Source organism: Podarcis bocagei (genome assembly GCF_964188305.1).
Source record: "Podarcis bocagei genome assembly, chromosome: 2".
Classification (NCBI taxonomy): Eukaryota; Metazoa; Chordata; class Lepidosauria; order Squamata; family Lacertidae; genus Podarcis; species Podarcis bocagei.
Window position 1 is genome coordinate 37,613,078 of NC_138126.1, and position 231,682 is coordinate 37,844,759.

Here is a 231,682-nt window from a genome sequence, read left to right on the forward strand (position 1 = left end):
CACGATTCAAAGTGTTGGTGCTGACCTTTAAAGCCCTAAACAGCCTCGGTCCTGTATACCTGAAGGAGCGTCTCCACCCCCATCGTTCAGCCCGGACACTGAGATCTAGCGCCAAGGGCCTTCTGGCAGTTCCCTCATTGCGAGAAGTGAGGCTACAGGGAACCAGACAGAGGGCCTTCTCGGTAGTGGCGCCCACCCTGTGGAACGCCCTCCCATCAGATGTCAAAGAGATAAATAATTACCTGACATTCAGAAGACATCTTAAGGCAGCCCTGTTCAGGGAAGTTTTTAATATGTAATGCTGTACTGTTTTTAACACTGATTGGGAGCCGCCCAGAGTGGCTGGGGAAACTCAGCCAGATGGGCGGGGTATAAATAATAAATTTTTTATTATTATTATTATTATTATTATTATTATTATTATTATTATTATTATTTCTAGAGCTCAGTCAAAATGTATCAGATGACATGATTTCTGAAAAAATCCTGATATTTCCCCTCACCTTAGCCTTCTCCACAATTTTAAATGTCAGCCACCATTTGTGACTACTGCTACTCCACCTAATAATAATAGTGGCCCAGAATGACAGTAGACTCAGAGCAGTGTAGAAGTTTGAAAGTACAACTGGAAAAGAAAGAAAGAATCTGTGCTGCTGCCATTACATGTGGTGAGTATCATCCTCTTGCTGGAAAGTTTCTCCTCTCCTTAAAGAAATTTGATGGCAAGATTGCCCTCCCCCCAACTTATCTGTCCACAAATAAGGCAAGGAATTTTGAACAGCCATTTGCCTCCATCTCTACATTTTCCTGCAAATAAGGATGCAATTACATTCAGTTTGCTTTAGTCTGCTGGTAAGGAGAAATGGTCCAAGACCACAACAGGTTCTTATATATTTGGTAAATGAACCGGTTTTAGCCTTTCCCTCACTTTTTCTCCCTGCTGATTAACTACTTCCAGCTGATGCACATTAAGCGCCATCCAGCACCCCACATTTATAGCCAATCTGATGTCTTTGTAGGCTTCTCTTCCACACAGCACAGATGGAGGACATTGATCCGAGGAGCATTTAGCAAGCTCACAAAGTGCATCATTCCAGGTTCATTGTAATTGCCATGCTCTATTCTTCTAGTTTTCTCTCCCATAAGGAAAATCAATCTGAGTAGTGACCCATTTATCTGATATCTTCAGTTCTAGGAAACCTCAGCCATAAATGAAGAAAGTGTGTGTGTGTGTGTGTGTGTGTGTGTGTGTGTGTGTGTGTGTGTGTGTGTGTGTACCTCTGAGAAAACAAAAAGGCCAACTACCCCTTTGTCACCTTGTTGATTGCTAATAAAAAAACCAACTTGTTAAGGTTCATGATATGAATGAGAAATTGAGTTTGCGATAGCCACAGAGCTATCCTGAGGGCACTAAAATGGGATTGCTAAGAATGTTATAATTGTCTTCATGCCTAAAGCCTGCTCGATAATAAATTGCAGCCACACAGGCACTCGGAGCAGAAGCCACATTCGATACAACACCCACAGCTGTTTTAAAAATAACTTTAATAAAAAGCTCCTCTGATTATTTCTGTGAAGACTTTTAGAACTTCCTTGCCCAATTATCTCCAATCAGGCCTGAGAGTTCAGTTCCAGGGTTAAAGAGCTTGCAGTTTCATTATAGATAAGCTCAGGGATATTGATTTGAGTGAGCCTCTCTCACTCTTTTTTTTCTTTTCCGCCTTTCGGTTGGAACTAGCTATCTGTGGAGGGCAGAAAGTTTTCAAATACTGGGGCTCAGTGACATGATTGTAATGGCAAAAGAAGCCAATGCAGATCAAATGAGTCCATTGGAGCCCATTTTATTAGGTCCTTTGGACATAATTAACTCTATGTACTAAGGATATCTCTCTTCTCTTCTCTTCTCTTCTCTTCTCTTCTCTTCTCTTCTCTTCTCTTCTCTTTCTCTTCTCTTCTCTTCTCTTCCCTCCCCTCCCCTCCCCTCCCCTTCCCTTCCCTTCCCTTTTTTCCTCTCCTCTCCTCTCCCTCTCTCTGTAAATTAGTTAAGCCTGGCAAAACTCATGTGACCCACCAAGATAAGTGCAGTCTGTCATCTATAGAGGAACACCATGAACCCCCAAAAGTGACCTGTTTTCGCTGCCCACCTGGTTCCACAAAAATGGGGGGGTTGCCAAGCATCTGCCAGACCTTGATAAGTGGCCAGTGGACTGCATTTAGCTTGTTGCATCTTGTCACTGTCACTGAGTTGCCCTAAGACTTCAGAGTGGAAGGCACACACACTTTGGACTCTGTCATCAGCTACGGACCATTGACCACTGGGAGGCTGCACCCCATCTTCAAGAAAGAACATCACACAGCAAGTTATGATTGGTCTAGAATTAGGGCAACTGCAAGGAGCCTGCTTTCCTACTTCCTGCTTGAAAGAACACTTGGCTTCAGCTACCAGCTGCCTGAAGAACAGAAGACACAAGCTGGCTTCTGTCATTGGCCAGAGGAATAAAGGCTGTTGAATCTAAGGAAGAGCACCAGCAAGGGAAGATCTGCCAGGCTCCAAATTGCCTGTTTACAACTCTGTCCAGGGAATGTCAAAGTGATCTCTTTCCTTTTCCTTTGCCATCTCCTCTCCCTTTTCCCTTGTGTGCCTTTATCAGTTTAATTGTTAATTCTGAAGGCAATGCCTGTCTTTCATTTTTGTAAATTGATAAGGGTGGCTTTAGGAGGCAATATTTGTCAGAAAAGCAACAGGAAAAATACCCTGATAAATAAGTTATGCAGACCCGGGTTAGGTTTTTTTTTCTGAAAGGGAAATGCCTTTGAAACAAATGGGCCTTAGTTCTAAGAAAGCTGCATAATATTAATCAATCGTGATCCCACTTATTTGGGAGCAATCCCCACTGAATTCAAATTGTGTACTCCTGAGTAGACATAGTTAGGATTGCATGGCAAGTGATGTATTCATATTTTTTTTTAATTATACATTTTAAACAAACAACAAAATTGCTTCATTTTTTAAATATATATTTTCCCGTTAGTTCATGGCAGATAACTATAAATAAACAGAAGGGTGGTGCTATGTTTAACTGGGAGTGCGGCTGCACTTTTACCCCACCCCAACATCATGTCTCCTTTCTTCAAAAACCACATGTTGCACATGGTTTCAAAGAAGCTCCAGTTCACAAGCAGCTCCTTGTGCATAGGGATTCCGTGCAGCAAGGATCCCTGCTTGTTCCTGTGTCCTGAAGACACTGATCCCCTACACATCAGCAGCTGCTCTCATGGCTGTTGACAAAGGACCTTTTCCGCAATGGCTCCCCTTTTATAGAATGCTTTCCACAAGGAGGCTCAGCAGGTACCTTTGTTATATATCTTCTTTAGGCACAAGGCAAAAACATCCCTCTTTTCCCAGGCCTTTGGAGGGGGTATTGTATTTGTTTGTTATATTTGTGTTTTTATATTGTATACCATCCTGTGATCTTCAAATAAAGGGTGGAATAATTTCTTGTTGTTGTTACTATTATTACTATCACAATGTTTGAGGATGCATTAAAAATCCAGGTCTGATCCCTGATTAAGGCAGCACTGCCCTACAAAAGAATTATATGATTACGGCTCTAATACACCACTTAGAAATGTCTGCTATGTACATTTATTATATCATTCAGCCACTTGAATATCTTACACAACAGAGGAAGTCCTTGAAAATTAGCTTTCTGTCTGACATGCATTTTTCATGGGGATGTGTGTTGTGGAGGTGGTACAAATCAGAGTGTATCACCCTACTATTGCCTATATGACAGATCTCTCACTTACTGGGGAATGCCTTTCCATAGTCTCAGTCATTTGGGAAAAGATTAGACAAAAGTAATGAGGGAGGCAGGATTTATGGGGCTGTTTGGTTGTCACGACTGTTTGTGTCTCTGAGCTTCATATCTTTGAGATTTCCCTAAAAGGCCTGTACAGTCTCCATTCCCATTACTCTACAGTAGTCTCACTGACTTTAATAGGACTACCCTGGAGTTAATGAGATGTAGACTGCAGCAATAAAGTGCAGATGAAGTGGAACAAAGAGCTGTGTGAAATGCATGAGCCAATAAAGGCATTTGGGGCAGGTTATTTTGATTGGAAGAGCATCATTTTATGTTGATTTAATCTGAAATAATTTGGTTGATAACCTAACACACTGTTTGTTTGCAAAATATTGGGCACACAGCTTTTATGTGAACATTGGTGCAATTTCTTGAAAGTTCACAAAACCTGGCAAAAGAAAAGGGGTGGGGGGAGATTGCATTTCCTTATTTTTTTCCTCCATTTCTGCAGCTTGTCAGTGTACATGTTAAAAAAGAGAGAACAGTGTACTGCAACAGTCTTCATTAAGCCATCTCAGATTTTGTACAAAGTGGTGTATGCCACTTCAGTATCTTAGCATGACGATTTGAGAGGTGGAGAAATAGAGAAGTCTGAGAATGGGGATCAAAGGCCCCAGCTGTGTGAGGCTGCCCCCTCCTCCACTAGTGATTGGACTGACTGAGGGAGAGTCAGGAATAGATCTGCAAGCAAAGGGTAGACAGATTTCCCCTATGCTTCAAATCACCTCCCCATTACGCACCAAAGCCTTCAGATAACTTTATGACAAGCGCCACAAGCAATTAGACAGAGTTTCTGTGTCTCATGCCAGAGGGGCTTGTACCTCTGAATGTCGGCATCCCAGCTCTTAGAATTCCTATTATTAGTTTCCTTCGCAACAAAATAAAATGGAGAAAATTATTGTTTGGGTACTTTGACTCAAACATTATGCTTATAGATTCAGGTAGGTAGCCGTGTTGGTCTGAGGCAGTCGAAATATAAAATAAAAATAAAAATTGTCCAGTAGCACCTTAGAGACCAAGTAAGTTAATTTTTTTTTAACTTGGAGACCAACTACTGGACATTTTTAATATATATATTATGCTTATAGCTATGCTTCAATACAGCTTCGTTCACTACCAACACCCAAAATCTATTGCTCGTTAGCCAACCTTCTACAGGACAGGGTTGATTTTATCCTGAGGCCATGAAGAGAGGAGGCCAAGCAGCGAATCTGCCTCATGCAGCTTGATCAAACTGCTCCTTTGTATGCCAGCTGTAGCTAAGATTGCCAAATTCTAAAATCATATTGGAGTGTCTACCTAACCCTTTGACCACACAATTTTCCATTTTGTCTGAAATAGCAGTTCTAGTGCAGAACTGACCTCACAGGGCAAGTCAAGATGTAAACATAAACCAGCTTTTCTCTGCTGACGAGGACAAGGGCAAGTACTCTGTCCCTACCTAGATCCAATCTAATTAAACTTCACATGATACATCTATTGAATTTGCTTTTTAGAGTCCTAAACCCTCAAAGACTAGAATCTTTAAGAGGCAAAATCTGATTAGATTTGATGGCTCTATCTTATTCTGTTTTCATACCTGTTTGTGAGGGCTCTGGGAGAACCCAGTGTGGCAGTGTGTCCATGTTCCCCCACAATAGCCTTCATTTTAGAGAGTTCTGTGTCATCTGGAACTCAAAGAGAATCCAGCAACTTAACCATGCCCATGTTTGTTCCTTCAACACAGTCTTCTCTATGGATGTTCATAGATCACTTGATGCTGGATGTTAACAAACTTTTACTAAGGTGCCTAGCCATAAAGTAGGTCATTGAGAAACCCTACACATCACCCCATCATCATGCTCAGTGAAGGATCTGCCCCTGGCCACCCAACTGCTGTTTGAATACTTCCAGTAAAGAAGAGCCCACTATCTCCAAAGACAAACTATGCCTCTGTCAACAAGCTGTTAAGTTGGGAAGTTTCTGCTAACGTTTAGCCAAAAACTCCTTCCCTGAAGTTTCCACCCATTGATTCTAATGATGACTTCTGAAGCAACAGAGAACAAGTCTTCTCCACCTTTTGCATGGCAGCCCACTAAGATCACTGTCACAACTCCCTTTAACCACACTGATTTCAACAGATCATTATATACTGGAGGTTCATATTGCCTACAGATACATTATGCGATTGGTACCTTTAAAAAACTCGGACAGCTGATCAAACCCCCACCACTACCAAGCCCAATACATTGTAAGCAGGGAATCAGAATATAACTTTACACTAGAATTTGAGGTTTTGGTATTTCCACAGCCTCTTCTATTCCATACTCTGGTCTGCATCAGAAACTCGAATAACCCCTATTCCATAGGTTAACTTATATCCTTTCTCTTTATATGACTGGAATAAATCTGCTCTACTTTCATACCATAAAAGCCTTCCTGGGTTCTATTTACCAGCCTGTCATTTTGGGTCTGAAAGGCACACGTGTATCTCTTGTTGCCAGTGCTCCATTTCTTCTCCATATCTTATTGTTCAGGCAGGCATGCAATTAATCCTATTACAAACTAATGGATTTACATTGGGATTACATAGAAATGTTTAGTGAGCCGAAGGGTTCAAAACAGGGCCTTTCTTTTTGGCACAAGTGTTCTCTAAACTCTCATTTTCTGCCTCCCTCCACTGTGAATACAAATTATTTCATTCCTAAAAGGAGGGCATCCTTTTGTAGTGGCAGGTTGACACATTCCATTTTTGAGTGGAAGGCCTGTGAGGGCCTGAAAGTTTATTAGTAGTCTGTAGCAGAAGTGACACTTCCTTCAGCCAGCATGCGATGTGCCGACCTTCCCATCCCAGTGAACAGCAGCAACCTCACAGCTAGGAAGCTAGCAATGTGGCTCTACCCCATTGGATGAGCCATTTCTGGCCTATAATTATTTCACTCATCCATCCATTACTTTATAAGTTTTATAGCCTGACAGGTATATCCACCTTTCTTCTATGATGGAACTCAATGCAACGTACATGGAGTTGCCAGATAGCATTCCATCCAGGCAGTGACCACATCTACTTAGCTTCAGGAAGCTGGTGGTCTCAGTGCACCTATACCCAAAGGATCTGGGCAAGATATTTAAAGTAGTTTGTAAATAATACTAACCATGGCCTCAAGGTGTTGTCTGAAGGCATATGTGGCTGACACGTACTAAAGCAAAGCAAATCTGAGTAGACCACCTGAGAACCACACAAACATTCCCTTGAAATCCATGACGAAAGACAGGTGAGATACAAATGCAAGAAAGTATATGCATACATACATATTACATCAATAGTACGGGGTTGGCTAACCTTGGGGCAGATGTTGCCATATCCATGCTGACAGGGGCTGATGGGATTTGCTGTCCCCGTACCACCTGGGACACCCCTGACACAATGCAATAATACTGAAAATGATCACCCATAGCAAATGCTTGTTGTTGCTGTTGTTGTTTAGTCGTGCCTGACTCTTCGTGACCCCATGGACCAGAGCACGCCAGGCACTTCTGTCTTCCACTGCCTCCCGCAGTTAAGTCAAACTCATGCTGGTAGCTTCAAGAACACTGTCCAACCATCTCGTCCCCTGTCGTCCCCTTCTCCTTGTGCCCACCATCTTTCCCAACATCAGGGTCTTTTCCAGGGAGTCTTCTCTTCTCATGAGGTGGCCAAAGTATTGGAGCCTCAGCTTCACGATCAGCAAATGCTTACCAGCATGGAAATTCCTCTCTTACACAGCATCCAAGAAGACTCACTGATTTTAGCTTTGACCACCATCAAAGAAATCCAAAAGGCATTGATAGTGCCCCTGTTATAAGCCCTTGGCAACAACGGGATGTTATAGGGTTGCATTTTAACTTCTCATTATATTGGATTGGAGCTGAAGCCTTCGTATTTGGACTGTTCATGTGTTTCACTTTCTTTTTCCTATTCGCTTTCCTATTTGCTTAGGATTGGGACGGAACAGAAAGTGAGTAGATTCTCCCTCCTTGAAAAGTGAGGAACGGCCCCCTGATTGTTTGTACATAGTGCTTAAAGGATACTGGACACCTATTATCAGCTAAGCACAAAGATTGTGAGCTTTGGCGTCCAAGCTGCCTCTAAGTTGTATGGCACCTTCCCAGCAGAAATTCCTCCACAGAATGAAGACTGCCATCGATGCAATGAATTTGGAGGATCCTGTCTCAGGAGAAGTAGCCATAGGGATTTTGAAGGAATTTGACAGGATTTTGATAAGATTGTCAACATTTATGAGGGTGGGGTTGTTTGTTGTTTTGTAGAAGTGACACCTTTACACTTGACAGAATTTCACTGCTTCTATATTTTTTCAGAGCCATGGAACCATGAGCAAGGGAGAATGATGTGATGCATAAACACACCCACCACCTACTACCAATTTTCTGTAAGCCCAAGTCAGACTTGTTTCTGTACAATTCTATATAATTGCTTTGTTAAAGATCTATATGCAACTTTCAGTATAAGGTTATATAATAAATACTATACTATACTATACTATACTATACTATACTATACTATACTATACTATACTCAGGGCTCCCCCCCCCCCCGTTAGAGCTCACCAGAACTCAGTTCCAGCACCTCTCAGGTGGGCACCACTGCCATTACAGTGGTACCTCGGGTTACATACGCTTCAGGTTACATATGCTTCAGGTTACAGACTCTGCTAACCCAGAAAGAGTGCTTCAGGTTAAGAACTTTGCTTCAGGATAAGAGCAGAAATCGTTCTCCGGCGGCGCGGCAGCAACAGGAAGCCCCATTAGCTAAAGTGGTGCTTCAGGTTAAGAACAGTTTCAGATAAAGTACAGACCTCCGGAAGGAATTAAGTACTTAACCCGAGGTACCACTGTATAAGATAACAAGGGAAGTGTTTACGGTGAGTTCTGCCAACTCTTTTTCTAGAAAAATAGCACTGACTGTACTATATATTATATATGCAATATAAGGAGAGCCAGAGTGGTGTAGTAGTTAGAGCACTGGACTAGGACCTGGGAGACCAGGGTTCAAGTCCCCGCTCAGCCTGAAAGTTCAGTGAGTGACCTTGGGCCACTCACTGCCTCTCAGCCTAACCTACCTCATAGGGTTGTTGTGAGGATAAAATGGGGAGGAGGGAAATCATGAATGCCATCTTGAGCTTGGGGTAGAAAGGTGACAAATAAATAAATATAATTAATATGGGAAGCATGTCAGTATGCTACTGTATTATTTAGACAAGAACATTATCACACACACACACACACACACCACACTGTATATAAAACAGGTTGAGATATAATACAAGATAGATACATGCACCATAGTAGGATTAAATATTTAATGAGGACTGGAGTATTGCTTTATTTTAGATACATGCTTGACAAACCTAATCCTTTATAGTGAACAGTGCAGGTTTATGAACAGGGACCAGGCAAAACCCTCCCTGTTCCTGTTAGAAATTTAATACATTAGTTAGTGACCCAGATTTCAAGACGAGAAGGAGCTTTTAATACCTGGCAGGAGCTCACATCTGTGTGGAAAAAATGGTAAGAACATTTGATCTATCATGCTGAGGGTGTGACATACAGCTTTGTGTTCTCTCTCTCTCTCTCTCTCTCTCTCTCTCTCTCTCTCTCTCTCTCTGTGTGTGTGTGTGTGTGTGTGTGTCCTTGTATTGCAAGGGAGCCAAGTAGAGAACTAATTTGAAAATGTGTAGGATTTTTGGATCCCTGCATTCCAAGCGCTAGCCACATTTTTGTCCCTGTGCCCTAATGGTGCGGGTCCTTGTCGTGGATGCTGTGGGAAAGCCATGCCTTTCACAGTTAATCCCAGCCAAGAGATAGAGGATGCTCAGCGGATAAAAGGCTTGCAGTCCCAGCTGGGGAAAGAGTTCCATTATTTCCCAGCTGCATAGGACATTCTGCACGGCTCGGTTTTGCCTTTATGAGCAGTGTGGCTTTCCGAGAGCTTGTAGCAGTTTGGCAGAAAACTGTGAAAGATCCTGAGACGTTTGGCTGCTAAGATCTGTAAGTACAAAATTGGGCTGTCTGTTGCAATGTGAATAATGCTGGAAGGGAAGCTTCATTTTCTTTTGTCTCTCCAACACTCCCCCCCCCCGCCTTGTAGTGATTTGCATTAGCATAAGAGAGATAGAGAATAAAGGAGACTGACTGATTGCCCTTCTCTTTATCTTTAACCATTGCATTTTATAGAGAAAGAGAAGGGTCTGCTGCGTTTCTCTTAAATCTGTGTTCATGCGAGGGGGAAAACCTTTATAAAAGAGGGTGCTGATACCCAGACACCAGAATAGGCATATTTCTGAGTATCTTCCGACAGCTCTTGTGTGTGTGTGTGTGTATATGTGTGTGTGTTGGTGTGCCCGCGTGCAGCATTTAATGGGTAGCACACAGGATGACAGTGCTGATTTTAGCACTTGCACATGGCTTTAGACCCTTGCATTTAAAAGGTAAGGAAGATCACAGTGGCTTGTTTCATTTTCCAACTGTTCCAACATATGCAAAGCACTAAATGTCTCTTTTCAGCTCATTTCACTGAGTTTCAAGGAGGAAGTATCCTCACTAGGAGTGTGCCCAGTGGATCTTTTCTTTTTTTGTTTAAAGATTCGGACCAGAAAACAAAATGTCAAATTAAAATGAACTGAAGTTCATGAGGCGGGGGATTGGTGTGGTTGTTTTTTTTCCACTTAGAGATCAATAAGTTGTGTTTCTGTCACTTCATTTGTATGCTAGATGAGCTGTTGTATGTTATGAAAAGTTTGGAATGCTTACAGTACCAGAAACTAGAAGATGTGTGTGCATTTTATGCCAAAAGTGCATGCAGTGCCTGATGGAGCAGTTTGTGGTTTCTGCAAGTGGGTGTGATAAAGGCTTCTGTGTGGATTCAGACATTTGTTACTTCTTTAAATAGTCTCGCCTTTCAAACACATCATTTAGTGCACGGTGAACAGTATAAGGCAGGCATAAGCCAATGTAGTGCCCTCCCAAATGTTGTTGGAGCCCCTCCTATCAACCCCAGCCATTCTGGCCAGGGGTGGTCCGAGTTCTAATCCAGAAACCTCTAAGGGGCACCATGTTGGCTGTCCCTGATATAAGGGCCTTAAGACACGTGAGCTATCGAAGGCCAGGACAGTGGTCCTGTTCATTGGCATAACCTCACTGAGTTCAGAATTGCTGAAAAGGTGTGGTCGTTTATATGCTGATTAAGAAGCTCCCTTCATTTAGTGCTGAACTGCATCGAACTTGCCGACTGCATCGAACTTGCCGATGAGGCAGATACAAAGGTGTGTCCTGTGAGTTGGGAAGAGCGGGAAGCAGCAGGGAGCTTCAGACAGAGCCCTGGAGTATTGTTTTTTAATGCATCCATCATTTGTTTATTAACTAAAGAGAACTACATTTTTACATGCATTTCAAAAAGGGTTTCCATTGCAAAAAAACAAATAAATAAAAATTATTTATTTTTGTTGGTTACCAGGAGAGAGAGTAATTTGTCCGTTCTCAAAGACCCTTTAGTTTTAGCCATTTGTATCATGTGGGAAGAGGAAAGGGGGGAGAAATTAAAGTAACCCGTGTGTGTGTGTGTGTGTGTGTGTGTGTGTGTGTGTGAGAGAGAGAGAGAGAGAGAGAGAGAGAGAGAGAGAGAGAGAGAGAGAGAGAGACTCTACCCCTGAAATGTCCACTTGGAATGCTGAGCATGAAGGCAACACAGCCACAATATATCTTCATCAGTGAGAAGCAGCTGCCTCTGCTTTGGTGTTCAGTGGCTTCATGTAAATGATTCAAGGCTCTCATTCTACACAGAATCTAGGTTTCTTTTAAAATACACACTGAGCCACATTTCACGATGATGATGATGATGCTTTTGGTGTGTGCATCAATATTTGGTGTGTGAATTAGAATTTGAGCTGGGGCGATGTGAATGTACCCATTGGCTGGCGGAGGAAGAGGGGTGCGGCGGGAGTGCACCGCCCCCAGCATGATGCCGGTGGGCTGCCCCCTGGCTGAGCTGGATGGCACGCCCCCAGGACACGTGCCCTGCCCCCAGGACGTGCACCAGAAATGTGAGGTAACTAAAGTTCCTCCGCTTTCCCTCCCCAAACCAAGAACCGCAAAAGCCTTGCTGCTATGTCAAACTATGTCACGGGGTAGGATAATTCCCAGAGGTATTCTAGGCTGTGGCAGCGGGCAGATTCGGCTTCTATGAAAGGGAGGCTTAAAGAATATAGAGCATTATTGACCTACACATTACGGAGAACGAAAGAGAAGTCCAATATGAGTATTGCCGCCAGCTGCTTATGTAGAAACTCACCACAAGCTGAATTAATGGTTAAAAAACAACTTTCTGATGAGGCCCGGGAGCCTGCGTGGAGTATTAACCAACTTCTCCATCCAGTACACACCTCTGAATCAGAACTTCAGAAGCTGGCCTAGTGAATTACAACTGCTTGTCTTAAATGGGCTGCCTGCCATATATTTAGATGACAATATATGGGGTTTTTTTTAATGAACTGCTCTGAGATTGGTTTGTTTTTACAAATTACAAACGGAGCTAATAATTGCTTCTATTGTGTAACATACTCTTTCCGCTGCTTAGGCAGAATTTTCTTTCCTACCTTGAGTGAGTGTTGCTTATATTTTCTGCTGTCTCTGGAGAGTCATGTGATGACAGTTATTCTTCCTGTGGTTCTTGTGCCATTACCTCTTGGACAGTCTTGCTGGGGTATCCAAACTAGTTATTGTTTCATCCCTCTCAGCTTCTCCCTATGGCTCATCTGCTCTTACAGATGCAAAAGTGACTCTGGGAGTAAATCTTCGGTGTCTGCAATTTCATCTTAGTGACTGTTCGCTTTCTACTTGTACTCTGTATGACCTGAGATATCCTGAAGTCTCTGAGACTGTTCCAGGGTGTCATTTGCTGTCTTGGCTTTGTATCATTACATTTGAATTTCTGAGGAGTGGTCTCAGTACTTTGGCTTTTTATCATAGAATTTCTGTTTTTCTTTTTTGTCAATCCAGCTTTGTTTCATCCTGTGATGATCTGCCGCTCTAGGCTTCAGAAATGAGTCTTTGGCAGGTATCCTGGATTTGAGCCTTCTTCTCCTTAGCATTTGAGAGGGCAAGTATCCCCATTCCATGGGTAGTTTAGTCACCTATAGTATGGATCTTGCCAATGTTGCTTGACATTGGTCAGTATCTACTTTGCAGTTTGAACACATTCCTCTGCCAGAGCATTGGATTGTGGGTAATATGGACTGCTGGTAGTGTGACTCAAACCCCACTCTTTTGCAAATCCATGGGATTCTTCAAATTGGGATCCATTGTCAGGAAATAATTCATCACAAATGTCATGCCTTGAGCGTCCTGCCTTTGTCTGGATGAGGTGCTTTTCAATTACTTCAATGTAACAGCTACAGTATAATAATCAACCACTAGCAAGTAATGCTTTCCTTCTAGTTCAAATAGTTCTGTAGCCAGTTGCTGTCAGATTCTACGGGACATCTCCTTAATTATCATGGTTTCTTTGTTCTGTTTTTGTTGTTTTGAACAAGTATAACTGTCTCCAACCATCTTCTGTTCATGCCAGGCCAGTAGAGCGTATCCCTTGCTCTCCTCTTGCACAATACCATCCCAAGGTGTCCTTTGTGGAGTCTTTCCAGCTTCTCTGGAATTGCTTTTAGCATCATTTTCTACTGTTCATTCTTTTTTATAATTCCAGAATTTTCTTATAGCCAAAGGAACTTGATGCCTCTTGCTAAACCATCCTCTACTTATCTCCACTAGCTTTCAAGATATTCATTACATTCTTTCTCTCTCTTCTTTCCACATTATAGTGGTGCCTCGCAAGACGAAAAGAATCCATTCTGTGATTCTCTTCGTCTAGCGGTTTTTTCGTCTTGCGAAGCAAGCCCATTGAAGGATTAGCGGATTAGCGCTATTAGCGGCTTTTAGCGGCTTATCTGCTGATCGGATCAGCTGATAAGCGGCTTAGCGGCTTAGAAAAGGGGGGGAGGGGGGAAAAACAGCAGGAACTCGCAAGACATTGTCGTCTTGCGAAGCAAGCCCATAGGAAATTCGTTTTGCGAAGAACCTCCAAAACTGAAAACTCTTTAGTCTAGCGAGTTTTCCATCTTGCGAGGCATTCGTCTTGCGGGGCACTACTGTATTTCTTCCAGTTTGTTTGTGGTTGCAGGCAGGTGTGATATCATGTGCACATGGTCTTCTAAGTCTTTCTTTTCTTCCCATTGACATTTTCCGCACAGTTGTGTGAGAGCAGATCAGCTATGGGGAATGTCTTTCCCATGCTTATATGTTACTTTTATGTTGCAGTGTTGCAGTTTTAAGATAATGTGCTGAAGACTTGGGGGAGAAGAAGTTAGAGGTTTCTTTAGTATGCTTTCGAGGGATTTGTGATTGATTTCTGCAGTTTCAAATTACCCATAAATGGTGCTGATGAAATTTCTGACACCCAGCAAATAGTTCTTTTTTGATTTGGGCATAATTCTAATGAATAGGTATTCATGCACTGGAAGTATGCACCACAGGAAGCCCTTCCTGCAATGTTGGCATCAGTCTGTCTCAAGAGACTATGGAGCAGTGTGCCACTGAATGGTGCCTAGTGCAGTAGTTTGGTCTGCTTGTTGAGTAATACTCTGAGCTCCAAGCACCCGCTGAAGCAGCCATATAAAAGGATGTCACAAAGAGGAGGGAGAAAGGTTGTTTTCTGCTGCTCCAGAGAAGCGGACACGGAGCAATGGATCCAAACTACAAGAAAGAAGATTCCACCTAAACATTAGGAAGAACCTCCTGACAGTAAGAGCTGTTCGACAGTGGAATTTGCTGCCAAGGAGTGTGGTGGAGTCTCCTACTTTGGAGGTCTTTAAGCAGAGGCTTGACAACCATATGTCAGGAGTGCTCTGATGGTGTTTCCTGCTTGGCAGGGGGTTGGACTCGATGGCCCTTGTGGTCTCTTCCAACTCTAGGCTTCTATGATTCTATGATTCTATAGTGGAAGGTTGACTGGGGGCTGCCCTGCGTAAAGTGGGCAGCACCTGACCAGTGAGACATGGTGATCTCTCCCACCAATAAAGACAGCCTGTAGTGCTCATACCTTATGTCAATCAGGTTGAGTTTATAACCTCTGCCTTCCGTGTTATTTTTGCTGCATTAGCAGTGCCGAAGTGACCTTTCTGGGGCCAAAGGAAAGCAGAACAAAACATTTGGCACCAGTTTGGCTGCAAGAGCTTCCGGAAGGAGGCATGTAGTGTATGTAGTGGAGAGTTTCCTGCTAACTGCCCCCTCTATATGTAGTGCCACGCATCATATCCCATCCCAATCCTAAAGGTATCCAAGTGCCCCGAAGCATTTGGGGGGCTGTAGGGGGCTGCAGATGGAAATGGGGGCAGCAGAAACCTCATTCTGTGAACAATCACTCTGTTATGTTCATGGAAGGAAAGTTGAGATCCAAGGCATAATAAGGAGGTGGGAGTAGTTTCCAACATAACTTGCATACGTTCAAATGTCTATGTCTGTGCCTGCAAAGGTACATGTGCAGGTATTGTGACTTAAGCCTCTGCTTGCACCATTGCAGCACTTAATGTGGATAAGAGGGAGCTGTAAGTTTCAAAGTAGAATAAGAGGTTCTTAAACATGACACTAGAAAGATCAGTCTTGGAGAAGCAAGGCCATATAAAGGCTTGGCCAAGAAGAACGCAGTCCACTATTTCATATTGTCCAATATTTGGCTCAAGCAAATGTTGGATCCCAAGCGTCTCTAAAGCAGGTTTCTAATAGCTGCATGCAATGAAGATGTTTACATATGCTGTACTTGATTTACCCCTCCCATAATCTATGTTACTTTCCTTTGAATTCATTAAAGAGACTGCTTTGCATAGCTTTAACAGATCTCATAAAGTTTCTTGTATCATCCTGAACTGGCTGCTTGAATTGGACTAATTATGGATGAATTGGAGTTTTCAGCATAAGCTCAGCTTCTCAGGATTATACATTGTAGCTCTTTCCAATCACATTTGGATAAACTAAATGGGTATTAGCACTGTTAATAAAAGACCTGTTCCTTCTCCCTGGCCCATGGCTTCTAATCCCCTGACTAATAAAACAGTCAAATCCCATTCTCTCATGCTCTCTGTTAAATTATCTCTTCTTTACCCATATGCTACTGTTTCCAGCGAATTCTCCCACCACAAATAATTTTAGCCTCTTTAATAGCTTGCCCCATGAGTATCACCATCTTCACAGACACATATTCTTTCAGCATGGTGTTGTTTTAGCGAGGATGATTTATTGTGTGTGATTTTTACTTCCTAAAAACAACAAAGCAACAAAGGGATAAAGAATAAAAGGAAACCACAGCCATCTAATATCTGTAGTTGTCAGAAAGGGGAGTCATCCCCCCAAGATATCTTTGTAGCATAGATTTGTCTCCTTGTTTAATTAGGGGAGATCTGTCACAAAATTGGACTGTGTATCTGTTCTGCTTCCTTTACATCTAATAATTTGAATTTTGTTTTCATTTCCATCACAACTATTTGTGTATAGCTTCCTACAACATGCAGACTCTGTGCCTGTGAGTTTAAATGGGTTCTTATTTTCATGTTAATATGGAACTAAGCTCTACATTTTTATATGTACACATAGGATAGACCAGTGCTATTTTTCTAGAAAAAGTGGTGCCAGAATCCATCACAAACATTTCCCTTGTTCTCTTATAATGGCAATGGCCTGAGAGGTGCTAGAACTTAGTTCTGGTGAGTTCCTGCTGGAGAGAAAAAAAGCGCCCTGGGATAGACTCGCATGACCATTTCCCCCAATATGGTGCCATCCCCTCTTAAAGTGATACCTTTCTGCATCCCAAGCTTATAAATAGTTCTACACCAGTTTGAATCATTGTCCCAACCCATGTTTGAACATCTGTAGACATCAAGATCCATGAGCTGACCTAGTTCATATTCCATCTGCCATATGGTTGCCTCAAGAGCTTGGGGCAAGTGCAGGTAATATCACAGATATCTGTCCTGCTGCACCTTACTATGTAATGGTAGACTGAACAGCTTCCTTAATTGAGAAGACTCACTTTGGGTCTAAATAATGTGCTATTCTGTGTGTATGGTTTTATTTTATGTGAAGTAGCATTCAGGAATGAGATTCTGTCCCCACCCCCCACCCCAGAAAGTCTGATCTGGTATAGTCCGTTAAGGAATCTTAATAGAATCTTCACAAGACTTTGCAGAACAGGAAGGTTTGCTCCAAAATGAAATGTAATATGGATCTGATCAGGTCACCTGTAGGCAGCTAGGCCAGCGTTTCTCAGTATTGCGAGCACTCTGTGCAATGATAGCTTTTTAGCACTTCTTGTGCTGAAATCCAAATCAGTTCAATCTCGGCTGTGCTTGCTCTACTTGCGTGTCTCTCTGTGAGAGAGAGTATGTGTGTGTAAAGCAAGATATCATTAATATCCCTTAGCTTTTTTTTCTAGGAGAAGATTCTGGGGTTATCAGATTCGCACTGCGGGATCTGTATGGATTTCTTATAAGTGGAAGGAAATCGGGTTACCACAGCGTTCTGGAAGATGGGAGTACGTTCTTTACTTTTCATACCAGATAATGTGCCTACAGCCTGTTTCTTTTATAAAAAAGATCAAATTGAGAAAGATAGTCAGAAACACTGCCAGATTTATTCATTCTTCTTGGCAGCATTCTTATTAAGAAAGATGGAAAACAGCGGAGTTAAGAGAAACAAAAACTCATTCTGCCAACCAAGAGAAGTTGCCACTATTCACAGAGGGAGCAGCAAAACCCCGAAGTTTAATAAAGGCAGCCAAGTTATTTTTGGTGGAATGCCAGTCTGCTCTTTTATTGAGTTTCATCCACATTGTTCTATGTTCAAATATAGATGAATGACAAACTAGTTATTTCGGTTATTAGTGTGTGCTTGCTTCACAGATTGCTTATCTCTTTTCTATTCCATACGTCTACCCTGAAAAACGCTTACAGCTTTTATTTCAAAAGATTTGAACACAGGTCTCACTGGTTCAATATTCTAGCTGCTAAGCACTATACCCAACTAAGTTCTTCTCAGAGTAGAGTTAATTAGTCATGCTTATTAATTCCAGTGGGTCTACTCTGAGCAGGACTAGCACTGGCTACAATCTTTTATGTTCAGGTGCAAATTTCAGGAAACAACAACAACAAAAATTATCTGAACAGCATGTCGTTTCTGAGCTCTTAAAACACTAAATATTCCCAGGAAGTACACACAGAGGTATCTGTTTGACCAGCATGGAATCAGGATTATTGAGTTTATTTATTGGAGCTACATTCTATCTTTCCTCCAAGGAGCTCAAGGTGGCATACATGGTTCTCCTCCTCCCCCCTTTATCATTGCAGCAAGGATGCAGGTGGCACTGTGATCTAAACACTGAGCCTCTTGGGCTTGCCGATTGAAAGGTTGATGGTTCAAATCTGCGTGATGGGGTGAGCTCCCATTGCTCTGCCCCATCTTATGCCAACCTAGCAGTTCGAAAGCATGCCAGTGCAAGTAGATAAATAGGTACCGTTGTTGCAGGAAGGTAAACGGTGTTTCTGTGCCCTCTGGCTTCCATCACGGTGTCCCTTTGTGCCAGAAGCAGTTTAGTCATGATGGCCACATGACCCAGAAAGCTGTCTGTGGACAAACGCCAGCTCCTTTGTCCTAAAGTGAGATGAGCGCTGCACCCCATAGATGCCTTTGACTGGACTTAACCATCCAGGAGTCATTTACCTTTATCATTGCAACAGCCCTGTGAAGTAGGTTAGGCTGAGAGGCTGTGACTGGCCTAATGTCATCCAATGAGTTTTACAGTTGGGTGGGGATTTGAACCCTAGTCTCCAAGATCCTAATCCAACACTTTTACCACTATACCATACTGCTATAGTTGGAATAGTTGGACTAGTTCAAGAGTGGATAAACTTTTTTTTCTGTTGAGGGGCAATCATTTTGGGGTTGCATGCTAGAGCAGATGCTTGACACAACCAGAAAAATAAATATTGCGAATTAGAATTCAGAATGAAGATCTGCTCCAGTTTTCATCCTGACTACTTCAGCTTAGAACTCTGAATCCTATGCAGGTCTAATCAGAAGGAAGTCCCTCTTGATTTTGTGAGGTTACTCTCCTATATATAGAGTGAGATAGATAGATAGATAGATAGAGAGAGAGATTTATGATTGCTGATTGGATATTTTTTTAAAAAAATAAATAAAACCAATCACTATAGCAACTATTTTGGAAAGTAAGTGAAAGTAATTTCTTTCTAAATTTAGTGTGTAAACACACACACACAATTAAGTGAAAGGGAGGAGAAGCAACAAATAGAAAGGAACTTAGACGGGGTGGGTGTGGCATCATAAAGTTAGGTTAGGACTGTTGCGCGCACTGGCCAGATTGCAGGATACCTGTCTTTGACAATATCAACTTTGGGTGTGATCCAGCACAACTCTTCTTATATTCTTATGTTCAGTTGTGTGGTCACATTCACAGCCATGGAACCCACTGCATATATTACATCTTTTTTGTTATTCACTTTTAAAAGAATGTAATTCTTGCTTCAGGATCAAATTCAGATCAATATGTATCCGATCTCCAGTTTTAATAATAGGCTATGGATTGTTGCCCACTATATAATTTGTCCTGAAATTTCTCTGTGTTTTTTGTTACTGAAACACTAAAGGTCCCTGTGTTCTAAAGTTGGAGTTTATGTGACTAGGGCATAACAAGGAATAATCTTTTGTACATACTATGTTAGAAATTAAATTACCCTTTAAGCAAGCCATTAATCATGTTGAAGCAGTCTAATGAGACTGAAATAAAGAGAAAGAAATAGCTGGGCCAACTTGATGCCACAATGAATCAATATCATTTTATCAAGATTATTTCTGCCTATTCCCCCTCCCTTTTACCTCTCAAGTAACATATTGCCAAAGAGGGAGTTTCTTACATACCCTGTTCCACTTAATAGGCTTAATAGCAGCTACAGGTCTCATTCCTTATTTTTCTGCCCCTTACCCCTTCTGCTCCTTTTTCATCATTCTTCATCTGAATGGGGTGGTCCTTCTTGGAGGATAAAAGCCTGATGATGACCATAAGCTTCAGGTAGGCTTCTGAGTCAAGGGTGGTAGGTCCCAAACTACTTACTGCCTTTTTTATATAACAACCAGCACATTGTGCTGGGACCAAGAAACAAACCAGCAACTAGCATAACTGTTTAAGCACTGCTGAGTTGTTTCCTAAAGGCCAAAGCTGGACCTACCAGATGCAGACCCAATAGGTAGCACAACATACATCAATTGGAAATAACCTAATCAAGTTCAAGGGCATGGAAAACTATAACCAGGTTATATCTGCCCAGGAAGTGCTAGGATGTTCCAGCCTTAGTTGGATAGGGTGAGTGGAGCCACCAACAAAAGTTACCTTCCAGAAGCTGGTAAGCAAGGTGGAGGACTTAAAAATTATTTCCATGGCAAGAGTTCCTCCACTGGGAAGATTATGTGAGATCTTGTGCGGCCTTCGTGAAATCTCAGATGGCCCCTTCATACAGCCCCTTCCTTTTCCATTTGTTTGTTTTCCTTCCACCTGTGCAAGGTGCAATCATGTAAGTAAATCACATGTAAGTTTCAGGTCTACTGTATATCCCTGCCACCACATCTCTCCAGCCTCCATGCAGGCAAGCAGGAGGCATTATCGCAGTTCAAAGGTGCATCCAAGCCAGGCAAAAACATTCAAGAAGGGTGCAGGTCAGGGGTAGTGAGGGCAGTAGCGTGGGAGAATTGGGCATGGCCTGGCTCAGGTGCCATGGACTGGATAGAGAAGCCCCGAGGGCTTGTTTCAAACCCTGAGCTAGAGGTATTCCATGTGCTATAGATGCTACTTCAGTGTTACTTTTAAGGATATGTAAAACTGCAATGTGTTGTTACAATTAAGGTTACCAGATTTCTTTCAATGAATCCAAGGACACTTTTCAACTTCCTACTAAATAGATGGATTTGTAAATCCAGGGACTGTCCCAAGTAGTGAGAGACTCCAGGGGGCCTTGTGCTTACCCAGGGCTCGGTTTCCTTCAAATGAAGGTCCATGGACACGGTGGTGTCTTTAGGATATATACACATATATACAAGCTGAGCATAGGAGGGAGGGGCTCACTGTGTTAACATTCCCATAGATCATGTTTCCCCTTTAGGTTTCCAGGGGACCCCCAAAGTCCAGCACAGAGCAAGACATGCCTCTCTCCCAAGCTTCCAACTCTCACACACAACAGCTCTGGCTATTGTGCTCCTATATACCAGCCAGGTGTTTAGGGGTGGGGGGAAAGCAATTTATTCTATGGCACAGAGCAACCTCTTTGGAGATGCTCTAGAGGAGGTTGGTACAGCCAACCAAAACCATTACCTTGACAAAGGTGTATATATATGAGCCAGTAATTTGGCTTACTTCTATTCAATATGATGTTTTGAACAGTGCACGAGTACCTAATATATCACACTTTTTGAGGTTCATATCCTTCCTTTTTGTTTCTTGCTGTCACTCCAGCATGAAGGATGATCATTTGGACATCCTTAAGAGGATCGGATATGTCAGAATTATTTCTGTACACTGCCAGGCCATTTGCTATGCTAATGGTGCTTATAATGCATTACAGAACTATATATAATGTGCATTGTCTCCATAAGGACATATATTTCAAAAGAAGGAAGTGCTTGTTTTATTTAGGCTAGAGGATCAGTCTTGGTAAATTTTCTATCTGCAGTACATCACTCTTTAGTAAACTATTAGATGGAAACATACTGCATTTTAAGCAAGGGAAATGGCAAGAATTTCTAGGGGATATGTCCCATTTAAGTCTGCTTGGTGTCACTAGAACATTACAAACAAGCTGTGATGAACAAAAAAAATCTAGTTCTATGCTTCTTCTCAGCTGATCACAGACTGCATATCTTCATTATTAAAGCTGGCTGAATCAATAAAACAGATTTTGTGTTCATTCTCATAACGTTATTTTTGTTCCTTTCTCGTGTGTTTTCATAAAGATTTATTTCTTGTACATATGGTTCACATCCTCCAATGGTCTCAATCTATTTTCAAGTTTGAGAAGATCCTCAACTGTTCTTTTTTATGGTCAAATTGATCATGCACTGACTAGAAGAGTTATGTACTATAAAATCAGGATTTCTGTACAAGCTGCTGAAAGAAATTTGGGCAGCTTTTGAATTATGAAATAAATCCCCTCCCCTCCACACACTCACATGCACACAAATATATGGTGGATCATTGATTCTGTAATGGAGTGGGGTGGAACACTGATCTCTCTCTCTCTCTCTCTCTCTCTCTCTCTCTCTCTCTCTCGGGACAATACCTGGAGCTTAAAGTGAGAACTTCTCTTCCTCTCTGTGGTTTCTCATTTGGTAAGCTCCCTGTGTCCTTGGGTAGGCAATGTGGAGCTGTAGGTGTTTGGCTTTTCAGGTGAATCTGGCTCAGTGAAAAATGTCTGTGAAGTCCCTGGCAAGCGTTCACATCCATCAGCCATCAGCAGAAACCTGGTTCTGCTCTTCACTTGGTAGGAAAAACCTTTCTGAAAACCAGATCACACTCTTCCTTCCACGAGCCTTAAGGATGGGGTAAAGGGCAACTACACTGTCTAATAAATCTCTACAGGGAACTGACTATATATACTAGAGCTGTTGCATTCGGCTCTGACAACTGGTTGAGTACTGTATAATTTTGACAGGGCCTGGGTCTCTTATCAAATACATTGTGGGGTCTCAGAAGATCGCATTACAAGAAATGGAGGGAGCAAATGCTTCAGACTTCACTCCCCTTAAACCTTTTTTGGGTTATTTAAGTCTACCATCTTAAACCAAATTTGGTGGCTATTCCCTGCAATGAAGATGTTTTGGTGTTCAAAGTTAAAAAACACACAAAACGCCTCACACACACTGGCTCATTGCTCTTCTTGGTCATCCAAAGCTGCTGCTGTAGCCATAGATATATTTGCTTATCTCTTGAAATTACCATGGCATGCAAATTGTAACACTACCAACTTGAAATAAATTGGTGACAAAATAGGAATGAACATGAACTTGGAAACTTTCAAGAGAGATTATCAGGGCTAAAGCTTTCATCCGAGAAGAGCTTTATTGATTCAGAAATAAACAGAATATCTAATCAAACCATTTAGCAATGGTTTATGTTTGACAGAAAAATTATGATGCCCTTTTGGTGATCAGATTGTTAGTTTCTATGTTTGCATCTTATGTTTTTTTCTAAATGTGTAGTCCAATCCTGTGCAAATTTACATGGAAGTAAGCCCACTGTATGCAAAGAGACTTACTCCAGGTTCTAGTGAGCATGCGATTTTAACCCATAATAATTATAATAGCCTGTCTTTTATACAGCAGAATTTAAGTATTTAAAGCACCTTAGCCATATGATCATAGTAGTGTAAAGTAAGCCAGTATTATGGACCCCAACTGCAGAATAAAAAATAAAGAAGTAGAGCAACTATTGCCTTGCCTAAAGCCATCCTACTGAGCTTGTGGCCTGGGTGAAATGTGAACTGGGGTCTTTCTGACCACAATGCACTCCCTTAGCTGCTTAAACACACATATAAAAAGGCACAAACACACATCAGAGAAGTGGAAGATAGCTGCACCTGTAGTGCCTAAACAAACCATTTTCGGATATATGGAGAAACATTTCAACAGTAATGCTGAAAGACAAAGATTGCATTTGATTTAGGATACATAAATCTTTCCTGTCTTGTTAAAAGATTAGCTATAACCACATCAAACTCTTCAAACAAAGCTCGGACTATTTTAGATTGAGCAAACAGTTTAGAGCAGGAAAGTGATCAGGTGGGGAACGGGTACTTTTCAGTATTGTTGTTGTCAAAAGCTGAAAATTGCTTCTTGATTTAGGGTCCCTATAAAATTGTGCAGAATTGTTTGTAGAGTGAATGAACCCATAAAACCATTGTTCTGTGCATGGTGGATAATTTTACATTTTGAAACATATCCCTATTGTTGATTGTGGTGGTGATGGCGCCACTTTATGAACACTGTAGCCATTTGGAAAGACTAGTGTTATAGAAAAAGTACTGAAGAAACCCATTTAATATCAAGCAGACATTATTCAGAACATAGTTACATGGCTATACTTGCTGGAATGCATCTTGCACTTAGCATGTAATGTAACCTTGCCCAGTGAGTACCAAAGTACCCACAAATCTCTGATGTATTGAAGCATTCAGATATTCATCATGGAACGACAGCCTTGGAAGAGCTTTGTGAAAACACAATGGCATTTGAAATGCCTTTGATGCCAATAACAAAACAACAGAATGTGGGCATTTTTTAGATGTTAACAAAGTAATATGTGGACATTCCAGTCTTTCACATGATGTGAGGAGTGTCATTATTGTCAAAGAACTTACTTCCAAATATGCAGCCGTAGATTGCATGCAGCCTAAATTAACCAAACATGCCAGATGGAAAAACACCCTAAAGATTCCAGTAAATTAATTGTTTTGCTTTCAAGCTATTAACTTAAACCAACTAGGCAGACAGAAAATAAAAGAAAGAAAAGAAAAAAACTTTTTGGATCCAACTGAATTACATTTAAGTGGTAGACCTTTGTGTTTTAATATCTATATCTCCATAGAAACAAAGAACGTAGCTCAAAATATAAACAAAATTCTGAACATAAATGTAACTCGGTTCCAGAGACTAATAGGCCCAAGACTTACTCTCCACAAATATACCGAGAACAGAGGTTCCCAAACCTCATACTGGTGGTCTTCCGTGGGTGACTTTGAAGAAGAGCTGTGGCTGCTCAGTCATAACTGAAGCCTTCCTTTGCACTCTGTGTTGTCTCCCCAGTAACTAGCAAAGCAATCCACAAAGCAATCCCTAGCTCCAGTAGCTGCTGAAGGCTAATAGGATTGACATCAGTTCTGGTGGCCCTTCCTGTGCTTTTTCTCTCCTGCTGTTTGTGCATGTCCAGAGTCAGTCCAGGCAAAGAGTAAGTCTTTTAAAGCTATACTTATTTCTTCTTCTTCTTCTTCATCATCATCATCTTTATCATTTACCTTCCTTTTACTCTAACGTCCCTATGGCAGGCAACAATATCACAACACAATATGAAAAACAATTTAAAACAACTTCCAATCACAAAAATAAGATGGGTCCTAAAAATACATGCAGCACTTCATTTATTTGCTGTTGTTGTTGTTTAGTCGTGTACGACTCTTCGTGACCCCATGGACCAGAGCACGCCAGGCACTCCTGTCTTCCACTGCCTCCCGCAGTTTGGTCAAACTCATGTTGGTAGCTTCGAGAACACTGTCCAACCACCTCGTCCTCTGTCGTCCCCTTCTCCTTGTGCCCTCCATCTTTCCCAACATCAGGGTCTTTTCCAGGGAGTCTTCTCTTCTCATGAGGTGGCCAAAGTATTGGAGCCTCAGCTTCAGGATCTGTCCTTCCAGTGAGCACTCCGGGCTGATTTCCTTAAGAATGAATAGGTTCATTTCTTACCCTGTCACAACTCTTGTTCCTCTCTTCCACCCTCCATGGAATCTTAGAGTGGAAGGGGCCACAAGGATCATCTAGTCCAGCCCCCTGCAAAGCAGGAATCTTCTGCCCAACATGGGGCTCAAACCCACAACTCTAAGATTAAGAGTCTCACGCTTTACCGACTCAGAGATGTTCTTAATGTTACTACAGCCTACAGCAAAAACAAACAACTATGCATTCCACAAATGGCATACTGAGATAGCAGCATTACATTATTCAATTTCTTATTCAAAATCACTCCAATGTGGCCCCAAACTATTCCTTTGTCTCCCTAGCCAATTTTCTTTTATTTGATAACTTTTCAAACAAAGCTATAACCCAAACCATTTTATAACAATGCTATTTCATAGCTCCATCCAAATCCAATAACTGGTAGACTTGGTGTGTGTGTGTGTGTTGGGGGGTGGGGAAATGTAGGTGCTGTCAACAAAGAAATTTTGATGGCTGAGGCAAAGGGTGAGACAGCTTCTTCCCCTCCCTGCCTCCTAACTGTATGTACATAAGCCATCTAGCCTAACGTAATGTACATAAGCCATCTAGATCAATGTTATTTCTACAGAGGTGATGGGGGAGAATCCTCACAATAACGGCATACACTAGGCTAGCTCTGGGGTACAGGGCAGACTGTGGAAAACACACAGAGAACTCTGTCTGCTTCAATCCATCAGCATTTGCAGTTGCATCTCAACTTCAAAAACAGCAAGTAGAGCTCTCCCTTCTTATCTCCCAAACACCTAGTAGAATATATTTCAAGTCTTTGCATAAACAGGGATCCAGATTAACCACAGTGATGGGAATCTTTTAAAAACTTACCTGTTGGTCACATATGAGCAACACAGCTTGTGCCTGCTTCTCCAGCATTAGCACACCAAGTGTTTGGCTTATAGACTCCTAAACAGGTAACTTTCTTTTAGCACACCTGGAACCGCAATTGCATCACATCCAAGTATGTTCCTCTTCCAATCCTTTAGCACAGGAGCATGGGACTTTCAGCATCTTGACATGGACAGAGAGGCAGTGGTAAGCACTACACACAGCTGGTTCTGTTTGGGGACAGCATATTTTTTAAACATGTTTTTCTGCTCGCCTCTGAAACAACACAATCTGCTGTAACTTTAGCAATATCACTTTGAACTGGGGGGAGGGGGAAATGCTTCACAACGTGTCTCCAAAAATATTCAGTAAGACACAAGAGTGTTATCTGTAAGTTTTTCCATATGTTTGGTGACACTTGCTTTAAAATTAGCTACAAAGAACTGCCTTTTTGACAAGACAGTCTGTGACAAGTTGTTAAAGAAAGTTATTCTAATATTAATTAGGGGACCGTTAGCCATCCTGCAGCAAGAATGTGAAAGTGAACAGTAAAGTGATTTGTGAAAGGGGCAATTCATCTGGTGGCAATATAATATTGTATTGTATTATAAACATTTATGTAAGACTTTTATATACAATATAATTATTATATGGTATGGTGTGGTGTGGTGTGGTGTGGTATGGTATGGTATTATACACTTATGTAAGACTTTTGAATATCCGCATGGAGTGTTATGGCCCTTACAAAAACCCTTTAAAGGAGATTTTCTTTTTCTCATTTTGCAGATTGAGAAGGGGAATGAGTTGAAAAATGAGTTCATGACAGAGATTAACCTCAACACTGGGACTCTCTAATTTACAGGCTTCTGATTCAGAGGGCTCCCAAATTATTCTAAACATACTCATTTTAACGTTGGAACATATGAAGATTCCTTTATATATATTTTTAAAAAATCCTTCCAGTAGCACCTTAGAGACCAACTAAGTTTGTGATTGGTATGAGTGTTCGTGTGCATGCACACTTCTTCAGATACACTGAAACAGAAGTCACCAGACCCTTATATATAGTGAGAGGGTGGGGAGGGGTATTACTCAGAAAGGTGGTGGGAATGGGTGATTGGCTGATAGGTGTGGTAAGCCTGTTGACGACTGTTACAACTGCAATTGGTCTTACAGGAAAAAGCAAGGGGTGAGATAGCTAAAATAGCTTTATCATGTATAATGAGATAAGAATCCAATGTCTCTATTCAGACCAGGTCTCTCCATGGTTTTAAGTTTGGTAATAAGTTGCAATTCAACAACTTCTCTTTCCAGTCTATTTCTGAAATTCTTTTGTAATAAGCTACTTTGAGATCTTGTATCGAATGTCCTGGGAGATTGAAGTGTTCTCTGTCTTGTGATTCCTGATGTCAGATTTATGTCTATTTATCCTTTGGCGTAGGGTTTGGCCTGTTTGTCCAATATAGAGAGCTGAAGGGCACTGTTGTGTGGGGTCTGAGTCCAATTTTAAGTAAAGGCGGTATTGGAAAGTTGTCTGTGAGCCTCCTGGATGTAATCAGTTTTGTTCATGATGACGGGGTCTCTTCTCTAAAGGAATTAAATGAATTCTTTAGTTTTGGGCATTAAGGGCAGGATTTTTTTCCTTTTGCTTAATGGAGGATACTTCCAGGAAAGGGGGAAAAAGTTTTCCCCCAGGTTTTTTTAATATAACAAAGGTAAAATCACTTAGCATGATAGCAGAACCTTTCCATCTAACTTACTGATATAGACCCGGCTTCATCCCCATAAAAGAGATTTTAAAAGCCTACAATTTGCATCCAACTCTAGCAGAAACTTTAAAAGCTACAGACGTTTCATCTTCTTTTCTTTTCTTTTTATTAAAAAGTTTGCTGCATGAAAACCCTCAAATAGCTCTGCTTAAAACTTGGCAGGCTGGAAGACTTCCGGGTTAGCGCCTCCAGCAATGGCGGATTTCCTCTGATCGGGAGGAATCCGCTCCGTGGAAATTAGGGTCTGGATCGCCACAGCAAGGCGGAGACCCATTAAAAACCACAGGCGGGAGAAGCCTGTGGACGTGGGATTCGGATGGCACCTTTTGCGCCTCCCCTACTCACGGGGACCCGGAGCGACGTGGGGTGAGTGGCGCAGTGCTTCGAATCGACTGCTTCTTTCATGGAGTGAAGCCAGATTGCTGTTGCCGGAGAGCGCTGACTTTTTCCTGTGGACAATTGGACTCTAAACAACTACCCGTGAGTAGAACGGAAAATTGGATCTCTAAATATCTTAATTTGGCATCGAAACGGGAAGGTTCCAAACAGGAAGTCCGCCTTCCTCTTTTGTAAATAGATTGAAGCAAAGACATTGCAAGCTAAAGCCTGGAAAGTCTTTTGTAAAGGATTAAATCTCCATCGGTTAAAATTACTAACCCCCCCCCTTGGAAGCAGGAGAAGAGGGGGGAAATTTTAGATCGTTCAAGCCTGCAGGAGAGAGAGTGAAGAAAGATAAATTACCACCGTTTCGAACCTGGGAAAGGGCTGCCAGTAAGATTAACGTTTTGGGAAAGTTCATTGACTGTGAATAAGACGTATGTTGACAGATTGTTAAACAAGAGAAATATATTGTTTCCATTGTTTCCTTTTGCACTTAAAAAGGAGTAAAAAAATAACTGAAAATCGAAACTAACTTTGTTGCTGGATCTGCGCTTAAAAGGATGGATACAAATAGAAATTGTTTCCTCTAGAGGGAGCTTTTGAAACTGTTGCAGGAGTGGAGCTGGGGAATTTTCCAGCTGCAGAGATTAAAGACCGTGAGAATCAGAGATTGACCTTGGACAAGAATGTTGACAGAAGAAGCCTTGGTGATTGCATTTTGCAAGACAAGTGCTTTATTGGAACAGCTTCATGAGAAGATGGACGTGATTATTATTAAAATTGACAATTTGGGACAAAAAATGACTGATTTGGGACAAAAAGTGAATACCTATGCAGAAACTACTCAGGATTTGATTCAGGAATCTGTTTTGACATGGCAAGCTGTGGAGAAGACGAAGGAGAAAGTTGTTGTTGAACCTCAAGTAATTCAAGTGGAGAGAGCCCTAGCCTCACAGAGGCAATTTGATGAACATAAGCTGTTGTCTTTTACGATCGAATCTAGAGAAAGCCAGATTTGGTGGGATGGAGCCCCACTTGGATTGGAGAAGGAAAGTTGAATAGATCCTCTTATGCAGGGAGGTTCTGGCCTTTGGGATTTGGATTTGGGTCAGGGGGAGATTGGTGCTCTGAAATATCTTTTGGACTTTAGTTCTGACTATGGAGAATGGGCTGACCTGTCGAGAAGGAATAAAGACATTGTTAGGTTGGAGTTTCCCCGAGATCTACTCCTCAGTGCCAAAGGAAGGAAATTAAGAACAAGATCAGCAGAAGATAAAGTAAAGTGCATGTATAAATATGAAGAAGATCTGCAGAAGGGACATGGAAAAGAGTTAAGAGCCTCGGACAGAAGGTCACCAGGTTGATGGACCATATGAAATTGATAGAAAGGACAGGCAGAATCCGAGACCAGGGAGAAGAGACGGTGGAAGAAGATTGGAAAAAAAGTTTTTAAAAAAATTTATTTAGAGAAACGTTGCAAAATTAATGAGTGTTAGAAAAATGTTGGAATGAAATTATATGGCTTTAGTAGAAATGTTATACGGAGTTAAGTATAAATAAGTTTTAGGGTTTTAATGGTAAGATAAGGTTAAAATAAATTAAGATAACTAAATGACAGAAAACAGTGAAAGATGGAAAGGATTTGCTGAAATAATTAATAACTAGAACAAAAAGGGAGGTGTGAGGAGGTCGATGAAACAAGTTAATGAAAGATAAATACAGTGGTGCCTCGCAAGACGAAATTAATTCGTTCCGCAAGTCTCTTCGTCTTGCGGTTTTTTCGTCTTGCGATGCACGGTTTCCCATAGGAATGCATTGAAAATCAATTAATGCGTTCCTAGGGAAACCGCTTGCCAGGCTGGCGGTGCGGAGAAGGGCTTTTCTCCGCACCGCAAGCCTTCAGGACAGGTACGGGAACAGAGGGGAAGGCGCGCAGCGCTTTCCCTCTGTTCCCGGGGCTTGCGTGGGAGGAGGGTTTTTCCTCCCCGCCGCCAACATTCAGAACAGCATTCTGAATGTTGGCGGTGGGAAGGAAAACCCTCCTCCCACCCCAAGTCTTCAGGAAAGCCATCCGATGCCGCGCGGCGGGAGGAGGCGTTCCCCCCCCCGCCCGGCATCGGAGCTTCGTTCCGATGCCGCGCGCCGGGAGGAGGCGTTCCCCCCCCTCCCGGCATCGGAGCTTCGTTCCGATGCCGCGCGCCGGGAGGAGGCGTTCCCCCCCCCCGCCCGGCATCGGAGCTTCATTCCGATGCCGCGCGGCGGGAGGAGGCGTTCCCCCCCGTCCGGCATCGGAGCTTCGTTCCGATGCCGCGCGCCGGGAGGAGGCGTCCCCCCCCGCCCGGCATCGGAGCTTCGTTCCGATGCCGCGTGGGGGGGGGAGGAGGCTTTCCCCCCCGCCCGGCATCGGAGCTTCGTTCCGATGCCGCGCGCCGGGAGGAGGCGTTCCCCCCGCTGCGCTTCCCCGCTGTCCCGGAGATTTCCCTATGGGCTGTAGTCTTGCGAGGCAAGCCCATAGGGAAATTCGTTTTGCAAAGCGCCTCCAAAACGGAAAACCCTTTCGTCTAGCGGGTTTTCCGTCTTGCGAGGCGTTCGTCTTGCGGGGTACCACTGTAATATGGAAATATTGGATGTGTTTTTAATTGTTTTTGTTTTTGTTTTGATGTATTGTGTCTTTTGCTTTTTTATATGTACTGTAATGTATTGATTTGTATTGTTTATTTTTTCTCTTTCTTTTTTACTTCTCTCTTTAATTCTTAAACTTTTAATAAATATTATTTAAAAAAAAACTTGGCAGGCTGAATTCACTCTGGAAAGGCTCGCTTGCCTGCACATTTCATCCACTTCTGTAAACAGGGGAGGGAAGTTATGGCTATAGTAGTCAATGGGATGAAACAGTGTTGGATTTAACCAATCAAGTTTGTACCCAAATAATGAATGACGACAAAGTGTAATTCAGTAAATCAGTTTGGCTGCTCCCAAAGGTTACAGATACAAGGCAAATCTTATGCTTGTCACGTACCTCTAGAGAGAATTTTGCTTTAGTCCTTCTTACTCATCACAGGAAGGTCTGAAGTGCAGGCAGCGCGTGAATGGACATGGGGAAAGTGATGCTTGCATACACACCTTATCCCACCTTTAAACCCCTACACATTCACTCAAATGCATGAATAGGGCTTAGATACTCTACCAGATCATTTCCACACAAGGTTTGCCCTATAGGAGTTAACCTTCCAGGTGTCACAGGCAAGCTTCCTGAGTAACTCATTTCTGCCCACTGTCCAAACAAATTATTAATGCAGAATGTAAATCTTCCAATAAAATAAAAGCAATTTGTCACCGGATGCAGCCATCTCACTGGACCCGATGTCAGGATCAACCCTGTATAGCCGAAAATGCTCAGACTGAAAGCAAGCAATATTTTAAAGGCCATTTCCTCTGAAGTTCTGGAGATTAATGTTTTATCTGGTTGGATCCACCGGCTGAGTTTGTCTGAAAGTGTCTACAGTATAATAGAGTCTACCATCACCATGCTTTCAGCAAGCTGGATTTTTCAAACTTGATTAACATGTGGGACTTATTTAGAAGCTGGCACATGCTTTTTTCTTTCTTTTTGATCTTATCTTGCACCAACTTCAGATGTAATCAAAAAAAGGTAAACGCCCCTGCGTTTCTTTAGAAATTCTATAATATTATTATTACTATTATTATTATTATTATTATTATTATTATTATTATTATTATTTACATAGCTCTTTTCATTGCACATAATGCTGACTGACTGTAGTCTAACCCCGCAGTGAAAGCATCCTAGCTAGCAAGAAAATATGTACAGCTACCTAATATTTGGTTTACAATTCTGCACATCCCAGCTGACAGGTGATTAAAGCTCCAAGAGAGTCATCCTCTCCAATGCATAAATGGACTCATTTTTTTAAGCTCTATTTTTGCTCAGAGTATTTCCTGGCAATTCTCTGGGGAAATCTGAGACTTAGAATTTGTATTCATGTTGGAATTAAGGCTGCCAGGCTGATGTTCTGGTGGTTAATAAGCTGGCAGGTTTCCAATTTCTTGTCTGAGAAGCAAAAATTGACCTGCCCACCCCTTCATTTTATTGTTAAAAAAATGATTTGCAAGTAAAGACTATGAGCCATGACTGCAGGTGTTAGAAGTAACACGTGGCCTTTCTGATCCCACTTCTAAGGGAAGGACTCCGTTTACAGAAGGCAACTCATTGAAGAAATAACAAAAAAGTAGAAAAAAACAACTAAGCCCTTGATAATTTGTTATAACACATTTAAATGTTTTATTGGCAGACAGGAAGTCCCCCGGGGCATTGCTAGCTACTGAAAAGATATGGGGCATAACCCCATAGACTAAAATTTGCAAATGATTATTTATCTGCTAGATGCAAATTTTGGCTTTGAAAGTCAACTAATTTTACATCTGAGTCATGCCAGCTAAGTTCTTCAGTTAATATACATCACCCCAAATCAGTTCCTTTGTACAGTGGTACCTCGGGTTACAGACGCTTCAGGTTACAGACGCTTCAGGCAGCAGCGTAGCGTGAGTTGTCAGCACCCGGGGCAACGCAAGTAATTTGCGCCCCCTAACCCGGGGCAAGGCACGTAATTTGCGCCCCCCCAACCCCTAACCTGCAAGTTGCCGCTGGCGCTGCTGCCCAAACGACGCCGCTTGCCCGGAGGAGGAGGGGGGCAGAGAGGCGAGGAAAATGCAACGGCCCAGCCGCTGCAGCAGCAGCGGCGGAGGCGGGGCTGTGAGGAGGGGCTGCCTGGCGCGTCCTCCGCGGCGAGCGCTGAGAGCCGCTGCCTGCCGGACGCCTTCAGCCCGGGCGCGCGCACAGCTCGTCGGTTCCGCAAGACATGGGGCTCTGCTACAGCCTGCGCCCGAGGCTCTTCGGCGACTCCGGAGGCAGCGAGCGCGCCCCCCCCCCCAGATGTTGCGCCCGGTGCAGCTTGCACCCCTTGCACCCCCCACGCTACGCCACTGGCTTCAGGATACACACTCCGCTAACCCAGATATAGTACCTCGAGTTAAGAACTTTGGTTCAGGATGAGAACAGAAATCGTGCAGTGGTGGTGCGGCAGCCCCGTTAGCTAAAGTGGTACCTCAGGTTAAGAACAGTTTCAGGTTAAGAACGGACCTCCAGAACGAATTAAGCTCTTAACCCGAGGTACCACTGTACTTCAATTACTCCCAGTTCCCAACTGATCCTGGTACAATTCCTAATCATCAACATTATCATCACTGATAATAATTAACTTTCTATACCACCCTTCATCCAATGATCAAAGGGTGGCTTACAGCAAGCAAGCATGCAAACACACACACACACACACACACACACACCACCACCACCACCACCCATTCCTTACCTCCCCAAATCATCTCTGGATAAAATCATCTGAAATTAATTTATTTCCCCAAATTAATGTCTTACCCATAGCCGGTGCTTTTTTCCCCCCTAAAAAATGTTTAGGGGTACTCTCATTTTGACTCAAGAAAATCACCATTTTATAGTTCAAATCGGGGAAAATAAATACAGTAAATGGACAAAAGTACAAAGATTCACAAAATGTTTAGGGGTATGCGTACCCCTGCTCCCCCCCCCCCCGAAAAAAGCACTGCCCATAGCCAAGATCATTCCCAGATCCATTTTCTCTAATTTAATTTCCCACTCAGAAACACTTGGAGAAACCCTAGCAATGCCTCTTAGAATCTCAGAGGCCATTTGCTAAAATGAACATCACATTTGGGCGTGCAGACACACACACACACACAGAGAGAGAGAGAGAGAGAGAGAGAGAGAGAGAGAGAGAGAGAGAGAGAGAGAGGTAACTGATGCAGCAACACAGGTGAGGCACCGCTGCTCTCCCAGTTTCCAAACACAGCGTATTGCTGGTGCTTACTGGATGGAGAGAGAAAGAAGTGGGAGGTGGGGGAAACTCAGTGTTGTTGATATTTGTCCCATAGCCCATATAATGCATATGTAAAGTGGAGTATCTAAGTTACATTTTGTATTTTGAAGGAACCATAATTAATTTTTTTTAAAAAACCTGCAAAAGCCAGAAAGAACATTTCAAAAGTAAGAATAATAAACAGCACGAGGTCCTGCAAAAGAAACATCCTGCTACCTGTGCCCAGAATAAAAATGAAGAGCCACAATAATTGAGAGATGTCTTCTGCACATTGTTCAGAACTGGAGATTTGTGACTTATTGCAAGCTAATCCCCTTCAGCCATTAGCTCAGTGCATGGCTGGAGGGTGGAAGGCGAATGCTGGTGTGGTTTGCTGAATAAATTGCAAATCAAAGGGAGTGGGATCACTGGCATGTAAAACACAATCTGCTTAGTCCTGTTTAGTCTACCTAAAGGACTGCATCTAAAAATAGCCACAAAAGACTTACAGCTCTTTACCTCTTTGCTGAGCTACACTTCCTTGCTCCTAAATGCAGCAAAAATAGAAATAAAGATGGGATAATTACTTATCTCGGTAAAATGATCACCATTTTTCAATTGCAACTCTGAGAAGTTAATGTCATACATAAATAGCTGCTTCTTGTGTATTGAAGTAGCAGATAATCATCATCTGAAGAAGGAGGATCTGGGACCACAAAACTGATGAATGCAGTTATTATTCACAAGCAAAATGTGCATTATTGGTGTGTGTGTTGTGGAAACCTCAGGGTTATTCTGAGTCACTCCTCCCCTCCACATGAGTAGTGTGACTTTGGTTACATGCACATAAACATGACTTGACTTGAATCAGCATTAGTATGACTATAATGCATTGCTTTACGGATTTAAAATTGTAGCTGTTAAATGGAAATCCCAATGTCTAATATTTCATTTCTCAAGAATGTAATTCGCTTTCATTCTCTGGCCCTCACCTACACATATCCATGTTTGTAGCCAGTCTCTCTAATACAAGACTAGCCAACAGGGTGCCCTCTAGATGCTGCCAGCTACAACTTCCATCCCAGGCCTCACCCAGAGGAAAGTTTGATTTACCATTAACCCAGCTTGCAGCAGGTTCCTACACAAATAGCAGAATAGATACACCCTGACTGCTGAGGCTGATGGAAGTTGTAGCACTAAACACCTGGAGTGTATCACATTGGTTACCCCTGCTCTAATATCATCCTGTAAAGTGGGGGGAAACATGCAGTTTATGGAAAAACATGTGAGTGAGAGAAAACCTTAACCTAGGATAAGCAAAAACTTGGCCTCTTCACTTTCTGAACTTTGCCGCTGGATAGTAAGATATTCTCCACGGTTCTTTTTATAGAACTATGGTTTTTAGATAACTTCTCGAGGTGTTGGCCACGCTGGTGGCTTAAGATTTACATCAGTCTCAGAGTGCCTGAAGCTAAGGATTCACAGAGTGACTTAAACCACCGTAATGCTGCCATCATGGGCTGAATTTGTTTTGTCTTCCTTCAGTTGCGAAAAGTGCCGCCGACACGGCTAAACACCTGCAATCGCCACTGTGAAATGGTCATTAAGGTTATTCACATTACCCCCGGGAAGCTTTTGTGTGACACTGCGTGCCTATTCTTTTTCTTCGTAACAAGCAAACTCAGGTATATAATTACTGTGTTTTGCCTCACTTCAGTTCCATCTGACTTCACTGAGAGAGCTGCAACCCATAGGCCAATGACACTTTAATCCTGCTTTGTATTTAACTGATCCAAAGACAAAGAAGGGGTAGGGAGCCACTGAAGGTGTCACTTAAGCAACACTTAAGGCTTGTTTAAGGAGCTGGCATGCATATGTGGGCTCAAGTACAATTGCTGCTCAGGCAAGGAAGAGAGTCCAAGCTGCAGTGCAGTGGATGGGACTGTGTTCTATTGGTTCTCTGCCTCTTATAACCAGCCAGAGGGCCTTCTCTTCCTGTGGAACACCCTCCCATCAGATGTCAAGGAGGTAAAGAACGGCACACATATAATTTTTGCTGCTGGTATAGAAGTATAGAAAATTGGAACAGTGGGGCAAATGCATATTTATTTATTTTTATGAAATTGTCGCCTGCCCTTCACTGTGAAGAGATATAAGAGTAGGACACATTACTGCTGCTGCTGCTACTACCAATAATAATAATGTCTTTCTGAGTAGCTGGTGGTAGAGCAACTGCATTGGAATCAGAAGGCCCTAGGTTCAAACCAAAGCATATTGTGGGGGAGCCTGGGGGGCCATGGGACCGCCGGGTGCAAACTTCTTCTTTTTTTTTAATAATATTTTTATTTGCTTTTTTTCCAAGGTCAAAATGCATCGTCAATGATACAACAAAAGCGATTTTACAGAAAGAAAGAAAAAATTAAATACAAGAAAATTCACTTTTCCAAACCTTTTTTCATAATCAACTGGACTTCCCCACATCTTCCATCCCCTGTTTTCTTTGCAATAAAAAAATAAACAGCAAATTGATACCTTGTTTCATGTGTTTTTGTACTTTCATCTAATTATATACTCTAAAATTTAAACTTTTCACAGTCATAACTTAATTTCCATCATTTTCAGATCTCAATACTGAAGCATGTTTTTCCCAAAGCTTAGCAAATTCTCAACATTCATATAACTTATAATGTTTTTGTAGATAGTCCTTAATTTTTTCCCAATCCTCTTCCACTGCCTCTTCTCCCAGGTCTCGGATTCTGCCAGTCATTTCGGCTAGTTCCATGTAGTCCATCAGTTGCGTATGCCACTCTTCCAGCGTGGGTAGCTCCTGTGCCTTCCAATATTTAGCTATGAGGATTCTTGCTGCTGTAGTTGCATATAAAAAGAAAGTTCTATCCTTCTTTGACACTCTCTGGCCTACAATGCCCAGGAGGAAGGCCTCTGGTTTCTTATGGAAGGTATACTTAAATACCTTTTTCAACTCGTTATAAATCATTTCCCAAAAGGCCTTCACCCTCGGGCATGTCCACCAGAGGTGGAAGAATGTTCCTTCAGCCTCCTTACATTTCCAACATTTATTATCAGACAGATGGTATATCTTTGCAAGTTTGACTGGGGTCATGTACCACCTGTACATCATTTTCATAATGTTTTCTTTTAAGGCAGTACATGCCGTAAATTTCATACCGGTGGTCCATAACCTTTCCCAGTCTTCAAACATAATGTTGTACCCAATGTCTTGTGCCCATTTTATCATGGCTGATTTAACTGTCTCATCTTGAGTGTTCCATTTAAGCAGCAAGTTATACATTCTTGAAAGCACTTTCGTCTTAGGTTCAAGTAGTTCTGACTCTAATTTTGATTTTTCCACCTGGAAACCAATTTTTTTATCCTTTTTAAAAGTCTCTAGAATTTGGGCATAGTGAAACCAGTCTCGCACCTTTCCTTTCAATTTTTCAAAACTCTGCAACCTCCAAGTATCGCCAACTCTTTCTATTATCTCACAGTATTTTACCCAGCCACTCTCCATGTTAATTAGTTTTCTGGTCTTAGCCTCCATCGGTGATAACCACCTCGGGGTCTTATTTTCAAGTAAGTCCTTATATTTAGTCCAGACAATGAATAAAGCTTTCCTGACAATATGGTTTTTGAACAATTTGTGAAACTTTACCTTGTCGTACCACAGATATGCATGCCACCCAAAAGCATTGTTGAACCCTTCCAGATCTAGGACATCAGTGTTTTCTAACAAAAACCAATCCTTCATCCAGCAGAAGGATGCAGCTTCATAATACAACCTTAAGTCCGGCAGGGCAAATCCCCCTCTTTCCTTTGCGTCTGTTAGTATTTTAAATTTTATTCGGGGCTTTTTGCCCTGCCAGACAAACTTCATAATATCCCTCTGCCACTTTCCAAAACACTCCACTCTGTCCACGATCTGGAGGGTTTGAAACAAAAACAACATTCTTGGCAATACATTCATCTTAACTGCTGCAATTCTTCCCAACAAGGAAAGTTTCAATCTTGACCAAGTTTCTAAGTCCTTTTTAATTTCAGACCAACATTTTTCATAATTATCTTTGAACAAATTCAAATTTTTCCCAGTCAAATTAACCCCCAGGTATTTCACTTTTGTAACCACATTTAATTCTGTTTCCTTCTGAAACCCATCTATTTCTGAAGGTGTCAAGTTTTTTGCCAAGACCTTAGTTTTTTGTTTGTTCAACTTGAATCCCGCCACCCGACCAAACTCCGAAATTAGTTCTAAAGCTCTCTTTGTACTAGGTTCTGGCTCCTGTAGTGTCAAAACCAAATCATCTGCGAAAGCCTTCAGTTTATATTGTTTTCCTCCGACCTGTATTCCTTCCACCTGCTGGTCCTTCCTAATCAAGTTCAGCAACACCTCCAGGACAGAAATAAATAACAAGGGTGATAAGGGGCACCCCTGTCGTGTCCCTTTTTCAATTTTGAACTCCTCTGTCACCACATTGTTTACTATCAATTTAGCTTTTTGTTCTGAGTAGATTGCTTCAATACCATTTTGGAACGCCCTTCCCACTCCCATCCCTTCCAGGTTTTTCTTCATAAATTTCCAGGATATATTGTCAAAGGCCTTCTCAGCGTCTATGAAAATCAAAACTGCTTTCGTGCTCAAATTTGTCTGTAGTAACTCCAAAACATCAATAATATTCCTGGTGTTGTCAGACAAATGCCTACCCGGGAGAAAGCCTGCTTGGTCCTTATGAATTACTTCGTTTAAAACTTTTTTCAGTCTATTTGCCAAAATATCAGCAAAAATTTTATAATCCACGTTTAGGAGTGAGATGGGACGGTAGTTCTTAAGTTGAGTCTTTTCAGATTCCAATTTTGGTATCAAAGTGATGAATGCCTCTTTCCACGATTCTGGTGCCCCCTTCCCTTCCATAATTTGGTTACATACCTCCATTAGTGGCTGGGTCAAATATTCCTTCAGTGTCTTATAATATTTGGAGGTAAGTCCATCTGGGCCTGGGGATTTGCCTAATTGCATATTCTGAATGGCACTTTCAATTTCCTGTTGTGTTATTTTGTAATTCAGGGCTGTTTGTTTATCTTGTGTTAGTTTTTGCAGGCCATGGCTTTTTAAAAATTTGTTTATCTCTGTCTCTACTTGGGGTCCTTGAGTAAACAATTTTTTAAAGTATCTCTGGAAACACTTTCTAATTTCTTCTGGTTTCTGAATACATTCTCCTTCAACCTCCAGATTGGTAACAAAGTTCAATTTTTGTCTCTTTTTCAGCTGCCATGCCAGCAGCTTCCCACATTTATTTGCCGATTCGAATGATCTTTGTTTCATCTGTTTAATTTTCCATTCAACTTCTTGATTTATCAATTTCGCGTATTGTGCTTGATGGAATTTTATTTCTCTTAAAACTTCTTTTGATTTTGGATTTAATCTCAACTTTTTCTCTCCGTCTCTTATCTTCTCCAAAATCTTGTCCTTTTTACCATTCCAGAGTTTTTTCTTGGTGGTGTTCTGTTGTATCAGGAACCCTCTCATAACAGCTTTACTCGCGTCCCAGATTATTTTCTTTTCCACCGAAGTATTCAAATTTATTTCAAAGTAGTCTTTCAACGTTTTTTGGGCCTTCTTAACAATCTCCTGATCTCTAAACAAAAAGTCATTCATTCTCCATCTGAAGGATCCAGCTGGTGTAAGTCTCAAGTCTATTTTCAGAGCGTTGTGGTCGGAGCAAGTTTTGGGGCAGATCTCTATTTTTTTAGTCTTAGGTGCCAGTCCTCTAGACATCCAAATTTGGTCGATTCTTGTCCAGGATAGGTGGGCCTCAGAAAAGAATGTTCCCTCTTTACCTAGAGGGTTCTTTGTCCTCCAAATGTCAATCAAGTCCATATTGTCTGTAAGTTCGAAGAAAGTCTTTGGTAGTCTGCCATCTTTAGTCAAGTTTTGGTGCAAACTTCTGAGGGCCCACATAACAGGTTCCCTCACTGCAGCAGGAGCCATGGGGAGGCAAGCCATGTCCGACTGGGCATTTGTTGCTGAGGTGGCGGCAGTGCCTCCTTCTCCTCATGGCTGGCAAAGGGACACTTGCATGTCAAGAAGGGGGGGGGGAGTCTGCTGCCGCTGCCCACCGAGGATGAACAGGGAGGAAGAGGAAGGCGAGAAAGCACTGCCTGAGCCATGTGTGTTGCCCAGAGTGCCTCACTGTAAGGACAGGAGGGCAAGGCAATGCGGTGGTCTCCTGGCTTCATGTTTCTCTGCCTTATCTCTGCTCCCAGGTTGGGCCTAGTTTGCAAGGAAAGATTCCCTGGATGAGATGCTGGCCAGGGACCCACGTTATGCTGCTGGTTCAAACCGTGGCATCTCCGCGTAGGGTTGGGACAACCTATCTGAAACTCTGGCGAGCCATTGCCAGTCAGTATAGATGGTCCAATGGGGTGACTTAGATGGACCAAGGGTCTGATTCAGTATAAAGCAGCTTTCTGTGTTCCTATACACAGGGAGAGTAAAATGCATAGATTCAACTTGTGAAAAAGTAGAGTGTGTTAAGTTGTGTGTGGTTTCTTGGATTGAAGAATGTGTGTGTGTGTGTGTGTGTGTGTGTGTGTGTGTGTGTGAACTTCCAACAAATGTATGTATCCGCTTCGTTCCCTCTAAGGTCTAGATTTCCCAGGAGTCCCAAATATTGCTCTCCATGTGCAATTTGCATTATTTGTAGATTATTCCAATCCATGTTCAAATGCTCTGCTTTGAAGGCTGGATTAAAATTAGGTGTGTACCCATGACTAATTAGCTGGCCTGTTCTGCTCTAGACACCTCAGATATTGTTTAGCCTTTTAAAAAAAAATCACAGTGAGACGTCAATGCTGATACATCTTCATGTTTTCCTGATTACACCTGGAGAAAGCACTGTGAAAAGCTATGTGTTGGCACGTTGATCATGCCCGTTGCCTAAAATGCAGGTGGGAGGGGCAATCTAATGCTGGTTGTATTAATGAATTCCAAGTACATGAAGCAAATTGTTATTGTGCCCAAGAGACGTCATGTTCAGAATGATTACGATCATGCATATTGTATATAAACTGCAAGGGGGAGAGAGAGGGAGAGGGAGAGGGAGAGGGAGAGGGAGAGGGAGAGAGAGAGAGAGAGAGAGAGAGAGAGAGAGAGAGAGAGAGAGAGAGAGATGGCAACGCCAGCCATGAATCAGCTCCAGAGAACTTGTACTTTAGGAGATAACTCTGTATTTTTATAGTGCCTTTTCTAGGAATTACTTATGCCCAGAGGATATGGGTTTTTCTGTGCTTATGACAACTATATTCATTATGACTTATTACTAAAACAGGTTTTATGGTTTGTCTGTAAATGATTTCCCAGCAGAGAAATTGCCTCTTTATATATTATTCTGAATAAAACAACTTACTTCATATTAACAATTTAGCATGTATTTTATACCAACTAGGTGCTTAACAGGAAACACCCCTGAGACAACAGCAGGGGGGAAATGCAAGGCCTCCCTCCCAAGACATCCAGTTGCTTGTTTTGGAAAAGATCCAATTTCCTCGTCCTTCTGAACAGTTTGGGGATTGGTGTTCCTTGTCTTTCACTGTTAGGTTGGAGGTTAAAAAAATATAACATCCAGTTAGCATGGAACAATTCACTGCTTAAATTTGATCACAGCAGGCAAGTCAGAGAGCAGGGTGAGGACAGAGTATGCTGGTGAGCTCTCAAGGTGTTATATGGTGAAAAGAGTCTTTTGCAGATCAAAAGACTTCTCACTGCTTACTAGCTTGGATGCCCTGGGACCTGGTTCAGGATTGGACCCTGATGACCTCACTAAGGCATACTGGCTTGGTACTGAAAATGCAGTCGTGACCTATTTGACATGACACTGAGGTACAGTGGTACCTCAAGTTACAAACGCCTCAGTTACAAACTCCACTGGAAGAGTTACCTTGAGCTGAGAACTTTGCCCCAGGATGAGAATGGAAATTGTGTGCTGGTGACGCAGCAGCAGCAAGAGGCCCCATTAGCGAAAGCACGCCTCTAGTTAAGGACAGTTTCAGGTTAAGAACAGACCTCCGGAACGAATTAAGTTCGTAACCTGAGGTACCACTGTATATGTACAGTAAACATCAGTGCTTTTTTCTGGGGAGATGCAGGGTACACATACGCCTAAACATTTTGTGAATCTAAGTTTGACCTCATTGAGGGACAATATGAGTAGGAAAATGACAGTAGCCCTAAACATTTTTTAAGAAAAAAAAGTACTGGTAAACAGTGCAAATAATTCTAACTACTGATCAAATAAGACAGGAAGAAGAGGCATTGTTGGTAACCAGTCATCTACACTTTAAAAAAATCACCAACTAGTTATGTCACAGTTGAGCTTAATTAACTGAAGGAAGTTAAAGACTTTCTGAGATTTGTGTCTTTATATCAGGGTGTTTGCATGTGAGAATGTCCTTGCAAGTTTCTAGCCTTGGAGGACCTTGATTAAACTGACTGTAGATGTGCAAAATACCTTGATGAAGCAACTAACAAAATAGTGTTAACATATCCTGATTTTTTGGTTTAGCATGTATTGCAAGACCACGGTTGCCACAAGCATGGGACTCCTTGACTGGCTTCCATAAATACCATAGACATTCCTCAAATAAAAACGGACAAATTAAGAAATATATAAGGTGGTAATAGAGGGTTTCATTGTCTTCTGAATGTGGAAGGCTCACTTGACACAAAAGTGCAAAGCTTTGGTGCTGAACTATTTTCATAGGGTTGGTCCAAACTTAGTCATGCTTAGAGCAGATCATTAAAATCAATGGAACTTAATGACTAAACTAAATTTCTATAGATCTCAACGTGTCTGTTCTAAGCATGACTAACAGGATTCAGTTCAGTGTTGAGGGCATTACATAAAAGATCGTATGAGAGGTGAAGCCATAGTATTTACAACAAGGAGAAAGCAGAAATTATCTGCATCAAGAAAGCTGAGATAAATAGCAAGTGTGTTTTCTCCCAAGACTGCCTAGGAAATAATTTGAAAAGCAGCAAAACTGCTAGTAAATCTCAGACACAGTCAAGCTGCCCTCTGCCTTACTCTACACCACTAAAAGCATTTGCAATTCACCCTGTTATGGGCATACAAAAAGTTCAAGTAGTCAAACTGCACAGAGACTGCCTGGGGGATAAAAAAAAGTTTGAAAAGAAAAATACTCGCTGAATACAATTGGCATTCATGAGGAAGCTCACATTAGCTGCCTGCAAATCAGGTGTTCAGCAGAGAATAGAGAGATCATATATAGAGGTTTGCTGTATCCCTGGCTGGGACTTTGCTAGATACTGTAGTGTCAGACAGCAAAGAATGAGCATGAGAGAAGGAGAGAAAGGCAGGGATCAGAGGCTAAACGCGGTTTTTGGTGACAATGGGTGTGGGGGAAAACAGGTTTGTAATATCTGCCAGGCTTTAAGAAGGACAAAATAAACCCTGAACTGACTGCATCCCCCATTGACCCCTTCCTTAAATCATTTATTTTCCCCATATTCATGCATTGAAGCAGTGCTTTTCCTTCCCTCCAGTATTGCATCATTTTCTTTGCAGTGAAGTTTGGAACCAACCTATGCATTAGCCAGGGGTGTCCTGTCCTGTTTTGCCACCTGAGGCAAAACAGGAATATGCCCCCTCTGCCCTGCCCCCTGCTTACCAGGGTCGTGTGTCTTGATCAGCTTCTAACAAGATCTTGCAGAGCTCTCATGAAGCTCTCGCGAGGTGGTGGCAGGGGCAGGTGAAACTCGTATGGGGGCACCACCCTGTGGGAATCTGCTACCCAAGGCAGCTGCCTGCCTCATGAGTGGGCCGGTCCTGGCATTAACCCCATGCATAAGTTGGGTCAATGGTGTGGTAGTTGGGAATGGGTCCATGTTGCCAATGTTACTAGATTTGCTTCTTTCAGTCACCACGCCTACAGCTGTGTCTAAGAAGAGCCTAAGGTGCAGGCTAAGGGGGACACCCAGTTCCGCCAGTGCCCCACTGATGTGAAGCCCATACATGTGCGCAAGAGGTCTGCACTGGGGTCTTCCCTACCCTACACAACATAGTTGTTGAAACAAGCAGGTGCAGGGGGTGGGGCTAAAAGGACAGCCCCACTCGCAACTCAACACACTGGAAAAATGCCCCGGGTTGCCTGCAAGCCCCCTTAACTCTGAGCATCTCCCTTCTCTTCCAGTGCGCTTCCTAGCGACATATACCAGCTGGTATATGCACACTAATCTTCTGGCATAACACAGCAAGAAGAATGAGGCATTCTAGAGCTAATCTACTACAGTCATACCTTGGGTTACAGACGCTTCAGGTTGCATTTTTTTGGGTTACGGACCGCCAAAACCTGGAAGTACTGGAACGGGTTACTTCCGGGTTTTGGCAGTCGCGCATGCGCAGAAGCGCTAAATCACGCTTTGCACATGCACAGAAGTGCCAAATCACAACCTGTGTGCGCGCAGACGCGCCACTGCGGGTTGTGGACGCTGCGGGTTGCGAACATGCATCCCTCACGAATCACATTCGCAACCCAAGTGTCCACTGTATTTATTTACTCACTATGTGCAGACGGAAGCATAATGTCGTCCGTTCTCTCCAGCTCCGAGAGAACAAACAGAAAGAAAGAAAAGCGAAAGTACAGTGTAATAGTACCTGCAGCTGAAGAGATAAGACTGTCTTCTTTTCCCAGACCCGTCCCAGACAGGCTCCCAGACAGGCATGTGATTTACAACAATCTCATCTGCAGCATCGGAGGAGTGAAATTGCTAACACTGTTGCACTATGCACACAACTGCAGCCTGACAAGAGTCCTTCCGCACCCCCCCCCCAAGAAGAATGGCTCCTTAATTTCTCTCTCTCTCTCTCTCTCTCTCTCTCTCTCTCTCTCTCTCTCTCTCTCTCTCTCTCACACACACACACACACACACATAGTGGGGGAAATACATGCAGACTTGTGGTCTTTTTAAAGCTGAGGATTTACTGAATGCTCAAAGTAGAGGAGGTATCTGCCCATCCATCCAAACCATAGCATATCTGCTACACCAAATTTCCCTTGGATGAATGCCAGTTTCGGAAAATGTTTCGCCCCAGCAATATTAGGCAGATTGTACCCTCTCATGGTAGTGCCATCCAATCAGAGGAAGAAAAGGAAATTTCACAGTGGGAATGCCACATTAACAGGAAAATTTGATATGGGGATGAGTTTGATTTGAAAAGATAATGGGGGGAGCATCTTTAACAGGAAAAAAACAACAACACCTTTAATAGCTGCTTTTAAAGAAATATGTTTGTATACATTTTATTCCATTAAGAAGTAAATATCTAAACTGTTCTACACAAGATAGGCACTTCTACTCCCATTAACTCATTTTGTTGTCTCCCTGTCCATTTGCTTAAGATGGCTAGAGAATAATAATTAATTTAAGCAATAGTTATATCCAGAAAACAAAGGATCTGACAGCACCATTTGCGTGTTGAGTTCCACAGTGCCACCCCCCAAATAATTACACACTTCACACATCAATTTTGTTTAAGGTTTTTGGCATAATTTTGGCCACAACTTTATTCAAATACAAAAAATGTGAGTGGTTGCTTAGGCATTGGTGACTATCTGTCCTTGCCCCCACAGGACAGAGCTGGCACTTCCGGACTCCACCGGAAGCCAGCGTGGGAAACAAGTATTGGGTGAGAAATGAGGCTGGGAATCAATCCAACACTTCTCACCCTCATGTTCCGGTGGGGCTTGCACGGCCCAAGCCCGGCTCCACGGACAGGACGAAAGAATGGCAAGCCCCTGGATTCCTTTAACGGAATTCCCTTTCCGCATCATTTGGAGGGGTAGGCACTTACCCCTCCAAGCACCAATTAGCCAATGCCTAACCGCCAACCTTACAAGTTGTGACGATTTGCTACGCAGTAGGCAAAAACCAAATGGCACCAGCCAATCAGCCAGATGGCAAAATTCCTACCGTGCCCCCGCACCAAGGCGAACGACACCATGACAGGCATAGCAAGGTCAAGCGATCAGCTTAAATAAAAAACCCCCCTATTAAAGGGAGGGAGGGCGGGTGATCCGATGCAAAACGGCCAAGAGGACGTACCTACGTCTGGCCCTTCTATTTATAACTTCTGACTCCTCCTCCAAATTGGTAACAATCATATTTCCCCAGCAACCCGATTAACCCTAAAGGCCAGGGTTGCAGATTAATTTGCCTAGTCATGGCTGGGCGGCCTGTTCCCCAACCGCAACACGTGCTCTCTGTTAGGGAGAACACGCTTTGCGTGTTGAGTTCCACAGTGCCACCCCCCAAATAATTACACACTTCACACATCAATTTTGTTTAAGGTTTTTGGCATAATTTTGGCCACAACTTTATTCAAATACAAAAAATGTGAGTGGTTGCTTAGGCATTGGTGACTATCTGTCCTTGCCCCCACAGGACAGAGCTGGCACTTCCGGACTCCACCGGAAGCCAGCGTGGGAAACAAGTATTGGGTGAGAAATGAGGCTGGGAATCAATCCAACACTTCTCACCCTCATGTTCCGGTGGGGCTTGCACGGCCCAAGCCCGGCTCCACGGACAGGACGAAAGAATGGCAAGCCCCTGGATTCCTTTAACGGAATTCCCTTTCCGCATCATTTGGAGGGGTAGGCACTTACCCCTCCAAGCACCAATTAGCCAATGCCTAACCGCCATGGAGCCTCCAGCTCACCGCCAAACCACTCACAGCCCCAACCAAGACCTCAGCTTGGCAGCCACCGCACCTAACCAAGCCTCATTCCCTGAAGCAGAAAGGTGCACGCCATCATCTCGGAAAAAGGATGGCATCTTAAAAAGAATCGCAGGGTGAGAAATCACATCTCCACCCAGCTCAGCAATCCGGTGTGTCACAGCAGAATTGATGCGCTTTCTGGCCCTTTCTGTGGCGACTGGGCAACGACTGCCCCTCCAGACGCATCGTTGCAAAAGCTGAGACCAAAATATCATTGCTGTAGGCACCATTGCCCGCAATGTCCCCAAGTCCATCCAAATTGCAGCACGCAGTGAAGAACGGCCCATAGCCACCAGGTCGTTCTCTCCCAGCTGTATTAAACCAAGACCTCAGCTTGGCCACCACCGCACCTATCCAAGCCTCATTCCCTGAAGCAGAAAGGTGCACGCCATCAGCTCGGAAAAAGGATGGCCTCTCAAAAAGAATCTCGGGGTGGGAAATCACATCTCCACCCAGCTCAAAAATCTTTTTTTTGAAACAGCAGAATTGATGAGTTTTCTGGCCCTTTCAGTGGCAGCTGGGCAACGACTGCCCCTCCAAATGCGTCGTTGCAAAAGCTTTGACCAGAAAATTTTTTGCTGTTGGCACCATTGCCCGCAGCGTCTCCAGGTCACCCAAAATCGCAGCACGTAGCGAAAAACAGTCCATGGCCACACAGGTCATTCTCACCCAGCTGCACCCCAACAGCAGTGGGCGGCCCTTCCAGCAGCACCTGCCTCCGAATCAGCGGCAGGAATTCTGGCCGGCGCATTCCCCGTCTGGACAGCCAAGGCAACTGCACATGGAGGAAGGCCGAGACCCGGTCCCAATCCGGACTGCCGTGCACTGATGCCAGCCCAATGCATGATGCTGTGCCCCACCATCCAGATGCGGACAGCTGCTAAACCTAAGATAAAACAAGCAAAAATTGTAAGACACCAATAATGTTAACGAACATAACCTTTGAATGCATTCGATTTCCAACGACCTGTATTTTATTTCCACTGCCTTATTAACATGCTTTCCAGCCTTCTTGGTGGTACGTTTGTCTAGGCATTGGTTCCCGACTAGCTGCACCTGACCTCAGCAGGGCAGCACTGACGACTGGGCCCCACCATATCGTCAGTACCAGCAAACATTGTGGGGGAGCAATGAATCCCAAGGCAATCGCATCCCACCAGGTGTTGTTCCCCATAGGGGAAAGATGCACCCCATCTGCCCTAAAGAGGGCAACAGCCTTGAAGAAAATTAGGAGGGTGCAATATTACAGAACCACCTAAAGCAAGGACCTATTTTATTTTATTTGTTATTTTATTAACTTTATTTATTTTCTTTATTTTATTCTATTATCCACCGCCTTATTAACATGCTTTCTGGCCTGCTCGGTGGTAGTTTGTCTAGGCATTGGGTCCCGACTAGCTGCACCTGACCTCAGCAGGGCAGCACTGACGACTGGGCCCCACCATATCGTCAGTTCCAGTAAACAGCATGGGGGAGCAATGAACCAGGATCAGACTCAAGCTCACCCCAAATGCTCCCAGGGACTCTTGCATGGCCCTACCCCTCAAAAGGGGTCGACAAAAGCATGGCGAATCCTTGGATTCCCTTAATGGAACATCTTTGCGCATTGGAGGGGACAGGTGCTCCAACCCCCCCTCCAGACCACCTTGAACCAATGCCTTAAATTATTTTGAGTCCAGGGAGAGCTGCCATCAACTCAATCCAAGCCCTCTTGCATGCAGGAATGCAAACTTATGCTGGAGGAAGACCGCAAACATTCTCGCCCAGCTGTACCACCAGCACTGCGGGAGGACCTGCACAGGTCACACTCGACCGCACCAAAGGAAGGATCTCCTCCCAAAGCATTCCCCATCTAGACATCCTGTATATGTTCACATGGGCAGGAAGACTGAGATGGCGCCCCAGTCCAAACTCGTCAACATGCTTGCCAGCCTAGTGTACAATGCTGTGGCCCAAATGTGCACAGCTGCTCCTATGAAAAAAGGAAATAACAGACAAGCATCAGCACAGACATCATTGTGACACTTCCTGATATAACCCTTGTCAGCGTCAGACTTCCAATGACCCGTATTCACAATCCTGTCTACTGACAGGCCCCCAGTGTGCAGCCTTTGCAGCAGCACCTAATCGTAAGGAATGAGGAGTGTTCAGCGGTAAGCAAGCCGCAGGCTGTAATAACTGGTGCACGGCGTAAGCACATTGATGCCTGGCTAACGGGAACCCATTTTAATGCACTAGGAGCGGGCAAGCCCCCAGGGAATAAAAAGCCAAATATTCTGTTATCCGGGCAAGGGCCCTCCTCACCTGTGGCGGGAAGCCTGATTGTGGCACTCCTGTCCACTAAGTCTGTTTTAGAGTTACCAACTCTAATGACAAGCTCCAAAGGATAAGGAAAAGTCCAGAAGCAATAAGCCTCCAGACTCTCAGCCCCGTGCTGGCTCCAACAACCATTTTCCCAACCCTCAGTGCGAAAATGCAATGGACTGCTGAAAGGAGTCTCACCTTGATCTTTAACCAGCAGACAAGTTTTAACTTGTTGCAGATACTGCATAGGTAAAATTGACCGACTTCCCGCCCACTGTCCTATGAGGTTGGAGGTTCCAACCTTCCAAGGCCCTGCGCACTGCAAACTTTATACAAGGGTCTCTGAAAAATAAAGCTTCAATGTAACAGACATTGCAGCGGACTGAATTCGGATAGTTATAACCGCATGCCCAATCTGCAGCAGGTGGACCAAATACTGCAGGATCTGCTCAGAGGATGGGGGCCAATTCTTCTGAATGGCCGAGAACTGCCAGCTTAAGGCTAAGAAATCCATCCAGGCCTTCCCATAAGAGGTAAAAGCAAAAGGGGAAATGGAAACTGCCGCTCTCTGTAATTACTAATTGTTGTCAAAATGCCACAGGTGGTCTGGAAAAGTCTGGCAATAGCTGAGTCTGGAGCCCAGGATCTGAAGCGCTTCATCTGAAAATCGGATAGTGTTTCAGTGTAATTTGGAGCGTAGAAAGCACAATATTAAACCTTAAGTGGCGCAGCTTGAAAGCATGAGCGGAGGGGCGGAGACTGTGCTAGAGTGTGAGGACTGTGTTGCCAAGACCTCACCACTACCTGGTTATCAGACCAAAAGCAGATCCGATGGTCACTGAACTCCTCGGGCCACATGTGAACTGCTACTACAATGGGGAAAACTCAAGAAAAGTTATGTCACATGATTGCCTCACCACACCTGGCTTGAGGCCATAGCTTTGCACACCAGCAGCCCTTGAAATAAAAACCAAAGGGCAAAGATCCAGCAGCACCAGCATGAACCTGAAAATCCCTGTGCGGGTTCAAGGTATCCTGCCATGGCGAACTACTATTGCATACATTCAGGAATTGCTACCATCGCCTGCTATCTGCCTTCACCATGCTTGGTAGGCATACACAAAGGTAAGGGGACCTCTGTCAGCATCGCCCTTGAGCCAGTGCCACCAACTGGACTCATCCACTTCAGCCCCAACTGGGCTAGGCGAGCTGGGTAGCACTTCCAGAGACCACCTTCTGCACAGGAACAGGTCAAAGTGCTATGGACTCACAGCTTAGAGTTGTGAGCACCGGATTCACTCCAACAAGACAGTCGTCGCACAGCAGAGTACAGCAGAACATATAAACAACTCGGAGAGCAGCTCTGTAGAATATCTTCTTTATTCTATCTACAACTATACAAACTATATACAGAGCTTAATAGGTCTAAGCATAAATAAATGCTGCACTGCACTGAGTGTCTGCAGCTGCCCTTAGCAGCAACCTTATCTCTACACATGATCTCTAACACTCAGTCTCTCTCTCTCTCTGACACTGACTGACTGACTGATTTGGTGCTGGAGCAGAATAAGTAGAGACCAGAACACGCCTCCTCCTCTCTGGAAAATCAGCAGACTCCTCAGGAGATTCTTGGATATGGGAGAGGTGAAATCTAGGCAGCCTGGCCTAGTGGGAAGATTAGTTAAGTGACCCAGCAAGATCGGATCTGGTGAAGCATCACTTGCTACAGAGGAAGTATTACAAAATAACTTCCTTCAAGGCAGACAGCTTCTCCATAGGCAAGTGGTATGTTTTAGCAACGATATCCAACTGGATCCCTAAATAAAATGGGAATATGGGCAAAAGGTATTGAGCTATTGCTTGCCAGCTTCCAGCCCCCGCTTGGGCAGGGGGCATCTTGTGCTGCCATCATGATATGTAAATTTACATGGCCGACGCTGGCCAGAACCCCTAAAGAAGTCCCAACCAAGCTGCCGCCGAGCCAGCTTCCTTTTCAGACACACACTCTGTGCAATGCAAAAAACACACTCCGTGCAGTGCACACACTCTCCATGCAATGCAACTACACACTCCGTGCAATGCAAAAAACACGCTCTGTGCAGTGCAACTACACACTCCGTGCAATGCACACACAAACCCTCCGTGCAATGCAACTACACACTCCGTGCAATGCAAAACACACTCCCTGCAATGCACACACCCTTCATGCAATGCAACTACACTCCATGCAATGTAACTACACACTCCGTGCACTGCACACACCCTCCGTTCAATGCAACTACATACTCCGTGCAATGCAAAAAACACACTCTGTGCAATGCAACAACACACTCCATGCAATGCAACTACACACTCCGTGCAATGCACACACACCCTCCATGCAATGCACACACGCTCGGTGCAATGCAACTGCAAATCTCCTAGCAATGCAATGCAATTGCAGCCCGTGCTCTGCAATGCAAACTGCAATGCGGGCACGCAAAGGTGCTTTCTCCCAGTTGCATATTGCAAACGTGGCGCCCGTTACATCCCTTGCAGTGAGGTAACCACCAAAAGGACCTAAGTGTCCAGGTAGAGCAATGGGGGAGCATGCAGCTGTCCCATACAGGGACCAATCCTGCAACCTAGGCATTACCGGCACTATCCGCTGACCCAGTGAAACCAATGCTTCATGGACCACATGGGGACACTATTCAGGCCGGAAACACTTCCAGGCCATCGAATTCTAGGGCAAAGCCCTAGGATCACCTGCTAGGCCAGGCATAAATGTTTCCAGTGAAATAGCAGAGTTGAGGTAGCCCCCCAGCTTGTCCAGGTACCCCTGCTTCCCTTTTAGAGGGAAGCACCCCTTCAAGAAACCCAAAGTTCTTTTATCACAAATGGGCCGCTTAAGGAAAATAAACTTGTTCAGAAACAGCATAGTTCAAGAGCATATACAGAGTGCTCATAGTCCTTGGAGGCACAGAGAGCCATAAAGCCAACCTTCAGGGATACTATAAACGAAAGTGATACCAGCTAAGCTGGGAACAGCCCTGACTAGCCCCACAATTTCAACGAGAGAAATGGGGGAAACCTTTTTGCGAAAGAAAGCCCCTAACGGGGGGCTCTCTCACTATTTGGAAAGGCAAGCCACAGATACAGGGAGAATCTTCCCACAGGGCAGGGTAAGGGGTGGGGTGGGAAATCGAACAGGAAAAGGGGGGAATTAAATTATTTAAGGGACTAGAGAGGATTAAAAAGAAAGGGGAAATAAAGGGGGGAATTAAATTATTTAAGGGACTAGAGAGGATTAAAAAGAAAGGGGAAATAAAAAATAAAGAAATGTAACCAGACAATGAGAAGATTGTCCAAGTGCTCCATGTGATCCGATGCAAAACGGCCAAGAGGACGTACCTACGTCTGGCCCTTCTATTTATAACTTCTGACTCCTCCTCCAAATTGGTAACAATCATATTTCCCCAGCAACCCGATTAACCCTAAAGGCCAGGGTTGCAGATTAATTTGCCTAGTCATGGCTGGGCGGCCTGTTCCCCAACCGCAACACGTGCTCTCTGTTAGGGAGAACACGCTTTATCTTTATACTTCACCAGAATTAAAAAACAGGCAAGACACTCTAGTTTAAACCAGGCACTCTCATACAATAAATATTACAGTCTTTTGTTAAAAAAAATATTCTTGGTGTAGTTTGACAGTAAATTATCATATGAAAGACAGTATTAGCAGCTGTAATACTAACAAGTATTTATGTTTGTCAGAAAGGTTTCTGGGTCTGCTGGCATTTAATAAATAAAGTTACAATAATACCTAAGAAAACATCTATCTTTATTCTTTCTTGTCACAAGCTGCAATTTTATACCTGGGCATAATTTTATACCGGACTCTGAGCAAGGATAGACAAATTGTGGTTCCTCTCTGTTCCTCTTTCTTCACTCACCATATTTCAACATCTGCCTCACAAATTCACCAACATTTTGGTACACATTTCTCATAATATGTACATTTTTGCCTGGAATTGTGTCTAAAGTATTTTTTACAAGCAAGGCATTGCAGCATAATTCATCCTAGATGTTATTTTCCCTAGCACTAGTCCTTTATGCAAACTTTCCTTGAGTATATACAATACTGTACTTTTTTGTTTTTGTTGGAGAACTGCTTTGCAAAATTCATACATGTTTGAATGGCAGAGGATAAGCTGCTTTCCAGCTCACACATTGTTTTGGGAAGTGCAGATTACATAGGTTTGCATAAAAAATGTGAACTGAGCCACATTTCTCTCCCATCTCTATTTCCGTGTAGACATAAAATAGGACTGTGCTGCCCTTTTCTTTGTCAGAATGGATGAATTAAAAGCAACACCAAGTACACTAAAAACATGTGGCTTAAACATTCAGCTGCACAGTGGCAGAACCATGCATTGTCTTTATCACAAAAGGCGCATGCTTAGTTGTAATTTAAATAGACAGTTCGATAGTATCAGCACATTTTTGCATTATGGATTTTGATGTTCCCAGCACAATGGCTTAGTTTTACATACACAGAGTATTAGATCAATGATACAGAATGGAAGATAAAAGCCTCCCAAGTCAATGTGTTCACCTTAAAAACTGATTGTGCTGGTACAAACTACAGGGGAAATTTTTAAAAATTCAAAAAAAATAAAATCTGATCAAAACCACCCTCTGTCTTTGGGCTAGCAGCATCCTAGCTGCTGTTGTGGCATACATAAAATGTTTTTTCTTCTCTTTTGGCAACTCTTGACCTGAAATGCCTAGTAAAAAAGCTGCTAGCCCAAAGATGGAAAAGCAAAGAAATACCAACAAAAAAAGAAAGGCAAGAAAAATTGATGGAATACGCTGAAATGGCAAAACTAGCTGGAAGACTATGAGATAAGGACAACAGAGACTTTAAGATTGGGAATATTTATGTTATACCTGCAGAAACAATGTAGTGAAATGGACTCTTTAGCAGGTTTTGATTAAACACAACTATCAAAATAAATATAGAAAATACAACAATGATCTCAAAACAACAAGAAAACAATAATCATTATACTAGACTCCAAATTAAGAATAAAAAAACAAATAAAAAAACAAGCAGAAGAAATTTTTCTGTAAAATAAACCAGAAGAGGAAGTTGAGGGAAGTCGTTGGGGGGTATTATGAGGATAGCATTATTTTTGTTTTTTGTTATGTGAACGATGTAAAGATGACATAGATATGTAAAATCAAATAAAAATTGATTTAAAAAACAACACCCTCTGTGAATATGTGGTGGATGCTCACTGGATATTGGTTGAATATAAGGATGTAGAATGGATACTTGGTGGTTGTTCAGTTTTAGTTCCTGATTGGTGTCATATGCCAAATGTGAGAACATTTCTGGAACCCTGTTTCTCTGCAAACCATGACTGGGGTGAAGGTGCTATGAGGAATATGGGATGGGTGAGAATGATGCTGGAGACCCCCAAGACACTAGGTTTTTTTATATCCTACCTAGCTGATACAGTGGTACCTCAGGTTAAGTACTTAATCCATTCTGGAGGTCCGTACTTAACCTGAAACTGTTCTTAACCTGAAGCACCACTTTAGCTAATGGGGCCTCCTGCTGTTGCCGCACCACCACTGCGTGATTTCTGTTCTCAACCTGAAGCAAAGTTCTTAACCTGAGGTAATATTTCTGGGTTAGTGGAGTCTGCAACCTGAAGCTTATATAACTTGAAGCGTATGTAACCTGAGGTACCACTGTACAGCACTTTAGCATGAGGTATACACTCATATTTTGATGGTTGCCCAGCATTAAAAGTTACTCATATGAAACTGATATAGCAAGGAACAAATTGGGACAGACCTTTTTCCATTATCCTAGCTTTTATTAACAGGGATCTTTATTTTATTGTGCAAGAATATTAACCATGGCATTCCTCACTTGCAGGCCAAAGTGATTAGTACTCACTTTAATACCTTAGGATTCTACCACCTTCTTCTTCTGCACGTGCTGTGCATGTTTCAGTCTTTCTTTCACTTCACCCAGTCATCCCACACCCTGCAGTAACTTTGAATGACCTCAGTAAGATAGAATCAGGTCATTTCCTTGAATGCTCACTATGGGTTGTATCTAATGCAGCGCTATATGAACGTTCCCTCAGTGCAAACATTTCTTTTTCTTTTCTTTCTTTATTTTTTACTCAGTTTTACACTACACATTTGAATTCAAACATTAGTCATAATCATCAACATTTAGTATTCCCTGAATCCTTAGACTTCCCTCCACCCTTCCATGGTTTCCATTTTCAAACTTTTTCAACTTCATCATATAATTTCTCAATTTTTCTTAAAATAATACATTTTTACCTTAGTTTTTAGTACATTACAAGTGTTACTCAAATCCTGCCCAAGTTTTTAGTTGTTTACAGTGTTCCCTTAAGTAAATTGTAAATTTGCAAGCATTTCTGTTTATGTGATGGAACAATCTTCCCTTCTCCTCCCCTGCAAGCTCCCTAAATCTCTTCTAGGGGATTCCCCAACAGTTTTGGGGGTGGCACAGGACATGCATGGGGGCAGGAGAGGGGCAAGTCCTGCTGTGGAAGCAGAAATCCTTGCACTGATGGAATGCATTCAACTGAATACCGCTTTACACTTACTTTCTTGCACAGTACTGCATTTATTTTCTTCTTGTATTGCATTGAACTAAACAATCACTTTTGGTTTTGGGTTCTTCATCGTAGTCACTCCCCAAAATCTGACCACCCAATAGCTCTTTTGCCAGTCTTAGAACACAATCATATGTAAAGTTGCACAGAAGTGATCCCATTGTCTTCAATGGGATCTACTCCCAAGTATGATATAGGATTGCAGCCTTTATCTTGCTTTGTGGCCAAATGAATTTGAATCAAGAGAAGATTAATGGATCCATCCTCCTTAATGAGGATTTTCCATGTGCACCAAGAGTCAATCCAAAATAGGTTTATCGTTTGATAGGTCTGTGTGATCAAAGCTTCCTCATAGCAGCCTTGTACAAATTTACTCCCAACAGTAAATTATTAGTTTGCCCTTTGGGAGTAAAGGCCAAGTTGACACCTTTACTTTACTTAATCATACAGTGGCTGAAATGTCAAAGGAAATTAGAGCAACTTGTTATATAAACCCTTGGGAAACATGTTGCTTACTTAAGAAGAGCACTTTTATCTGATAGGGGCATTCAACCATTCCCTTTGCAATGATGAAAAGTACCTCAACACACACTAGACAGGGACATTTGATTCTGCCAGTTCCTCTGCCCCCATCTAGTTCAGCAGTTCACTCCTTACTTCATATTGTCCCAACCCTCAGGAAAAGCTTTCAGAAGAAATAGCAAGCTGCAGTAGGTGGGGTTCACCAAAACCGGGCTCCCTGAATGTGAGTGGAAGTGCTTTCCACTACCACAAAACCTCCATTGCTTACACATCTGTATAGTTAAAGATGTCCACATAGTCTGCAATCCTAAACTTGATTACCTCTTGAAATGAAATGGGAATTACTTCAGAGTAAAGATGCATACAGAATTTTGTTGTTCATCATTGCGCTGTCAAAAGTCAATGTATTGCAACATACCTAGCCCAAGTGGAAATTAATTACTAGAAGAGTTTGAAAGTTACAATTTTTTGCAGCTTTTAAAACTTGGGCATACATAACAGAGGCCAGCATTTCCGCACAAGGCAAGCCAAGGTGTCCATGAAGCAGAAAGTTGGACTGTGGAAGTTCCATTGCTTTTTCAGGCTTTCCGGGAGAGGAGTCACCTCTAGTTATGACATTTAATATTTGGGCAAAGCCACTGACATGGGACCTCCTAGATGGAACACCTAAATGGTCCCCTTTTCAACTAGATTTCATCAAGCAAGCTCACTCTAACATTCCTTCATCTGTAAATATTCAAAACATATTGGATTTAAATTGGATTTTGACACATTGCAGTGAAACCATTTCCCCCATCCACATGAGGAATGTACCGAGTAAGTACCATAGTTCAGTTTCAGCATTTCCCCAATTTTTGTAGCTCTGAAGAACTGCATTGTTGGCATTGGTGGGAAGTTACTCATGGAATTGTGACCTCCAATGGTTCAGCTGATTATTATTTTTGCGTTTTCCATTTCAGAGTTCCTAACTGAAGTTAAAATACCATTCGTTCTCAGAATCTCTTTTCCCTTCTCATTTTTCCCCTAGTTTAATAAATGATTCATTTGGATACTAGTTCCTATTTTCAGGCAATGTATTTGGTTTTTCTCCTTATATCTCCAGGGGCCTTTTTCATGCCGGTTTGTAGCTTAGGAAGTTATCCTAGCTATGTTCTTGGAACTGATATTACAAATGCTGTTTCCAAAAAGCTGTGGGGTATAGATTTCTGGGGCAGGGAAGGGGTGGAGCTTCACTAGTCCAGGACCCATTGGATCCAGAGCCAGCCCCACTGCCATCACGTGATAGCATAGGCCCCCAGCTGGGCCTGATCTACCTGTTTTCCAATTCCCACCCATCCCCTGTGCACAGGAAGGCTGCAGATGCAGAAGTGGCCCTGCGATTCCATAAAGCCCCACTAGGCTGGTGGTGTAGGAGTGTAGCTTATGAAATTCCAATGAACTGATGGGCATTTAGCTTTTCCTCTTGAAAGCAATCAGAGGTTTTATAAGCCGTGTGAAAAGCAAGGTAACTACAAACAGATGTAAGTTGGGACAAACAATCATGACATCTTTTCCTCCAAGGAACGAACTCATCGTCCCACAGCACACACAAAAAGGAGGACAAATACAATATTAGGGCCTTAAGGTGGATTTAAATAAAACAAGTCTACATATTTGTTTGGCATGTATACCACCAACCTATCTCACTATTTTACAGGCTATAAAGTAGTGACAGGAAGATCTACATAGTTTCTCTGATGATTGGATGGGAAGAATTTCTGACCTTGGAACGTGGAGATGATGTTGCTATGGAAACTCGTATTTCTGCTACTACTTCTGAGCTGCTTTGCAGGTGAAGTATTCAATTATTACTCTGTAGAAGTCGATTGATAAATATATCACTGTGTTTTATTTCTTAACAGAAATGCATGCATCTTAAGAGGACTAATCTGCACAAACCACTGGTCTAAGCACCTTGTCATTAAGATGTCAGCTACAGTTACTTATTCCAAAGCCATTTAACTCTGGCACAACTACCGCTTTTTGTGAGCTTCTGTTGGCTTTTACTGAAGCTGTTGTGGGCTGAGCTGGGAATGTGAAAGCTACCAATTGCTAAGGACTGAGTTGAGTGAGGATGATCTTTGTGTATGCCATCAACAGCTGCAGGTGTTCGGATCTTTAAGTGTTAGAAAGGATATTTTAAAAGGAATTCAGTAGACAGTGGGAAATCGAACATTTTCAGTCCAAACTATACTGAGCAAGAGAAAACAGTGTGCATCTAATGCGTTTGGGAGGTGATGATTCCCTGTTTGGAATTAGGAGAAAATTCCTCTCTGGTTTGTCTTCTTAGGAGGTCATCTTGTTCTGCAATTCTTGACATGATTAGTTTTACAGAGCCTTAATAAATATTCCCTTGGAGATCTGACAATGTGCTTTCTTTGCCCCTCCCTACTACCTCTTCTTGGCATGTCATTAACATATTAGAGAACTGGTTTTAGTAGACCAAAAGCATGAGTCAACAGTGTGATGCACAAGCAAAAACGACTATTGCTATTCTAGGCTGAATCAACATAAGTATAGTGTCCTAATCAAGGGAAAGCATAGTACCACTCTATTCTGCCTTGGTCAGACAACAACACCTGGTGTACTGTGTCCAGGTGGAGCAAGCTCTGTTTTTTCCTACCCCAGAAGGTAGGACGTAAACCAATATCTTCAAGTTTCATGATAGGAGAGTCTGACTAAACATCAGGAATAACTTTCTGATGGTAAGAGCTGTTTAAAAGTGGAACGGACTCCCATGGAAGGTGGTGGACTTTCCTTCCTTGGAGATTTTGAAAGCAGAGGTTGAATGACCATTTGCCATGGCTGCTTTACCTGAGATTTCTGCATTGTAGGGGGGGTTGGACTAGATGGTCCCTTTGAACTCTACAATTCAATGAAAGAATTATGAAAGCAAATTCAGAAAAGCATGAAATACTCTTTAAAATAACAGAGTACACTGCACAGTAAAATTGCAAGTAGTATTTTTGCCTGGCATCTAAAAGATGACACAACAGGCATCAAGCGTGTTCCTTTCAGAAAATTTAAACAAGCACCTTTGAAAGAGTTCAGTAACTAGCACTCCAGCACTGAAAAACCACCTGCCAGTTCCATCTTCCCTCTAATGGAAGGTTTATCTAAGGAGAAAAGCCCTAAATGGAAGATCTTAACATCTTAAGGGGAGGCAGAGAATGAGCTTATTTCTGAAGTTGGATATGTTCAACAAACAGTTCCACTTGTCAGTTTTGTGGGAAACACTGTTTTGTGGCTTGTATGCAAAGTACTGGTAATGAGATCATTCCTTCATTGCAAGCATTTCTCCTTCCTGGTGGAACTATTATCACCTGCCCTCTCCATGGAATATTCTCCTGAGCCTCTGGAGCAGATCTGAGGAGGATGCAGGCTTGCCTGGGGAAACGAGAGAAGGCAAATCATGTTGTACTACCAGAATTCATTGCACTAGCTTCTGCCAGGACTATGATTTAGTTGTATGCAGTTCATTCATCCAAAAGTCACAGCTAATAGATCTAGAAAAGTTATCACCCCAGGTAGATAAAGTTCAAAGTTTAGGGCACTGTAAAGCACATCAAAGTGCAAGTAGATAAATAGGTACCGCTCCGGTGGGAAGGTAAACGGCGTTTCTGTGCGCTGCACAGAAACTCACCAGAAGCGGCTTAGTCATGCAGGCCGCATGACCTGGAAGCTGTACGCCAGTTCCCTTGGCCAATAAAGCGAGATGAGCGCCGCAACCCCAGAATCGGCTATGACTGGACCTAATGGTCAGGGGTCCCTTTACCTTTTAACTATGAATGCAGATGCTGGGACACATTGCCTTTGTCATAGAATCATCGAATTTTAGAGTTAGGAGTTGATGAGCATCCCCTAATTTTCTCCATGCAAGTCTTTTACAAAAACGTTGAACAACAATGGGCCCAGGACATAACTCTGGGGCACCCCACATGTCCCTTTTCCCCAGGATGATGAAGAACCATTAGTGAGTTGCTCTTTGGGTTCGGTCAGTCAACCAGCTACAAATCCACCTAACAGTAACCTTGTCCAGCCCACATTTTATCAGCTTCTCCACAAGAATATCATGGGGGACTTTCTCAAAAGCATAACTGGCTAGTAAACTTCCCATATGCACCTGGCAGGTCCCTGTTAAGAAAGAAATAATGAGATCAAATCGGAAGTCTTCTTGTGCCAAGGATTACTGGCATCCTTCAAGCAACACAATATTTGAGCTAGAGTGACCATTAGTCTGACTTGGTACAGCAATTTTTATATTATTTGGTCCTGTCTTGGTATAAGGAAATTGATCAGATAACCGTCTGGTTCCTGGGCTTTAGCTCTTTAATCCTGTGATGTTTCTCAACTAGTAATGAAGGATAGTGGTCTATGTTCCGTGGAAAATATCAGTGAGAAATGTACAACTGAAAGTTAAGTTCATTGGTAATGCTGCTGTTTTATTTATGTTTTGCCGTTATGGTTCTGGAAATGGTTTTTACACGGATTTAATTGTGATGGGGTAGTAGCCTTAACCCTGCCCAAGAACAGTAGGCTGACTTAGGGGTTTGTAAGGCAGAGCATGAGAATCACATCCAGCATCTTCAAATATCTTAAAGGCTGCCACATGGAGGAGGGAGCATGCTTGTTTTCTCCTGCTCTGGAGGGTAGGACTCAGACCAATGGCTTCAAGTTGCCAGAAGGGAGATTCCGACATTCAGAAAACTTTCTGACAGCAAGAGCTGTTCAGCAGTGGAACAGACTCCCATGAGAGCTGGTGGTTTCTCCTTCCTTAGAGGCTTCTAAGCAGAGGATGGATGGCCATCTGTCATGGATGCTTTAGCTGAGATTCCTGTTGTCAGGTGTGCGTGCAGGAGCCAGGCCCTGTGACCAATAGAACTTTGCAGGACTGGGGCCTTCCTAAGTTTGTTCTGAAGAGGCAAGGTGCGGCCTCACAGGTGTGGCCGATTGGTAACTCACAGCACCTGGTGGCAAGAGGTGGGAAAGGATATAAGGTCAGCATTTCGCTTTGGCTCTTTGCCACAGCAACACGCTTCCTGACTTGCTGCGTTTGGCTTCTTGCTTCCTGATCCTTGAACCTCAGCTTCCTGACTCCCTGCTTCTTGATCCTCGGACCCTTGACTTCTTGACTCCTTGCTTCTTGATCCTTGGACCCTTGACTTCGTGACTCCTTGCTTCCTGACCCTCGGACCCTCGGCTTCTTGACTCCCAGCGCTCTGACCCTCGGGCTCTTGGCTTCCTGGCTTCTGGACCCCCGTTCCTGCTCCCACCTTGCCATCTTGCCCTGGTCCTGACGTCACCTGCCTGGACTTCCATTGCCCGTGAACCGGCCCGTGACACCTGCACTGCAGGTCCCTTCCAGCTCTAAGATTCTACTGTTCTTTATCACTGCTCCCCATAAGCATATTTCCAGTGAGGCAGCTGACTGAATCTGCTTCACAGTAGGGCTCACCCTGTCCTAAATTTCAGGTTCCTTGGTGACAAGGAAAAGGCATTAAATATCTGGGCTGTGCATTTTCAAATCCTCTTCCAAGAATATAATATGAGTCTGGTGTATCAGGCCAATGGCCCATCTATCCCAGCATCCTGTTCTCACAATGAGCAATCAGATGACTTTAGGGAGCCTGCACGCTGCACAACAGCACCTTCCTCACCTGTGATTCTCAGAGACTGCTGTTAACAAGATGTCAGATATTGCTGGATCATAACTCCTGTCATCCCTGATAACTGGCCACGTTGAGTGGGGCTGCTGGATTTGAGGACCATGAGTTCCTGACACCACAGGGGGGAGTGGGGCAGATTAATACAGAAAAATTCAATCTCGTATTTTATGTAACAAAAATGAGTCAAATAATAAAAAATTTGGCTTGAAGCATGGCATAACTAATCAATATTATAATAGCAATCAAAAGAACCATTAAAGTTAGAAGATAATGAGAATATAATGACTTCAGTAAAAAAATAGGTTTTGTATCATTCTACCCCACCTTCGGGGCACTTTGATACATTGGACGGGGCACTTTGATACAAAGAGTAAATTGTATGAGAATGGTAATTATTTACAAAAAAAAATAATGAAAAAAACATTTTTATTGTGAGAGATCATAATCAGCCTTACAATCTGTTACTTGAAAACTAAATTACATATCAAAACTAACAGCGTTTCACACATATCATAGACTTTATGGCAAGTTTTCTTAACAAAACATCAAAACTTATATTAATCTTTCCTCAAACACCTATCCATTAAAAAAAAACTTTGGAAAAACTTTAAAAGTATAAGAACTCACATTAGGTAGTCAAAAAATAGTAATTTAAACAAAATGCTTATAAAAAATAAGATACCGATAATTACTTAACGTTTAGCTTCTTTTGCACATTATATCTACTTAAGTCAATAGAAAAAGCATAAAGAGATGATGCTCGAGATGTGCCCTTTGGGAAATTTGGTTTTGGCAACAGCAAAATAACATCCTTGAAATCAACGCTTGCCTTATATTCTACAAAGGGGAAGACAAGATCCTGTTTTTTTCCTGAGATATGACACTTGATAATCGGTTATATTATATTTAGAAATGACTTTGGCCATGTAGTAAACAACAGGTTTTTTTTCTTTTCAAATTTAATGAGTTTAGAGATTTCATGCAAACTTGTATATTGGGGCACTATTGTACACTAGTGGGGCACTTTTATATGTATCAATGTGCCTCGTGTATTAGCGTATCAAAGTTCCCCAACAGACATTTTCAAAAAAACTAACAATTATTAATAAAACCACTGAACTTATTTAAAAATAATGTGTAATCCTGATTACTGAGTGGAATAACTTACCTTTGGTATTTTTAAATCTTAACTAAACGACGTAAAACAGTGTTGGAACACTTTTACATTTCACATAATTTTTTCGTTGGCCGTGCTAAAAACACACCTACTCTTGTCAAACGCCAACGGCTAACTGGTGGGTGGCGTGGTCGAAACTAGTACTCACACATGTATAGACACGTATTAGTGATGTTGCGACACGAATAACATTTCTTGATATTGAAATATTGCTGGTGTATCAATGTGCCCCGTGCATCAATGTGCCCTGCTTCCCCTTACATGATGGTAAGGACATGATCCCAAAAGGAGGCTTATAAATATTCAAATATAAATAAAATATGCACTGCTTTCTGTGTGGACAGTTCAGAAGAAATGGTTTTTTCTCCAGTTAATGCTGCTTTAACTTTTATAGGGTCATTATCAGCCTCTAACTAATGTACTGAACTTGTTATACTTCAAAAACAAAAACAAAAACCCTGGTCTCATCTTAGTCATATTCTCATGATATGGTTATGCTAATTATAGCAACTACAAGTGAGCCTTAAATTAATCATATGATTCATGACTCAGCAGCTGCCTTTTCTTTGAATAATGAATCAGAAAATAATGCAAAATACAGGGTGGACAAAACTTAAAACAAAGCTAAGCTATATTGTTCATAGTAGAGTTTAGGCAAAACTGAAAATCTCTTCTAACTAAGCACCAACAAACCAAGTAAATAACCTAAGCAAGCAAACAATATAATTCTAATTACAGCATCGATTTGGTTTAAATTTGGCAGTGAGAGATTTTACCTTCTTGGGCTCCATGATCACTCCAGATGGTGACAGCAGTCACAAAATTAAAAGACGCCTGCTTCTTGGGAGAAAGCAATGACAAACCTAGACAGCATCTTAAAAAGCAGAGACATCACCTTGCCAACAAAGGTCCATATAGCTATGGTTTTCCCAGTAGTGATGTATGGAAGTGAGAGCTGGGCCATAAAGAAGGCTGATCGCCAAAGAATTGATGCTTTTGAATTATGGTGCTGGAGGAGACTCTTGAGAGTCCCATGGACTGCAAGAAGATCAAACCTATCCATTCTTAAGGAAATCAGCCCTGAATGCTCACTGGAAGGACAGATCCTGAAGCTGAGGCTCCGATACTTTGGCCACCTCATGAGAAGAGAAGATTCCCTGGAAAAGACCTTGATGTTGGGAAAGATTGAGGGCACAAGGAGAAGGGACGACAGAGGGCGAGATGGTTGGATAGTGTTCTCGAAGCTACGAACATGAGTTTGACCAAACTGCGGGAGGCAGTGGAAGACAGGAGTGCCTGGAATGCTGTGGTCCATGGGGTCACGAAGAGTCGGACATGACTAAACGACTAAACAACATCCTAAAACACCCATTCCACTGTATCCCTCAGAGGAGACACAGCGACTGTCCTTGCTTGGCCTCCTCCGTCAGCAACCATTCTACATGGCAGTGGCAGATCTTGGCACCTTAAATTTCAGCAGCCCCTTGTGCAACACCAGAATCTGCCATTCCTCACCATTCATCTTGCATTGGACATCATAGCTGCAGTGCCTGCTGTGGTGTCCCTGAGGATTGGCAGGCTTGGTTGTGCTCCCCTAGGAACAGCCTTTATATATGGCTACCTCAATGGGAGAGATGCTCTTGCAAAAGCACCTTCTTCAGCCTGATTAGGACCAACTGCCCTTTAGATTTTCTTAGGACTAGTCCGACTATTAGGCAGAATGAGGCAGCAGAGTCCGGCACCCAAATGTCTTGGCCCACACTTTCTTCCCCAGAATTGCCATAATCAACAGCCATTCTACCTTGCTGCAACAAAGGAGGAGCTGCAGTTATTTTCTTGTGAAAGACGAATCATTTAATCTCCTTTAGAATGTTGTGGACAATTAGACTCACAGTTGTGGGTTCCTTCCTGGAAATGAAAGTTGCCAAACTGCAGATGAATGGGACCATAGCAATGCTGGATTTACATATAAGCTAGACAAGTTATACCTTAGGGCCCCACTCTCTTGGGGGCCCCCAAAAAATTAAAGAAAAAAACTAGATGTACATTTCCAAAATATAAGATAAAAAACAAATAAAATAAAACCTACACACAGCAACAGTGTTTTGTGTTGTGTATTAGATCCCTAAATTACCATGTAGCATATATTCAACACAAAAAACCAGTGACAATTTGTTGTTGACAAAGGACAGCTGGACATATAAAGGGTCCCATTACCTTCAGTAGCTTAGGGCCTCATCAAACCTAAATCCGGCCCTGGACCATAGGCTTTTGTTCTAGACACATGTACAGTTGATTTGGAATAGGAATAACCAAAGGGATTCACTGTGTGGGCACACTAATTCCCTCTTATTGGAAGCTTGACTGGTCTAACGCCAAGAAGTTTTCCCTCTCCATCCTGGTGTCCTCCTTAAGCTTTGATTTTGCAAAGTTACTCCTTCCTGCAAAGCACTGTGACTGAAAAACACTGATAAAACCATTACCTCATTTCAAAGCCCCACCACCCCACATTTGTGATAGTCATTATTGCAATCTTATTTTTTATTTCAGCAGATCCTTTTTCACAGCATTTTTTTTAAAAAAATGTCTGGGTTGCTAATGTGCCACGAAGCAGCTTAGGGATATCTACTTCAACTTGTTCCATCACATAAGGACCCTGGAAGCCCCAAATAAATTTGATGCAACTTACTCTCATGTAAGTATTATAGGGTTGAACCATTAAGGATATTAGATGCTGAGATTGCTGTCATAATACAGAAGTTTGCCACCCCAGTCTGATCTAAAATCTGTATTGTGTGGCCATAAAATATGCCATTAGAAAAGAAAAAGAAAAGGCTTTTGATTCCTTGAAAAGAACTGCATTACCACAGAACTGGCACAATGAAGCAAAAATAAGGTGAAATAAATCTTTCAAGGATATTTTAATTCAATTAATATGACTAGATCTCCCCCAACCCTGAGAAATGTACATCTCATACCATTAAAACTGATGTTCTCTATTCTTCTCATTTTCTCAAAGAGCACTCAACAAGTCTTTTTTGCTTATGCCAAAAGGAATAAATAATGCATCCATGGATAATGACATTGTAAGGAAACAGAATGGACCCCATTTTTCTTCTGCCTTCCTCCTCTAATAACCTAGTGCTTCTTAAATGAGATAATCTGATGTAAACATATAACCAGAGGCAAGGCGTATGATGAAGATAAACTCTGAGATCATTATTTGAAAATCTGAATATTTGTTATTTGGATTCATCGTTCCCGTTTGCACTATTGGTAAAATGACAGTGTTATATATTAATACTGCATAAGAAAGAAAGAAACATTTCGAGAATAAGGAGAGGACAACAGAATCACATGGTGCCAATTGTAACAGGAAGACAGGCACTGAATCTGAGAAGCGAACATTTCCTTTTCCCTTTTCATCTTCCTGAACAGCTCCAGAAATTGAACAAAACAAACTCTGTATGGCAGGTTTGGCTAAACCTTGTTTTGGCCTGAGGACTAAATTCACAGTGGTAGGTGTAGCTAACTACATAAACTTGCATTCTCTGTCTCACACACAGGACACCCAAAGCCACCCCTCCTTAGCTTATCCATGTAGATGAGCTGAGGGGAAGGGAGTATTGCCAGTGCTTGGAAAGTTCATTCTAAAAACAAATTAGTTCCAATTCCAGTTCACCCACTCCATAAAGGAATTGGCTGCAGTTCCAACACAACCCTTTCCTCATCGTTCATTTAAAAGAAAACTATCTCATTTCAACATGAAATCCCTTTTATTCACAGAGTGTATAGGTAGGTAATAGAACAGCTGTTTTGTTGAGGCTCAGTTCTCTCATATTTTGGGGTTGAATTGAGTCACCTGTCAGAACAGTTGTATGTATATTTTTAAAAGTTAAGTGAGCCATCCCTGAAATGTCTTGACCCCGTCCTTGAACTTCTCTATTCTAACATCTTCTGCGTACACAAAGATTTCCTCCATTGGTGCCTGGTGTATTTCCATTTATCCAATTTTGAGATCCTTTCAAAACCTATACACCATTATTATTTCATGACCTCTCCAATGAATTTCTTTATGTAAGAGGAAGTACATTTTTGTCTTCCAACTACTGGGTTTTTATAGGTTTCTCCTATTTTTAAATATCAAATAATTTCACCTCTGCTTATGAAAGGCTTATTAACTTGAGAAGATACTCTTCTGGCAGTTCAGAAATAATTTAATGTTTTCATTTAGGTACATAACAGATTCAAAGAAAAATTCTATTTTGCTTTTATTATCTCTTTTTATGAAGCTGAGACGCACAGGTGATCAAGTATTTGAAATACCTGGTGCAACTTTTATTGCTTTTAAGAGGAAAAAATAAATTTAAATAATTAAATCTGTAATAATCTTAACATCTTTAGGTAATGTGCAGTTAACTGAGGAAAAACTAGCACCAGCCAAAGTGTTCACAGGGAACTCTAAGGTGCCTGAAATAGTGACCATGAATGTAGCTCACCACCCAATGACTGAAGTTTTCCCATATCTTGATGTCATGACATGAAGCAGTTCCTTTGCCCCCTTTCCCCATCATTGGCTGTCATCACTGGTTGAGAGGATACTACGATACAAGTATATCATACCAGATAGTACAAGTTGGACTGGGCAGTTCAGCTGCTTTCTTGTTTTAAAACTGGGTAAGCTCCAGAGATTCCCACCAATGGTCCTACCAAGTATAGCTTCTATAGAGAAGGGAAAGACTTGGCAAAAAAAAAAATCCATCCTGTTTCAATCTCACTGGCTTTCAATCACAGATCCTTCCTGTCCTATTTTGTGCAGAATTTTCTGAAAGATCCCACGAAAGCTCCATATTTAAATTGTATACATTTTGTACACACTTGTAAATGGAAAGCACACACTTTTCAATGCTTTTGATGCATTTATCTGTGAAATGTGCATTTTGTATCTATCCTTGTGTCTATGCACTTCCTACTTACCACACCAAACCTTGGTGGCAAAAACTGGAGGAGCTTGTCACCTGACTGGGAGTTGTCTTCTGTTGTGGAAGCAAGTTCAGAAGCATCAACTCAGGTGGATCTACTGTGAAATAGAATACATTCCCTTCCCCATCCCTACTGTAGAGAGGAATTTCCTCACAGTGCCCAATATTGTGATCACATTTGCTTAATGATGCCCCCAGAACTCAATGCCATACCTAATGCAATTAAAGCCTCTAATTTGGGTGTTGTTGATTATCCCTTGCGGGCAATAGAGCCATTCAGAAGCATATCCTGCCTTAACTAAAGCGAACTGCTTTCCATTTCCTGGAAAACCAAGCTACTCACTTTCATCCAAGTGCTAAACTCACTTATTAAACATAATCTGATTGGCTAAGATGCCCATGTGTCTATTCCAGAACCCTGTGGTGGGAAATACAATGGCTGTGGCCAAAGAAGTGACCTCTGAAGAGGATCTTAGGGTTCAGGCATTTATCTATTGAGAATACCACCACCACCCCTCCCTACATGCAACCAGCTAAAGTCTCTTCCTTTTCCTAATTAAAAGAATATTGGTACTATTTAGCTTGTAACCTTTTGAATATCCTCTTCATTCACTGCCATCACCATATGGGCTATTCACTGTGCTTTATCAACTTCATTTGATTTCACCTGAACAAGGCTATTGTGAGTGTTGCTATGGCGTGTACTGCCTAATCCTTGAAAAGTTGAAAGATAATTCATCAACAAACTCACCCTCTAGTCAGGTCAAAGAGCTCCCTCTGTGTTGTACCTTTTAGTGAAGACAGCATGCTTGTTGTGATGGGAGAGGTGATGAAACGTCCTTTTGTTTGTGGGGGGAAAGAAACGCAGTCAGTTTGAATAAAGGCCCTGTAGATACTGACAGCTGTTTGCAGCAGGAATTCTCAGCTTCTGCCAGACTGAGCTGCTTCAGTTCAAGGGAGAGAATACATTCTTTGAGAATCCATGAATATAACACCAACAAAGAAACCCGGTCTATTAGCAATTCCCACTTACAAGTGCTTAGGGCCTCATCTATGTATGGAAAAGAAAACACAGGAAAGGGGTTTAGAAACAAACGAACCCAGAAAAAAATTAAAATAAATCCCAAACCACCAAAGGAACCCCATATACCGAGAAAGCAAAAGCCCCTAAAATATAGGGATTGATCTTCCTGGGGTACAACCATGGCAATGATAAGAAGCACCCTTCAGATTTCAAACTGCAGTTAAGGGGGAAGAATTGCTTTTGAATTCTCTTCCCCTCTAAATGTTACACATTTGTCAGAGGAAATAGTAAGAAGACTGGTGTTGTGTAGTACCTCAGAAATGTGAGTCATGAGCTGGGAAATCCTCAATCCAGATCTCACCTCAGATTTGCAAGAGTAAGTGGCAAATCTCACTAGATGGCTTTGAGTCACAAGGTGGGGCCTTAAGCAACCTCTTCATTCTTTCTTTCTTCTACCTTGAAAGAAAACGTATAATGGAAGGATAAAGAAAGTATTCCTTCATACAGAATTAGCTTGTGGAGTTTGCAGTGATCGCCACTAGCCTAAAGGGATGAGACAAATCCAGAAAAACATGCCTATCCATGGCTGTTGGCCACAATAGCGATATAGGACTGCCAAGTTTAGAGGCAGTATGCCGCTGAATGCCAGCAGTTGGAGAACAGTAGCAGGCAAAGGCTTATGACCTTCAAGCTTTACTTGTATGATTCCCAGAGGCATCTAGTGGGCACTGAAGAGAACAAGACTAGTTGGCAAGACCTTTTGGTCTGATGTACTAGGACTCTTCTACAACACTTAATAATGCTGTTCTGCCTTACATGGTACTTGTGTTAGGATTATGCAGATAATGTTTGGGAAGGATGCTCAGCTGTTTATAAATGCTAATTGCTTACCTCATTTATTTTGCTCTAGTAAGACATCACGGTCATAGTACACACTTTGCCTTCATAATGGAGGTTAGTTATACCCTCAGGCTTCAACTAGTACTGGGATTGTTCTCTGGAAGTTCCGGGATAAATATGTGTTTGAAAATTCATCTACAGACACTTATACATTGTGACACCATCTGGCAACATGGTTCAAAGAACTGCTGGACAACTAAACCACAACAAAAAAGAAGAGCTTTTTATTTATTTTTTGAAAACTCTCAAATGACACCATGAGGGATGCTGATGTGGATCTGACATTTGGAATTCTGTATGACCTATTCATGGTTCTGAAATGGTGCATTAGGAATATTTGGTTTGTTCTATTCCCTGTGTGTGCTTCTCCATATTTTGTACAGAGTTACATAGATAAAGATAAACCAAGGGGATTTTTTTGTTTAGTATGCCACGTATTTATTTCACAAACAAATCAGGAAGAAAGGCATTATCTCCCGTCTTCAACAGCCTTGCAAAAGTGGAAAGCATAAGAAAAACAAAAACAATAATAACAAAATAAGGTTCTGAAAATAGGAGCTTTCTCTAAGCTGTTCCTGTACCTTAATTGTTGATATTTCTTGTGAGCATGGCCTCCTAACCCCTTGTAAAAGATGATGAAGAAGAGGGAGAGGTAACAGGAGGAGAGGTATGGTTTAGGTGCAAACTTTGTAAATAAGATTATTCGGTTTTGGACAGAGTTACATAGTCTAAACCACAGGGCCTAGAGCTTGCCGATCGGAAAGTCAGCAGTTTAAATCCCCACAACGGGGTGAGCTCCCGTTGATCGGTCCCTGCTCCTGCCCACCTAGCAGTTCGAAAGCACGTCAAGTGCAAGTAGATCAATAGGTACCGCTCCGGTGGGAAGGTAAACACATTTCTGTGCACTGCTCTGGTTCGCCAGAAGCGGCTTAGTCATGCTGGCCACATGACCCGGAAGCTGTACGCCGGCTCCTTTGGCCAATAGAGCGAGATGAGCGCCACAACCCCAGAGTCGTCTGCAACTGGACCAAATGATCAGGGGTACCTTTACCTTTACATGTGTCCCCATTATGCTGCAGGTTTCCATTTCCTTTCTTCCTCCTCCAACACTGATATGCATGTCTTAGGGCTGAGCCATTTGCAGGTGGAGAATCTGGGGGCCTATTTCAATGTGTATCTGAGACAGGACTCAAATTGGCTCAAATGGATTTGAGCAAAGAGGGGAAATTTACTGTGGTGGCTTAAAAAAACCACAGGGGTGGACAAACAGATACCTGCCGAATGTTGTTGGACTACAACTCCCATCAGTCCCACTCAGCAATGCCAATAAGTGGGGATGATGGGAGTTGTAGTCCAGCAACATCCAAAGGGCCATAGGCTCTCTACCCCTGCTTTCCAAAACGATGCTTCTCATAGTTGTGGTACCTTTCTTTTTTTCACTCCTGTGGCAGCTGGAACAGAGCTTCAGCAACCATTTTTCTTTACAGAATGTCACTACAATGACACAGCCGCCGTGATTCTGGCAGCAGCTTTTCTTTCTTTCAGTTTTGACCAAGATTATGTGGGTTGAGCTCAATAACAGCCAAAGAGAAGCCAGTAAATTCGACCCAAGTGATCTCTGCTGCTTCTCTGGCAGTGCCTTTACTACCTTCAATCCAGAAAACAGAGGTCTTTCCTGTTTTCAAGGAAACCCTCCACTTCCTGCTACATTGGTGAGTTCTTCCTTTATGTGGGCAGAAGGGGTTGAAGTTTCAGATATCAGAGGTAAGTGGGTTGGAAATTTGTTTAAGGATTTGTAGAGGGGGTCCACATACCCACTGATAGTGTTTTAATGATTGCCCCAAGGATGTTGCTCTTGGCCCTCTTGAACTTCAAAAGCAGTTTATAGCGATACATTTTAAAAAAAAAGAATTACAGAATTTACAGTTAAAGTACATAGGAACCACAGGCAGTCTAGAGCTGATTCAAAATACCCAGTTGATAAGATGTAGTGTTCCTTATGAATAATTGCTGTAGGGTGGCTAAAATCCCCAACAGACGCAATCATTTCCCACAAAAATGGGCAACACATACTTCCACAGCTAACAGATACTTCATCTTCACACCTTCTGGTACCTCCATATACTAGTTTGTATCACAGATTTGATGAAATTCTTGGAAATTCTGTCATAATTTTGTATTTCGCCACAGAACCTTACAGATCCTATCATTCTGTCAGAGATTTATTCCTAATGTTTCCAGCATGATCATTCACCCCAACAGAAATCCGTTGCTGTTTGAAGCGGATTGCCTACAGAGAGCCTTTCTTTTTTCACTGTCTGGGGAAACGTTTATTTGTTTTTCTTTACACTAATGGCACTGACTAATCAAAAAAATGGGGGGGGTTTTTTGGATTTCTGAGCATATCTCAGCCTCAACATTTCTAAAACTCTAAATGATCAATGTAACATTGCCTTGCACCTTTTCCTTTCGTTAGCATCATGCTGCAGACACACAGACCCCACCAGGAATGCCATGAGATACTGTGCTGCTCATAAAGGCAAGCAGCCCTGCCCAGTTTCTGTGAGCACAACGGGGACAAAAAGCATAGACTACGTTTAGCAAGCTGCTACACTATTCCAGCAATGATAGAGGCAGGGACGCAGCTAGCTGCTCTGGCACCCTCAAGGGCACCATGTTGATCGGCGCACGGGGCAGCACGGTGATCTGCCCAGGGAGGTGGTGTGGCAAGCTGCCCATGGAGTCCACCTGGAGCTCTAGTCTCCAAGTTTAACTGTCTGCTGTAATCAAAGTTTGCCTAATCAGCCAAATCTGATTTCCCTCCCCTAAAACTCATACATCATGAAGTGAAAATGGTGTGGGGAAAACCTCCCTAAAATCCTGCTCAGCCTTGTCAGTAAACCAGATAATCCCATTCTACAGGTAAAGGGGGGGGGGGTAAGTGGTGAATGGGTGGGGCTGCTGGGGGGTGGGTTAAGGCAGCCTGAATATTCGCCTCACTCCTTCTGGATCATCCTTCCTGCTGCATGCAAGGGGACCAGAATGCCCTTCTCTCTTCCTCTATAGATTGAAAGTCAAAACGTGAAATAGACAATGAGGGAACACCATTTAATTTGAGAGAATTTGTGCAGTAGCATGGAATTAATTACACTTAACAAATGCAAGCCTACCCAGATCGTACTTTGACACACTTCAGAAAATGAAGATTTAAAGAAAGCCCCTAACTCCTATATCAGTTTCTTTTAACTGCTGAGCAATTTCTTTTTTTTTAAAAAAAAAAGTTACTTCAGAGGAATTGGATCACATTCAATCACATTAATTAACCCATTTTGCTAAAGGCATTTTTAAAATCATCTAAAGCAGAAAATGAAGTTGCCTAAGATCTTTATTGTGCATCTAACACAGCTTTGGTAATCTATTACTTGAGAAGGTTTAGTCAGTAATTTATTGCCCTTATTTGTAATAAAACTTAGATACTGGAATCATTACTGACCTAAATTGAAGCCATTTAATTATATGTATAGCACCAAATGTACACTCTTCAAAATGCTCCCATGCTTTCCTTAAAATGGACATTTGAAATGTATAGAGCTTCTCCATCATATGCAGATAATCAGCATTTTCAACTGGGATAAACTTAATATCATAGGTCCTGCCAATGGCTATCACTTTGCTTGCTATGGTTAATGAAAGTGCCATGCCAAACCAAGTTACTTCCTGAACTTATCAGGCCAACTGAGGGCTGTTCCTTTAGTTTTATCCTGTGGTTGAGGAAAGCCTAATCCTTCCCATATGCTGAAGAAGGCAGATTCTCACCCACTTTCTGGTCCTAGTACTGGTACAACTACACGAGGATGAGAAAGAGATAGAAGAAGAATCCTACACCTTATTTTTCCATCTGTGAAATTTATCCTGGATCAACGCTGAAGCTTTAGCACATTTTTCTGTCTCCCCAGCCACCTTTCAGCATGCATACCTTGCTTGGTAATCCATGGGTTTTAGCGAACAAAGACGTCCTGTTAACACTAAAACTTCTGCTTCTGCAATGAGACTCCCTCTCCCTTTCCTCATTCTGGATGCTACAATCTGTTATTTGGGATCCTACAAGCCTCCAGAGCTGATTGGAGGTGGCACAATAGGCAATTGGGGAGAAGGTAGTGAAAAGGAATCCCCTTGTGCAGGCAGAAGTCATTGCCCGAATGGGGAGACATAATTGGATGTGTTGCTCAGATATGTATAAAGACTCTGATGTGAAGGACTTACCGTATGTAGCAACCCTATACGCACCTGAGAGGCTTACTTTTGACAAAGGGTCAAGCAGGCACGTATTACCAGAGGTGTTCATGTCAGTCAGTCTGTCTGTCTGTCTGACTGACTGTGTGTGTCCATGTGTATATGCTTGTGTTCCCTGTCACACAGAGGATTACCTTTTCCAGTGTGTGATCAGAAAACAGAAGCACCATGTGAACCACAGGTTGTTGGGATGAGGCAGGGAAATTGTTGTGGTTTTTCCCCTTGCAGCATCCTGAGGACAATACACAAAGGGAAGCCTATTTTTTGCTGGATTACACTGTATATTTCTCCCTTCCCACATTTTGGTTTTTGCTAATTGCCACACACACACACACACCATAGACTTTGTTGAAGGAATTCAGCTCTATAAACCAATCAAAATTTGTAAAGAGTCCAGCCTACATACTTACTGGAGCAAATGCAATATACTTAGCTGAATAAAAGCTTCAGTTGAAATTTAAGGTTTTAATACAGTGCCTGATAAAAGGATATTCATCCTGTTTCACTCAGACTAAAATGAAATACCATACAAATCTATGGTTTTCTCAAGTTGCTTTTTATCTACTAATAGTTTGTGAGAAACAATTATATTTGTGATCATTAATATTATATTTTTTTATTATCTTAGAAATAAAGCTTTGTTGTCTATGGTGAAACATATAAAAGCAAAGTAATATGTTAAGCAAAGTAGCGTTTTAGATTTTTAATTTTTCTTTGTGTAATGATTTATCAACTTTGTATTTTGGCCTTTGCTGTATAATTAGCAGTAATGCATATATATATAACAATATTCAGTTGCCAAATGTAGTAGATTTCTTATTGTCTAATAAGCTCTGTTATTAGCTCTATTATTTATAAAGTATTGGTCTGCATTTTAAGGTGCTTCTAAACCCAGGGCCAGATAGATATAGAGATATATGAACACACACACATTCTAGTTTTTAGGATGGCCATGGTTCAAGTCATCCTGTCATGTAACAAGTCAAATGAAATGAACCAAAATGCTGTTTCAACACAACCATCTTAATAAGGAGCATCAGAGTGACACATGGGTAGTTGACTTTTGAAAGCAGTTTGAATACAACATTTGAATTTTTCTCTACACAATTTTACAGCTCATTGATGGACTCTAGCTATGATGATGTGCCATGTAGCTCTCAGAAAATAAATGGGAATTGTGCCACTCACTGCAGATGAAACTAGTGCTCCTTGAGCTTAGAGGGTGTCTTCTATGAGAGCTGTCCTAGAGGGTATATTTTCTAAATGCAAGTCATTATCTCCCTGACTAACAATGGTCCATCTAATTCAACATCCCGTTTTCACAGTGGCCAACCAGATGCCTGTGGGAAACCTGCGAGCAGGACATGAGCACTGGAGCAGTCTCCCTTCCTGCAGTTTCCAGTATCTAATATTCAGGAGCATTACTGCCTCCAAGCATAGAGGCAGAACATAGCTATTATGGCTCACAGCTGTTAATGGCCTTATCCTCCACGAATTTGTCTAACCCTCTTTTAAAAGCTATTCAAGTTGGTGGCCATCACTGCCTCCTGTAGGAGCAAGTTCCATAGTTTAACTATGTGCTGGGTAACACTAGAGTCAGGAACACTCCTTGATGTCACCTTCTTTGAAGAGAAGAAATGGGACCACAGGAAGTTACCGTATTTTTCGCTCTATAAAATGCACCAGACCACAAGACGCACCTAGTTTTTGGAGGAGGAAAACAAGAAAAAAAATATTCTGAATCTCAGAAGCCAGAACAGCAAGAGGGACTGCTGTGCAGTGAAAGCAGCAATCCCTCTTGCTGTTCTGGCTTCTGGGATAGCTGCGCAGCCTGCATTCGCTCCATAAAACGCACACACATTTCCCCTTACTTTTTAGGAGGGGAAAAAGTGAGTCTTATAGAGCAAAAAATACGGTAATTCTTCTTGAACTAGGTTTTCTGCTGTCTTTATGGTGCCGATTGTGTGCGTCTTGGTCTTGTGACTCATTCCCCGATATCTGCCCCTAGAATTTGATACTCAGACAAAGATTGGCTTTGAACATGAATAGATGATTAATGGAGACTTTGCTTCACCTTATCCCACTGCGGGAGTGGCAGATTTGCCTTGGGGAGGTCACAGGTCTTCCCATATGTGAGGGTGGTGGGTAAGCTCAGTTGGTAGAGCACGAGACTCTTAATCTCAGGTTCATGGGTTCAAGTCCCATTTTGGGCAAAAGATTCCTGAATTGCAGGGGGTTGGACTGGATGACCCTTGTCATCCCTTGTAACTCTACAATTCTGTGATTCTAGTAAGATAAAGGTCAGCATAAGACTCAGCTTATTGCTTCAGATCTATGACCCATAGATAAGCCTTAGGCCTTTCTTCAAAGTAAACTAATGGCTATTAGTATACTGTGTGGCAATAAATCCCATATATTAATTATGTATTATATGAAAAAGTACACAATTATGATTTGGCATATTTGGCAAAGCATTCGAATTACTAGAGTAGTTTGCAATGTGGGCGCCTTTCTGCTCTGTTCCTTTCCTCCTTTTGACACGTAAGATTTGAATTGCTTTGGTTCAATTATTTTTCAATGAGTAATCAATCTTTATCTTGTATCAATGGGATCATATGAAGCATCCCATTGCTCAGATAAATATTCATAGAACACTCTAACTATTAATCTTAAGGGTCTTGTACTATTTCTAAAATTAATATCACTTGCATTTTCCCCCCAATTATAGATGTAAAAAAATGCAGCCTTGCCTTTAATATTGCTTGGTTTTACATTGCCCTAATTGCTTGAAATGATTTACTTTTCAAGTTTTCCACATCCAGTTGTCAATTATCTACAAGCAATCAACGACTTACTGTCTGAAAAATCTTTAATGTATCTTTGTGCATTCTGATGATTTCTTTCTTGAACGGTACTCTGGGCTGCAAAATTAATTGCCTCCAAATGGAGGGCTTATTCAAGATTTCAAAAGCTGGTTGTTATATTGAACTCATACAAACACTAGAATCACTGAAAACTCCATGCCAGTGCTGACTTTGGTTAGTGAACTGGCCCAGTGACAAGCCTTATGTCATCACTATTCTACTGATGGGACCATTTTAGAAACACTGGCAATTAACAACAAAAAAACAATTCCATATTTCATTTGAATTCATTCCTTTAGCACAAGGATTTCCACCTGCGCAATAGGACTTCCTGTTTGCTCTCTGCACACTCTCAAAATCTGGTCTGGGGATTTCCCCAACTCTCCAGAACAGGGTCATGCAGAGCAAGGAGAAGTCTCATTGTGCAGGTGGAAGTCATTGCACCAACAAGATGACTTTGTTGGATAAATACTCTGAATGTGCAGGTGGATCCTGCTCCACCCTGTTTGTGTAAGAAGAAGCAAAACACCATGATCCCTGAACCAGGGACTGTGGTTTATGTCACTCCAAACAACAATAATGTAAAGCTGTTCTTGGTTTAGTAGCTTTGTTTGGAATGAAACAATCCTCAGTCCCTGCTTTGGATTAGCACTAAACCAGGGATTGGCGTTTGCTTTCCCCATGGGCTGGAGAGAAGAGGATGCTGTCTGAGCATTTGAGGTAAACAACGAACTGTGGTTTACCATGGTGTGCAAACTGGGGCTGTAATTGGGAATGCTGCCATATTTATGAACTAGGCCGGAATATTATTTACTACTTGTTATGGATGAGAAGGAGACAGTATGACAGAAGCATCCAATTGTTGGCAGCAGCCCAATGTTTCTTCTTGCATGTAGCTCTAATTCTTCACATTTCCAGTTCCCTCAACATTTCCAGTTCCCTCAAGGAGCTTTGCTTTCACTTCTCACCTGCCAGCCAAGTAGTCATTGATGGCAACTACATCTGTGATCATAGGCTACACACAATGTTTTTCAAGATGGACAGCATCCCATGTTTTTGCTTTCCATTGTTATGGCTCCTTTCTTATTCATTGACTGGAAGAAGTTGAAATAATGGGTTACATTCCAGGACCATGGAGGGGTTTTTTGTTTTTTGTTTAGCCTTAGCTAGAGGATATTCTGACAACCTTAATCAAAAATAGATGCACTCTATTGGGTGGGGAGGGGATGCTAAATTATCCTCCCTCTCATATTACTAAACCCAATTGTCTTTTACTCTGTAAAAGTAACTGAAGTATAAAGTGTGGGATTTATTTAACTGACAGGGTATTAAATGTTATAGCTATTATGTCTTTCTGCAGTGTAAATTATTGAATTAAACCTTCAGTTAGTTTGGCAATAGTGGCAGATGAATATTATGACAGTACAATGCAGCACACAGTATCTGCCACAAAATCTAGGTCTCCCTTATAAGTCGGATTGCAGGGAACAAAATGCTTGTGCAGTAGATTGGAAAAAAGGGTTCATTATTATTTATTTGTCTTGGCTGGGAACACAAAACTAATGACATTCCATTGAGAAGAATTCATGTCAGGATTACTATACATCATAAAGACACATCCCCCTAACTTGCTGGTGAAGATTTGTCTCTGTAATTAGATGTCTGCTTCAGCAATACTTTAGTGTCTGAAGGACATGGCCAAGTTCATGACATAAAACAAATCACCTGCACAAAAGAAAAGACTTTATCTTTCATGCATCTTGCACAATAGTAGTAAAGGACTGTGCAGTCAATGTAGCGATATCATGGAATTTCATTGTAGCTAGAAATATCACTTTGGGCTTTCTTATATGTGGTCTTACAAGATTTTTAAAAAATAATAATAACAAATCCTGTATTATTTCATCTTTGCTCCATATGTACAGTTTGCATGCATGCTTGTCTGCTGAACGGATAGTCAAAACTTACTTGCAGCCACATATTAAATAATTTCCAGAGCAGTGCTAGTGTTAGGGCAGATCCATACCATACATTTAAAACACATCCAAGGCACACTGAAACCACAACCCGGCCCCTGCAAAGAATCCTGGGAACTGTAGTTTGTTAAGAGTGTTGAGGATTGCAACTCTGTGAAATGGAAACTGCAGTTGCCAGGATTCTTTGGGGGATGTTATATGCTTTAAATGTGCGCTGGGTGTGTTTTAACTACCGGTATGTGGTGCCAATCTGCACTTAGCTGCAGCAGAAAGCACAAAGACCCTTGTGACTCCTTAAAGGCTGACACAATTATTGTGGCATGAGCTTTCATGAATTCCACTCCATCAGATGCATGAAGTGTCCTCCTGAGTTATGTATACACAGGTCCAGAGGTAACAAAGCTTTCAGGCGCGAGGGACACATTAGCCAATTAAGAGCTTGACTTCTCCTTCCTCAGCCTACTCAGGAGAAAGAGGAGGCAAACACTAGGAAGTGAGGTACCCCTAGCAGTATAACAGACCCAGGAGATCTTCTGGTTTGGGATTCTTTTCTTTCTAGAAGAGCACGCCCTCCTGACTGAAATGAGACCCAAGCAGGCTGCATCCTCACAGTCTCCTGGCTCAACCCAGCCCTCCAGTTAACTCTTGTTTTCAAGGCACTCTGACGAGGCACTGCATACTGTCTTTCTAAGTTCAGAGAATCCTTTCTCTAGTTGTAGATATTCTCCTCAGAGTAGACAATTTAGAACCAACTCTCTAACTCTTTCTCTTCTCTCAAAACCATCTATCTGAACCCTCTCTCAGAAACTGCTCCTTTTATTCTCCCTCCCAAAGTGCCATCTCTACCTGGGTAGCCAATCAGAGAGAGGCTCCAGCCCTCTGGTGGAATTCTGCAGCACTGCATCACCAGATTCTAATCTATGACACCTTTTCCTTGAGGATGTGCAAAATTGATATCTTCCTGGACATGAATATCAAACACTTTTGTGAAATTCAAATGTAAGTTTTAGGCTGCAGTCCTGTGCATTTTTATCCAAGAGTTCGTCTTACCGCACATTTCTGGCTAAACAGGCACAGGATGCACTTAGATGGGTTATATCAGAGATAGAATTCATAGACATTAACCAATATACTTTCATAAATGTACCATATCAACGCAAGGTGGCCAGGAATGGGGTGGGTGTGCATTTCCTGATCTGAAAAAAACCCACAGGCTTTCCATGGGCTTTAATTGAAGGGCAAGCACCTAGGAAAGCAACCAAGTACAGACTGCTGGTAAGATGATATGTAGAATGAAAGACTTGACACAAACAGTTCTTGGGCAACTCAAAGGTAAGGTAAGGTCAGCAAATACTCTGGTGATGAGAATTTCACCAACATTTTCTCTTCTCCTTTATCATTCTTAATGCTATTTCTTTTCCCATTAATCGGTGGAGGGGTGACTGGCTGGGGCAGGGGGTGGGATAGTGTGAGAATTTTTCAGCACAGCACCTAGTTTGTTCGGTAATCTTCCACTACTGGGGAAGGAGATGGAGGAGAATGAGCTCTTGAAATTTCACTGCAAAGCTATATTGTCATCTTTACACTCACTTAATAAAAAAATGTTCAAGCAGCATTTTCTCCCTTTATTAGATTTTATTAGTAAATGTTTACTATATGGCGACTGTTAAAAAATACAACACAATCAATTGAACAGATCATTTTCTATTTTTATTCATAATATGGGCAAAAGTTCAAAAGATAACATTGTTGGGGGGGAGGGAACAGAAACAATTATTGAGAGTGTATCAGGTATTTATTTACGTAACCTGTAGGTCATTGTGGGCAGCTGTAAAAGCTTCCATTTCTGTTATGTTTTTACAAAGTGTATCATTATGGAACATGTTAGAAAGCTATTCCTGGTATTCTGTATCTTCCCTCAATCAGCAAACCACATTATAGGGACTAGCTTGCCTGAACTGCAAAGATGCCATTCATTAAGGCTACGTTTTGAAAAATTGTATTGTTTCCTGATATTCCCCATATAATTATGATTACACTTTGCACCTCTGCAATAGCTCCTGTTTGTACCAGGGAGCTATCAGATGATAAAAGGATTATTCTAAGTTATATTTAAACTATTTTCAAAATGTATGTTTTATTTTGATTTTTACACCACTTTTCCTCCAAGGAGCTCACGGTGAGATGCATACCAAGCTTTTAATGTTTTCTCTATTAATTCATTGTATTGTATACCACTTTGGTAACTTTTGACTGCAAAAATGATTTATAAATGTGCAGTTAATAAACACTCCCATCATCCTTGATCATTGACCACATTACCTGGGGACTAATTGGAGTCCTACAACATCTGGTCTGCCAGAAATTTCATGCCCCTGCTGTTTACCCTAAATTTGCCTAATCCAGGGGTCACCCCTTCCACCTCAGATCCAGTTCCAGTTAGTTCAGGAAGTGGGAGCAATGTTTAATTAGGGTAAAGCCTATTTAAACATGCACCCCAGATGATCAATCCCTCTGCTCCACAGGATCAGTGCAGGGTAGGGCATCAGGCAGGCAGGAAAGTCACACATTGATGGTTGCCAACCTTCTCCTGGGAAGATGCAGCCATCAGTGAGGTAAGTCTCAGGCTTTTTGTGGGTTTTCCTCCTAATGCCTGCCTCATTCCCTATCCAACCTGACCCATAGGGACCCACTGTTGTCTGAGTCCAGCTTGGCCATTGCCGAATGAGTGTACAACATGCATATTCATACCAGTTAGTCATGTTTATATGAATGCCTGAATATGGGTATATTTAGTACTGCATACGTTTGCTTTTGCTGTATCGTAGGCGCCAATAATAGCAACGGAGCAGAAAACCAAAATGAACTGGAACTGATTCCCACAACTGCATACAAAAGAAAAATTTGCAGCCTATGCAAAAACAAAAAACAAAAAAAGGAATATAAACATAATTAAATCCTCTGACAATTTATGATTATGAAACAAAATGTGATTTTCCATATGCTAGTCTCACTCTGTTAATCTTTATATTGGTTTAAGACGGTTTCATATAACAAACAAATTCTCTACCCTATCTGAGGGCAGATCTTTCTTCTTGCAGGAAAGGGGGAGAAGCTCTTTCAGTTTCTCAGGGGTGAGACCTACCCTTAGTGGTGGCAATTGCACAGCTTCTTTCTTTTTTCCTGAGGTTCCTCCCTGCTGCCACTCTAACCAGCAGTAGCACCGACAGTGTTGGCAGCCTGGTAACTGTTTCGCATCCTCCACAATGTCCCAGACCTGGCATCACTCCAGGGCACTGTGTAGGGGAAATGACAGCTGCTTCTTAAAAAAACAACAGTGAGAATGCTCAGAGAAAGTTCTTTTTCTGGCTTGTCAAAGAGAGAGGTGGGACTCGGCGGGAGGGAGTCTTTCAGCTTAGCTCTAGTTTCCACGCAGGTGTTTTGCTTTGCTTTGCTTTCTTCTTAAAAAAACAAAACCAACGTGTTCTTTAAAATAAATGTTTCATTTGCGGAATCCATTCTATATTATACCCTAAGGAAGCCGAGAAGAAACTCTTCTTTGATGACAAGGAAACATGGTTTGTCTGAAGTGCAATTACGATAGTTTAAGCTACTGCTAATTTGGAGTCTACCACTGTTGAAGAATGGGCAGATGTCCTCTTTTGTCCATATGCTCCTATATTTTCTACACTGTTTGACGTCCATCAGGTTTCCAAATTTGTCCATTAAAAGTCCAGGAACATTATGGAGGCTGTGCTGGCAGCTGTTGTGTGTGTGTATGTGTCTGAGTGTACTATACAGGCTGTTGCTGTATTTCCAGGACCACTTAAGTAATTATTGGGTGATTGTGATAATGAAAAATCATCAGGGAAAGTCTTGAATGAGAAGACTCTTGAAAGCTTTTCCAAATGATGAGGCTTTTGTTGGGTACTTGCTCTGCCTTATTCACCGAACTTTTAAGAGGTCCTGTACTTAAGCTGTGCCTGTTCTTAAAGCAACTTGCCATTCTTTAAATGGAGGTTGTCATTGTCTCTTACTTCACAAATTAAAAAGGCAATTTTCCAAAAGGAAAAGGGGGAGGGTGTGAATCCACAGCTTAGGGAACAGGTCGTGCACCCCTTTGTCCCACCCTGCCCCCACAATATTGTTGTTGTTCGCATCCATCTGTCTCGAGAGACAATGGAGGGTGCCTCTAGGCATGAAGTCAAACCGCTGGAGAATCACAGTGCCTGCTGTGGCTGTGACCTCCTCAGGGTACAAGCCTGGCCAGTGTGTATGAGAAGTCTTGGGTTGCCCAGATGACAATACCCCCGTCTTAGCCACGCTGATGTAGTCCAAAGGAAAGCAGAGCAATACATTTGGCACCAGCTTGGCTGCACGATTTGCCAGAAGGAGGCAGTATAGTTCACTGTATTATTACAGACAGGAGGTATGGTTGAGTGTTCCATTCTATAGTGTTTTCTATCAACTATAGTATTAAATTATAGCAATTATTTCTAAATATGCACCTATACATATAAATTAGTATATGCATTTTTATTTTTGGTGATGCATGTGGCCTGTCTACTTTGCTGAAACACACACACACACAAAATTGGGGGGGGGTACTGCTACTTTAAAGGAAGAAGGCAGGGAGCAGACTAGGGCTGTTTTGTTACAGGATTGAATTATTGTAGTAGTCTGTGTTTAGACCTCTAGTGAGCTGATATGAATGTTTAGTGTGATTTTCTGCATCTCCCTGGATTGGAGTACAGCAGATGAAGACCCGAAGGGAAAACCAGGCAGCTTCAAACTAGGGCTTATCCTGCTCTTGGGCGACAGAGGGAGGGAAGAAAAGTATTTCAGGTGGTTACGCATTTGTTAAAGGCCTACAAATCAATTTCCAGAATCAAGGTGGCAACCTAACTTGATTCAGTGTAGACCTAATTCATGCCCATTAGTTAAAGATAAATCAGAAAATGCTTGGGGGTCCTCATTCCTGTTAACGATAGTCTAGTGGGCTGAAAGAGACTTTATGGAAATAGACAGCATTTTAAATATATATATGATTTACTACATGTTATGGCCTGTTATGTCACTTACAACATGCCATCCAGTTCAGACAAGTTTAATGCTTTATCTTTACAGCCACTTGTTCATCTCAGCCTGTTACTGATCTGACACACTACATGGTGGCAGCACGTTTTTTCCTTAGATAGGTTTTTCTTTATTTTATGAGTATAACAAACGTATATATGTTTTGATATTCTCTTCATAATCTCCCCACCCTTGGCCTGCAGCAATTATTGCCCTTCTGGATTTAGACCTTCCTCTCATGTGCCTAGTCAGAATCCTTCCAATATCCTCTGAGATTATGAGGGAAAATACGATTGCCAGGCATCATCCCACCTTCTAGTTTCCAATATTAGTGTAAGCCCCAGGTCAAACCAAGAGACACGAAAGTCCACCACTGTTCCATCTAGCTTAGTATTGTCTACACTGACTGACAGGGTCTTTCTATGGTTTCAGGCAGGTGACGTTCTCAGCCCTACCTAAAGATGCTCAGGGTCAAACCTGGGACTTTTTGCTGGCAGAGCAGATACTCTACTATTGAACTACACCCCACACATGATGTGAATTTTAATTTGCTTTAACATTAAACTTCTTGTATGTTTTAATGAATTGTAATTTCCCCTGGTTTTATAGTGTTATCTTTTTATAAACCGCCTTGATGTTTCTTACCATGAAGTGAGGCATAAATTATATGAAGTAAATAAAAAATAAATCCACCAAATGCATGGAAGGGGGAGCATTGGCCAACATTGCCAGGCCCAATTGACCCACAGACCCCTGTGCTTTGGAAGGAAGCTCTAAAACAGGCATAGGCAAACTCGGCCGTCCAGATGTTTTGGGACTACAACTCCCACCATCCCTGACCACTGGTCCTGTTAGCTAGGGATGGTGGAAGTTGTAGTCCCAAAACAGCTGGAGTTTGCCTATGCCTGCTCTGAAAGAGGCACTTCTGAGTTTGCCCCTTCCAACCCTTCCAGTTACTTGGTGGGGCCAGTGGGACACATGAATGTCAGCTGGTGAAGTTGCTCCTGGCTGTCATGTTTACTGCATACAAGAAGACAATTAAACAGGGCCATAGTCAACATTACTTCCACCATATATTCCATAAAGGATATTAATCATATATCACAATCACAGAACGCTAGCAGTGTACACCCACTAGTGCATTAGCATTATGCTTCTTAAATGTTAGTTTCTTATACTACACGACAAACCACTTTTAAAACTATGGGGCAGAGAATCCAGAGTAGTTTGTCACATGGCATTATGTCTCTTGTCCAGTTTGGGAAAGGCAACCCTGTTGAAGACACCTAAGAAAACTTCTGTTGCCCTTGGATACATTTGAAGTAATTGCTGGACCATCGAGCTGGTCTCACACACAGTGACAGAGTCACCCACTTCCTGCTTGAAGAGGCACATAGATGAGGTAGCTCACAGCAAGGCAGATCCAGGTCTAAGATAGTAAGTTATTGTGGTCCCTGCTCCCTCTCTCCTGTTCAATACTTCAATAGTTAATGAAGTATTTGTTCTTAACTGGCTTCTTCTTTAAGAAGATAATGCAGTAGCTCTATGGATTGTGGACGTTGTTAAATAATCAGTTGCTACAGAGGGCCACTAGATAAATGAGTTTCAGAAGTATTCTGTTCTGTAGTAGCAAGATTTATACACATGGGCTTAAGTACACAAAATGATTGCTAAATTTAACAAGGATAAGAAATGTAGTATAAAAAAGAAAACATTGGCAACTTTATGGCTTGTAGGGCCCTTGAGAAGGGGCATAATCATTCACCTACATAAATGTGACTGTCTGAAAATATGACCGAACTAAATGCATAAGAATGAGTTCGCTATTAACATGGGTTATATTTTTTAACTATTTTATTATTAAAATGTACTTTTTCATTTCTAATTAATGATTTATGTGTATGTAGAAGTAAAAATGAAAACACCTCCAACTGAACGTAAACTCTCTTTGAAGGAACAAAAGGAATGAAAATTCAAAGATTTTCATAAAACATTCATAAAATTCACACATATTTTCTTTGACACTTCCATTGCAAAAAATAAAATAAAAAGGTAAATTAACTTTTCATAATCTACATCCTCCAATGCGGAACTTTTAGTCACTAAAATTTCTGAACTCATTAAATGCTCTGGATATATAGTAGAACATAAGTAATTTTTAGCTTTTTTAAGTACGTTGAACGATCTTTCACTGATATAAGTCTTCATTTGATATAAGTAATGTTAAAAAAAGAAAAGAATTGCCACCGTATTTGGAAATGGAGCACTCAGGCCTCCAATAATGAGCTTGTTAAGTACAGTGGGGGACTAAGGCACAATGCCATTAGGATGGAGCAGGTCTGTGGGCTCAACCAGCATTGAAGCCCTCTGCCAGACTTAGACCAGCTCAGCCCAAAGTAGCCCTGCTCCTCCATGGAGTTTGGATCTGGTGTCCTTTACATTGGCATAACTTAAGCCCTCCTCCCATACTTAGGATTACTCCTTTGGTCATACCCATTAATTTCCTCAACCCGTACCTGTTTCAAAATTATGAACCACAGGTGTTTCAACACCTGCTTTCTGTAATGTGGTGGTGATAGCAGAGGACTCACTCTCTCTTCCTTCCCCATTTTTGCAGCGCAATAACAGTTCACATATCAAGATGAATTTACCTAATTTACAATTTCCAAAATAATATGTGAACTGAAACACGGGCATCTTTTGAAATTCACACTCCTCCAAATTTTGCAGTGTTGTTCTCCAGCCAAGTAATATGTGCAAAATGCAAATACTGGGCCAAAGTGTGTGTAAAATGAATATATTAGTGGGAAATGGCATATATTAGAGAAAATATAAATATTAGGTGAAATGTTTTTTGCAAAAATGTGTATTTTAGGCAAACTTGCATACAAAAAGTGTATAAGGAGAAAATGACACAAAAAGGCTGATTCATTTTCATGCACACTTCTTTTTTAAAAAACAACAACAAACTTTGCAAAGTGATACAGAAATGTGGAGAACTGAACTTAAGGAAGGGGAAAAAATGAGAAACTGGGAGAAGCCAAAGGTGGACAGATTAAGTGGCAAGTCCTAGTTACTGCTGCAAGTCTACCCATGGGGCAAACTGGGGGTGCAGAATGTGGTTCTTAGTACGGTAGGAAAAAAATCTTTAAGAGATGAGGAACTCTGTGCTCACCTGTTTACAAATTATAAAGACCCAATTGAATTTATTCCTGAATAAGCATACAATAAACACAATTGCAAGGAATTAGATTTTGACTAAGCTTTAGGAGAAGCATTTCAGCAGTGGAACTGACTGCCTCAGTATGTGGTAGGCTTTCCTTCGCTAGTGGTATTTAAGGAGAGGCTGGATTGGTATATCTCAGGGATGCTGCAACCTGCTCTGTGGATTATTCATTGAGCAAGGGTGGAACGCCATGGCTTCCAAAGCCCCTTTCAGATCTACAGCTATGTGCCTATGGTCAGACTGGAGGAGTAAGTCCTATGTAATTAGTAAGTTGTACTTTAAAGTAAATCTAGAGAGAGTTAAGTTGCAAATTCCATGAAATTTGACAAAGGATTTGTGAAAAAACCCAGGGAAAAACCAACAACAGGTTGCTTGGTTTTTGAACATTTTAAATTATAGTGTGGATTACAGAATTCAAAATATGCATGCAGGAAACAAAATTGGATGCTTGCTAACATGGGATTTTAAGGTCATGACAATCTATGCTAGCATAATTGCCTGATTGGCTGGTTCTATCAATCTCATTTTGACAGAGCAAGCCCCTTGCCTTGCTTTCCAGGACTTGCTCAAGGATCTTTCTGCTTGAGCAAGATACGGGCAAGGTGGAGGTAAGAGCCATCTGTACGAAGCAGGGATACAAACAAGGGCCTTTCCTCACCTTCATTATGTAAATAAGCCCCACAAATCTTCAAGAAATGAGGTGTTATTATCAATCAGACATGAAATGTTTGCTGCTGTGTGGGAAGAGGAAATTGCCGGCAGACTATCTAGGATAGGCTGGAGGCAATTTCCCCATGTAAGATTTTGAAATAAAGGGCATTGAGTGCCATATATTTATAAAACCTTGGTTATGAAAGCAGGGAGGTGATGTGGTATTAAGGGCACATGAATGTTGGATATTTGAATCGTGTTCAGACTTACACTGCTTGCTTGCTTGCTTGCCTGCCTGCCTGCCTGCCTGGACTTCTGCTCAGCTGTAAAGAGAACCTTTCCATACAGCAGGGATTGGGCACACTGGCTCTCCAGATTATGTTGGACCATCTTGCCAACCATTGACCATGCTGGGGCTGAAGGCAGCTGGGGGCAGGGGGCACAGATTTCTCATACTATCCATATAGGAGATGTAAATGTATTCCCATTCTGCCCCAAGCATACCGGCTTAAGCTTTCCTACCCCTGGTCTAGGGAACAGAGTGTGGGAAAATTCAAATGCTTTCTCAGCTGTGCACCTCACCAAATCCATGGTTTTGAAGCCAGTCTTTCAACCAGAAAAGTGCAGTCATTGAATTTAGAAGCTTTGGGAGGGGGTTATTGGTCATTGACTGTCATAAAACAACTTGTACTTGATCTTTCAACCTAACATCTCACAGAGCTGTTGTGATAATAAAATGAGGCAATTGCTTGTATGCTGTTGAAGAGTTATTTCTTTTTGTACCACCCCAATGTATGCATCAAAAACAATGGGGGAGACTTTCTGCAGAAAGTATTTCCTTGGTAAAAAGTGGCCAATGGAACTCAAGGGTGTAACACAGAATCCACATTTAGTTAGGCTTTAACTGGAAAAAGAATATTTATTTTCAATTGTTGTTTCATCTCACAGATGAAGAAACTTCGCATGGACCTATTTTTATTCAAGAGCCATTTGATGTCATTTACTCAGTGAGTTCTGAAGATCCAGAAGTAATTTTGAACTGTACAGCTAAAGGACATCCTTTGCCAATCTACAGGTAAGGTTTTTGTTTTGGTTTTGCAACTGTTACCATTTTGAATGGCTTTGAGAAGAGGTTAATGGAATATCACTCCACTCTACAATTTTTCAAATGAAGACTCAGCAGCAAAAATGTAAGAAATGAACATTGATGTGGTGACAGACAAAAAGAAAGAAGGTTGAACCTCTTAGTTTTAATCACAATAGGCATTTGTGATGGGAACAAGGAATTCCTGTCATAAATTCTGCATGCAAAAACTCTCTATGCATCATCCCCATTCCTTCTCTCTCATCTCTTACTCTAGCTTCATTTCTCTCTCTGTAGAAAAGCATAATTTGATATGTTCGTTTAACTGTAGTGAAGTGATAATGACAAGGCCCATTTACAACATTAAGCTAAATTTTCAAAAGTTATTTTAAATTCCATTTTGGTGTTCCACAAAATAACAAAAACTTACTTTAAAACTCAAGTACAGGTATAATTGGCTATGAGTCAAATAAGTCAAGATGTGAAATACATGGGATGTGGCTTCAGGGGGTTTTTTCTTCCAGCAATGCAGCGGGGGGGGGGGGTACACCTTCATGAAAAAATGGAGGGAAAGGTTTGGACTATCTTTTTAAAATCAAGTGCCAATTCCCCGGCCCAAACCCACAACCTAGTTAGAAAACAATTCCAAAAAGAAATGTAGGAGGTCTCAGGGACCAGGAGTCTGAAGCAGAAGAGAATGCAGACCCAGGTCCAGATGAACTGCCACAAGATGAACCTGCAGAGCCTCTTCCCCACCTGCTGGGCTCAAGGATGTGGCATTGCTTTTCCTGACTCCCAACACTCCACTGCAAAAGACCCAGGTAGATCTGAGCCTGCCCCAGTGTGTCACAGTAGGAGATTACCAGAAAAGGCTGGGTTTTGCTGCTGACAAGGCTGTACCACCTCCTGTTCCTTTCAACTTCAGAACTCTGTGTTCCTAGAGCACTGCCTGAATCCTGCCTGGCACTTCGTTTGGGCTGGGCATTGATTGGGGGAGGAGGGCAGCAGTGGCACCAGCCCTACAGGGTTCCTTCAGAGTCCCAAATCTGCTATTTTTACTCCAGAGGAAAGCTGGTGAATGCCTTGTTCCCTTAGCAAGGAAGCCTGGAACTTTTCTAACTATTAGGACCCCTGCCAAAAGCCAGGGAATAGTAACTAAGTTAAGTTGCCCCACCACCTCAAAGCACTTTATCAAAGCGATGTGGTTTCCTCACTCCAAGCTTTGCCCAACTATTCAATCCCTCCCTACTGCCTCACAGGCTGCCTATATTTTATATTTTATATTTTATATTTTATATTTTATATTCCTGCCTATCTGAATCGGTTCCCCCAGTCGATAATTCCAACCAATTAAACCATCAAACATTAAAAACTTCCTATACAGGGCCTTCAGATGTCTTCTAAAGATCAGCTAGTTGTTTATTTCCTTGACTTCTGATGGGAGGGAGTTCCACAGGGCGGGCATGACTACTGAGAAGGCCCTCTGCCATTGCTGGTGACATTGAGGCAAAGAGAAGGATGAAGCCTCCTTCTGGAATAATCACTGCTGCTGCTGCTGACTTTTTCTCTCAGCCTGTTTGCCTCACTATATGCTGAAGAAGCTTAGGTATCCTTCAGCTTCACTCATCAGTACCTGATTCCACCTCCAACTCAGCTGTGCTCATTTCCAACTGGTACAGGAGTTGAGCAGTGCAGCCATTGGGTCTGACCATCACCAATCCCTGACACCGTAATTTTAAACTTTGGAGGGGAAAGCCAAAACCTCCTAATCCTACTAGGTTTACATGCATGCAGTAGAATCCCTCAGAATACGCAGAAAGTGTTGTATTGGGAAGTTCCATCCCACTATGTTTTTGCAGAGTGAGGATGAAAGTTTGTTTTCTGTGGTGATACTATACATTTAAGAAAAGCCTATTGACTGCAGTGATATTTTTTTTGCAACTTCATTTCAAAAACCCATAATGCTTAACGACCTTACTACAAAAAAATATGGCACTGAAGTGAGCACAGAGAGAATAAGTAAAAATGAATCATTAAATCCTGCATTGTACAACAAACTACAGAATAAAAGGGCTGACTAGAATGAAAACAAAACAGAAGACAAACTATAAGCATAAAGTACTGTATATATTATTACATATGAGAACTCTGCAAAAAAAAAATTGTTCTCAGTCAAATTTGGCCTTTATGGGTGCAATCCACATCCTGTTAAGATTGCTGTTTCACTACATACCAAAGACAATTACAGGTCAACTTAGCTGGCTGAAGTCTTTTTTTCTATTGTACAAATGGGATTTGAGTGCAGAGAGCATTTTGAAGGGAAGAAAAATTTCAAAGAACTCCCACTCCCGCCTCGGCCACAAATTTTGCTGCATGCAAAAACAACAAATTTCCTTCCAATTTGGGTGTATGAATCCACATGCCCACACCACCCATGAACTGGAGAAATTATTATTGTGGTGGATTTCTTCTGTGCCACAAAACAAAAGGGCAAAAAGCAGGGATCACATAGTTGAGGTACTCAGCCTGAAGTGCAACTGGCATGCTTACTCAAGCAGACTTTTCAGGGATATTGACTTAATCTATGACTCCTATTCTGGCAGTACTCTCCTGCTGTATTGGGGTTTATTTTGGCACATTTTTAAATTGTTTTAATGATTTGGGTTTAATTGTGTTTTACTGACCCTTGCAACCTACACATAAATAAAGTTCTCCTTTATCTCAGTCTGGACCCGTTTCATATTGGGATTCAAAATGGCCGTGTATACGCCATACATATAAATCCCACGACTCCCCCCCCCCAACCAAGAATCCTGGGAACTGTTAAGCATGCTGGGAGCTTGGCACTGTGCAGGGTGAACTATCATTCCCTGGTATCTTTGGGGAATTCATGTACTTTCAACATATAGTGTGTGCTTAGCCTAAGTCTCCTCAACCACCACAAGCTAGCTAGCCTTCCTTCCTTGTCCTGCCAGCCCTTTCCCTCAGCCCCCAACTCATCTGATGGTGGAGTGGGGCAGTAGTCATGATAGCAAGGTGCATGGTGCAGATCCAGGCGCCCTGTAAAATTATTTTGTAACCATTATTATTATCTAGTAGTGCCATGGGCACATTCCCGTTTGCAGCTTTCTAGCTGTAAATGAATTAAAGAAGTCTTGCATGAAGGCATCCAGAGAGACTGTTTTTACTGCCCTTGGCCACTGTTGATCAGGTAACTGTGTAAGGAAAAGACCAACAGATCAACAGAGCCAGACTGATACCCAGAGAGAACTTGCTGCAAGACAGACCCAAAAAAGAAAATAACAGAACACCTCTAGTCATCACATACAGCTCCCAAGTTAAAACAGTACAACGCATCATCAGAGATCTACAACCTCTCCTGGACAATGACAGTTCTCTTTCTCAAGCTCTGGGAGGAAGACCTTTCATTGCCTACAGACAGCCACCCAATCTTAAACAACTCCTAACCCACAATAATACTACAACCAGACTTAACACAGACACTGGCACCAGAGCCTGCAATAAACCCAGATGCCAACTTTGCTGCCACATACACCCGGACAACACCATTACTGGCCCCAACAACATCATACATACCATCTTGGGACTATTTAATTGCTCATCGTCTAACATTGTGTATGCCATCAAATGCCAACAGTGTCCTTCAGCTCTCTATATTGGACAAACAGGCCAAACCTTACGCCAAAGAATAAACGGACATAAATCTGACATCAAGAATCACAGAACAGAGAAACCAGTAGGAGAACACTTCAATCTCCCAGGACATTCTATACAAGATCTCAAAGTAGCTGTTTTACTACAAAGGAATTTCAGAAATAGACTGGAAAGAGAAGCTGCTGAATTACAACTCATTACCAAACTTAAAACCATGGAAAGACCTGGGCTGAACAAAGACATTGGATTCTTATCTCACTATACATGACTAAACCATTTCTCACCTTCCCACCCCTTGCCTTTTCCTGTAAGACCTATTACAGTCGTTAAGAGTCGTCAACAGGCTCTCTCAGCTATCTGCCTATCTCCCATTCCCACCACCCTTCTGAGTAACACCCCTCCCCACCTTCTCACTATATATAAGGATCTGGCAACTTCTGTTTCAGTGTATCTGAAGAAGTGTGCATGCACACGAAAGCTCATACCAAGAACTAACTTAGTTGGTCTTTAAGGTGCTACTGGAAGGAATTTTTTTATTTTGACTATGGCAGACCAACACGGCTACCTACCTACTACTGTGTAAGGAAAAGGTATTAGGAAAGGGTTTAGGGCAGAGAAGGAGGACCTATGGCCCTCCAGAATTTGCTGGACTACATCTCTCATCATCCCTGACCAGTGCCCAAGCTGGCTAAGGGTTGATATGAGTGGGAATCCAGCAACAATCTGGAGGGTCACAGGCCCCCCAATTCTGATTTAAGGGTTCACTGGGAATTGGGGAAACATATAGGAGGCGATAGATGGGTGTTTTGATTCCTTCATGCACCTGGTAACATTATCAGAAATGGGGCAGGGTTTCAAAATTTGATATTTGGCTAAAGAGAATCTGTCTGTTTCCAGTTTTTTGAGAAAATGCCCTGCCCCCAAGTCCAATTCTGAATCTAGCGGAAGGCAATTCATCTCATCCATCACTAAAAATAATAAATTTTTGTGAGCAAACTGCATAAACTACAATTTATTCTTCAATACCAACCATCCATTCAGTTTAAGAAGCTGAGCATCTCTCATCAGAGTGATTTTAAAGCTGTTTCAATTTTGTGCTATGAAATGCTGCACTGAGGCAGTTGCCTGGAAAGATCTTAGGATCTTGTTATTGGTATCCATCCTCTGCTATGTTTTCACCTGTTTTAAATTTTAGATTCCAAGCTTCTCTGGGCAATGATGTGTCTTCTTGTACTATGTAGAGCACCATGCAGAGTATCGGTGGTATATACATTTTATATTCCATATTTAAACTTCAGGGGAAAGTCCTCCATTTTGTAACTAAACTGGCGATAGCCATGCACAACGGAGAGGAACTGGCATCTTCAAAAAGAAAACCCTAATGCAAGGAATTTCCTCCTTTACTGCAACCTCACCAGTCCCAGTATAAGATGTTGGGGACTGAACTTTGCACCTTCAGCGTGCAATGCAGATATGAGACATAGGGAGATAAAAGGGGTACAGAAATAGCCATCTCATTGTCTCAATAGGTCGTTTCCAGGTTTGCACTGAGAAGTTATTTTAAATTTCTCCTGGAATAGAAACGTGAGGACTTGTATAGATATAGAAATCAATAGAAAGATCCAAGACTTTAATGTAGCTGAGTACTCTACACCTACCCACAATAAACAAACAAACCAAGAGGTAACAGCAGTGCTTTTTTCTTCTTCTAAAAAAATGTTTAGGGGTACTCTCATTTTCCTACTCATATTGAAATACTGCCTTTCAATGAGGCCAAACTTAGATTCACAAAATGTTTAGGGGTATGCACCCCCAGCCCCCCAGAAAAAAAACTGAGTAACAGCAAATGAAGGAATTCTTGTTCTTTCATAGTCCATTCTTGTTTAGTGTGAAACATTTTAGAACACATAGGTAAAGGTAAAGGGACCCCTGACCATTAGGCCCAGTCGTGGCCGACTCTGGGGTTGTGGCGCTCATCTTGCTTTATTGGCCGAGGGAGCCGGCGTACAGCTTCCGGGTCATGTGGTCAGCATGATTAAGCCGCTTCTGACGAACCAGAGCAGCGCACGGAAATGCCGTTTACCTTCCCGCCAGAGCAATAGCTATTTATCTACTTGCACTTTGACGTGCTTTCGAACTGCTAGGTTGGCAGGAGCAGGGACCGAGCAACGGGAGCTCACCCTATTGTGGGGGTTCGAACCGCCGACCTTCTGATCGGCAAGTCCTAGGCTTTGTGGTTTAACCCACAGCGCCACCCACGTACACACACACACAAAACCCACCACCAAACATATTGGCACAAATTTCACAACAATGAAGTTCATTCTCCACATTACGCATTGGAATTGCCTGTGGTCTTGAGTGACAGCCTTTCTTTGTAAGTCCTGAATGCTGCAGGTCAGGCTCTGAGTGGTTTATGACAAGCCTGCAGTGTTGTCAAGCGGCATTGGAATTTCAACAGAAGCTGAAAAACTACAACAATGCAATTGTATGTTTTGGTTTTACCCCACACCCCAATTGCCGGTTGGGCTGAGAGAGCAATATACAACAACCCAGCAGTGGAGTTCACTCTTACACACCTATTGCAGTTTGAATAACTCTGCTGAGAGCGAGCAGCTTACAGCTGCCCTGCAATATCAGGCAATATCATGCTTTCTGGTGACACCTTTAAAAGTTCAAAAAGTAAAAAATAAAATTGGCTCATGAAGTAAGACCCAAGTTAGAGGAAGAACTTCTATCTTTGCTATTAACTTGGGTTCTATCAACCCCAATAGTCAGAAGCTCAGGTAGAAAAACAACAACACCTATCACACCAGGGGTTCATCGTTCCATGTTGTTGTTGGGGCCCACTTGTAATAAATAATAATTTCTGGGGAAAGTAAACACTCCTCCTAGCATATCTTTTAAACATAGCCTAAACCAACCATGGATATGGATTTGAAACTGAAATTTGTGGGACTTTAGGATTCTATGACAGAAATGAGGAACACCAATAGATTCAAGATGAGTCAGAACAGTTTATTAAAAGAGAATGTATCCATGATAATAATAGCTTTTAAAAAGGTTTAATTATAAACATACAAAGACCAAAAATGACATATTCCATATTTCACTCTAATATTCATCAAATGTATAATTTATTTCTAAATCATCAAGCTTTAAATGCGTAACTTTAATGCAATGTATTAAAATGTAAATATATCTTCATATATATATATATATATATATATATATATATATATATATATATATGGAGGTTTTGGTGTCTTCGGGTGTCTTCCCGTGTAAGAGTTGGGGTGTCTAGGCGACGTTTCGACGAGGTCTCACTCGTCATCTTCAGGCTGGTGCTTTCGGCTTCTTGTTACTAGAACAGAGCAAGAAGCCGAAAGCACCAGCCTGAAGATGACGAGTGAGACCTCGTCGAAACGTCGCCTAGACACCCCAGCTCTTACACGGGAAGACACCCGAAGACACCAAAACCTACATTCCTGTACCCGTGAAAATCTACGAAAGCATATATATATATATATATATATTTGCTTTCGTAGATTTTCACGGGTACAGGAATGTAGGTTTTGGTGTCTTCGGGTGTCTTCCCGTGTAAGAGTTGGGGTGTCTAGGCGACGTTTCGACGAGGTCTCACTCGTCATCTTCAGGCTGGTGCTTTCGGCTTCTTGTTACTAGAACAGAGCAGGATCTCAGTGTTTGAGTTCCTATAAATACTGTTGAGGGGGTGTGGTGTATAGCCTCCAACGTTCTGGGCAGATAGGAAGTTCCTAGGTTAATGTGCCTTTTCTTCTTTTGTTCATTAATTACTTGAGGGATATCTTGAGTGATTACTTGAGTGATATTCTGAGTACCACTTAGGAGGGTCATTAGGTGTGGATTAGTTGCTAAAGCTTTCGTGTCTTGACCTCTTGACCTTGTGAAGAGTTTTTCTGAGAAGATGGCTGTACTGCACTTAGTTGTGCTCTGGCTTGGCTTCGTGTATAGGGGCGAGCTGTGGTTTTGTGCCCTGTGCCAGCCAGATCTGTGTAGGGATTGCAGGGGGGTGCAGCATCCGGAGGTGCCACTATGGTTTGGCTACTGGATGGTGTCTGTAATTTATCTGTGGAGAGGGTCTGGGTTTGGGTCTGGTGTGGTTGATTGGAGATGGCGTTCTGTGTGCCTCTGGTTCTGGTGTCGGTTTTTGTGGGGAGGGCTAATTTCCAGATGTCTGGCAGGCGGGACGTGTCGTCACGCTTGTTCATGTTGTGAGGGTGTTTCTCTATCTCGATGGCTTCCATGATTATTCTCTTGTGGTGATGTTCCATGTTAAAGAGCAATTTGGAATCTGCAAAATTAATTTCGTGTCCTGTTTCTTTCATGTGTTGGTAAAGAGAGGAAGTTTTTTCTTCTTTTTTGACGGCATTCTTGTGTTCTGCGATACGTGCATTTATTCGTCTGTTTGTTTGTCCAATGTACGTGGCTGGGCAGACTTTGCAGGGTATTTCATAGACCCCTTGGTTTTCTAACTGGATTTTATCTTTTGGGTTTCTGAGGATATTGGCTATTTTTTGGTTGGTGCAAAAGGCTGTTTTGATATTGTGTTTATGGAGGATTTTGCTAATTTTATCTGTAGTGCCCTTGATATAAGGAAGGAGGGCCATGCCATTGTTTTCTTCTGTGTCTTGGTTTTTGGGGGGTGTTTCTTTTTGGATTAGCTTCGTAACCCTGTTTTGCTGGTATCCGTTGGCGATTAACACATTTGAGAGATTCTGTAACTCAGTTGTCAAGTGGTCTTTGTCAGCCAGGCGTTTGGTTCTGGAGATGAGAGTCTTGGCTACGGAGTTTATTTGTGCAGGGTGGTGGTGTGATTGTGCATGTAAGTAGCGGTTGGTGTGTGTTTTTTTCCGGTAGATAGTGTGTCCTAGGGAGCCATCAGGTTTTTTGTAGATTAGGACGTCAAGGAAGGGAAGTTGGTTGTTGGCTTCTATTTCCATAGTGAATTGTATTTTGGGGTGTAGGCTGTTGAGATGTGTGAGGAAGCTATCTAGTTTTTCCTTCCCGTGTGGCCAAATTACAAAGGTGTCGTCAACATATCTGAGCCAAAGTTTGGGTTTGTGTTCTGACTTGTCTAAAGCATTGGTTTCAAAGTGTTCCATGTACAGATTTGCGATGACCGGTGAGAGGGGTGATCCCATAGGTGCTCCTTCTATCTGTTTGTATCTTTGTCCATTGTGGATGAAGTACGTGTTGGTTAGGCAGTGGTTGGTCAGGTCCAGGATGTATTCGGGGGGATTGTATTTGTTTTGAATGGCTGTCAAGGCTTCATTAATGGGCACTTGTGTGAAGAGAGATACAACATCGAAGCTCACAAGTAGGTCATCGGGATGTAGGTTTTGCTTCTTTATTGTTTCTATGAACTGGAAGGAGTTTGTAACGTGTGAAGCGATAGATTCTGCATAGGGCTGAAGTTGCTTAGCGAGAAATTTAGCGAGATTTTGTAGAGGTGAGCCTATGGAGCTGACTATTGGTCTGAGTGGTGTTCCTTCTTTGTGTATCTTGGGGAGACCGTAGAGTTTGGGGCATCTGGATGATTTTTCTCTGGGGATGATTCTTAGCTGGATTTCTTCACTGATAGGAGAGGCTTTTATTTTGGATTTGGTGGTTTTTTCCAGATAGGTGGTGGGATCTGTTTTTATAGGTTGGTAGGTAGGGTCTTGGAGTAGATTTGATAGTTTTGCTTGGTAGTCCGATGTGTTCATCACAACAGTGGCATTACCTTTGTCTGCTGGGAGAATGATTATGTTGTTGTCTTTCCTCAGGTTGGTGAGTGCTTTCTGTTCTTCTTTGTGTAAATTGCTTCTGGGTGGTTTGCTGGAGCAGAGGATGTTGGTGACTTCAAGTCTGATTTTATTGGCTTCATCTGGGTTGATTTTGGTTAGGCTAGCTTCGACTTCGCATATGATGTTTTCCGTGGGGATGCGTCTCGGGGCGACTGCAAAGTTGAAACCTTTGGAGAGTACTTTGGTTTCAGTTGAGGTGAGGATCCTGTCTGATAAGTTATGTACTGTTTGTTTCATGGGTTGTTGTGGAGGGTGGCTGGGCTTCTGGCGTTTCTCTAGTTTGTGGAGTTTGTTGGTGTGTATGTCTGTCTTATGTGAGGACTCTGTTTCAGCTCTCCAAACGGCTAGTTGTTTGCATTTGTCCCAGAGTGCAGGGTGGATTTTGTTACAGAGTTTGAGGTGAAGAGTGAGCAGATCTTTGTTGGTTTGGTTTAGTAGGTATCTTTTCTTATGTAGTTCGTTTCTGATTAGGGATAGTTCAGTTCGTTTCAGGATCCTTTCGGTAGCTGGGGTTTTAGAGTGGAATTTAAGTTGGAAGCATGTGGGAATTAAGTTGTTGTCTCGGCAGTTGCGTAGGAACAAGAGATCACATAAGATGGTGGCTCTTCGGATTTCTAGTTTCTCGTAGGTTCTTGTCAGCTGGAAGGTTTCCTCCCCGTAGAGGTGAGATATTTGCTTTCGTAGATTTTCACGGGTACAGGAATGTAGGTTTTGGTGTCTTCGGGTGTCTTCCCGTGTAAGAGTTGGGGTGTCTAGGCGACGTTTCGACGAGGTCTCACTCGTCATCTTCAGGCTGGTGCTTTCGGCTTCTTGTTACTAGAACAGAGCAGGATCTCAGTGTTTGAGTTCCTATAAATACTGTTGAGGGGGTGTGGTGTATAGCCTCCAACGTTCTGGGCAGATAGGAAGTTCCTAGGTTAATGTGCCTTTTCTTCTTTTGTTCATTAATTACTTGAGGGATATAATAATAATAATAATAATAATTTATTATTTATACCCCGCCCATCTGGCTGGGCCTCCCCAGCCACTCTGGGCGGCTTCCATAAAAACCAAAAATACAATAAAATATCACACGTTAAAAACTTCCCTGAACAGGGCTGCCTTAAGATGTCTCCTGAATGTCAGATAGTTGTTTATCACTTTGACATCTGCTGGAAGGGCGTTCCACAGGGCGGGCGCCACTACCGAGAAGGCCCTCTGCCTGGTTCCCTGTAGCTTTGCTTCTCGCAATGAGGGAACCGCCAGAAGGCCCTCGGCGCTGGACCTCAGCGTCCGGGCAGAATGATGGGGGTGGAGACGCTCCTTCAGGTATACTGGACCGAGGCCGTTTAGGGCTTTAAAGGTCAGCACCAACACTTTGAATTGTGCTCGGAAACGTACTGGGAGCCAATGCAGGTCTTTCAAGACCGGTGTTATATGGTCTCGGCGGCCGCTCCCAGTCACCAGTCTAGCTGCCGCATTCTGGATTAGTTGTAGTTTCCGAGTCACCTTCAAAGGTAGCCCCACGTAGAGTGCATTGCAGTAGTCCAAGCGGGAGATAACCAGAGCATGCACCACTCTGGCGAGACAGTCCGCAGGCAGATAGGGTCTCAGCCTACGTACCAGATGGAGCTGGTAAACAGCTGCCCTGGACACAGATTTGACCTGCGCCTCCATGGACAGCTGTGAGTCCAAAATGACTCCCAGGCTGCGCACCTGGTCCTTCAGGGGCACAGTTACCCCATTCAGGACCAGGGAATCCTCCACACCTGCCCGCCTCCTGTCCCCCAAAAACAGTACTTCTGTCTTGTCAGGATTCAACCTCAATCTGTTAGCCGCCATCCATCCTCCAACCGCCTCCAGACACTCACACAGGACCTTCACCGCCTTCACTGGTTCTGATTTAAAAGAGAGGTAGAGCTGGGTATCATCCGCATACTGATGAACACCCAGCCCAAACCTCCTGATGATCTCTCCCAGCGGCCGCATGTAGATGTTGAAAAGCATGGGGGAGAGGACAGAACCCTGAGGCACCCCACAAGTGAGAGCCCAGGGGTCTGAACACTCATCCCCCACCACCACTTTCTGAACACGGCCCAGGAGGAAGGAGCGGAACCACTGTATGACAGTGCCCCCAGCTCCCAGCCCCTCAAGGCGGTCCAGAAGGATGCTATGGTCGATGGTATCGAACGCCGCTGAGAGATCCAGCAGAACTAGGAAACAGCTCTCACCTTTGTCCCTAGCCCGCCGGAGATCATCAACCAGTGCGACCAAGGCAGTTTCAGTCCCATGATGAGGCCTGAATCCCGACTGGAAGGGATCCAAATGGTCCGCTTCTTCCAGGCGTGCCTGGAGTTGTTCGGCAACCGCTCGCTCAATCACCTTGCCCAGGAATGGAAGATTTGAGACTGGGCGATAGTTGGCCATCGTGGCCGCATCTAAAGATGGTTTTTTAAGAAGCGGTTTAATAACCGCCTCTTTCAGCGGGTCTGGGAAGGCTCCCTCACGGAGGGAAGCATTCACCACCCCACGAAGCCCATCGCCCAGTCCTTCCCGGCTAGCTTTTATAAGCCAGGATGGGCAAGGATCCAGGAGACAGGTGGTTGGTTTCACTCGTCCAAGCAGCCTGTCCACATCCTCGGAGGTAACAGATTGGAATTGATCCCACTCAACTTGACTAGACAGAACTCTAGCACTCTCCCGCCCCGGCCCTGCTCCCACGGTGGAGTCTACTTCTTCCCGAATCTGAGCGATTTTATCTGCAAAAAACTTTGCAGAATCATTGCAGGAGAACATGTGGCCCGTACTGGGCCCCGATGTTGCAGGTGGTTCCGCTAAATTGTGAACCACCTGAAAAAGTCTCCTGCTGCTGTTTTCTGCAGATGCAATAGAGGCGGTGAAGAAATTCTTCTTCGCCGTCGCTATCGCCACTTGGTAGGCTCGACGTTGAGCTCTAACCTGTGTCCGGTCAAATTCGGAATGAGTTATCCGCCACCGGCGCTCTAGCCGTCTCAACGATTGTTTCATTGCCCTCAGATCCGTGGAAAACCACGGGGCTGTCCGGGCTCCATGCAATCGGAGAGGGCGCTTCGGAGCCAAACAGTCAATAGCCCTGGTTAACTCCACATTCCAGCGGGCCACCAGGGAATCGGCTGAAAGGCCATCAACATGGGATAAAGTATCCCCTACCACTCTCTGGAAACCATTTGGATCCATTAAGTGGCGGGGGCGGACCATCCGAATTGGTCCCACCTCCCTGCAGAGGGGAAGGGTCGCGGAGAAGTCCAGTTGCACCAGGAAGTGATCTGACCATGGCACTTCTTTCGTTTCGCTTTTACTTAGTGTCAGATCACCAACATCCATAGAGGTAAACACCAGGTCCAAGGCATGTCCACGGCTGTGGGTTGGGCCAGACTTATTCAGGGACAGCCCCATGGAGGCCATGCTTTCCACGAAGTCCCGAGCGGCCCCTTGTAAGGTCGTGTCGGCATGGATGTTAAAATCCCCTAGGACAACCAAGCTAGGTGTCTCCAGGAGAACATCCGCCACGACCTGAAGCAGCTCGGGCAGGGAATCCTTGGTGCAGCGGGGAGGTCGGTACACCAAAAGGAATCCTGTACTGCCCCTATTGCCCAACTTCCAGAACATGCACTCAGAAAACTGGGTCTTCCCAATAGGACGCCTGGTGCAAACTAATGACTTCCTAAAAATCACTGCAACCCCCCCTCCCCGCCCATGTGACCTGGGTTGCTGTGCGTAAGAGAAACCTGGTGGACAAGCAGCGGCAAGGACAGGCCCATCTGCTTCATCCAACCAAGTCTCTGTTACACATGCCAGGTCAAGTCCTCCATCCACGATCAAGTCATGGATGGCAGTGGTCTTATGAATCATTGACCTGGCATTGCACAGCAGCACCTTCAGGTCATGTGGGTATCCCTTGCTGATTCTAGTATCCATCCGGTCAGGACCAGACCCGGAGGCAGGGATAGTCCTCAGACAACGACTAAACCTGCCTCCTCTGTAATGACATGGTCTGGTCTTAGCGTAACTCCTCCTCCTACCCGTGATCACTGAGATCGGTTGTCCCAGTGCATCCCCCCCTGTGGAACATGCCCCAGCCATTTTGTGGGCTGGGGCCCACTCCCCGGCAGCCCTGACCCCTCCCCCTAAAAACAAAATAACACCTTAAACAAACAAACACAACCAATAAACCAATACAAACAAAAAAATGTAAAAATTACAAAAACATCAAATTAATAATAATAAAAAAAATTCGCCAAGCCCAACCAAACATCAATCCCACCCCCACCCCCCACATACAAAAAATCCAGAGAAAATTTTTAAAAACATTTTAAAAACACTCTGTGCCTCTCCGGCAGTAACAACTGTCCTAGTGAGGCCTGTCAGGCCCCGCCCTGGGCCAGGTGGTAAGTGGCAGGGAGGAGCAGGGCCCTCAAGCACTCACTCAGGGGAGTCCTCCTGGGCAGCAGGCCGCAAGCAGCACGCAGTCCTTATGAGGCCCCAGGCCCCGCCCCAAGCCAGATGGTAAGTGGCAAGAGCAGGGCCCACAAGCACTCACTCAGGGAGTCCTCCTGGGCAGCAGGCCGCAAGCAGCACGCAGTCCTTATGAGGCCCCAGGCCCCGCCCCAAGCCAGATGGTAAGTGGCAAGAGCAGGGCCCTCAGGCACTCACTCAGGGAGTCCTCCTGGGCAGCAGGCCGCAAGCAGCACGCAGTCCTTGTGAGGCCCCAGGCCCCGCCCCAAGCCAGATGGTAAGTGGCAAGAGCAGGGCCCACAAGCACTCACTCAGGGAGTCTTCCTGGGCAGCAGGCCGCAAGCAGCACGCAGTCCTTGTGAGGCTTCAGGCCCCGCCCCAGGCCAGATGGTAAGTGGCAAAAGCAGGGCCCACAAGCACTCACTCAGGGGAGTCTTCCTGGGCAGCAGGCAGCAAGCAGCACGCAGTCCTTGTGAGGCCCCAGGCCCCGCCCCAAGCCAGATGGTAAGTGGCAAAAGCAGGGCCCACAAGCACTCACTCAGGGAGTCTTCCTGGGCAGCAGGCCGCAAGCAGCACGCAGTCCTTATGAGGCCCCAGGCCCCGCCCCAAGCCAGATGGTAAGTGGCAAGAGCAGGGCCCTCAGGCACTCACTCAGGGAGTCCTCCTGGGCAGCAGGCCGCAAGCAGCACGCAGTCCTTGTGAGGCCCCAGGCCCCGCCCCAAGCCAGATGGTAAGTGGCAAGAGCAGGGCCCTCAGGCACTCACTCAGGGAGTCTTCCTGGGCAGCAGGCCGCAAGCAGCACGCAGTCCTTATGAGGCCCCAGGCCCCGCCCCAAGCCAGATGGTAAATGGCAAAAGCAGGGCCCTCAGGCACTCACTCAGGGAGTCCTCCTGGGGCCTGGGGCCTCACAATCTTGAGTGATTACTTGAGTGATATTCTGAGTACCACTTAGGAGGGTCATTAGGTGTGGATTAGTTGCTAAAGCTTTCGTGTCTTGACCTCTTGACCTTGTGAAGAGTTTTTCTGAGAAGATGGCTGTACTGCACTTAGTTGTGCTCTGGCTTGGCTTCGTGTATAGGGGCGAGCTGTGGTTTTGTGCCCTGTGCCAGCCAGATCTGTGTAGGGATTGCAGGGGGGTGCAGCATCCGGAGGTGCCACTATGGTTTGGCTACTGGATGGTGTCTGTAATTTATCTGTGGAGAGGGTCTGGGTTTGGGTCTGGTGTGGTTGATTGGAGATGGCGTTCTGTGTGCCTCTGGTTCTGGTGTCGGTTTTTGTGGGGAGGGCTAATTTCCAGATGTCTGGCATAATCATTCTCCCAGCAGACAAAGGTAATGCCACTGTTGTGATGAACACATCGGACTACCAAGCAAAACTATCAAATCTACTCCAAGACCCTACCTACCAACCTATAAAAACAGATCCCACCACCTATCTGGAAAAAACCACCAAATCCAAAATAAAAGCCTCTCCTATCAGTGAAGAAATCCAGCTAAGAATCATCCCCAGAGAAAAATCATCCAGATGCCCCAAACTCTACGGTCTCCCCAAGATACACAAAGAAGGAACACCACTCAGACCAATAGTCAGCTCCATAGGCTCACCTCTACAAAATCTCGCTAAATTTCTCGCTAAGCAACTTCAGCCCTATGCAGAATCTATCGCTTCACACGTTACAAACTCCTTCCAGTTCATAGAAACAATAAAGAAGCAAAACCTACATCCCGATGACCTACTTGTGAGCTTCGATGTTGTATCTCTCTTCACACAAGTGCCCATTAATGAAGCCTTGACAGCCATTCAAAACAAATACAATCCCCCCGAATACATCCTGGACCTGACCAACCACTGCCTAACCAACACGTACTTCATCCACAATGGACAAAGATACAAACAGATAGAAGGAGCACCTATGGGATCACCCCTCTCACCGGTCATCGCAAATCTGTACATGGAACACTTTGAAACCAATGCTTTAGACAAGTCAGAACACAAACCCAAACTTTGGCTCAGATATGTTGACGACACCTTTGTAATTTGGCCACACGGGAAGGAAAAACTAGATAGCTTCCTCACACATCTCAACAGCCTACACCCCAAAATACAATTCACTATGGAAATAGAAGCCAACAACCAACTTCCCTTCCTTGACGTCCTAATCTACAAAAAACCTGATGGCTCCCTAGGACACACTATCTACCGGAAAAAAACACACACCAACCGCTACTTACATGCACAATCACACCACCACCCTGCACAAATAAACTCCGTAGCCAAGACTCTCATCTCCAGAACCAAACGCCTGGCTGACAAAGACCACTTGACAACTGAGTTACAGAATCTCTCAAATGTGTTAATCGCCAACGGATACCAGCAAAACAGGGTTACGAAGCTAATCCAAAAAGAAACACCCCCCAAAAACCAAGACACAGAAGAAAACAATGGCATGGCCCTCCTTCCTTATATCAAGGGCACTACAGATAAAATTAGCAAAATCCTCCATAAACACAATATCAAAACAGCCTTTTGCACCAACCAAAAAATAGCCAATATCCTCAGAAACCCAAAAGATAAAATCCAGTTAGAAAACCAAGGGGTCTATGAAATACCCTGCAAAGTCTGCCCAGCCACGTACATTGGACAAACAAACAGACGAATAAATGCACGTATCGCAGAACACAAGAATGCCATCAAAAAAGAAGAAAAAACTTCCTCTCTTTACCAACACATGAAAGAAACAGGACACGAAATTAATTTTGCAGATTCCAAATTGCTCTTTAACATGGAACATCACCACAAGAGAATAATCATGGAAGCCATCGAGATAGAGAAACACCCTCACAACATGAACAAGCGTGACGACACGTCCCGCCTGCCAGACATCTGGAAATTAGCCCTCCCCACAAAAACCGACACCAGAACCAGAGGCACACAGAACGCCATCTCCAATCAACCACACCAGACCCAAACCCAGACCCTCTCCACAGATAAATTACAGACACCATCCAGTAGCCAAACCATAGTGGCACCTCCGGATGCTGCACCCCCCTGCAATCCCTACACAGATCTGGCTGGCACAGGGCACAAAACCACAGCTCGCCCCTATACACGAAGCCAAGCCAGAGCACAACTAAGTGCAGTACAGCCATCTTCTCAGAAAAACTCTTCACAAGGTCAAGAGGTCAAGACACGAAAGCTTTAGCAACTAATCCACACCTAATGACCCTCCTAAGTGGTACTCAGAATATCACTCAAGTAATCACTCAAGATATCCCTCAAGTAATTAATGAACAAAAGAAGAAAAGGCACATTAACCTAGGAACTTCCTATCTGCCCAGAACGTTGGAGGCTATACACCACACCCCCTCAACAGTATTTATAGGAACTCAAACACTGAGATCCTGCTCTGTTCTAGTAACAAGAAGCCGAAAGCACCAGCCTGAAGATGACGAGTGAGACCTCGTCGAAACGTCGCCTAGACACCCCAACTCTTACACGGGAAGACACCCGAAGACACCAAAACCTACATATATATATATATATATATATATATATATATATATATATATATATATATATAATATTGTTTCTATACCATAAATTATTCATCATAATAGTAATGAAAAGGTTTTTAATTATACTAGTTGATGTTCTTGTTTCATATATTTAATAAAGGGAGATGATAAGGTTCTCAAATAGTTCTTTGTTTACCTTTCCTTAAGTGTACCATTTCTGTTAATTTGCTCATCGTGGCAAGATATCAAACTGCATTAAACCATTCTTGTTGTATTGGAAAGACTCTCCTCCCTGGAAGAGAGGGGAGTGGTTGTGGGCGGGAGCCCGAGCTCCGCCCCTAGCAGGGGGCGTTAGCCCCCTGCCTCCCCCACTCACCTGGCTGGCGCCCACGCCCACGGCCAAGCACCTAACCAGGTGCCTTCAAGGGGGTGTGTACAGCAGCCTAAATGCTGCGGCGCCAGCCCCTCCTCGGCCTCACTCTCTGTCGTCCCGTCGCAAGTCACCCACCCTCCACTCCCTTTGAGCTCAGGGTTTTTAGTTTTCCTTGGCCTTGCTATGGACCTTAGGTTGGTCACCCTGGTTGTCCGGGGGGCCTGGTAGGAATTTTTCCATTTGGCATTAGGCTTTTTGGTTTTTTCGCCTACCTCGTAGCAATCGTCACAACTTTCGTGGTATTGGTGGGTAGGTTAGGCATTGGAATAATGTGTTGTGGTGTGTCGAAGGGCTAGGTGTGGCCATCCCCTATGCCTTCAATTTTTGGGTATTCCGTTAAAGGAATCTGGCAGTCATGTACTCTGTCCAATGCCTGCTTGGCGGGAGGCCATGGCACGACCCTCGGTGACATCAGGGGAGAGCCTATAGTTGGATTAGCATCAACAGGCTCCACCTACTGGTGAATAAACCCCGCTGTTTTAGACATCCAATGCCTAAGCCAATACCTTTTCACTGCTGTAATCAATAAAGTTGTGGCCTTTTCTTGCCCATTAACCTTATATCACGTGTCCTTGTGTATTCATTCCACATTGTGGGGGTCGGGTCCTCGAACCACAACTATTGGAACACTCCATTTAGATGCTCTGAAATCATTTTCAATTTTTTTGCTTTGCTTTTGGTAGCAGTTAATAGAACCCCAAAATAAATTTCATTGTTCTGATGCCACATTTTTTAAAGTTATCCTAGAAGAATTTCATATGTATGTAGTATTCAACCATTTCTCAATGATCGGTTCTGAAAAATTCTAAAACTTCACACGTGTCCATCAAATGTCAGTTTTAAACATTTCTTACCAATAAAACTGAACATTGCTCATTGTCTAATTTTAAATTGTATTATAAACTTGAGCAAACTGGACTTTCTGCTAGATTTAGGCTAATGTCCCTCTAATTGTTCAAAGTATCCAGTTGCCTCATGTCTGGTTTATGTTCTTTCTAAAGCACAGTTTGCACAAATAAAAGTAAGAAAGCTATACATTAGCATTTAAAAATCATGTCTAAAATAATTAAACTATACTGAATTACTTTTGAGCTAAGAATTAACTGAAATCGTTTCCATTTCTTGTTTTGTTTTTAATCTTAAGTAATTCACCGGAGTATGCATGATATGATTAAACCTCACCTGGCAATCATAGGCATCCATTAATAGCTTTCCTTCATTGATTGAAACATATTAATTAAGAAAAGGCCCTAACCAGGAGCTCCTTCCCTGATCTATATGCACAGTTTAATAATAATCATACTGTGTGATTAGAATGATTATGGGGGACACTGTGAAAAATTCATTTGCCGCGAATAAGCCAACAACTTTGCATCTGTGTTGAGAAACAATTATAGACCTTAATTGGGAGCCCATGTAATGATGACAGCAGTTATTTCAGTGATTGATTCTGAAATTAAAGTGAGCTGGCAAATTAAACACCAGTACATCCAGAGCTAGAAAACTGAGAAGAAGTTTTGGGTCCAGGGCATGTTAATTGCACATATATTGAAATAAATGGGGAGAGGAGTCAAAATGATCAGCAACTGCAGCCAACTATTACAGTACAGTGGTACCTCTGGTTATGAACTTAATTCATTCTTGAGGTCCGTTCGTAACCTGAAACCGTTCTTAACCTGAGGTACCACTTTAGCTAATGGGGGCCTCCCACTGCCACCGCTGCGCAATTTCTGTTCTCATCTTAAGGTAAATTTCTTAACCCGAGGTACTACTTCTGGTTTAGCGGCGTCTGTAACCCGAAGTGTTTGTAACCCGAGGTACCACTGTACTGATGTGCTGTAGATACCTTATGACTTCTTGATGCTCCAACATTCATAAATCAGTAGGGGGTTTCCAGTTTCACAGTAGATTAGAGAGTGGTGGTTTTTATGAGGTCATATATCCCAGCAATTTTGTACTCGCTGTTGACCAGCTCAGACCATTTCCTTCATGAGTGATGTTTATGGACAACAATGCATTCTAAGCTACAAAAGTGGTGAGGAGCAAACATTTAATTCAGGTTTGTTTCTAGTGGAATAAATCCAGGTAAAACAGAAGTGATGGTGGAACTAATGCAACCAGGCTACAGACATTCATTGACATTCCAAGGTTTCAGGAGGGGAATTCGGAAAGACTTATTTAGTGTACCTCTCCTCATCTCTTTTTTTTTTTGCCACTGACAGAAAAGGAGAAACACCAGTGAGCTTCCTGCTGTAGTGGGGGTCAACCATGCCCAATCCTAATATCGCTCCAACCTGCAAGAGAGCAGGGCTCCAGTTACATGGAAGAGCTGGAGGAGGGATCTGATCCCCTTTACATTTCATGACATGTCATTTAGCTACCATTTCTAGAAGGCTACAGTTCTGTGTGCCTGTGAGAGTTGGTTTAGATGGGGAAGAATTTGTGTGGTTATCATTAATGGTCTATAGAAGCTGGGGATGTGCCTATTCCTGGGCCCTTTTTAATTATGTGTGGCCCTAATCTCTGTCTTGTATAGTGTGACATTGGATGATGATACTAGCAGGGAGGACAGGTAGCAAGGAGTTGTGAAGATGTTGCCTCAGTTTCAGAAGTGATAGGCAGAGGAAATGATACTTGGAGTGGAGTTGTTGACCTCCATCTGGGGCAGAGACCTAGATATTTGATCCATATCCCCATTTCAGCCCTCCTACTCTCCCAAAGGTTTCTGGTATCTTACCTGTTGATCCCTTTGGTTTGGTGTTATTGAATGTCAGGTCAGTTCATAATGAAATCATTCTCATCCATGACTTGGTTGTGGATAAAGGGGCTGACCTGATGTGTCTTACCAAGGCTTAGGTGGGTAAACCGGATGTCCATCAGTGTTGCTCATCTGGGCACTCTGGGCAGCACCCAACTAGAATGAGGAGTCAAGTGTGGTGGGGTGTTGCTATTGTCCATAGAAGCACTATTTCTGCTACCAGAAAAGCTTTTGATATTGGGCTGGGTTTAGCAGGTCTGCCCTTGATGTTGGACCAGATTAAGGAAACAGTTGTTCTATCAACCACTCTGTGGCTCAGCAGAGCACTCTGTTGCTGACCGAGCTAGCTGAGGTGGTCTCTGGTATAGTGTTGGAAGACACCAGGATGATCAGAAATAATAATACCCAGGTCGGAAGTTACACTGGCCATGCATAGTTGTTTGGAGGATTGTGTCTGTGAATGTCAGCAGTGCCAGGAATGTGATTTTACATAAGTGATGAGAATTCTGTTTTGCTACAACAAATGGTTAATCCACAGGACATTTTTGTTCTTGTGGAAAATATGATTATCTATGAAACACAATTTATTTTGGCATTTGTAAATAGCTGTGATATGTTGCAGACACGATTCATTTTCTCTCTAACGGGCTAACAGAGACAAATCATGTTTTAAAATAACAGTGTTATCATTATTACATTATCAATCTCAAACTAGTGGTATAAAAACATTCCTTTTCTGCTTTCTTCTTGCCCTTTGAAGTATAATTTGTTCTGATTTATATCTCTGAAATCATTGCTATAAGCAAATTTATTACATCACTGGCAAAGACTGTAAAATATTTCTAGGTGCCTTTTATAGTAAGAAAAGTATGTAGTTGTGTCATCCTCCTATTGCATTTGAATGTATAACTTCGTATGTATGAATAAGTTATAATTATTTTTTGTAGACATTTGGATGCTTGCCTAGGATACACCATTAAATAGAGAGGATTTTTCAAACAGTAAAATTTACAGGGGAATTTACAAGATGGATATAAAAACCAGTCTGCTGTGAAATATGGTATGATATTCTAATATTTTAACCATGGTTTTATTGTTGCAGGTAAGCTACAGCACACTATTTAAAAAGGAAACCTGAATAGCCTCCGTAAATTATAAGTATAATTTGATTTTTTTCCCTCAAAGGTGGAAGCAAAATGGCACAGATATTGATCTCACCATGAGTTATCACTACAGGCTGCTTGGAGGCAGCTTGGCAATCAATAACCCACATAAAAAACAGGATATTGGAACATACCAGTGTTTGGTCACAAATTCGTTTGGAACAATTCTGAGCAGGAAAGCAAAACTCCAGTTTGCATGTAAGTTGCATGGATATTTTATTTCCTCATCAATTTTGTTTTTGCAAACAATGTATTAGGCAATTAAAACATCAATGAAATGATTGCTATGAAATGATTGAACTTGCTCATCTTTCCCTTTTCATGCTGAATTCCAATATTTTTCCCCAGTAAACAGCAATAATGAGACAGATATACTGGTCCTTGCAACACACAACAATTATCTACAATCGAGGGAAAGGTCAAGAAAGATGAACACAATTAGGTTTTGCTTAATAGAGCTGTTGCTATTCCCTCACCCCACCCCCACCCCCTGGGATGCCTTTTTTCATGGTCCGATTGCTATTTGTAAGATACCTGCTCCTCACCCCGCTCTAGGTTGGAAAATGAAGTAATCACAAAAGTATAATGATGTCCAGCAGAGTCACAGAAATGTCACACATGGTAATTACCTTACTGACATTTAGTTGCATTAACAGGAATATACACCTCCGCACATTTGCTTTGTAATTGGCATGCCATTGTTGCTTGCACCTAAAATATGTAGCTGTCCTTTAAGCACAGGTGTATGTGAGCCCACGCATAGTGAAAGCAATAATAAAATCCAGTAGACCACGCTCACGCACGCACACAAACACAGAGAGAGATGGAAAAGATAGAAGAAATGTATGCAGCCACATTCTTCCCTACACCAGAGAAGTATACACATATCTAGGTATAAGTATAAGCCAGGGAAGTCAAATAGTGCTACTGCAGACACTGGGTCCAGAGTCACTGTTCATGAAAGGAGAGCTTTGCTCATGGATGAGCCTGTTCTACTTAGAGGACACGTAGTGTTGTGGAGCTCTTCCTTGAATAGAAGGCTATTGTGTTCGGGGGGGGGACGTCCGATCCAAGCCATCGGCAGCAATCCAGCCAAACAGCCTCATCTATCAAATTGGGCATGCCCCCCCCCCGTGGAAGCTTGAGACTGCAATTCTAAACACATTCAGAAGGGTGAAAGCCCCACTGAACTCGGTCGCTTATGAGAAAACAACACATCGGACCGATCCGTTAGGGTTCTCCGCTGTGGACGGCTCTAGATCACAGCCTTTGCCTTTTTATTCTTGCATCTCTTGTGAGAGCAGCTCTTCTTCAAAAAGCAGCTTGGAGAAAGTTGCACATCCCCCACCCCCACCCCGCCGCCACCTCCCTGCCATCCTCCTTTCGTCGTCCTCCATCTGGGCTGGCTGCCGCACTAAGAGAGCAATTGTTTTTAATGCTCATTAATAAAATATACTTCGAAAGGCAGCCTCATGGAGCTGTTTCAGACATCGGTGCTGGTATTAATTATTAATCCTTTTCTGTTCCTATTACAAATTGCCTGTCACAGAGGTCATAGAAAGGAGGCTGTAGAAATGGTGATGGTTCACAGACTTGTGCATGTGTGCAAAGGTGGTCATTCCTGTCTGTTTCTGCCATGGTCTTAAGTCATTTTTCTTCTGACTGCTCAAAGGTAAAAGCAAACTGACTGATGGAAATGGCTATCAAAGTAGGACTGGAACCATCAGGACATGAAGTGCTTGGCGAACAGTCTGCTTTAATGCTCTCTGTGGAACCAGCACAGAATGAACTTCTCTACCCCCGACTCTGTGTTATCCCTTGTAGGGAAACGTACTGTCATAATTCACACTATGACTTGTGTTGCTCAGCATTATGGCTCGTTTGTGGAAAGCTGGTCAGGGGGATGTCAATTCCTGTGGAGACTATAATGTGTAGCCCACTTCAAAGTATTCAAGTGGTGATAAATTTGTATCCAGGCGCTTACTCGAGAGTGAGTATATTTATATGTGGTTGGTGGTGGTTTCAGTCATCCTGTGTTAGGAAGCAGGCTTCTTTTTAAACATGCGCCATGAGAAAAAGGAAAAACCTCAAGCTGGCAAGAAGCTGAAAGGTTTCTTATTACGAAAGAGATTTATATGCATTTTATCAATGCATTTTGAGAAATCCTTGAGTTTGTTTTGACATATGCAATATGAGACTGAATGACTTAGTCCAAATGGGAGTCCACAATGTATTGTATCAGGGGAAACTCTTGCAGAAATATGTACATGAGTCAAAACTGCATATAAAAATGTGTTTATTAGGAGAAATTTGCATGCTGATGAATTTTCATAAATATATATTTTTTTAAAAAAAACACACTAGACAAACGCGATTTTCTGCAAAATGTGAAGAACTGAATTTAGGATTGGAAAAATGAGAAACCTAGAGAACCAAAATTGTCAGATCTTCCCATCCCTTCTCCTAGACAGAGGGTCTTTTCTGTAGCAGTACCCCAGTTGTGGATCTGTGATCTTGGAGACATTTAGCTGGCATATTTATTACTTTTAAAAATTATTATTATTACTATTATTATTATTAAACTTATACCCTGCCCATACTACTGGATTGGCCCAGCCACTTTCTGCAGCTTTCTAAAATCTTTTAAAAGTAATCAATATTGCCCATCATAAAACTCAAACCAAAACCTGGTACTTCTGTTGCTGTTTACCTGCACTGGTTTGCTTTCAGTTCATTTATTTGTAATTATTTATTTTACTTATTTACTTATTTTACTTATATCCTGCCTTTCTCCCAAGTCAGAATTCAAGGCAACTTCCAACATTTAAAAGCACCAATTATAGAATACAGAAGAATAAAAATAAACTAGTTATAAGCAATAATTAAAACAACAACATCACAACATAGTTGAAACCAGCAATTAAAATACAATTTGTCCTGACAGCATCATCTGCGCCTATGTTTCCAAAGCCTCTCTGAACAGGAAGTTCTTAACCTGCTGTCAGAAAGAAAACAAAGAGGGAGCCATTTTAACTACTCTACTCATTCATTCTTGGTACTGCCATGTTGCTTTAAGGGCTCTTACAGAGCCATGGTGAAAGGGGTAATAATATATACTCTGAATATGGCTTATTTGGTTATAACCCGTACATTCCATGAGCAAAAAGCTGGATCCAGGTTCCATCTTGAGCCAGTATGGGGAGGAGAGAAGTGACACATAAATAGAGAGGATCAATTTATGATAGAGAGGAAAAACAAAAAATTATGCAGCTCTTTGTCTGTCTGTCTGTCTGTCTGTCTGTCTCTGATGAGGAAAGAAGCCTTGGACTCATTGTGCAAATTTACTGTTCATACCAGACAACATTCAATTATCTGCAGTTTGGTCCCCTCGGTTAAGGAAATCCAAGGCGATCATCCATGAATCCCTCATGTACTGTAGGCTTTAAGCCAATGGACTAGAAAGAACTGATATTAGTTTAGATAAAAGGCACAGAAGGAAGGACTTACTAATGTTTTTTAAATCATAAGAAGCCTGGTAAAAGTATAGCTTGGAGCTAATTTCAAGTACTAGTTCCTAAACTGTTGGTTAGCAGAAGCCAGGATCACAGTAACTGTCCCCTGCAGTGCAATAATGTTCAAATGCCATATAAATATATGGGCACATTGATCCCTTGCGCTGGATTAAATGATATCATCTGTGGCAGAGTCTAAGCTTTCTTAATAATCTTTATGGTCACAAGATCAAGAGAATTTATAGATGACAACTGTAGACGTTCTGTAACTAGATGTAAACTGCACCATTCAGAGCAAAATCTTCAGGTCTGCATATCTAAGAAGCTTGAGCTTTTGAAGACAGAACAACATTTCTGATGTCACATTTCCCAATTGTGTCTTTTAGTAGTGTAATTAAAAATTGTTATGTCTGCCTGAACTTCAGCTTGTACATTCATCATCATGTTTGTGGGATTTGTTATTTAATATTAATTTTAGTTTTTTCTGTATTGTGGTCATAAAATAGAACCACCAGAGAGCTATCTTTAAATGATATTTTAAAATAGCTAAATAATTATAATGACAGTAGTAATAATAATATTAGCATATAAGGTAAAGGTAAAGAATCCCTGGATGGTTAAGTCCAATCAAAGGCAACTTTGGGGTGCGATGCTCATTTTGCTTTTCAGGCCAAGAGAGCCAGCGTTTGTCCACAGACAGTTTTCTGGGTCATGTGGCCAGCATGACTAAACCACCTCTAGCACAATGGAACACCGTGACAGAAACCAGAGCACACGGAAACGCCATTTACCATATACCTTGGTACTCAGACGGCTTGGCTCCCGAACAAATCGGCCTCTGAACACCGCCAACCCAGAAGTGAGTGTTCCTGTTGGTGAACATTTTTTGGAAGCCGAACGTCCGATGCGGCTTCTGATTGAATGCAGGAAGCTCCTGCAGCCAATCGGAAGCAGTGTCTTGGTTTTCAAATGGTTTCGGGAGTCAAACAGATTCCCGGAACAGATTATGTTTGACAGCAAAGGTACCACTGTACTATATTATATTTAGCATATACTATATTAATGGTCTAATAGGAGTTCAGCCTGACGATGACCAACATTTTGGGTTAGAACATCACCTGCACTCCACACATTAGCAATGCTCACCACGATTTTGTTGGCCTGAGTTCCACCATAACCAGCAATCTTTCCATCCCTGCTGAACTTGACAAGCATATTGGCAAGGCAGCTAAGGCAATGGCTCGTCTATTCAAAAGGGTATGGGATAATGTGATGCTAACATTCAATACCAAGATGAAGGTCTACCAGGATTGTGTGTTGAGCATGCTGCTTTATGGAAGTGAATTGTGGGCAACTTACAACCTGCAGGAACGATGTCTCAACACCTTCCACATGTGCTGCATCAGGAAGGTTTTGGGTATCACATGGCAAACAAAGATGTGCTCTCCCAAGCCCACATTCCCAGCATGTTTGCACTTGTGTCTTAGGATTCCCAAGGACGTGCTCTACGGGGAGCTAACTTCAGGCACCAGGCCCATTGGCAGACTAGCTTCAGATCCTTTCCCAGTCCTTTAGAAGTGGTGTTATGTGGGAAGCTACCTTATGCTGAATCAGACAACTCATCCATGTATCTCAGTATTGATTACAATGACTTGTAGTGTTTAGCATCTTTCAGTCAGGGGACATTTTCAACCCTACCTGGAGATGCCAGGAACTGAGCCTCAGACCTTCTGCATTCAATGCAGATGCCCTACCACTAAAGCAGATGCCATGCCACTATGTGGTATTGGCAGTATGCCTCCTTCGGTGAAAGCTGCTGTGTTCTAATATCACTTCAAGCTTCCGAACACTCTTCAAGAATAGCTCTGTGTAAAGCTTACTTGTTACACAGTAAGCAAGTTTGAGACTGCAGAAATAAATGTGCAATATGATGACAGCGCAGCAGAGCATATGGCAAGCTTTTCTAAACTTCGCAGAGGGAAGATTTTTTCAGTGTTATCCCAGTAGTGCATAAGACCTCCATTTCTGGTTTCAGCTAAATTCAGTCATAAGCAGCGCTATTCTTCTAGAAAAAGAGATGCTGGAACTCACCATGAGTGCCTCCCTTGTTCTTTTATAATGGCAATGGAGAGGTGCCGGAACTGAGTTCCGGCGAGTTCCAAATGAAAAAACAAACAAACCTGGGTCATAAGCCTTTTAATCGAGTTTGTTTTCAAGTGTTGTACAGTGGTACCTTGGGTTAAGAACTTAATTCATTCTGGAGGTCCGTTCTTAACCCGAAACTGTTCTTAACCTGAATCGGAGCTGCTGCTGCCACACAATTTCTGTTCTCATCCTGAAGCAAAGTTCTCACCTGGAGTACTGTGTCCAGTTCTGGGAACCACAGTTCAAGAAGGACACTGACAAACTGGAACGTGTCCAGAGGAGGGCAACCAAAATGGTCAAAGGCCTGGAAACGATGGCTTATGAGGAACAGCTAAGGGAGCTGGGCATGTTTAGCCTGGAGAAGAGGAGGTTAAGGGGTGATATGATAGCCATGTTCAAATATATAAAAGGATGTCACATAGAGGAGGGAGAAAGGTTGTTTTCTGCTGCTCCAGAGAAGCGGACACGGAGCAATGGATCCAAACTACAAGAAAGAAGATTCCACCTAAACATTAGGAAGAACTTCCTGACAGTAAGAGCTGTTCGACAGTGGAATTTGCTGCCAAGGAGTGTGGTGGAGTCTCCTACTTTGGAGGTCTTTAAGCAGAGGCTTGACAACCATATGTCAGGAGTGCTCTGATGGTGTTTCCTGCTTGGCAGGGGGTTGGACTCGATGGCCCTTGTGGTCTCTTCCAACTCTATGATTCTATGATTCTTAACCCAAGATACTATTTCTGGGTTAGCGGAATCTGTAACCTGAAGTGTCTGTAACCCGAGGTACCACTGTATTCTAGAAATGTTGTAATACATACACACACACACACTAAAATGGATGAAATAGATAAGGGAATGTAGACTGCATAGTAAGAGCTTGAAAATACTGTTGCATGCCACCTAAATCCTTACCCAGGATCTGTGTTTTCTTTGGGAATGAGGCACAGCTGAAACTGTGGCGTCTTTATGATATTTGGTTTATTTTCACATATATACAACCTGAGCCTGCAATGGAGGGGTTAACAGCATTAACATCCCAAAAGAGTCTTGTTTCTCCCTTAGCTGCAGCCTTGGTTTCAAATAGAAATCAACCACTGCTATTTCTCTCTGGCTTTCCAACTTGCAGCTTTGCTTCTCAGTCACACCATTGCAAAACTCAACTCTAAACTCATGCTTTGTCCTTCTAACCATCTCTGAGTTGTGGGAGGGGCCTCACCCATTTGCTGTCTTACACAGAACCCACTTTCCCTGCTGCCTTAATGGCCCATTACCCAGGTGATCACCTCAACACAAGAGGTGGGCAGAAGTATACAGCCTACCCCACCAAACTCATAGCAACACAATTAGAATACATAAAATATGCAAGAAGAAAATTGTCCACATATAATAGGGTGTCTTATTGTCAGCTGGCTCCCATAGTTATATTGTCATCAAGAACTCTTCACACAAGATGGTCTCCTACATGGACATCACTTTGATACAGCAAAACTGTTCTGTGTGAAATGGCCTTTATTGCTGAAACATCTAGAAACCAAGCTTCAGGTAAGCAGCAATCTGGATTGAAATAAACTAGGATTCCTGCACAGAAAACAGACAACCTGAAGAATGAGCACCAAAACAAAGAGGCCTCCAGTGACCTCTTTGGAACATAGAGACAAGAGCATGGGAAGCTGCCTTACACTTTTGACCACTGATATCTCAGGCAGTATTGTCTACTGGGATGGCTCAGTTGGTAGAACCTGAGACTCTTAATCTCAGGGTCATGGGTTTGAACCCTACCTTGGGCAAAAGATTCCTGCGGTGAAAGGGAGTCAGACTAGATGACCCTCATGGTCCCTTCCAACTCTACAATTCTATGATTGGCAGCAGCTCTCCTAAATGGCTCAGCATTAGATTATGTTGGCATTGACATTGACCAAGGCAGAACGTATCAGGACTTGCATCATGCAATCTGAAGGAGAAGGAGAAAAAGGGGGTTCTAAGGAAGACAGAGGCACTAATTTGGTACAGTTGCAGATTAAAGTATATGGATACATAGGTACATAGCTGTGTGAGTAATCCAAAACTCATATTAATGTGTAGAGTACTGAACTGCTATGCATACCTAAAGCACAATAACTATTTTTTTTATAGCAAAGGTGTTAGATAAAGCAATGTTGCAGGTTTTACTCGCAGGCATTTTTTTGTTTCCTGTTAGCTTCTTTCCCTGACTACGACAGTGGCATTGTCCACAGGCATCTTGTATCTAGGGGCCTGCTGTTTTCAGTATTACCTCCTTGGTAATATAGGAAAATGGTATTAAATAGAAATGTCATAGAGGAAACAAAAAGGCCCCATTTAGATTCTGTATTCAAACTGTCAGAAATAGTAGCCATGCATTCTTGACGTCAACAGTGCCAAGAAAATAGAAAGGGTCTGGGACTATTTGAACTCTAAAGTAGATCCCCCCCTTAGTCTGAAATGCAGTTGAGAGGCAAAATCTTCGTGAATATTAATTTGTTGTGCATAATGTAGGCCTATTAATATGAATGAAGCTTACATAACTCAAATTTAAAATTTTTAAACGCACAAAAATTCATTAGAATGCTAGGGAATGTTTTCATTATTGCAACACTTTTAAGTCAATGTAAATAAATAGGTGTAAGGGAAATATCCTCATCGAGCTGAATATTAACAGGGGCATCGCAACTTCTTTTTCCACTGTCCTAAATAGCCAGGCTATATGTAATTACACTGTTGTGGTTGTTACCAATTAAAGATAGCTCAAGATTACAAAGGTTGCAAGCCTTCCAGCTAAATACAGGCCGCCAGCCATTTATAGTTGCCCACAGCAGCCTGGGGTGACAAAACCAAGAAGATTGCTAAGTACTGGCAGACCAGACTGGTGGGTCACAAATTGTGTTCATTTTTGGCACCTTTCATAAGCTTGCCTCCTGGGGTGAGCACTGCATCCCATGATCACTTGCTTGTGGTAACGGCCTTTCACAACCATGCGGCGACTTGATAGCTGAAGTTAATGTACAGTAAACATGCTTCTCCATACAGAGCCAAATCTGCACTTTGATGGGTACATAATGTTCATAAATGGGTCAGTTGTGCATTTATTTTAATGTCAAGAGTATATTGTACTTTCAAATTTCCTCCTTCATGGAAATCAAAGAACAGAAGGGCATCAGAGGCTCTGTAGTCACAAGACATTTGTATACTAGGTTGGTGGTGGAACACCCTCTCCAGTTAAGTTTTTTCTCTCCTTCCACTTATAGTTTCTGCTGGCTATGTTGTTCAGCTCTCTGTTTTTATATTGGGATATTTCTTTGGGGGTTGTGACCAATACTAGCCCTACTCAGACCAGACCCACTGAAATGAATGATTCAAAGCCAGTCATGTTCATCAGTTTTAATGGATGTACTTCTGTTCATGTTTTTCTGTTTGAATGACTGCAAGACTCCATGAAAGGCAGGGTAAAAGTTTGTGGACTCCAATTCTGTACTAACTTACTCTAGAGTAAGTTCAATTGAAATCAGTGGGACTTACTTTTAAGCAGACATACGTTTTGTCTGTTTTATAGATGGCTTAAAAAACAACAACCAACAACCTAGCCTTCAGTCCTCAATTCAGACATATTTTTTCATATGATAACAAACAGAAGGGAAATGATGTTGAGGGATGGATGGAAGTGGGGAAGAGCGCAGGCATGAAACAAAAATACCACTCATAGCTATTCATGGAGGGTAAGAACAGCAGACCAAATATTATTTAAAATAACCAATTTGTCTGGGATGTGAAATGAGGTTCCTTCTAATACATGCAAATCATTCTGTCTCAGGCTCCGTCACTAATCAGAGGAAGGGATGATGGTTCCTATTTAACTCAGTTCACTTCCATTGCCACGTGAAAGTCACTTGTCTGTCACCAACTGTGATTTTAGCTTGTTAATTTCAAGAGATATTGACAAGCGCTTTAATTCACATACAAGATTAATGGGCTGCATAGGGAAGCAATACCCCAGAGTCAGACAGCCCTTTCACACTTGTAAATTGTCCACATTGTAAAAAGCTTTCCCTCCTGTTGTAAACAGGGCTGGAGCTGTTAATAAAGGAGCTTTTGTTTGGCATCTCAGGGTGAGATTTCAATGGGCTAGCTTGCAGAGTAAGCGAAAACATTCCTTGCTGTGGGAGCTGCATTGAAGCCTGTTGCTAATTGCTCCTCAGGAAAGCCGATGAAGTTCCACAATAATTTCCCATCCTTTTGTCCAGGAATAAAGTGCAGTGCTGGCAAGCATGCTTGAGGAAGCTTGGATCCATACCAAGGATCAGAAGCGCTGCAAGGAACCTGGGATGCCTGAGTGCCCTGACATATTCTTTGCGGTTTAGCCACGGCAGGTGTCTCTCAGAAACCATGTTGATAATGGTGGCTTATAGGGAAATGAGGCACTTTCTTCAGGACTTGACTTTCCATTCTGCAAATGGGGAAATGAACTGATTGTTAATGTTGAGCGATGAAGCACTGAGAATATTTTATTTCTTTATTTCCTGCCCTTTACCCAAATGTTCCAGGGCTGCATAGAAAACAGTTTAAAACAAGTTACAATCATAAAAATAAGATGAGTCCTAAAATATATACAGTCGTACCTTGGATCTCAAATGCTTTGGCTCCTGAACAAATCGGCTCCTGAACGGTCAAAACCCAGAATTCTGGTTTTCAAACTATTTTTGGAAGCCAAAAGTCCGCCTCGGCTTCCAATTGGCTGCAGGATGCTTCTGCAGCCAAATGGAAGTCACGCCTTGGTTTTGAATGGTTCTGGAAGTCGAACAAACTCCCAGAATGCATTCTGTTCAAGAACCAAGGTGCGGCTGTACACCTCAAGTGTCTTCAACATACTCAGCAAGCTGTACAATGAAGTTGCCAGATGCACCTCTGTGGGGAAGGAGTTCCAAAGCTTTGGGGCCACCACAGAGAATGCTCTGTTCTGAGCCACCCACCCCTTGAGCCTCTGAGGGTGGAGGGATCGCCACAAGGGTCCTACCTTTCCTCTGAAGAGGTCAAGGTGGTATACAAGCTTCCTGCTTCCCCATTCTACCCTCACAATATTCAGAAGTCATGGACATGGAGAATGGCCCAAGTAAACTTTATGGCTGAGTGCTGATTTTAAACTTTGTCTCCCAGGTCCTAGTTCAACACCCTAACCACTCCATTGGCTCTCATTTGGGTGCCAGTGGGCCCAGATACTGAGTGATATTTTAATTGTTATATTTAGCCATAACCTTTGGAATTTTCTAGGCAACCAAAACTCCTGTCCTTGGGTCCAGTACACCTCCAAGTATCAGGCCTGGTTTTGTAGCAGAGCCACATGCAGCCTCCAAGCGTGTAGGAGTCCCAAGTCTCTCCCAGAGTGTAGAAATAAATCACAGGAAACTAGGGAGGTACTGAGCAGCATAATTCTGTTCCATTTCAGCTTCACTTTCCAGTCATTGGTCTGTTCTGTCCCATTTCTCATGGATTTAAAAAAAAGAATACACAAAAAGTACACTTAAATCATAGTTATTTTTTGCACATGTTTTACTGAAATATTGATGTAAAATACACATTTTTACCATTGCTTTTTAGTGGGAGTTGCATTCCAACAGCCAAGTGAATTTGAGAGTGTAAGATCTGGTCAATCCACAGTTGGACAAGTCACTTGATAAGCTGTTGCAGTTGATGCTGAATCATAGCCTGGCAATGTAGAAGTACTGAATAAATGTGTTTGTGCAGAGATGGAGCTTTTGAATTGTTCAGCAAACATAAAAGCTCACTTTCCCCCTGATTATTTCATCATGTTGTTTACCTTTGAGTGCACACAAATTGCATGAGTACCAGAAAGCAATACAGCATAGCTCAGAATGTCACAACCCTGGGTTTTTTTTGGTGTGTTTTTTTTAAAAACTTGTAGCATATGTTTGGAAGCAGAAAATGGGAAAATCAATGCAGCTAAATCAGATCAGATATTCTGAAATGTACAAAAGCTGAGGATGCATGAATTTCTTTCCTCTTGGCTTCTCTGTCTCTGGTCCAGATGGTATCCTGCTGCGTTACACACCAGTTCTGGTCTGGAATTATTGTTAGTGCTGTTATTTCATCGCAATTTAAAGATCCCATGTATGTAGGGAAGTTGTGCTATCACAGTCATGGTAAGCTAATCCTCTACAAGAGTTTGTATACTGATCTTTACTGGTAAAGTCCCATCAGGACAATTGGATGTGGTTGGGGAATTTGGAAAGGGAAATGAAGAAGCATCCATCCATCCATCCATCCATTTGTTTTAATTTGTTATATATATATCCTGATTCCAGTCCTCCTATGAAAATGTCAAGGTGTTGGATGTTGAGTAGTCAGGTTCAAATCCTTACTCTGAAACTTAATGACTGGCCAAACACTAGTCACTTTATTTCAGGGGTACTGTTCACTTTAACATGGGGGGGACTCCATTTGTCATTCTGTCTCAGGTGGCAAAATAACTTGGACCACTCCTGCTGGTTTATTTACAGCCAGCCATTTGCAGAGCAGAAGCAATACTTTTGGGTGTCTTTAACTCCTGCTCCTGGATTTTCCAACAATCACATCCACTATCCGAGTGAGCCACAGCCAAGTCAGCTCACAATCTTTGAGCTACAGCGCTTCCTGGCCTGATAAATCAGATTCAGATAAATATATATATATATGCCTCCTTCCATAATATCTCTCTTTAACGAACATGAATAATTTGACAACATTTTAAATTTTCATACGAAATTTTACCTCAGATTTGGAAGTGGTGCATGCAGAACATTACAACATGCAGGGGGAAACACTAAATGTAAACATGATAAATCAAAAAGAATAAAGTCTTCACCATGGACGAACTTCATCTCAATGCAATTTGGGGTGCCCTACTTAAGTTTCAGTTTTCGTTGCTGGCCCTCCCTCAGACAGAGTGAGGGAGCCAATGCTGTGGTGCAGAAGCAGTAGTGAGGACAATGTTGGACAACAAAGCTGTTTATACCACACAGCATGCCTTGTAAGTTAGTTAGCTTACTTTTCGTAGGTGCACTGGAAGTAGCTCTCCCATCTCTAGTGTTGAAATAAGATTAAACTGCCAGTCCAATTGGCTGTGATGAGGGACACCGTCTTCTCCATCACCTCAGACAGCAAGATGGCATGGGCTAGGGTTGCCATATTTCAAAAAGTTAAAAACCAGGACACCCCAAAAGTTGTTGAGCTTTTCTTAGGAATACCTCAACCTTGTTAAGCTTTTTAAAGACAATCCCTGACATTGTTGAGCATTTTTCTTTACAAAAACACTGAGAAATATGCAATTTTTCGATTGACTTGCCTAAGATCCAGGACAAAGTGCAGCCTTTTGGAAATTCCTCCAGATGTCAATTCTGCCTTTGAACTCCCAGTATTTCATGTGAGTGATATAACATGTATTCTACATGTAACATTCAAATATAATACAGTCATATACAGCCTCCAGAAAGTGCTCTTAGAAAAGCAATATGTGTTAGCGAGATATTGTTAGGAAGAAAACAGATAAAGGTCTCAAAGCAGTTAGATTTTTATTGATAAAATTTAATATTTTTGAAGGTTAAAGCCAGTCTCTTTATTTGCAGTGTTGGTAAAGTTCCCTTTACTGTCCAAGGTTCCAATAAATTATGGAATGTAATTTCCACCATATCCACCAGAGCTTTTCATTTTATTTTTGGTACAATTCAGACAAAAGATTGGAAAGGTTTGTTTAAAAAAGGAAAAATGCTTCTGGGATGCAACCAGGGATGTCACAATAATCTGCCAAGCCTGATCACCTGTGTATAAGTTGCCATACAGCTGGTCTTGACAAGTAGCCTGCATTTTGCTCATGTCTGCCACTTTGTCATTTAGTTTCCATCAAGAGGTAGAGGGACAACTGTGTGCTGCTCTGCATGATGACTCTAATAGGCAGGCAAGATGTACCATGTTGGTAGTCAGCTCTATGAAGGATGCAAGTTTAGCAAGTCCTAGACTGAGCCTCAGATAAGGCTGCAGTTTAATCTGGGCAGTTAGCTTCACTTCCAGCAACAGAAATTCCTATAGTTAAAGGGGACTTGCCTATTTCAGTGGCTCTCAACTCTTACAGTGTTGAGGAGGCAGTGGTTTCATTGGAGCTTCAAAACTGGAGTGGCAATGCTATCTCCTTCTGCCGGACTGCTGCTAAAAGACTGACCTCCTGTGCTGGAGCTCTTGGTGCAGTAGGGACCATGTGGTTGAATGTGTGGACAATTCCTCCTCACTCTCTGATTCTTCCTCCAAGTTCCCCACTTTGTCCCCTCAAGAGGGGAAGTTGGACTCCAAGATCATGATAGACTATCATCAGCTGCTGGATGTGCAGGCTCTTGGCCTGTTGATTTGGATAGTGTGTGGAGAAACTCAAAGAACTCAAAGAACACAAAACCAGCAAAGAGCAGTTGTGAAACTGGCAGGCTCCTTCCTCTGCCCCCAATTTCTGCAGCACGTCTATCTGCTATGCAACTGAAACAGGCTTGAAACCCATTTTCAGTTTTACTTCTATTATTATGGATCATTGGGTGGAAAGGAACGTTGAAACATACTTTATGGTTTCTACCAAGTCCATATAGCCCAGTGTGCACATAATCTGCCAATGAAGAGGGAAATATGCATACTCTCCAATAAGCATACCCTTTGTTCCTGTCAGAGATGAGCAACCTGTCGCCTACAAGCCACATGCATCCCATTGTCTAATTTCATGTGATTTATGGTGTCCCTTCCTGCTAGTCAACGGGGAAGCATTGGGAGGGAGGACTGTAAGAAGGGGGAGGCTTAACAAAACCTATCACGATATGCACATTTTCCAGGGCCTAGAGAATATACAAAAATGTGAGGCATGCACATTCCAAAAGGCCTGCTGGACAGTATGCATAGTGACCAAAGAATATAGAAATTATTATTGAGTTATGTTGGAATGAAGGTAAATTGACCAGGAAATTTGTACTGCAGTGGCTCTTCATGGTTCCAGACAGGGATATTTCCTAGGACATTCTAGGCATTGAAATCTTGACCTTGACAGTGGTGTAACATGGGTTGCATGGGGGGCGGGGAGGAAGGAAAACAGATGGAGTATGCATGCATATTCAACTACCTAAGGTGTTCATGTTACCCAGGAGAGCATAGTTGCATAGATAAGAAGAGTTGTTCTGTTGTCTGGAAAGGTCACTTTCTGGTTCGCATGGAAAAGCCATTTTCAGGGAGCCGCTAGGGGGCGCATCGGAAGATGGCCGACAATACCATCTCTCCGGCTCACACGAGGTAATTAAGAGGCTGTTATGGGAGTATGCAGCCTCCCTCGTTACCCCAAAGGAATGGGGAACGCTGCCTTGCCTGCTGTGCCCATAATTCACCCCCAGATTCGAAAGGGGGTGAGGGCACTAGGCACAAAAGCCCTCGTGTGGGTCGGCTCTCCTGGACGCTGTCTCTGATCTGCGCAGCTAGTTGCGGGAGCTCAAAATAAACAATCAGAACAGAAGCAAACGGACATACTTCAAGTGATGATTGGGAGTAAGGACTGCTAACTAAAGGGATCTCTGGGAAGAGGAGTGACGGGCTGGACTTAACAATAAATCAAGAAGAGGAATAAATCAAGAAGATTCATCAAAGGATCGGTATGTCGGAGCGAGACTAAAAAGGAGGGGGGAGAAAAACTTTGCTTTTTTTGTCTTATGTGAGTACCCAATAATCCCCCCCCCCAAAAAAAAAGAATCGTTGCAATTACTGATCACAAGCAGGAGGAATAAGAACTGTGTGGAAATTAATTACTATGCAAGGACGTGGCTTATGGGAGCATCGGGAAATGAAAGTAAGTCCTTTGTGACGCAGTTATAAAAAGAGATTTATCATGGCAGGCACACCCGCAGGAATCCAGGGAGAGGAGGACTATGGCTGTTACTATGTTGGAGTGTGGGTTCGGCCTAGCAGGGCCCCCTGAGAAAATTTGTGAGGGAGCGGCGGGCCTGGGGAGATCAGGACAGACTGTCGGGATGTTTTGTATGGAGGTGTTGAAATGGCGTCTGTCTACTTTTATGGCTCTTGGATGAGTATAAAATCCACACAGGATATAACAATGTTTGTCTTCAACCCGCTTGTGGAGATTATCAGAGATCACAAAGAAAGGAGATAACAACAAGAAGATGAGGAAAACAACAAAGAGAAGATTGAACAGAACTGTGAATATTATTTTGACAGAACTGTGTAATTAAAGCAGCAGCAAGAGAGATGATCGCATCCCTTTCGGAGCTTGAAGCACGGGTACCCCCAACAAAATTTTTTAAAATTTGGCTGTGTAATTTGGAATTATTTTTATTTCGAATTAATGTGATGTGATTGGCCTGTTAATAGAAATTATTTTTTTAAAAAAGGAAAAGCCATTTTCAATGGAGCACAGCAATGGACGTGTGTAGCTTATTGAGGCAGCACAGGTGTTGAAAGTTTGCGCTCCTAACAATTTTTTTTAAAAAATAATATTTATTAAAAATTTCCAATCAAACAAAATTATATATTCCAAATTATACAAATTATCCAATAATCAAACAAATCCCAATGTTATGCCTAATTATAAATTATTATTATTTTTTAGCTGACTTCCCATGCTTCAAGATCCCTCCTCCTTCCCGCCTAACAATTTTTTTGGGCCCGGGACAACTGCCCCTGTGGGCCCCCACATGCTACGCCACTGCTTCTGAATGCAAAGTGTGTGCTCTTAACACTGAGCTAGTCATCCTTCAGAGTTTCTCCACTGCTCACTGCAGCCCTCGGACATAGTGAGCAAACTTGTAACATTTAGTTTCACACCAAGTGGAGCAATTAACACATGTTCCTGTAAGTAGTAGTATTGTCTTGCTTGATAAGATCTCCTACCCATGACCATATTTCCAATGCTCCACAGCTGAGGCTCCCTCAGGATTTTTTGAGACATGTCAATTGGTGAAAGCATTGAGCAACAACAGAGATTCCAGTTGATCATTCTTTGAATTTTTGTGATGATGCGTTAATTGTTGGTCTTTGAATATAACTTTCCTATCACGTGTGTATCAGTGCCATAGAAAGCATCTTATTATAGACATTGCTCAATCATTTGTGGGAGCTTGTCATTTAGGAGTAGTTTAAAGCCTCACAGAAGGAAGTTTCATAAAAGAATAAAACTATTTTGGTTTGCCCTGATTGTTCCTAACAAATCCATGTTGATTACTACTCATCACCCAGATTTTCTTTTAGTGGTTAAAAACCAAATAGTGTCTATGATTTGGTCTAATTTTGTCTCTGGTATTGAAGAACAGCTAATCAGTCTGTAATTCCTTGAGTCTTCTCCCTTTCATTTTTAAAGCCTAGATAATATATTCACTCTTCCCTAGGCTTTTCAGCTTTCACCAGCTAACACCTTCAGAATCCTTGAGTAGTTACCATTAGGCCTCACTGACTACATGGATTTTCTACATATACTGTGATATTCTTTGTTATCCTGTCATCGTAAAAAAACATGGAGCAAGGCTGGCTTTATCGGTGCAAAGCTTGACACTGAAATCCCTTGGATTTCATGGATACTGATGAAATAAGGGGCAGAGGGGGATACAGCAATTTGTTAGACTTGGACCTAAATCAATGTATTGAAGCTATGCTAATAAATCAAAGGACCTATATGGCCTACAGCTTATTAAATATTAAAGCAAGATTCAATGGAAATACAGTGGAAATACTCCTTGGTATGTGTCATTAATGTACATGCCAGGAATCTGCATTTAAAATAGGAGAAATTATTCCATAGCCCATTGCTTTCAACTCCAGAGGCTTAGAGTAGAGCTGAGCTAAAATTGCTCAGAATACATATTTTGCAAAATAAAAATGTGTTGTGCTGTTTTTGTTTCTGCTTTTTATTACCTCCTCTAGAACAAAAAGGTCACTTTGTAGAATTTCCTTTCAGTATTCACCACCATTTTGTATGTGGAGCCCCTTCAACATGACCTGGAACCATGGTAGTTCTGGGGCATTGTGGAGGCAGAAAAATTGTAGTCAGGCTACTAGTATTATTTCCCAGGGACAGACCCAGATTTATAGAAGCCGTCCCACTTTCTGATTTGATCCCGGAATGTCCTGCTTTTCCTTAGGATGTCCCTATTTTCATCAGAGAAATGTTGGAGTGTATGGAGTGTTGGAATTCTGCCTGGGTCAGAGGAATGTGCCACGGCGTAGGCACCGGCAGATATTCCTGTCGACCTCCCCGCGTCTCCACTCTGCTGATAAGCAGGCGAGGTCCCGGCGATTCATCTCAGATGTGTGAGAGGAACACACCGTTCTCCCTCTCTCCCCTTTGGTGTCCCCCAGAGAGGGGAAAGAAGCAGACAGAAAACTATTTACATCTTTTATTTCTGTCTCTCATATCAGTACAGAGAAACACGTCTGCACTCGACAACAGCAAGAAGAAACTCCCCTCATGTACTTCCAGTACGGGTCATATGACACACACACTGAGCTAACATCCGGTGCTCAGTACAGAATGGACTGCCCCTTTGTTTCCATGGCAACAGTCACAAACATCCTGTCTGGCTTTCCAGCCACAAGCAGCTGACTGAGCTGCTGGAGCCTTTGCTTGCTGCAGCATTGGTGCTTTATGGTAACAGTGTGACCCTTGAACCAAGGAGATAAGTAACTGTACAACCTTTAGAAAACATTTGAAGGCAGCTCTGTATAGCAAAGGTTTTTTTTAAAAAATGTTTAATGTTTTGTTATGTTTTATATATGCTAGAAGTCACCCAGAGTGGGTTGTTGTTGTTGTTGTTGTTGTTGTTATGATATAACACTGGTCCTAAAAGGCCTACATTGGCTCCCAGTACATTTCCAAGCACAATTCAAAGTGTTGATGCTGACCTTTAAAACCTAAAATGGCCTCAGCTCAGTATACCTGAAGGAGCATCTCCACTCCCACTGTTAAGCCCAGACACTAAGGTCCAACTCTGAGGGCCTTCCAGTGGTTCTCTCACTGCGAGAAGTGAAGCTACAAGGAACCAGGCAGAGGGCCTTCTCGGTAATGGCACCCGCCCTGTGGAACGCCCTCCCATCAGATGTCAAGGAAATAAACAACTGTCTGACTTTTAGAAGACATCTGAAGGCAGCCCTGCTTAGGGAAGTTTTTAATGTTTGATGTTTTATCGCTTTATTATTAATAATATTCTGTTGGGAGCCACCCAGATGGGCGGGGTAAAAATATTATTATTATTATTATTTCATATTTTCATCAGAAAAATGTTGAGGGTATGTGTGCGTGTGCGCGCGCACACACACACACACACACACACTGCTTCAAGAAACCAAGCAAAGTCCATTACCCTGAAGCAGCAATATTGTCATTTTGCATGCTATACAACTGACAAGAAAACAAAAAAAAACTCTCTTCCAGGCTTCCACAGTGGCTTATACAGATCAGTAATAAGGAAAATAATAAGCAGTGATAAAACAACGGACCTTTAAAATTAGCTGTCTTTTTTCCCTACATACCTCTGTGGGAAATTGTCGCTTTCCACAAAAATCAAACCTGAACCTGAACATCTAAAGTCTAACCCTATTCAGATCATACTTAGCCAAACTATTTTATTCATTCACACAGAACACTATAAATCACTTCCTATTTCCAAAACTTCAAACTTTCATTCCATTTATTCAATTACTTTGGGTGGAGGGAAAGTGTTTTTCCAAAGCAATTAGGAAAAGTAAGTCTGCACTATATTACAAATGTACTCAGTTTCCTCCTAACCAGCTGCCCCCTCCTGCTAGCTCTGGAAAAACAACAGAGATTCCCCAGACTAGAAACTGTGCTAGAAAGATCACTAAAAGAAAATAGAAAATAGCAGCTTTTTAGGACCCAGAAATTCCCAAATCCTGTTGGGTAAAATAACTCACCCATCAATCACAACTTAGGACTTCACTCATTGGCTTAAAACAGTGAAAGGCGGGAAAAGGCAGGCTGGGCCATTTCTCTGCACATTTCTCTTTCTAACTTTCTTTGAAGTGGGCTTTCTTTTTTAAAAAAATAGAAAATAGAAATTTCAGAATCTGGGCCCCTTGCAATTGCTTCAATTGCCGAACTGTAAATCCAGGCATATTAGTAAACATAAGACAGGGAAGTAGCCTTAAGAAACAAGTCAGGAAACAAAAGAAGCATGACAGAAAAGAAGTTCTCCCTTGACTGGAAAGCATTTGTGTGTAATTAGCATCACAGGGTAATATAGGTAACAAATTGTTAATCTCCTGAACACAGACGGTGCAGTTACTTATGCAAATCTTAACAATGGGTGCACTTTGAAAACTGCTAAGTTCATAATTTCCTGTTATATTTGCTTGGGTGAAGAACTGCATTGTGATCCATCGTAACCAGTTGCATTAGTCATTGTGCTGTAATAAATCACATTGTATAAAGCAGAGCTTCTTCAAAGGAATTGATCTCCCCCATCCCAACCCCCATTCCCTTTAGGAGATGTCTCTAGCTTGAAAAGTGTCTCTGCTCCTAATGCTCCCCCCCCCCATTATTCAATAATGGACTATAATTACAACAGTAATATTTAAGATTATATAATGACAAAACATTTGTGGGATGGAATCAAAAGTTCAAGAAAGCATGAAATTGCATTAATTCCAAAGAAATGTTAGTAATTATGCAAGGTGATGAATTTTGCCTTCCCCTAATTATCTATTACATGTATGAGGATGTTGTTATATCTTTGTTTGGTATTTAGGAAGACATGGCTATCTAATAGTCCTTCCTAAAATAAGTTAACATATTTATTTCATTAATTTTAAAACGTTACAATGGGACATGCACCCTGCATATAGCTTGGTTCTGTTGATTCTGCCATCATTTATTTGAATCAATCATTACTATCTTTAAATGCCCCAAGGAGCTCAGGGCAGCATAAAAAGTGGTGCTAAGGGTGGGGCGGTGGCACTGGGGTTTTTGCCTGAAGTGGAAAAGTGTCCTGGGTCAGCCCTGACCATGTCTTCCCACAAATGCGTTTCTGTCCCACACAGTATCTCCTAACCAAGTTTTCAACCAGTGAAACAATTGGTAGTCACTGATCTGGAGGCTCTGTTGAGGGCACCACTGAAGGTGGTGATCATCTCAAGCTCCTCTTGCATTTCTGCTGGGCTGGCACCACGTTTGAGGAGGTCCTGGGTAAGGTACCTTATGCCAGAGACCATCTTGGCTGTGAATCCCAGAAGACCTCCTCCCTGCCTTGCAGGCCTCTTCCCACCTCACCTGAAAGGCTAGGGCCCTGACTGACTCCAGCTACAAAAGTTGAGGCTGCTGAACAGACTCTTGGGCTGGGGTATTTTTTAGCAGGGTTTGTTGCCAGGAGGGAGAGGAGCTGTTCTTGCTGTTCTTGAGATTAATTTTTGCATCTATATTTTAGATCTTACTATGATTTATGTGGAAATTGTTTAATTTGTGTACTTTTACAGTTTTATTTATGGTTTATGACTACTTTTGTTACAGCACAGTCAATGGTCATAGGTCGTGGCAGTTCCAGGCCAGCAATATCTGGAGAGCCAGAGATTCCCCACCCATGTCTTAGTAGAAGAAAGTTGGTGCTAATAGGCAGTATGAAAAATTACTCTTCCAAATTAAAAGCAAACAAACTTTGTTTTATCGTTTTAATGTTTTGTCATCCAATTAAGACTGAATGATAAACTCCTGGTGCTGAGGATGGGGAGGTAGAAAAGATATATTCTCTACTCTGTGGCAGATTGTTATTCCCATTAACACTAATGGAACCAACACAGAGAAAAGGGAAATGTCTGTTTACGTTACATTAGAGCATTTCTTGGGATACAGTTGTTTATCACCTTAACCAAACACCTCAGCAATCACTGAGGATTTGCCCATCTTTTGATAATTGCAGTTCAAGGCAATTAGAGTGCTTCAAATTGTTGATTATTTTCTCACTTTACTACTGTTGCCATTTCTTTTATTAAAATGTTGCTGTTTTGAATATTTAAGTTTAGCACAAGAAACCCTTTTAATGGGAGGGTTCCACTGCCAGTTTTAAACTGGCCAATGCATGTCCAGCAAAATGCAAAGCTCATGTGTGCTTCATTTCTCACGTATACATATGCATACAAATATTCACAAGAGTCTATATTCTCATTCTTCCTTTCAGATGCCAAATTGTAAGTGTGGCATTCAGTTTTCCACAAGGTTGTGCTACACCTTCAAATGGTCCTTATTGCAATCACTTGAAGGGCAGTGGGGCTGAAGCAAAAATGCTTCAAAAAGGGCAAGCAGAACTTTGGGTGATGTTTTGAGGGATCAGGGTCTGTGTCGCTTCTCATCCCACTCAACAGCCCTCTGACATTCCCCGCCCCCCCCCAATTTAACCCCAGAAAGTTTCCTCTTCCCACCCCATGCCAACTACTAATCTCACTTTTCACCTTTACAACCCCATTTCTGAAGCCACATCTCTCATCTATTCTGAAGCAAATTGTGCCTTTCAACAATGGCAAAAGTTTGAGTAAAGCAGAGATGGGGTAACACTGAAGTTTTTTTTATAAAAAACACCAAAAACAAACCAATTTTAACAATGAGAAATAACACAGCATTATTTCTCTAACTCCCTAACTCCCATTTCAGTTTAAACTCTATTCAAACCTCTGCCATTTTTAAAAATATTATCACCACTTTTCCCATTTCAGTTTCCTTCCATTCCTGCTTTCTTCAAACCTCTGCTGTTGTTTAAAACCACAATTTCCCTCTCCGTTGGTCTCCACCACTGCTTGACTCAAAGTTTTCCCTCTGCAATTCCTCAGCTGCCTCATGTGAGAGTGATAAAGGATGTGAAGCCCTCAAATATTTCATTGTATGAAGGTACTTTACTCAAACTTCTGCTGTTGTTTTAATCTCCCCCCACCCTTTCCCACTGCCAGTGTCCTTTCTTTCTCATTCTCATGCCTTGGCTGCTGTTGTTGCACAATCTTCCTTCTCTTTTGCTCTGCTCTCCTCCACCCCAACTTCATGCAAATCCAGGATTGTGATGCAACACTACAGGTCCTCTAATGCAGTGTTTCCCAACCACTGTTCCGCGGCACACTAGTGTGCCGCGAGATGTTGCCTGGTGTGCCGCGGGAAAAATTAAAAAATTCGAAAGATTTTTTTTTAAAAGTCAAATTTTCGATTGGGGCACCGTCACTAGATGACCCCTGGGGTTCCCTCCCTCCCTCCCGCTCTGCGCCTCCCTCCTCCTCCTCCTCCGGGGAGGCCCTTCGTGGCTCTCGGCCAAGGCTTGGCAGCTGCCACTCACTCGCTCGCCCACCCATCCCTCCATCCCTGCACCCGGCCTCTCCCCCTCCGTCCCCGGCGCGGGGGGCTGCCGGGATCCGTAGTCCCCTCGCCCTCGGGCTCCGCGCCCGCGTGGGGTGCGCGAACTACGTTTCCCAGCGTGGCCTGGCGGGCCGGGCATTTTGTTTGAAGCGCTCTTCTCCCGGCCATGGAATGAGCGCAGCGGCAGCGGCCGGGCGGGCAGGGGCTCTTCCGCGCAGACCCCGCGCAGCCTGCCTGCGCCCCCGCGGAGATCGGGCGGCAGGATGGAGCCCGGGGATCCCCGCGGATGCGGAGGCGGAGGCTGCCCCCCAGGTAGGGCTGCGTCGGGGGGGGTTATTTTTGCAATGCTGCATCCGCGCCGGAGGGGACGCATCGGACCGCGGGGAGACCCCTTGGCGGGCGTGCAAGGCAATGCATGCGTGCAGGCGTTGCATGGAGTGCAGTGCAATGCAATGGCAACGCGGCGCCCTGCATGCATGCATGCAACTTCCACTGGCGCTCCGGACTTGGCAGGTGAGGGGGGTCCCCAGTGGGCGGCAGAGAGAGCCGGGAGGGCGAAGGGGAGCCGGGGGGAGCAGCGCTGCTCCCCGAGCCGAGCCCGGGGGGAAACTTCGGCGTCGTTGCGCCGGGTGTTGGAAGCGGAGGCTGGCGGGGGCCCCTCACCTGCAAAACCTGGTCGCCTCTCATATATTTCGTGCATTGCATTCATCGCCCGCTTTCTCCTCCAAGGAGCTCTCGGGGGCGCGCGCGGTTCTCCCCGTGTTATCCTCGCAACAACAGCCCTGCGAGGTGGGTCAGGCGAGTAGCCCAAGGGAGCACCCAGGGATTGTCCTGGCCAGGTGGGGTGATTTGAACCCTGCTCTCTGCCCGGTCTTCGTCCTCATTTAGCCCCCACATGTGCATGACTGAGGTTTTTCCCCCTCGTCTTGGCTATGGTGTGAGTCTGTGCTGTTAATTAATCGGGTTCTGCTTTCGGAGAAGATGAGCCAGCCCTCAAGGAGGTGATTATGTAATTTGCTAGCAATTCATGTCCCTCCCGGCGTGACGCTGCGCGCTGACGTCACGGGGCTGTAATGGTGGTGTGCCTCGAGATTTTTTTTCATGAAACAAGTGTGCCTTTGCCCAAAAAAGGTTGGGAAACACTGCTCTAATGGGGGCTTCACAATGACGGCTTGACATTTTTATGTAGATAGGGAGAAAATTGAAAGGTAAAAAAACCCTGCGCACACATAATGACAAACTGTGTTCAGGTTATTGTAAATGTTATATTGGGTGATATCCAACTAAGTCATATTCAGAGTAGGCCCACTGAAATGAATGCATATGACTAACATTAGGCATTTTTCAATTTTTAAGCAGCATATCCAGATATGCGCTTATCAAAAGTAATTTCTCTCCGAAGATCCCATTCTACAGAGAGACCAGATAAAGATGTCAGTCTCAATGGCAGCATTGTTCGCCATGATTTATTTTTAATAAAGGGTAATTTGGAGAATGCTCTTTCTCCTTCGCACTTTGGAATGAGAAGAGTTAGATTAAGCAAGAAGCTATAGTAACATTTCTGAAAGCTTCAACAAGTACCTTATTATAAACTGATCTTCAAAATCTTATTTGTAGTAGTCTTAGATCCATCACATCCCTCTGTAGTATCTAAGAAGTGACTCCTCAAAGCAAAGACAGAAAGGCACTCCTTGGTAACAAAAAGAAAAGGGGGGGGACACATAAATGGCAAGGTTTGAGAGTTACTGATTCCACTTCTAAAACATTAAATCTGGTTTGTGATGCACTAACTGTGCTTCTAAGGTATGTTTATTTGTGAGAAAAGGATGCTAGCGTGGCAGAGTTTGTTTTGAAATCCCCCCCATGAGATTTATGGAGTGGGATCTGAGTGGGGGTGACAAAGCAGGCAGCAATGCAGCAATGTTAACCGATCAATATTGATGATCAATGGTAATGTACCCCACCTCTCCGTGTAGAAGGCCCAGGACAATCCCCGTCCTATAAAACGGGTATGGGTCTAAAGTCCGTAACTTTGCGCCAGTGGCAAATCTGACTTCTTCGTGGCAATTTTCAGGTGCCAGGAAAGAGGTTGCAACCCCCATCTCTAAAACCCTGTTCAGATAAAAGTGTATGGTGTGTGGAGAGGACAGGAGCACACATTCAAACCCCATGCCTAACTCATTGCACACTTGCCAGCTCCACTTCGGATCTTCTTGCATTGAGATGCAAGGAGTGAAGGGGGGTGGTGGTTCTAAAGCTGTGTAAACACTCCTGTTGGCTCTGAATCCAGTGTGCTACCAGCTCTGGTTCAAGAAGCAGTGTGTGCACAATGTGAGACCCAATCTACACCTATCCTGCCGTTTATTACAAAATACTTCATTTCAGTGCATTTCCCCCCAACGCAGCTTTGATACACATTGTGTAAAACAATGAGCAGGCTGCATTTTAAAGTAGTAATGCATTTGCAGCCTAACTGCACTCTGTCACCACCTGTGTCTCTTCTCCCTGCTTTCCGAGGGAGGTCTGAATGGGGCTCAACTGTTGTTAGCATCCATGTTCTTATGTTCTTTGTCAACTCTGGCTGCGCCTGTCTCTGATTGGAAACCCGTCGTATTGTTTTAAGAAAAGCAATGTTCATCATGAAAGCCCTGAGTGAAATTTCCAGAGTTGGCAAGATTCAATTACGCCAGCTGAACAACTTGCCTGTTCTGTCAACTTGCTTCCCAGCCTTCTCTAGCTTTGTCCCCATATGGTTCAGTGTATATCAGTAATGTTCTTGCGATAATCTAATTTGGTTAACACAAGGAAACATATGTTTTCCCTGCCATAAGCATATCTTGTGGTCTGCGAATGCTTTCCTCAGATGGTGATGACTTGCCACCCTGTGCAGCTGAGCCCTGGCCTCGCCATGCCACACTTGGAAGGATCACATTCGCACCTGAGCATTCTGCTCAGTCTACATGATACCGTTACAGATTTGACTGATTAGCCAGCGCCCTGCCAATAGCCACATGCCAGAATGCAATGATCAAAGAGGATTGTCAGGGAAAGAGAGGAAGGGGCAATTGGAACAGAATTGCAGCCGACAGCAAAATGCAATGTGAGCAAAGTCGATGCTCACAACGTAAGACAAATGCAGGCAGAGGAAAAGGAGAATTATGGAGAGTCAGGTGATAACTTATTCATAGATTTCTGTGGAAAGCACAGTTAGCAAATATACCATCTGTGAAATAGAGCTGGCATTCCTTAAATGTCTATTAGCAATTGCAATCCACTCCGAACACCTGATCTCTGCTCCACACTCCTTGATAACAACAACAAAATAAACCATTATTGCTTTAATAGCTTATGTAATGTTATGCAATAGTATCGTTTTAGGTAATGCAATAACAATATGAGATTGTAAACGATCATGTAGATTTTTTCTTTTTTGCTTTTTCCGGAGCCCATTACATCATTAACACTTTGGCCATTTAAAAGCTGATTAAGGATTTTCAATATGCTACAAATCTGGCTTTCAACTTTGTTTCCAACAGATATGTCATAGTAAACATTTTTAGTTGGGGGGGGGGAGGTAATAGGAATGCACATCTTTCAGTGTGGCTGTATTTTTGTAAAAGTCAATACTACTTAATTATTTGCTTTCTTCTGATACTCTTAACCTACAGTGGTTTTTCTATTTTAAAATATCAAGCTGCATGGAATACTTTTCTTTTTTGCAGGAAAATAAAAATAAAAGATCAGTCTCTAGGTGTATTTCCTGTGTTAGTAAATTGAAGCCCAATTGTCCCAGCATGAGGAATACCAATGCCTGTTTCATGATGTGTGCATCCAAAGCAATCCAATAAATTAGACCCATGTTCAGCCAATAGGCATGTGATTCTGGGACTTGTGAAATTGCTGTCAGTATGTAGCCTCATTAGACTTCACACATATCCATCCCCCTGAAGTTGTTTTTGAGCAACCGTACCAGTTTGCAGTCCAGAACAAAACAATGTATGCATGTATTGTTCCACCTGTTTTGTAGAAAGTTGTTTTATATGAACACTGTTCAATTTATTCCCTTAATGGAGATTTCCTTTTAATCTTTAGACACATCCAAACATCTTGCTTTACTAGAAGAACAAGGGCATTTGAGTTCACCAGCTTGGTTGCATCATTATCTTGGTCTGACTTGAGTTTATACATTTACTCCAGTTTTTCTTTCACTTAGTTTTCGCTTTTATTTTATTGTGGATCCAGATTGTTGATACTTACCGGTATATGGAGTATGACTCTTGATATTAGTAGAACTAAAGTCTGGGTCCAGCTCCATATAGGAGTAGTGTATTTTGATTTTCTTCAAGATTAAAATGGGCCATATAGGCCATTAGATCTGCTTATTTGAAATTTAGATTTATAATAAAATACAGTGGTGCCTCGCAAGACGAAATTAATCCGTTCCACGAGTCTCTTCGTCTAGCGGTTTTTTCATCTAGCGATGCAACCCTATTAGCAGCTTAGCAGATTAGCGCTATTAGCGGTTTAGCGGCTATTAAAGGCTTAGCGGCTATTAAAGGCTTAGCGGATTAGCGGCTAAAAGGCTATTAGCGGCTTAGCGGCTTAGAAAAAGGGGGGAAAGCGGAAAAAATCGGAACACTCGCAAGACGTTTTCGTCTTGCAAAGCAAGCCCATAGGGAAAATCGTCTTGCGAAGCAGCTCAAAAACGGAAAACCCTTTCGTCTAGCGGGTTTTCCGTCTTGCGAGGCATTCGTCTTGCGGGGCACCACTGTATATTGATCCTTAGGGCTTGCCGATTAGAAGGTTGGCGGTTCAAATCCCCATGATGGGGTGAGCTCCCATTGCCCTGTCCCAGCTCCTGCCAACCTAGCAGTTCGAAAGAACGTCAAAGTGCAAGTAGATAAATAGGTACCACTCCAGCGGGAAGGTAAACAGTGTTTCCGTGCGCTGCTCTGGTTTCACCAGAAGTGCCGTAGTCATGCTGGCCACATGATCCGGAAGCTGTATGCCGGCTCCCTCAGCCAATAAAGCAAGATGAGCGCCGCAACCCCAGAGTCATCTGCAACTGGACCTAACGGTCAGGGGTCCCTTTACCTTTACCTTTTATATTGATCCTTTCATTTTGTTCTCCAATTTCTGTTTAATTTGAACATAAAAGTATTCCATTGAGGGCAGGCAAAAAGCTATGGGAAGGAAGTTAGTATGGTCTAAACTAGTATCTCAGAGAATAAAAAGGGAGAATCAGGTTTGTCTAATAAAGATCTTATTGTTCACCTGTTAAAGCTCGTAACTTCTTTTAGCCAGATACTGGAGAACTCTTAATACAGACCTTTATGAAGAATGGTAGTAGAGATATGGGACATAATTCTTATGGATAAGCCAGCAGCACCCCAAAGAGAACACTGTACTTTGGGGGAGGGACACCACAACATTCTGTATGACATGGTTTAATTTACTTCAATATGTGTAATCTATTGAACATGGTTTCCATACTTCAGCTTCTCACATGACACTGTGGAACAATACATTTGTCAGATTTATTCTCACTGGACGGCATCACTTTATGCCTTGATTCTAATGTACTATTCTTTAACGCTGTCTCTATACTTTTTTTTGGGGGGGTGAGTTGGTAATAATGTTATTGTTGTTTCCTTTGTCAATAAAATATGGTAAAAAGGAGGGGGAAGGTCATGCTCAGATTTCAGTGTGCCTAGGAGAAATGCGCTAGCATTTTTTCCTGCAAAACTAGCTGAATGTTCAAAGCAGGTGGTAGAGGAAGAGGGAGAATAAAATGCTATATAAACTGAGGATGAGCATAAACTTTAAACATGTTAACTGTTGTATGAATACATAACTATAATCTCCGACCCTAAGAGGATGCACAGTGTATTTATGAGACTGAAACTGCTTACAGTTCAGTTCAGCCACCTCTGGGTAGACAATATCTTCAAGGAGATGAGAACACAAAAATTGTAAAAAGCCAAGCTCTCAGCATATATATTTCAGCTAATAGGAAGCTTACCAGTGTGGCGCTGGCATACTTCAAATGAAGCTTACCAAGACAGCAGGCACTTTCCAAGAGCCAATAAGAACCTAGGCAAATCATTTTCATGCTTATTCTTCCAAAGTCCTCCCAGTATGAACAGCAAAATGGTCTCCATGGTTTGGAAATAGAAATACCTGACAGATTTTTAATTATTTCTCTCTCCTTAAGATCTTGAAAACTTTGAAACCAAAGCAAGAAGCACCGTATCAGTCAGAGAAGGACAAGGAGTCGTTCTGCTCTGTGGACCTCCACCACACTATGGAGGTAGTATACTACATTCTTATTGCTTCCCGCCCCCACCCCCCCAGTAATTGTATACTGTAATTTGATGAATGTGCAACACATTATGGGGGAATGATTTATCCTCATGCAGATTCAGTATGCATAGGGTTTATGATCAGAACTAGAGAACCTGCCCATTACCTTGCTGCAGAATATAAGGCTTCAAGTAGTACAGTTCTGAAAGCTGAAATATACATATAGCTTGTAGGCTTTGCAGATACAAGACACAGACACAGACACAGACAAGTATAAAGTATTTCTGTTGTTCCAGCAGTTCAAGACATAACACAGACTCATAGGCTCACTTCTCAAGACTGACCTAGACAGACAGCACAAGTCCCCGGATTGATAAACTGACACGCCTTAATCACTTCTATAGTCATCACAGGGCTGTTGCAACTGGCTTTGCTGACCATCCACCTGTTGACTTAGAGTAATTTGTGCTCATGAAGGAAATTAACCCCTTCCTCCACATCCAGTTCCTCCAACAACCGCTACCCCCTCACTAATTTTTTCTAAACTACAAAGCCCAACTGTTGTAATGGGGTGTGGCTCCAGCCCCTTGATCATTTTGCTTGTCCTTTTCTTCAGACCAGGGGGTGGGGTAAGGGAGAAAGTGACTTACCCCAAATACCCTCTTATCACTTTTTAATCCCCCACCAGCCATTTTGGAGCATTCAATAGGTTTCAATGTGTCAGTTTAAATTGACAGAATGCAGAGGTCTCTATAGATTGTAATTGGCAGATTTAAAATTGCTGCAGACTCCCAGACAGGAGGAATGAGTGGAAGAACTGGCCAGAGTTGATGTGCATGCAGAACTGAGGTGTGTGTGTGTTGAGAAGGGGGGATGCAAGTTGACTTTCCTCTGGGTTTTTATTTTCAGCTGGAACTTGCTGAAACTAAGTTCCGGCACCTCTCAGGTGGGTACGATTGCTGTTATAAGAGAACAAACGAGGCATTCATTGTGAGTCTTTTTCTAGGAAAATAGCACTGCCTTTCCTCATCTTGTTTCTGTTCTCAGACATAATGCCTCTTTGAGGACGCCAGCTTCCTGTGCTATCCCCATCCCTACTCTAACACACCTTTTCAATATTTCACATACTCCATTTCCCTCCCTAGATTTTATTAACTTCCTAACTACCTTATAGGAGGAGGGATACTTTCAGAAGGGAAGCATCTTTGATAGATCCCAAGTGACATGCTGTTTCTAATTATAGTCACATAATATTATAGGAAGTCAGCATAAAGTTCCAGAGAAACCACTAGTGTTTACAGACTCATTATCATACTACGCTGATGTTGCAACTGGAACATAAATAATGTTTGTAAAATGGCATTGATGATGGCAAGGAGCTGGAATGGGGAACGAGTCGACGTTTTGAAATGAATCAGTTGGCAGAGAGTTTCGCTCGGCTCATGAATTATACATTTAATTAAGGGATGCTAAACTGCTAGATTTCAAAACTTCTGATTTACTATGTTTTATTAAAAATACAATTTCCATGCCGCTCCTGCCACTGCCGGAGCCCGATAGAAAGAGCTCAGCAGTCAGCTGTCAAACTGCAGACAGCAGGAAGGAACAATTGCGACAGAAGGTGAACAGAAGCCACTGGACAGAAGAGCAGTGAGTCAGACAGATCAGAGCGGCTGGGGGATCAGAAAGGCGGTGAGCTACCAGCGCCCACTAGGAAGCAGCTACTGGGGAAAGAGGAAAAGGAAAAGTTAGCATATGAATTGTCGTCCTCAAAGCACAGCTCCCAAAGTGGGAAGTATTTGAAGTGCAGAGGGTGTCTGTGAATGTCTACCATCACCTATGTGGTTGTGCAGACTCTGAATGCCTATGATAGCCTTTTTTAAAAGTACTGTATAAACCCACTTAAAATGCCCATGCAGACTATCGTCTGTCAGGTCAAAGTTTTAAAAACCAATCCATAGCTCATTGGATGGAACTGGAGAAGATGGGGTTAATTTAGGCAGGGAGCCCTCTTTGGTTTTGGACTCTGAAGGGCTCTTTTTTCCTACTAGTCTGGTCAAGTGTTTTCATAACTTAATGGGGGAACGACCTGTGGTTGGCACAATGACAGCGAGAACCCTTCACGCGGAACATAATACTTGGGATTTGTTTTGCTTTTTTGAGTGTTAAGTATGTTCACTGTTTTCCGAGTCCGCAGAAATGCAATGGCTTTTATCGGCTAATTGAGGCAGCATACTGAGCCTAAACCATCCACGTTTGTTTGCCTTTGTTTTCACTTGCAAATTGGCATTGCTATTTGCATATGATGATCTAAGGCAACTGTGCTGTACAGACAAAGGTCTATCAAAAGTGGGCCCCTTTCTAAATGGACTGTGTTGGGCCTGAATTTTAATTACTTCTATCCCTATACTTCCTGTCCCACACATATGAGCCAAGATAGGGAGTGAAAAAGTTTGCCTCCTCTAGACACACCCTTTAGTCTTGAGTTGCTTAGATGAAGTCCTTCCAAAGGAAGTAGTGAAAGAAAGGGAAGGGCGAGTTTTGCCAGACTTTATAAAGTCATTCCAAAGAAAGCAGTGTGGAGACAGAAGACTTAGAATTGGAAAACAATGTTTAGAGCTTTCTCAAGGGTAATGTAATCCACCCACTTGCTGTATTTGTCTCCCTTAGAACTAATTCAAAATCAGTTGTTACATATAATTATCAGCTGTACTTGCAGATGTACGTGTGTCCAAGGACTGACAGTATTATTTTAACCCGTTGAGGATACAGTTCCTCCTATCTGATAAAAATGTATTCCATTGCAATGTACCCAGCAACTTAGAACGAGAAAGGGAAGCTGTTAAAGTAGCCCAACACATAGGCTCCTTGCCTCTACACGGCTATCCACATTATCCCCAGGACTGCTTCTCTCGAACCTGCTATACTTGATGACAACTCATTCTAGTGTGTGACTCTTTTCCATTAAAAACTGTTCTGTTGGAGATGAAAATGGGTGATTTGTGGTGGCTTAAATCATTACTGATTTTGCATTCAACAGGTGTAGAATATGTATCTGTCAACTGGTGTTCTTCCTGCCACCTAGATCCCTGGCTGGATTTTAAAATGTTCTGCTATCCATGATTTGCTGTTGACATCACTGCATCTGCAGGTTTCCCTAACCCTAAGGCACTCTCATTGCAAATGGCAAATGACAAAGAGAGTGGTGTTATTTCAGCATTTTATTTTCATTTAAAGAGTGGGGAGAAAACCACTTGAACAGGAAGAGGACAATGAATGAATCAGGATGAATGAAACACTGCTTGAAGGTTTACCGTTAGAGCCTTGCTTTTCTATGTTAGTTAACTTTATCAAAAACCGAAATCACAGTTTGCCTCCAATAGTGCTATCTCTCAGAGTTTTGCTAGGAAAATATGTGTAATAAGTGTTTGATGTTTTCCAGATTTATCCTATGCTTGGATTTTCAATGATAATCCCTTATATGTTCAGGAGGACAGTCGTCGATTTGTATCTCAAGAGACAGGAAATCTATACATCGCCAAAGTGGAACCTTCTGATGTGGGCAACTACACATGTGTTGTAACCAACACAGAAGCCAAACAAAGTGTGCAGGGCCCACCCACACCCCTTGTACTCCGTAGTGATGGTAAGGCTTGTTTTGCATACAATCTCAATTAAACCACCTTAAAAATGCAGCCTGCCGACTTGTTAAGGTCTACAGAGGACTCTCTCTTGGTGATCCCACACAGAGTGAGTTTGGCAGCCGAGGGGTCCAGAAGAGCGCTTTCTCCGTGGTAGAAAAGCAGGTTTAGAATGGCCTCCTTTCATGGGTTAATCATGACTGTATATTATTTTCATTCAGAAGACAGGTTTAGATGCACTTATTTGCTTCTCCCACCTGCATAATTTGTGATTGTTATTAATGTTATGGTGCTTGCTTGTTTGCTTGCTTATTTATTTATTATTGTTAACTGTGATTTTAATGTTACCCTTTGCCACACTGGGACTCTTGAATGAAGAGTGAACTATAAATACTTGCATATGATATCACTTGCATATTGATATTTTTGAAGTGCAATAGATTATCGCAACATTTGTGTTACCCATTTACATTAATCACAGAGCTCCTTTTGAGTCTATACTTTGAGTCTGCTCACCATTGCTAAAAGGAAATAATTGAGCAAATAAGCAAAGGACAATAGAGTGGCTTAAATACACTGCAAAAGTTTTTTTCAAATGCCAGGGATTTTTTTAAAATGAATTTTATTTTGGTGACATGATAGCAATCCTCTGTTAGAGATTGCTAGTCCCTGGGATTTCTGGGAAGAGCAAATAACTGTTAGGCCAGTCAGTTTGTAAGGAAGATATGTCAACAGTAAACCAAGCACATTGCAGGGGAAAGAGGCCTGATAAAATAAATCCTAATCCACATGCTAATGTTATTATTCCAAGAATGCTCAGATTCAGATGTGACAGGCTTGAATTGTTTAGAGCTACAAAGCAGAACACTAGATTTAATCCAGTTTAGTCACTGAAGTGAAAGACACTCTTTTTTTTTAAAAAAAAGCTTTTAATTAAATGTTTGCAGTTGAAAATACATAGCTGAGAAATCTTTTGGTGAAGTGTTTTTGAAATGGGTTGGCTCCTTCAAGCCATGGCCCCTCTTAAGTGTAGCCAAAAAGGGCTCTCATAAAATAGCAACAACTATTGCAAGGCGTTATGTTCCAGACTGTAAAGCTGTGGGACATTTTCAGCCTAAAGGCACATTCCCCTGTGGGGAAGGACGATTGGCATAACTGGGAAAAGCAATGTATGTGACTTTGTACAACTGCCTACATTTCAGGAGGACAAAAATCATTTCTGTTCCTGTAGCAGGGGCATATTTGGCCCCTCGCCTTTTCCTCAAAGATGACCCAGGAGGATTGAAACCCAAAGGTAGGGGGTGGAGGACAGAGCCATTTGAGGCAGAGTGTGCAAGATCTCACACAATTTTGGGAAAGATATCATGCAGAATCTTGACAATCTTGCCCAAAATCAGTGCCGATTATGGTGCCACTTCTCCACCAGCAGAGGATGTGGCAGGGCATGCAATGGTGGCAGAACAGGTGGTGGCAGCAGGAGCAGGTATATGGTGTAGGGAGCGGCAAAACTTGTATAGACTACCTACATGAGTCAGAACCCTGAAATCAGACAGGAAGTCTACATGAGCAGAACACCAGGCCTACACCTTTGGAGATCTGTCAGGCCCACTGACAGGCTTGAGATGCCAGAGATTTTTCTTACCAGCAGTTTGAGTAATCTCCTAATTTTTAACCTGCATAAAGTATAAAAAGGTAAAGGGACCCCTAACAGTTAAATCCAGTAGCAGAAGATTCTGGGGTTGCGGCATTCATCTTGCTTTACTGGCCGAGGGAGCCAATGTTTGTCCGCAGACAGTTTTTCCGGGTCATGTGGCCAGCACGACTAAGCAGCTTCTGGTGAAACCAGAGCAGCACATAGAAATGCTGTTTACCTTCCCGCCGGAGTGGTATCTATTTTTCTACTTGCACTATGACATGCTTTCGAACTGCTAGGTTGGCAGGAGCTGGGACCAAGAAAAGGGAGCTCACCCCGTTATGGGGATTCGAACCACTGACCTTCTGATCAGCAAGCCCAAGAGGCTCAGTGGTTTAGACCACAGCGCCACCCGCGTCCCTTGCATAAAGTATAGGTGTTTGCTCAGCACATCTATATTACATGGCTAATGTGGTTGGTGAGTAATAAGTTGTGCAGCCTGGTGGCATACTGTTACATCTATATGAAAAAAATATTTTTAAAGTATTTGAATATGTATTTAAAAAGAGAATAAAGCAGAAAAAATACTTTAAATTCAGTGGAAATGGGATCTATTCAGCTAGTTTTGTTGAAGAAAAGCTTAAAATGATATGCGGTGGAAGGTGTGAACAAAAAATGTTTTGCAATTTCATCTAATGAGGGGTTTGCCCAGTTTCTCAGATGGAAACCCATTTCTCACGAGGGTTGGAGTGTGAAAGACATCCGACTTTAGGGCTGCATTTTTACAGAAATCAAGCCATCTTAGGAATTTGAAAAAGAATGTAATGTGCTGCATGACAACTGCCGGATGCTAGCTTCTTTTTCACAATATGGTTCAGGAGGTCAAGGGGAAGTCACTTGTATGATTTGATTTGTAGACTTCATATTAAGCACTTGCATGGTGATGAGGTTTTCCACAGTAGCCTGCTCATGTTCTCACTGGAAGACATTTACTAGCTTCCATAAGATGAAGTAAGGCCACAATTTTTAATGTCACACTGATAATCTGTTGTAGTAAGACAGGTCTGAGGCACAACTGGAGCGCTCCCTGTTTTGATGTTCAACAGGTGTGATGGGGGAGTACGAACCAAAGATTGAAGTGCGTTTTCCAGAAACAACACTGGCAGCAAAAGGCTCATCCGTTAAACTGGAATGCTTTGCCCTTGGAAAGTAAGGTTCTTCATTTTTATTTTTCTAAAATAAAAATAAAAAATCGCAATGCTTGTTTGCTGTAATAAAATAAGGACATTTCTCAAATAGTCTACCAAATGGGTATTGATTTGGATTTGAGTGATATCCCATGGTCATAGAAAGGTTTTTTAAATTACCTTACCTAGAAATCCTGCAGGTCTGCCTTATAGAGGACAAATATACCATCTCACCAGAGCAGGAGGCTGTCCAAAGAACCTTCCTGCTGTATCCCTGCTGTTAGGCTGTGGGGAATGGGTGAATTTTCCACCAAGTCATTGGTTTTTCATTTCAACTTTTAATAGGTTGTTAGCAGTTTCCTGATAACCAAGCTCCTCCAGCTAAGCATTCATTCTCACAAAACTATAATATATCTTTCTGAAAGAATGCTGATTTTTAAGAGTGTGTGTGTGTGTGTGTGTGTACACATTTTACCAATGGTATTAAATCCTTCAGTATGAGACACTTATGCAAACTACTGCAAATGCTTCTGCTGTCCCAGTTTATGTTCCATTTATGCAAAACTGGTGGCTTTTAAACTTCAACATATAAGGCTTAATTTCTGATAATTTGATCCAAATAACTACAATATGGACACTAGTTCTTCAGATCAAGGTAACTAAGCATGCATTTCATGTCCCCCCTTAAACAGGGATATCTTAGAATCATAGAATCGTAGAGTTGGAAGGGACCCAAGGATCATCTAGTCCAACCCTCTGAAATGCAGGAAACCCATCTAAAGCATCCATGAAAAAACATCCAAGGAATGAGAGTCCACAACTTCCCAAGGGAAACCGCTCCATCTTGAATTACAGTTTTGGAGTGAAAGTCAATACCATTAAAATCACGGTCAGCTCTGTCATGTGACAAGAGGAGACAATTGCCTCAGGCAGTGGGTGAGGGGATGACAAATTTCCACTCCTTCTCTTCATCCTTGCCATGGCTCCTACATCTAATTTCCCTCACCTTCCCAGTGCTTTACTTGTTAACTGATATGCAGCAGAAGTGCCTGTGCCTTGACTTTACCTCTTTTCCTCTTCCTCACTCTGAGGAACAACTCAAGAGTTCTGGACGCTTGTGCATTTCCAAGTGGAAAGTACAATGATGTGTGTTGTCTCTGCATCACGTGCAAACATACGCTTACAAAACAAGCTGGGAAAGAGCTGTTAGCGTTATCCAAGTGCTAAGAAAGCTCCTGAGTGCCATTCTGTATTGTGCTGAATAGAGTCTGCCCACCTCTTGTCATGACGGGTGGGTATATTCTTACCATTGGGTTTTCTAAGCAGAGAAATTGTCGGCCTACACAACAGGCAGAAAGTGTGGTTCACCACTGCAGTGCAGGGAGGAGTGTCCGACCCAACCATCATGGATGCCTGGTGTAAGGGAACTGGGACAGGCATGTCCCTAGGCATAGGTAGCATTGTTAGCCGCAAAGGGTTGGCAGTGTGTGGTTAATGCTGTTACTTATAGCACCCTCAGCTCCTTGAAAAAGAGGAGTAGAGGACTGTGAGGAGGAAGGATCATACAGTGACTTCTCTCAGGCCAGGAACCATCAATGGATAGTTGAACCCAACAAGGATGATGAGACCCATCCTTCTCATCACCATTAACAGCAATGAAGAGGCCTTATTTATTTTACAAATGTGCTGTATTAATAAAGTTGTGGCCGTATTCACCCAAATATTGCCTCACATCTTCATTTGGGTTTAGGGGAAATGTTCCCACCTCTTACTCATTTTTAAAATAAGAAATAATTAGGGCAACCAGAAAATCAATTTGCTTTGTTTTTTTAAACATCATTGCAAATGTAGTGTCAGCTCTTCAAGTTGACCCACATTAAAGAAGAGCTTAAACTGGGGTGAGGAAACAAATTAAATTGCACATCTTTAAGATGTGAAATGCTTGAAAAATAAATAAGGAAGCATTTTCTCACCAGCTAGCTTGCTTCTTTCCAATCCTCTTGGCAAAACACCACATCTGAAATGTCAGGTTCCTGTTCCGATTCCTAGATATATTTAGGTTTACTGTGACTTCTCTAGAGTATTATGACTAAATATTTTGGTCTGATTTTTTTAAAAAAAGAAAAACACAATGAGCAATTTCTAGAGAGTAAATTTTCCTCATAAAAGTTTCTTCATAAGTGTTAGATGGAATATTTGTAAAGAGTCCAGCAGATAAATGCTACTTCAGCCCTGCCTTCTTCTTATTCCTTGTTATGAGGGAAAACACAAACTGTGTGCATTATCTCTTAGTGGAATTAGTTTCAAAAGCTGAAGGTCAAAGGATTAATTTAGCTTTTGCTGTCTTTTATATTATTTGACAGCAGAAGACACAATTATAGTGAAATACCTGACAGAACAAAGACCAATTAGGGAGCCGGGGGCGGGAGGAGAGACTTACCCAAATTACAACCACAGCAGAGTTTAGGTTTTTAAAAAGAAAGCAACAATTTGTCATAATAGACCACAGAAATCACAGCTGGAGCTGAATTTGCCAAGAAAATAATGTAGGAACAGAGAATAAACTTGAAATTAACCCAATCCTAGGGTTTTGGTTCAGTCGAAAAAAGGGACAGAGCAATCCTTTGGAGGTTGGGTGGAGAGTCCAGGCTGGGTAAAATGTCCTAAGTCCTGCTGGGCGCATTGGCCAGGGTGGGAGGTCAGTGACAGCTCCCCCCCCCCTTTCTTTTACTTGGTCATTGTAGTAATTGGTAACTGTAGAGTTAAATATTGTATCCAGTTATGGGTTGGAGCGAAGACTCTACCTTCTAGCTTGTTGTGGTTACTTTCATTTTCCTGTGTTGTTGTGTGTTGGCCTTGCTTCTTCTGCATGCAGCCCTCCTAACTGTGTCCTAACATAGGAGCACAGTTGCCAGGCAGGAGTATGCAGTGTGAGGAAGTCCCTTAAGTACCCTTATTCCGTTAGAGCTCTTTGCAAACATGCAATTTTGCTCAGGGCCGAGACCTAAATAATCAAGCAGGAAAACTGGAAGGCTGAACCACTTAATTATTATGCCCTTTTGGAACTTATTTCCCCCACCCCATGTCAGTGTTTGGTGCCAAAAGCCACCGGCACAGCTTTTCTCATCTCTGCTTTGTCTCATTTGTTTAACCAGGCATGGTCGTAATTATCTGAGCTGCAAATTTAATTTTATTGTGAAGTATCCTGAAAGGAGTGACATGAATGATGCAGCACAGATACTGTATGATTGACCGAGGGTTATTCTGCATGCGCCTTCATTTGAAGGGAGAGACAAGGTTTGCTTATTGGCTATTCCTGCGTTGTTCCAGTCAAACTGAAATTGATGCCCAGTGTGACTAGACTTGTCACTTCGAAGAAAATATTTTTCTTCTTCTCCGTTTTAATTTGGTAACTTATGGATTCCTGGGCCTGCTGCCTGTTCTGTAGGATATAAATAAAATAGTGACTGCAGCCAGTGTTCTTTCAATGCTTTGGAGCGTTCAGGCAAACGAATTATAGATTTATCTTCACAGCCATAGATGCACATTTCTGCACTGTGTCCACTTATTCATGCTGAAGTGTGTCGGAGGGGTGTCTTAATTATTTGTGAAGCATAACACATTTGAGATCTTGTAATTCCTTTTACACAAAGCTATGTTTGCATCAGTCGCTATCATGCCAAAAAACACCCCTTTATCTGCATCTTTTAAAATAGGAAACATGGCCTCATTAATACTATTATTAGCATAATGCAAACATCAGTACCACAGTGACATCTGCAATTATATCCAACTTGCAACCAAACCACAGATTACACTAATGCAAATGCAAAAACCAGGTCAGACTGAGGACTAAGGGCATCATGGGCTCGCGTTGTCACAGGGAATAATAAAAAAGTACAGTACACTAATGAAGCAAGTTGTGGTAGTACAACTGCGCCACTACAAAGGAGTTGCAAAATGCCCTGTATTATTCAAAAATTACCATAGAGAAAGTATGCTATCTCCAGGAAAGTAGTGAAACATGATTCTACCCATATTGACAATTTACGGACTGGACATGGCAGGACATGGTAGGACAATATTACAATTATTTTTAAAAAAATTCTTAAGCTAGTGCTTTAAGGCAAGAAGTAGGAAATAAAGATATACAGCTGTGCCACTCTTGCAGCTTGGTGTGATTGGGAAAGATTTGACCAAACTGTTTAAGTGATAAAGTGGAATGTTTCGGTAGGTAAAATCGCTGCCAAAATTGGGAACAGGTTTTCAAGGGGTGTGTTGAATCCTTTCTGGAGCAGGAGTATGCCATTTGCCATTTTAAGATTTTAGAAGTACTTGCACCAGGACTTTTGGCTATGCAACAGAATTTCCCTTCCCACTTCTCATGTGCGTCCCCTCCCTCCCAATCCCTCTCCAAATATACTACATAGGGTTCAGGGAACCCCCCTAATGTGCTTAGGGTGGCCGAACAAGACTTCCCCAGCATTGGGTACATTGCAATAAAAATTTAGTGTTTGAAAGTTGACAGCTTGTAGGAAATTCAAGTAGAAGCTGGCCTAAATCAAAGCAGTCAAGCTTCTGGCAAGAATTCCAGTTCTGAACGTCTTCAGGGTTTATTCTTCAAATGGGAATTGAAATTTTGCTTTGAAATTTCTCATAAAAGAAATGGCCTGGCATAATTGAAAAATCCTGTAAAGTTTGAATATTGCAAATATTAACTTCATGTCGAAAAGTATCCCATAAGTATTTCAAGCATATTTTGCCCAGTTATATGCTTTCCTTCCGAATCACTATCGGATCCAGTATCAGGGGGGAAACATACAATATACTGTTGTTAGCAAAGGTTATTTTTTCTGATTATATTATTAGACACAACGTATAAACACTAGAGTATGGAATTACTTACTAATGGGTATTTGTAGAACTGAAGTAATAAAGTGAAATCTGCCCTTAATTCAAACACTGTATTTTTCCAGTGTCTTTAAATTATCACATAAAACATGGACTCTTATTAAAATGAACAGTAGCAAAACCTCTCTCTTTGGATATGAAATTTTAATGTGGTATTTTTGCAAGAGTTCTTTTTTTCCTCCTTGTTAAAATATTTCCACTTCTTAGTTGCAATGGATCACTGCTAAGCAGGCCTTTCATAATGAATTGAGAGTCATGTGTCGCCACAGCTTCAGAACCCAAATCTCATTCCAAGTATGTTTACTCAGGAGCCCAATTGATTCATATAAGACATTTCCATGTAAGGGTATAAATGACTGTAACCTCTTCACATGAACCTGAGGCCAGGTGAATGCCATTATTTTCGTAGTTGTTCTTATATTGTTCTAGGAATGTATGAACAACTCTAAGAGTACCCTTAACAAACTATAGTTCCAAGGATTCTTTGGGGGAAGAGTTTTGGATTTGATATCCTGCCTTTCACTCCCTTTAAGGAGTCTCAAAGCGGCTAACATTCTCCTTTCCCTTCCTCCCCCACAACAAACACTCTGTGAGGTGAGTGGGGCTGAGAGAATTCAAAGTGTGACTGGCCCAAGGTCACCCAGAAGCTGCATGTGGAGGAGCGGAGACACGAACCCGGATCCCCAGATTACAAGACTACCGCTCTTAACCACTACACCACACGGGCTCTCACCTGGGGGAGGCCATGACTGTTGAAAGTGGTATGATACTGCTTTAAATGTATAGTGCAGATATGACCTGTGTGCATAATTTGGCTCCATCCCATTTCTGCATTAACATGGGGTTTATTTATTCTTTATTTTTTGTCAAAATTGTGCATTTAAATAACTTTTAAATAAGTATTTTTTAAATTTCAAAATAAGCATCTTTAACTGTATTTTTCTCACAGAATACATATTATGAAGTGTATTTTGATTATATATAATCAGTCAAGAACGTCATAGAAACATCTTAGAAGTGCAGATTCAGTTCTGATCTGTGCATTAGTCCAGGAAGATCAGTTCATAGATTCTGACCAGATGTCAGGAACCAGACTGAAGGGTTTTGCCTTGAGGAAGAATGGTGGGAGCCCCCCCCCCCCCGTGCAAGGCCCTGATCCTGAAGCTCCTCTGGAGCAGGAGGATAGTATCGACCTAGAGCAACGGTTTGCGGAAGGACACAGTTCAGAAACTGACAGTTGGTCTGGTCTGGGAGAAGAACAACCAAGGGGAGAGGAACGGGAAGAGAGAGAGATGGTTGAATCTCCCTCACTAGAAAGTGTGCAGGCCATGAGCCCCTAGAGCCCGGCATCTGGATAGGGTAGCTTCTCGGAAGGCTCAGTGGTGGAGGGATCACGTGGTGAGGAGAACGGACGCTGAATGTTTGTGCTGTGTTCAAGAAACCTCTCTCTTGCTGCAAAAGACTGCTTTTGCTTTGTGCTTTTATCTACAGAGAGGGGGAAGGTAAGCCTTGCCTGGCTACCTGACACCAGATCAGGTCAATTCATATCAAAATTCATAAAGATCAACTTCCTAAAGCATCCTTATTGATCCCACACAGCACTCTGTGGTAATAGTCTCTATCCAGAATTGCTGAGGATTGGCTAAGTGATGTAGTGTTGGCTTTGGGCTTTTCTTTGAACAGCACGAACAAATTCATTGCACTTTCTTTTCTTCCCCAGCTGTTTGGAACTAAAACACAGCCTTCATGTTGTCCAGGAGACACACAAGCTTTCTCAGTGTCAGCATCTTGTACATTTCCTCCACACACGAAAACATGTAAACGCTGCATTTTGGGTGTGATGTTGTGGGGCAACAGGAAGTTTGTGGAACCTGTGGATTTGGTTTCTTTTCAGCAAGATAATATTGAAAGCTGTTCAGCAATATCCTAATATTGAAAACTGTTCAGCAATATCCTAATACTCATCAGGTAAAAGGCCCCTGAATCCATCTGTTGACCCATATATAAAGGCTTCCTGTCTTTGCAGCATGCACCACAAGTTCTCATTTGCTAGCCTTCACCTGCCAAATGGGCATATCCATACACATTCAGAGAGAATCCTCTTTGTTCCTGTCTACTGCAGCCTGACCTAAATATTTCTGCAGTACAAAAGATATTCTCCTCTTCATGATAAGCAGTCTACCATTTCTCTATACACTGTCATACTGGGATTATGGCTTCTGCTTGCCTCCTATTAACGCAAAGGGAACACATGGAGAGTTGCAGTAAAGATGCATGAAACCGAATGCAGGCAGCAATGGGAGTTCCAGATATTATACCACAGCAAAGTGTCCTGGTTTAGTTGGGGCTGCCCTACTCTGCAGCACAATTGATAATCCACCCCTGCCTAGAATTCCTTATCACTCTCTTGATTCTTGTATCATTTCTTGCAGCTCAGCACAAAGCCATTATCCTTGGGAGAGAATAAAGCACAGCTAAGTGTTTAATGCAACAACTTATCTAAGTAAAGCAATGGTAATGCACACACTGCCTTTATGTGTCAGACAGCTTTAGTCTCATGGAAAAGAATAAAAATACAGAGGCACACACAAAAGAAGGAAAGGGAGAAGGGAGAGGAGGAGGAGGAGGAAAGGACTTGTTGGGAAAGATCCCTGAGGAAGTAATTATGAGTATTTGATATGGAAAAGGAAAACAAGAGGACAGCCTCATCGCAGGACACAGTAAACCTGAGCTGACAGCCTGACAGAAGAGCCTTCTCCTCATGGAGTGCCGCCTCTAGCTTTGGTGGTTCATTGCCAACTTTGTCTTATTCCAGAAGTTACATAAAAAAAGACTCTGCAGTTTACAGAGCTTAGAAAAGTATGTAAATGGTTCATTTCTGGGTAAGATAAGTGTAGGTGGTGAGTTCTTAATTTCCCCCATCCTCTACTAAAATGAGTGTTTTTAATTTAATTGTTGAAGAGTTCCTGCTGTTTTTAAACAAACAAAACAAAACACCATCAAAATCAACGATGGGTTTGGAATCAAATTCTGTAACCAGTTGTAATGAGAAGAAGTCATTTGCCTATGGCTAAAATATGTGACATTGGTTTAAAAGCCTGTAATACCCTCAAGAATGCCACCCATGATCTATATCAATCTACTACAAGTCTACTCCAATTACATCTCTTCTTTGACCTGATCAGAAAACGTTTCACAGTCATACAAGAGATGATAGAAGTTTGAAAAATGAGTTCCAATTAGAGCAGCGCTTCTTGGTATGGATGCCCAAGTCTACATTAAAAATGAAAAATAACAACTGACAGTGAAGGGCTGGATGGAACATAAACTTTGCACAGATCAAGTTTCAAGCCAAGTCCCCAGGATCTCTAGTTAAAGCGTTAGCTGGGGACAGATCAAACACACCCAATAGGTAGTACCAACAATGGCATGAAATGCTAGAATTCAAGAGGCACCATTTTATTCTTGAAAACTCTCACAGAGGGAAGAGTTTCCCTGGTCACAGAACCCGAGAACAGTTCCCCTGCCATTTTTTCAGATACTGCAGTCTTCCCCCCCTCATTCCATCCACTTATGGATTAAGGAAGAGCCCAATGGCTCTCCTAGGTTTCAGGCATTAGTCTACCCCAGACCTACCAGGAGATGTCAGGAACTGAACCCGGGACCTTTTGCATGGAGTGCCCTACTTCTGAGTAGCAGCTCTTCCACTCAGTGGGCAGCATAATAGTTACCCAAGTTTACAATATTATCTGAGTTGTCCCTGCAGGTACCGGTGCTAACAATATGTCTGTCTGAAATGTTTGCCAGTCAGAATAGATCCTACTGAACTAGATGGGGTGGCCAGGCTGCTTTTTGGCTCTGCAAAACTGTGTCAGGAGAGAATGCTCTTGTGTCAGGTGTGAGATACATGGGTATGGTTGATGGAACAAGGCCTTCTGGGCCAAATTCAAACTCTTGGTGGGCCAAGTTTCATCTGTGGGTTGGAGGTTCCTTGCTCCTGAAATAGACTAGTTGTCTAGCACAGTATAAAGCAGCTTTGTAGGATCACAATACTGTAGAGCTGTGGGTTTTTCAATTCTGCAGACATTGATTAGGTCTGGGCCAAGGTAGCATGAACCCCAGTGCTCCAGTGGAAAGGTGTTTTGGATTTCCACAAGCAAAAAGCCAGAAGGTTAAGCAATTGTATTTGTTTTATTTAGTAAAACAAGTTATACCCCATCATTCCACTATAAAATAGCATTCAGAGCAACCAGTAACACCCCCCTAAACTATAACACAAACATAAACAATTCAAATGTTATAGAGTCGTACCTCGGGTTACAGCCACTTCAGGTTGTGTTTTTTTGGGTTGCGGACCGCCGAAACCCGGAAGAAGCGGAACGGGTTACTTCTAAGTTTTGGTGGTTGTGCATGCACAGAAGCATTAAATCATGCTTTGTGCATGTGCAGAAGCGCCGAATCGCAACCCGTGCATGAGCAGATGTGGGTTGCGAACGTGCATCCCACATGGATCACATTCGCAATCCGAGCATCCACTGTACAAAACTGATAGGAAGATAGTACTGCCAATAGTTTAAATATCAGAGTGCTTCAAAAGTGCAGAGTCTCAGGGAAAGATGTTGTACTTACAATGGATCACACCTGCCAAGAAGACTCATGAGACGAAACATTAGGATAATGGCCATATTTCTTAATATAACAGCTTGGAAGAACTGCAAACAGTTTAACCAATCAACCAAATTCAGACAGTACAGACAAGTGAGAATTTTAGTTAATTCTGGTAGAACGGCATCCCTTCAGATCCTTTAGCATGTCATACAGTTGCAGACGGTGACTTCCCAGCAAACTGGGCAGCAGCGGGGGGCTTGATTACTAGGTGAGCCTTGAATGTGAATTCCACATATGCATTTGGGTGCTACTGTCCATTATTCACACAAAATGTGCATTTCAGGCCTTAAAGGACATCCCCATAAGTCCCACCAGTCCTACTATCTGGCAGATCACTAAAGCGTATCCTTAACCCAATAATGCCTCAGTGAACCTGCTGTTTCTTTCCCCAACCACCTCACCTGCCCACACTCCTTATACAAAGGTTGAAGAGCTTGGGATGAAGATCCATCAGGCCCCCCACATGGTCCTCCCCTCAACCTGCTCCCTTTGGGAGTCAGTCTTCCTTGAGGAAGGAGAAAAACAAATGCACACTAGCTACAAGAATAATATTCCTTCTGCTTATTGGTTTCTATCTCCATATAGCAGTGTTTCCCAATTAGCTAAGTGTTAGAAGTCCTGCTCCATGATTGCAGTCATGGGATTGTTGTCTTTCACATGACGGTATATGTTTTGACTCCACAGGGTGGGAAGTGACGAAGACAGGAAGTTTGTATTACTGTGTTCCATGAAGTGGGACTATTGTCCTTTGTTCTTTTTCTCTTTGCTGTCTGATGCTAGAGAGAGGGAGCCATGTTGCAGTGCTCCGTTTGTGTTTATATGTAAATAAAGTAGATTAGCCAAAATGCTGAGTTGCTGAGGTCTGTCATGCAAGATGCGCAAACTCTGTGGATTCCTAAGTGTGCTGGTGTCTGTTGGCATCGGTCGTTGTGATGTTCGGGCTGAAGAAAGTTTTTGAAGCTCCCGAACGATCAACCAGGAGGGAGTGTAGGCTGACCCCCCCCCCCCGTTTTTCAAAAGCAAAGCCATGGACCTCCTGCTTTTGAAAGTTTTGTTATCTCTATGGTAGTTTTTGTTATGTGAATGGTGCCACAGACCCCCTTGGGTGGGTTACACGGCCCCCCTGTGGTCCATGAATCACCAGTTGGGAACCACTTCTTCTATACAATATTATTCAGGATTCAAACACTGGTAAAACCTGCAGCTGATTCCATGCAGTGGGACACAGGCCCATGTGCCTACTTCCTACTGCACACTGGAAGTGGATTGTGCAAACTCAAAGCCCCAAGTTGCTCAATAAAAGATGGAAAGCCAGACCATGGCCACCATCTACCCAACCAACACCTTTTATTGCTATTATTTACATGAATCAGAACAGTTTGTGTCGGATAGATTTGAATCGCATCTGAAACTTTGCATATCTCTTTCTGTGGCGGCGGCGGCGGCAACAGCGTTATTGCCAACACTGCCTCAAAGTCTCTGTTAAAAGCTGTTCTGAAGGCATTTTTCAGTCTTTCTGCTGCAGCAAAGCAGCTTATTTTCCTTTGCAGGAGCATGAAAGGCTGCCGTGAAATGCAAGACTATTAATATTTCAAAGTGTTCTGGTGACATAATAAATCAAGAAAGTGAGCCTTGTGTGTTTTCTGATGTTGCCAGAAACTCTAGAAGTATTTATAGCCATGTTCACACTTGAGTGTTTTATCATATAAAGAACATTGATCTAAATATAAATTAAAATGATAAAAAGCTATAAAAATGCAAAACAAAGCATTGCTCTCCCTAGTCGATAAAAGTTCTCCTTATTCCAGTGTCTCTAGTCCCCTCCTTCTGCTCATCACTCCTTTGCCTTTGGCTTGTAATTTTTAATTCTCAGCTTCCTCTTTTAGTGTCATGTCTAATGTTCCATAGGTTTGATTTGTAGTGATCCACTCAAACAGAGTAAAGCTTTTGTTTGTTGTAAAATGCAACCAGTATGAGGCAAGTTTGTGTGTGGTTTCCTTCTCTGCGCTATTCTCTCTGCAGATTCACATTTCTTGTTCCTGCCTGAGGGGATGGATTTGAGTTAGATTATCTTTAAGGCACCTTCAACGCTGTGCTTTGCTTCCTCTTAGACATTTCAAGTGCATCTCAGCAACAGTAGCAAGGCTTCTAGGATCTCTACTCCTAGATCTTGTCGTTAAGCAGGCTTATTGTGAAAATAAAACATCATGCTTCATGTGATGTTTGCAAGCATGTGTGTGTGTGTGGAAATCCATGTATTGCAGTTTACACCTGACAAAGTAAGCTGTATCCTATCAAATCTCATGCCTGGATAACATCAACTGTCTTTACAATTTACAGTCTTTACTGTGTTAGAACCTTTTGGCAATTTACAATTGCAACGTTAGAGCTTTTTGGAAATTCTGCCATACGGGTAAAAATATATTTCTGGATTCCTTCTCAAGTCTGTTCTGTGCAATGACTGCAAACAGCTGCTCTCCCTTTTCAATTTCCCTACAAATTATTTACTTATTGCATTCACATCCCACCTTTTTCTCTGAGGAGCTCAAGATGAGGCACATGGTTCTCCCCATCGTCATGTAATCTCCACAACAAACACTGTGAGGTTAAACTGAGAGGCAGTGACTGGCCTAAGGTCACACAGTTAGCTTCATGGCCAAGGGGGAGATTTGAAACCTGTATCTCCCAGATATTAGGCCGAGACTCTAACCACTACACCTCACAGGCTCTCAGTAGCACCAAACATTTGGAAAATGGAGCCTTGACAGCTTTTAGGATTAGTTGTGTATTTCAGTTTGAAATGGAACCCCCCCCCCACACCTTATACTGTATATAATAGCAAAGTCTCACATCAAATATGACTGATCTGTAGAAAGGACTTAAAAATCATATGTGTGTGTGTGTGTGTGTGTATAGTGTGTTAATCCCACAATTATCTAAAAGGCTAAAACTCACAGAAATGTTTGGGATCATTTCAGAACAATAACTTCTTAAGTTTTTTGATGGTTGCTGATAATTTCAAAAGTTCAAGGATTTACTTTCTCCCTTCATATAAAAAGGATTATGTAGGCTCTAACATTGTCTAATGGCTTATATTCATTTAGTCCAGTTCCCAGTATCATCTGGAGGAAACCTGATGGTAGCCCATTGGCTAGAAAAATCCACACATCCAAAGGAATCCTTGAAATCCCAGACTTTCAGCAAGAAGATGAAGGCTCCTATGAATGCATTGCAGGAAACATTCGGGGAAGGAATGCTGCAAAAGGCCAGCTGCTTATATATGGTGAGAAAATTGAATTATTTCCAGATAGAATACCAGCATTATTGAGAAATACTACTTACACCCTTTATTTAGTCCTCACAGGAAGAAATCAAGGACAAAAATAATAAAATGACTGGTGAGCTAAAATGTAGTTCAGGATTCAGTGAATATGAAATATTATGCATCAGTGGTAGACTAAAAATGTAGCTCATAGCATCCTAGGGCTACAAAGGTAAATACAAAGAAAAATGGAGGGGGAAAGTGGTTTCATACATAGAAAATATTAAGTGGCAGAGAGAAATTTTGTCATCTCCTCTTCTCCCTGTTTATCCGTGGCAGAGCTCCCTTTGTGCCCAGCAGATTTTCAGGCTATAATTCCCATGACTCCTGACCATGGGCCATGCTGTTTGGGGGTTATGGAAGTTGAGTTCCCAGACAGATAGAGGGCAACAGGTTGGGAAAGACAGGACTAAACAAGGAAGAAGATCCCAGTGGTTTGTGGTGGTGGGCTTCTTGGAAAAGGCACTGCCAGCACGTCCTTCTAGAAACGGGGAAGGTAAACAAAGAATTAGGCAAAAAGGTGAAATATTTAGGGATATGGATGACTGCAAGGAATCTTCATCTATTTCAAGATACAGGTAGGTAGCCGTGTTGGTCTTACACAGTCAAAATATATACCATATTTTTGGCTCTATAAGACTCACTTTTTCCCTCCCAAAAAGTAAGGGGAAATGTGTGTGCGTCTTATGGAGCGAATGCAGGCTGCACAGCTATCCCAGAAGCCAGAACAGCAAGAGGGATTGCTGCGCAGCGATCCCTCTTGCTGTTCTGGCTTCTGAGATTCAGAATATTATTTTTTCTTGTTTTCTTCATCCAAAAACTAGGTGCGTCTTATAGAGCAAAAAATACGGGTATATGTTTTTTAAAATGTCCAGTAGCACCTTAGAGACCAAGTAAGTTTGTTCTCAGTGCATGGACACGAAAGCTTATACCAAGAACAAACCTAGTTGGTCTCTAAGATGCTACTGGACAATTTTTTTATTTCTTTATATATTTTATTTCAAGATAATTATATAAAGATTTGGAAAGGTCGAACGAAACCGGTACAAAATGGAAATAGAAACCTTGTGGCAGTGGACCTTTTATTGGTACCTGAGAAAATACCCACATTTGCCACCATTCAGAGCCACCCATGCTTAAAACAGTTCAGTGTTCAAAGCAAGGAAAAGAAGTGGATGGATTGATGATTGGGCTGGGAGAAGGAGCTGGGAAATTATTGCAGGGGGCATGGGATTCGGAAGAGCATTCACTTTTGTATTCTGATTTTCTATTTCCACCCCACCCACCACAGTCTATGTGTCAGGCTTATATTTCCATAAAGCTCCATTACTGAACATAATAGCTCAGTTCATAGAGCATGAGACTCTTATTCTCAGAGTCATGCGTTCGGGCCCCAAGTTGGGCAAAATATTCCTGCATTACAATTCTATGATTCTATGTAACCAATAAAAGTCAATTGATGTATAGGAAATCACTTTGTATTCAAACCTTTAAAATTATGCTCTTTCCTTATACTCCAAAATCATGTTGCATATGCCAGAAAGCAAAGCTAAGGTCAAATGCTTACAAAGAAGATACTCTCCAATTGTGTTTCTCCACGGAAAGGAGGATCTTTCAGTAGAGGGGTAATGAGACAAAAAAATGTAGGCGTAGGATGCAATTTTCATGAACCTCCCCTTTCCTTCTCAGTTATTAGACTATTCCTACCTATCATGCTGTTTAAAAGATTCCCCCAGCCTTATGGGGCAGATTCTGGAGGGCAGGGGGACTGCAGAGTGAAGGGAGATGAGCAAAAATCATACCCCTGCCTCATTCTGCTAACAGAAACCTCTGCTTGATCAAGGAACACATTATATCAGCAGGTGTCACAATGGGATACAACCCAGGGTAGCACACATTACAGCCTTAAAATACATTGAGACTGTTTTTTGTTTTGTTTTTTACCTTGCCGCATTTCATTTTGATTTTACAAATCCTAGTACACACGTCACATATGATGTGTTTCCACTCTATCTGGTGTTGGCACTTCCCATAACCAAAATGAGTGAGTGAGACAGATTCCCCCTATTCTTGTTTACAGAGATGAGTCTGCATCTCTCCCCCACCCCCTTCACTGCCTCCTCTTGTTTTAAAATGAATGAGATCCTAACCTACTTACAAGGGGCTGAATTTGAATTTAATGGGGCTGAATTCTAAGAAAACATGGATTGTAGTGGGCAGGCTGCAAGTGGTAGCTGGGTGGGAAGTGGGATGCTCCTCCATGATACATCCCAGTGGACTGTGGGTAATTGTGGGTGACGTTGTGTACACGGATTCAAAGACCAGGGTGAAAATGCACTAAAGTCAGAGAGAAGGGTAATGTGTGCATATGTCTTAGCATAGATTTCCTGGTTGCTGCCATTCCGAATGGGGTTTTAGGTTTTATTATGCTGTATATCCACTGTTAAATGTATATTTCTGTACTAATTCCTCATATAACACATAAATGTCACAGACAAAGAAAGTCAACAACAGAGAAATGACCACCTTCATAATGCAAAGTCTTTAACACACAACATTTCACCTGAAGAAGTATACAGTAGGCTGTTCTAATAAGCTTATTTATTTGAATTTATGTTATTAATTTGTCTCTTGTTCCAAAGTTTTAGGGTAAAGGCACCTACAATAAAGTTACAATAATTTCGTGGTTTTTCCCCATTGATAACAGCACCCCCTGAATGGAATAAAAGCATTGAGAATGCCTCTCTTTCTCTTTATGACACATTGGTTTGGGAATGTGAAGCAACTGGGAAGCCAAGCCCCTCATATAGCTGGTTTAAAAATGGCCAGCCCCTTGCATCAGAGGTAAGATCTGGGGTTCATTTTGGCTTCAGCTCAAAATTTGTAACCAATTCTGCTTTTTGTGAAGCTTTCCTTCTTTTCTTTTGTTGCTTTGAAAATCTAACTCTCTTTTGAATCAATCAGCAACTGGTTCCATTGAGTGATTCCAAATTTTAGCATGACAAAAGTGAACAATATCTCACCACCCACCATTTCCACTCTGTGGTTTGAAGGAGAATGCCTAGTAGCACTGCAACAAAATATCTGTGTTTTACACACCTTTATCAAGCCAGAGTACAACGTCCATTCATTTGTCCATTGCTTTTTTTATTTGTGGGTGATTATTTATCAGATTGGTTATATGACTCAAAAGAAAAGCAGCTGAAAAGGATTGGGAAGTAGAGCTTCCATTTGAAATAAAATGTCTATGCTGATGTGTTTCACATTCATATGATTTTGTGGGTCGGTGGGTGGAAAATAGAGAGAAGGAGTAAGATTCACTCTGAGGACAGCAACAGCCTGCAGGTTGAACTAAGTATGCAGAAGATATTTGCAGCAAGCTCTGTGGAAGTAAAAAGTGGAGAAGTAATGGAATGTTGTTAATTAGATTGCTGTGTACCATCCATACAACCTGAGGCTGTGTCCTCATCAATTTTTTAAGCTAAGCAAGGTTGGGATGGGTCAATACTTGAGGGAGAATCCTCTAAGGAAAATCCAGAGTGCTGAAGAATCGGTTTAAAAAAGATCAGTAGGAGTCACCCTTTCTTCATCTACCCTACTCTCTCTCTCTCTCTCGATTGGCATCATCTTAAACTATTAAAAAACTCTGCAGTTATGCACATTTGATTCTTAACGCATATGCCCAGAACCAGAGCTACACACATCATGATGATCACACAGACATCTTGTGCATTCAGTCCTTTCTATTCATTTCAACAGAAGGGAATGTTAGAAGTCTTTACTCAAATCCCTCCACAAATCTGACACATGGAAGAGACAGCGGGACTGAGCCAGCCAATATTATCATATTTCTTTATATCCCACCTTTTTCCCTGAAAGGGACTCAAGTTGGCTTCCAGATAAAATAAAAACAGCTTGAAAACATGGGGGGGGCAGGACCAATAGTTAGAAAACAAACGTGTGTGTGTGTGTGTGTGTGTGTGTGTGTGTGTGTGAGAGAGAGAGAGAGAGAGAGAGAGAGAGAGAGAGAGAGAGAGAGAGAGAGAGACGCTGGCCTTGGCCCCAATGCCTGCATATTTGGTGAATACAATCTCCACAAGTAAAGAGACAGGACTGTAACTCAGCAATAGAGCATCTGCTTTGCATGCAGAAGGTCCCAGGATCAATCCCTACCATCTCTAGGTAGTGTTGTGTGGGACTCCTGCCTAGAATCCTGCAGAACCGCTGCCTATCAGTGTAGACCAGTGCTTCCCAAACTTGGCTCTCCAGCTGTTTTTGGACTACAGTTCCCATCATCCCTGACCACTGGTCTTGCTAGCTAGGGGTGATGGGAGTTGTAGTCCAAAAACAGCTGGAGAACCAAGTTTGGGAAACCCTGGTGTAGACAGTAATGAGCTAGATGGGCCAATGATCTGACTCGATATAATTCCCTACATTCCTATATTTGGAGCCTGTGGAATTAGGGTGCTCACTGGCTTTGAGACACTACTTGTGTAGAGTGCAGAGAGATCAGGTGTGTGTGTGTGTGTGTGTGTGTGGCATTGGGTGAACATAACTGTTGTCTCATGCAAAACAATGAATTGAAAATATGTTTCGTCCTTATTTGAGTATTGGGGTCCCCAAGCCACCCCCTAAATAAATCACGCAGCAATAGAGGCTGAAACAATTGTGTGCCAAGAATATATAACCTTTGGGCCAACCCTCTAAATGGTAACATCAAAATCTCCCCAGCAACCTGACTTGGCCCAATCACAATCATGGCCATCCAAACAGTTCCACCCAGTAACCTAGAGGAGGTGTCTTGTTAGACATTTTCTCGAGTGTGAAACCTGATGTAGCCAAACAGCACCACCCATGCCCAAGAGGCAGGTATCAGCACCCTTGATTTAGGGTGGGAAAACTACCAGAGCTTGAGCTCAGGGACTATAGAATTCTGACTGACTGACAAAGAAGAATGAAACAGAAAACCAGGAAGATGGGAGATAGAATGGCGTATTCTAAAAGAAGCATGGCTAATAGTTTGGTTTAAAAGCAGAATTCAAGTACAAGACCCCTATGCCCTCCTGCAGCCTCCAGAAGCTGGTATTCAGAAATACCGATGCCTCTGACTGGAACACTCCGCAGTCCCCAATTCAGTTGGAAATATCACTTGCTCATATGTACGTGGGAGCTCTTGTATTCAGATAAGTTCAGAGTGCCCATCCAGACTTTCACACACAAAACTGATTACTGCATCAGCAGCAGTCAAAAGGCTATTGCATTCTTTGGCCAGCAAGTCTTTTAACACATATAACAAAGTTATCATAACTCAGGCCACATATAGCAGATCCTCAAAGGATCCCCAATACAACCTGCAACACCCCATGCCGACTCCTAAAATATATTGAATCATGTCAGGGGTTCGCTTGTACAAAGTGTCATCATACTCCCAGCCTTCCTGCTGATCTAGAACCCAGGTTAAAAGGAATAATTTCTGGTATCTATGACGGAAATACAGGGTGGTGCACTGGAATTGTATTGGCGGCTGATTCAGGTAAACCTAATGTGTCAGAGGGCAGAACTACAGGTGTGGCCCCTAGGGATTTGAATTTGACAACCCTGACACAGAGGCTGTGTACACACACATGCTCTTTCTTCACTCTAGCAGAGACAACTTCTCTTTCTCCTTAAACTAAATAAAATAAAAACATTTTAAACATGGTTTTCATGGTATTAATATTGGCTTCCTTTCTTCCTTCTTTTTTTAGGAAAGATTTCAAATCGAAAATGGAACTCTTACTATAACTATGCTGAACATTTCAGACTCTGGCTTCTATCAGTGCGTTGCAGAAAACCAATACGATTCCATCTATTCCAATGCCGAGTTAAGAGTATTAGGTAAGTTAACTATTCCTTCAAATGGGAAGATTGGAATGTTATAAACAACTAAGTTCTGAGAATGAAAGGGGGGCAGGGAGTCATGGAGGAGACAAGCCAAGAGGAAAGACCCATACATTTCAAAGCTAAAGAATTACAACTCATTAGTTCATTTTCTTTGAACTGCTCTGCCACATATTTCTACACCCACTTTTCAATTTAACTTACTTGTAGTTTCAGCCCCTGACTTTTCCAAACATCCTGTGAAAAGAACGTCAGTTGTCCAAGTGGGAGGCCAAGTTGCGATTGGATGCAAGCCAGAGGCCTCTCCCAAGGCTGTCATTAGCTGGAAGAAAGGCACTGAAACACTACGGCAAAGCAAAAGGTAACCCCTTTTTTGTTTATTTCTAAGTGATTAATGCTGGAACACTGTTTATCAAATCTTGGCACAATCCAAGGAGCTACTGGGGCACCTGGAAGGAGCTTTCACTATTTCATTGATTTTTTTTTACTCTTTTTGAAAAAACAAACGGCTGAAATCCATGTCATGTCACAAACCCCTCAAGTATCAACAGCAATGCCATGTGACATAGTGGGCTGCTGTTCATTAATAGAAAAAAAGTCTAAAGATCATTGGGTGTATCCAATGGTTGTTATTTTCTCCTGCAGGAGAAGCCCGGGAAAGTAGAAGCAAAATCATTTCAAAAATGGTGAGATGATTGAAGAAACATGCCAAAATAAAGTAGAGCTGCTGGATCAGATAAATTAAATGATACAAAATGATAATCTGGTTGAAGTTGACTCTAGGTAATCTGGCTATTGCATGTACAAGAGTATTCTAACTTTTATGTCTTTATTTATTAATCTGTACACCGCTTTTATGCCAAAATGGCATAAATATTTTCTAAGTTGTACGTTTGTCAGTCTTACAGGGAAACTTAAGCCTATTATTTTCACCTTTTAATATATTAGGTTAAATAAATCAGGTCATTGTTTATTCAACCTGAATCCCACTCTTTAACTGGACAATGATAATTTTACCTAATGGTCCATCTTTTGGTATCTGAGGAGATTACCCACAGGGGCCAGATATGTGTTGAAAATACAGATTTGGAAAACTTCTGAATTCTGAGTTTGATCGCTACTAAACACAAATAGGAGCCAGGAGCTCCAGCATCATCAGCAGAAAAGTACATCTCCCATGAGGATGTGGAGGAGAAAATTGCGTGTGTCACCTCTTTTATTTTTCTTCCATGGTACATTGTCAAACAAGACAAACAGTAGAAGCTCTTTACCTAAACCTAAGTGACTGAACTGGTGTTGTAACTGCTGCATTACACACTAACAAATAAAGACTACCTATTGATTGCTAACAGATGACCTATATGGGATATTAAAAGTGGTGCATAATGTTAAGTCAAAATATTTTATTATCCGAAAAGTTTCACATGCATTTAAAATGTTCTACTAATGTATTCAGCAGACAATTCTTCTGTTGTTTGGTTCATTTAGTTTGATGATATGCATTGTTAGTAGCAAAAAAATCTTGAATCCTAATTTTGAACCACAGGAGACTTTCATCCATACCTTCTTGTATCACCAAATGACCCCATGTTTTAAATACAGTGGTACCTCGGATTACATACGCTTCAGGTTACAGACTCCGCTAATCCAGAAATAGTACCTCGGGTTAAGAACTTTGCTTCAGGATGAGAACAGTTTCAGGTTAAGAACGGACCTTCAGAATGAATTAAGTACATAACCAGAGGTACCACTGTAGTTCTGAAAGTTGTTGGTGGTCTCCTAACCATACCTCAAGCCAGGGCTTTTTTCCAGCCATTGCTCACAGGAGCTCAGGTGGGTGTTATTGCCATTCTGAGAGAACAAGAGAGAAGTTCATGATGAGTTCAGGCACCTGTTTTTCTAGAAAAACAGCAGTGCTTAAAGTCTATTTTATAGGGGGATTAGTTTTGATGCCTCTCAAGCCTTTCCTTCACTCTCTTTGAAAACTTGAAGAAGTTCCACATTTGATATTAATGAGGCGTAACTAGGGGCTGGATGCTCTACTTTTGAAGGGAGGTTTTGGTTCTGGTTCTGTAATTAATTTTAACCTGGTGGGGAATGTGCTTGATTGACAGACTTCTCAGAGGCGAGTTTTTCTATCTCAAAATAGGTAAGAGAGTTTGCAGCAATCCAAGCTGGTGTTGTGCATACTAAGAAATGGGTATGACTTTAGAGAGACCTTAGAGAGAAACTCTAATCATACAGTTGTGGTAAAACTCATGTGGGAAGGTTCTCATGGCAGTACAGTGTCATGTGCAACTGTTTCCACTGCCGTTGCCTTTCAGTGGGGCTAAGGTGGAACCTCAGCTAGAAAATTAAATACTCCTACGCAGTAAAGTCATGCTCTCTATTATAGAATTGAATATAATAAAGACAAAGGCCATATATGTCTTGGGGAGATGTACAAAAGTCCACAGAGCAGGCTTTAAACAAGAAGTGTTTTCTCATTCCCAGTTCATTAGCCTATTCCAGTGCTTCAGTTTGTCTTATGCTTTCTGTTTAGACAGATAAGAATGGTGTAGAATTGGAGGCGGAATGTAAATTTGGCAATACTTGGAAATATTTTAAATCATTTTGCATTAATAATTTTTAAACGAGCACTTTAGCAATCTAGGTGAATAACAGTTTTGTTGTTGTAGCTCTGCATTTTGAAGCAACAGATTTAGACAGTGAAGTGGTTCATACCACGGAGTATACCAAACTATGACTTATCAAGACAGCATGAATGTGCAGACTCCTGGACAGTTGTTTGCTGCTGCTTCCCAGCCTTTTTTACTCTTGCACAATGCTGAGCTAAGCCAACATTTGGCTTAGCATGTCATCTGAATCTGGGCTGCTGGTTAAGCTCTAACTAACTAAGTTAGCCCCTTGCTAACTAAAAATTCTATCCAAGAACACACCTTAAGATTGTTCTTTGGCTTACAGTGTCATACAAACCAGACCATAGTTATTACAACCTTCTTTAAGTGGTATCTGATACTGGTCATTCAGATCCTAGTTTTCTCTTATGTGAAACATTAAACTGCCTTCTGTTCTGAATCTCAGCCCCTTTTTTCCCTCCTCACCCCCATCACCCAAGTTGTCCTCCTACCTAAACATTGTATTACGTCCTCATCAACCAGAAAGTTCATGTTCATTTTCATTTTATTAAATAGACCTCTGTGGGCTTTGGCTTTTAGAGCTGAGACAATGCAAGATTATCAGGACAACGCAAGCTTTCGAAGACAGTTTCACCATAAAGGCAAAATAAATAAAAATTGATCTCTTCTCTTGATGACGTACTTGTATTACTTAGTGGACCAATGAGATTGATTCCTTAGCTGCTAACTTTAATTAATCACTTCAACTCTATTTCTGGCTAATGGGTGAAGTGACAGAAATCAAAGGCATAGATTTCCCTTCATGCTTCCAGTCATCACATTTTGCAGTATCTATTGAGATATGAAAATGCATGCAAAATTTCAGGGCACTCAGCAGAATTGCTTGGATATCTTTTTCTTGTTGCTTCTCACTTCAGCTGAAACCACATTAACACTATGTAGAACTAACAGGCAGCATCACTTTTGCTCTATCAGTTCCTTCTCCACTTCTCAAGATCATGAGTTTAAAAATTTCAAGGCTGTGAAAAATTTATTTGAGTAATTCCAACATTCTTATTGACTTCTTTTGCTTCTGTTAAATTCCAGTTTTGCCCATATTTTTTCTACTTGAAGTGAAATGCAGTAGCATTTTTTTTTAATATGCTCTATATTAAAATAGCAGACCTGTGTACAAATACTTGTATTAATGTATAGTGCCATGTGATGTACCCTATCATTACACACATAGTTATTTACAGCTGTAGCTATTAGCCTGGTCACATAGTGATTATTCTTGATTAAATCCAGATCATTTATAGACAAGTTAAAAAGCACAAGTCTTAATACTGTTCCTTAGGGAACTTCACTTCTTACATCCTGTCATTGTAAGAACTGTTAATGTATTGCTACTTACTCACTGTTTCCCAGTCTTTAACAAGTTACTGCTCCCCTGAGTGCTAAGCTTACTCTTGAGTCTTTGGAAACACAGATTATTGAAAGCATTTGAAAGTCAAAATGCACAGTGTCTACTAGATCCTCCCTATCCATATGCTTAGTAAAACCCTCAAAGATCTCCAAAGGTTTAGCTAGACATGACTAGCCATTGCAGCAACCATGCTGGTTCTTCTTCAGCAAGACTTGTTCTTCTACATGCTTGGTAATTCTGTCTTTAACAATGGTTTCTACAAATTTTACCCAAACAGATATTAAGCTAAGTGGCCTGTAATTTCTAATATCCCCCCTTTTTATATGAAAATTGTGTTATTTGGATCATTTTCAAGTCCACTGGTATGGAGGCTGATCTTAAGGGAAAGTTCCATATTTTTTGTCTGAATATCAAAATGTGAGAAGGTGGACAAGAACATTAACAGAGAAATTCTGATAGGAGAGGAACAAAACATTTCTTTCTTCAAGGTAACAATAAGAAAGGTGAAGGTCTGCACTTCTCCCTTTCCTATCATTCTTAGTTCTCATTTCTTCCTTTGTTGTAACTTTTCAGCTGAAAGTGACAATTTGCTGGCCTCAATTTATCAAAACTTTCATAGTTTTCCTTTGTTGGATGTGAAAGTGTACGAAACTTTTTTAATGAGTGCCCTTGCACCTTCTCAGAGCTGTGACTTCTGCATGGTCCATTGGCACCTCTGGAAAGTTCAGCACAGATTTTGCTCAAACATTAGGCTCCATCAGCCAGCAAGTAACAGTAGCAAGCTAAATTATTAAAGAAAATGTTAAATTCCCCCATACATAACTTCTATATATTGTTAAAAAAATAAACCTTTTTTGATAACCACTACAACAACAAAACTAACCTGAATTCTTTCCCTTGTTCTTTACCCACTAAAGGTTTTTGCTGAGTCTACACAGCACAGAATTCTTTTTAATGTAATTATGTGTTCATAAGTTCACGTACATAGATATGCAGAGATAGTCTTTATGGAACTTAGATTACAGCAACAGTGATTGGGTTGCAGTCATAGAGAAAGTAGGCAGCGTGGCTGACCAGGAAGGAAAAGCAATCAGAAGACACAGACAATTATTCAAGGGAGTTAAAGATGTTGCCAGAAAAGGATGTTGGAGGACAGAAATCAGATAGACCAAGATGCAAAAAAGATGTAAATATATACATATAAATGTACATTAACTGTGATATAAGTGTCATATAATCCTATTATTGAAATAATTTAACTGCCCAATACATGGAGAATATGGAATGAGATTTAATTTGACAACTGTGAAACACTTATCAAACAGGAAAAATGGGTGTGTCCATGTCTAGTACCTACACACAGAGAAAGCAGCTCATAGGACTTAAGAGAGCCATATACAATATCACTTATCCCCAGCGGGCCAATGTGCAAGGTGAACAAGACTGCCCACCTCTCAGTCACATGACATCATCATGAAGTCAGATGAAACATTTCCCTTTACAGACTGTATTGAATTCAAACTGACCTACAAAGGAAAAATGTGGGAAGTGGAGCCATGTTCCTGGGGCCCTGGCCCAACTGTTGGGCATGTTGCTACATGTCCATGCATTAGAATGGGTGGCTGGTTTGAAGATGCCTGCCCTCCTTGCACATGGGCTTCTTCAACTGCAGATGACCACACAAACTTGTGGCTTCTGAGGTGGGGCCAGGACCATGGATGGGACCAAGAGTGCAGCCCCACACCCCAGTAATCGTTTGATGCCTCTTTCACATGAAGTCATGATGCTTAAGTAACATGGCTCTGAGGTAGGAATGGATTGAACTATAGGACATGCGTGTACAATATGGGCACAGTTCTTTATGTTTCCGTGATGTGCTCATGGCAGTAACTTCTTACATACAAGGTTTCTTCACAAAAAAATTATGAAATTTATGAGCCAGAAAGTTGGGTTGTTTGTTGTTTTTTACCCTACCCCCTTGTTGAGGATACTGTTATAGAAGAGTTAAAGCTCAGTACTGAAGCACATGCTATTTATGTTGGATGTGAAAAGTTCCCTTCTCAGCATCTCCAAGGAGGCTAGGAAAGTCCTCTGTCTGGATTCCATGGCTCATAGGCGTAGACAATACGGAGCGAAATATATCAATGTTCTGACTTGATGTGCATCTGCTTCCTATATTCCTAAATAAAGATAGATTGGGAATGATTCACTCTAGGCAGAAGGGTCATCAAAATCCCTTTGAATTCTCTTTAAACCTCTTAATTGTTTCATTGAAGACTTGAGTCTTTTACCATGGCTCACAATTAATGGTATTTCAGTACACCAGCACCAATATTAGACTTGGAAACTAATGATGTTGTGACTATCTGAGATTAGTGGATTTTTTAAAAATTTGTACAATAAAATATACAGGTAAACTGAGATTTAAAATATAAAAGAAATGTACTTGAGCTCAAGACTCCTAATATTTCACTGCACATTACTAAGTGGGTAGTTTTATTCATATCTTGAAGCTGGGCATCATGATTGGGATCCAAAGAGTTTAATTTAGGAGTGCCTAAGAATTTGAGTACAGCCAGTGAGATCCCCCCCCCCCATTGAACAGTAGTCTCCCATAATAAACCCCTTTTAAAAGGCTTCCTGGGTTCAATTTTGAGTTGTTATGTGGAATGAGATTGCTGCTGTTTGAACACAAACCCAGAGCTTCCCTAGTTGTGTGGTTCTTTGAATGCTGCTCCATGAATCTAAATCAGGATCTTAATAGCTGGATATAGGAAGTCATTGCCTTCAACTTTTAAACTTCAGGATTTATGTTTTGTTGTGTGCTTTTATTTTTAAGACAACACCATCTGCATGGTGTGCTTTCTGTTTCTGTCTAACTCCCTCTTTCCACACTTCCCCTCCTCTCTCTCTCTCACACACACTTTAATCCTCTCAATGAATTGCGAAGGAGATAATCACAAAGGACGACACATTTCATATCTACACAGTGTTTCCCCAATGACAAATATTTGTATTTTTAGTTTATACACCCCAAGGTGTGCTTAGAAAAAAACACACAAATGGAATATAATTGCCTCTTTAATTAGCAGGAATATTTTTTTCTCTCACTTATTGTTGCTAATAATTTTATTTACTCAAATGTCTTTAATAAGCCTGTTCAACTGGAATTTGGAATTCTGTTTTGATCCAAATTAACCTCAGGTTTAATAGTATATATTTTATTGGCAGTGAAATTGTGGCAACTGATTTCAAAGCTCATTAAAATCTGCTCTGAGATAGGGAGAAGACTCTTTTACACATAGTTAAATGGAGTTTTATTAAACTGTGGTATTATTGCCATACAAATTACATGCAGACAAGTAGAAAGATCATTAACATATTGTTACAGGCCACACCAATATCTGCTATGCGATGCAAGATTCCAGGGGTCTTGGCATTAACCAGGGTTTCTGTTTCCTTTGGGGAAAACAAGGGGAAATTAGATGGAGAGAGTTGACAGAATTTACATCAAGAGGGGCTTGTCCTTCATCGGCATCCTAAGCACCATCCCCATGTTTCTCTTTAACAGCCTGCTCCAGCCGGCAAGCATGGCTATTGCCCACCAGTCCCCACATGGAGTCCTCCCCACTTCTTCCTTCTCCTTCCCAGCAGCACTTGCCAAAAACAGCTCCGCCCTTTACACTTCCAACATCCCCCTGCCACCTCTGGTCACTGTAGCAACCTCTGTAACTCAAGCACATTGCAAAAGACAGTGTCCCCTGTTACTTGCATCAGGCATCCTACCACAAAAGCTACTGGGCAGAGGGTCTTGTGTTTTGCTGATGGCTTACTATATGGTCTGAAGCTCAACATCAAAAAAAACGAAGATCATGGCCACTGGTCCCATCACCTCCTGGCAAATAGAAGGGGAAGAAATGGAGGCAGTGAGAGATTTTGCTTTCTTGGGCTCCATGATCACTGCAGATGGTGACAGCAGCCACAAAATTAAAAGACGCCTGCTTCTTGGGAGAAAAGCAATGACAAACCTAGACAGCATCTTAAAAAGCAGAGACATCACCTTGCCAACAAAGGTCCGTATAGTAAAAGCTATGGTTTTCCCAGTAGTGATGTATGGAAGTGAGAGCTGGACCATAAAGAAGGCTGATTGCCGAAGAATTGATGCTTTTGAATTATGGTGCTGGAAGAGACTCTTGAGAGTCCCATGGACTGCAAGAAGATCAAATGTATCCATTCTTCAGGAAATCAGCCCTGAGTGCTCACTAGAAGGACAGATCGTGAAGCTGAGACTCCAATACTTTGGCCACCTCATGAGAAGAGAAGACTCCATGGAAAAGCCCCTGATGTTGGGAAAGATGGATGGCACAAGGAGAAGGGGACGACAGAGGATGAGATGGTTGGATAGTGTTCTCGAAGCTACCAGCATGCATTTGACCAAACTGTGGGAGGCAGTGGAAGACAGGAGTGCCTGGCGTGCTCTGGTCCATGGGGTCACAAAGAGTTGGACACAGCTAAACGACTAAACAACAACACAATTATCAAACAAACCAGGCTGTTATCAGCCTTTTATTTCTTGAACCACACAGTCGCCAGAGAGCCATTGTCTGGCTGGCCTCATGAGGAAGCTTGCCAGGATTATTCCCAGCCCCTGCTAAACAATTTAGGATGAATATTGGAGTTTGCTCAAATTTCAACCCTTCACTGAATGTAGATACTACAGGGGGGGTCTTTCCCCCCCCCAACTCAACAATATAATCAAAATCATAAGAGTCTAAGATGTATTCTAGCGGCACTATTGACAAATACGTCATTAGGCGGACCTAATTCACTTGACCTAATTATGCTGTCAGTTCAGAAGCACACAAATAAATTCATTTAATGATTTTAATATTCCTCTAAAGAAAACTGGAGGGACTGAGTACAATGAAATCTACCCTTGTATTTGCTTTCTTCTCTTTATTTTTTTCCATAGTTGGCCTATAGGCTGAAGCTATAATTCGGTTAAACTCTCCTTTTCACTCTTTTCTGTAAGAGTAGATGCTTTTGTGTGAATTGTTTGTAGACTTTTCTTTTATGAGATGTACTGAATGGGGTATGAACAGTAGAATGACCGAGATAAGAGAGGTGAATGAAAGCTGTGTATAGTCTTTGGCCTCTGTTCAGAGAAGTATACACTGCAGTTTGATTCAGGAAAAAAAACATACTATTGTATCTAAGGACCAGTTCTTCCATCTAAGGGCAGCTCCACATACTACAAATGGCTTCGGAAAATACCAGTGTATCTTGCAGCAGACTATCTATCTATCTATCTATCTATGTATGTATGTATGTATTTATTATTTATTTATTTATTTATTTATTTATTTATTTATTTATTTAACTTATTTGTAACATGCCTGCTTAATAAATGTTTATCTTCTCAGAACAGCTAACATGGGTAACAATGTGGATATCACAGATGAGCATACATATATGTATTTGACACCAGAATGTACTAGTCTGAAAAACCAGGCCCCAGAATGTGATGTCTAATCATTGACATGGTTTCTGTAGGAAACACTGGAGTTTGGGGTTTCCTATTCCTATTGCAGTCGTGACTGGATGAGCTCTGAGCTGCCCCTGAGCCAAGACTAGGTTGCCTAACGGCAGGGGGCTTTTATTCACTGGAGTATTTTTCTATATAGCAGGGATAGGGATCTTTTGAATATTGTTGAACTACAAATCCCATCATCCCTGACCATGTTGGCTGGGCCTGAAGAGAGCTGCACGGGTTCTTCATTCTTGCTATTAAAGAATTAATTTTGTACGAGGAGTTCTATAGGTTTTTTTTAAATAATAATAATAATAATACAGACTACATTAAACTTGTATCACTGCTTAGAACAGAGTAGAAGAAGCATAATACCAGCTAACTTCTTTGTTTAAAATCTATTAGCACATGCTGATTAGTTTCTATTTTTTGAATTTCCCATTAGCCTTACTAAACAGATCTAATGCTTTCATTTTCTGCAGATCAAGGGAATCGGTCATTAACAATATTTTGTTCAGATGAGATGCTTGGCCCATTTTTAATTAAAATGTGAACATATGATCACAGCTTGATTTCTTTCACACTTCCATTTAAATGTGTGTGTGACTCTTCCAAATGAACACAGTTGTTCTTTTTCAGAGGTGTGTTTCTGCATAGTACGAGCAAAGGTCTCTTATGTCAAAGACAGCGAAAGAGTGTGTCTCTTCACACACACACATATGCAGGTGACTGTAGGAAAGGGAAGTGGGAAATGTCATGCTACATTTCTTCCATGTGGTAATGCAATGTCAAAAGAGAAGTGTTTCTACTAATAAAGAAATACATTTATGCACAGTACTATCAACGATAGTATATTTTTATCTGCAAAATATTAAACAGTTTATTTTTTATTTTTTAAAAAACGTGTGTAAACATGCATTATCATACTAAGCTCATGTGGTAAATTCATAATGTAAGTAGGCCCTGAACCCAGTTGTCCAAAGTACAGTGGTACCTCAGTTTTTGAACGTAACCCATTCCGGAAGACCATTCAAGTTCTGAAATGTTCAAAAACCAAAAACTTAATAGCCAACAGCTAGGCCTCAGGATCTTGCACTCAGTAGAAACCACACGGCATGTTTGACTTCCGAGGCGTGTTTGAAAACCGAAGCATTTACTTCCGGGTTTACGGCGTTCGAAAACCAAAATGTTTGTCAACCTAGCATGATGTAGTGTTGCATAGTCCATATTGCATTACTATAAGCTAACAGCAATGTCTGAAAGAGTAAAGATTCTTTAATTCAGTGGCTCCAGTGGAACAAAGTGCATCAATATAACCTAAACAAGAACACAGATTCAAAATTAATATTTGACCCTAAATGAATTAAACCTCAAATGCAAAAGCCTAAGCCCGTTTCTTTTTAGGTGTTGTTGTTTTTTTTGGGGGGGGGGATGTCCAGTTATAAGGATAGTCATGAAAATATTCTTCTCTACCACGTTCTTGCCTTCCAAACATAGATCACATATAAACTGTTTGTGTTATTTATATTTTTATGTTCCCCTTCCCCTCAGGGAATTCAGAATTGCATACAGTGTTCTTCCCCCTGTTCTTTTTATGTTCACAACAACAGTATGAGATAGGCTTGGTTGAGAGTTTGTTACAGATCCAAGCTTTAAGAATAATGCGTACTTGCACAGTTCCCCTATTTGGGTAAGATTCCCCCCTGCCCCCGTATTTGGACTGTAGCATGGAGGGAGATTTAACCTCATGGACCAAAAACCTCAACCTTTCTCAGCAGCCCCATTGGAGCTGCTATTAAAATAACATACTGTCTTGGTCTAGTTTGGAACTAAGCAAATATTCGCATGAATATAAACGGCAGAAGCAGACAGAACAATAGTGTACAGTGGTACCTCGGGTTACAGGCGCTTCAGGTTACAGACTCCACTAACCCAGAAATAGTACCTCGGGTTAAGAACTTTGCTTCAGGATGAGAACAGAAATCGGTGGTGGCGGCGCGGTGGCAGTGGGAGGCCCCATTAGCTAAAGTGGTACCTCAGGTTAAGAACAGTTTCAGGTTAAGAACAGACCTCCGGAACGAATTAAGTTCTTAACCCGAGGTACCACTGTATCAGTATACAGGGCTCACCAAAAACTCAGTAGGTCTACAAGAACACATTTGGTCATATACAAAATCGATAAAAAGCCTTTTCCATGCAAGAGCCTGAGTGTTCAATAGTGCTGTATTTTGCATCCACAGAAGAATGTGAATCATCAGCAAGTGCAGCCTACTGCAGAGTTCATGGTGGTTAATTATGGCAGCATGCAACACAGTATTTCCATTCTCAGGTTCACTGTCAATGTTTACATTTTAAAAAGAGAAAGCTCCTTATTCTGGAGTAATTTTAGAACTCCTTCTGACTGCTACCACGGTGTTTTTTTATTTATTAAACATTTATTTCAGGAGCAAAGATAATAGATCTACCTCTAACTGGACCAGTTGATTTTAAACATAGCAAGACACTTATCTTCTCAACCTCTCAAAGGGCGCAGGGTAACCTAAAACATGAGTGCCCACTGTATGCCTAAATGCCCGAGTCATTATAATCCACTGAGCCATGGCTTTGTAAAAGTGAGCATAGTTAAAAACAAAATCTAAGCTAAAGTTCAGGGAATAAGTCAGCATCAGTAATCCATCTCTAAGTGGGACTGACTTCCTAAATTAAGAAAAATTTTCATTAGGGTGACTTTTCAACTCTATTAAATTTGTCAGAATGGTTCGGAATGTCTTGATAATGAAATCTTGCACCTTTGACTTCAACATAGAACTTCCCATGTAGTGTTCCAAAGTGAATTTATGTTAGAAAAGCTGTGGTTGAAAATGCCGTTCTAAAGTCCTTTTTGTGAGCAACATGTTTGTCTTGTATGGATATATATTTTGCAAAATAAGAACTGTTGGGTTTTTTTTTATCAAATAATTGTCCCCAGCTAGAGTTAACTGACACCTGATCAAAGTGACAGTGGAATACACCTGGCTATAACCAACCCACCAAGGCTTTCCTTGAAAATGCTCCCCTCCATCCCAGAAAAACATTGGCAGGTCAGATGTGGCCCATACACCTAAATAATGCAAGTTCATGACAACAATACCTCAAGGACTGCCTCTCTCCCATATGAACCAACCTGGACCCCTGTGATCATCATCTGAGGCCCTTCTTCACGTGCCCCCTCCAAAAGAGGTCCGAATGGTGACAACACAAAACGAGCCTTTTCTGTAGTGGCCCCTCATTTGTGGATGCTCTCCCCAGGGATGCTCGCCTGGTGCCATCATTATGTATCTATGGGTGCCAAGCAAAAAGTTTCCTCTATAACCAAGCTATTGGCCTTTAACTATCTGTGGCCTTTTAGAAGTGGGTAGGATATGTATTTATTTTTCCTCTTTGTTTTAATGTATCTATAATAATAATAATAATAATTTATTATTTATACCCCGCCCATCTGGCTGGGTTTCCCCAGCCACTCTGGGCGGCTTCCAAAAGAATATTAAAATACTGTGATACATCAAACATTAAAAGCTTCCCTAAACAGGGCTGCCTTCAGATGTCTTCTAAAAGTCTGGTAGTAGTTGTTCTCTTTGACATCTGGTGGGAGGGCGTTCCACAGGGAGGGCGCCACTACCGAGAAGGCCCTCTGCCTGGTTCCCTGTAACTTGGCCTCTCGCAGTGAGGGAACCGCCAGAAGGCCCTCGGTGCTGGACCTCAGTGTCTGGGTAGAACGATGGAGGTGGAGACGCTCCTTCAGGTATACTGGACCGAGGCCGTTTAGGGCTTTAAAGGTCAGCATCAACACTTTGAATTGTGCTCGGAAACGATCTATGTGTGATTGTTTGTTTTGGGTTGTCTAGGGCAAGATAAAGTAGCTGACAAAACAAACAAACAAACAAATATGCACGCTCCACTGAGCTCAGTGGGCCTCATGCCCATTTTACTGTATGTAGGATTGTAGTGTAAGTGGCTTAAATTTGTGAGAAAAGTAGTCTAAGAAACTGGTCAGAAGATCAGGATCATTATTATTATTTCATAGAAACTGAACACAATGTACAATGATAAACATTAAAAAGAAGTGTAGAAACAAAAATCACTTTTGTTGGAGCAATTACTTAAGATAGTAATGCATGCTGGAGCATTCATAAGGTTGCTTCACCTTGAAAAATAGTCAGTCTGACTTGACCTACAAAGTTGACCCAGGCTGAATATGACCCCCAAGTTCTGCACTGATTTGCAGACAAGAACTGCTCTTCTAACTTACTTCTTTGCTCTTTTATCCTCTCACATACCATTATCCTTCCCAGGATCAGGGCCCACCCCAATTTCCTGCTCAGCAGGCTCTTCACATCGGCCACTTTTTGTTCTTCTATTGAGCAGTCTATTCTGTGACTTTTGGCCTTTCTATAAACTCCATAGTATGAACTCGTCACATACTCTGCTGATGGAGATAGAAGATGGACAGAATGGCTGGTTGTCCTTACTTTTATCTCTCGTACACGTTTTCAGCACTGGCAGTTTTGTCAGGCAGCTCACACTGTTGGTTTTAAGCGTCTTAGTGCTTCTCTGTCTTTGTATTTATAGGAAAAGTTCCCCCAGGATGGGACTTCTTCTTCCTCTCCTCCCCCCACCCTGCATCCCCCTGTGCTCCCCCCACTCTGCTCCAGAGGGTTCCCCATCCCTCCTGAACAATTCTGGGAAAGCACACAGGGGGCTTGGGGGATGGAGGAGAAAAAAGGGAAGCTCCATTTGGTAGAACAGATGTCTGTTGCACAAACAGGATGTCATCACTGGATACCAAACCCTCTCTTTTAAACTGATATTGCAAATGCCACGCAATATGCATTAGAAAAGGCAGTATATAAATGTTGTAACTAAAAAAGAAGAAGATGGAAAACAAGCTGATTATTTTGTATTCTAACAACAATTCAAATGTTTTAATGTTTCATGCATATCTCCACGAATATTTGTATTTTGCTTTCTTGGTCTGTTTCACTTCCTTGGCATAATTCACCCACTTCTATACAGCACCGAAGTAGACTAAACTACCTTATTTTCTAAACATCAGGTGTCATTTCTAAGTTGAGGGACATTTGTTGTTTCCACCTCACAAATGGACCTTATTTATTTATTTACATTCCCAGGGTGGTGTCCATGGTTCTCTCACTCCCCACTTTAGCCTCACAACTGTGTGAGTTAGGTTAGGCTGACAGTGGATGACTGGCCCAGGGCTTCATAGCTGAGTGAGGATTTGAACTCTGGACTCCTGAACCCTTCCACGAAATTCTTAACTACTACACTACACAATATTTCAATCTTTTTTCTTTCTTGGGATTGGAAAATACCCCAAGGCTCATCTATTTCAAACCCCTGCAATTCAAGAATATCAACTAAAGCATACGTGACCGATGGCTATCCAACCTCTTCTTAAAAACCTCCAAGGAAGGAGAGTCCACCGCCTTCTGAGGGAGTCCATTCTACTGCTGAACAACTCTTTCTGTCAGAAAGTTCTTCCTGATGTTTAGTCTGAATCTCATTTCTCATAACTTAAAGCCATTGGTTCAGGCCCTACCCTCTGAAGAAGGAGAAAACAAGCTTGTTCCATCCTCCATGTGACAGCCTTTTGAACATGGCTATTGTATCTTCTCTCAGTCCCCTCTTATCCAGGTGACACATACCCAACTCCCTCCACCATTCCTCGTAAGGCTTGGTTTTCCATCTTGGTAGCCCTCCTCTACACACATTCCAGCTTTTCAAATCCATCTTAAATTGTTGTACCCCATATTATATTAGTACAGCTGATTCTTCATGCCTAAGTGTTGAACCTTACATTTGTCCCTATTGAAATTCATTTTGTTAGTTTTGGCCCAGTTTTACTTACTTGTACTCAGTTTAGTTCCTCCTTTTATCTATGTCATCTTGTCACTCACACATTACCTATCATTGTTATTAAAATGCCTTTTCTCTCTCTTTTTTTTTAGAAATGATATTTATTGAGAATTCAAAATTACAGAGAAAAAAAGAAAAAAGAAAAAGAAAAAGAAAAAAGGAATTAAACAGTACAAGTCAATAAAAATAAAAAAGAGAACAAAACACACAACACATCAAAACCAAAAACAAGAGCAAACAAAAAATTAAATACAAATCCAATATTCCCAAATCTTTGTCCTTCGTTAACTTGTTTCATTGACCTCCCCGCACCTCCCTTTTTTGTATTCTAGTTATTAATTATCTCAGCAAATCCTTTCCATCTTTCACTATATTCTGTCATTAAATTGTCTTGATTTATTTTAACCTTATCTTACCATATAAAGCCCTAAAACTTAAAACTTATTTGTACATAACTCCTCATAGCATTTTTACTAAAGCCAAATATTTTCATTCCAACATTTCTTCCAACACTCATTAATTTTACAATAATTCTCTAAATGAATTCCTAAACCCTCTTCCAATCTTCATCCACCATCTCCTCCCCCTGGTCTCGGGCTCTGCCAGTCCCCTCCATCCACTCCATCCAGTCCATTAACCTGGTGATATTCTATCCGAGGCTCTTAACTCTTTTCCATGTTCCTTCTGCAGATCTTCTTCATATTTATACCTGCACTTTACTTTGTCTTCTGCTGATCTTGTTCTTAATTTCCTTCCTTTATTGCTGAGGAGTAGATCTCGGGGAAACTCCAACCTAACAATGTCTTTATCCCTTCTCAACAGGTCAGCCCATTCTCCATAGTCAGCACTAAAATCCAAAAGGTATTTGAAGGCATGTTTCAAAGTCCCTCCAAAGTTGAAGGCCCCCACAACTCCAGACTCCCCCTGGCCCAAAACCAGATCCCAGAAGCCAGAACATCCCTGCATAGGGGGATCTATCCAACTTCCCATCTCCAAACCAAACGAGACTCCATCTCTCCAAATCTGACTTTCTCCAGATTCAGTCATCAAAAACAACAGCTTATGTTCCTGCAAGGCCACGGCTCTTTCCACTTGTATTACTTGAGGTTCAACAACAACCTCCTCCTTTGTCTTCTGCACAACTTGCCCTGTCAAAGCGGATTTCTGGGTCGGTTCCTGAGTGGTTTCTATATAGGTATTCACTGTTTGTCCAAAATTATTAACAGCAACAGTTATCAAATCCATCTTCTCATGTAGCTGTTCCAGTAAAGCGCTTGTCTTGCAAAAAGCAATCATTAAGGCTTCTTCTGCGCACATTCTTGTTCAAGTTCAATGTCTGGTTCTCACAATCTTTAATCTCTGCAGCTGGAGAATTCCCCAGATCGACTCCAACAACAGTTTCAAAAGCTCCCTCTAGGGGAAAAACATTTTCTATTTGTATCCGTCCTTTTGAAAGCAGATCCAGCAACAAAATTACTTTCGTTTTTCAAATATTTTGTTCCTTTTAAATGCAAAAGGAAACATTGGAATCAATATGTTTCTCTTTTTTAACTATCTGTCAAGAAACATTTTATTCACAGTCAATGAACTTTCCCAAAACGTCTGTCTTCCTGGCACCCCGTTCCCAGGTTCAAGACGGTGAAAATTTATCTTTCTTTACTCTCTCTCCTGCAGGCTTAAACAATCTAAGATTTCCCCCCTCTTCTCCTGCTTCCAAGGGGGGTTTAGTAGTTTTAGCCGATGGAGATTTAGTCCTTTACAAAACTTTCCAGACTTTAGCTTGCAATGTCTTTGCTTCAATCTATTTACAAAAGCGGAAGGCGGACTTCCTGTTTAGAACCTTCCCGCTTCGGTGCCAAATTAAGATGTTTCATAGTCCAATTTTCCGTTCTACTCACGGGTAGTTGTTTAAAGTCCAATTGTCCACAGGAAAAAGTCAGCGCTCTCCGGCAACAGCAATCCGGCTTCACTCCGTGAAAAGAGCAGTCGATTCGAAGCACCGCGCCACTCACCCAACGTCGCTCTGGATCCCCGAAACCAGGTTTCCCTGCGAGTAGGGAGGTGTAAAAGGTGCCAGCTGAATCCCACATCCACAGGCTTCTCCCGCCTGTGGTTTTTGGTGGGTCTCCGTCTCGCCGTGGCGGTCCAGACCCTAATATCCACGAAGCGGATTCCTCCCAGTCAGAGGAAATCCGCCATTGCCGGAGGCGCTAACCCGGAAGTCCCTAAAATGCCTTTTCTCCACTGTTTTCTTTAAGGGCTGCAGAGTCTAAACTCTATCCATAACAGATTCACTCAATATGCACATTCATTGAGCTTTTAGTTTGCTCTCAGTGTGTAGCAGTTTATGGAATATTAATAATTCTGTCCCTCCCCCTTGTTCAACCCTTATATATTATGGCATCCCAAACAGGGCATCTTCAGAGGGGGGGGGGAGAGAAAGAATCTGTGATTCTTTCCAATGATAATGTATCGTTTATCTTCTTTTAATTCAAGCATTTAAGCACTAGACAACTCCACAAGGGTAACCATACAAGATTTTCAGACAATGTGTTTGAAAAGCTCCTTTCTTTATCTATTTTAGTCACTGGATGTCACACACAAAAAACTTGGGGGAAAAGAAACCTTTATCTTGGTGGCTTGATGCAGAGCTCAGTGATGCCAATTAAAAAGTATTACTTTACTTTGAAGAGCATAGACATTCTTATCTGGAAATGCCAGCATGCTGATAGCATTGTGAAGTCTACCTTTCCAGCTTCTCATACAATTTGTCACTAATCTCCCATCTGATATGCTGATTCTTGGTCCTGCTTCATGGAAGACATTCCTCTATCCGAAGGCATCCTCTTTTCAAGTGTTGTCCAGTCCAAACCTTGCTTAATGACTAAGAATTCTAGGGAGGGAGAGCAGCAGCCTCCTCAGAGTTGCCCCATCAATAGCTAGCACATAGAAAGCAAACTGAGAAGGCACAGAGTCTTCTCCACAATGCATTTCTGTGTATTGGATTTATACCTAACTTACAGTAATTCTTTCTAAATCTGCATCCGCATATATAAAGCGCTTTCAGGGTTGGTTGCTGTTGTTGTTTTTCAATCAAACGGCATATAAATTCTATGAATTTTTTAAAAAATCACATAGTTATAGAATTGGAAGGGACCGTGAGAGTTATCTAGTCCAATTCCCTTTCAATGCAGGAATCTCAACTAAAGCAGCCCTGTGGCCTGTTCTGTCCTCTGGCTTAGGGATGCATTCCCTGTTCTGGTGTGGTGTGTTTGTGGCCACCCTAAGTAATGGTTCTGAGGGTCCCATTTATTTATTTATGAAATATAACCATACGGTAATACAGCTCTTTACCATTTGTGATTCCACTAGGCCAAAAGCAGCCCATCAGCCATACACAGTGCTCCACCAGGGCCTTAGTAAACCTGTTTGCTGCCTGCCGGGAACTACACCTAGAAGACCACCATACAAGGCTTAGTGGGTTTTGCTCACTATGATAGGCTGCAAACTGAAGTGAGTTGGGCCTGCGTGATCAAGTGACTGCTGTGAACAGCCAAGCCTGCTTCTTCACCCAGCAGAGAAATACACATTCCTGAAAGAGGGTTCCCCTATTATCTGGAGATCTTTGATCTTTAACCAACTTTCATTACAGTACCCAAGTAACACATACATGCAGGCTGGAAGCACTGGTGGAGGAAGAGGATTGCGAGAGGAGCGCACCACCCCTGGCAATGCGATCCCAGTGGGGTGCCATCACAGCTGCCCCCCTGCCCGCACTGGGTGCAACGCCCCTGCAGGCGGCATGCACCACCCCTAGGATGTGTACCACACCCTTGCGGGTGGTACACCCTACCCCCAGGACATGCGCCAGCCCCACCCCCGCCTGCTCTCCACCCCCCTGGTGCCGGAGCATGAAGCTCCACCGCTGGCTGGAACTAGACTTCCATCCTTTGGAAATAGATAAAATGGTATTCTTCTTAGAGAGCTCTGTGCAACTGATCACATGCCAAGTCAAATGATAGGTTGGGCACCAGCACCTAGTCTACCATGGTTGGAGTTCTTGGGAGGTATTACAGCCATAGCTGACATTGGGTCTCTAGCACACACTTTAAAAAAACAAACATACAAACAAACTCCCCCAGCACTGATGCAAGAACTGGGTCTACATGGCTGGACTCACGAACGCCGTCACAACTTTTAATTTCCCTGCAATGCCCTTCCCCATTGAACAGACTGGAAGCAAAGCACATTTAGTGTTTAGTACTGCACATTAGTTATAGGGCTTGGAATATCTTTCCTGCATTCATTGAAGCACAGACATCATTGTTATTATTTATTAATTTTATATCCCACTCTTCACCCAAAGTTCACAGGTGGCTTTACAACATAAAAACACAAAATACATAGCATCGTAGCAGAAGACATGTGCCAAACCAATTCTTTTTCCCATTTTGATCAATTCTCTACCTATATAAATGTATTAAAACTTAACTGAAGACGGTATAGATTTTTAAGTTGAGTCTAGGCAGAGAAACAAAGCGGAGGTACTAAAGCAACTTACTGATTCAGCAATGGGGCCAAATAGAGGAGGGGATGCCATCATGAAAAGCAAATCCCAGGGAGTTAGCTTTTTAAAATAAAATAAAAAAATCTGACACCTGATCACCTCAAACACTAAGCACAGGTGTGAGAATTCTCTTGTGTTTGACAGTTGGTTGAACACAGCCTGTGATAATTAACTCCAAATTAGTTTCTCTGGCTCTGCTCACGTTATAGTTTGCTCTTGCATTTTGCAGCTGGCACAACAATGTTATACAATAGATAGTTAATTTTCTCTCTCTTCAGAAAAATGTGGCTTGGATTATTTTCTTTGGGTCACTTGACTCTGCCCTCTCCCATTTTAGGGCTGCAGTCAAATAAGGGGAAGGGATGGCAATTGGGTCCTCTGTGGATGAATACAAAACAACAACAACAACAACCCACAAGTATTCGGGTTTGAGTTAGAATGAGATAGCACTGTGATGGGATGCTGTCCATTATAATGCACTCTGATGTGGTACAATAATGAGTGGGAACTGTAGTGCATGAGCACTCTTACAAATTTATGCCAAACCTAACAATTCCCAGTGTGGTTTTTGATTATGGCTATGATGATTAGGGTGGAAAATTAATTTGGTTCTCATTTAAAAATGAACGTACAGTGGTACCTCAGGTTACAAACACCTTGGGTTACAAACACTTTGGTTTACAGACGCTTCAGGTTACAGACGCTTCAGGTTACAGACTCCGCTAACCCAGAAGTAGTACCTCAGGTAAAGAACTTTACCTCAGGATGAGAACAGAAATTGTGCGGCGGCGGCACAGCAGCAGCAGCGGGAGGCCCCATTACCTAAAGTGGTGCTTCAGGTTAAGAACAGTTTCAGGTTAAGAACGGACCTCCGGAATGAATTAAATTTGTAACCAGAGGTACCACTGTAGTTACGGTAATTTACACTTCCTGAAACAATACAGGAACCGGAAAGCAGCCATCTTTCAAAATACAAACTTCTCTGAATTTTGCAGTGCAGTTCTCCAACCTAGGAATGTATAACTGCACACACTAGGGCAAAGGTTAGACAAATGGATAGAGGAGAGGCTACTAGCCATGATGGCTGTGTTCTGCCTCCACAGTTGGGAGCAGTAATGCTCCCGAATACCAGTTGCAGGAAACCACAGGAGGGGAGAGGGCTCTTGTGTTCAAATTCTACTTGCAGGTGGGCCACTTGGAGAAGTGGATGCTGGACTAGATGGACCATTGGCCTGATCCAGCAGGCTCTTCTTATACTCTTAAGTAATATGTGTTTTAAAAATGCACATATTAGTGAAAATAACATACGAAAATATATTAGGAGATATTGCTTGCAAAATGTGTATATTAGGCACAACTGGACTCAATAATGTGCTTGTTTGGGGAATGTCAAAGTAAAAGGCTATTGAATTTGCCTGAAGACAATAGTTCACAAACTGATGTGGGACCGTGAAGAACTGAACTAGGGTAGGAAAAACGTGAAGCTGAAATTCACAGATTGGCTCATAGTGATGCACCAAAGTTATGGCAATCATTTTGTGCTGTTTTCGTTATTTAACTGGTCAGATTGTAAGCAATGCCAGATGACTAATAACTCTCTAATATTGTGAAAATTACATAGGTCACATACTTCATATTGTAAATAGTTCATTATCTCAGATCAGGAGTATTCTTCACCTGAGGAAACGCAACGTAATTAGACTTCTTGTTGTGGATTTATTCCTTCCTCAGGAGAATCTGATGCTGAGCAGAGAAGAATTCAGGCTACTGGTGTTGATAGATTATTAGTCAGTTTTGGTATGCCTAATCTGTTGTGTCTAGTACAGTGATGAATGATACACCAAGATGAAAATCTATCTGGATTGTGCTCAGTTTGCTGTAGACAACATCAACTATGATTCATGTCCAAATATTAAAAGTAACGTTACATCATTGTTACGGCTTTAATGCTCAGAACAATATCCTGTTAATAACTGGTTTGTGTGGTTCTTTTCTTTCCCCCTTCTTTTCAGAATCTTTATCCTAGAGGATGGCAGCCTGAAGATATATAATGTTACCAAATCAGATGCAGGTGTATACACATGCATAGCAATGAATCAATTTGGAGTTGCTAGGAACTCAGGGAACCTGATTGTGAAAGGTACTTTATTGTCTTCATCTGCGCTTTATGCATATTGAAAATGCACATGCATATTTGATTAACCATGCTGAGATGTCAGAGAATATAATAGTACTGTCAGAGGCACGGTTTGAACCAAATCTCCTGTCTGGAACAGGGCTGCTGAGATGCCTTTGGCAAACCGGAGGGTGCCTGGCCAAACTGCAGGCGGTGCCAGTGCTTTGATATCATTCTTAGATGGTGATACTGACAACAAATACACAATCAGTTCTCAGGCTCCAGTCTGGATATTGGTGCATTTCAAATAGGTTGCTTCTCTTCCAAACATGTGATAAAGTATAAAGAGATATTACAGTAAAATACAACTCAGATTCAGAATTTAAACACCCAGCCCTACGTAGGTGTTTGTAATGGGGTATAAATAAAGACACAAGGAGAGAAGGGTGTGAATGAGTGCACTAGCTCTGTCCTCATCCCAGTTCCCAGTGTCCTTCCATACTCCCAAGATATAGTTCTGCAGTGGGGAAGCCTCTTGAACTCATTGAGGCTTTTGTGCAGTGCAAAACCCTGGGGGGGGGGGAATCTGAGTTCTATAATATGTGGGATCCTCCATGGTGAGTTCAGGACTGTTCCCTTATCCATACGGTCACACTTTGACATGCAGAGGGCATGAAGGAACTGGTATGAGGAGCACACACAATCCACCCTCACATATTTAAAGTTGGCTGAATAGAGCATATGTCTCTCATGTAACTGCATAGAGTCATACCTTGGAAGTCGAACAGAATCCATTCTGGAAGTCCATTTGACTTCCAAAACGTTCAAAAACCAAATCACGGCTTCCAATTGACTGCAGGAAGCTCCTGCAGCCAATCAGAAGCTACGGAAGCCCCGTCAGATGTTCGGCTTCCAAAAATAGTTCTCAAACTGGAACACTCACTTCCAGGTTTGCGACGTTCAGGAGAATTAAGCTGTTCGACTTCCAAGGTACAACTGTATTTCTGAATTGTCTGGTAAGGGATTTGTTCTACTCAATAACATATTGGGGAGATACAATGAGCATCTGGCATCAAGAGCAGAGACCCTATGAGGACAACACAATGAGAAGTGTGTTTGCTGAGCCTACCTTGTACCAGATCAGGCATCTTCTCCATGTGACCAATATATCCTGTTCTGAGTGGCTGCAGCTCTCTAGGTTCTCAGATGGAGGTCTTTCATGTTTTAATGAGAGATGTCTGGGACTGAACCTGGTACATTTTGTCTGCAACGCATGTGCACCACCGAGCTATGCTGCTTCCTGAACAAATCACGCTGTGGGGGGGGGGGGGATAAGCCAGGGGTGCCTATTTTCTGATGAATAGCTCCTAAACATGAGGGGTGAATCCCACAATATACAACCACCACAAATCTGCCTGCCATGGCTTTCCCGTTCATTTCAATGAAGGGAACGTTTCTGCTAGAGGTGCATACCCATGCACGGTCGGAGGCTTTTTTCACTAATTCTCCATTCAGCCTGTTCCCCACTCTCACACTATTCTCAAGGATGTCCCAGCCATTTGGAGCAGCTCTTTAATGGGCACAGGGACTGCAAGGAGAAGGGTAAGCAGGAGCCCCACCCCCAGGCCAGAGTTCTGCACACAGGTAGTCAGTATCCAACCATATCAATGAAGGTTTGGGCCAACATGAGCTTTTCATCAGCTGATGTGACAAGTATCTGTGTAGCAAAATATGGAGTGCCTGTGGACAGCCTTCTGTACTGTGCAGATAGGAAGCGTAGCCATACAAGAACTCTGCAGCTCTGTAGCTATGGGTGAACTCTGGCTGCAGACGGGCTTAAAATATATCCTGTCATCTTTGTAATGGCTGCTGTGCCTGAAGATAGGAGAGTGGGGGCAGTTCATGACTGCCAGCTAATAGAGATTTTCCTACAGCTCAAAAGATACAGAAGCATTCTTAAGGGCTTGGGTTAAGCCCCCAGTGATAAACCCATGAAGAGGTTGTTTAAGTGCCAGGAAACAGCAGCTGTAGAGGGGCAACCTAAGTATTTGTGTGTGGTTTTTCCTCAATCTGATCTTGTTTGGCATTTTAAAATAATTGGTTTTCTCTACAGAAAGCTCTGCATTCTGACATTAAATTGTGACTATAACTGATGAGGAATGGGTTTTAGGGGCAAATTGCTTTAAATGTAATTATCAGCCCTCTGCAAAAAAAGGGTGACACTAGATAACATTAACAATGATGGTATTTTGAAGAAAAATGGAGTGGCCATTATAGCTTGTGATAACATAGTTGCATGTCTCTCCCCGCCCACCCGCCAATATACACACTGATTAGTTTTATTTTTATAATGTCAAAATACTTTTACCTTGCCAGCAGCCATGTTACTGTAACACCAGTAGTCAAGTGAATTACATTTCACTTGGTTGTTATGAAAGTGGTAACAGTGCAGGTTGGATATCTTTTATAGCCTGGCTAGCATAGAGCAAAACTGCCCGCATTTAAGCTGTAGCTGTGATCCAGGGAATGCTGCAGCTAAGTCCATTGACCAAGGAATTTTGTTGTTTCTTCTTATAAAAAAACACAACCCAGCCTCATTTTACTACTCTTCTACCCTGCATGTGTCCCAGTGCTCATACACAATGCATTGCAGGCTCATACACAATGCATAAAAAGATAACACACAAAATGACACTAATGAGGGGAATCCCCCCCCCCCCCCATACAGCTCAAACTAGAGTCAGGGACGAAGGCCACATTCACATGGCAGTATATTTTGTTTTCATGACTTTCCCTTGATAGGTTCTACATTATATTTGAGCTTTCACACAACATAAAAGCCACTTCTGGAATGATAGTGGAAAATAGTGCAGGTGTAGTGCTCATTTCCATGGGGGGGGGGAATCTATTCGCAAATAATATGAAAATAAGTACCAAACTTATACTGGAAACAGTATTCTTCAGCTACTAAATGCCTGGGGAAACAGGAATCCTGAAAGTTAATAATGATGGAAACAGGAGCACCTCTCTAGGCATTCCACAATACTTGGCTTTGGCCCTTGTTTTATACAAGATGTGGTACTCATTGCTTAACATTTTCAAAAGAGTTGTCTCCCCTCCGTCCAGCAAACATAAGCAGTCTTTGCTGTTCAAAAGTCAGAATATTTATTGGCAGTATTTGACATGCCCTTCTTTGGCTGCAAACCCAAGTCCCACCCAGCAGGAGGCCATCACCTCATTTGCAGCCATGCTAGGCATGGTTGCTGGGGCAGAGAGTAGGTGCCGCCTCCAGTGAGGGGCTTTCTGTGGGCTGCTGCTAGCAGGAAGCTCACCAGCAGCAATCTCACCCATCTGCCCATTCAGCAGCAGATGGAAGAGTGATCTGCCTGGCCTCATTGCCAGCTGGCAAGACTGGCAGCGGGAAACATCTCAGTCCAATCCAAACCCCTCCCAGTTCCTCTCACATGCAAGGAGGAGGAGGGAGGGAGGGAGGGAAGGTGGGATTGCTCTGTTACTCATTCATTTTGAGATGGCCATGCCTGTTTCTTCAAGCACCGTAAATATATTCAGCAATATACTGTATATATTTGCTGAAGTTAGAAAACTATCATCCAAACTTTAGTTTCCCTTTTTCCCCACCCAAACTTTAGTTTCCCCTTTTCGTTAAATGTCTGTTATTCCCTAAGAAAACTGTTTGGGGCTTATAAAGTCAGCTAAGCAACAGATAATGTCTTGGACTGTGTATATAACATCTTACCAGGAATTGTTTAAATATATGTATGCATTTACTCTTAGAATCTTTGTCTTATCCATTGGTGGCTCTAGCAACTTAATGTAGCAAACACTTTAATTTTAAATAGCACATAAAAACCAGATTTAGATGCTGTGAGAGATGTGGCATTGCAACAGTGTGCACACATGTATATTTTTGTTCAATAAAAAAAATCCAGCCCCAGGTTATATGTGCAAGCAATTCTCTGCGCCCAAAGTTACTTGGATGCCTCCCAGCATTTAAAGATTCTGAAGTGTTGTATTTTTTCATATAGCGGACATGTATCCTAATTGTGAATGATGTGACAATTAAATTTTTCAAACGTAAAGAAAAGCCTTAATTTGACAATTGCAACATTTATTAAAAATCAAAATAACAACATGCTATCATAATGGTAGTGTTTGCAGGGAACATTTGTTTTGGTTCCCCTCTGGATAAGTTTTGGCTGTTCAATTATAGGCCTCATTGCTTCAGCATTATATTCAACTGAAATGTCAGAATTCCGAAAAGCATATCTAATGGGCAAATTAAGTTTATTGCTGCTTATTGAGTTGTTTATTCCTTATGATAAGAAGTCTTTATTATACCTCAAGTGTGCTGAGTGCATTGTCTATTTTTCTCTTTGGAAACGGGGCATGCTCCATAATGCATGTCTGAGTTAGTAAGCAAGACAGATAGATAATGGGAACGTGGGAGCTTTTAAGAAGCATTTAGAAAGATTTGAGATGGAAATCTTAAGGAAAACCTCATAAAGACAACAGCTTGCATCAAGAGAAACAAACATCTTAGCATCACTCATAGCACTTGATGTGATCTGGCTAGACTGATAGACCCAGAGAGACCCAGCATCAGCCTTCTATAAAATATGCTTTTTTGTTTTGCTAAGACTGCAAGAATGCACACGTAGACTCTGGATAATGCATGGCTGAACTGCTTAACAAAGCAGAACAATAGAACAAAATGGAACAATGGAGCTCAATGCACACATTGCAAGGCAACGAGGAGTAAATGCGAGAGGCTCAGTAGGGATGAGCATTATAGCTGTGATACCTCTGTTGTTGCTTCTGTTGCCCACAACTCATGGAGGGCATCTATGTAAAGTGGGGAGTTCTCCTGTACCCATGGACCCACCATTTTCCAATTCCAGAGGGCTATGGGGACGATGATGGGGGAGGAGCTACTGCACATACCCCCACCCCCCCACACGCCACATATTTACTCTTTTCTGAATTCCAGCACCTGTATGGGGCTTAGGCTTCAGCATTCTGTGGGTCCTCATATTTCCTTTTTTTAAAATTGTTTTTATTAGCAATTTCAACATAACAAAATATCAAAACATATCCTCCCCCCGAGACTTCCCTCAGCTCCTCTCTCTGATTTCTCAGCACATATTATTCTCTGCATGTTCTAAAATTATACATATCCTTACATTATCTATCTACCATGTTATCAACCAATAAATTTGTGTATGTTTATTCAAAACCTGCCAAGGAGTTCAGTTCATTTTGTTGTCTTTTTAGATAATTTGTAAAAAGTTCACATTCTTCCTTAAAGTCACAGTTGTCCTTGTCCCGCAGTTTGTATGTCAATTTAGCCAGTGGGTCCTCATATTTCCATGTTGAGGTATACTCAGGGTGTTGGAGCCAAGTATTAAGTGGGTACGTTGTGGCAAATGATATGTTATGCTTCAGAATATGCTTAGATGCTTAAGAAGCTCTGCACCAAAAGTACAGTTACACAAAGGCAGGAAGGAAAGACCAAGTCCACAAGTACAGTGGTACCTCGCAAGACGAATGCCTCGCAAGACAAAAAACTCGCAAGACGAAAGGGTTTTTTGTTTTTTGAGCTGCTTCGCAAGACGAATTTCCCTATGGGCTTGCTTCGCAAGACGGAAACGTCTTGCAAGTTTGTTTCCTTTTTCTTAACACCGTTAATACAGTTGTGACTTGACTTCGAGGAGCAACTCATAGAACGCGGTGTGGTAGCCTTTTTTGAGGTTTTTAAAGACTTTGGTGATTTTTGAAGCTTTTCCAAAACTTTCCCGACACCGTGCTTCGCAAGACGAAAAAAACCACAAGACGACAAAACTCGCGGAACAAATTAATTTCGTCTTGCGAGGCATCAACTGTACTGTGTTTGGAATCAGAGTTGACAGAAGGGTACAATTCATGTTCATGCATTTACATGGAGCTTTCGTTGTAGTTTTTAGGTTCAGGCTGCCTTGACCATTTCATTCAAGATCCATCCTTGATTTCTTTGCGCAAAGCTTACATGGTGATAGGGATGGGCTAATTTGACAATACTGGTTCCTTCTGTTATATAACAACAAGCACTCATTCATTTGCTTGTGGAGTGTTAATCATTCGTCCCTCCTATACTTTTCTGTACATTGCCCCACCCCTTTCCCACCCTGTGTGTGTGTGGATGTTTTGCACTAAGGTATCAAGCCCTTTCATCCATTTGAAATGCACTAACCTAAAATTTCACTAGGTGCTTCAGTCCTTCCTACAAAATACCAATGCAAGCACCCAGAATGACAGATTTGGAGAGAAAAGCATTGCACTTTCTAGCCTGTCCCCCCAAACATGCAGGATATATTATATCTGGATATTTTCTGACAAATCATTTCATACTTTCTACAAGTTAGGAACAGTGGAGCCTGCTGCTTACTTTTTCCATTTTTCTAAAGACCTTAACGCTATTTTTAATCATAAAAAATACATCCCTTATATCTTCATTTCACACCTCTTTCTCCCTACTAGCTACCAGTACTTAATTCATACAGTATTTATCATCTTGACTAAGCTTGATGTTGCTTTTTTTTTGTATGCATATGATCCTCATGATTGTATAATGCTTTCATCAACAAAAGCTGTTTTTGCCTAAACTGCTTATAACAGGGAAGTTGTTATCTCTAATTTATCTGACAATCATGCCAATGAGAATGGAGGGGTTCGGGAATCAAAGCTCTAACTCATTCCCTTGTCCCTTAAGCAAACTATAATTTTCGTTAATTAAGTAGCTGGGAGTGTAATCTAAATTACTTGAAAGGGTTTTTTTCTTCTTTCAACCGATGCTTTTGGGGGTAAACACAAGTCCTTTGGGATCTTGGTAGTTCTTTCTAAAGTAACTGATTTTTTGTAAACTACTGATGCAACCAAGACTGACTTGTTCTGCCTTCAACAGAGAGGACTATCATTACTACTCCACCTTCCAATATGGATGTTACAGTTGGAGAAAGTGTAGTCCTGCCTTGTCAGGTATCCAAAGATCCATCTATCAAGGTTGCGTTTTCATGGTCTTTCAATGGAGATGTTATAGATTTTAAAAGAAGAATGAGTCATTTTGAAAGAGCCGGAGGAGTAAGTTTTTCATATAATCAATGTGTGTGTGTGTGTGTGTGTGTAACCATTCATAAATCACATGGGTCCCCTTGCCCTAAATGACATATTTTTGTAACATGCATTGGGAAATCATAAAGCTACATCTGTTTAATTTGTGGTTAGTGTTGTCGTTTTGTTTTTGTCTCTGTGTTTAAAAAGATGATAATTCTAAATCTGCATAACCATTTATGTCCATTGCTGAATAGTTGGTGATAAATGTGCAGTGTGTCAGCACCAACTTGTGCTGTGCTGTTCCTGCAATGGCTATGGATGCTTGTCCCTCAGTCCCTTGGTCCCTATTGGGCATGATTTGTCAGGGTAAGGCTCCTCAAAGTCTACAGTTAAGGCCAAATATTAAAACAGTAAGAAATAGCCACCAGGATATACATCCAAATCAGAAGGTTCCCAGCATGGTAGCTCTAACTAACAACAATCCCTAAAAGGGTTAACAACCTGGGTATCTGGAAATGTCTTTCCCACAACTGAGGATGAGTCCAAACTATATTTCTCAACCCACCAGAAGAAAAAGGAACATGTTCTTTCAAATACGGGTGATAAAGACTTGTTCTACTGGAAATCTTCATATACTGGTTCACAAAAATGCACCTTACATATTTCTATGGGCATGCAGCTTCCTATGGCATTTTTTTCCTGATGGTTAAAAGACTTGGGTTTAAGTCTTAGGTGACCAAAAAGAAGCTGCTGTCTGGGGCAAAAGTCAAGGATACACACACACACACACACACACACACACACACACACACACACACACACTCCAGCAATTTCATGTGCGAATGGCAATTGAACATGGAGTTGAATATTCAATACTAGTGATCTGACAACTGTCCTCACCACACCTGAGAAAAGCAGGGTAGTTAATAGGGCATAGGGCAGGCTTGGTGGCACACAAATTTTATATTCCAGTGCCTCATTGTCACTCACTACCACAGCATCAACTGCCCGGGGTGGCTGCCTCACTCTGTCTAATAATAATAATAATAATAATAATAATAATAATAATAATAATAATAATTTATTTCTACCCCGCCCATCTGGCTGGGTTTCCCCACCCACTATGGGCTGCTTCCAACAGAAGGTTAAAAATACATTAAAATATCAGTCATTAAAAACTTCCCTAAACAGGGCTGCCTTCAGATGTCTTCTAAATGTCATATAGTTGTTTATTTCTTTGACATCTGATAGTAGCGCTCATGAAGTCTCCCAGTTCTGGTATCCTCCCACCAGAAGTGTTATTGCTTTATATTTTTGCTTTCAATGCTTGCTTTATTTGTGAAAGTGCATTAAAGGCATGTAGATGAAATAAACAGATGATAGCAGTATATGCTTGGACTTTAAAACTACGTATTTTATTAATGCTTCGCAAATTACAGAAATATCCACTATAGAAAATGCATTAGCTGTCTATTTCTCCTCTTCTTATCTCAAGGAATCAGTAGGGGACCTTATGATAAGAAACATTCAGTTAAATCATTCTGGGAAATACAGATGCACAGTACAAACAGCTATGGACAACCTATCTGAAACAGCAGAAATTATTGTAAGGGGTAAGTCTATTATCTATAAAACGCCAGCTAACTGTAACACAGGGAATGATATTATATGCAAGAGCATCAGAGAAGAGGTTGAATGAAATGTAAATAACTCATGATCTACAGCTCAGATATGTTTCTTACCACCATATATTCCCATCAGAGTAAAATATGCCCGGTGGGCATCTAAGCAACTCAGATGCAAACGCCGGCAGAAATTATTTCTTCCTCACACTTTTTTCACACTCCAAAAATCTAGGATATATATGTCTATAGCATATCATAGCTGTTAAACCGAATCCATTATTTGCTCAATAATCTTGTTAGAGGAGAATGCTTAGTTTGTGCATCCTATATCATAAACAAATATATACCTCTAAGGTATGTTTGGATCTCACACTTTCTTCATTTCAGTGCCCGCTTTAAAAATGTATTCGTTTTTCCAGGCATCTGTAGAATATTCAATTTTAGTTAATCTTATTATTATTAGGAGTGTGAAAACCACACTGTATTTTTAAAGCTTGGTGGTTATGATTTGAATATTTTCCTGCTCTTTTCATTTCTTATAATTGGATTCAGGTGTTTTTTTAATTTTGCAGGAACTGGCACATAGTCTTGTGTGCATCCCATCCTGAGATCAGGTGATGAAGGGCAGGTTAGAAATACAGGGTGGTATTCTACAAAGTTTTACTCAGAGTAGACCCATTCATAGTAATGGATATGATGAACTTAGGCCCATTAATTCCAGTAGATTTGCTCTGAGAATAACATTGTAAGGGGTGGTGCTTGCACAGTATATGTGCTTTATAGGTTGACGTCAGACTTCTCAAGAGTTCCTCTCACAGGACACTCCTACTAGAGGGAGAAGCTAAGTAAAATAGGAAAATAAGTTTGGTGGCCTTTGGGGCCAGAGATGGCAGAGAACTATTTTGGATTATTAAGAAAGTGAAGAGAGAAGTATTTTGTATAGTTTAGGTTGTAATCTAGGAGGAACGGCTAGACAGACATCTGTGTTATGCTTTAAGCCATATGGCCTTAGAGCAGGGGGTTGAACCAGCGGGTTACTTCACTTCTGATTTCTAAAAATATCTCTAATCAATCTAGTAGTGGATATCAAATGCACAACAGAGCCCTAAAGAGCCACACCATTTCAAAGTATTCTGCTAAAGTAAATGTGCATTTTCTTCCTTTTTAAATAAGGCACTCCAGGTCCTCCCAAAGATGTTAACATTGAACATGTTTCCAGTACAACGGCAGTGCTAAACTGGAGACAAGGAACAGATAATAATAGTCCAGTCCAAATATACACAATTCAGATAAGGACCCCTTTTTCAGTTGGGTGGCAAGCAGCTTCAACAGGTATACAGCCACATTTCTGACTTACATTCTATGCTATAGTTTCACATTCTTCCATCGCTAATCATTTTTCGCTTTTATGTTTAGTTCCTGAAGTTATTAATGGAAGGACCCACACGGCAACAGTGGTTGATCTGAACCCTTGGGTTGAATATGAATTTCGTGTTGTGGCTGGCAATAGTATTGGGATTGGAGAGCCAAGCACACCATCTGAGCTACTAAGAACTAAAGCATCCAGTAGGTTTCCTGAAATTGTCTTGATGGGTTGAGAAACTCCTTAAAAAATGTAACACTGTTCATTTCAAAAGTAAGCCATAATGGCTCACCTCTACTGCTCAGTGATGTTGGCTTTGGAGATCGTTATTCAAATGTTACGTTCTTCTGTATTTTTGTATCCCTGTTATCAGTTAAAAAATTGGCTTGCAATTCAAAATATTGTGAGTGGGATTTTTTAATTTGTTTCTTTTTGAGGGAGGGTGGTGTCTAGGAACAATAGAAGGGTGTTTGTCAGTAGCCTCTCCTCCCTCTGATCTCTTATTCTGAAGGGGTTCCCAATTGATTCCCAAGAGTCCAGGTGTGAAGGAAGAATGGCTGGATGCATCACCCCTTCCTGCCGATTAGCTTTTACTTCCTTAGGCATCAGTCCTGGGAGTAAGCCCCATTAAATGCAGAAGTCAGAAGGCAGTTCATCCCTGTTTTAATGATGCACGGAGTTTTTTATTGCTAAGTACTGGGAAAGAATAATTCTATCACTGTACGATGAATAGATAAGGAAAGTATGTTTCTTATTATGCTGCACAGACTATTTTATACACTGTAGAATTCAAAACGATAGGGTTTACAAAGTTCCTTTAAACTTTGACCTTTCATAGACAGCTTCATGTGGCTTCGATATCCCCTCATTAGGACTGTCAAAATCTGTAAAGTAGACGATACAGAAATAGAACAGAGTCACTGGTGTTGTGTACAGGTTAAAGTATTGAACCAAAGAGTCCTGCAGATTTGGATAAACTCTACTCACTTCACTACTCAGATGCCCCATAGGCAAAAGGGAAACGTTTCTGTTGTGCAGCTGGCTGCTAAGATTCTAGATTACTAATTAAAATCATCCTCAGAGTAACAGGTGTGGCAAATAAAGAGTAATGAAAGGGTGAATGAGAAAGTCTGTCTTATAAGGTCTACATTGCCAGCTAAAACTCGATCGAGCATTTGTAGATTCCTGGAGGCAAATGAGCCACTGCTCATTTCATGAAAATGGAGCTGAGAATTAATTGCGCTTCTGCCGATGCAGTTAACCGTAAATTTTCATCTGCTTCTCAACTATGACCCAGTTGAGGCTTTGTTGAGCAGTAGTATAAATTTCTTTCCCATGCAAATACAGTAAATACTGAACTCATTTAACACAAGCACTAATTGAGCATTAACTGGTTCATGGAACAGTGGAATGTTAGTTGAGCTTGGCTTGAAAGTCTCCTTTTAATTCTTCATTTAGTTAACCACCCCATTTCCTTTTCCTTCTTAAACTTTTGCAGATCTAACACAAATCAATTGAAGTGAACGGCAGCAATGAAAAAGGATAATGGCTGCCCCCCCATTCCCAAAATAATGTGTTATTTGCATGAATATGGCATATCTGAAAATAAAATAACTCAACAAAACTTGTTTTGTCAACTACCCTGTGTAGATTTCTAGTTGAGTCTATTATGGTCAGCCTACTACTAATTTAAAGTACTTAGTGGCTTACCATGTAGATCGTTCCTGTGGCACTGCACATATCTAAGCCACTGTCAGCTTATCTCAAGATCCACTATAATGAGGTGATCTATACAGGCACCTTGGAGGGAGCAAGGAGAAGGGGACGACAGAGGACGAAATGGTTGGACAGTGTTCTCGAAGCTACCAGCATGAGTTTGACCAAACTGCGGGAGGCAGTGAAAGACAGGAGTGCCTGGCGTGCTCTGGTCCATGGGGTCACGAAGAGTCGGACACGACTAAATGACTAAACAACAACAACATACAGGCACATTAGTTTTATCCCTATAGAATCCACTCCCCAAATGTTGAGGGAACCCATAGCCCAGTTGAGAACTTATCTATAGTTCAGCCATGGTCAGTTTTAGAACTTATCTGCATTGGTTCAGAGAGCAATGGAACCATTGCCAACCAGGATGCTAAACCTCGCTATTGACTTTGGATCTCATGTATTGATTTCTCTTTTCATATGGTCATTCAAAGAAGGATTTACAAAATTATGAATGCCTTTTTAATTTCGCAAATTTGTGATGTTTTTGTTTTTGCTTTACCCTCCTAGTTCCTACAGCGGCACCAGCAAATGTGAGTGGAGGTGGAGGAAGCCGGTCTGAGCTCGTCATAACATGGGAGGTAATTTGTAAATCAGCCTCAGCTCTTCAATATAATGAAGGGTGATTACAATACAGGTGTAGCAAAAGCAGGTTTTGTTGCACCACTGGTAGCAATTTAGAGAAGTAAACTGTGAGCAGCATGTTATAGAGATGTTTAGAAGTCATCTGTAGCCCTCTTATCATCATTATGCAGAAGGCAGCTTAACACTCTAATCTGTTTGGGTATTTTGCACATTAAACATTCCACACAGTTTTGTTTGCATGTCTCTTGCTGTTGTTTTCTCCCATTTGGAATATTATGCTGCCAAGGCATACCCTGTCATGCATAAAAGGAGACATGGCCTTTCAGTATCAAATACCACTCAGTGTATGTTTAGAAGGCAAAATCAAATACCCAAAGGATAATTCATGCTGAAGGAAATAAGTTCAGCTGAACTCACTGAGACGTAGTTCCAGCTAAGAGTGGCTTTGGAGGTAGCTGGAGAAGTTCCCAAACCAAATGCACAATCACTTCTGCAGTCCAGAGGTGGATCTCCTTTAAATGTTCAAATGGGAATTGTCCGTAGCTGTCAAGGTTTCCCTTTTTTTAAGGGAAATTCCCTTATTCCAAATAGGATTCCTCGCAAGAAAAGGGAAAAGTTGACAGCTATGGAATTGTCACAGGCTATACCTAGGATGTGGGCACTCTCCTTGAGCAAGTTTCACTTAAAACATCACAAGGTACATGAATTACTGTTCATTTGGCCCAAAGCTGGTCTGACTATATGCATGCATGTCTTTTATTTATTTATAGGATTTCTCACCTGCCCTTTCTTACCCAGGGTGGGTTATGACAACGTAATACACAATTATACAAAAAAAAGATAAAGTGGTTGCCATTATACAGTGAGTAACGCCATTCCATATTGAGCAGAATAGTGTTCCTTGAGCAAAACAGGTTTATAACATTATGTGTGGCGTTGGAAAATGGATAAGGTTAAGTTTTTCTTCCTCTCTCATCATACCGAGAACCCAGGGTTGTGTGTGAAGACCCTCAAGACCTTCCAAAGAAAGACACAGTTGACACCAATATTAGTTTAAGGTTATTGGCATAGTTTTGGCCACAGCTTTATTGATTACAGAATGTGAGTGGTTTGCTTAGGCATTGGTTTGACTAGCTGCACCTACACCTCTGGCAAGGTAGCACTGACAACTGGACACTGGCAGAAGTCAGTAAGGGTAAACAGACTGGGGGAGCATTGGTCTTACCACAGACACAACCTCACCACAAAATGCTCCCTGGTGCTCTGACTTGGCCTTAACCCCTGGAAGGGGTAACAGCAGTGAGGTCTTTCTTGATGATCTCACCACAACACATGCTGTCTGGGAGGAGAATATGATTTACCACGTAAGTTTGAATGGTGGGAGATTTTCTGCATAGACAAATGAAAGTACTTCTTCAAACGGCACATAACTAAACTATAGATTTCAAAATGGCAAGATGATCAACATGGATGACTTTAAAAGGGTATTTAACCAAATTAACTGGGGCGAGGGTCACCAGAGGCTACTAGTCATGCTCATGGTTTGTGTGTGAATACCAGTTGCTGGGGAACACAAGAGTCATGTTCTGGCTATGGGAACCTCATAAGCCTCTGGTTGCTTCTGAAATAGGATGATGGCCTAGGCATACCTTTGGGGTGATTCAGTAGGGCTCTTCTTATGTCAAGTTTTTTAAGCCAGAAAATTGAGTACACTAAATATAGTAAAAGGATCCAGTTACAGATAGGTAGCCGTGTTGGTCTGCCATAGTCAAAATAAAAAAATTCCTTCCAGTAGCACCTTAAAGACCAACTAAGTTAGTTCTTGGTATGAGCTTTCGTGTGCATGCACACTTCTTCAGATACCTGGTATCTGCATGCACACGAAAGCTCATACCAAGAACTAACTTAGTTGGTCTTTAAGGTGCTACTGGAAGGAATTTTTTTATTTTGACTATAGTAAAAGATGATAAATACTTGAGTTTCCAACCTAAGAGGTTCTTTCTGCAAGTATTTCCCCCCCCCCAAAGTTAAAGAAAAAGAACACTCTTCATTGCAAAATGTGTAAATTGACAGAAATAAAGTGGCAAACTTTTTCTTTTTCTGTCCATAGTTCACTTATGCTGCCCTCACTCTCGGAATTTACTTTACAAAGATCAGTATGGCAAGAGTCCAGCGCATCTTTTGAGCTGTGTTCTTTTAACAAACAGCTGCATTACACCCCACTTTCTGAGAGAAAATGTTTCTCTGTCAGCATGTGACAGGGAACATGTAAAATGTGCTAGTCCTTTATTCCCATTGACTTGACAACTGACAGTTGCTTTCTGTGCATCACTCCAGAAAAAGAGACCAGGAACAAAGAGAGTATTTTGACTTATTAGGGAGAGAAAGGAAAAGAGCTTAGGCAGGAAGATGGACTTTTGGGGTTTCAGAAAGATTTCCAGAAATGACAAAAAAGACTCTCTTTAGCATTCAGTAACTTTTGTACCTTTCGGTTTAAAGGAATATGAATACCGAAAAATTGTGCCACATTATAAATTATGGGTTTTTTAAAAAAATGTATTTCCCAGAGTGCACACTCCAGCATTTCTTTTATCATATTTCTCTAACTGCTTTATGCTAGAAAAGTGACTCAGAGCACATGCAAGTTTCAAAAATGCTGTACATTAATCGGATTTTAACACTTGAGTTTTTATTTTGCAAAACAGAACACCACAATTCTTCTTTACTGAGATTAATTGATCAACCAGCCGGAATAAATTCAATATTACAGGAGCATCTCCCCAAAATTAAATAATCCAGCAAGTAGTATGAGACATTAGGTAGATGGGCAGATGATAGATATGCACATTTCCTGTCTCTCTAATATCAATCACTGCTATATATTGCAAGTCTGAACAAAGAACAGCAGCAAAAAACCACAAAGGTGTGATTACTTTTCTGGTATGTCCAGTAAATAAATAAATATTACTGCTGTATACTCACTTCTTGTCACAAGGGTAAGCAGTGAATGCTAAAAGCAATTTAAAAAAACAAATAAACATTCTATCTATGCATATAGCTACTTCCATCCATATCCAATTCTCAGTGGCATAGTATTGGTACTTTCTTACTGTGATAATATCTCAGTGCTTTATTGTATCATTGTATATTGATCCCCATGAACATACCTTCGTATTCCGCAGTGTCTATATGAACCCTAAAGATGATTAGTTCCTCTAATTTATTTCGGGATTCACCAACTTAGTTGGCTTTTAATGTTCTTCCTCTACCTTTGAAGCAGTGGTTCCTTTGAAGTGATTATGGGTATGATGTTTGACTAAAGAGCACAGATGAAGCCTTAATGGCTCCAATATTCCACCAGTGTTTCTTTTTCCATAAAGTATGTATAAGGAAAATGACGCCCTCATGAAAATAATATCAACATAGTCACCAGTGCATATTTTGTCCATTTGGTTTATTAAGAGAAAGATTGCTTTGGCCATACTTACAGATAGAAACATGGCAATGTTGAAACTATAGAATGTTAAAACTACAAAAATAGAATAAAAAATACTGGTTATATTCTGGTGACACACACTAAACTTACATGCAAATCTCGGGGCACTATGATCTGGGAAATGGCAATGGGAAAATGATTAACCCTTTCCCCAGACCTGCCAATTTGGACCGCATTCCCATGTGAGCTTTTAGTAAAATAGAAATACCAGGAGGTCCATTCATGAATCTAGTGTGCCTCATGTAGCATGGCCCAAATTTGCAGTCACCAAGTTGGTGTACACTTATATAGCAATAGTCACTTCCATTCTGTTGTCATTCTTTAAAAATTAGCAATTCAGCACTCCAAAGTGTGTGTAGGATGGTGGAAAATCAAAAGCAAAGTAAGATGATAATGAAATGAGTCTAATTTTTAAAATGTAGTGCATGCTTTTAATGCTGCTGATTAGGTCTTTTGTTTCTAAATTGATTGCCTCAATTGATTTATTTTTATTGTTATTTTCAATATTACATTGACTGATGGAGCAAACATTATTATCTTCTTGGAAGCACAGTCAACCAAATCAATACAACTAAAATATACTGATAGAGAGAAGATTCAATTAAAACAGCATATACAGTGCTTGCAAGTGGTTATTGATTGATTTTTATGCCTCTTGCAGTCAGTTCCTGAGGAACTACAATACGGGGAAGGTTTTGGCTATATTATTATGTTCCGGCCTCTGGGCTCTGCAAGCTGGACAAAGGCAGTGGTTGCCTCAGTGGAGGCATCCAAATACATCTATAGAAATGAAAGCATCCCACCCTTATTCCCTTTTGAAGTGAAAGTGGGAGTCTTCAATCATGAAGGAGTAGGCACAATGAGCCCAATATATATTGTGTACTCTGGAGAAGACGGTAAGCAAAATCATCCATGTTTTACCATTTTTGACATTGTTGGGTCTTCTTACTTTGGTGTAACTGATATCCGAACCATATTGTGAAGCGTTTGACATCACATCCTAGACAGTGGCATGGATGCATTGCTGTGCAATAATGTCATGGTGGTTCAATAGCTAAATTCACTACATCATAAGAAGTTGGTTGCCACAGGAAGTCTTTAGTTGTGAGAGATCAATCTTTTCATGATTTCTACAGATTTATAACCCCTTCTGTTTATTTTTCATTATAACAACTTGGTATTATATTGTGGTCTCTAAAATGTATGTTTTCTGTGCCACTATTGCTCTCCCAGAGCCACAGATAGCACCAACTGGAACCATTGTACAAAGTTTCTCAGCCTCAGAAATAGAAGTCTCTTGGAATCCTGTTGTGTGGAACAGACATACTGGAAGGGTTCTTGGCTATGAGGTGGGACACTTCATATGAGATTTTTGTAGTCAAATATAGCTGGTTCATTCATATATAGATATAGACTACCTTACCCTTCTGTCCCTTTTTCTTTTTGCCCCACAGTTCCCTAGGTTCTACTGTAACCTTTTCTGTTCACTTGCTGTATGCCAACATTTCATGTCCATTCTTTCTTGTCCCTCTCTGCTTCCAGCCTCCCAGTCAAGCTCCACTTTTAACTGCTATTTTCCTGATTTTCAAGATCGTTTCATCCCGTTATTCTATTTGACTCCTCCTTTCCAACACACCATCTTCTCTGCTATTTCATTAATAGCCTTTCTGGTTTCTTGCCTCCTGAGCACCAGCATTCTTGCAACACAGCTTTTCAACCTCAACCTCTCCTGCTTTTGTATACATATCCTCTAGTCCAATGCCTTGCATGTGATTATTTGCAGACAGATTGGTCTCCTTTCAACTTTGAATAAGATTCTGGGGTTGTTGTTTTTTTAGACAAACTCGCCCTGTGCAATTAGAATCTCTGTAAATATTCCATGGGGACGTGGGTGGCGCTGTGGGTTAAACCACAGAGCCTAGGACTTGCCGATCAGAAGGTCGGTGGTTTGAATCCCTGCGACAGGGTGAGCCTCTGTTGCTTGGTCCCTGCTCCTTCCAACCTAGCAGTTCAAAAGCATGTCAAAGTGCAAGTAGATAAATAGGTACCACTCCAGCGGGAAGGTAAACAGCGTTTCCGTGTGCTGCTCTGGTTTCGACCAGAAGCAGCTTAGTCATGCTGGCCACAGACCCGGAAGATGTACGCCGGCTCCCTCAGCCAATAAAGCGAGATGAGCGCTACAACCCCAGAGTCAGCCACGACTGGACCTAATGGTCAGGGGTCCCTTTACCTTTACCTTTAAATATTCCATGATTCACTGGAGGGCAGCTTACAGATTGGCAATGGGAGGTAGCAAATTGCACTGTCTGTGCATTCTATTATCTCAAACCAGATAAACCATTTTCTTTCTTAGATTCCTTTCTTTAGTAGCTTTTAATAGCCATGGGTTGCATCCAATGTTGTCGTAGTACTCATGGAATGATTTCCCTCTCTCTTGTATCCCCATTCCCCCCACCCCAAGGCAGGGGGAGCTGTTCTGCAGGGTTTGTGGAAAGATAGTTTGCAGTTTTGCAAACCTTGACTTCACACACAAAAAGGGCCCAAAAGGGTCTTGGCTCAATACTAGTGAATGGTCTCTGCATGCAGGAGGTCCCAAGTTCAATCCCTGGCATCTCCAGGTAGGATTGGGAGGTACTCTTGTCTAAAGTCCTGGAGAGCTGCTGTCAGGGTCTCACTCAGTATAAGGCAGCTTCCTATGTTCCCAAGCCTGCTGAAACCTCCTCTTGTGTGGGGATGGTGCCACTGTAACTACATTTGCTGCTGAATCTCAGAGTGGATGGTCTCGTTCAGAAAGCACATGCTCTTCCACATCAAACAACTGTTAGAGCTCAAAGGGAGGCCTAAGTCAATAGTTATTGAATTGTAACTACATGGGCAAGAAACATAATAATTAAGATCTCTCTAGGAATCCTCTTTCATTTCATTTCTTTTTCCTTTTTCCTTCATGGTTTAATTATAGATTGACAAGCTCTTAAGCATTACTCACCTTATCAAAGTTTCCCCTTTGGATAGCTATAAAAGCAAAGGAGTCCTAATTTGTTTATGTGTGGATTCCCCCCCCCCCCGGTTTGTATTCAGGATGCAAGAAATGCTATAAATATTCATGCCTGCTTTTATATCCTGACAGCTTCAATTACAAAATCAGCTGTCCCTCTTGAAGCATTACTTGTCTACTTGTCTTCTTTCCAATCAAGATTGTAATTGGAGAAAAAGCAATGAACCCTTGCTCTTAAACTTTAGGTCTTGTACTGGACGGACGACTCAAGGGATTCTGCAACTGGCAAAGTCAGAGTCAACGGCAACATCACGGCCAAAAATATCACCAGCCTCAGGGCCAATACAATGTATTTTGCCACAGTGAGGGCTTTCAACACAGCTGGGACTGGACCATCCAGTGTCCCAGTTAACGTCACTACAAAAAAAGCACGTGAGTATCTTAAACAGCCAATGAATTTTTAAAAAAGCACAAGTGCACTTGACTCACAGTAACCTGCTGCAGCATAACTTTGCCTAGTAGAAAAGCATCATAAAGTTCCACAACTAGTATGTCTGTCCTATATTTCAACAGGAAGTGATGATACTGGGTGCTGAACTACAATAACTGATAAAGTTGCCACCTTTTAAAAAAATGCAGTGCTTAAGTACTGCATGGGTATTGTAAATATGTCTGTGTGTTACTAAATGAAAAGTCCTCCCCTTCATTCAGAGACTGATTGGGCACCCAGCTTTCCCAACACGATTAAATCAATAATCGCAAGCAGTACACCAGCCAGTTCACTTCACCACATGAAGTAAACCACACAATTTACAAAATTTCAAAGGGATTAATGTGGGTCACCATGAAGTGCCCAGCCCACCATATTTCTTTGCTGTCCAAGTGCTACCCTTCCTTCCCGGAAGTACAGGCAGCTGTGCAAGGCAGACCCCTAAGAAAGCAACACCTTGGATTGGGAGACAACCAACTCAGATGGAAATGCCAGGCACCTCTGTCTGTTTCAAGTCTTGGGCTAATTTTCAACAGCTCCTGTCCAGGAAATGAGTTGCCACAGGCCTGCAGTTTCTCTACAGGATTTATTGCAAATGCTTTCTACAGATGCACCTCTGGGGAGGTGGGGGAATGATTGTGTCATGAACTGTACTTGTCAAAAGCATGGGGCAGAGTACTCTTCCATTCTTCTCTTGCACAGCTCTCATTGACGGCTACCTCGTGTTACAAAATTCCTGCATGGACGATACGTGAACACGGCAGACTAGGGGGTCTAATAATACAACACCAACATTCGGCACACATACCCTGCTTCTCATGCTCCATTCTCAATAATAATTGCAGCATCCTCTGTGGTGCCCCCCAATGCTCAGCACCCAGTGCGACCAAACCGGTCATGCTTCCCTAAATCTGCCTCTGCTAACAGTAAGCAGTTATAAATCAATGAATTAAGTCCAGTCCTTTTAACAGAATCTAGTACAGGGGTCAACAACCTTTTACAGCCATGGACTGGTCCACCCTCCATCCGACCATGTGGTGGGCTGGACTATATTTTGGAGAGGAAAAAAAAGTATGAATGAATTCCTATGCCCCACAAATAACCCAGAGATGCATTTTAAATAAAAGGACACATTCTACTCATGTAAAAACACGCTGATTCCCGGACCATCCGCGGGCTGGATTTAGAAGGTGATTGGGCCAGATCCGGCCCCAAGGCCTTAGGTTGCCTACCCATGATCTAGTATGTGTATCATTTGATGGATTTTGTTACTTGTTTGGGAAATACTCCTTTTGTCATTTTGAAGGCTTGATCACATTTACAGCTGGAATTTCTACTAACCTTCAGTTGAACAAGGTGCATGTAACATTAGAAATTTCAGCACCTTAAGAATAGCAGGAAAAAGAAAAGGGTGAGGATATGAGATGGTCCTTTTGTTTGTTCTTCCTTTCCATTGTTAAAAATGGAGGAAAATAACATTTTGGCTCAAGGAGCGTGGCTGCTTCATTATAGCACTACTGCAGAAAATCTATAGTTCATCAAAGGGTTAGAAGTGTTCCACACTCATTCATTTCAATAGGCCTTTGTGCACCTGAATGCTGGATTGTTTTTATGGGGTTTAATGAGTATATATCTGTTTTCAGTTTCTCCCAGTAGTGCCAGACAAAAGCCTGGTACAACCTGTAACTTCAAAATAGTGTGGAAAGAGAATATCCTAGCAGCCAAGAAGAATCACATCACATTTGAACTGTGATGTATTGTGAGGAGTCTAAACTGACATACCTTAAAATTCCAGAGGAAAAATTAGAATATGGTGTAAATATTCCCTCAGTTTCCCTCTTTGATTAAGCATCATTGGAAATGCATGAGAGCTGGAATGGTGTTCATAGTCCTCTGTGAAAATATCTCAATGTTCTCCACCTATCTTCCATTGATTTGATGAGCCTACTATTCATCCTTCTCATTCAAAATCACCTTGGGCTTACGAGAAATAGTGAGTCCCCAGTAATACCTTTTAATTAACTGGAACATCACCTTGCCCTTTTTCGTTTAACTCTTTCTCCTTTTTAGGTTACGTATGGAGAGGTGGCCACTAATGCACAGGTAAAGGGTGTTTTGTGGTTATTCATTTTTAATGCATGCAGAATCCTTATAAACACTCTTCTGCATAGTGCACATCAAAGAGGGAGTGGACGGGATGAGGACTTCAAACATTTTCCATATCTTACACTCAATGATAGAAGAGAACATAGAATTTGGGTGGAGGAAGTATCATAAAAATGGGGGGGGACAACAAATCCATAAAATGGGTTGGATTCAGAGTCTCCATGAGCAAATGCTGCTTCTGGGGTGCTTCAACAGAGGAAAGTAGGGGGTATAAGTGATTCTTCATTGATTCTTTCTTCCCCCTGCAGCCCCCTGTATGTCCAGAAAAACTGTTCTGTGGGGTTGGAGGATACTCTGGAACAGTGTGGGAGGTGATACCCTCCTCCCTCGCCCAGCCCTATCATTGGGCAGAATGAGATGGCCACCTCAGGAATCTGAATTTGACATCAGGAAAGGGCAACAAATTGTGATTTTTACATTTATTATTATTATATTCTCACTCCCAGATGCAACCCATTGCATTTTAGTAAGGACATGGAAGTGAGAATCAGACAAAAAAAAAAATCAAACTATTAACAACAACAACACAACTAATAGATTTTACTTGTGGACTAACTTGCATAGTAAAGTGAACTATGGATTGTTTCGATTTCACCTTTTCTAGCTTTATATTTTTACACTGCATCCTAAACACACTTGCTAGTAATTCAGCCTACTGAACACAGCATGACTTGCTTTTTAGGAAGCATGCATAGGATTGTGCTGTTAGTCTTTCACAGGTATATGAAGTGTACCTCTCATACAAGATGGTACCTGAAATTGCAGAAGACTCATTAACAAGGTCATCTGTTGCATCACAATCCTCCTATTGGATAGTTATGTTCAGTATAACATAGCAGAATGTAATATAGTCCTCTCCAGAAAGAACTATATCCTCACATGTTCATGGATGCATTGATGGGAGAGTTGTGTGGGAATAGGACAATGTGAACCATCTGCTAATCTCCATGCAGTCTGATCTTCTTCCTGTCTTTTGAACTGCACATATTCAGCAGGGAGAACCTATACACCTCTAACTGAATCCACAATTAAGGTTCATCTGCACAATTGGGATTCCAATTTACATAGAGAACACCTGAACGCATATAGGTGGGCAGGCCCTCCACCAAATGCAAGGAAGTTTGGAGGGTGGAGCTGGAATGGATGAAGGGAAATTTCTGAAGAGGACTTAATGAAATAAAATTAGGCATCTTGAGGGAAGCTTGTCATTGGCTGAAATGCCAGCTATAGAAGGCTCAAATAAGTATCCTTCCACACAGTTCTATCTTCCTACTTCACAGAACAATGATGTGTGGGAATGTGCACCATATAACTTTGGAGATAGTAAGAAATCTGGTTATACTTTGTATATTTTTTTCCAGCTGTGAACTTGTGGTCAGTCTTTATATGGACAAAAAGAAACTGTTTCAATTACTTTTAATCATTTGCTTAGTTGTTTCTCATCAAAACTCTTCTGTGTCTTTTTAAATAAAATCAGATCAGAGCTAAGAAATATGTCTAGAATTTTCCAACTATCTTTGTGAAATAAATATTTATGGAATAAGATATATTTATGCCTTTCCACTTATGCAGGCATGTACTGTAGATAATATATTTCACCAGTTGGCAGTGACTACCCAGTAAGAGTCTTGTCTCAGTACCCCTTGAACCAAGACCCCAAGAAATGGCACACACAGGGCATTAAAAGCTTGAGGGATTTTTTTTTACCAGAATCAGGCCTGGAAATGAGCAATGGGTGCTCAAAGGACTAAACAAGCACCTCTCCATCTCAGTTGAAGTCTGACCTGAAGAAGAGTTCCTGGCTTCAAATCATCTGTTCCAGATGCCTCCACTGTCCCTACCAACCCTACTAGTTTTCCCTGAAAACCAATAACCCTGCCCTGCACCCACCCACAACAGGCACTTCTGTTCACTAGAGATGGGAGAAGATTTTGGTTTCCTCCACAATTTGCAGCAAGCCTGCATGGTTTATAGCCCACCAATCATGCTCAGATTGAAACATGGACATGCAGTTTCGATCACATGTGTACAACCTTTCCAGGCATGATTTGTTCCAGCTTGCTTTCTCTCCCCCCCCCCTTTTATTTTTTTTAGTGAGGTGGTTTAGCTGACTCCTCTTATCTGTTCTTTCTAAAAGACATTACTTGAGAAAAAGATGGCAACCTCCATATACCTATGGGGGTGGCCACCTTCCCTCCCTCTGCATATGGCACCCCTGAAAACCAACCAGGGACATTGTACAGAAAAAGAAAGGGTACCCACATAGGTATACGAGGGTTGGCATCTACTTCACTATACAATTCCCAGGACCGGGAAGAACATCATAACGTATTGCCACTTGCGGGGTTTTATGAGTCAAATGCTTTTGGTGAGTGTGGCAAGCATCACATTCCCTAGTTGGTTTGAGCTACATGATACATCCCAGGCCAATGATTGTGGAATAACTGTGGAACTTTAAATGAAGTATCTTCCCAGCATCTGGGTACAAAAGCATACAGCTAGCCAGATTGTGGGCTCTATTAATAATGTAATTTGTTAATACAGTTTTTTGATCAGTGGGTTCTGTTCTTCCCCGCCTGTTATGAATAGAATTTGCTTTTCACATAGGAAAGGCGATTGCAATAAGAGTCTTTAAATAGTTACTTTGAGTTTGAATCAGTCATATCTGAGTACTTTTCATGTTAACAGTTCGTGCAGCTTCTGTCTGGAAATGATGCATATTGTCCTTATCTTTTATTAAAGCCCCAAGTCAACGCCCAGCCAACATTGCCTGGAAACTGACAAATTCGAAGATATGCTTGAACTGGGAGCATGTGAAAACAATGGAAAATGAGTCTGAAGTACTAGGCTACAAAGTAAGTATGTTAAACATAGGAACTCCTGTGAGTGGCTGTATTTTAAGTAAAGTATTGCTATTTTTTATTTGGATCTAAAAAGCAATTATATTCCTTCATCATCTTATTAAGTGAAATGTATTGAAGTACAGAGCATGTGCTATGTTTGATGGGCACTCAGATAATAAAAGTGGACTATCCTGAGATCCCAGAGAATCTAGTTAAGTGACTCTGTAGTCAGTGCAGAAAACTGTTTTCACATGAAACATAAGTGGTGAACGTAAATACGAAATGTCAATGAGTCTTACGCAAATCATGCTGCCACAAATGTTGTTCTTTTTGAAATGGAAAATATCATTCCAAAGACTATGGTATATGCAGAAGCTTTAACCACAAAGGAGATGACTGACCACAATTTAAATTAAGAACCAAAAGGCTATTCTTCATCATCACATCTATACATCGAAGATCAGACAGATATCCTATGTCATCAGTCACATCAGTCGAAGACATAGGTTTCATTGAGGTGAATATATGAGGCTGTACCAGTTCTCCAGATTGCGGGCTTAACTTGACTAAGTGGCCTTCTATATCCCCCTCCAAAAAAATCCATCACTGCTCCATGTAGAAAACTAGAATGGTAAATGTAGGCTAGAACCCTTTCCCCTGAGAATCTAGTTCTCTACATATATAGGTTGTTTGTTTGTTTGTAGAACATACATATGCACCCCACTCTGCCATCTAAGGCTGCAATGAGAACTTGGCAAATTATTATTATTATTATTATTATTATTATTATTATTATTATTATTAATAATACCCCACCCATCTGGCTGGGTTTCCCAAGGAAACACAAGAGGAGTTGTAAATTCCTGATTTTATCTACAGTTTAGTAGTCCGTGGTTTTATGGATGGTATTTTATATTATTGCATTATTGTATTATGAACCATGCTATGATCCTAAATGGATTAAGGGCAGTCTATAAGAGAATCAGATAAGTAAATCAGTTCAAAATAACAGGATCTTTATCATGTGACTCTTTACCTTGTTAGTCATGTTAGTCAAACTGGGTTGAAAGCCATCAAATATAAGAAGGGAAGTGATCCCTTTATTCTTGTTATCCCTATGCATGATCTGAGCAGAGTGTGCTGAGGAAACATCTGACCAATTTCTCTGTCTCTGATACATGGCTATCACCTGCAGTTGCCATGTGGAGATGTACTATGGAAAGGGAGGGAACAAGGAGGGATATGGTTTCTATCTCTGCCTCCTCTCTTGAACTAGATGGACTAGTTATCGGCTCGCTTTGCACATCAGGTTCAACCATGCCTAAGACATGGTCTAATGATCACCTGCAGATTATCACAGTAACTATGGCTTGTTTTTTCATACTCTGCCCTCCCTCCACGCCACCTACTTCATACCTTCAGCTGTTTCTCCATCTAACATGCCTTAAACCTTTGTGGCAGCATCTGCTACCATTGCCTAACCCAATAGAATCATAGAATTGTAGAGTTCGAAGGGACCCTGAGAGTCATATAATCCAAAGCCCTACAATGCAAGAATCTCAACTAAAGCATCCATGGCACATGGTCATCCAACCTCTACTTAAAAACCTCTAAGGAAAGAGAGTCCACAGCCTCACAAGGGAGTCCATTCCACTGTTATTAGTTCATCCTGATGTCTAGTCTTCTTTCTTGTAACTTGAACCATTGGTTCAGATCCTGCCTTCTGGAGCAGAAGAAACAAGCTTGTTCCATCTTCCATGTGACAGCCCTTTAGGTTTTTGAAGATGGCTATCATATCTCCTCTTTCCCAGACGAAAGATACCCAACTTCCTTAACAATTTCTCCTAAGTTTGGTTTTCAGATGCTTGATCATCTTGACTGCCCTCCTCTACACATGTTCCAGCAGACACAGATGCCTTCCATTTTTCTTGTTGGAATTGCCTGCATTTCTGCTCTCAGTAGTTCAGCTTTAAGAAACTCATCATTTTGGACTCTCTTCTCTTTCAGTATTTCTGACCATGAGATCTCACCCAGTAGTTCCATTAAGATTTTTGAAATCAGCCTTCTTAAAGTCCAGAATGCATGTCCTACTTCATTCAGCTTTCCCTTGCCTCTGTATAATGCAGTGGTTTTCAAAGGGTGTGGTGTACCACACTGGTGAGGCAGGAGATGATGGCAAGTGTGGTTGGAAGATTCAAGATAATCAAAGAAACATTTGAACATTTCAGTGTAGTATAGTATAAATTTGTTTTTATTTGTAAAATATGAATAGAAAACTTTTCAAAATGAGAGCAAGAGCATCAAGTGATACTACAAGCTCACATCTCTTATTGAGTTTGTATACATACTTAAGGTACATATGTAAGAGACTTGGTTATAATTCTATTTTGGGAACGATTCATGTTTTATACTTTCTGGATGTCCAATTATATTACAAAGTAGTTATGTTCTGTGTTATAAATCAAGTACTGTTGGAGTTGTTTCTTTTGGTTTTCCAATATATTTCTTATCCATTAAAAAAACACTGGTGTAGCCCAAACATTTTTTTATTCTGAAAGTGTGGCCCAGAGGAAAAAAGGTTTGAGAACCACAGGTATAATGAAACCCAAGAAGACATGATCACTTCCTCCAAAAGTTCTCAGTAGTTCCACTTTGTTGATCAGTTTCTCCCTGTTGGTGAGGACCAGGTCCAAGAGAGATCACCCCCTTGTTGTTTATTCCACCTTCCATAAAATGGAATTGTCAGCTAGGCAACTGAGAAATGGTCTGTCACCACATCCCTCTCTACAGGTCAGCTGTGAGATCAATAAATAAGTTGACTTTGTGCCTGCCTTCTTTAATTCTTAATCACAACATAAAAATGGTGCCATTATCAAAGAACTGGTTCCCCCATTCTTTCTGACATGGGGCAATAACAAATCTCTACTACTTTGCAAATAGTATTCCTGTATCTGGCCCCGTGAAATATATGTATTTAGCTGAGCTGGTGCCAGCTTGAATGAAATATTATTTGGGGGGGAGGTAAGCCCTACCCCACATAATTGATCACAAGATGATCACACACACCATTGATCACACACACCTTTTGAATGACAATGGCCATTAACTTTGGGGGAGGGGTGCCCCCTGAAAGATTTTATGGGTGGGTTCAAAGGGACCTTGGCCCCTAGAAGTTGGCTCCAATGGAAGGCACTTACAAGGAGGCAAGGAATTCCTGTGACAAGGGCTTGAGCAGCACACTCAACTCAGTAGCAAATGGGGCAGGCAAAGTTGCATTGCTTACCTGACTTCTCAACACTGCACTCCACTGCCAGTTACTAAGAGGGGTGAAGTGGTGGAGAGCATCAGATTGGTGTAGCACTGGCAAAGCAGGTAAGCAGATTTGCTCTGCCCGCACAGCCCATCTGGCTGCTACTGATTTAGCCATTGGAAAGCTCTGAGAAGGAAGGAAATAAGTGCATTTAACTCTCATGGCTGCAGCTCAATGGAAATCACACATTATGCAAATGTGTCCACAACGGCAACTTTTTACATTGTGGAACCCCTTGGGCTGCTTTAAGGAACCCCAGAAGCTCCAAGGAACACAGTGAGAAGTGCTGGATTATAAGGTTGAAGATGTGGCGCTGCATGAAAGACAGGGAGGCATTGTGAACATATCCGTGCACCTCTTCAGATTCCACATGGGGAATCTCCATAGGGATTTCTTGTAAGCAACTGGAGCGGTCTGTGTTTTTGCTGAATGTGCCCACAGGGTGCTTGAAAATACGCTGCAGAAATGTTTGAGAACACAACCCACCATGCAGAGAAGCCTTAACAAAAGCAAGCGGCAATAATATAACAGGTCCTGCCCTTCTCTTGTTTTATATTTAGATTCTGTATAGGCAAAACCGACAAAGCACCACTCATATATTGGAGACAAACAGTACATCCGCTGAGCTGCTGGTACCTTTCGAAGAAGATTATCTCGTAGAAATAAGAACTGTGAGCGATGGAGGGGAAGGGAGCAGCAGTGAGGAAATTAGGATTCCAACCATGTCCAGTGAGTTACCTCAACCCCCCCCCTTCCCCAACACTGTTGCTGTGGTCCCTCGACTGCTGGGAAGAACTAAAGCTGGATAGACCTTTGACACTAACTTGATATTATGGTACCAGGTAAACCTGGGAACAGTCTCTTACGTGCCTGGTTGGGAAAAAGGAAAACCAATTAACATGAGGGGGGAAATGCAGCAGAATTTTCAGGGGGCTGCAGATCTGCGGCTTGCTGATTTAAGTGGAGGCTGCAGCTGTGTGGAAATCAGTTACTGGGTCGGGTTGAAATTAAACTCTTCAGCATAATAATCCTCGTTATTTACTATTTTAAAGGTTCCTAAAATATGCTGAGGACTGCGTATAGGTTTAAACAGCCAATGTCTCTGCCCACAGGCTCCCAGTTATTTATTTTAACTGAAGGGGAGGGGAGATGGAGGGACGAAGAAACAGTTTGCCTATTCCTATGCAAAACAAGGGGTTGGTTTCCTCCCCCCCCCCCCCAATTATAGGCACCTGCACCTGTGAACTAACTGAACTGAAAAAAATCTCATGACCTATTCACACCTGCGGCCAGTGCTTTTTTTTCTTTAAAAAATGTTTAGGGGGTACTCTCATTTTTCTACTCATATTGAGACCAAACTTAGATTCACAAAATGTTTAGGGGTATGCATCCCGTCCCCCCAAAAAAGCACTGCTTGCGGCCATCAATTTATCAACAGGCATGTGTGAACTGTGGGAACAGGGAGTCGTTCAACTGGAAAGAAAACAAAAGGGAGGCGAAAGGAGAAACAATGAGAGGGTATTGCAAAAGATAAAATAACATGAACATGGAGACTAGGGGGCAATTCTGTGCAAAAGGGGGCAAGAAACAAGAGATAGAAAATGGATGATTTCAAGATTGATACTAGAAAGATAAAAAGCAGAAGAAATGGAAAGAGTGTACAGAAGTGAGATGACAGCTTAGTTCATTCAGGTGAAGGAACACCCTTACATGGAGCTTTAGGTAGGGTACATCACTGTACTAATCAGTACATGTTTCAACAAAAGCTACTGAAGAGGGCCTTAAGGGGATTTGGGGCAGGGGCAGGATATGGTGCAAAGCATGGGGGCAAATCCAGGTGTCCTCTCCACGTCCTCCCTGCCCTCCAATGATTCTTAAATAGTTGTTATTTTAAACCAGCTCTAGTAGTCTGGTACTGATGGCTGGTTCTGCCTCTGCATAGGGAATCAGAATGCACAGAGCGCTGGAATAAGGAGATAATACGTTACCAGGGCTGGGAGCTTAGCCGTCATTCTCCACTGCACATCAATGTCATGTCATGCCAAAGTTTATTTCTGGGTGGCTTTTCAGCCAAAGAGCCACCAAAGTGGCTCACTAAAGTTAAAATGCAAGTATAAAATGTAAGTAAAAGAACGAGAGGCACATTACAAAATGCAAATTCAAAGCAGCGATCTCACTTTGTATGGATTTCTGCTACTTCCCGCATTAAAATATTTGGATGAAGGGCAGATGCAAATGGTCTAATTAAATAAATAATAGCGCATTAAAAGGTTTTTTTAAAAAATATATACAGCATCAGGGGCTCTGAAAACCAACTCCACTATCATAGAAGGCCTGGGGGCAGTACATGGCCATCCACTAGGAAAAGTAAATAGAAGTTATGAAATGTGCATCTTGAGAAAGTCAGTTGCAAGGGCTCATTCCCCCCAGGCAGGAGGCATGATGACCCATTTCAAGTAACCCGACCACAGACACTCCAAAGACTTTGGTGGGTGAGCAGTTTCATATGGGTAGAGTTAGGTTGCAAAGCTGGTGTTGTTCTATTGAATGGTACCATCAGGACAAGACTTTGGGGCAGAAATCCAGGTACCTACACATGAATTAACCTGAGGGCCCCAAATACTTCCAACACCTGGCAAGCATGCTGTAAGCAAAGTGATATACATTTCCAGCTTAAGGGGGGTGGGGCTCCCTTGTAATATAATTAAGTCAAGAGTTCAGAATAATCTAATTGCCCCACTGCTTTCCTTGACTGAAATCCAAACACAAAATATTAACTGGTTTGTGGGTTGAATGTCCTAGGTCAGGCACAGGCAAACTCGGCCCTCCAGATGTTTTGGGACTACAACTCCCATGATCCCTAGCTAACAGGACCGTGGTCAGGGATGATGGGAGTTGTAGTCCCAAAACATCTGGAGGGCAGAGTTTGCCTATGCCTATCCTAGGTACTTTATACTTTATGCATTGAACTGTACAGTTGCAAGTCTTTCACCAACGGTGGAATGAAACAGAACAATGAAACAGTGCTCCTCAAAGTGCCGTCATAGTCAACTAATAGTATTAGACCTCATCCTCCTGAAGAAAAAAAATAATCAACATGATGGGTGGAGGGAAACATGCAAAGTAAAGCATGGTGATTATTAAGCACATTAAAACCAGCTCTTATCAATAATGCCTCGAGTATGTGAATTTGAGTGTACTTTTCTATCTCTCTTTCTTTTTGCAGGTTTAAGCTCCAGAGGGATGTATACCTGCGGCTCTGAAGATTACATAATGACAACTAAGATTATGATTCTGGTTTATATACTCAGCTCCTGAGTATTTTGTTGAACGGAGCCAGCAAGCAGCCATTGGACTTTTGAAAACAAAGCAGCCATTGATGGTCAGAGACTTTCCTCCCTTTCACATATTGGCACCTGTCATCTCTGAAAATGGATTCTATTGAGAAAGATAATGAATTGCCCTTTAAAATGTAAATATAATTGATTTCTTTCTCTTTTTTTAAAGCATATTTGAGTTTAAGATGTCCCCAAAATGAACAGAACAGAGCCAAAATTGTAAAAAAGAAAGAAAGAAAAAGAAAGCTAGTTTGTATTGCAGGGATCTGTTGTGAAAATCCAGTATATCTGTATGAGTTGCAGATGTACAAGATATCTACAACAACAAAACCCAGTGATCAATATGAAAAAGGCTTGCAGTTGTTTGTGATGTATAACATTAGCTGATCTGTATTTCTCACTTTGGTCTGTAATGAAACACTGTTTACTGCATTTTCAGATTTAATAAAAAATATTTCTTTACAATTTCCCCCATTTTTATCAGTATCTTGGACTAACTGAAGACTTCATTCGTAGCATGTGTATATTCTGATTTAAAATTTAAAATGAAGAAGCCATGCCAAATGAATTAACATGGATGTTGTTTTCAATGATAAACATTAAAATCAGAATATTAAGGATACTGAAGTCCCATAGACATATTCACATAAGGATGGGCTTCTTTTGTTTCTCTAGATTATACCCGTAGCCTGCATTTTGAAAATACAGTTTGAAAACTAGTCATAGTGTAGTTGTGAAAGGTGCTCATACAAGATTTTCATCAGATATTTCCATGGATGATAGGCTAACTGTACTATGGTTGAAGAAGTCCTTCCTGCTGAATCTTCCAATATTCACTTTCATTGGATGACCTCAAGTTCCAGTATTATGCAAAAGGGATCAATTTTATTTCCAAAATTCCTAAACATGGATTTTCACAGCTGCAACAGACTAGGTCAATATATTCATTAAGCCCAAGATCTCTTTCCTGGTCTGTCGGTGCCTGTTCAAATCCATTAACATAGAAGTGACAGTAGGATTTTTTGCTCCAAAGTACATCATTTCATAATCACTTGCAGTGAACTGCATCTGCCATTTTGCTGCCTGTTCACTCAGTTTGGAAATATCTTTTGGAGGTTCTTTGAAATCACTTTTTGTTTTTTACTAGCCTGAATAATTGTGTGTCACCAAACAACATGGCCATGTCACTGATTATCCCTGACTCCAAATCATTTATGAACATATTAAAAAGCACTGGTCCCAAAGCAGATCACTGGAAGATCCCATTTGTTACATCCATCTATGGTGCAAAGTCTCCAGTTATTCCTACTCTCTGCTACTTCTTGTTCTGTGAGTTACTTACCCATAAGGGTCTCTTTCCTCTTACCCAGTCCTTTGGTGAGAGACTTTATCAGAAGCTTTTTAAAATTCCAAGAATGCAATATCTAGTGGACCGTCCACTCATGCTAGAAATTAAACCTTGTACTTCCTGCATGCCAAACATGTGCTCTACAATTGAGCTACATCGTTTCCCCTAATACTTCCCATTAGTATATCAGGAAGCCAAAAACAACAGATCTGTTCATCCTCTCAAGAGCAAATGTGGTAAGTGAGGCAGTAATATACAGAGTCCAGCTGACTGTTCTAAGCTGCAGCCTCCATGGAATAACCTTTTCTTTCTTTCTTTTTCTGGTAGGAAAGAGAAATGAGCTTTTCATTTCCATCTTCATCTTCGCATGTGCAAATCTGATTAAACCTCTTGACCTACTGAGTTTGTAATTCAGACCTTGAATAAGTGGATATATAAAATTCCTCAGGAATAAGTCTAGATTGACAAACGGCTCATTTTTCTGTCATTCACTGGAATATATCATCTCAAGCACATCACCTCAAGCATTGACTATAAGCTGTCAAATGAATTAGCAGAAATGTGCAAATAGTAAAGGACATGATTAAAAGCAATCCCAGGTGAACTCAAGGCAGGGTGGAAGCGCTCTCTCTGACCACTGCCTCACAGCACACATGTTAGCCTAGGGCTTGTCGATGGTGAGCCATTTGCTGAAAATTAAGAGCTAGCACACTTCTCATAATACAATGAGGAAAGCCTGGAATAAATTGAAACTGGCATTTAAGTGAAATAAATATAATAGTAACACTACCATCACATTCTGATATGAAATGAAATATTTTCTTCAGGAAATGTCTAATAGGCGCTGTGCAAACTTGACATTCCAATTCCAATAACAGATCACAAAATTTGTATTTCACATTTCTGAAAATCAGAGGGAACATGAATGCACACAAATGTCCACTGATACCCCAACACTGACTTTGTCAAACCCTTTGTCATACCAGAGCACTGTCTAAGAACCCCAGATTTGGATCTAGGCTCTAGGTTACACAAAGAACAATCCCAACCTTGGGGGGGGGGGGTTAAGTGGAACAACCTAGAATCCTGTCCGTTTGCATTTTCCCTTAATGCACCCTTCCTTCAGTTTCAGAGCTGCCTACAGCTAGGACATGTATGTTAACTAATACTTTTCCAGCAGTCAAAGCTATCATGTGCTATAAATGTGCATTCATTATGTTATGTTATGTTATGTTATGTTATGTTATGTTATGTTATGTTATGTTATGTTATGTTATTTAAACAATTTACTAAGCTGTTTACAAAAACACAGTACCAAAAATAGAACTATAAGATCAAGCTTCAATTAAAAATCTATTGGAATAATAAAAAAGTATTCAGTAGGCATTGGAAGTTTGTAGGGAGGGGCTTGTCTGACCGCAATGGAAGGGTGCTCCATAAAATTGACCACATAATACTAAACACGCTGCTCAAGGTGTATAGGAGCTGTGCATCCCATTCATGGGGGGTCACTAACAGTGACTCCTCCAAAGACTTCGGTGATCAGGCAGGAATATAAGGGCAAGGAGATAATCAGGTAGGTTAAACAACGTTCTACATGCTTCCCCCTTCATTTCTATGCTCTATGCAGTAGCTGCTAGTCCTCCCCACTCCCTCAAAATTGCCCCAGAGTGTCAGAATCAAAAGAAAGTGGTGAGAAGGCTTGTTAGCAAGAATTGTCGTTTGAAGAAGTTGTTTTTCTGCAGGAAGTGACTGAAGTCAGATTTACAATCTAAATTCAAGCCAAACGTATGAGCATTAAGCATAGAAATGTCTAATGACACGTTCTAGGAAGTGAGTTGTAAAGCAGGTGTGCACTGCTTGGCCAAAATGGGTTGGGGGAGGGGGCAAATGAAGACCCCAAATCAGGCCCATGGGCCAGAGGTTCCCTACCCCTTTATTGGTATACTTTAATAAAAGCAATTCCATGCATCTGAATCTGATGCAATGAAATGACTGCATCTGAATGCAGACACTAAGCTCGAAGAGCCTTGAGAACGCTGTTTAGCACTGGTTAATATTTCATGATAGTTGACATTTGAAAAATGAAGATATGCGAAATTAGTTCCATCAAATTTGAATAGTCGGTGTTGGTGCTATGCCTGGCAATTTATCGACACAGCAGGCAGGTTACAATTCACACCATAGCTTCCCATGCTAATAACAATTTCAGGTTTTTCTAATCTCAATGTGTCACAAACTTTTAGGAAAACATATATGGGGGTGTGTTAAGTTGAAAATCTGTGCACCCAGTTGTTAGATTTTCTTTTAAGATAGCATTCTCAAGTCTGTCTAAACCTAGAATCAGAAATATTGTTCTCTAGTACAACATTATTGACTTCTTCTTCTTTTTTACATTTTTCCATTTGAAGAGGTTTTTGGTCTTTCTATAATTGCAGCAAAATAAGGGTAGATCATGAAGCAAAAGGGCTTTTTATAATTAAAACTGGACTATTCAAACAGGAGGTTACATGATAACATTGTTCATAGACTATAGCACTTGAACAACAAGTTTGGGGGACTGAACTTTGAATTGCTTTCCTATGGAAGGCAGGGGAAAATCCTTCGCTGCGCAAAAAAAATTAGCAAGTCAGGGCAAAATTCAAAAGAGATAACTGTAAAGTCCTGCATTCAGGGACCAAGAATGAAAAGCAGCAAGTATAGGATGGGGGTGACCTGGCTTGGCTGCAGCAGGTATGAAAAGGATCTAGATCCCAAGATGAACCTGAGTCAACAGTGGTGGTGCTAAAATAAATAGCAAATGGTGGTGACATGGTGCCATTTTTACTGCCCTGGTGGGAAAAACAAGCCCAATAATAAAAAAGGAATATTTTAACTGCTAAAGAAATACAGTGGTACCTCGGGTTAAGTACTTAATTCATTCCGGAGGTCCGTACTTAACCTGAAACTGTTCTTAAACTGAAGCACCACTTTAGCTAATGGGGCCTCCCACAGCTGCCGAGCTGCCGGAGCACGATTTCTGTTCTCATCCTGAAGCAAATTTCTTAACCTGAAGCACTATTTCTGGGTATTTCTGTAACCTGAAGCGTATGTAACCTGAAGTGTATGTAACCCAAGGTACCATTGTACAATAACGAGCATTTCCTACAAGCACTGCCCTGCCATGAGTCCCTTAAGTCTGCATTAGCACATAAGTAAGTAGCAGGGACTGACACCTTTAGAAAATTTGAATCACACCAGCGGCGTGTCATGGCCAAAGTCTGCAGAGCTGTGAACCAAGGCAGCCTGGAGACAATGACTTGGCCCAGCAGCACCTGGAGGCTGGCAAGTCTGTGCATCCTTCCTACATTCCCATCCAGCCATTAAATATAGCTCTAGCAAGATGGACAGTGGCATATTTCCATCAACCACTTGAATGCCTTTATTTAGCCACTTTTTGATACTGTGTACTTGTTATTAAATGGACGTATCTCTGTGTTTGTGTTTGTGTCTGTGTCTACAAACAACTTACTCTTAATTTTCTCGATTTAGATATGAGAATTTCTCACCAAGAAGTTTATTTTGATTACCGTATTTTTCGCTCTATAACACGCACCCAACCATAACACGCACGTAGTTTTTAGAGGAGGGAAATCCGTAGGCATGCCACCCATAGGCATTCCCTTCATAACACGCACAGACATTTCCCCTTACTTTTTAGGAGGAAAAAAGTGAGTGTTATGGTGCAAAAAATACGGTAATTGCCAACGCTAGGGTGAGCATCTCTTAAAACAGTTCTTGAAAATTGACTCCCTCCCAATCAAAATAATGTGCATCCATCCATCCATCTATTCATAAATAAGCTATAATGACTAAGTCATAGATACCTTTGTTATTTTGCCCTGAGGTGTCCCAGGCACAGTAAAAATAAGACTGGGTTGAGAAGGGAGAAAGGGGGAAATAAACAGAATGTCACCCAAAGTGTGCCACTGATTTCACTTTTGCACCCCTGTTGCCAAGAAAGCAATGGTGGGCGGAGGGGGAAAACCCTATTGTACAAGTGGAAGCCCCTGAGAAGGGCTTCTGATGATGGGGTTCATTAGGTGAATCCTACCTTGGGTGTTGTTGTCGGTTAGCAGCCTGTTGTCTTGAGGATGTTTTCAATTGTGCTCTATACATTTACTTTTATTGTACTATGGTGTGGTTCAATTCATCTGGAAACCACCTGGAACCAATGATGTGGGAAAGAGGAAGAGGAGCAGCAGCAGCATATAAATATTGCAGCTATATAAGCATGCAAATCCTGAAGGTTTGTTTCCTGAAAGTGGCTAAGAAAAAACTTAAGTATGGAAGGAACTTTATCCACTCTTCAGGCTCCATCTGCACTGCATGTTCTCTGCTGTCAACGGTATGTATGAGATGCATCGCCAGAAATAAAGCTGAAGGAATCTTACCATACAACTTGGCTGCCCTCCCCAACATATGTCCCTTTCCTCAGTGCCTATCTGCCACAGGCTTTCTCCTGGCACATTTTGACATTTATAACTAAGCATGTGTTGCACACTCAGCTTTCCTAAGGGTCTGGGTTGCTCAAGGCTGTCTTACCAAGCTGCCAGGCCTCCAGCTATCACCTCTCATTGCCGTTTCAGGCATAATATGCTGCCAGAATCAGCTTTCCATACCAACAAAAGGCTTGTTGATGATTCTGTCGCATACCTGGTGCCCTATGGTTTAAATATGAAATATGAAAGCTGGATAGATCTGATTCCCACTGCCTGCCTCCACAATGCCATTGAGTATTTAGAGTGTAACTTTTTAAAAAACAACAACAACTATTTAGTTGGGTTTTATAAACAGTGATCATTAGAATAATAAATGATACAAATAAATAGACCGAATCTTCTATGTCAACTGTACATCATAAAAATAACAGAACAGAATTCCAGTAATATCTCAACATATGGCTCATTATTAGTGGACAATGTATAAGTTACTCGTTCATGGAGAGGTTGTCAATTTGTTTTTTGTTCTTGTTTTTATCATGTATTTGGTGTTTTTAGATTGTATTTTTATGTTGTGAACTGCCCTAAGATCTTCAGATAAAATAAGGTATATAAATTTAATAAATAATAAGGAGGATGAGGAGGAACCATTGGTGAGTGAGATCAGTCAACCAGCTACAAATCCACCTAACAGTAACCTCACCCAGACCATGTCAAAACGACCTTGACAGATTAGAGAACTGGGCAAAAACAAACAAGATGAATTTTAACAGGGAGAAATGTAAAGTATTGCACTTGGGCAAAAAAAATGAGAGGCACAAATACAAGATGGGTGACACCTGGCTTGAGAGCAGTACATGTGAAAAGGATCTAGGAGTCTTGGTTGACCACAAACTTGACATGAGCCAACAGTGTGACGCAGCAGCTAAAAAAGCCAATGCAATTCTGGGCTGCATCAATAGGAGTATAGCATCTAGATCAAGGGAAGTAATAGTGCCACTGTATTCTGCTCTGGTCAGACCTCACCTGGAGTACTGTGTCCAGTTCTGGGCACCACAGTTCAAGAAGGACACTGACAAACTGGAATGTGTCCAGAGGAGGGCAACCAAAATGGTCAAAGGCCTGGAAACGATGCCTTATGAGGAACGGCTAAGGGAGCTGGGCATGTTTAGCCTGGAGAAGAGGAGGTTAAGGGGTGATATGATAGCCATGTTCAAATATATAAAAGGATGTCACATAGAGGAGGGAGAAAGGTTGTTTTCTGCTGCTCCAGAGAAGCGGACACGGAGCAATGGATCCAAACTACAAGAAAGAAGATTCCACCTAAACATTAGGAAGAACTTCCTGACAGTAAGAGCTGTTCGACAGTGGAATTTGCTTCCAAGGAGTGTGGTGGAGTCTCCTACTTTGGAGGTCTTTAAGCAGAGGCTTGACAACCATATGTCAGGAGTGCTCTGATGGTGTTTCCTGCTGGGCAGGGGGTTGGACTCGATGGCCCTTGTGGTCTCTTCCAACTCTATGATTCTATGATATTTTAACAGCTTCTACACAAGAATATCATGGGGGACTTTGTCAAAAGCCTTACTGAAATCAAGATACATGACGTCCACAGCATTCCCCTGATCCACCAAGCTTTTAACTTTATCAAAGAAAAGGAAAAAGAAATGAAATGAGATTTGTCTGGCATGACTTGCTTTTGATAAACCCATGATGAGTTGCACTGTTACTGTGTCAAGAACATACACCTACAATAAAACTCCAGTCTGGAGGGGATGCACACACACACACACACACACACACACACACACACACACACATCTACTGAAATATGAAATTAAGTATTGTTGCATGCCACCTCATTCTCCAAGCAATGCAGGTTTCTAGGAGCACTTCCCCAACCAGGACCTGTGATTGACAGGGGCCCCACCCACTTACTCTCTGGCACAGAGTCCCCTTTCCTCTGCTCTCCTAGTAGCCTATTACCCAGCCTGGTCTGGCTATTCCAGGAACTGAATCTGTGCTGGATCCAGGAATTAGAAGGGTTTTGCATACAGCCTACTTCCTCCACCCCAAACTGTTACCCACAAACTTGTAACACTAGAAATGGTTAATTTTTGACTTCCAGACTTTGAAGTGACAGTATATCCTTTTTCTTTCCAAGTAGACCCTTTTTGGCTGAGGATGATGCTGTCTGGGTCTGATTGGAGTTGCAGTCCAAAGCATTTGGAGGGCAGTAGGTTAGCAAAAGCTGACTTAGTACCTGTGTATGAGCTATATAGCCCTTAATTTCCATCCCTCTTTGAAATGCCTCATGTGGCTTCCACATTATGCTCAGGGCCATTTCTGATGCAACTTTTTACCATATCTTAAAATTCATGTCAATGTCACATCAGAATGGTTTGGTGCCAGTTAATTGCATGTCACGTTCCCCCTGGACATTAGCGTTTGGCAGACTGGCTTCCAGTTGCTTCTCTGCACACTCGTCTATGGAATTAAAATGACATGCATCTAATCAGTCCAGAATGACCTTGCCACAGATCTCTAGACATGTTCAGGGCAATGAACTTATACAAGAGTTAGGGAGACAGAGGATGCAACCGAGATATCCGTAGAGTGGGGATGAAGTTTTCAAAGGTAAAGAGACTGTGGACAGCAGACACAAAGAATGAAAATAGATTTTCATTCTGCTGGGTGGTGACATTTTAATAAGAAGCTAGCACCAATTTACAAAGCATTATGGTTGTGGAATGACACCAGTCTGACATATATTGTAATGGTATATACATACTCATGTCTATGAACACACTGATTCTTATAGAGAAACAATGTAAGCCTAGACTTCTGCAGTGTGTGACAGGTAAGAGAAGGCTTAGGAAGTTGGAACAGGAAGGGACTGGCCCTGACTGGATAACAACAACAACAACAATTTATTATTTATACCCCACCCATCTGGCTGGGTTTCCCCAGCCACTCTGGCCAGCTTCCAACCGAATATTAAAAAACACAATTTAAAGATAATCTAAAGAAGGTTTGCATCCATGTGACAGCAGGTGGAATTGTTGCCCAAAGCATAATGGATTTTCCTGCTGAGATTTTACATATCACAGCATTCCCATGTCACCCACCTTACCTTTAATGTGAGATCAGACAAGTGTTTAAGGACTCATTTGTGCTAAGCCTTCAACATTAGGTTCAGATATCAGGGTCAGATCTTGTAAGCTGTATTTAGGATGGGTGGCCAGGGGACTGCCTTTGGACCAGCAAGACTTCTAAGCCACCAGAGTGCTTTCTTGCCTTTATCCGGGATAGCAGGATCCCATTCAGGAGCCTGCTCTTTAACAAAAGTTAAAGATGCAGTGGCAATGCTCATTTTTGAAGGATTTGCTCTGCCATGGTAAAGGCAATATCCAAGTCACCCCTACCTGCTACTAATTCAATGAATCCTAGGATTTACCACTCTTCAAGGTGCCTGCCAGGGTGCATCAATTGCATCTCCTGGCATTTCAAGTAGGCAAGGACATCATCGTCAGTGCTCTGCCCTAAGTAAATAGGACACCAATGATCAGTGAATTATTTGAAGACATGTTTTCATCCTTCACAATTTATCCACCGAAATCAGCATTTTACAACCTATTGATTAGTGAGGATATTGAGCCACACTCTGAGTGTGCTGGCCAGCTGCGTACAGCTATGCCGGAAGAGGCTGCGTTCCAATAGTGATTGACTTCTTTTTTTATTGACAAAAATGAGCTGATACAGATCGGATTTCTGAGTGAGCAAGTGCCACCGTTTTGTATTCCAAGTTTTTACCACAAAGATTGCAAGAGAAAAACAGACTCAGAAGGAAACAGAAAACAAGATCCAAAATACTGTATAATGTAGCAGTCTTACTTTCACCATTTTTGCAACCAAACTGTTTATACATATATTTATATATATAGTCGCCAGTAGCAACTGAATGTCCAGTCTGCATGTATTATTCTGGAAAAGATGGAATATAATTTGAATGGTCTCCTACTTCCCAGTTTCTAGCCCCTTATTTTTCACATAAATGTATTAAACCCATGAAGAACGATGTGAACTTAATGAGTTTAGAATAATAATAATAATAATAATAATAACAACAACAACAACAACAATAATAATTTATTCTTATATTATTGACATTTTAATTCCACTCATTGTCACAACCCCTTGGAATAGGTTGGCAATATTTCCATATCAAACCTGGGGAACTGAAACAGAGAGTGCAGCTTTTCTCAATCTGATGCTCTCTGTATGATTTGGACTACAACTCCCATGAATCCCACAAGACACATATAATCTTGGATAATATTATCAATGTAGTGATGCATATCAATAGAATAATCATCAATTTTCAGTTCAGATTTTGAGACAAAATTTAATCAGGCAAATTCCCCCCCCCCCCAATGATGTGATTTCTAGAATGCTGCTGGCATTGTGCAGGCCCATGCAAAGGAAAGAGGGCAGCTGGTTACACTTGCCACAGGCCTCTGAGGTCTAAGCTGGACTGGCTACTTTTTTGTTTGAGTTTATAAATATATTTTCTGCAAGGGCACGCTCCCCAGTATTGTGCATCATATCTCCACCAAAATAGAAAAACGTCGATAAGACTTGAAAATCATCTGAATTTCATTGAAAGTAAAATGTTAAGGGAAATCTACACCGGTTCCTGCTTAGATGAGAGTTATAATGAATTTTGCAGACGCACACAAAATCAATGAATTTTGCAAGGTAGAATTTGGCTAAAGAATGGAAAAAACTTCTTAGGGTAATAGTAATGTTTTGGGATGTGTGAAATCACACTGCTTTTTCCCTGATTGAATGAAAACCTCTCTTCCTCCACCCCTTCTTTCTTAATACTACTTTGGCTATTGCGTGTGAAGACCCCCAAAATCACCTCCAAATGAAGACATAATAGATACAGATTTTAGTTTAAGGTTTTTTGGCATTAATTTTTGGCCACAACTTTATTGATTACAGCATGTGAGTGGTTGCCTAGGCATTGGTTCCAGACTACCTGAACCTGGCAGGAACAGGACTGACACTGGGCACCATCATATGTCAGTAAGGGAAAGCATCCTGGGGGAGCGAGAACTCCTTCGATCTCACAGCTCACCCCACATGCTCCCAGGGGCTCTGGTGTGGCCCTAGCCCCTTGACAGGGTTTGGACTAAAGCAAGGCAAGCCCCTGGATTCCTTTAATAGAATTCCCTGGCAGCAGCAATGGAGGGTCAGGCACAGCCAACCACGTCCCCTCCCCAAAACATTGAACCAAATGCCTAACTGCCAACCGTACAAAGTTGTGATGATTAGCTACACGGTAGGCAAAAACAAAGTGGCATCAGCCAATCAGCCAAATGGCAAAATTCCTACCAGGGCCCTGCTCCAAAACAGATGACCCCTAGACAGGCATAGCAAGGCCATAAGGACAACCCTAAATATAGGGGAAGGAGGGCGGGTGATCCGCTGCACGTCGCAAGAAAGTGAAACTCTCCAGCGACATGCAGCAGCTTAAGGAGCCCCTCAGCAGCCAATAGCCAACCCAACTGACCAAATTTCTGCCCCAGCAACAGAGGGACAACCAATGGGGTGTTGTGGCCATCCAAACGGTCCTGCCCCACAACAGGGAGGCAGTTTCTGGTGATCTCATCGCAACACGTGCCCTCCATGATGGAGGACCCAACTTCTCAGAAAGGTTTTACAAGAACAAACCTTCAAATTCCCTCTAGAAATAAAATTTAGTACCAATTTAAATGACACACCTTGATAGACACAGTGCATCTAAGGTTGCGTGTTGAGTTCCGCAGTGCCACCCCCCAAAAAATTCACACAGCACACGTTAATTTTTGTTTAAGGTTTTTGGCATAATTTTGGCCACAACTTTATTTAAATACAGAAAATGTGAGTGGTTGCTTAGGCATTGGTTATGACTATCTGTCCTTGCCCCCCCAAGGACAGTGCTGGCACTTCCAGACACCACCGGAAGCCAGCGTGGGAAACAAGTATTGGGGAGAAATGAGGCTGGGTAAATGCAGTCCAACACCTCTCACCCTCATGTTCCGGTGGGGTCTTGCCCGGCCCAAGTCCGGCTCCACGGACAAGGACGAAAGGATGGCAAGCCCCTGGATTCCTTTAACGGAATTCCCATTCGCATCATTTGGAGGGATAGGCACCTTACCCCTCCAAGCACCAATTTAACCAATGCCTAACCGCCAACCTTACAAGTTGTGACGATTTGCTACGCAGTAGGCAAAAACCAAGTGGCAAGAGCCAATCAGCCAAATGGCAAAATTCCTACCAGGCCCCCGCTCAAAGGCGAACGACCCCATGACAGGCATAGCAAGGTCAAATGAACCCAAGAACCATCCTATAAAAGGGAGGGGGGGCGGGTGATCCGATGCAAAACGGCCAAGAGGAAGTCCCCTAGTCTAGCTCCTCAATTTATAGACTCTAAACCCCTCCTCCAATTTTGCAACACCCAAAATTCCCCAGCGACCCAATTAACCCTTTTTCATCTTGGGTTCCCAAATTTGCCTAGTCATGATG

At 41.9% G+C, this 231,682-nt stretch overlaps 1 protein-coding gene across 8 annotated transcripts; it reads left to right on the forward strand.

The window, feature by feature from the left end:
• Positions 1 to 9,318: 9,318 nt before the first annotated feature.
• Positions 9,319 to 219,752, forward strand: LOC308581529 (contactin-6-like). 8 transcript variants are annotated; one of them, XM_081184028.1, is made up of 23 exons: positions 9,319 to 9,413; positions 58,355 to 58,489; positions 89,481 to 89,607; positions 111,484 to 111,659; positions 140,698 to 140,793; positions 144,229 to 144,432; positions 147,167 to 147,269; positions 159,931 to 160,109; positions 162,856 to 162,992; positions 165,896 to 166,025; positions 166,239 to 166,389; positions 188,095 to 188,222; positions 195,157 to 195,332; positions 196,801 to 196,918; positions 198,104 to 198,262; positions 198,347 to 198,496; positions 200,571 to 200,641; positions 204,803 to 205,037; positions 205,375 to 205,490; positions 207,382 to 207,568; positions 212,535 to 212,647; positions 216,506 to 216,674; positions 219,172 to 219,752. In XM_081184028.1, exons 2-23 carry the CDS (start codon positions 58,435 to 58,437, stop codon positions 219,261 to 219,263), a joined length of 3,072 nt encoding a protein of 1,023 aa, XP_081040154.1. In that variant the 5' UTR covers positions 9,319 to 9,413; positions 58,355 to 58,434; the 3' UTR covers positions 219,264 to 219,752. The 8 variants fall into 8 exon arrangements, 7 of the variants coding, with proteins under 7 accessions (XP_081040154.1, XP_081040159.1, XP_081040157.1 ...); XM_081184027.1 differs by lacking the exon at positions 9,319 to 9,413 and adding an exon at positions 9,501 to 9,893; XM_081184029.1 differs by lacking the exon at positions 9,319 to 9,413 and adding an exon at positions 10,251 to 10,333.
• Positions 219,753 to 231,682: the final 11,930 nt, after the last annotated feature.

Bases quoted from the DNA above. Each gene is read 5' to 3' on its own strand.
- LOC308581529 (XM_081184028.1), top strand. From the start codon at position 58,435: ATGATGTTGCTATGGAAACTCGTATTTCTGCTACTACTTCTGAGCTGC. The intron at 140,794-144,228 runs GTAGTATACTAC...GATGTTTTCCAG, and splicing joins ACCTCCACCACACTATGGAG to ATTTATCCTATGCTTGGATT. The intron at 162,993-165,895 runs GTAAGATCTGGG...TTCTTTTTTTAG, and splicing joins GCCAGCCCCTTGCATCAGAG to GAAAGATTTCAAATCGAAAA.